The sequence below is a fragment of the Lycorma delicatula genome, chromosome 13 (assembly GCF_047948215.1).
Source record: "Lycorma delicatula isolate Av1 chromosome 13, ASM4794821v1, whole genome shotgun sequence".
In the NCBI taxonomy this organism is placed as follows: domain Eukaryota; kingdom Metazoa; phylum Arthropoda; class Insecta; order Hemiptera; family Fulgoridae; genus Lycorma; species Lycorma delicatula.
In genome coordinates, this window is record NC_134467.1 from 12,151,822 (window position 1) to 12,417,500 (window position 265,679).

The window sequence follows — 265,679 nt, forward strand, 5'->3', positions numbered from 1 at the left end:
GCCTCCATCATTGCTATATGAAAATGCAGAGATCCACATTTTCTTGGAAAAAAAGCAGCTGTAGTTTTCCATTGCTTTCAGCTGCGCAGTACTCAGAGTACTGAGTGATGTTGATATGGCCGTTTAAGTCATCCTTACTCCCACCCCTAACAACTACTGAAAGAGCTGCTGCCCTCTTTCAGGAATCATTCCTTAGTCTGGCTCTCAGCAGATACCTCTCCGATATGGTTGCACCTTCGGTCCAGCTAATCTATATCACTGAGCACTCAAGCCCCCTCACCAACGGCAAGGTCTCATGATTCATAGAGGAGGAATAAATATATATTAATTTATTTATTTAGTGTATGGCTCCAACATGCAACACCAATTACAGTAAAAAATTACAAACAAACATTCAACAAATTAATATAAGCTACTGATTCTGGAATTGTCATCAGGAAATCTTCAGGATTCCCTTCATAAGTTGTCCTAGAGCAAACTTCTGTAATGTGTTTAACAGTGTAATTTTCATCACACTCACAAAGTGGTGTCGGTGTTTTACCCCATTTATACAGGAAATAGGCGCATCTACCATGCTGAGTTTGTACTCTGTTTAGCGTTGACCAAGTCTTATGTGGCAAGTCAAAACCCGGCGCTTTTTAGTATTACATGGGATTTCGTTAGTCTGCTCTGTGGTCCCGTTTTCTCCTGGTCAGCCATCAGGACCTCCTGTGACTCCTCAAATGATCTACATTTTGTTGTTAGCACCCAGTCATCGGCTTTTTAAGCCGATGGGGAAGCGTGACACTTCTATTTTACTAGCATTTGGTTGGAGGCGCAATCTCCGGAAGTACTTTTCCAGTTTCTCCAGGTCAGCCATCAGGACCTTCTCCGACTCGTCAAACAATCTATATTTTGTTGTTAGCACCCAGTCATCGGCGTAGCCATGCATTTTAGATCTTGTCTCTGGCATGTCTGCAACACAGAAGCTGAAATGAGAGGCACAAGTACCGATCCTTGTGGCAGGTCGTTCTTGAGTTTCCTGGGTGAGCTTATATCGGATCCCATGATAACTTGGAACATTCTGTAGTTCAACATGTTATTAAGGAGGCGAGCTGTTACTGTTAGTTTGCATGAGATTACAGGGAGGACCTTACAAATCATGCTATCTTCCCCCCACACAAACATTAAAATATATATTTAAATGTATAATTATATACACGGTTTTTTAAGACGGATATTTCAAACAGTGAATATTGTTGTTCATATTCATAAACAAAACAAAATTTTTGATAAAATAGACTATCATAAAATAAAATTGTTTGTATCATATATATGCTTTCACAAGCCGCCGGTAACCTTCCTGCCTATTAAATCGTCATCCGAAGAATTAATGGAACAAACATACTCAAAATATATTCTATGAACTTGTTTTATATGACGAATATTTCAATCATTTTTAACAGTATAAAATAAATATTATTCAAATTATTAAGTGTTATTCAATTAAACTTTTATTCATGTCTTTAATGTCGATAGTTTGACTCAAATATGTTTGAACGTGTAAAAACAATAAGCTTTTTTTTTTACTTTTTTTGTACACAAATATTACTCCTCGTAGCAACGTTTTATGTCTCTATTTAATTAAAGACGCGCGTATTCAAATTGTAGAAAAATATTTATTAATTAAAACATAAATAACAAAGACAAAAGTGAAAATTGAATAGAATACTGAAAACAGATTTTATTGACTGGCTCCAAAAGTTACATCGATAATCTACATACATCGATAAATCGAATTGATGCGATACAACAAAAACTAAAAATGACGTAGTAATTAACCTAGTAACCTAGACGTAGTAACCTATTTAATATTGAATATATTAGAAAAAAAGAAGGTAAGAAAAGTTTAGTTATTTTTTTGTGAAATAATGGGTCCGAGTGATAACCGACCTGTATGATAACTGTGGTGTATGATTACGAACACCCCAATAGCACAGTAGTATAACTGATATGCATTCCTACCATGTGCTGTCACTGTTTACACCCTCGGTTATATATATATATATATATATATATATATATATATATATGAAATCTATTCTGTGATCTGTGTGGTGTTTGGTAGTCATTAAAATTATTTTTACAGAGTGAAAGATGTATGTATTATTTACGTGTCGTAAGTATATTAATATAACTAAATATAATATAGTAAACTTTATAATAACAGATTTAATAATTAATCATATTTGGATACCCAGAAGGTAAGAAATCGCTATGTTACTTTTTGTGAAATTACGGAAGCTCACCCGGAACGGAGTCAGAGCATTAGCAAACGGGAAATTAGTCGTGAACACCAAGAGAGAGATATTTAGAATTATTCTGTAGGCGAAATAATTTGAAGTATTCTCAAACAAGTATAATTAAAGCATTAAACATATTTATGGAAATAGGCAGATTTCGATGTGCTTGTGTTTTTTCAGTTGAAATCATATCCTACATATAAATTATATTTTTGATTAAATTTGATGTACTTGTGATTGTTCAATTATGTAAAAGGTAGTTGTAGAAGGTTCTCATAAACTTTCTATAAGAAGAGATAATCTCATATTTTTATGTTAAATTTTTAACTTTTCCACAATGGCTTCTTTGTACCACAGAAAATTAATGCAGTCTGGCTTTACCAGAAACACTGTAATAAATTTAGATGTTAAGTTAATCGAATGCTGCTCCTGAATATTTCATGCAAAAAATCTGTAATGTGTTTATTAATGGTTGGTTTGGTTGATAATGGCATATGAGAGTCTGCAGTTTTACAAGTTTTCATGTCTAATGTGACAAAGTTATAACTAGGGTCAGGTTAGGACACTCACTTTTGACTCGCGTTCTTCTAATAGTTCATGTTTTATATCCTTATTTTATGTTACTGGCTTCTTAACTCATTAATTATGTTTTTCTTCTGACAATTTTTTGATTGTCTAAAAATTAAATTTTTGTTTTTAATACAACTGAATTGACTTCCACTAGTACTTTAAAAACATGCAATAATCCTTGTTTAATTTAGCATCATAGTCTATATACATAGCATATAGTCTATATACATAGCATATAGTCTATATTTAGGTTTTCTTTTGCAAAAAATTGTATCAATATAGGTAATAAAAAACCATCACCTCTACTGTTATTGCCTACTCATAAAGATTTTTTGGAGATTTAGAAATTCAGTTATACCATAAAACTCTGGTTTTCATGTTGTCTTAGTTATAAATATAAATTATATGTATAGCAAATCATTTCCATACATAACTGATGCATTTTAGTGCTTTAAAACCCAGTTTTACACATAACATATCTTAAATTATCTTTAACAATATATGTAGTTCCAAGCTCTTGACTTCATCAGATGTTACATTTCAGTAATATTTCATTTAACATGCTTATTTTAAGTCACACTTTTGTAGTAGGATATTAATATATTTTTATATTTTTTTTGCAGAGTATGGATGCACCAACTAATGATTCAGTTTTGGAAGAAAATCCATTATCCTTGCCCATTAAAAAAGAAGACATGCATGAAACTGGGCAACAAGAATATTTGTTTGTACATCTTGCCAAGACTGATGATGATAAATTGACAATTTTTAAACAAGTAACCTATTTTCTTCTTTATTTTGGCTTAAGTGAAAAACATAAAAGCTAGTTATTGTAAGACTTTTCAATTTTTCTGTTCGTAAAGATATTTTTATTTACTGTTTTTAGCCCACATATTATTGAGCATTCATGTCTAACAAGAGATATTTTCATTTATAGTGTAAAAAACATTTATTAGTGGAGTATAGGGGGTTAAATAGCTTTGTTTAACAAATTGCATCTAACATTCTATGGTAGATAAATTTTGTACAACAATACGTAACAAATAAAATACAGTGAGCAGATGACTCATGCCTTAAACAAAGGTGACTAATTCATTTTATACCCACATTTAACATTGTTTATATAAATGTTTAAAAGAGTACAAAGCTATCCTTGCCTTTATGAAGCATGTTCAGTTACAAGAAACTTTGTTATAGGTTTCAATAATCCTTATTCTATGTCACTGCAATTTTTGTTTCCAAACAAGGTTGATGTGCTTCTTTATATTTGCACCAGCAACCTGTATCTTTTATCAAACAATTTAGATTGTGCAAACATTTTTCTATTGATCTATTAATTTAATGCCAATGCCTCCAATATTTCCCTTTTCTTGCACTATCATGTGTGATTATATACTGCAAATTCCAGTTGAATATTATTGTAGATGTACTCACACGGATGAGTTATTTCTATGAAAATCAATTTATTTTATAATTGTAAGAAAAATAGATATATTATTAATAGATGTTAATTATATAAAGATAATAAATTATTATTATTATTACTTTATATTTTGCTGCAGAGTATGGATGCACAAACTGATAGTTCATTTTTTGATGAAGATCCATTATCTTCCAGTATTAAACAAGAAATCAAGCATGAAACAGAGCGAACAGTACATTTGATTGCTCCTGTTGCTATGATAGATGATAAACTGACAACATCTAGACAAGTAAGATATTTTCATTTACTGTTTGATGGTTTACCTAATATTTAGCATTCTAAATAATATCTAATAATTAGTTATTTTGATTAAAAGCTTAAAAAAAGTGATACCAAAGTGTATGTGAAATGATAAAACAGTATTTGTAGGATTGAGAAGTCGCACGTCACTCCAAAAGCTACGAAAACTCGTGGCTTTTGATAAAGAATAACCATTCCGAGTGAGATTTTATATGAGGTTTCTTGTTTCTATCTTTATAGTGTCAAAATATGCTGTTTCTCATCACATAACAAACCTACTGAAATGCAGCTGATATATTCTTGCAAGTAAATTTATAATCTTTTCACAGAAACCAGTTTTATAAAGAACATTATTGTCCTCAGAGAAACTACTTCATTGTGTCTCTTATGATACTGTAAATGTGGCACAGCCAGAAAAAATTGTTTGTTTACCTCCCAACAGACAGGATGTTGCATTATTGCTGTGAAAAATCCATAAAATCAATAAACGTAAGAAATATTGTACTTATTAATACCATTCCTATTGGTCTTTGGTAACAGCCATGAGCCTACTATTCCAAAATCTGTACTTCTTGTATAGTTTTTAGCGTGGTATTTATGAGTTTTCTGAGGGTTCCTTGGAATTTTTTAATGTGGTTTTATGCCATTTCTCTAGGGTTTTTCAGTACTCATTGATTGGAATCTTTTTTTCATGTGTATTAAATTATAATCTGTAATTATAATAAAATGATTATTCAATAGAAATATGACTATTGCATGATATAAATCTGAAAATTAGTAGAATATATTGAAATGCTACTATTTTTTAGCAAAGTATCAGCTTTCTCAAAACAAAGTTAATTTCTTAGAGTTTCTTTTCACAGAGAATTGAATTCATATTTAAATGGTAGTATAAATTAAATTTGTGCTTAAATAGTTGGCAGCTCACAAACATCCACTAGAAACTGTTGAAACCATTCCCAGTATTGAATTCTCTTTGCACAGTCTCTGGCCAATAACCTTTGAATCGCTTTATATGGGACAAGACTGAGCTTATTACAAATTGCCTTGTTGCAGCTGTTTTTCTGTTAAGCTAACTTTTGCACGGATTTGTTAAGACTACATCACATAGTAGTCGATACGTCTTCATCGAGTACTTATGGTCTACCACTTCACTCATATTTCTTTACTGATCCAATCTCCCCAAAGTCTTCGATTAGTGTTCTTACGCCATATCGATTAGGAACCAGTGTACCTGGAAATCTAATAAAATACTAATCTTTCATTGTCTGTATATACCCATTATGCTTATGAAGATGTATTAAATGAGAAATATTCACTGTTCAGTGTGCACATGGAAAGACAGCCTCAATCATTTAAATACAATGAACAAACAGTGACAAGAAAGAGTCGTATCTTCTTTAGTTGACACATATTCTTGTCACAACATCCTGATCGGGTCATGGAAGCTAACTGCATTCAATACAGAATTACAAACCTTTGTAGAAAACATTATTCATATTAACACAGAATAAAATCCCTCAACCTATAATCATTTTTATGTAGGTGTGTAGATACTTTTCGAATACACTGGATTATGAACTTCCTGTTAGAGCTCGCGCTTTAGAATGGTATATTTTCAAGTTAGATGGTAGCAATGAATTTAATTTAAAGAATGTGATAACTTCTGAATATTTTGTCTACAAAGATGCTAATCATGTTACTCAAAATTTTGTCACTAAAATAGCTGTGAAAAAATGCGTGAGTTCTTTGTGTGAGTTGTAAGGGTGAAAAAAATTCTCTCCTTCTTTAAAACGCAATCAACGTAGTGATTGATTTGCCCTCTTAACCAATTTTAGAGATCTTAGCAAAGAAATTTATATAATTTATTTATAAAGAGATCCTTTCATCATTACTCGAAATTTGATCAATATTGATTGTTGAAGAAAAATAAGTAACTTCATAATCTACTAATTTTTTCTAAATGATGTGGTATTGAATTTGGATCTCAGGTGTTAAATTACATGCTAAGATGCATTTTATGATGCGTTTTATCACATTTTATCACACATTTACAGATGTGTTTTATCACATTGTCTGGCCAAAATTGTGCAAGAGTTTTTCCCAAACCTTGACACAATGAACTGTAGCTTTGATACTACAACAAATCCACAATTAACTCGAAGTGATGTTCACTTTTTTTTTGTCTTTAGTCACTTGACTGGTCTGATGTAGCTCTCCAAGTTTCCCTTTGTAGTGCTAGTAGTTTCATTTCAGTATACCCCCTACATCCTACATCCCTAACAATTTGTTTTACATATTCCAAATGTTGTCTGCCTACACAATTTTTTCCTTCTACCTGTACGTCCAATATTAAAGCGACTATTCCAGGTTGTCTTAATATGAGGCCTATAAGTCTGTCTCTTCTTTTAGCTATATTTTTCCAAATTCTTCTTTCTTCATCTATTTGCCGCAACACCTCTTCATTTGTCACTTTATCCACCCATTTGATTTTTAACATTCTCCTATAGCACCCCATTTCAAAAGCTTCTAATCTTTTTTCTCACTTCCATATAAAGCAACACTCCAAATGTATACTATAAAAAATCTTTTCCTGTAATTTATATCAATTTTTAATGTAAACAAATTATATTTCTGACTGAAGGCACGTTTCGCCTGTGCTATTCGGCATTTTATGTCGCTCCTGCTTTGTCAATCTTTGTAATTCTACTTTCCAAATAACAAAATTCTTCTACCTCCATAATCTTTTCTCCTCCTATTTTCACATTCAGTGGTCCATCTTCGTTATTTCTACTACATTTCATTTCTTTCGTTTTGTTGTTTATTTTCTTGTGGTAGTTCTTGCATAGGACTTCATCCGTGCCGTTCATTGTTTCTTCTAAATCCTTTTTATTCTGAGCTAGAATTACTATATCATCAACAAATCATAGCATCTTTATATTTTCACCTTGTACTGCTACTCCGGATCTAAATTGTTCTTTAACATCATTAATTGCTAGTTTTATGTAAAGATTAAAAAGTAACGGGGATAGGGAACATCCTTGTCTGACTCCCTTTCTTATTAAAGCTTATTTCTTATGTTCTTCCATTATCATTGTTGCTGTTTGGTTCCTGTAAATGTTAGCAGTCATTCTTCTATCTGTATTTGAACCCTAATTTTTTAAATTGCGGAACATTTTATTCCAGTCTACATTATCGAATGGCTTTTTTAGGTCTATAAATTCCAAGTATGTTGGTTTATTTTTCTTTAATCTTCTTCTACTAGTAATCTGAAGCCTAAAATTACGTCACTTGTCCCTATACTTTTCCTGAAACCAACTGGTCTTCTAACACTTCTTCCACTCTCCTCTCAATTCTTCTGTACAGAATTCTTGTTAAGATTTTTGGTGCATAACCAGTTAAGCTAATTGTTCTGTATTCTTCACATTTATCTGCTCCTGGTTTCTTTGGTATCATGACTATAACACTTTTTTTGAAGTCTGACGGAACTTCCCCTTTTGCATAAATATTACACACCAGTTTGTATAATCTATCAATCGCTTCCTCACCTGCACTGCGCAGTAATTCTACAGGTAAATAGCCTATTCCAGTAGCCTTTGTGCTATTCAAATCTTTTAATGCTTTCTTAAATTCAGATCTCAGTATTGTTTCTCCCCTTTCATCCTCTACTTCTTTCATCCTAAAATTGGTTCCCTTGTCTCTATACTTTTCCTGAAACCAAATTGGTCTTCTCCTAACACTTCTTCCACTCTCCTCTCAATTCTTCTGTATAGAATTCTAATTAAGATTTTTGATGCATGACTAGTTAAACTAATTGTTCTGTATTCTTCACATTTATCTGCCCCTGCTTTCTTTGGTATCATGACTATAACACTTTTTTTGAAGTCTGACGGAAATTCCCCTTTTTCATAAATATTACACACCAGTTTGTATAATCCATAACACCATTTTCCGCTGTATAACTCTTCGATATATTCCACTCGCCTATCAACTTTACCTTTGGTATTATAAATCTGTGTACCATCTTTGTTTAACACATTATTGGATTTTAATTTTTGTACTTAACTTTTCTGTACTTAAAATTTTCCTTAACTTTCCTGTATGCTCCATCTATTTTACCATGTTCGTTTCTCTTTCCACTTCTGAACACGTTTGTTTAATCCACTCTTCTTTCGCTAGTTTGCACTTACTGTTTGTTGTATTTCTTAATTGTCGATAGTTCCTTTTACTTTCTTCATCACTAGCATTCTTATATTTTCTACGTTCATCCATCAGTTGCAATATATCGTCTAAAACCCAAGGATTTTTACCAGTTCTCTTTTTCCACCTAAGTTCAGCTTCTGCTGATTTAAGAATTTCCTATTCAAGGTTACCCATTATTCTACATTTCCTGCCTTATATTTTTTACTGACACCTCTTGCGATGTCCTTTTCAAAAATTCTTTACCTCCTCTTCCTCAACCTTCTCTAAATTCCACCGAATCATCTGACACCTTTTCTTCAGGCTTTTAAACCCCAATCTACATTTCATTATCACTAAATTATGGTCGTTATCAATGTCTGCTCCAGGGTAAGTTTTGCAGTTAGCGAGTTGATTTTTAAATCTTTGCTTAACCATGATAGATTCTATCTGATACCTTGCAGTATCGTCTGGCTTTTTCCATATGTATTTTCTTCTACTATGATTTTTAAACTGAATGTTGGCAATTACTAAATTATACTTTGTGCAAAACTCTATAAGTCAGTCCCCTCTTTCATTCCTTTTGCCCAGCCCGTATTCACCAACTATATTTCCTTCCTTGCCTTTTCCTTTCTTCATATACACTACATCATCATCATGGGCGCTTGTAGGCATATAGACATTAACAATCGTTGTCGGTTTAAGTTTTGATTTTATCCTTATTACAATGATTCTATCGCTTTGCATTTTGAAATACTCTACTCTCTTCCCTATCTTCTTGTTCATTACGAAACCTACTCCTGCCTGCCGATTATTTGAAGCTGAGTTAATTATTCTAAAATCACCAGACCAGACGTCGTTTTTCCTCTTCCCATCGAACCTCGCTAATTCCTACTACATCTACATTTATCCTATCCATTTCCCTCTTTAGTTTTCTAACTTACCAACCTTTTTGACTTCTAACATTTCACGCCCCATTTTCATGATCAATTAATATAATTTTGGATCTTCAGTATATGACTCTTTCATTATTAACTTGATTCACCCATCCAGTACTAAACCTATTTTCTCTTATTTTTCATTTCATTCAGTTCTTCCAGCGGATGAAAATCTAATAAAAATGATAAACCGATCTTATTACTCTTGTTTGATTTTTTAAGAACAAATGTAATGACTTTATCTGGGGATGAGTTTGGAAAATATTTACACTTATTGCCAGGTTTCTATTTTCAGTTAATATTAACAAAACTAAACTACAGTAATTTTTTTTTTTATTTGCCATTATAAAATTGTCTGTTGTCAGACCAGTTTTAGTTTGTATGCTATGTAGCATGTAGTTTGGGGATTGTTAAATTTTGTTCCTTATATTTTAACTGTTTGTACTAATGAAATTTCTATTTTTGCTACTTTGAAACAAATATATTGTGCTTCCTTAAATATGAACATAAGATATTTAATATTAAAGTATAAAGTTGTCAATTTGTAGATTTGTCAATTCCGATAGATTTTTAACTTAACAGTTAAATTTTTTTTTTTTATCTTATTGAAGAAATTATCGATGATGTGGAGGAAAGAATTACTGAAAGTAGTTTACAGACATCAAATTGTGTGGTTTGCAATAAATTAAAATATAATTGCATTTGTGATAATGTCATCGATGAAGAATATGATGATTTTAACAGTTTTTCTTTTAAAAAAAGTGCTTGCAAATTACAGAAAAACGTGTTAAAGAAAGGAATGTTATATCTTTTCATCTTCCTATTCACACATGTGTTCTTTGTCAGGAGTCTTTCACTCGGAGATCTATATTATAGTCACACTTATCTATTCATGTTGTAAAAAAAAACTTAAAATATAATTTTTCTAAAAAAACGTTTATTCGACGCAGTAAGTTAAAAACACATATCTCTACTAATACAAATGAGAAAGTTTTGTAAAAAAACTTTTAATGAAAGCTCTAATTAAAAAACACATCTCTCTGTTCATAATGGTGAGAAGAAATTTACTTGTAATTTTTGTAAGAAAACATTTTGTCACAGGGATAGTTTAAAAAGACATCTCTATTCATACGGGTTAGAAAATTTCATTTGTAATTTTTATCTAGAAAGTTTTACTGAAAAGTCAAATTAGGTTACAAAGTGGTATAAATTGTCTCTGTTATAGGATCTTTGCAGTTTGTGGCTAGTTTTTTCTTTTTACATTATTGTATATACTACTCTAAACTAATTAGTTTATAAACAAGATCATTTGGAACCATTTATGTTATATATGTACATTCTGTTAATAAAGCTTTGAAATAACTTGCATATTACATAATTCGTATTTTCTTTATTTCCGGTTGTCTAAAAAGTACTGAGCCTTTGGAATCCAAAATGTAGAATACATTTATTGTTTTTGAAAAATTACATTTTGAGACTACCTGGACCATATTTTTTGATAACCTTCTTCCATTTTTCTGTCAACACCATAAATCCTACACTATAGAACTTCTAAGTTTTCCATTCTTAAAATTGAGTTACAAGGTTTTCAAAGGCCTTTTTTGAAACTAATTTAACACCATTCAGGGAATTATTGCAGAGACTGAAACAAGTGCTATGCTAACGGTGCTAGGTCCAGGCCATATGATGGACGCATCAAAATCTCCCAGTCAAGTTCTTGCAATTGTTGATAGGTTGTTAAAGATGTCGCTTTCTGGCGGTTATCAGTATGGTGTATGACATCCTTTCTATTTACTAATTCTGGCCGTTTTTTTTTTTATTGATAAGTGCAGTCACACTAAATGCCAACAGTACAGGTTTGAGTCTATCATACTGCTTGGTAGCACCAGACTGTGAGACACGATGGCCTTCCAGTTACACCTAACACAACATAATCTTCCTGGCCATCAGTGTGGGCTTTGTCACAGACTATGGAGTTTCTCCTTGCTTCAGTCACAATCTTTTTCACCATTGTGTTCTTAGGTTATCCACTTTTCATCACTGATGATCATCTGGCTTCAGAAATGGCTCAGTTTTATTACGTTTCAGTAGAGATTCACAAATAGAAATTTAATTGAGTAAAGTTTTCTCAGTCAGATCATGTGGTACTCAAATGTCAAGCTTCTTTTTGTAACCAGCTTTCTCTGATTGGACTAACAGTGTTTGGTGATGGGTGTTAGGCCACTGACAATGTCATGAAGGCTCGCATGGCTAGACTTTTACCAGAATATCACTCACTTTTTCTGTGATTTTGTTGTTGGTCTTCGACTGCAAGGAGCATCTTGGACATAACAATTTCCAAAACAAAAGTGACTGAACAATCTTTTGGCTGTTGTGTTTGATGACATATCTTGCCCATAAACAGCACAAGTTTCTTCACGGTTCTGCGCAGCATTTGCATCTTTATCGAAATAAAATTGTAAGATCTCATCAGTTTTGCTGAACATCCACTGATTTTCATAGCACAATACCTTACGTCCAAGTATAAGAATTGCAACATTTTTTGCACATCTAGTAGCTTCAACTGCCAGCTGTCAAATAACATTCGGCCTGACTCACTGCAACTCATATACCCTGAGATTTAGGACATTAAACTATATAGTGTGCAAAACATTCATTACTTTTTAGACTTCCTATTATTAATACATAACAAATGAATACTACAAGTTTAAGACATTGTTACTAAGATGTTCATTAAGTTAAGAGTATATTAGAAGTAATTGTGAAAGAATATTAAAAACTGTATCCAAATATATGTATAATTATAAAATAGCATGAGAGTCATTTATAAAAAACTTCTAAAAATACCTGATGAAGATTAATTTGAAATTAAGGAAATTTGTATACATGTCTTTCTTACAATGTAAGTGAGCACTAAGAAAGAATTCTGTTAAATTTTGAGTTTAAAGGTTCAAATTGAGTTAAATGTAATTTATTATTTTTAGAATTTTTCTTACCTCTACTTGATTTTTGGTGTGTGTGAGTGTGTGTGTGTGTGTGTAATCTTCATGTGAATATCAAAAGTGCAGGCAGTATATGGCATGGCAGCCCAACAAATACAGCTACTGCCACTCTTATTGTATGTACGATGTGATTGGCTTTACCAGCCTCTGGTTACTTGACTAAAAAACATAATGTTTTAAAAAATAATTGTCTATTTCACAGAATGCGATAAAAAAAAAAAAAAATATTAAAAAACCTGTGTATTTTTATTAAAAATTTTAAAACGCCTTGACTTTAGAATAAGTTGTACGATACATACATATATTGTGTTTTTTGACCCTAAAACGTACAAATTTACAGAAAAAAACCCAATACCCTATCTTTGACATGATCATTTTACTTCACCTTTCAATATAGCTGTTCTAGCCATATTTGTCGGAAAAGTAATATTTATTTATAAAATAATGTTAAGCTAAAAACATAAAAAAAGGCCATTGTTGAAAACTTGTAAATAGATTTCTTCACATAATTTAATTCAACTTTGATAGCTAAGATACTTTCTAATAGTATTTTATCTTAATCAAATCCCCATAAAGAGATGGGGGAAAAACTTGAATTTTATTATATCAATATATTCTGAAATACTGGCAGAGCAGGTACTACATATCTTATCAAAGCAATTTTATGTTTACATATGCACAAATTGATATCTGTTTCTATCTTTAATTTTTACTATTAAAATTCATAAAAACTATTGTTTAAATTTTTGCGCTAAATGAATGTTTACAAAGTTCATATTATATTAAATATATATATATGTATTTATATAAATAATATCAATCTAAAAATCAATGTGATATTTGACATTCCATTTCATTGACCAGTGCCTCATAATTATTAGATCAGTATGATGATATTCTGTTCGTAAACACTCAACAGGATGCTCATCAGCGAGTTGAGATCTATATTTTATGTCTTCTGACACATTTTGATACTTTGATATTATTTGATACATTTTAATATTATAATATTTATTGTCAAAAATGATTCGCAAAGATATATGGTAACTGAAAAATGATTCTGTCCTGCAAGCTACTCTTTTAAGAATGGAAACCTCTCAGTAGTGCAATACAAAAGTTCTTACCTGATACGTAGTATTTTAGCTTAATGTCATTACGAAGATCCAAAGTTGCTTGCCTCAGTTCTTACTTGAACAAGCTCTGCAAGGTGTGCACACATTCCTATTGTACTAGGTGAGTAAAAGGGTCCATTAAAAAAACCATTGGCTTGATGACTATTGACTATTGATGGCTATGAACTTTTTTTTAGAATTTGAAAAATTGTATGCCTATTTAAATTAAATGTCGCCTACCATTTTTTTATATATTTAAGTATATATATATATATATATATATATTTTTTTTTTTTTTTTAATCGATGTTGTGGAGAAATACCATTTATGTACCCCCACGTGGTGGAGGAGTGTTGGACTCACATGGGTTCGGCTAGATGTTATAGAGCCTATGAATGCCTGCACCCTACCGCCGACTAAAACTCCGGTTTCACTGTTCCTTTCCACCCAGAGCCGGTTTTGCAATTAAGTATATCACAACACCGGGGGTGACAAGATAAGGGGGCTTAGCAGTCCTGTAGCTTCATCGCTGTCCCCACCTGCACAAGCGTGGACAGATGGCGACTCCATTGAAGGCTGTCCCTCACCGCCTCACCTTCTGGCTCTTGACGCTGCTTCTGACAGCTACATTATTCTGACTGTTTCTTCTTGGGCTGTTTTAGTTCACTGCTTGCTCTAATTAACTATAGTTTAATCAATAATCTAGATAATATAATGACTTCTACCAACTGTACTCACTTTAGCTAATATTCACACACTACATCGCTATTTACCTTCCTTTTGGACATTGGTTTCACTTGCAACTTGCTCAGAGGCTACTGGAGTCCCCTCGCTTCATCTACCACCCATGCATGTAAACACAAACGAGCGGCAACTGCATGAGGGGCTGTCTTTCACTCCCTTGCGACACCTGACCCTGCTGCCAGGGTTCTGTTGTATATTCAACTCGCTTGTCATCTAACTCTTCTTGCCTCATCATTTTCTTTCTGTTGTAACACTATACAGACAAAATTAGCCACAGCTGCAAATCGGTCGCTTCACATCACATTGTCAGGATTAATTTGCCCTGTTACTGGTGTGCACTCACATCTTTCCTTCTCCCATCTACTACAGGAAAAGATGATGTATTCTGATGTTTCTGTTTCATTGCAGTACCGACACTCTGTACTATCTGTTCTGTGTCTTGCAAACAAGTACGCTCTGAAGGAGCTGTGGCCGGTTAGGAACTGTGTAAGCCAGTAGTAATTTATCTCGCCAAATTCTCTCCCGATTCACGGTCCAATCTCACATATTAATCGTCTTGTGTATTTACTTTTACACCAAACAGTCCACCCTATCTGCCACTTCTCTAATACCTCACGATATGTCTCTTCTTTACTCATATCATCATCTATCTTCACCTGTGAATCAGCCAACTGCTGCAGCAGAAACACTCTGGCGACCACAAGTAAAAGCCTCTGTGAACACCGAGGAGTAGGCACATGTAATTCTCTGAGCTATCCTCCTTTGTACTCCCTCCAGCTGTGGTCTGTTATGATCATACCTCAGAGATCTGTACCATACCGGTACACCATACAGCAAATTTCCTGCAGATATATTTGAATCAGTTTTCTCGGGTATGCAGGGACATTGACTTTTTTTCAACACCTTGAATATAGCCTTCCAACTGAGAGAATATAATATATTGTGGCCATCTACCAATATGACCACTGGGATTTGACACGTACACAGAGTACCTTTCATTGCATTATCGACAGTTTTCATCACCTCTTTTACAGCATCAATCGCTGATCTCCTCGACCGGAAACCAAATTGCCATTGACTAAGGCCACCTCTCTCTTCAATGTAATTCCTCAGCCTGGCCTCTAACATTCGCTCTAATAACTTGCAAAGATTTTTAACTAAACAGATCGGTCTATATGGTATTGCGCTCTCCGGCGCCCCAGGTTTCTGTATTAAGACCAGTTGTGATGTCTTCCAAGAAGTAGGGATAAAATCACCCTTTGTCATTTTATTCATTACGTCTAGAATAGTAACTGGAGCTTCCTCTACCAGGATCCGGACGACTTCAACCGAAATGCCAGCCGGACCTGTACTCTTATGCACCTTCATTTTTTTACCTGCAGTCTTAAGCTCCTGCATGGTAAACAGCGGTATAATGTCAGCTAGTATTTCTTCTCTGAAAGGCTCTGTTTGTTTCAGAAAGAGCTTCCTGACGTATTCACATACCTTATCCTTCACGATCACCAGTAAACTGTCAACCTAATCTTTCTGATACCAACTGGTAGCCTTTCCCTCACAGATCTATGTCAATGTCCTCGTGTAGTTCCTTCCAACATTTGGTCTTGGCTTTTTTAATAGCTGATGCATACACGGTTCTGGCTTTAGCATACTCCTTTTTTGCACTGTTTGGTTATAATAAAGAGTAGAAAAAGACGAAACAATTGTAAAACTGAAACGAGTAAAAGATTGATGAGCCTTATCTAGCCTTTACTTTTAAATTGATGTATAAGAAATCAAAAGAAAAATTAAGATCATGAAAGCTGTTTTTTTAAATATTTTTATTGTGTATTTTCCATCCAAAAACTCTACAGCAGGGAGGAAGCTTCGGCCTTGCACTGGGAAATACAAAATAATTTCTTTAATACACGTTTTAACACTTTTTTAGAGATTTACTCATACACTGCTTCTTAAAAACTACATTGTTTTATTTTGTGATGTAGAATTATCACAAAAGATGTACAACACTTTTCCCTTCAAAGTTAAGACGACAGGTGGTTTAGCAAATCAGAAGAAATTTCTGGCTGCCTGGTGAGGGGGTAAAAATATTTTTTTTTGGTTCAACCGACGGCTCTTGAATAATATATTTTCCATTTGGAGTTAAGTGGTCTCATTTGTTCCACTCTTTGGTAACAATGTTTATCCCCAGCTGGGCTGTCCCGTTCGCAAAGAAAACACATGTACCTAGTATAGCCTAACTGCATGCCTAACAAAATAGCTGTAACTTTCAAATCACCACATATGTTTCAATTATGTTTTTTTATAATTTATTTTTTCAAGAACATCTTTCATCACATTGTATGTCTTTCAAATTAATACCATAAGCGATTGGTATCGAAGGATATTTATTACCGTTGTGTAGTAGAACCGCTCTTAAACTGTACTTGGATGAATCTATGAAAAGGCGCCAGTCCTCAGGTTTATGAACTTGTCCTCAGTGTGACATAAGCTCATCAATGTTTATCCAGTAAACTGAATTAATTTCATCAATAAACTATTAAAACAATTCTTTTTGTCAGTTTCGAAAACCCGAAATATTAGTATTTTTTTGAAGTAGATTCCAACCTTGCAGTCTTGATCCTAACAATTCAGCTTGATTTTTTGATAAGTTTAAATCCCTAACAGAGTCGTTTAATTTACCTTGTGATATAAGATGCGGTATCTGAAGGTAATTCAAAATCAAAATCATTGTTGTCTTCTTCAGTACTGCCTGATTCTTCATCGCTGCTTTCAAAATATACATTCACAGGTGGCTCAGGAAATTGAATAATTTCACAGTGAGGCGCAGGCCTAATTGCAGATTGCAATGAACGATATTTTACAGTATGTTTAGATTTTAGAAACGTTATGTAAAAAGTAGTGTTTTTTTACTTGATTTTTTTTTGTTTAAATGATTTTTTAAAATAATGAATTTTATAAATTTAAAATTTCTCAAATAAAAGAATCAGTCAAAGATGATGTATTTAACTCGATGTTAAATAATGTAGATGTTGATATAATTGATGAAATTAGTATAATTAATGGAATTGTTGGTGCTATACAAATTGTTGATTTTATAATTATTCATTTTATTAAAAATCCTGTAGTTGGAGGTATACCTCTTATTGATAATGATGAAATTATTAGGGATGTTTTTGTTAAATTTGTTTGAGTATTGATTTGGTTTAAAAAATTGATATTAATTTTTTTTGAACGTGTTTATTATAGTTAAGTTGATTATGGTGTATATAATTAATAGAAGAATAAATTGTTGTTTTGAAATTATTAATGAAAAGATTATTACTGGTGAATTTGAGATTGATGAGTATGCTATTAATTTTTTTAGTGATGTTTGTTTTATTCCTGAGATTGGTGCCATAATTATTGATATAATTATTGATATTATTATTAGTTTAATTCTGGTTATTTGGGTTGCAATAATTGTGGGAATGATTTTTTGTATAGTTATCATTATTATACATATTTCTCATCTTATTATTTGCATAATTCTTGGTACTCATAGGTGAAATGGGATTATACTTATTTTTATTAAAATTCTCATTATTATTAAAATTCTTTCATTAATGGGGCAGTTAATGATAGCATTAATAATTATTGAGGTTATTATAATTGATGAGGATATTCTTTGAATAATTAAATATTTTATAGATTGTTCATTTATTTTATTTCTTTTTTTTAAAAGGGGTAGAAAAGAAATTAAATCGATTTCTATAGATATTCATGAGAATATTATTCTGTTGGAGGATATTGTTATGATAATTCTTACGGTTATTGTTGTGATAAATATTGTTTTTGATAAATTTATTTTAATTAAAAAGAGAATTTATTCATCGATGGGGTATGAACCCATAAGCTTAGTTTAGCTTATCTTTTTGTAAAAGGATGTGTGATGCATTAAGAATTTTGATTTCCTCAGTTTCAGTTTAATTCTGGATTTTACAATTTAGCATGAGTGAGGTTTCACTTAATTTACTTCATCAAAGTAATCCTTTAATCAGGCATCTTGCTTGAGTATAAAAATCAATTGTTTTTTATCCTTTTTTTTTTTTATATATCATTTTTTTGTACGGTACATTATTTGCTTATTTGTTGTTTTTTTTTAATTTTTTTGCATTTTTTTTGCAAATTTTTGCAATTTTTGATTTTTGAGTTTAATTTTTCAACAAAAATTTTTTCGTTATAATAAGATATTTATATTATATCATTCAATTGATTAATTATTATGTTACAAAAAAGAAAAAAGATAGTTATATTATAATATATATATTATATATAGTAATATATTTATTTAAATATATCTATTTCTCCCTTTAATATTTAATCTTATTAAGTATAATATTTTAATTCATAAGTGTTATATAAATTAAAAAATTTATTATATAATAGATAACCTCATATATTTAAATAAAGATTTTAATATAATATAGATTTTTATTTTAATGTAAAATAGTTTTTGTAAAGATAATCATCTAAAATAAATTATTTAATTAAATGCATCAATAGGATATTTAATAAAAATCATTTTTAATTTTAATTAAATACTTATTTCATAAGAATTTAATTAAAATCAACTTTTAATTAAATTAAATAGGATTTTATTAAAAATAATTTTATTCATTTAAATAAATTTTAAAGTTTAAAAAACCTAAGGAATATAATTATATTATAATAAGTGTATTTAAAAATATATAATTATTAAAAAAAAAAAAAAAAAAAACCTCATGGTTTAATTCTTATCTTAAGGTTTAGTTTGGTAAAATAACTACATATGTTTTATTTAAGTATTTGTTTTGGTTCTTTAAAAACAAATTTATTATTATTTATGATGTTAAGATTATTGTTGTTTAAGTTTACTTTTATATATTTTGAACCGTTGTTTTTTTTTTTTATAGAAAATTATAGGGGTAGCTTTATCTTATATTTGTGTGGCTTTTAGATATCAACTTTTAAGTTTACTTTTATTTACTTTAACTACAGTTTTTTTTATTTAAATTAGATAATGTTAGGGGTAGCTTTATTTAATATTTCTTTTTCTTAAATTATTAGCTTTTGATTTTATTGACTGGTTTAAGCTATAATTTATTTAACTTCAGTTAGGGGTAGCTTGAAGTTGTATTTGCACAAGGGAGGAGATCCTTTTTTGAATGTAATTTGTTTAATTTGTTGTTTAAAATTTTGTAGTTAAGGTCCCCTTTAAATATAGTTTTAAAAAAAATTTGATTTTTGTTTTAAAATTTGGCTTTAAATTTATAACGCATGTAAATTTTTGTTAGGTTAAATATCCTTAACGGTTAATTTTTATTTTCAGTGTTAATGTTTTTTAATTTAGCAGTAATAGTACTTACTGTAGACCGCTTTTGAAACTACGTAATTGCGAATATAAAAAGAAAAAAAAATGTTATGCGACTGTCATTTTAGCCAGGGTTGTCGTATCGTGACTTTTTATATTAAAATTGTATTTTTGTTGAATACCCTTTAAAATAAACGCGTTTCAACTTCTATTTAAAATTCTGATCTCATATCGGAAATAGATGAACGTACAAAATTATGAACTTGCAGTTCGCCTACGCGTCTGCACGGGCGTTTCTCCCCACCGACCCGGCCGACCGCGGAACCCTTCCGACAGTTGCAGGCGGCTGTTTATGTAATTAATCCGTGCTGAAAAATCTATTCTATCGCGAACCTCTACCAGGAACGACCACCGAGAAGAAGAAGACTGTAAAAAATCTCACTATATACATTCTTCTTTGAAGGATGAAATTTTAGCTAACGTTAAAAGATATGCCGATTTTATTATCGCTCTAGAATTATAAAACGTACGATCTGACAACAAATATATAATTTCATTTTAAAATGCCGAGCGCGGTTTAAGAGGAGATTCTATGAAAAAAGATTCCGTACGTACTTTATCCAAATTTATTAATGAAATTTCCGCAAATGTGAATTCGCTTGAAGCGATGCAACGTCTAGCAAACAAGAATGAATTTATCGTCGTCCAATTTCTAACATCAACATTGGATTACAATGATGTTAGATCATTGTAATATGATTACACGATATTAAATTTAATTTACATATCGATTCGTTTCACATTTAATTTAGTCTGTTAATATTTCACATCGGAACAATTAATAAGACAAAGAAGGTCAGTAAAGGCCTCTATATCGAGAATTCTCATTTTACTGACAGATTTGATCGTTCACAAGATGATAGAATTGACTTACAGATTAAGTTAAGGAATCTTTTTAATTTGCAAGGCAGATACGCCGTCGTTCGATCAAAACTTTAAATGGAATTTTATGATGATGATTTATCTTTGGATCGTAAATAAGTCGAGCAAGATTTATGTATTATAGAACGCCAATTGCAAAATTTAATAAACGATACTAATAATGATAAAAAATCATCTAATAAAGAAATCAATTCAAACACAGTATTACGCGTATTATTATTATTATTCGACATTTTTGGTAATCCGGCCCGGGGACCAAAAATGTCGAATAATTTATACCACCTTGGTTTAATACCTCGGTTGGGTTTAAATTATTCGCTGGTTCACTGAAATATATAAATCTTTGTTTTGATTATATCCGAAGTTATATTTATTCTAATATTCAAACTTCATATACGTAACGTTGTTATAAATTAATTATACATGACTGTTACATACGTGTTGAGTCTCTGAGGGCTGATACTAGATACTGCTACTATTTTTCTCATTACCGCAATTCTTCGACTCGAGAGATTTATTATAATTTAGTAAAATACTGCCGTTTAAAAATTATTTAAAATTCAATTAAAAGTACTTTATCGAATATTTTTTAAATAATAGTAATATTTACAACATTATAAAAAGAAATGTAAATATAAATACGTGTAAGTGTTGAAATAATTTTCAATGGCCTCTTGAGAATTACGAAGTAGTTCTTTTGTTTAGTATTTTATCGTGGTTTCCCTTAATCCATCCAAGCAAATGCTTTGATAGCGCCTGGTTTTTTCCGTGGAATGCATATTTACCCGTTCCTAATGCGATCTACGTTATTTATTATTGTTTAATGAACAGAATATTAATTTTACGTGTAGAAGAAACGTAAAGATATGTTACTATAAAAATATATAATCAAATGACTGAATTCAGTGGTTTTTTTTTTACAAAACTGTTGTTATTTGTAAAAAAAATGAGGTGATCTCTTTTCGCAATCATAATGCTATTGTCATGTATTTTAACACACTTGTATATAAAAAATTAACTAAAAATTTATTGCGACTTTATCAAAATGCTATACTTGAGTTGTTATTTTACTTGGTTTTTTTTTAAATTAATATAATTACCTGAAACATGCAAAATAGTACGACACCGAAATGGAAGCTTGCCAGTTAATTATATAACAACAAGGTAACATTCATTGAATTATATGTCTGTGTTTTTTCCTTTAATCTTCCTTCTACTATTAATCTGAGGCCTAAAATTGCTTCCTTTGTCCCTATACTTTTCCTGAAACCAAATCGGTCTTCCACTCTCCTCTCAGTTCTTCTGAACAGAATTCTAGTTAAGACTTTTGATGCACGACTAGTTAAACTAATTGTTCTGTATTCTTCGCATTTATCTGCCCTTGCTTTCTTTGGTATCATTACTATAACACTTTTTTTTAAGTCTGACGGAACTTCCGTCAAAATAATGAAATAATTGCCGATATTAACACAATTTTTCCCCTTAATGGTGTTTTTCATTTTTTCATTTATCAATAATCTGTTACCCGTAAGTGCTAATATTGCAGTAAACATTTCAGCCGCTGTATTACATTTACTCATGTTTGAATATTAAAAAACTTACGTTGCCTGAAAACGATAAAAAAAAAACAAAACGATTTACATATTAAATTTATCAGTAAGTTTTAATAATATTGTAAATCTATAAGAAAATCGGATAATGTTAATGACGTGTCATAGAAAATTCGTTATTCGTTAATTCGTTTAGACAGATTGGAAAGAGACATCTCATAGTAACCTTGAATTTTACCTTGAACGTGACTTTTACCTTATTGTAAGGTTAACATGATTATTTACACGGAATGACCTACTTTTGATCTGCCGATGAAAGGAGTAGAAAATTTTACATTGAAATATATAATCACACATATCACGTTGGACCTTTTTTGAAGGTCATACGGCTAACCATCAGAGCTAGTGTTTTAGTGTAGTCATTTTTATGGTCTTTCTCTTTGGAGCATAAACGTGTAACTCGTCAGGTCCACCGTTCCTGGGATTTTTGTTTAATTGAAACCTAACCGCCAATTCTACCGGTATTCAAGATCTAGTATTCAAATCCGTAAAAAGGTTATTCTTGCCTTTACTAGGATTTGAACCTTAGAACTCTCGACTTCGAAATCAACCGATTCACCTTATTTAATTTTTCCTTTACTTTCCCGACTAGCGCTACAGTAGAGCTACAGCTATAGAAGGGGAATTATGATAATCGGCCTAATTTGGGTACATACGGTTTTCACCAAATTTTGAGGTTTAGACAGCCAAGGAACCCAAAAAACCGAATGGTAATTTTCCGAAAATTCGTATGTACGTGTGCGTGTTCGGTGTTAGGTGCCACGTCCTAAATCACCTTATATCTCTAGAATTACCGAACCGATTATGACAACCTAATCAGATTACTACTATATATGAGGCATTGATGACATTAAAATTTCAATTTAAAAGGTCAAAGAGGTGAGGCTGTAGAGCAAGATCACCCTCAATATTAGTACCCCCTCTCACCAAAAGAAGCGCTAGTGTAGCACTGACATACAGCTGTTGTAGTCGTCTCTCTTTCTTTTTCTATTTAGTCTCTGGAACCACCGTAAGGTATAACTTCAGAGGACGATATGTATGAATGTAAATGAGGTGCAGCCTTGTGCAGTGTCAGGTCGACCGTTTTGAGGTGTGCGGTTAATTGAAACCCAACCGCCAAAGAATACCGGTATCCACGATCTAGAATTCAAATCCGTATAAAAGTAATTGCCTTTACTAGGATTTGAACTTTGGCCCGCTTGACTTCAAAATTAGGTGATTTGCATGCATAATTCACCACTATACCGACCCGGTGGGTATTTTTGTAGACGACTGTTATGTTGTGACGTCGCAGTTGAGCGGCAGAATTAAAAAATTAATAATATTTAAAGTGTAGTAAAGTATTTAAAGTGGCCGCTAGTACCGCCACATCCGCGCGAATAGAATACGGTATGCGCGCGCGCTTTAGTTAGAATCATTGAATTAAATTAACGGAAAAATATTATATTTAAATAAAACGATAAATATTTTAAATTAAGTTGTACGTAAGCCTTGCATCAGAAAAAAGCCGAGTGACGGAAAAGTACTACAACTGTGTTGTCAGCTTTTTTTATTTATTTTTAATAGAGCGATTTTCTCCGTAGATGTTTGCTAATAATAAAATGGTTTTTGGTCTGGTTTAATAATATTATAATAACGTGTACTTATTCCATGTTTCGTTCTATTTTATTCAGTCAATGTTTTTATACTTTCCTTTATGTTCAGTCGTTTACATAAATTTACTTAGAATTAAATAATCTGCACATATATTTTTTTCCGAAAGTTTATTTCTTTTCCAGCAGTTTAACGTAAGACGTATAACACTGTGTGTTGCGATTTAAATTTTGTATTTTACATTACTTTTCTAACAGTTACGGTTGTGGAACATGTTTTATTCAATTTTTGAGGTAAACAAATAGTCTGAACCGGACTCCAATTTTCGCTTCGTGTAATTCACGGGAGTTAGTTGCAGACCATAGTAATGTATTTTGTGAATTAATATGAAACCACGCTTCATCTGTAAAAAATGTCGTGTCGAGGATACCGACGGAATTTTAGTCGGTAATTTAGTCCTTCGGTATGATCCGTAGGCTTCAGTTCTTGAACACACATTGCTTTGTAGGGGAGTTGCAGTTCTTTTGTTAGATTTATGATCGGTAGCAAGTACGATATCTTGCTGCTGCGCTTACTTACGCGTTGACATCGATGGACTTTCGGCCATAACGTTCGAAATATCAAGCAGTTTCTGTTCGTTTAGTCTAGGTGATATTCCACTTCGATCGGCGTCTTCAATACATCCTGTCGCCCGAAATGTTTCGATAAGATTTCGAACCGTATTGCGGTGAGGAAGAGGAGTAATTGTAAACTTTTCAAAAAAGTTCTGCTTCACTACATCAGTGTACTTGTTACCTTCGCGAAAGACGTCTTCAACGAGAAAAATGCGTTCCTCTACCGAAAAAAAACCATTACGTTTCTCGGAACTAACGATTCCGATAAACGAACGAAATGAAGCGCATCGTTCAGCGACAACTCAACAGCTGACGTTTTGGTTTATTACTGAACCCACCGAGTCGATCTAGTCTTAAACTCATCGCATATCAGCCGATTTCGAACTCGAGAGTTCTAAGGTTCAAATCCTAGTAAAGGCAGTTACCTTTATAAGGATTTGATTACTAGAACGTGGATACCGGTATTCTTTGGCGGTCGGGTTTCAATTAACCACACATCTCAGAAACGGTCGATCTGACTACAAAACTACACTTCATTTACATTCATACATATCATCCTCTGAAGTAATACCTTACGGTGGTTCCGGAGGCTAAACAGAAAAAGAGAGGTTTATTACTGAACAACGCCCAGTGAATTCACCGGGCAACAAACCTAACGCCGAAAGATTAGAACGCATCTGGTAATTCTGAAGCGTATTGTACAACTGCTTTCCGAACGCAATGTATATCCCCGCCTACGAATAAAATCTAAAGGAAAGGGATAATCGTTTAAATGTTATTTCGATTAAGAATTTTGTTTTTTAATACGTTTACATTTACTAACCTTTGTAATAAATTATTTTTGTTACAAGGTTACAGACAACGCGGAGGTATTATTTTATCTTTTGTTATTTATCATTAGTCCCTTTTTTATTCTGGTTCAATATTTCTTTTAATTTGGTCTACGTGTCTTTTACAGGGTCCGGCATATAAACCTGACGATTTTTGAGGGATAATAATTAAACTGTGTTTCGTGCTATTAAAACATTTAATTTATCAAATTAAAAATCAATTTTTGCAATTTACAGTGAATTACTTGCGTAGATTTTTTCGTTTGAATATTATATCGTCCAAATGTTTTTCATTACTCCTCACACATTCGCTTAACCTCGTTCTAAAATTTGACGTTGCTCGCTCGATCATCGCTTGTGGAACCGCTTCAATTTGTCGTCGAATGGCCTCCTTGAGTTCTGCGATCGACTGCGGTCGACTACTGAAGACTTTACGTTTGAGATACCCCCGCAAAAAAAAATCACAAACAGCCAGATCAGGTGAACGCGCCGGCCAAGGAATGACGCCAAATCGGGAAATCAAACGTCCAGGAAAGGTTTCTCGCAGAACATCCGTTGCGATTCTCGCCGTACGGACGGTGACACCGTCCTGTTGAAACCAAATTTCACGTCCTTGAAAGTCATTCGGTTTCGGTCGCAAAAATTTATTCGACACGTTTACGTATCGATGAGATGTTACTGTTACTAGGCGATTTAACTCCTCAAAAATATACGGGCCGATTATGCCGAACTTTGAAACCGCACACCGCACTGTAACATATCGACTGTGAAGTGGTTTTTCAAGAATTTGCCGTGGATTATGCGAAGCCCGATAACGCTAATTTTGTTTATTTACAAATCCTAATGGATGAAAATGCTCCTTGACACTTAGAAGAATAGCGGCATCCTGGTGGACATTTTCGAGGATGACCTCGCAAGCCGCTTTGCGATTATATATAACGATTATTGTTTTTCTAATCTATTTGTCATCGTCTGATATTTCGACGCTCATCTTTAGCATTTCCTAGGATAAGACTAATTTCCGAGATGAAATTGCATTTTTTTTTTATTCGTGCGTTCTCTATTATTTTAATATAAGGTTATTTCTCTATATTTTCGAAATTTTTAGCTATTCTTTTCTAAACGTTATCGATAGTTTTATTAGTAAAACTTTAATAAAATTCATTTGTTTTCGATAAGGCTCTTCCGAATCGAACTGCGTTCGGTTTTCTCTTTAAACCGTCGGAATATTAAAGATTCGTCGATCAAATGTTAGTAATATTTTCGAAAATTAATAAATAGGTTTGGCAATGTTTTTACCTTTATTACCTTTACCTTAATTCGTAGATTAGTTACGAAACCGAGCAGGGAATTCCAGAAGTTTCGTATATAGAAAAATTAATTTTGTATACTCCTGTAATTAACAGGATCGATCCTTAAAAATCGTTCGGTAAGCTTTATTTTATAAGATAGGAAAAGATACGTTTTAATATTTGATTAAATACAAAAGTATATTAATATAATAGAAAAAATAAAAATATTAACGATAATGTAAATACATCACCCCTTTTTATACCGCTGGCTATAATATTTTACAGCTCTACTATTTTTTTTGCTGTTTGTCAACATAGACGACTCCTGCTGATTTGGAAATAATGTCAGAAGCTACATCTACAGCCCGTTCATAAAGTCACGCTTTAATCCTCCATCTACGAAAATATTACACGCGTGTACTTTTTGCAAGCCTAGCGTTTATTTATTATTCGACGCGTTAAATAATTATTCGATCTTATTCCGAGCGACAGAATGTTTTTACCGAACCGGTCTGTTATTTTTCGTTTAGAGTCTAACGTTTTTAAACGGGGAACGTATCCGGCGGTAAATTTAATGTTCGTTTGTCGTTATTAAATCGCAAGAAATTCATTACGCGTTTAATCGCTTTTACGTTCATCGATAAAAGGAAAGTCGCTCTGGAAAGGGACTCTTTTACAAATTCGACTTTCCATCACGAGGCTACAAAAACATTCAGAGTAATGTAAGAATTAGGAGACCCTAACGACTTATAACAGTGACCTGACTCCTTCAAATATTTCATTCCAGGTGGTGCGCATGTTCTGGATAAAATTTTTTTTATTCCCGTTTCATTTTGGATACATCATCAACCGAAACAGTACGGTATGGAATTCTGAGAATCTTCACGTGTATCGTCGATGGCCCATCACATTATTAAAAAATCGGTGCGCATTTCGTGAAAAAGTGAAACCGGACGAATCTTCTTTTTCTTTCCTGACATCGTAGTTTTAGAGTTGTGCTGAAAAAAATTAAAGTACGGTAATTAATCAAAAAACGGGGTAAGGTTTTTTTTGCATTTCTCTAAGTTTCACGACCGAAGGACTCCAAAAAACAAACTAATTTGGGGGTAATGTTCGTACGTACGTATCTAAGGTTGTTGTCGGGGTGTTTGAAGCTTAATAACTTTTGACTGGATGAACCGAGTTTGATGATATTTTGTACAGACTCGTGTATACGAGGCGATTCTTCGGTAAAAATTTGAGGTCGATATCTCCAACGGGTGGAGAAGATATTTTATCGGACTCAAAATTTTGCAAATGTAGCTCTCCACTTTATATTAAGCTCAGTAGTTGCGCGCGTTAAAAAAAGAATTTGCCCAAAAATTCTTCCCTTCCTCAGAAATCGAAAAATCGATCTTTTCATTTATCGCATTTTCATAATCGATTATTTTTTTAATGTTTTCCTGGGCATAAAGAAGTGCAAGCGACTAAAAATAATACTTTGGAGTTAATATTGGAGCGGGGAAGCCGATCAAACTTTAAAAATATCAACTTCTTTTAATTTTTAAAATCTGTTTTTATTTTCACGTATAATTTATCTGTTATATGATAATAAATTGATAACCGATAGCAGAAAACGTATTATAATTTTTTCGTCGGATTTTTCACAGAAACATTAATCGCAACACGTTATTAAGATACTATTGTAGATTTCATAACTTTGAGCGAAAATAGTCGATTACAAGACGGTTATACTGCCGTCGATACTCGTCTAATCTCACGTAGACAATGATCTTCATGAATCTTTCACCGCCAGACTATTATTTACGGGGTCGCCTTAAAAACGTACTTTTTCAAAAGAAAACTCGCACGCTTCGAACGATATATTGAAAGATAAAATATCGAAGAGAAAAACGGTGAAGCGATTCTAAGGAAATTTATACCAAAAAAAAGAAACGTGTCGATCAAACCGAATATTTTGAACGTTTACTGCGACATATAAACGAAATAAACTTAAAATTACGGTCTGTTTAGTTTTCTATTGCGTACAATTGAATTACTGTTGCGGTTTTTTTTTTTCATCGGGTTGCACGACTTTATGAACACTCTGTATAAATTATAAAAATAACAGATTTAATTCGTTACCGCCGCGAAATTTCTTAAATTTAGAACGATTCAACCAAACGGTTTTATTTCAGTCGGTTTGTTATTGCGTATTGTTATAATTAGTAGCGCTTATTTAAACCGATCAGGTTTATTTATCCAACCGCATGCGTACAAAGCATTCCTTAAATTCTCCCGCTGTAAAAAAAACCACAAAATGTTGACATATAGGCATGTTGACGGTAGCGTCTCGGCCTTTAATCCGGAGGTTCCGGGTTCGAATCCCGGTCGGTCATTTAACACTTTTAACACATTTAGCACTTTATACAAAATTTATTTATCATTAACAGTTAAAAAATTACAAATTATAATCCACTCTAAAGCTTAAAAAGCGTATACGCGCAGATGCGTTGAGTTTTACTATGTGCTGGAACTGTCAATAGTACAATGGAGAGGAGATACTGTACTGCACTCTGCAAATCGACTCGGTACATTAAATTTTAAAAAGTAATACGATCTTATGCTAGAACTTTAATTTAATTTTGAATACGCTTAGAACCGTTTTATTATTAATATTATTTCCAAAAAATATTTATTAATTTTTTTTTTTTGCTTTGAAGCATCATGAATGTGTTTTGCCGTCGATTAGACCGTTTAATTTTTTAAAACGTCGCGACTCTTACGGTTTTATATTTTGTAATATACATTTATTTTCCTTCGTTTAAGACGGTGATTCTCAACCTCCACGATCCCCAAAAAGTAAAAAAAAAAATATATATATAACGAATACTTCGCGACCCCCTAATCCCTACTTAATAAAATGTAGTTAAAACTATTTATCTGCGTCGATAGCGACGCGTATGAACAACCGTATGAAGTATACAAACGCCAGTAAATTTCAGGTTCCGACTTGCGTACGCGTTCCTGGTAATTTGGTCTGCTTCCGTAATATTCACAGCGAGAGCGTCATGTTGGAATACGCGTACGATACATCTGCACACGTCATGCTCTCCCCGGTATAAAAGAGGCGTAAGGAATCGCAGAACGCGAGTGTAGTTTCGAATGCGAAGCGTGCGTCCGGTGCATTTATTTAAATTTTTAAAAGCTTAGTTTCAATGAAGTTAATAATAACCGACGGTACCGTTTTTGTTTACCGGGCGGTAAACGGTCAGACGGAGTAAACTGTTCTTTTTTTTCGATTAAATTCTTACGCAAAACGGATAAATTTGTGGAAAAACGAAGTGAGCCGCCTAAATCCCGTGAATCGATCGGTAAAAAGACAAGACGGTACAACGAGAGTTATTTAGAGGCTTTAAAGGCTTCCAGACGACACCGATAAATACGATTTTATTTACTGACGAAGCTACTTTTACGACAAACGGCGTCTTTAATTTAAACGTAATAATTCATAGAGCGAAGACTGCTTACTCGGTACTGTGGAAACCGGTTTCCAACGTAGATTTCACATTAATGTTTAGCGCGGCATTATTTATGACAAAATTTTGTCGTTCGTTTCTTGAAAAATAATTTGCCGGCTCTTTTGGAGAAACATTTTCAAACTCGATCGTAAATGATTTTCCAGCACGACGGTGCAACACCGCTTTTTTCTTTAGTCGTTAGAAATCGATCGAACGCTAATTTCTTAAACCGGATCGGACGCGGTCGACCGATCGATTGACCACCACGATCTGCCGACTTAACGCCGCTACATTAATTCGTTTCGGGTCGTATGAAAACGATATTATACCGACAAAATGTTAAGAGTTTCTCATTGTAATCCGAAATTATATTGAATTTATACTAAACGATCCTGAAACGATACGGAAAAACATCGGAGATAAGTTTGTCGATAATTATTTAAATAATCGTTTGAGAGAAATCGAGAGTCTGGCTTTGGGCGGTGATTTTAAAACGTATTATAAAACACTTGAACACTAGTACGGTTATAAATGTGGAAAAAAATAATTTAATATATACGTTTATAGCCGCTTACAATCGCAAATGAGAGCTTCAATAGCGGCCGGACGGGACAGAAACGAAGCGACTGACGGACGGTCTCTGCACGGCTTGGCGGGACAGGTGGCGGGATTTGGGCGAAGGAAGGAAGGCCTTCCGGTCATCCGTATTCCGATAGTAGAGCGCCTGGGTGATCATGCACGGTCTGTATATACGGTACGGCTTAGATCCGGCCCCTGCTTGATAAGAGGGGAGGTTTGTTAGCGGGTGAGAGCCCCGCACTGCCGTTAGCCGGCCTGACGGCGGCTGGCAGAGCTTTTTCCTCCCCCTACGGAAATATTACGAATAAATAAGACAAAACAATAAAAATCAGCGATTAAAATAAAAAATAATTATAGATCAAATTACAAAACCGAGAAGATTACACAAAAATGGAAAACCGAGCGTGCGTAATAATAAAACAAAAACCGTGTAACCGTAAGAAAAGATTCGAATTCAGTTTACATCTGCTAAAATAAAGGGTCCACCGATAGATCGACACCCGAACGATAATAATAATTAAAAGTTTTTTAAAAACCCGGAATTAACTGTTTTCCGTCGAACGCGTACATTAATATTTGTTTAATAATTTTTATTAATGCCTTCTGAATTGTAAATCGTTTTATAAATATTTCTTTTTTATTCGGTATCTTCATGTCGTGTTTATACTTTAAATAATAAATACGGGCGTTAATAACACCTATTATTTATTTTGTAATTTAAATTTTGATTTTTATAATTCACGTTATAATGACGCGATCTGTATGTACCGATTAAAATAAAAGATTTGATTACTTATTTTTACGCGTACGAGTCGACGATTATAGAGATTTAAATAGCAGTTAAAAAAAAAAATATAACCTCACCGGTAAAAATTATATTGTTTAATAAATTAGGATCTGCAGAAATATTGTTCATCGTAATTTTGTACGACTCAAATCTACGATGACAGTCATGTTCATTAAGTTCTTGCACCGGGCGAATTTTAAAGCGTTTAAGATTTTCACTTTTTGATGTTCGAATGCTGAATTTTGGCTAATGTTATGTTCTCGTGCTTCTATTCGAGTGGACGAATGAGGATTCTCAATAAATTCTTACATAATTTCTAACGATTTGTTGCAGATTTAGGCCTCCCTGGTTTTCCCCTATTATTCTCCCTGTTTCTTCGAATCTTTTGATGATTTTTAACACCGGACCTTTTGAAATAGGGTTACGACTATTAACCGTCGGATTGAACGATTCGTAAACTTCATTATACGGCCTGACTATCACCAAAACCCGTCATCGTTAAAAGTACGACCTCTCTTATTCGCTAAGTGACATGTCGATACCAAAAGAAAAAACCGGTTCGGTAAAAAACAATTATAAAAAAGATGTAAATAACAAAATCGACTTACAAATGCGATAAATTAAGACAAAATCAATTAGTTTCTTATGAGAATTTATTACGATCGGTCGACTAACAAACCGACCGATTAATGACACTCGACGTGGAATATTACACGATACTGAAGTAAGCTTAATTTTTGGTAAGAGACCATCCACGATCGGCTGATCGGCACGATTAGGTGAGATTTTTTTTTTTATGTACTCGTTAAATCGGAAAGAAGACAATTAAAAAAAAAAAATAACTTTAATTTTTTTAAATTAAAATTTAACTTTTAAAATAAATTTTTATTTAAATCGGTTAATTTTATTTTATTATTTGAACTCGTTAAATTTAGTAATTTTTAAAACCCAAACTTTACCCCGCCGGCATTTTGGGTACAGTTATCGAACCGACTTTTTATTTTATACCGTTTTTCTTTTCTTAAAGAGACCTTTAAAATGATTATCGCACAAAAAGTTTTACCGTTTAAAATAAGTGACCCTTCGGTCAAGGGGTTGAAATTTTGTTTCGCATCAAAAAAGTATAGTTGACGCATACCTTATTCTGAAAGTTACATTATTCTATTCGGAACGGTTTTAAAATTATCGATGGGTTTCCAGAATTTTGACCGGCTCTGTATAAATACTTACGGAATAAAAACGGTTAATTTATAATTTTTTAAAACGATTGAAGATACATTTTTTTACTATATTGTAAAGAAATTTACATAACTAAATTAATGTAGATAAGCGAAGAACAGCGTTTACTATAGCTGCGACGTTTAAACGAATAAGTGCATGTTAAAATTAGTATATATATAAAGATCCGTACGTTATATTATATTTTTCAGCATTATATATTTAAAACTCGTGGTTAAAAGTCTAAAAACAGATTCGTTTATAAAATATTTTGTATGAAATATCAGTCGTTTCGTTTCAATACTTCAAATTAATTTTAAAAAAGGAGAAACAAAATTATAAATGCGTATATAAAAGCAGGTGCAAGAAAAAAAATATTTTTTCGGCTCGTACTTATTTATATATCTCGTATAATGTATTGTAAAATTCACGGATTCTATTAATTGTGATTATAAAAAATTAATCGTTTCTTTTATGCGGAAATGTAATACTAAAATTTCCCCTACACTCGTACGATACATGTTATTAGAGGCTAATTTAATACATCGATACTGCAAACGTAATATTTTTACCGTCGTCTATTAAATTATGAAATATTTTTGTAGGACATACGTACAAAGAAGTCAAAGAAAAGGTCGCGTAAACATCGGTTCAGAACACTTAGTTTTAATTTCGTAGCTCTGGTGTAAGGTGAAAGTTACGGGGTATAACGATAAGTGAAAAAATGTTGTGCGGGTTTTATTTTGCGTTTCTTGATGTTTCATGAACCGGGAACCCCAAAACGCAAAACAAAAAAAAGCGGAGGGTAATATTTGTGCGTATTTTATGTACCCTGCGTATTTTATTAACTTTTGAAAGGATGAACCGATTTTGATGAAATTTTGTGCGGTCGTGTATACGGGTCGATCTGTTGATAAAATGTTGTCCGAAAAATAAAAAACTGCGAGTTTTTCAAAAATACCGGAACGGGTTCTTATCGTCCGGAATGTAATCCCGAATAAAACGATATGTCACTTCCTTTAAATAATGGAGCATCACAAATCCACGGATGGATGGAACAAAAGGCGTTCTAATATGGGCTCACAATTATGACGTTGACACCGGTTTCAGTGAAATTAGCGGTAAGTAAAAACCAGTGTTTATCTGCTTGTAATTTATTTATTCGATTCAAATTACCCGTACGGAATATTTGATGTATTTACCGTTTTTACCAAACGATTTAAGAAAATTTAAATTATATAATCTGCCTGTAATCGACTTTAAATTTTTTGATCGCGATCAGATATTATATTTATTTAATCGTTATGACGTTCTCAACGACAGGAAATTTTCTAATTTTTCAAGTTTTCTCTAATTAAAATCAAAATTCGATAGATTTAACTGGTATTATTCGATAGAAAACTAGTCGAAACTAATCCGGTACGCTGGTCGGTTCATTTCCTGAGAATTTTACTGAAATTTTTAACCGTCGGTAAATCTTTACGTATATTATGAAATCGATTTACATCCCTTCCCGTGTATTTTCAGTGTATACTGACAGAAAACAAAGAAAAATTAACCTTCTACAAGTTTTGATGTAATATCTTCCGTAAATCGTTTTAATGTTTCCTTATTCTCTGAACTCGCGACCGGGATGTTTTACACGTATCTGCTCTTCTTCTTCGCATTTTTTGAATAGAATTTATATAAAAATCATCATTCCCTGATCTTTTCCAAATCTATCTGCTTCTTTTTTCGTAAAAAAAATTCTATAAAAATCAAGAAAAATAAAAAGTAGCTCCGGCGAAAATAATTCTACATGGAAACGACGACTGAAATATTCTAATATGTTATTATTTCCCGAAGAATATAGTAAAATTACGTATATTAAAGGGGGAAAGTACGATCGTGTCAAAAATTGGGTAACGGGTTGTTTACAAATATTTACGTTTTACGGTCCGACTAGTTCATCTAGACCAAACAAAAATATACGAGGTGCGACAATAAAGTAATGAGACTGACTGATTTTCTTTGCAAGATGTGGCAACCCTGCAGCTTGCGTAGGCACACCGTCTTTGACCTCGGTCTATAAGCTACTTCTAGTCCAAGCGGCACATTGATGCGACTGCTCGGTCGTGAGTTGTGCTGTAATAAGTGAACACGTGTTTGTGTCTCTCGTTACAGAAATGAAACCGCAAAATATTGCGAAACATTTTTTTGAAATTCTGAATGTAAAGACTTAAAACGGAGTAACAGTTAAATTTACTTTTTTCTTTTTTTAATTTCTCTAGAATTTTTAGATTTTTGAAATTCGAACTTAAAAGAAGTTAAGAAAGGGGAGTTATGAGGGCACAGAGATTTTCTGCGCGCCGATTACAGACAGAATATTAAGATGGTTATACGTTTGAAGAAAGGATGAAGTTACAACGGTTAAAAAGATGCGGTGAAAATGGCGTATCGGCGCAAGATCCCTGAGAACATTTCTTTTTATGAGCCGAAAAGGTCAGGTGAAGGACTCGAGGAAAGAGAGTGCCGAAGAACAGATGAAGATAAAGACAGCTTGTTGACGAGGCAAAAACCTACTAGGGTTTGAATGGCCGTAGAAGTAAGAAAACAATAAGGTCTATTTTTTAAACCTGGAAAATGAATTTTAAGAAAAAGTTTTCTAAAAATATTCGTATATAGGTCGAGCGTAAAATATTTAGTTTTTTAAGTAACGCTTTTTTCGTATTTAATACCTCGAAAACGTTTATGCATTTTAAGTCTGGAGACTGTAATTTTCAAAACATTGTAGAAATTTCTCGACGGCTCTGTTTAGAATGTATAAAAAGAAAGATTTTCCAAAAATATTTAAACCGAAAGAGGTATTTTCAATTTTACGAGCGGGGGTTGTCCGTTTTAGAAAAACGTTTTATATTATTTTTATGTGTATTGCATATAACAGATTTGCTTTAATAAAGTTTTCTATAAAATGCCTCCGAAGAAAATCGAAATTGGATTTTTCGCGATATCACTCTACTCTCTGAACGATTCGAAAACAAAATTAATACAACATGTATAGAAATATTTAAGCCAAATTTGAAAAAAATCTGTTCCGTCAATCCTGAGATATAACGCCAAAAGCCGTGCGACACAAATACGTACGCGCTTACAAATATATTCTTGATGAACCGATCGAACGCTTAAACGTAAACATTAAAAAAGAAAAACACGATACCTGATTTTTGATACGGATGACCGTATTTTCCCCTTTAATATAATTATTCTAGATATATTCGACGGAAAAGTAAACGATAAAGTTTTTATATCAAATTTTGTTAAAATTTTCAAAAATGTATATAAACCTATCAAATTTTACCGTAACTTTCGTTTTAAAGATTTTATTTAATTCTTCGAACAGAAATTAGAGCGAAATTTTTAAATACTCGATAAGCATAAAAATTAATCGGGTCGAATTTAATACAACGGGGTTTTAACAGATCCTCACGTCTCATGATAACCGCCGCTAAAAAAAATTATACGATTTTAGCATCAAAAAATTCCACAAAGATGTACAAAGATATGTACGCGTCTCCAAATTAGAATATTCTCTGAAATTTGTTTCTTAATTTTTTTTTAAATTTGTTATATTTGTTTGCGATAGGGATAAAATAAATAACGCGTTAAAATTTCCAGTAAGCTGTAATTACATTACGATCGTATAAGAATTTATTAAACAAATTTATTTTGTTTGGTAACCGGTTTCAAGCGATTTCCAATTCAAGAATTAATTTGTTTGGAATAAATCTTTTATCTTTTAATTTCATTTTTATTTGATCGACTGCATTTTCTCGATTTGTCGAATAATAACATCCGATAAATTAGTTAAATCGCTTTCAGTACACTCACCGTTTATATACGGTACAATTAAATTAAGCGCCTCTGCTACATTTACTAGATCGTGTGTTGACTTTATTTTATTTATAAAACTTTCCGATATTTTTTTATTAAAATTTACTTTTATCGCAGTTTTTATTAAATCTTCTCTAAACGCTGCCTGTGGAATCGTACCTTGAACTGAATCGACCAAAAAATTTAGCGTGTCGTTAAAATTCCACAAACAAAACGGATCGCTAAACAAATCGATTAATCTTTCGTTAATAATTAATGAAAAAATTTCAAATAGCTCTTTTTTTTGTTTCATCTACGTCTGAGGTTATCCGGTACAATAATGTTCAAAAATAATATGCGAAGTATTCTCCGGTAGTTCTCTCTAAAAAAATTAATGAATTTATTTTTTGATCGGTAGTAATAATAATATATTGTATAGAATCATAAAGTAATAAAATTAAAAGAAACTGCTTCAGAATTTGCCTGGGTAGTTCAATGGAAATGACATAAAACCTTGATAAGTAAAGTATAGTAATCGGTTGAAATTTTACACGTCGGGGTTTTTACATATCTTTACGTCCCATGACCTCTCCCATTAAAAACAACCAATTTACAATTTTAGCATAAACAAATTCCAGAAAGTATATGTGTGTGTGTATATATATATATATATATATATATATATATATATATATAGGGTGGAATATTCCCTTTTTTTTGAAGGTGCATTGTGAAGGTGAGAGATCGTAAAAAAATGGGGGATGGGCTCAACGAATGCGAACGCAAATCTTCTCTAAATGTTGCTTTTGGTACTTCTATTTTACCTTGAATGTAATTAATCAAAAATAATATCGTAAGTTTCCCACAAGGAAAAACCCTCAGTAGAAAACACACGAGGTACAGTAAGAGTAGGAAGTAGCGTGCGTTTATAGTCGAAGCTTACTTTTCGAAAAACCGTGCCTACGTTGCGGTGCAACGTGCTTTCTATACTCGGTTTGAAATTCAGCCCGGAGGTCCGATTCCCGATCGAATGTGCTTCAAGACATCCGGGAGGGTGGTGAAAAAATTCCCAGGATGACGATGGACCGTTACAGCCCAGAAAATGTGGAGGCGCTTTGATAGTCGATTTTGATATTTCCAAAGCGGTCCTATTATAAGCATGCGGTCTATCTAGGAATATCCAACCGTTCGACGCGTCGAATTCTTTTTACTAACATCTTCATTCCATCTCTGAAAGATGTTTGCCGTGCAAGTACCGTCACGAAGTGATTTCCAGGACCGAATAATTGCTCGAAACTTTATCGGAAACGTTACCCCCTGAGACCTCCTCTATGAATCATGAGACCTTGCCGTTGGTGAGGGGGCTTGAGTGCTCAGGGATACAGAGTAGCTGGACCGAAGGTGCAACCATATCGGAGAGGTATCTGTTGAGAGCCAGACTAAGGAATGATTCCTGAAAGAGGGCAGCAGCTCTTTCAGTAGTTGTTAGGGGCGTAAGTCACAATTACTTAAACGGCCATATCAACATCACTCAGTCCTCTGAGTACTGCGCAGCTGAAAGCAATGGAAAACTACAGCTGTTTTTTTTTTCCAAGAAAATGTGGCTCTGCATTTTCAAAAGTAATAATGGAGGCGCCTTCCTTGGTAAAATATTCCGGAGGTAAAATAGTCCCCCGTTTGGATCTCCGGGTGGGGACTACAAAGGAAGGGGTCACCAGAAAAGTAAAAAATAACATTCTACGAGTCGGAGCGTGGAATGTTAGAAGCTTAAAAAAGGTTGGTAGGCTAGAGAATTTAAAAAGGGAAATGGATAGGGTAAACGTGGATATAGTAGGAATTAGTGAGGTTCGGTGGGAAGAGGAAGGCGACTTTTGGTCGGGTGACTTTAGAGTAATTAACTCAGCGTCAAATAATGGGCAGGCAGGAGTAGGTTTCGTGATGAACAAGAAAATAGGGAGGAGAGTGGAGTATTTCAAGACGCATAGCGATAGAGTCATTGTAATAAGGATAAATTCAAAACCTAAACCGACAACGATTGTTAACGTCTATATGCCTACAAGCGCCCATGATGATGATGAGGTAGAATGTGTATACAAAGAGATTGATGAAGCAATTAAACATGTAAAAGGAGATGAAAATTTAATAATAGTTGGAGATTGGAATGCAAGCATTGGAAAAGGCAAGGAAGGAAATATAGTGGGTGAATACGGGCTGGGCAAAAGGAATGAAAGAGGGGACCGACTTATAGAGTTTTGCGCGAAGTATAATTTAGTAATTGCCAACACCCAATTTAAAAATCATAATAGAAGAATATACACTTGGAAAAAGCCAGGCGATACTGCAAGGTATCAGATAGATTATATCATGGTTAAGCAAAGATTTAGAAATCAACTCGTGGACTGCAAAACTTACCCTGGAGCAGACATTCATAGCGACCATAATTTGGTGATAATGAAATGTAGATTGGGGTTTAAAAACCTGAAGAAAAGGTGTCAGATGAATCGGTGGAATTTAGAGAAGCTTGAGGAAGAGGAGGTAAAGAAGATTTTTGAGGAGGACATCGCAAGAGGTCTGAGTAAAAAAGATAAGATAGAAAATGTAGAAGAAGAATGGGAGAATATTAAAAAGGAAATTCTTAAATCAGCAGAAGCAAACTTAGGCGGAATAAAGAGAACTGGTAGAAAACCTTGGGTTTCAGACGATATATTGCAGCTGATGGATGAACGTAGAAAATATAAGAATGCTAGTGATGAAGAAAGTAAAAGGAACTATCGGCAATTAAGAAATGCTATAAACAGGAAGTGTAAACTGGCGAAAGAAGAGTGGATTAAAGAAAAGTGTTCAGAAGTGGAAAGAGAAATGAACATTGGTAAAATAGACGGAGCATACAGGAAAGTTAAGGAAAATTTTGGGGTACATAAATTAAAATGTAATAATGTGTTAAACAAAGATGGTACACCTATATATAATACGAAAGGTAAAGTCGATAGATGGGTGGAATATATTGAAGAGTTATACGGAGGAAATGAATTAGAAAATGGTTTTATAGAGGAAGAAGAGGAAGTTGAGGAGGATGAAATGGGAGAAACAATACTGAGATCTGAATTTAAGAGAGCATTAAAAGATTTAAATGGCAGAAAGGCTCCTGGAATAGACGGAATACCTGTAGAATTACTGCGCAGTGCAGGGGAGGAGGCGATTGATAGATTATACAAACTGGTATGTAATATTTATGAAAAAGGGGAATTTCCGTCAGACTTCAAAAAAAGTGTTATAGTAATGATACCAAAGAAATCAGGGGCAGATAAATGTGAAGAATACAGAACAATTAGTTTAACTAGTCATGCATCAAAAATCTTAACTAGAATTCTATACAGAAGAATTGAGAGGAGAGTGGAGGAAGTGTTAGGAGAAGACCAATTTGGTTTCAGGAAAAGTATAGGGACAAGGGAAGCAATCTTATGCCTCAGATTAATAGTAGAAGGAAGATTAAAGAAAAACAAACCAACATACTTGGCGTTTATAGACCTAGAAAAGGCATTCGATAACGTAGACTGGAATAAAATGTTCAGCATTTTAAAAAAATTAGGGTTCAAATACAGAGATAGAAGAACAATTGCTAACATGTACAGGAACCAAACAGCAACAGTAGCAATTGAAGAACATAAGAAAGAAGCCATAATAAGAAAGGGAGTCCGACAAAGATGTTCTCTATCTCCGTTACTTTTTAATCTTTACATGGAACTAGCAGTTAATGATGTTAAAGAACAATTTAGATTCGGAGTAACAGTACAAGGTGAAAAGATAAAGATGCTACGATTTGCTGATGATATAGTAATTCTAGCCGAGAATAAAAAGGATTTAGAAGAAACAATGAACGGCATAGATGAAGTCCTGCGCAAGAACTATCGCATGAAAATAAACAAGAACAAAACAAAAATAATGAAATGTAGGAGAAATAACAAAGATGGACCGCTGAATGTGAAAATAGGAGGAGAAAAGATTATGGAGGTAGAAGAATTTTGTTATTTGGGAAGTAGAATTACTAAAGATGGACGAAGCAGGAGCGATATAAAATGCCGAATAGCACAAGCTAAACGAGCCTTCAGTAAGAAATATAAGTTGTTTACATCAAAAATTAATTTAAATGTCAGGAAAAGATTTTTGAAAGTGTATGTTTGGAGTGTCGCTTTATATGGAAGTGAAACTTGGACAATCGGAGTATCTGAGAAGAAAAGGTTAGAAGCTTTTGAAATGCGGTGCTATAGGAGAATGTTAAAAATCAGATGGGTGGATAAAGTGACAAATGAGGAGGTATTGCGGCAAATAGATGAAGAAAGAAGCGTTTGGAAAAATATAGTTAAAAGAAGAGACAGACTTATAGGCCACATACTAACTAAGGCATCCTGGAATAGTCGCTTTAATTTTGGAAGGACAGGTAGAAGGGAAAAATTGTGTAGGCAGGCCACGTTTGGAATATGTAAAACAAATTGTTAGGGATGTAGGATGTAGAGGGTATACTGAAATGAAACGACTAGCACTAGATAGGGAATCTTGGAGAGCTGCATCAAACCAGTCAAATGACTGAAGACAAAAAAAAAAAAAAAAACCCCTGAGAAAATTGTTTTCGTTAGCGATGCGCCTCGTCGATAAAATTTGCCTAATTTTCACCTATCCGGACGTATCATCAAGCAGAATATGCGCTATCGGGTTAGTAGAAACCCTAGAGAGATCCACGAGAGGCCTCTTTACAGTGATAAAATGACAATATGGTGTCCGTTATCGAGGGTTGAAGTCGTTGTTCCTTATTTTTTTAAGAAAGGTAATCGAGCAGTTACTATCGATTCACAGCGATTTGCGGACACGATTCAAAACGTTTTCGAACCGGTGCGTGAAGAAATGCATCGAGGAAATATCTGCTTCCAACAGGATATCGCCACGGCCCGTACAACCGAAGTTTCGCTGACGGTTCGAGGGCGATGTTTCTCGGACGGATCGTGTCGATTCGAAGTAACACCCCGTGGACAGCGCAATTGCCCGATCTAACGCCCTGTGATTTTTTTTATGAGAATAAACACAAGTGATTTAAACACAGAGATTTTCAACGTCTCTTCACAAACCTGCTTCGGCTGAAGAATGTTGTTCGGCAGGCTAAATTCTGTTGGACGTGTTGGAACGTGGGAAGGTGAATTTTAGAAATCGGTTGCATCATTGCGTTAAGGAGACGGCATGAAATTTAACAAATTTTTTTATATAAAATTATTATATAAGTTATTTTTATATAAAAATAACAAAACCGCGGAGAGGGGAAGAACGAAGGAGAAAACGCCGTTTTCTATAGGACTAAACCGTTTTAGATGTATGACCTCGGTTTAGAACCCTTATGTTACCTACTGCGATAAACGGAGGATATTTATAAAGTTAAATTTTTTTACGATTCTACCGAAACGGGTTTCTCGTAAAAAAAATATGTTTAGTAATATCATCGTAAAACTAAGAAGCGGGGGTTTTTAACCGGTTTTTGAAGGTTATTCGATAAATAACAATCTTTAAAAAAAGGAAAAAATATTAAATATAGTAAAGTGTTTAAATATATATTATTTATTTGAACATTATATAGAAATTATTAAGTAGTAATTGCAAAGGTTTCACAATAGATTTAAAACAAATAAATAAAATTATTTTTACCTTAAAAATTTTTCACTGAAATTTATATATAAAAAAAAGTCATTCTAAAAATGATTCTTTTATTATAAATAATAGAAATTACAATATAGAAAAACATTATTTATGAAAAATTATTTTCATATTAATAGAACTAATAAACCTAACTTAATTTATACAAAAATCTACGATTGTAAATAAAAATCTTCTGCGGTGTAATTTTTTCCCTAAGTAGATTTTGAGTAACTGCAATTTCTATAGAAAAAATAATTTTATATATATATATATATATATATATATATGATATGAAAGAATTGGGAAGTGGGAATTCGGAATTTCCCTGACTGACCTACAGAATAAAACTGGAAAAATTACAAAGCTAAAAGACAAAAACATTAGATTTAAACAAAAGACAGAATACAACGAAGAGGGTGTTTACAGATGAAGAAAAGAAAGCAAGATCAGAACGGATGAAGAAATGCTGGGCAGCTCGGAAGAATAAAATAACACGCTTTTCTCAGAAAAGATCCAACTAAAGTTGACTTAAGTGGTCCCATGTTGGCCGTAAAAGCGTAATAATAACAATAATAAATATATATATATATATATTTATACAAAGTGACATTAGAGTGTAGTAACGGCTTCATATTTTAAAATTTAGGATATTGGGTTGTTGAAACAACTGCGGATTTACAGTTACAAAATTAATATTTTTGGGTGTGAATGTTTTTTTACTTCTTGGTTTCGCGCGCCATATCGACCGAAAAGATTTATTTACATAGGAAGGTCGGCATACGGTTTTGATGTAGCGTTTTGTAAGAAAATCGAAGGTAAAAACCGCGTCTCGTTAAACGCCTTGGTTTTCAAATTATAAGCGATAAATTTTGCAAAAACGGAAAAATCGCGCTAGTAATGAAATCGAGTAAAACACTCTGTAGAAATTTAGTAGCGAGTTACAAACCGATTTTATTTAAGGTGTTTAACTTAAAAAACATTTTAAACGGGAGAGGGGAAATGCGGCGAGGGCCTCACCCCCGACAAGTGTAGATTTTACTGCATATCGTATTCCGTGCTTTTATAAGATTGTACATTTTAGGATAAGTAAGTCGTATTTTTTGACGCTTGGGGACGGTCGAATGTGTTTACAGGTTCCCGTCGTCACGATGGAAGCTCGATGTCATTTACGGAGATTTGAACGGATGTATTTCTAGGTCAAATTGACGTTTCGTACGATTCGCTTTTTGGTCTATTAGCGGTTCATTTCTGTGATGCATGTGGCTACAATTCCCCCACACTAACGCGCTCGTCGAACTATATCCTAGAGTGGGTGGGTCGTTGAAGGACTTGCCGTAATTAGGTCTGCGATGCGACCGGTATCGCTTAGTAGTTCCTTTCTGGTTACGGGTATAGTATAAGCGATCGGTCACTACAAAGGTCACATATAGAAAGAGTACACATATGTACAATTTGAAATTTATCGATTAGTCGGTCTACTGCGGACGTGTTGGTGCACTATGTTTCGGTGTGGTGTGTCAACGGTCTGCGAGTGAACGGTGTGGTTTAGCTGCGGTGTAAATTTTATAATTTGCACGTTTACGTTTAAAATCTGCAATAGTTTTATAAAAATATATCGCGAGAACTTTTCGTGTCTGTACATTTTTGCGATAGATTCTTATTCCGCTTAAGTACCTTTCGATTATTTGTTTGGAACTCAAAATTATCGGTTCGTTAAATCGCATCGCTTTACGTTCGATAGAATCGTACTCGATAAGGGGACTGGACGCGGGTTTAACTTTCACCCGGGGCCTAAAGGTGTTTTAATTTTTTTTTATCTAGACTAGCTTACACAGAAGTCAACTCTGAAAGAAGCGTATCCTCAGTTCAATTTGACCACTGCCGTAGTCTGTTAAGGAGATACATTTTGAATATTTCTTGTAGAACGGTACGATTTCAAAATTTATTGTGTGAAATAATTTAGGACCGAAAACATTTTACTATGTTTAAAATTAGATAATTTGATAATGAAAACAAATATCGGTACGCCCACCGTTCTGAAAAAGTTTGATTTAGAATGTCAGATCCAAGGCGGACAAAATTTCAGAAAAAAAACAAATAGTAGTAAATTTCACACGTAACGTAGTAATTTCGTAATTACGTAGATTCACAGTTGTTTATACCTCCTAGTATTCGTGGTAATTCACGACCGCAGCTAGTGAATAGGGGGCAGGCGGCTTTGTCAACCGCCGAGGGCTGGATGGACATGCAAAATTTAAAGATTTCTGTGCCCAAGACGAAGTTTATGCTTCTGATGCGTACGGACAAATTAACAAGCAGTCGTAACCCCCGCATTAAGTATAAAGGCTGTGTAATCAGCCGAGTAAGGGTTCATAAGTACCTAGGTGTTTTGTTTGATGACAAGTTGCTTTTTAGTAACCGATTTAGAAAGTTGTGGCGGACGCCGTCTCTGTGATGCACAAACTTAGAAGGATCGCTCGGAAGGATTACGGGCTGTCGGGCCGTCAAATGTACTCGGTGTACCGAAGTGTCTTTGAGAGCATGATCGCATACGCGGCGCCAATTTGGGCGTATAGGTTGGATAGAAATAGAGCACCGCTTCAAAATTTAAGGAGTGCCCGGCGCAGAGCTTTGATAGTATGCACCGGTGTTTTTAAAACAACCTCCTACAAGGCTACCACCGTATCGGGAAAAACTCTCCCGATCGATTTAGCGGTGAAAGTTCGGGCAGCAATGTGGAAGTTGCGAAGAGGTCGGGAGGCCGAGGCATTTGGGATGCGGTTTCGATCCGGGCTAGAACCGGAGCGGAACGGCGTTCATAATGCACCGGATCTAAATTTCGTTCGGTTGCTCATTTCCCGACTGCGGAAGAGGCTATGGAGCCTCGCGATGGAGTCACGGCAGCTTGAACGGCACACCACGAATAAGGGAAGATCCTTGTATAAATTTATACAGGATCTGGGGGGATGGTACGCCTCGAATTCATTTTTAAGGGCGGCGGGTGCCCAAGTGCTCACCAACCGTATGGATTTGAGGCGATATCTGTTTCGGTTTCGCCTAGCGGCTGATGAGTTGTGTGTCTGCGGGGAGATCCAGTCGAACGAGCATATGATGTTCGACTGCCCTGCTCTTGCGGGGGTCAGAGACCGGGCCACTCTGGAACTTAGAGGTCAGGGGGAAAACTGGCCGCTCATAAAAACGGCGAGTCAGTGTGGCGAGTGCCGCATTGTCGGACCGTGTGGGAGTTCCTCGATGAGGTTCCGAAGTTCAACCGTCATCGCTAGAGTTTTTAATTAATCTGGGTTATACTGATTCCTATAGCGCCGCTGTGGGAAGTTTTTCCTGAGATAATGGCCGGCCACCGGCCAGATACAAGCTCCAAGCGCTTTAAATGGTGGACAGGTACTAGCCGGCATGGCGTGACAGCCTAAATTGCTGTCTTTTATTTTATTAACTTTAACAACTTTTAGTAATTAGTAACAAGGGGTGCGCCTCCCGATCTAGATTTATTTTGACAAGTGAGCGGTTGGGACACATAAGCGGGTGGTGAATAGCACCCTGCTTAATCCGCTCACGCTGATAGGTAGCTCACTAGGAGCTTTTAGGTAACGAGGTCGCTAAACTGTTTTAGAGGCACAGCAGCCGTATCTTGGCACTGACATTTGGTCTATGCTCTAGGGCGATGGCGGGAGAAATGCCGGTTAACCAATACCTTCTAGTATACCTAAGTTTTGAGTAACCAACAGAGTATTACAGATTAAGGTAATATTTCTGGTAGAGAAAATATTGTAATTTGATAATTGTAAGTATTATTATTTAATATCGTGTTACATCCGTTGAAATTAATGTTATCGGTAAGTTACCCGTTATTTTATATTTTTAATACATCGATTTCTCGCCGATTACATTTACGCTAATTTGTAATTATATTATGTTACGATAATGAGACGTGACATGTATCTTTATTAAACGACTTTGCCCGGCGACAAATATACTTTTAAAGCTATAAAATGATCTTTCAATCTAACTGAACAACCGTTAGTTGTTGGTAAGACAAAAATAAATTTCAGTTCTAATCGAAATGTGTCGGTACTTCATTTAATATTATATGCGCTGTTTAATTAGCGATTAGTATTTTAAACGAATTAAATAGCTAAATTTATTTTTAGTTTTCTATTATAATATTCACAACATATATTTTTTTATATATTTCAATACCGCAGAAAAAACTACATTTGTTTAGAAATATATTTATTTTTTTTCCAGTTATACAACTAAAGAAGGAATGTGTAAACTTTATTATTTTTTTCTAGTACAGGTAGCATTTCATTTTAATAATTAAATACAATTTTAACACGATTTGAAATGCGCTGCTATTAAACGAGAAAATAAATGAAACTCAAAATTAAAGAGAAAAAGATGAGGGGTAATAAGAGGGTACAGATTAACAATGTCTGTAATGAAACAAACAAGAAGTGTAATGAAAGAAGGCGGGGTTGAAACGCTACACTACTTGTAGAAGAGGTGTGAATAAAGGACATGAGACGACGGTACCGACGCGGCAGCTCTTTCTTAAATAATACACCGACTGACGGTTCCAGGTTCGGTCAGGATCTAAGGGAAGGAAGTTCTAAACTGCTGTTGCTTTTCAGACATTTCTCTACTCTTCACTTTACTTCAACGTTCTATTCGACCGTATTTCATATTTTAAGTCGGCTGTACCGACCGTCTGACCGACTGATAATGTCTTTTCCTTTTGTAAGTTAAGATTTATTTCTTCTCGCTCGATCTTTACCCCGACTATCGCTTTCAAATAGTTTTATTTGTTGCGTCGCTTAAATTGTAACTTCTTTTATGCGATACTGTTTGTCCGCTGATGTTATGGTGTCCGATATTAACACCGTTGATTATATTGTGTCCCCGTGTCACCTACTTTGAAAACCGGCCTGTGTTGAACGTAAACACTGTTATTTGTAAACGGTGCTACCGTTTTTTTTTAATTTCCGAACTAAATTATTAAAATCTTATGTTTGTAAGATTTAGACGACCGCTTTAAACGATTATTATTCGAATGAATATTATCGATCGAATATCTTCCGAGATTAATTTTTAAAACGATAATAATAATTACTGTTATTTTGAAAATTACGTTATGAAGATACAAAATTGATTATTTAATTATGTTATTTTGAAAATAAAATTTTTGGATTTTCTTTGGTTATTATTTTTTTATCGCTTTCTTTTTGAAAAAAAAAGTTAATTCTTTTATAGTATTAAGGTACATAAATTAAAATCTAATAATGTGTTAAACAAAGATGGTACACAAATATATAATATACGAAAGGTAAAGTCGATAGATGGGTGGAATATATTGAAGAGTTATACGGAGGAAATGAATTAGAAAACGGTGTTATAGAGGAAGAAGAGGAAGTTGAGGAGGATGAAATGGGAGAAACAATACTGAGATCTAAATTTAAGAGAGCATTAAAAGATTTAAATGGCAGAAAGGCTCCTGGAATAAACGGAATACCTGTAGAATTACTGCGCAGTGCAGGTGAGGAAGCGATTGATAGATTATACAAACTGGTGTGTAATATTTATGAAAAAGGGGAATTCCCGTCAGACTTCAAAAAAAGTGTTATAGTCATGATACCAAAGAAAGCAGGGGCAGATAAATGTGAAGAATACAGAACAATTAGTTTAAATAGTCACGCATCAAAAATCTTAACTAGAATTCTATACAGAAGAATTGAGAGGAGAGTGGAAGAAGTGTTAGGAGAAGACCGATTTGGTTTCAGGAAAGGTATAGAACAAGGGAAGCAATTTTAGGCCTCAGATTAATAGTAGAAGGAAGATTAAAGAAAAACAAACCGACATACTTGGCGTTTATAGACCTAGAAAAGGCATTCGATAACGTAGACTGGAATAAAATGTTCAGCATTTAAAAAAAATTAGGGTTCAAATACAGAGATAGAACAATTGCTAACATGTACAGGAACCAAACAGCAACAGTAACAATTGAAGAACATAAGAAAGAAGCCGTAATAAGAAAGGGAGTCCGACAAGGATGTTCCCTATCTCCGTTACTTTTTAATCTTTACATGGAACTAGCAGTTAATGATGTTAAAGAACAATTTAGATTCGGAGTAACAGTACAAGGTGAAAAGATAAAGATGCTACGATTTGCTGATGATTTAGTAATTCTAGCCGAGAATAAAAAGGATTTAGACGAAACAATTAACGGCATAGTTGAAGTCCTACGCAAGAACTATCGCGTGAAAATAAACAAGAACAAAACCAAAGTAATGAAATGTAGTAGAAATAACAAAGATGGACCGCTGAATGTGAAAATAGTAGTAGAAAAGATTTTGGAGGTAGAAGAATTTTGTTATTTGGGAAGTAGAATTACTAAAGATGGACGAAGCAGGAGCGATATAAAATGCCGAATAGCACAAGCTAAACCAGCCTTCAGTAAGAAATATAATTTTTTTACATCAAAAATTAACTTAAATGCCAGGAAAAGATTTTTAAAAGTGTATGTTTGGAGCGTCGCTTTATATGGAAGTGAAACTTGGACGATCGGAGTATCTGAGAAGAAAAGATTAGAAGCTTTTGAAATGCGGTGCTATAGGAGAATGTTAAAAATCAGATGGTTGGAAAAGTGACAAACGAAGAGCTATTGCGGCAAATAGATGAAGAAAGAAGCATTTGGAAAAATATAGTTAAAAGAAGAGACAGACTTATAGGCCACATACTAAGGCATCCTGGAATAGTCGCTTTGATATTGGAAGGACAGGTAGAAGGAAAAAATTGTGTAGGCAGGCCACGTTTGGAATATGTAAAACAAATTGTTAGGGATGTAGGATGTAGAGGGTATACTGAAATGAAACGACTAGCACTAGATAGGGAATCTTGGAGAGCCGCATCAAACCAGTCAAATGACTGAAGACAAAAAAAAATAGTATTAACAACGGTTAATGCTATGCTATTAAGGGCATTTATAAGTGTGTCAGTCTGTTTGTTGTGTGTCCATCCCCCTTAGCTTACCACATAAAACAACACCACTAGTCCGAGCGAAGTCGTTCCGTACAACAATAAGTAATAATGCGCTCAGGCACCGGAATGTACCGATCGCTAGCGGAAAATTCCGATCGGTTAGTACATGTCCCGTGTCGGTCAGGTGTATACTTGTTATATTATTATATATTTATTACTTCTACTTATTATTTATACTTGTAATACGTATTTATTTTTTTAATCGTTATATACGCGAAATATATGTTACTAATATATTTTTTAAATCGTGTTGCGTTTAAGAAATTCGATCGTAAAGATGGTTTATGCGATGTAACGAGAGTTATTGTTAGAGGAATGGCGAATAATGTTATAAAGTGCAAAATTTTGACCGGAGGTGAGAAACGGTGTGTTTTCCAAGAATAACTTTGATCGATGAGAGTACAAAAGGGTTTTCATTGAAGAGACTTCAGTTTCCTCTGCGATTAGATTTTGTATAAAAAAACCATTGAATCGGTCGACATTTATTTGAGAAGTTTTCTGGCACGGGCAGTTGTTTGTCGCGTTATCAAGAGTAAAAGCACGGAGCGGAATGAAAGTGAAATTGTCTTCAGAGCGTAGAAATAAACGAGTGAAAAATGTTGTTTTTAGAGAAATTTTGGACGGTCTAGACGATAAGTGGAACAGTGATTTTGGTTTATTGAAGAGAAGACTTTTTTTTAAATATAATAAAAGAATCGCCTAAGGTTTTTTGTTTGTATGTTTATTAATAAATTTATTTTATATGTTTTAATATTTATATAATTTATAAATAAATTTAAATTATACTATACAATATCATTTCGTATAAAAAATTCAAACTTCCGACGCCTATGCCTCTCTCTTTTTCTGTTTAGCCTCCAGAACCGTCGTAAGGTGTTACTTCAGAGGATGATGTGTAATGTTGTACGGTCTCAGTTCGACCGTTCCTGAGATTTGCGGTTAATCGAAACCCGACCGCCGTAGAACACCGGTACCCACGATCTAGTATTCAAATCCGAATACAAGTAATCGGGTCTTCACTAAGGACCAGATTGAACGGGGAAGATTTCCTTATATTTTTTCGCTCTTCCTTGATCGGTTTTCATCATTAAAAAAAAATATTTTTTACAAAAGAGGTAATCGATTTTGGATACCACCTAATAGTCCCATTCCGAGACGCCGCCCGCCAGGGCAACCAGATCGGAACGCCTAGCTGCGGAGGGCGTGCCCTAGGCACGCCGGGAGAAGGTAGTAATAAATTAAAATAATTTATTACTAGAGAACCCGATTTAATAGAGAAGGAGGTGAAATCTGGCAGAAAATAGTCGTACATTTTCGTTCAATATCTGTCTCCAGATATTTGTCAACCGATTTTCAAAACTAAGGTGTCATTTTTTCTAATAAAACGCTTAACATTTTGGTAAAAAGACATAATATGATAAAAATTGACTCGGTCGCCGTTAACGTTAATACAGTGAAATACTAAAATAAAATAATCCGCCATTGAATAATACAATGAAGTATTTTATTTTAACTAATAAATGTGTAAACGAAACATTACTGTTGACTTTTGAATCCGATTTTCGTACGTAAATTTATCATTAATTGAGAGATTTCAACTTTTTTTTGGATGTTAGGATTATTTTAATGTTTTTTTTTTCAAATTGTACTGTATATCTTTCATAATAAAAATAATTCGTTTACGTTTCTGATAAGTTTTAAGTCTTAAGTCTATCGATATAAAATAGATATATACGTACAAAATATGAATTCACATAACATATTCGGTTTAAGGCAAAATAACTTTCGTGACGTAAAGATGTCACGCCGAAACTAGTCAAAATAGATTCTGGGATGGTCAAAATGGATATTTCCTTTGAAATCTGAAAATGAAAAAAAGGTGCGCGTTTGAAAATTCATGACTCATTTACCTTTACTGTTTATAGTTTATAAAAATAACCCGACCTAAAGCTATAAATTCACGAGGCGTTTTATTGAATATGTTAGGATAACATTTCTATTATATATAATGTTTAATAAAAATATCTATAGGAAATAGTCTATAGTAAATTTGGGTATTGTTATTGCATTTGAGGGATGTAAAAAAAAATTATAAAAAATGGAAAGCGAATTATTTGCCGCTGCTAATAACACAGAGAGGTTTGAGTGTACCACAAAAATTTTGTTTTGTTTTTAAAGCGATCAAAAAAATATCAATAACGGGTAAGTCTCTCTTCCATCTTCCATTAGTACAGATTAATATATCGGCTAATTATTATGTTTATAGCGTGTAATGCGTATGATTAACTACCGTTATTTATTCTCTCTCTCTCTGTGTGTGTGTGTGTGTGCGTGCGCCTCTCTCTCTGTCTCTCTCTCTTTCCCTCTCTCTCTCTCTCTCTCTCTTTGTATGTGTGTGGGTCCGATAGAATCCGAAATAGAATCCGAAAAAGTATTTCTAGTCCAGTATTTTAGAAACACTCTGTATACACATACGTAATCGTCTCTATTAAAAATATATATAAAAATTAAAATTATTTGAAAGTAGATTTTTTGTTTAATCGTATTAAAGAATTCTTTAAATTTTAAATAACCGCGTTTAAATGTTTTCTTATCGATGTAAGACAGGTGAGCACTTTTAATTTTTAAATACCTGCTATTTCTACAACGTCATAATCCATTTAAAAATTAAATATCTAGGAAAATCGAATTTTTCGATTAATCGAATTAAAGAGTCTTTAAATTTTAAACAACCGCGTTTAAATGTTTTCTTATCGATGTAAGACAGGTGAGGACATTTAATCTTTAAATACCTGGCTATTTCTACAACATAAAAAGACATTTAAAAATTAAATCTCTCTCAAAGTTGATTTAATATTTAAATACCGTGTAACTATGTTTTTCTCTTTATTTAAATATCTTCTTTTCTTTTTTAATTTTATTTATTATTTTATTTCATTTAAAAATTAAATATCTCTGGAAGTTGATTTAATATTTAAATACCGCCTAACTATGTTTTCTCTTTATTTAAATACTCTCTTTTATTTTTTTTATTTATTTATTTTTTTTTTTTAGTTGAGTTCATTTAAAAAGATATTTTAATTTTTACAATTGTTTTTATATAAATATGTAAAAATATAAAGCACATGTATATATATATATATAGAGCCTTTATAGAGCCCAGATTTTTATAAATCAGCCCTTAAGGCCGTTTTTCAAAACTTAACTGCCCGGTCCCCCGTCGCGCGACAAAAACGTGCTTGCCGTCAAAAAATTCAGCAGAAAATCTAGTATTTTTTGGGTTTTTTCGACGTTTTAACTGTAACGACAACGATTTTGAAAAAATCGCTTCGATGCGGCAAGGGCGTTTTTCTAGGCTAAGGGAGCTTTTTTGCCGATTTTTCGCCGCCAATAACTCGGCAACCGTTAGGCCTATCGACACGGGAAAAAAATCTGCCGTCCCGATTCGACTCGGCTTCCGATCGGTAACAAAATTATCCCCCCCCCATCGGGCCCCTGCCCGAATACTGTCGGAAACGCGTATCTAGACAACCGCTCGTCCGATCGCGATCAAACAAAAACCGAAAATTTTCTTTTTTCAAGCTCAAAAACATTTGTCCGAAACATTATTGCGTAAACCTTCCGGTTCGTCCGAAAAAAAGGTTATAAATTTTCAAAAAAAATTAAAAAACCCATTTACTCGCGATCGGACAAACCGATTCGGACCATTTTTATTATACACCATTTTTTTTATACCGTTAACACCCTATGATTATCTTTGTCATTCTCTTGTTCTTCTCTTCATTATTCTATTTTCTATCATATTTCTTAAATTGTTCCCATCTATATATATCTTGGTCTATAATTTTGTATCCTATTTGATAGCTTTAATATATAATAATCACAAACACGTGTTACTATCATATTGACGTACGAATTAATTTCATTCTTGACGACCGACTATTATAAACATAATAATTTTAAAAATGAATATTGATTATTTGAATTTAAATTAAAATCCCTGAAGATGGAGTAACAGCTCCGAAGGTACTAGGATTTACACTTTTTAAATGGTCGGTAAGTAGAAATTAATTTATACAAAAATAATATTCATCAAAAAATACTGTAGTCAACGTGATATATGTGTTGATTTCCAGGACCGTTCGACCGCGGGGAAGTCCTGGATTTTATAAATTTGATTTGTTTATAAAGTTAAAGCCAAATTTCGTCTTGTTAATCTATAAAAATGGTGAAATTAGAAGGTCAGATCAGAATATCAGAATATCAAAGTAACGTTATTATTTACTGTTAATAGATCGGTGGAGTGGCCGAAAACAAAATAAAACAAACTTAAGAAAAATAATAATGAAACCTATTTCAAAATAACCACACTAGAGATGAAAAATTGCGCTTTCTTAAATTTTTCAGTTTTAACGTATAAGAAAAGTTTTAATTATTTTATTTTAACGTTTTTATAATTTTATTTTTATTTAAAATAAAAATATATCTACAAAAATTTGTTAGAAAAAATCAAAAGATGCCAAGAAACTGCTACCTTCTGAGTTTGACATATGGTTCTGGCGTGTAGAAATCTATATTATTTTTCTATTGTACTAATTTTCTTGAATTTTGTTTGAAAATATATCCGGCAGAAAATGACATCAAAATGTACGTTAGTATGTTATTATATTATAACGTTCCAGTATTAAGTAATGTTAACGATAAATCTTATGTATAAAGCCAAAATTTTGTCTGTTTTAAGAAAAGAATGTCATCGATTATTATACGAGGGTTATTTTTTTTTCAAGGTAGATCGGTCACGAAATTAAAACCACAGTGAAAATTAAAAAAAATTTATTTGTAACAAGTACTTACATAGTTACGCTATTTCTCTACATAGTTGCAACTCCGATTTAGACATTTGTCGTAGCGCGGTTCCAACTTTCCAATACCCTCGTCATAGAACGGAGTCGCCTTTGTTTTCAGCCGTGTTTCTACGCCGGTCTGCAGCTCTATGTCTGTGCCAAAATGTTGTCCTCCTAGCCGGCGATTCATGTGAGCAAAGTGGTAAAAATCGGATGGAGCCAAGTCCGGGCTGTATGGTGGTGATTAAACACTTCCCGACGAAAACGCTGCAGGAGCTTCTTTGTGCGGCCGATCATTGTCATGGAGAAAGACAACATTCCTCTCGGCTTATTCTAAATTGACCTTCGTAGACGTTGAAGAGTCACGCAGTATGAGGCTGCAGTGATGGTCGTGCCACGTTCCATAAATTGCACCAAGAGAATTCCATCCCGGTCCCAGAACACAGTAGCCATACACTTTCTTTTGCAGAAGGTTCGCTTGAACTTCTTCGGTTTACTGGGAGAATGAGAATGCATCCGCTGTTTGGATTGTTCTTTTGTTTCTTCGCTTTCGAAATGGACCCGTGTCTCATCCCCTGTGACAATTTTGTTCAAAAAATCGTCTTCATTGTAGTAGCGCTGGAGAAACTTTAGGAAGGCGTCCGTTCTCATTGATTTGTGACGGTCGGACAGCATCTTGGGAACCCATCTTGCACACAGTTTGCGGTACTGAAGTCTCTTACTCATAACGGTGTAGAGAACTGACCTTGAAATTTCAGGAAACGAATCGCTCGATACAAAAATTGTGAACCGACGATTTTCTCGAATCGCTTCGTCAATTCGCTCAACGAGATCATCGCTTGTCACTCGCTTCCTTCCCTGACCGCCTGCATCATGAACATCTGTACGTCCTGCTTTAAAATTCCTGCACCATTGTCGCACTTTGCTGTCACTCGTTGAAGTTTCACCGTACACATTACTTATTCGTCGATGAATTTCAGCCGCATTACACTCCTCAGCCTGAAGAAATCGAATTACCACTTCACACTTGGCGGGAGATGCTATTGTTGTAAACATCTTTACGTGCTAGCTGCGTGTTCAGAACTAAACGAAGTGACGCGGCGTGATTGAAGGCCGTACTAGAAACGCTGCGTAACACATATGCGCAAAGGTTCATCCGATTTTTGCGCGGGTTTTTATTTCGCGACGGATCGGACCTTGAAAAAAAAATAACCCTCGTATTTATGTCACCATGGTAACTGAAGCAGGTTATGGAGTTTTCATCATCAAAAGTCTGTGTACTTTAGTTACCGCAGTTACTACTAGATGTCTTTTGTAATTTAGTTTCTTTTTCGAGTTTCTATAAAGCCGGAATACTGTAATTATTATTTATCAGTAGTATTTTCACAACTCTGACGGTAACAAACAATGCAGGGCTCCAGGAAATGGAGTCCTCTGGTTAGACAGGAATGGTGAGCAAAATGAGCTCTGTGGTCCTGGGTTCAGCCTCGTGACCCCTGGAGACCTTGAGACTCACCTGTGTGAAACCAGATTGTTTAATTAATTTAAAACTTCTATCATTTCACTCTAATTGAACCGAGAAGAGGAAATTTTTCCACGAAATGAAAAACAATATATAATATATACACCCGATTTTGATTTTTGTTGTTTTCTGTCGGCAATATTCTTATGAACTAACTATCAATGGTTTACAAATTTATACTTACGATTGTGAAATAACGATCTAACAACCCATTTCCGTATCCTAGAAACTTGTTTTGACTTTTTGAAGGAGCCTCCTTCAAAAACAGATGACATATTTCAGATAAGAATATTCATAAACATAATATAGTAGTTACAAGTTTTGTTAAGGTGTTCTTGATTTTGAGTTAAGCGACTGATGAAAGTGTGACTGGAAAAATAAATGTAAGTTTTTGTAACAAATAAAATATAAATTTTATACCATATTTGTTTCATTTGCCTCTCATTTTATTTATGAATTATGAACAACTGTGCACAATATTTCAGCCATCCCTCTTCTGTTTTGGGCATTAGCGTAAAACATTGGAGGGATGGCTTAACTGATTACACTGATTACTGATGGCTAACTGATTACAGTTTATAGTTTTCTCAGGTTAGGTTAGGTTAGTTTGTTTTACATTGTGTTGGCATGATTTAACAACTTATTTAATGTTATTTAGAAGGGATGTTTCTGAAATGTTGTAGAGTCTCTCCTACACAAGGAATAATACAACAATTTTGACGTGATTTTTTTTCGGTTTGATATTAGTAAATTAACTTTTTTTTTTAATTTTTTGCTGAAGCACAACAGTTTCTTAGTTATGCATTAAATTCTGAAGCATTAAAAGGTCGGAGTAATATTGGTTACCATGTACTTTATAAAGAAGGTGTAAGTTTTTCGTCTATCGTAATTTAATTAGTATTTATTTATTAACTCTAACTATAAATTGATGCCATATTACGTATTCAAATTTTTGTATTTGTAATATTATACTACTAACTTATACTACTAAGGAAGGGGTCACCAGAAAATTAAAAAATAACATTCTACGAGTCGGAGCGTGGAATGTTAGAAGTTTAAAAAAGGTTGGTAGGCTAGAAAATTTAAAAAGGGAAACGGATAGGATAAATGTGGATGTAGTAGGAATTAGTGAGGTTCGGTGGGAAGAGGAAGGCGACTTTTGGTCAGGTGATTTTAGAATAATTAACTCAGCTTCAAATAATGGGCAGGCAGGAGTAGCTTTCATAATGAACAAGAAGATAGGGAAGAGAGTAGAGTATTTCAAAATGCATAGCGATAGAATCATTGTAATAAGGATAAAATCAAAACCTAAACCGACTACGATTGTAAGTCTATATGCCTACAAGCGCCCATGATGATGATGAGGTAGAGTGTGTATACGAAGAGATTGATGAAGCAATTAAACACGTAAAAGGAGATGAAAATTTAATAATAGTTGGAGATTGGAATGCAAGCATTGGAAGAGGCAAGGAAGGAAATATAGTGGGTGAATACGGGCTGGGCAAAAGGAATGAAAGAGAGGACCGACTTATAAGAGTTTTGCACGAAGTATAATTTAGTAATTGCCAACACCCAATTTAAAAATCATAATAGAAGAATATACACTTGGAAAAAGCCAGCCGATACTGCAAGGTATCATATAGATTATATGATGGTTAAGCAAAGATTTAGAAATCAACTCGTTGACTGCAAAACTTACCCTAGAGCAGACATTGATAGCGACCATAATTTGGTGATAATGAAATGTAGATTGGGGTTTAAAAACCTGAAGAAAAGGTGTTAGATGAATCGGTGGAATTTAGAGAAGCTTAAGGAAGAGGAGGTAACGAAGATTTTTGAGGAGGACATCGCAAGAGGACTGAGTAAAAAAGATAAGGTAGAAAATGTAGAAGAAGAATGGGAGAATGTTAAAAAGGAAATTCTTAAATCAGCAGAAGCAAACTTAGGCGGAATAAAGAGAACTGGTAGAAAACCTTGGGTTTCAGACGATATATTGCAGCTGATGGATGAACGTAGAAAATATAAGAATGCTAGTGATGAAGAAAGTAAAATGAACATTGGTAAAATAGACGGAGCATACAGGAAAGTTAAGGAAAAGTTTGGGGTACATAAATTAAAATCTAGTAATGTATTAAATAAAGATGGTACACCAATATATAATACGAAAGGTAAAGTCGATAGATGGGTGGCATATATTGAAGAGTTATACGGAGGAAATGAATTAGAAAATGGTGTTATAGAGGAACAAGAGGGAGTTGAGGAGGATGAAATGGGAGAAACAATACTGAGATCTGAATTTAAGAGAGCATTAAAAGATTTAAATGGCAGAAAGGCTCCTGGAATAGACAAAATACCTGTAGAATTACTGCGCAGTGCAGGTGAGGAAGCGATTGATAGATTATACAAACTGGTGTGTAATATTTATGAAAAAGGGGAATTTCCATCAGACTTCAAAAAAAGTGTTATAGTCATGATACCAAAGAAAGCAGGGGCAGATAAATGTGAAGAATACAGAACAATTAGTTTAAATAGTCACGCATCAAAAATCTTAACTAGAATTCTGTACAGAAGAATTGAGAGGGGAGTGGAAGAAGTGTTAGGAGAAGACCAATTTGGTTTCAGGAAAAGTATAGGGACAAGGGAAGCAATTTTAGGCCTCAGATTAATAGTAGAAGGAAGATTAAAGAAAAACAAACCGACATACTTGGCGTTTATAGACCTAGAAAAGGCATTCGATAACGTAGACTGGAATAAAATGTTCAGCATTTTAAAAAAATTAGGGTTCAAATACAGAGATAGAAGAACAATTGCTAACATGTACAGGAACCTAACAACAACAGTAACAATTGAAGAACATAAGAAAGAAGCCGTAATAAGAAAGGGAGTCCGACAAGGATGTTCCCTATCTCCGTTACTTTTTAATCTTTACATGGCACTAGCGGTTAATGATGTTAAAGAACAATTTAGATTCGGAGTAACAGTACAAGGTGAAAAGATAAAGATGCTACGATTTGCTGATGATATAGTAATTCTAGCCGAGAGTAAAAAGGATTTAGAAAAAACAATGAACGGCATGGATGAAGTCCTACGCAAGAACTATCGCATGAAAATAAACAAGAACAAATCAAAAGTAATGAAATGTAGTAGAAATAACAAAGATGGACCACTGAATGTGAAAATAGGAGGAGAAAAGATTATGGAGGTAGAAGAATTTTGTTATTTGGGGAGTAGAATTACTAAAGATGGACAAAGCAGGAGCGATATAAAATGCCGAATATCACAAGCGAAACGAGCCTTCAGTAAGAAATATAATTTGTTTACATCAAAAATTAATTTAAATCTCAGGAAAAAATTTTTGAAAGTATATGTTTGGAGTGTCACTTTATATGGAAGTGAAACTTGGACGATCGGAGTATCTGAGAAGAAAAGGTTAGAAGCTTTTGAAATGTGGTGCTATAGGAGAATGTTAAAAATCGTATGGGTGGATAAAGTGACAAATGAAGAGGTATTGCGGCAAATAGATGAAGAAAGAAGCATTTGGAAAAATATAGTTAAATGAAGAGACAGACTTATAGGCCACATACTAAGGCATCCTGGAATAGTCGCTTTAATATTGGAAGGACAGGTAGAAGGAAAAAATTGTGTAGGCAGGCCACGTTTGGAATATTTAAAACAAATTGTTAGTGATGTAGGATGTAGAGGGTATACTGAAATGAAACGACTAGCACTAGATAGGGAATCTTGGAGAGCTGCATCAAACCAGTCAAATGACTGACGACAAAAAAAAAAAATATTATACTTGTTATTTATTCAGAAAAATTGTGTAAATTTGTTTGAAACATTAAAAACATGAATGTGGATTGGAATAATTAACTCATTTATGCCAGATCTAAAACCCACATGACAGGGAGGTATCCATTTCAATTGTTTTGAATGATGAAGTAGAGCAGATTCATGTTCATTGCTCTTTACTTTTGCTAAGTATATGTAGTTCATTCTACTCCATTCATTTTTAGTTTCTGTAGTTAAATTTTTTGTGAATTTTTTTATTTTTAAAGATTTTATTGCATTTTTATAAATTGTAAATAATTTTTTTCACATAATTTTAACATTGCATTAAAAAAGTATGTTTACTTTTCAATTTTCTGCACTAATTTCTTTTGAAGTGCATTACAATTATTTTAAGATACATAATAGATTTGTGTTATTCTTTTCTCAGTCTTCAAATTGTACCATTTCTACTTTTGTAATTATTTTTTGATTGATTTATTTGAAATGTGCATTTACAATCATCACTCTTTTTACTAAACTTCTGTCAATATTTTTTCCACAAATTAGTAATTATTCCATATTTCCATTTTTAATTTTTCTGTATTATTTCATCTTTGGTTATATTTGTATTACTCATATCCAGGATTTCCATCTTATACAAATTAAAATCGTAGTTTTATTAAACAATTTTCTAATAGTACATTCTGTTAAGAAATCATTACATTTCTAATGCTATTTTAATTTTATTATTTGTTTAAGAATAAAAATATTTTCTGACTAGATTACTTCAGAAATTTGTTATTATTGCTTCAAGTATCAGTAAAATAAAATACCATAGTTTTGCAACTGAAAATATACTAAGTTCTCAATGGCCACATGTAGAATGTGTTGGTTGTACAAACCTACTGGGATTCTGCAAGGAAAGATTATACAAATTTGTATGATCTCTCTTTTTTGTTTACATTTGTGAATAAGGTTATTTAGTTTAATGGATTAAATTCATATCATGAATGTGTGAAATAATACAGAAAGAGTCATTGCAAAATTGGGTTATATTTAGTGAACTTGTTGTTTGCCTGCCAATAGGAAACAGTATATTTTTAACATCAGTTCCAAACATGAGTAATGATCTTGATTTTTCAGATTTCATTCTTGGTGTAAAACCTTCCCAGTATTTTTTAGACATGATCATGAGAAGTACTTTGTAATCTTGAGATCACAAAAAATTAGAATTATCTTGAAAATGGTTGATTAATTTATAAAACCTATGATTTTGGATGATTCAGAACATTTTTTTTTTTGGGGGGGGTACTCTATGGAAAACCTTTTTCTCCATAACACAAATATTCTAAAACAACATACGCACGCATGTGTTTTGTCAAGATTATGATATAGTATATTGCTTCTTAAAATAAATTGCAGTAACAAAATATTTAAGCAAATTCTTAATTATTTATTCTCCTGTATTTTTTTCAGAGTTTTTATCCAATTCATTTTTTTAAGAAATGTTTCATTGCAACAGGTAAATACACCATACATGTTCTTAACTGATATTGACTTTTTGCCTATGTTTGATCTTTATTCATATCTGAAAAAAATCAATCCAGTTACTGGATCTTGAAACTACAAAGAAGGTAAGTTTTCATTTATAAAATTTACTTATTTTTTTAAAAATTATTATTTAATAATTGACCATTCAATTAGTATATAAAATTGTTTGAAATGATGATGGAGAGATGGATTCTGGTAGGAGTGGAAGGAAGACTCAGAAGAAACAATATTGGTTTCTGATAGAGTGACTGGGTGACCTTATATTAATAATGATAGAATTAGAAAGGGGCTATGAATACGGGAAGGATTTGCTGATGGCTTTCTGGATACTGAAAAGGCATATGACATGATAGCTTGGACAAAAGAAAAGCATGGAAGGCATTAAAAAGAAAGGGATTAGAGAGTGAGATTTTAGAAAAGGTAAAAGAGAATTAAGAGAATTGTTGGTTTTGTAAAGATAGAAAAAAGGTAGCTTGGCTAGAACCCTCACCTATGCTATTTATTGTTATGATGGACAATTTACGAGGTCTGTTCGGAAAATAACTGAACATTTTTAATTTGGTGCTGACAGAGAAATTTAGTGACGTACAGTTGGCAGCATTGTGTTCCGCCTAACTTCCTCTGTAACCATTTGTTCTTGGATTGTTATCTCATATAGTTTTTATGTTATTGTTATTTAGTTTCCAAGTGTTTGTAGCGATTTTGTGTAATTTTCAGAAGTGACAGTACAACATAAAGTTTTGCATGAAACTGGGGAAAACTTTCACAGAAACATTTCAACTTTTGAAACAGGTTTATGGAGGTAATGCTCTGCGTCGTACGCAATGTTAGGTATGGTTTTCACAATTTAAAGTGGTCATCAGTCAATTGAAGATGACTCTTGACCAGGAAGGCCTTTGACTTCAACTGATGACACCTACGTTCAGAAAATCAATGATCTGGTGTGTGCAAATCGCCGATTGACTGTCAGAAAACTTGCACAAGAGATTAGCATCTTAACTGGATCATGCCATGACATTCCGACTGAAAAATTTAACATGCATAGAGTTGCAGCAAAGTTTGTTCCTTGTTTGAAGACCACACAACAGAAAGAACATCGAGTGGACATTTGTCGGCAACTTCTTGAACAAGCCAATGACGATGAAACATTCATGCAAAGGATCATAACGGGAGACGAAAGTTGGGTTTATGGCCATGACATAGAGACGAAAGTTCAATCATCACAATGGATTGGCAAAGGATCTTTACCCCCAAGAAAGCACGCCAAAGGACCTTAAAGGCTGTTTCAAATGAAGCTATTTAGGACTGCTTCGTGAACTGGAAACACTGCTGGGTAAAGTGTGTGAGTAGGGGAGGAGTACTTTGAAGGAAATTGACATGACATGCACTGAAGAAGTTGATAGAAAAGATTGGAGTGAGAATAATGAGAGCATTTTTTTTTTTTTTGAAGATAAACTGCTGATATGGATAATATAGAACAAAAAGTTCTGAATATATGGACAGAAATTGGAATATGTTATGAGAATTATGTAGATGGTATGAGATGGTAATCAAAACCAGAAAATATAGACCTATTTCTGTTATAGTGATTGAAGTTTCAGGAAGAAAACTGGTTGAAGGAAATGGAAGCGTTTATACAAAAGAAGGAAAAAGACTGAAGAAGAGAGATTGTGGAATAGTGATGTTAGCTGTACAGGAAAAGATAGAAGCTTTTTTATAAGTAAACCTGACTAGTGGCTGGAAACTGTACTTATGATTTTTAGAGTGAATTTTCTCACATTAATCATTAACTTCATAGGAGTTACCTTTTATCTCTAGATTGTGTAATATTGCAATAATTTTTTATGGTAAAATTTTTCCTCAGTTATATTATTATTTTGATTTTTCTGATTATTCTTTTGTTTTAGAATATTTAAAATTTTCATTTTATTACACTTTTTTTTTTCATTATTTTCACTTTTATTAAATGTTTTAATCATTCTTTTAGTATAGTATCTAATGAGTTATTTCTTTGTTCATTGAATGATTTATCCTCATCTGCAATAAGAAACCTCCAAAATTAAATTTTTATTATTTTTATATAAAATTATTTTAGTAATTTCATCTATAATGGAGCTACTACCTTTTTTCATATTTTTAGTGGTAAATCTCTCTTTTGACAAGTTTCAACTTCATATATTTCATTGTTTGCAATCTTGAGTCTCTTTTCTTCTTACTATTTGTAAGCATCCAAAATCCTTCTTCTTCCTCTCCTTCCTTCCAATTTTTCTTCTACGAGTTTTCACAGAACATTTTTTGTAGAATGTGAAGCACCATGTTTTCCCCTTATTACCTTAACCGCTTCACCTTAACCTAATTCTGATCTTCCCCTATTCCTCTCATTAATCTTTCATTACTTTGTTGATTTGTCCATTATTTTTCACATAAAATTTCATAAGTATCATTCTACTTCTCTTCAGCTTTCTGATTGCTTATGATTCAAAATCATTATATTGCACACAGTGTTTGATAACCTTTTTGTCAGTTATTGGGCTGTTATCATTTTTACTTTCTAAACCTCATTTTCTTATAAATATACTATTTGTTACTCTTTTCCATGCATCTTGCAAAGTCATCTTCAACTAGTAGCTTTTATAGTGGAATTCTATGATTTCAAATCTTGATTTTTTTTCTTTTCTATAATAATTGCAACATTTTTAATGTTTATTATTATATAAATTTTGCTTGCTATCATAATTTATGATCTAAATTAAACCTTAGAATCTTAGTTGTATCTATGTTTTTAATTAAATATACATATATGATGTGTGTGTGTGTGTGTGTGTGTGTGTGTGTGTGTGTGTGTGTGTGTGTGTACATGCGTGTGCGTGATATTCATTTATTTAAAACTTAATATTTTACCTGATTAGTGTTAATGTTACAGGTTCTAGTTGTACCAGCATTTGAAACTCAGAGATACAGGACTTCATTTCCTCATAGTAAAGCAGAACTTTTACGTATGCTTGATATGGGTACATTGTTTACATTTCGTTATCATGTATGGACTAAAGGTCATGCTCCAACTAATTATGCTAAATGGCGATCTGCCACTACACCATACAGGGTAAGTTTTTGATTTTTAACATTTTGAACTTAGATACAAATGTGATACATACAAGGCATACACATACATACACACTCTCTCTCTCTCTCTCTCTCTCTCTCTCTCTCCACATGTGTGTGTGTGTGTATGAGAGAGAGAGGGGTGGATGAAAGTCATTAAATACTTTTTTGCCAACTGTTGATAAATTAGTTTCCTAAGAACATCAAGTAAAACTATTTTCCCTTAATTAAGTGTTGATTTAAAAAAGTCAAAATTTACAGAACTGAAAACATCACTTTTTACTTTTTAGGGTAGTTAATTTGAACCTTACTCTATAAAAGTAACTCTACAGTTACTTTTATACAGATTTGAATACTAGACTCTGGATATGAGACTCTAGACTCTAGATAGTGTTCTTTGGTGGTTGGGTTTCAATTAACCACACACATCACACAAAAAGGACAAAACTTGCCCCTTTTTGGGTTTTTATTTATTTTTAAAGTTTCTTGATAAAAATTGATAAAAGTTTCTTGAAATATTTCATGGAAGATTTTGGGTTTAAATTTTGGTCAGGTTTTGAATTTTTTTACACGTTACAATACAATTTTAGTACAATATTTTAGATACAATTTTAGTATCTTCATCATTGATAACTTTAAGTGGGTTTCACACCTACAGCTACTTAAAATAATAAGTACATGCATTTTATTTAAAATTATTTAGTTACGTCTGATATCTGGAAAGTAAGTATACAGTTTTGTTATTAAAAAATACTAAAAACTTCAAAGAGGATAGTTTTATTATTACATGGAAAACATACCTTTTCCAGTTTTCTGCATAATCTTCACCATTATTAAGGCACATTTCATATCTTGTAATCAGTTTTTTCATTGCGTTTTCAAAGAATGGTGGTGCCAGTGAAAACAACCTCTATTGTAGAGCATTTTTCTTATCAGCATTGTCGTCATAACACTGACCAGCAAGGGATCACTTGAGATAGAGAAACAAGTGACAATCACTCAGCGTCGAGTCAGGATAAGCTGGGTGGTTCCAATTGATTCCAACCAGACTTGAGTTCATTCAGACTTGAGTTTCCTTGGCAACATGTGGATGAGCATTGTCATGAAGCAATATTGAGCATGTCTCTCCTTCTGTTTTGCATTCAAGATGCAGTATTTTTAGTATCAATACAAAATGAAGTATTTATAGTTTCTTCTCTTGGCAAAAAAACCAACCAACAAAACCCCTATCTTATCCCAGAAGTTGATTCCTACATGATTTTTTGTCTTGAAGTGGTTGTTTTGAATTTCTGTTTTTATGGAGATTTTTGTCATCATTTCATAAAACGCTGTTTGAATTTTGCAGTTGTGTGAGAGACCCAAATCTTGTTACTTGTCACCATTTGGCTCAAAAAAATAATCTCCATTATTTTCATATCAAGTAAAAAAGACTGATATGCCATCCATTATCCTTATATGCCATAAATTTGCCTGTGAATTTCTGCTGCAGAATTGTTTTTTGCCGTCAAAAATCATATTATACCTCATACTTAATACTTGGCAGGATCTGAATTGTAGCACTCATTATATATATATATATATAAAACTAATAACAAAAATAATAAATTGTTGCTAATATCTGGCTATTGTTTAAAGTAACTGAGGTATGCAAGCACCGTCTGTTTACATCACATATATAAGTGGTAAATTTAAGACAGATCATACTTTAAAAACACTTCTCGTTACTACAGAAGAATTATGTCTCTTCATCGTGGATTCATGGCAGTCATGTAGTTCAAAGCACAGAGAAATGTAACATTAGTGAAAGTGGAACATCTCAAATTGAAAACTCAAATTGAAAAAAATTCAACTTGAGCAACAGGCTTCCCAGTAATTTTTTGACTGTGCAGTATACAAAAGCCCGTGGATGATCCGAACTAATAAAAATTCGTGTCTGTTCAGATAACGAAAAGTTCGGATTATCGAGAGTTCAATTGAAAGATGTAGGATAGGGTATCGAGGAGAGTTTTGGAACTCGAAATAAGTGTTGAAACTCTTTCTTTTAGTATTTAAACACGCTTTTATTATTGTATTAATATTTACTTTCTAAAAATGGATTATATTACTGTTTGTTTAAAATGTCGGTGATTTCTGCCTGTTTCATTGAAGTTAGTGATTTTTCTACTGCATCTTTTCGTATATGAGCCAATACTAGTATAATTTTTTTTTTTCGAGGGTGAAAAACGTCTTCACGTTATCATCGCCCAGATTTTTTTTAATGAAAAAAATAAAATAAAATAAAAATAATTAAAACTAGTAGGTAAAAGTAAAACTTAAAACAATCAAACTAATAATAAAAAAAAAAACAAAAAAGAAAAGCAGAAACAATTTAACAAAGTCCGAGATGGGTGTAAAGGCCCATTCTCGGGTAACAAAAGCACTAAAATAATAAATTTACAACGCAACGCCGCATAACATATGCAGTCCACGAGTATGTGGCGCACAGTCATGCGGCAGTTGCATCATGCAGATAGGGGTGCTTATCCTCTTGTCATCAGGTACTCGTGTGTCCTATCCGCAACCGACAGAGGACTACTTCTTCACGCCGAGATTTTGAATATGAGGAGTCACATGGCAACACAGAATCTTTAATCTTCCGGAGTTTATTATCTATAGTAGCCATCCAGTCACCTTGCCACCTTGATCTTAAAGATTGTTTTACATAATTAGTAAAATCAGAAGTAGCAACTCGGGTGGTTAAAGGAGGTTGATTGCATGCATCTTTGGCAGCGGAATCTGCATGTTCATTACCTGGAATCCCTACATGGCTAGGGACAAAGCAAAAACTTACTTCTGTGTTAACGATTATTCAACTCGGAGATTGAGTTGTAAATTTCAATGACGATAGGATGTTTTGAATAAAAGTTTTTTAAGGCTTGGAGAGCACTACACGAGTCACTGCAAATAAGAATTTTTCTATATTTAGGGTTAATGATGTTTAGAGCCTTATTTATAGCGTATAGTTCAGCGGTAAACACACTCGTAATACCGCGTAGACCAAACATTTAAGTTCTTTCATTGACAACAAATGCACAACCAACGGTATCATTTTGTTTCGATCCATCAGTGTATACAACCGCATCTGGTTTCATCTTGGAGAGAATACACTGAAAGATTTGCTGGAAGATAATAGGTAGTGTTGATTGTTTATTGTATGTCGTAAGGTCAAAAGTAAAATTTATAAGGTTTATTCTCCACGGAGGATATGAGCAAGGATACGTAGGAAAGAATGACGGTGTGTCAACATTTATATGCTGCAGCAGATGCCGGGTACGGTCACCTACAGGTGCAGTACGACGTGGATGGTCCTCATCCTTTCCTAGATTAGGATTTCTAAAAACTGAGTCAGGAACCGGGTGATTTGGCTGTCCTCTGAGACGAGCAAAATAAGATAATAAAAGCTGGTCTCGTCTTTCCCAAAGTGATGGTTCATCACAGTCTACAAGTAACCTTGCGACAGGACTTGATCTAAACGCGCCTGTGGCAAGCCGAAGGAAAGCACGATGTACACTATCCAGCATTTTAAGTACGGTTTGACGAGCTGACGAGTAGGTGACACAACCATAATCTAAATGGGAGCGAACAAAGGAATAGTAAAAACGTATCATACATGACCTATCGGCTCCCCAGTTGGTGTTAGTAAGGACTCGCATCATATCTAGAAGTTTGAAACATTTTGTTTTAATTCTTTTATATGTTTGACCCAAGTAAGACGGCTATCAAAATATAAACCTAAAAACTTGACGTAAGTAGAGATAGTAATGATCTCTCCATTCAGGAAAACTTGTGGCATAGAAGGGTTTCGTAACCGAGAAAAGACTACACATTTTGTTTTTTCGGATGAAAAAGTGAAACCAGTAATCCTGGATCAAGCTTCAAGGTGAGATATAATGTTCTGCAGTAGTCTCTCTGCTGTGGGTGTTGAACGGTTTGCAATGTAAATAGCAAAATCATCAGCAAATAGAGAACATGAGATAGGAGCCTGCACACATTTGGGTAATACTGTTTATGGCTGCAGAAAATAAGGTGGCACTTAATACACTACCTTGAGGCACTCCATTCTCCAAGATGACACTACCTGAGAGCGAATCGTCAACACGAACACGAGCTGTTCGGTGATTTAAGAATCCCCGGATAAAAGCAAGCATATTGCCCTTGATTCCCCATTCTTTGAGAGTGTTAAGAATACCACGTTGCCAGGCTGTGTCATATGCCTTTTTTATATCGAAGAAGATAGCAACGAGATGATGGCGATTGAGGAAAGCGTTTTGTATGGCTGTTTGTAGTGACACTAGATGGTCAATGAAAGATCGTCCTTGTCGGAAACCACACTATTCTGGAGATAGAAAGCCATGTTTCTCCAAGTACCATGTAAGCCTGCAGTTTACCATTCTCTCCATTATTTTACACAAAACGCTTGTTAATGAAATAGGGCGGTAGCTTGAGGGATTGGTTTGGTCTTTATCAGGTTTTAGTACTGGTATAATAAATGCTTCTGACCAGCCGGGTGGGAAGACTTGTTTGGAGAATAAACTGTTGAAAATATTCAAAAGTTGTTGTAGTGCCGAATTAGGAAGGTGTGAAAGCATGGAAAGGCGAATGTTGTCCGGTCCAGGGGAAGTGTCCTGTGAGTTTTTAAGTGCATGTAACAATTCCTTAAATACGAATGGGGTGTTTAATTCACCAACCAAATCACCAATGTTTAACGATAATACTTCTATCTGTATCTTGTACCTCTGAAAATCGTTATTATACGATGAGGTGAGAGACACCGAGCGGAAAGATTTTGCTAGACTATTTGCCACTGCTGAAGGTGATGAAAGGAGTTCTCCTTCAACAATAAGATCGAGAATAGATTGTTTCGGTGATCCGAAAATTGCACGAATTTTTTTCCACACAGTAGAAGTGGGAGTAGTGCGTGAGATAGTGCTCACGAATTTCGTCCATGAATTCCTCTTAGAATTCAAGAATACCCGACGGCACACTGCTCTAGCCCTGCGGTATAAATTTAGATGTTCAGCTGTAGGCCTACGATTAAATTTGCGTAGTGCCTGCCGTCGATTCCTAATAGCATATTTGCAATCATCGTTCCACCATGGAACGAAAGGACGTCTAGGATTACCCGATGTTTGTGGAATACATCTGTTGGCATTCTCAAGTATCATGGACGTAAAAGAGGAATATTGGTCAAGGATGTTTGCATCATCGTCATACTGCGATTGGAATGCTTTATGGTATCCATTCTAATCCGCCTTTTCAACAATCCATCTCCGTGGCCTTCTTTTAATCTCGCAATCTACATCAAAACCAATAATAATTGGTCTGTGATCACTACCGTGAAAGTCATCACAAACAGACCAATTAAAATGAGGGAGCACATTCGGTGAGCATATGGAAAGATCAAGGTTAGATACAGTACCAGTTGATAAGGACATGAATGTGTGTGATCCATTATTCAGTAGACAAAGGTCAAAGTCTTGTCTCACTCTGTTTATCATATTTCCTCGAGTGGAGCAGAAGATTGAGCCCCAGGAAATATGATGGGCATTGAAATCTCCTACTATTAACAGTGGAGATGGTATTTGCGTGAGGAGATTTGAGACATCTAGAGCACTGAACTCAGTGTTCAGTGAGAGATACAGATTGCAGATATGCAATTTGAAGGGGATAGAGAGCTTTACTGCAATAGCAGGAATGAGAGTGGTTAGTTGAATTCTTGTAGCCGACACCCCATTCTTCATGAAGATAGCCACTCCACCACTCTCCCTACTGTCTACTAGGCAATCGTATCTCTCACAGAACTATCCTCTGAGTGTAATTGGGTCATGTTGTAGAAGGTGAGTTTCTTGAAAACACATGATTAGTGGATCATGTGCATGCGCCAGTACTCTAATATCTTCAATGCGGGACCGAATACCTCTAACATTCCACAGAATAATGTTCATAAGCGTAGAAAAAATAAATAAAAAAAAATTAAATAATTAAATTTTGGAAATTATATAAAAATTAGCTGTACGTGATCTGGTTTTTATTTTTTGTATTTTTTATTTGAAAGAACTCTGATGCCCTAGGGACGGGTGGTTCTTCAACCATATTCTCAAGTATATGAGGTGATGGTGGAGGAGATTTATTTGAATGGGATGCTGCAGTTGACATCCCAGAGGGGGTGGTTATGTGGGTTCCCTTTACGGGGAGCTTATTAGGTGGCTTACTGCCAGCTGTAATAGTCGCTACTCGTGCCGGTACGACTTTGGGAACAGGGACATTTGTATGTATCACACTGTTGGATTCACTAACTGCGATGGAGGACTTTTTATTCATTTTTGTCAGCTCTGAGATAGTGGCTGTAAGTGAAGCTACTTGTTCAGAAAGCATCTGAACAAGTTTTTTAAGCTCATTGCAGGATCCACACTGCTGATTATTAACATTTGTAGGAATTTGTTTAGATGTAACGGTGGCAAAAGATACATCTGGTTTAACCAGGTTCCGTGAATTGTTTATCTTTTTATATTCTCTGCGTGCAGCCGGGAAAGATAGTTTTTGCTCCGTACAGATTTTGAGAATTGCCTTTTCTTCTTTAAAAGTTGGGCAATCTCGGGAGCGGGCTGTATGTGGACCACTCCAGTTTGCACATTTTTCACTTTCTTCGCAGTTAGTGTCATTGTGACCTTTAGCACGTCGAGCACAGATCTCAGTTTTCATGCAAGATGTTGTAGTGTGACCAAAACCTTGGCATCTGAAACATCGCCGTGGGTTGGGTATGAATGGTCGTACCCGAACCGAGAGGTAACCTACTTTAATCTTCTCTGGTGGAACAGGAAGATTGAATGTTAGTATAAGAGACAGTGTCGGTTCTTCTGTTCCGTTCTGTCGTTTCATTATACGTTTCACTTCAACAACATCTTGGTGGCAAAGCTCATCAACTATTTCAGAGATATCTATATCTAAGAGGTCTCGACAAAAAATTACACCCCGGCTCGTATTTAATGTTTTGTGGCTTTCTGCACTTATATTTATACCACCCATATTACGGAGATGTAAGATAGATCGACTCTGTTCATCATTGAATGTTTCAATCACAATCGATCCGTCACGTAATTTCCTGATATTCTTCGGGGAGCCACTTGCACCTGTTTTGGTTTTGTTTATTAAGAAAGGTGAAACCTTTTGAAGGGAGTCACCTTCCTGACTATTTCTGACAACAACAAATGTAATAATAATAATAATAATAATCTAATTTTTAGAATTCAATTCTAATAATTTGCGGTTCTCTTTGGTAGGACTTTTATCCTCATCAGACAAAGCTGACCGAGGTCTCTTCACAAGACTAGATTTGGTGGTTTTTTCAGATGGACCACCAACCATCATTGTGTTTGTTATTGGAACTGAAATTTTGGTCCCACGAGTACCGGCGAAAAATGGACCACTCCAGCAGAGCGCATGCGTACTGGAGCTAGAGCTAAATACAACTAGGTTCGCCCTGGTGCCCAGTGGACATCGTTCGAGACTCACTACGTAGAGTCATTCACCCATCGGCACGATTTGTTCCCACCTTGGGTTACGGTTGCGTTTCATAAGATGTCGCAACACCACCGAGTGTAGATGTAAGAAATATAAGTATAGGTTGTTGTTGTGTAATTGTGTAAGTGTGTATGTTGTAATTTATGTAGTGTTCTTGGTGTAGTATATGTGTATTATGTAAAGTGTTCTGCAGCTCATTGTATAGTGGGAAGAAAAGCTGCAGAGGTCAAGAGAAAATTGCATCTTTATTCTGGACTACATTGGAGCATTCTCCATACAGTCTGGACTTATCGTCCAGCGATTATCATTTGTTTGGACCACTAAAAGTAGCACTTGGAGGACAGAAATTTGAAGAAGATGCTGCTGTTGAAGTGTTTGTGAGCAATTAGTTGACATCATGCTCACCTTCATTTTACGATAGTGGGCTTAAATGTTACCTTTGTGCTGGGAAAAATGTGTTTTCGAAAGAGGAAATTATGTAGAAAAATAATATTGTGCGTATATTTTTATTATCCAATTATAAAACAAAAATTCTGGTTTATATTTGATTCACCGTCGTATTAAAAAATAATGAATATATTTATTTTCTATATTGTTAATAGTCATACAATAGTTTGCGGTAAAGTGAGTGCAAGTTAATTTTTTTTTTCAGATATAAGTAGCGTTTTCTGTTTTTCTTTTGTGAACAGTCAGTCATTATGTATGAATTAAATAATAAGTGAATTAAACAGAAGTACATGAATAATTTTTCAAGTTTAATTATTCACCCCAATATTATTAGTCTTAGATCAAGGCCCAAAAATTAATACCTCTAAGGTTAAATTAAAAATGTAACTTTAAAATTTTACAATGGACAATTAAGTTAAAGTAAATGTGTTGCATAGAATAAATACTAAAAAATACAAGTCAAATATTGCATTTCACATATTATAAGGACCAAAACCATATTATTGTTTGTTAATGTTCAGTCGGGTCATTTAAGTTGTAATCTGTGAACAAATATGGTAACTGATAATTTGATGTGTCTTTAAATTAATTTTTTTGTTAAATCACCTTTTATTTTTATTATTTTGCAATTGGTTATAAGTAAGAATGATGAGCTCTTAAGTGAAAAAATTACCTTGCTGGAAACTGAAGACTATTTGATAAACAAGGAGTCGGTTCCTTATTCTCTTCAAACTCATTATAAGTAAAATTAATTACATAATGAAAATACATCAGATAAAAAATAAATTATCCAAATAAATGTAATCTCATAACATTTTTAATAAAGTGTTTTCTAAAAATCTGTTTTTATTTATTAACTTAAATCAATTTTTGTAGAATTTTCTGGTATTATTATAAAACATTTACAAAAATATTGTTTGTTTTTTAAATAATACTAACATTTTAATTTTTATTTTAGAAAAAAAATTATACAAGAAAAATACATATTAATGGCTTTAACCAAATTAATCACATAAGAGAAGATATTAATCTTATTGACTGAAAGAGTATTGATAAATTAATAAAAAAATAATCATACTTGCAACTAACAGCAGACATTCTCTCTCGACTTCTTCAGCAGAACCAGAAAATTAAATTGTTGAACTAGATAAATTCAACGCCTTACTAGCCTGTGATATTACTACCTGCTGACAAGATATCTGTAATAAATAAAAAGATATTTTTGTTAACGTTACCATAAGATTTAAATTTATTTTCAATAATATTAACTAATATGGTAAAAATCATTTTTAGTGTTACCATTTCTATCAATTTAGTGTTCGTAACTCTTACAACAGGTAAGACCTGTCCAGGCCTGAAAAGAACAATATTAATATTTCACACCTCTAATTGACATAATTTTTTGTACATATTAACCTAATGACAAAAAGTTATAAAGCATTTTTTGATGTTTCTTAATGCTTTGTTTCAGATTTAAGTAGCAGTTTCCGGTTTTTCTCTTGTGAATCATTACATGTGTGAATTTTTCATAATTAAATTACATTTTTCAAGTCTTTTCCCTAATATTAAGTTTTAACCAAATTTAATTTTTTGTTTCTAGAAAGAAAAATGAGTACTGAAAAGGCAGAGGTAAATTACACATCTTTGTAAGTTGTTTAACTTCTTCAAGTTGATTAACAATGGTAATTAATTAGCAGCAGCAGCAGGTGCTTTAACATCTGGCTCAGTGAAATTATACAATGAATACATAGTAATAAAGATAGTTTTGCTTTTTATCTTTCATGTTTATTGATATTTAAATATCACTGGTAGAGATGTGCTCAACCTACAGTATGATTACAATAGGTACATAAGTACGTGGCAAAGAAATTATGTAATTATGCGACAATGTTATTATTAGATTTCCAAATTTATAAACATGCAATTAATGATTGCAATTACTGTAGATACTAAAAAAACAAAGCTTTCTTTTAAATGCCGTATAATGTAAACAGGTCCAAGGGTAAGACACGTAATTCAGTATTGTGTAGAATAATAGATAATAAAATTAGGTTGTTCTTGAAAAATCATTTTATTGAATGTACAAATCATAACATCTGACAATTTCTACTGACTTAATTTGTTATGCATTTTTAGTACAGCAATTACAGAAAGAAATAGATAAATGTATTAACTTGATTTATATATTGGAATAATAAGAATAATCATACTAAATTAAAACAAATAGAATATTTTACTTTATAACAAAATCACTTAATCCCCCACTAACTTCATGAGAGGGGATCAAATCCCATCTACAGACACTTTCACTCTCTCTCTCTCTCTCTCTATTCTCAAGGTCTTAATTGCACTTAATATTCTGTGTATTAAGTGTAAAATTTCTCAATTTGTTAAATGCTAATGAGTCAGTATATACAGTAAAACATCTATCACTTCTACTAATAACTTAACTTTAAGATTAATCTGTTTCCTTTGAGAAAACCTCTAAGCATATTTTAATTTAAGTTTACAAGCATCTACTAATTAGCATAGCTTTACAATTAATAACAAATTTTCAAGAGGAAAAAATACATTTCAACATTATGGTAACAGCCAAGAATTAATTAGAAACAGCAAACCTCCTGTTGAAGTTCAGCTATGCTTCTTTCCACTGCCTCCTGTTGCTGACAAATATCTTCATCTGAAGATTCTTCACATTCTTCTCTGAATCCATGATGTACAACATGATGTTTTGGTGACAAAGGCTTGTGGCTCTGGAACGACAATAAAATATTTGCACATTCATTCTGGTTTAAAAAAATAAATTATCAATTACAAGGTGAAATATAGATATAAGAAGAATTAAATACCACACAATCCTTAATTTCTATTAGATCATCACTAAAGGAACAAAGATACAGATGAGTGAGTAGTGATTGGCGCTTCTCGTTTTCATTGTATTATGAAACTCAAGAAGCATTTTGTGATATTAAAAACAAACACATTATTTTTATGAGTACTTCAGCAATATTGAGACTGATAAAGTGAGTTCTAGAAGAATTTTTATAGTGATATAATTGTAAATCAGATTTTTATAATTAGTATACCTGATTCAAAATCTGTTGTTTTCCCATTACCTAGTAAGCACTTTATATGTTCACAACTAATACACACACACTCACTATATGGTCCCTTATATATATGGTTCCACTATATGGAACGTGGTGAAAGTAAAGAACTATATGGTCTGACAAAGGAGATAATTTAAAATATTTTTAGTTTATGAAAAAAGTGTGCAAAAGAGTAGCAAATGAAATTTTCCCCTGGGAGTCTTTAGAAAAAAGGAGCAAAGAATTTTAAAGGAAGCATTGCTTAAGGCAATTAAGAACATTACTTCCTGTAACCACACAAAAAGCAACCACAAGAAATAGAAACATAGGCATGAACGATTTTGTTAAGAGTATCATACCAAGTTTCTCCTTACCAAAGATAAAAATTACAACTTTTCTTCCTGTATTAAATTTCATAACCAGAGAATACTCTATATAGAATATTAAATTTAGCAGGAAAAATCTAGCGTTTACCAAAAAATTGAAAAGCCTAATACCTACAAAGATAACTTCTCATCTTTGGGAATTAAAATGTAAAAATGATAATTTTATCCATGTTTACATAGATAAAATTTGCATTTTAATAATAAATTCTGAGCTCTAAATATAACATATAATAATTGAATTTTTTGTTCCTAGCAATAATAAGAATGGTTTTGTTAAAATGATGTGTCTCATCTTCAAAATGGTTCAAAAGCCTGGAAATTACCATGACGTAGAGGAGCTTCTTAGATGAAAATAAAAGTTGATAATGATGATAGATTTGGTAGTCAAGAATCAAGTATGTTGAGGAAACCAAAAATTATTAATATAACCATCAATCAATCCATTTATGTAAGGCATATTATCTTTGAATCAATCTATTGAAAGATATAGTAGAAGCTCAATGATAAAGTTGGTGATGATTGTACAACTGATAAACTGAGGGTATGGAAATCAAATTAAATAGCATTTAACTTGCAACATTAAAATGTTTCTATATGAGATTATAAAAACTCCATTCCATAAACTTACACAATTAGCACTTACAATAATTAACACTGATTCTATTGTTTTTGCTATAATTTTTTTTTCAAGGGATGAGGTATTTAGAATCAATTTTAATGAATATGCAACAACCTATATTCTGATTTTTTAATTAGTCCTTTACATGTAAACACTATTGGCGACAAATAATTCCTGTTATTTCCTTTGTATATTCATCTCCAAAATAAAATCATAAATTAAAGCGGTCAAATTTTTCACACTGTAATATTAAGAAAAAAAATAAAATCTTCCTGTTAAGGCTAACATGTACTTCATTGTTTACATTTTTTTTATTATTATTTTACTGAACCAGCAATCCAAAATTATTAACAGTATTGTGAATTAGCATTTTAGTTATTTAGTAATGGATGATGTATGTTTTTTGAGAACTACAATCTCTCCAAATTCATTCATAGAAAGCAGTAGTTGTTTTATAGAATTTGTTTTTACTTACAGCGTTGTGAGCTGTAAGTAAAAACAATGAGAACAAATAAATTTCAATATTACCTTCCATGATAAAATAATATTAAGCATGTTGTGAAATAATAATTACTTGTTATTATGCACCTTCAATAAAAAATCTTTAAGGATATTAAAAAAAATTATCTTGTTCCTCTTTTAAAATAAAATGTTTATGAAATAAGTTATACTAATATTTTAAAATTAGTACGATTATTAAATGAAGAGTTAAATAAAGTTCGTAGGTACAAATATGTATTAAGATATACAAGTTCAGAAACAATAAAAAAAAGTAGTGTAACCAAACAGGTATAAGTTTAATTTTATTGCTAGTAAAATATTTTTGTCATTAGCAAAAGAGTATATAAAAAAATGAAAAAAGACTATGTCATTCATTTAACAGAAAATCAAGAGGTTTTTATAAACCATTGGCGAATCCATACACAAAATTCCTAACAAAGAAAAATTTTTAATTAATATACTTTATGAAAGAACAAAAAATTGCATAAAAGATACATAACTTAATACCTATCAGAATACAAAAAATTTCCCATACAAATATACTGCTGTAGTTGTCAATTATCATTATCCTAATGGTTTAAAAAATTTAATTTTTCCACTGGCTGCTTTACTTTTCCCCTCATTATTAAATACTTTTACAGAGATCTCTGCTTTATCATAACATTTATATGGAGACTTAAATTAAAAATATAGGTTTTTTTTTTGTCTTCAGTCATTTGACTGGTTTAATGCAGCTCTCCAAGATTCCCTATCTAGTGCTAGTCGTTTCATTTCAGTATACCCTCTACATCCTACATCCCTAACAATTTGTTTTACATATTCCAAACGTGGCCTGCCTACACAATTTTTTCCTTCTACCTGTCCTTCCAATATTAAAGCGACTATTCCAGGATGCCTTAGTATGTGGCCTATAAGTCTGTCTCTTCTTTTAACTATATTTTTCCAAATGTTTCTTTCTTCATCTATTTGCCGCAATACCTCTTCATTTGTCACTTTATCCACCCATCTGATTTTTAACATTCTCCTATAGCACCACATTTTAAAAGCTTCTAATCTTTTCTTCTCAGATACTCCGATCGTCCAAGTTTCACTTCCATATAAAGCGACACTCCAAACATACACTTTCAAAAATCTTTTCCTGACATTTAAATTAATTTTTGATGTAAACAAATTATATTTCTTACTGAAGAATCACCAAAGATGCAAAAAAAATTATGATTTTGACCAGAGGAGGGCTAACTAGATTAGAAGTTAATTTTTTTAAATGGGACACATTTGCACCTCGAATTTGGATTCTAGAGACAATGATACATAAGTCTTGTCAGAAACATTTTTCCATAAAGTGGAATCTAACCTCTAAATAACCTTCGAACTTTACCTTTCTTTTCTTTTCTTTTTCCTGTTCAGCCTCCGGTAACTACCGTTTAGATAATACTTCAGAGGATGAATGAGAATGATATTCAAACTTTACCTAGTCCTGAATTCCTTTCAAAAACTCTTTTAAGCACCAAAAACTTTATATTTACAAAACTTTTTAATGTTTTCTATGCAAACACTATAAATAAATAGGATGTATCATTAAGCTCACCCCGGAATTTTGTAACCTATTCTGCATGTGAAAATAATGGAAAAATTCATACAAACATATGTCCTAAAACGGATTGTTTGCAAGTTACGGCTTGTGCAAAATTTCACTCGATTTCAGCTACCCAGGTGAAATGAGATCGTATTGAAATTTTTAGGACGTTAATTAAGGGACATAATTAGTGATTTCTTATGGTTTTTAACGTGAAAAAACTGTACTTATTTACAACAGAGAAATACACTGATGTGGTATACATTTTGGCTGTCTGTAATGGTAATGCTACAGCTGCAGCAGTAGAATATGAAATAAGTTTTCCGAATGAAGCCGATCGTCCAAGTTTCACTTCCATATAAAGCGACACTCCAAACATACACTTTCAAAAATCTTTTCCTGACATTATATTAATTTTTGATGTAAACAAATTATATTTCTTACTGAAGAAATATTCGTTTAGCTTGTGCTAATGATATGCATCATTAACTGCTAGTTCCATGTAAAGATTAAAAAGTAACGGAGATAGGGAACATGCTTGTCAGACTCCCTTTCTTATTACGGCTTCTTTCTTATGTTCTTTAATTGTTACTGTTGCTGTTTGGTTCCTGTACATGTTAGCAACTGTTCTTTTATCTCTGTATTTGAACCCTAATTTTTTTTAAATGCTGAACATTTTATTCCAGTCTACGCTATCGAATGCCTTTTCTAGGTCTATAAACGCCAAGTATGTTGGTTTTTTTTTCTTTAATCTTCCTTCTACTATTAATCTGAGGCCTAAAATTGCTTCCCTTGTCCATATACTTTTCCTGAAACCAAATTGAAATCTTCTCCTAACACTTCTTCCACTCTCCTCTCAATTCTTCTGTATAGAATTCTAGTTAAGATTTCTAATGCATGACTAGTTAAACTAATTGTTCTGTATTCTTCACATTTATCTGCCTCTGCTTTCTTTGGTATCATGACTATAACATTTTTTCTGAAGTCTGATGGAAATTCCCCTTTTTCATAAATATTACACACCAGTTTGTATAATCTATCATCGCTTCCTCACCTGCACTGCGCAGTAATTCTACAGGTATTCCGTCTATTCCAGGAGCCTTTCTGCCATTTAAATCTTTTAATGCTCTCTTAAATTCAGATCTCAGTATTGTTTCTCCCATTTCATCCTCGTCAACTTCCTCTTCTTCCTCTATAACACTATTTTCTAATTCATTTCCTCTGTATAACTCTTCAATATATTCCACCCATCTATCAACTTTACCTTTTGTATTACATATTGGTGTACCATCTTTGTTTAACACATTATTAGATGTTAATTTATATACCCCAAAATTTTCCTTAACTTTCCTGTATGCTCCGTCTATTTTACCAATGTTCATTTCTCTTTCCATTTCTGAACACTCTTCTTTAATCCACTCTTCTTTCGCCAGTTTGCACTTCCTGTTTATAGCATTATTGCCGATAGTTCCTTTTACTTTCTTCATCACTAGCATTCTTATATTTTCTACGTTCATCCATCAGCTGCAATATATCATCTACCAGTTCTCTTTATTCCGCCTAAGTTTGCTTCTGCTGATTTAAGAATTTCTTTTTTAACATTCTCCCATTCTTCTTCTACATTTTCTACGTTATCTTTTTTACTCATACCTCTTGCGATGTCCTCCTCAAAAATCTTCTTTACCTCCTCTTCCTCAAGCTTCTTTAAATTCCATCGATTCATCTGACACCTTGTCTTCAGGTTTTTAAACCCCAATCTACCTTTCATTATTACCAAATTATGGTCGCTATCAATGTCTGCTCCAGGGTAAGTTTTGCAGTCAACAAGTTGATTTCTAAATCTTTGCTTAACCATGATATAATCTATCTGATACCTTGCAGTATCGCCTGGCTTTTTCCAAGTGTATATTCTTCTAAAATGATTTTTAAATTGGGTGTTGGCAATTACTAAATTATACTTCGTGCAAAACTCTATAAGTCAGTCCCCTCTTTCATTCCTTTTGCCCAGCCCGTATTCACCCACTATATTACCTTCCTTGCCTTTTCCAATGCTTGCATTCCAATCTCCAACTATTATTAAATTTTCATCTCCTTTTATGTGTTTAATTGCTTCATCAATCTCTTCATATACACACTCTACCTCATCATCATCATCATCATGGGCGCTTGTAGGCATATAGACGTTAACAATCGTTGTCGGTTTAGGTTTTGATTTTATCCTTATTACATTGAGGGTTGTAAGGTTCAGTTAACCCTGCATTCTTCCGCAGTTTATTTTATTAACTCTCAAGAAAAATCTATGATTAAAAAATGTTGTGGCACATTCTCATAAAGTCTTTGCCATGATCCTGCCTCTGTTCTGCCTACTTGATGCCAGTTAATTATAACATAAAATCAATGAATTCTAGATGAAAAGTTCGAATTTTAAGTGACAAAGCCTAGTGACAATATCATAACAAATTTTTTTTTTTTTGTAACTTATTTAATGGAAAATTATAAGCAGAAGAAGCCATTTGGCATTCTCAGAGGTTAGACGTGGGAAAGGAGCACCTGATAATGTCGGAGTATATCTGGGTATAAGCAATTTTTCATGCAGTGCAACTTTACAAACTTCAATTGCCCTAAAGGTTGTCATCAGGAAGGGTACCGGCCGTTAAATCCTGCCAAATTGCTTCTTCATAACCCAAAAGACAGGATGAAAAGAAAAAAAATAGAAATAAGAGTGCATATTTTTCATTGTTTTATTGTTCCAGACTCTTTTCAGTTTATTAAAACATCATATTTAATCAAAACTAATGCCAGTTTTTCTTATTAAAATATTTTATTTCACGTTTAAATATCACGTTTAACGATTAAAATTATTTCAGTTCCTAACAGGGAAAAGTGAATAACAAATACACTTCAACATTATAACACACCATGCTGTACATCATGATAAAAATTGAGTATTTTGGTCTCAAACATCTATTGTGGAGAGGGAAGCAAGTTGGAAATTTTCATTATTAAAATACAGCGTTTAGAACTATATTTCAGTCATTTCACAATGCAACGAACAACATGTGAAACGACCGTAATTTGTTTGCAGTTATTTTTTTCTTTATCTGTAAAAAGTCTTTTTTTTAATTAACTGTTTATTATTAGGTTAAATTAAAGTTGTTTTTTGTTTTTGAACTCTAGTGAAATTAATATTGAATCAATCCAGTTATTTGTCAAGAAATTAATTATTTTATTTTGTCTGTATTTACAGCTTAGATCTTGTTATTTCTTTAATTTAATAATCTAACTATTATCAACGTATCTTTAGTGTAGGGGACCAATACCTTGCTTTGTCTGCCAATACTTATTAAAAAATCATGATGTTGGTACCACCATGTAAACTCAGTCAGATACGATAATACAGCAACCTGGAGGGCTATATTAAATCTGCAATTTGGAACACCCCAAAACCTCAAGGTAGGTATGTTAGTAGACAACAGTATGTTGTGCAGGTAGTTGGAAATCAATGTCATGTTACAATTTACTAGATGGTTAAAACTGTATGGTTAAACTAGATGGTTTATCATGTTTTACACATGATAAAGTACAGTTTACCAGGCAACTGTGTGGATAATCATGTTAATCTTACGCATAGATATTGAGATGGATCATCAAACTAGTAAAGGTAACCCGTGAAGATGGAAAACAAGTCTGAACTGTTATAAATAAACAGAGGTAAGACTGAAGCAGTCCAACCTCTGTTTGTAAAATGATGAACACAGTATCAAAGTACGAGAAGATACACAAAATCATTTTGCAACAGAGAACGATTATAGATGATTGCAAATATTGATCAAACTTTAGTGAAATATTGGACAATACCTGTGTTCAGACATGAAATCAAGTAATGATTTCTTCTTTATTTAAAATTATTATTTTATCACTTATTATATCTTACACCTATCACTTAATTTTGTTACATTGTAATACTGGTCTAATTAATTAAGTTTTACTGTGATTTCTCTTAATATATCCAGGTAAATGTTGGAACAATTTTTTTTGTATCTGTGGAATATCATATCTCTTTCTTTTTTCTGTTTAGCCTCCCAAACCACCGTAAGGTATTACTTCAGAGGATATTTATGAGTGTAAATGAAGTGTAGTCTTGTAAGTCTCAAGTTAAACATTCCTGAGATGTGTGGTTAATTGAAATCCATGTAAAGTAATTCCCTTTACTAGGATTTGAATCTTAGAACTCTCAACTTTGAAATCAGCTGATTTGCAATGACGAGTTCATAGAGTATCATATATATCCATCCTGTATGTGATCTATATAATATGTTATGTAATGATTACAATAAAAGAATTATTTTAGTTGACAACTACATTAAAGAACTTGTGTAATAAAATATTTAGTCGATGTTAATGGATACATACCCATACTTATAGATAAAATGTTATATAAAAAAACACATTTAACATGAAATATTTAATGTTATATATAGATTGGTTGTAAAGTAACTATTTTAAATTCCTAATAGTTTTATATTTAATAATATATTATAATGAAACAGTTTTGTTCTGTTTCTTAGAACTTACTTGGGTAGAAATAGAACAGTACCTGTTTATCGGAGAATATGCTCAACAATGCTTTATATCACTTCAGCTAATGCAGTCAGCCTTCCACTATGAAGTGTATTTAATATGAGTTCACCAATGGTAGCTGGACCACTCATCAAATATTGCTGTATTTGATCCTAAGAATATTACAAACTGCCATGTAAAGCCAATATGATCTGTAGAACAATCATATTGGCTTGATGCCAACCCTCTACATCCAGGTTGTGAGGTTTTATAAAAGGTGTGGGCTTTACTTGAACCTGAAGTCATACCCTGCAAAATTTTCTTAAGGAAGTGGATGTAGAAGTTTTATTACATTTTTAATTCTTAGTCGAGTGTTGATATAAATTTGATGCATTCTGATCAATATTCCACTGCAGAGTTCATGCTGAAATGCTTTGTAAACATTCTCAAAACTTACAGTCATGAGAAATGCTGGTGCTGATGTTATGTATTAATAAAATAGGTGATCTCTTATATTGTAAACATCTCTTATATTATAGCAAATTAAAATATGGAGGTAATTTACAACCTTTCTGTATACCGATAAAACTTCATAAAGATTTTTTGTGTGTAACTTTCAAAACTACACACAAACAAAAAGATTTACATTATAAGACAAATCAATAAAACACTGTTGATCAAACAACCCATAAACCCATGAGTATAAAATTAAATTACAGTACCTGTAGTTAATATTACATGGACAGACTGAGTGTATATTTTCAAAATACAAGGGACATGCACAAAAAACATTACTTCATATAAATGAAGTAATATATATTACTTAAATATATATATATAGATATATTTAAAACAGGTGTCCTAGACCTCCCCCGTCCTCCTTTTCTAAAATTGAAGGAAGTGATTTTTCTGGAAGATGCAAAAAAAAAATTATGATTTTGACCAGAGGAGGGCTAACTAGATTAGAAGTTAATTTTTTTAAATGGGACACATTTGCACCTCGAATTTGGATTCTAGAGACAATGATACATAAGTCTTGTCAGAAACATTTTTCCTTAAAGTGGAATCTAACCTCTAAATAACCTTTTCTTTTTCCTGTTTAGCCTCTGGTAACTACCGTTTAGATAATACTTCAGAGGATGAATGAGAATGATATTCAAACTTTACCTAGTCCTGAATTCCTTTCAAAAACTCTTTTAAGCACCAAAAACTTTTTAATGTTTACAAAACATATTTAATGTTTTTACATTAAATTTACAAAACTTTTTAATGTTTTCTATGCAAACACTATAAATAAATAGGATGTATCATTAAGCTCACCCGGGAATTTTGTAACCTATTCTGCATGTGAAAATAATGGAAAAATTCATACAAACATATGTCCTAAAACGGATTGTTTGCAAGTTACGGCTTGTGCAAAATTTCACTCGATTTCAGCTACCCAGGTGAAATGAGATCGTATTGAAATTTTTAGGACATTAATTAAGGGACGTAATTAGTGATTTCTTATGGTTTTTAACGTGAAAAAACTGTACTTATTTACAACAGAGAAATACACTGATGTGGTATACATTTTGGCTGTCTGTAATGGTAATGCTACAGCTGCAGCAGTAGAATATGAAATAAGTTTTCCGAATGAAGCCGATCGTCCAAGTTTCACTTCCATATAAAGCGACACTCCAAACATACACTTTCAAAAATCTTTTCCTGACATTTAAATTAATTTTTGATGTAAACAAATTATATTTCTTACTGAAGAAATATTCGTTTAGCTTGTGCTAATGATATGCATCATTAACTGCTAGTTCCATGTAAAGATTAAAAAGTAACGGAGATAGGGAACATGCTTGTCAGACTCCCTTTCTTATTACGGCTTCTTTCTTATGTTCTTTAATTGTTACTGTTGCTGTTTGGTTCCTGTACATGTTAGCAACTGTTCTTTTATCTCTGTATTTGAACCCTAATTTTTTTTAAATGCTGAACATTTTATTCCAGTCTACGTTATCAAATGCCTTTTCTAGGTCTATAAACGCCAAGTATGTCGGTTTGTTTTTCTTTAATCTTCCTTCTACTATTAATCTGAGGCCTAAAATTGCTTTCCTTGTCCCTATACTTTTCCTGAAACCAAATCGGTCTTCTCCTAACACTTCTTCCACTCTCCTCTCAATTCTTCTGTATAGAATTCTAGTTAAGATTTTTAATGCATGACTAGTTAAACTAATTGTTCTGTATTCTTCACATTTATCTGCCTCTGCTTTCTTTGGTATCATGACTATAACACTTTTTTTGAAGTCTGATGGAAATTCCCCTTTTTCATAAATATTACACACCAGTTTGTATAATCTATCATCGCTTCCTCACCTGCACTGCGCAGTAATTCTACAGGTATTCCGTCTATTCCAGGAGCCTTTCTGCCATTTAAATCTTTTAATGCTCTCTTAAATTCAGATCTCAGTATTGTTTCTCCCATTTCATCCTCGTCAACTTCCTCTTCTTCCTCTATAACACTATTTTCTAATTCATTTCCTTTGTATAACTCTTCAATATATTCCACCCATCTATCAACTTTACCTTTTGTATTACATATTGGTGTACCATCTTTGTTTAACACATTATTAGATGTTAATTTATATACCCCAAAATTTTCCTTAACTTTCCTGTATGCTCCGTCTATTTTACCAATGTTCATTTCTCTTTCCATTTCTGAACACTCTTCTTTAATCCACTCTTCTTTCGCCAGTTTGCACTTCCTGTTTATAGCATTATTGCCGATAGTTCCTTTTACTTTCTTCATCACTAGCATTCTTATATTTTCTACGTTCATCCATCAGCTGCAATATATCATCTACCAGTTCTCTTTATTCCGCCTAAGTTTGCTTCTGCTGATTTAAGAATTTCTTTTTTAACATTCTCCCATTCTTCTTCTACATTTTCTACGTTATCTTTTTTACTCATACCTCTTGCGATGTCCTCCTCAAAAATCTTCTTTACCTCCTCTTCCTCAAGCTTCTTTAAATTCCATCGATTCATCTGACACCTTGTCTTCAGGTTTTTAAACCCCAATCTACCTTTCATTATTACCAAATTATGGTCGCTATCAATGTCTGCTCCAGGGTAAGTTTTGCAGTCAACAAGTTGATTTCTAAATCTTTGCTTAACCATGATATAATCTATCTGATACCTTGCAGTATCGCCTGGCTTTTTCCAAGTGTATATTCTTCTAAAATGATTTTTAAATTGGGTGTTGGCAATTACTAAATTATACTTCGTGCAAAACTCTATAAGTCAGTCCCCTCTTTCATTCCTTTTGCCCAGCCCGTATTCACCCACTATATTACCTTCCTTGCCTTTTCCAATGCTTGCATTCCAATCTCCAACTATTATTAAATTTTCATCTCCTTTTATGTGTTTAATTGCTTCATCAATCTCTTCATATACACACTCTACCTCATCATCATCATCATGGGCGCTTGTAGGCATATAGACGTTAACAATCGTTGTCGGTTTAGGTTTTGATTTTATCCTTATTACATTGAGGGTTGTAAGGTTCAGTTAACCCTGCATTCTTCCGCAGTTTATTTTATTAACTCTCAAGAAAAATCTATGATTAAAAAATGTTGTGGCACATTCTCATAAAGTCTTTGCCATGATCCTGCCTCTGTTCTGCCTACTTGATGCCAGTTAATTATAACATAAAATCAATGAATTCTAGATGAAAAGTTCGAATTTTAAGTGACAAAGCCTAGTGACAATATCATAACAAATTTTTTTTTTTTTGTAACTTATTTAATGGAAAATTATAAGCAGAAGAAGCCATTTGGCATTCTCAGAGGTTAGACGTGGGAAAGGAGCACCTGATAATGTCGGAGTATATCTGGGTATAAGCAATTTTTCATGCAGTGCAACTTTACAAACTTCAATTGCCCTAAAGGTTGTCATCAGGAAGGGTACCGGCCGTTAAATCCTGCCAAATTGCTTCTTCATAACCCAAAAGACAGGATGAAAAGAAAAAAAATAGAAATAAGAGTGCATATTTTTCATTGTTTTATTGTTCCAGACTCTTTTCAGTTTATTAAAACATCATATTTAATCAAAACTAATGCCAGTTTTTCTTATTAAAATATTTTATTTCACGTTTAAATATCACGTTTAACGATTAAAATTATTTCAGTTCCTAACAGGGAAAAGTGAATAACAAATACACTTCAACATTATAACACACCATGCTGTACATCATGATAAAAATTGAGTATTTTGGTCTCAAACATCTATTGTGGAGAGGGAAGCAAGTTGGAAATTTTCATTATTAAAATACAGCGTTTAGAACTATATTTCAGTCATTTCACAATGCAACGAACAACATGTGAAACGACCGTAATTTGTTTGCAGTTATTTTTTTCTTTATCTGTAAAAAGTCTTTTTTTTAATTAACTGTTTATTATTAGGTTAAATTAAAGTTGTTTTTTGTTTTTGAACTCTAGTGAAATTAATATTGAATCAATCCAGTTATTTGTCAAGAAATTAATTATTTTATTTTGTCTGTATTTACAGCTTAGATCTTGTTATTTCTTTAATTTAATAATCTAACTATTATCAACGTATCTTTAGTGTAGGGGACCAATACCTTGCTTTGTCTGCCAATACTTATTAAAAAATCATGATGTTGGTACCACCATGTAAACTCAGTCAGATACGATAATACAGCAACCTGGAGGGCTATATTAAATCTGCAATTTGGAACACCCCAAAACCTCAAGGTAGGTATGTTAGTAGACAACAGTATGTTGTGCAGGTAGTTGGAAATCAATGTCATGTTACAATTTACTAGATGGTTAAAACTGTATGGTTAAACTAGATGGTTTATCATGTTTTACACATGATAAAGTACAGTTTACCAGGCAACTGTGTGGATAATCATGTTAATCTTACGCATAGATATTGAGATGGATCATCAAACTAGTAAAGGTAACCCGTGAAGATGGAAAACAAGTCTGAACTGTTATAAATAAACAGAGGTAAGACTGAAGCAGTCCAACCTCTGTTTGTAAAATGATGAACACAGTATCAAAGTACGAGAAGATACACAAAATCATTTTGCAACAGAGAACGATTATAGATGATTGCAAATATTGATCAAACTTTAGTGAAATATTGGACAATACCTGTGTTCAGACATGAAATCAAGTAATGATTTCTTCTTTATTTAAAATTATTATTTTATCACTTATAATATCTTACAATTATATCTTATTATATCTTACGCCTCCTCTATGAATCATGAGACCTTGCCGTTGGTGAGGGGGCTTGAGTGCTCAGGGATACAGAGTAGCTGGACCGAAGGTGCAACCATATCGGAGAGGTATCTGTTGAGAGCCAGACTAAGGAATGATTCCTGAAAGAGGGCAGCAGCTCTTTCAGTAGTTGTTAGGGGCGTGAGTCACAATGACTTAAACGGCCGTATCAACATCACTCAGTCCTCTGAGTACTGCGCAGCTGAAAGCAATGGAAAACTACAGCTGCTTTTTTTCCAAGAAAATGTGGCTCTCTGCATTTTCACATAGCAACAATGGAGGCGCCTTCCTTGGTAAAATATTCCGGAGGTAAAATAGTCCCCCGTTCGGATCTCCGGGTGGGGACTACTAAGGAAGGGGTCACCAGAAAATTAAAAAATAACATTCTACGAGTCGGAGCGTGGAATGTTAGAAGCTTAAAAAAGGTTGGTAGGCTAGAAAATTTAAAAAGGGAAATGGATAGGGTGAATGTGGATATAGTAGGAATTAGTGAGGTTCGGTGGGAAGAGGAAGGCGACTTTTGGTCAGGTGATTTTAGAGTAATTAACTCAGCGTCAAATAATGGGCAGGCAGGAGTAGGTTTCGTGATGAACAAGAAGATAGGGAGGAGAGTGGAGTATTTCAAAACGCATAGCGATAGAATCATTGTAATAAGGATAAAATCAAAACCTAAACCGACAACGATTGTTAACGTTTATATGCCTACAAGCGCCCATGATGATGATGAGGTAGAGTGTGTATACGAAGAGATTGATGAAGCAATTAAACACGTAAAGGGAGATGAAAATTTAATAATAGTTGGAGATTGGAATGCAAGCATTGGAAAAGGCAAGGAAGGAAATATAGTGGGTGAATACGGGCTGGGCAAAAGGAATGAAAGAGGGGACCGACTTATAGAGTTTTGCACGAAGTATAATTTAGTAATTGCCAACACCCAATTTAAAAATCATAATAGAAGAATATACACTTGGAAAAAGCCAGGCGATACTGGAAGGTATCAGATAGATTATATCATGGTTAAGCAAAGATTTAGAAATCAACTCGTTGACTGCAAAACTTACCCTGGAGCAGACATTGATAGCGACCATAATTTGGTGATAATGAAATGTAGATTGGGGTTTAAAAACCTGAAGAAAAGTTGTCGGATGAATCGGTGGAATTTAGAGAAGCTTGAGGAAGAGGAGGTAAAGAAGATTTTTGAGGAGGACATCGCAAGAGGTCTGAGTAAAAAAGATATGGTAGAAAATGTAGAAGAAGAATGGGAGAATGTTAAAAAGGAAATTCTTAAATCAGCAGAAGCAAACTTAGGCGGAATAAAGAGAACTGGTAGAAAACCTTGGGTTTCAGACGATATATTGCAGCTGATGGATGAACGTAGAAAATATAAGAATGCTAATGATGAAGAAAGTAAAAGGAACTATCGGCAATTAAGAAATGCTATAAATAGGAAATGCAAACTGGCGAAAGAAGAGTGGATTAAAGAAAAGTGTTCAGAAGTGGAAAGAGAAATGAACATTGGTAAAATTGACGGAGCATACAGGAAAGTTAAGGAAAATTTTGGGGTACATAAATTAAAATCTAATAATGTGTTAAACAAAGATGGTACACCAATATATAATACGAAAGGTAAAGTCGATAGATGGGTGGAATATATTGAAGAGTTATACGGAGGAAATGAATTAGAAAATGGTGTTATAGAGGAAGAAGAGGAAGTTGAGGAGGATGAAATGGGAGAAACAATACTGAGATCTGAATTTAAGAGAGCATTAAAAGATTTAAATGGCAGAAAGGCTCCTGGAATAGACGGAATACCTGTAGAATTACTGCGCAGTGCAGGTGAGGAAGCGATTGATAGATTATACAAACTGGTGTGTAATATTTATGAAAAAGGGGAATTTCCGTCAGACTTCAAAAAAAGTGTTATAGTTATGATACCAAAGAAAGCAGGGGCAGATAAATGTGAAGAATACAGAACAATTAGTTTAACTAGTCATGCATCAAAAATCTTAACTAAAATTTTATACAGAAGAATTGAGAGGAGAGTGGAAGAACTGTTAGGAGAAGACCAATTTGGTTTCAGGAAAAGTATATGGACAAGGGAAGCAATTTTAGGCCTCAGATTAATAGTAGAAGGAAGATTAAAGAAAAACAAACCAACATACTTGGCGTTTATAGACCTAGAAAAGGCTTTCGATAACGTAGATTGGAATAAAATGTTCAGCATTTTAAAAAAATTAGGGTTCAAATACAGAGATAGAAGAACAATTGCTAACATGTACAGGAACCAAACAGCAACAATAACAATTGAAGAACATAAGAAAGAAGCCCTAATAAGAAAGGGAGTCCGACAAGGATGTTCCCTATCTCCGTTACTTTTTAATCTTTACATGGAACTAGCAGTTAATGATGTTAAAGAACAATTTAGATTCGGAGTAACAGTACAAAGTGAAAAGATAAAGATGCTACGATTTGCTGATGATATAGTAATTCTAGCCGAGAGTAAAAAGGATTTAGAAGAAACAATGAACGGCATAGATGAAGTCCTACGCAAGAACTATCGCATGAAAATAAACAAGAACAAAACAAAAGTAATGAAATGTAGTAGAAATAACAAAGATGGACCGCTGAATGTGAAAATAGGAGGAGAAAAGATTATGGAGGTAGAAGAATTTTGTTATTTGGGAAGTAAAATTACTAAAGATGGACGAAGCAGGAGCGATATAAAATGCCGAATAGCACAAGCTAAACGAGCCTTCAGTAAGAAATATAATTTGTTTACATCAAAAATTAATTTAAATCTCAGGAAAAGATTTTTGAAAGTGTATGTTTGGAGTGTCGCTTTATATGGAAGTGAAACTTGGACAATCGGAGTATCTGAGAAGAAAAGACTAGAAGCTTTTGAAATGTGGTGCTATAGGAGAATGTTAAAAATCAGATGGGTGGATAAAGTGACAAATGAAGAGGTATTGCGGCAAATAGATGAAGAAAGAAGCATTTGGAAGAATATAGTTAAAAGAAGAGACAGACTTATAGGCCACATACTAAGGCATCCTGGAATAGTCGCTTTAATATTGGAAGGACAGGTAGAAGGGAAAAATTGTGTAGGCAGGCCACGTTTGGAGTATGTAAAACAAATTGTTGGGGATGTAGGATGTAGAGGGTATACTGAAATGAAACGACTAGCACTAGATAGGGAATCTTGGAGAGCTGCATCAAACCAGTCAAATGACTGAAGACAAAAAAAAAAAATATATCTTACACCTATCACTTAATTTTGTTACATTGTAATACTGGTCTAATTAATTAAGTTTTACTGTGATTTCTCTTAATATATCCAGGTAAATGTTGGAACAATTTTTTTTGTATCTGTGGAATATCATATCTCTTTCTTTTTTCTGTTTAGCCTCCCAAACCACCGTAAGGTATTACTTCAGAGGATATTTATGAGTGTAAATGAAGTGTAGTCTTGTAAGTCTCAAGTTAAACATTCCTGAGATGTGTGGTTAATTGAAATCCATGTAAAGTAATTCCCTTTACTAGGATTTGAATCTTAGAACTCTCAACTTTGAAATCAGCTGATTTGCAATGACGAGTTCATAGAGTATCATATATATCCATCCTGTATGTGATCTATATAATATGTTATGTAATGATTACAATAAAAGAATTATTTTAGTTGACAACTACATTAAAGAACTTGTGTAATAAAATATTTAGTCGATGTTAATGGATACATACCCATACTTATAGATAAAATGTTATATAAAAAAACACATTTAACATGAAATATTTAATGTTATATATAGATTGGTTGTAAAGTAACTATTTTAAATTCCTAATAGTTTTATATTTAATAATATATTATAATGAAACAGTTTTGTTCTGTTTCTTAGAACTTACTTGGGTAGAAATAGAACAGTACCTGTTTATCGGAGAATATGCTCAACAATGCTTTATATCACTTCAGCTAATGCAGTCAGCCTTCCACTATGAAGTGTATTTAATATGAGTTCACCAATGGTAGCTGGACCACTCATCAAATATTGCTGTATTTGATCCTAAGAATATTACAAACTGCCATGTAAAGCCAATATGATCTGTAGAACAATCATATTGGCTTGATGCCAACCCTCTACATCCAGGTTGTGAGGTTTTATAAAAGGTGTGGGCTTTACTTGAACCTGAAGTCATACCCTGCAAAATTTTCTTAAGGAAGTGGATGTAGAAGTTTTATTACATTTTTAATTCTTAGTCGAGTGTTGATATAAATTTGATGCATTCTGATCAATATTCCACTGCAGAGTTCATGCTGAAATGCTTTGTAAACATTCTCAAAACTTACAGTCATGAGAAATGCTGGTGCTGATGTTATGTATTAATAAAATAGGTGATCTCTTATATTGTAAACATCTCTTATATTATAGCAAATTAAAATATGGAGGTAATTTACAACCTTTCTGTATACCGATAAAACTTCATAAAGATTTTTTGTGTGTAACTTTCAAAACTACACACAAACAAAAAGATTTACATTATAAGACAAATCAATAAAACACTGTTGATCAAACAACCCATAAACCCATGAGTATAAAATTAAATTACAGTACCTGTAGTTAATATTACATGGACAGACTGAGTGTATATTTTCAAAATACAAGGGACATGCACAAAAAACATTACTTCATATAAATGAAGTAATATATATTACTTAAATATATATATATAGATATATTTAAAACAGGTGTCCTAGACCTCCCCCGTCCTCCTTTTCTAAAATTGAAGGAAGTGATTTTTCTGGAAGATGCAAAAAAAAAATTATGATTTTGACCAGAGGAGGGCTAACTAGATTAGAAGTTAATTTTTTTAAATGGGACACATTTGCACCTCGAATTTGGATTCTAGAGACAATGATACATAAGTCTTGTCAGAAACATTTTTCCTTAAAGTGGAATCTAACCTCTAAATAACCTTTTCTTTTTCCTGTTTAGCCTCTGGTAACTACCGTTTAGATAATACTTCAGAGGATGAATGAGAATGATATTCAAACTTTACCTAGTCCTGAATTCCTTTCAAAAACTCTTTTAAGCACCAAAAACTTTTTAATGTTTACAAAACATATTTAATGTTTTTACATTAAATTTACAAAACTTTTTAATGTTTTCTATGCAAACACTATAAATAAATAGGATGTATCATTAAGCTCACCCGGGAATTTTAATGAATAGTAGTGAACATATAAAGTTAAAATTTTATGTTTAATAATTATAATCGATATGATAAACTACCTGTTTTTTCTTTAATTATCAGAACATATTTATTAAGTGAAATAGAATATGGAATTTAGAATCGGAATTCAAAAAATATATCTTGTATGAAAATTTTAAAAGTTTACATGCTTCAATTTTGGTCCCTCCTCTTATGAAATCTTTTACTAAAATTTATCTTCAGTCCATTTTTATCACAAAAGATTGTCACTGTAAGTTGAGTTAGGGATATCCATAAAAAATTTCAGTGAAGGTTCTATAATATTTCATAATTGTACTATTGTTCACAATTATATTATTGTTGAATTATATTATATTGAATGGACATGTATCAAAATATTAAGCCGAGTCTAATCACATGAGTATACAAGTTATGTGAGAAAAATAATGAGATTGGTAACACTGCGAGCAATCTGGCAACACTGTGTCTACCGGTCTGTGCTAGACTGGTTTGTTCATCCCTTTCACAAGCTCAGTACGAGTTTCAACTCCGTTCAGCCAACACATTATCTTTGACAGCACCATCAGTAAAGTTGTGTTTTTGTTGTGTTACAAAACGGAGCATCGGAATTTAGAGCAACATTGTGCAATCAAGTTTTTTGTTAAACTTGGGGAATCCACGAGTTTGACCTTTGAAAAGTTGAAACAGACCTATGGGAACATTGCTTATCAAGAGCATAACTTTTCCGCTGGCACAAATCATTTTTGGAAGGCTTAGAACACGTTGAAGGATCAATCTTGCTCAGGGAGACCTTCAGCTTCAAAATCTGACGAAAACATTGAGCGTGTGAGATCAGACCGTCGTTTAACAATAAAAATGATAAGTGAACGGTTAAATTTAAACACTTTCCCCGTACATCAAATTTTGACAGACGATTTGGACATGCGAAAGGTTTGTGCAAAATTGGTGCTGAAAAATCTCACAACAGAACAGAAGGACAATCGAAGAAACGTGTGTGTTGATCTTCTTGAGAGGATTGACAATGACCAAGAATTCTTCAATCGTGTAATCACAGGTGATGATTACTGGATATTTGAGTACGATCCTGAAACAAAGCGAAGAGTGGCACACTCTGTCATCTCCTCGACCAAAAAAAATGCCTAATGAGCAAATCAAACATTAAAACCGTGCTGATTTGCTTTTTTCACAGTAGGGGTGTCGTGCATAAAGAATTTCTCCTCCTGGACAAACTGTCAACCTAATGTTTTACAAAGTTGTCCTTGTAAGGCTCGGGAAAAGAGTGATTCATGTGAGACCAGACATTGCATACAAGTGGATGCTTCATCATGACACGCCCCATGTCACACGGCCATTTCCATCAGGGAAGTTTTGACCTCAAAACGCATTCCCACGGTTCCTCAATCCCCTTATTCACCTGATTTGAGTTCTTGTGACTTTTTCCTTTTCCCGAAATTGAAACATGTCTTAAAAGGATGTCATTTTGGAACTCTGAAGAACATTCAAAAGACTGTTACCGACCAGTTATAAGCCACTACTACCAGGAGTGGGAACAACGACTCCACCAGCATAAAGCTGCCCAAGGAACTACTTTGAAGGGGATAATATTATTGTTTGAAAAAAATAAAAACTTTGTGGTAAGTAAAAAGTCAGTCTGATTACTTTTATCATACACCTCGTATATTATAAGTTAATTATAATTGTTTTCTAATTTTTTTATTGCAGTTATATATGTTAATCTTCCATAAATTAGTACGTTTCATTCTTATTTTATTTATGTCATAATACCGGCCCAGGGATTGGGGATTGAACTCAGTACCTTTTTTATTTTATCTATACAGTCTACAAATTATCAACATTTGTTTTACGCACTAAACATTATTCTACAATTACATCAACAAATAACAGAAACAAAAAAGAAATAGCCACTTAAAAATTTATAAAACATTAATTCTAACAAAACTTTTAAGTTAGGCGGGTGCTGGGTCCACCAGCCAGAGCACTTAAAGCTTGGCGAGGTGTGGCTGGAAGGTAGTGTCCGTGCCCAACAGCTCTCTTGATGGGCTGACCGGGCCTGCTGCTGTGGTGGGGATGTTGGCATCTGCCAGGAGGTTCCACATTGCACCGGCCAGGGAACTTTTTCCTTAACAGATTTGTAAATGTATTGCATTCAGTTGTGCATAAAAAATTAATTTTTTTTAATTTTATTAAATCATTTATTATTACTTTGAAAACTAATTTATAAAACGTATGCTGTATGCTAATATAATTGTATCAATAAATTTAATTATACAGTTTAATGTATAAATAATTTTATTCTTTTTAATAATTAATAAATTTTGTGTGTTAATAGTTTGTTGAAGATTATGAACCCACAAAAGCTGATTCGTACAGAAAGAAAGTTGTATTGGATGGAGAAGAAGTTCAAATCGATATGTTAGATACAGCAGGGCAAGAAGATTATGCTGCGATCAGGTTAGCATTGAATTACTGCAATGAACGTAAAAACTTTATTTCAAGTTGTATGTAATTTAAAAAATATTTTTTTTTTAATGCCATTTGGTTCACTTGTAAGTACAACGTAATTTACGAGATTATACAGACAGTAACTAGATTGTAGTTATTATTTGTAATAATAAATAAATAAATGAATGGATGGATGAATGGACAATACAGTGTCCATAAAGTCTATCCATGATTACAAACATTTATTACAAAAAAACTATTAACAGTTAACAGCTGTATGGTTTGTGAAAGAAAGAAAAATTATCAAGTTTTTTTTTACCACGTCAGTAAACTTCAACATGTGCACCTTTTGTTGCTTGTCCAACAGATAATCAATTTCACACCATGTGTTGGTCAGCATTTCTTCGGTAACACTAGCAACAGCTTCAGTTATTCTTCATCTCAGTGTGTCCAGATCTGGTGCAGGTGTTGCATAGACCTCAGACCTTAACATAACCTCAGAGGAAAAAGTCTAAGGGAGTTATGTCTGCTGATCATGGTGGCCAGAGAGTGGGACCGTTGTGCCCAACCCATCTGTCAGGAAATGATTCATTCAGAAATCTCAAACTGGTAAACCTCAATGTGGTGGTGCACCATACTGCTGGAAAACCACCCTTGGTTGAGTCAGTTAGTTGAGGTATAGCTTATAGGTGTTGCAGCATATCCAGGTAAATGTTAGCTGTTATTGATTGCTTAATGAAAGAGAAGGGCCCAGTGATTCTATTGTACGTTAAACTGCACCACACATTCACTTTAGGGGAATATCTCATTTTTTCCCCGGTAAAGTATGGATTTTCTGAACCCCATATTTTCACATTATGCTGTTACTTCTCAGAGATATGGAAAGTGGCCTCGTCTGGAAAACACACGTTGCAGGTGCTCATTGTTGTTATCAATCCGTTGCAAAATCTTGGTCACAAAGGCGGCACAAAATCTACAGCCGTAATCTGGTTATAGATGTTACAGTATCTGAACTTTATATGCGTACAACCTTAGTTTCTTTGTAAAATTTTGTGCACTGTTGACCGGGGAATCCCTAGTTCATGAGATGCATGATGAGTATTTGGAAGGGCTATGTAAAAATGCTTGTTGCACAACCTCTACCTTCTCTTCATTAACAGATGGCTGCCTTGTTCACAGAAGGTCGACTGCACTTCCATTCTCCTTAAACTTTGCATACCATGTAACAATACTCTTGCTATCAGGTGCTGGTCGTCTGTACTCCCTTCTAAAATTTCACTGCGCAGTAATCTGTGATACCACAACACACATTGCGCTTTCTCGTGGATTGACGCAATTTTACAAAAAAATTGATCACATTGCCCTTTACTCTGCTTCTACCTGCAACAAACCAGTATTTATAATTTTTTCTTTCTTTTGTCACAACCGCACAGATGTAACTCTAATAGTTTTTGTGTAATCATTGTTTTTATAAGTTCATTTGATATTCAAACCAAAGAAAAAATTTATATACAGTAAAATTCCTGTAACTTGAATACCTATAACTCAAAAGTTTCTACAACTCAAAATTTATTCTAATTCCCAGCCGTATTGTACTATGTTATTCAGAAATATAATTCCTTCTTCAGCAGAAATCCTATAAGTCGAAGTAAAAAATTTGATTAGTTTATTACTAAAAATAAAATAAAAAAATACTATGCGATAAAAAAAAAGGATCAATTAACATACAGTCAAAAGGGAAGCGAAATCTTATACATCAGGCATCAGTATTCATTGAAACTCGTTTATTGTAAGAAGTGTTGGTCAGGTGTCTTTATAGCTGTCTCAACTCGTATGCATAGTTTTCATACGTTTGTTTAGGTTTTTTGCTACTGTAAACAAGGGTGTTCTTATTTTTTCCTTACCTTGCAAGATTTTTTTAATTTACATATAAAATTGTTATCAATCATTATATTGTGGCTTGGAAAAGCTTATGATTATTATTTGTTCTATTTGTTGTCCTTCCAAAATCTATAAAAAATACCCGTGGAATGTAAATCACAACTGTCCCATTAAGATGGGGTTCAGATGGACTTTCATGAACTCTGTTAGCTAGTTCAGAAGGAAACAGTGTAGGACATTCAAGATGTCCGGGCCTACAACGAAGGCAAAGACTGAGTTAATAAATTACTGATTTAAATGTCTACGGGCATTTACATAGGTGGCATCCCAATGAGGCCAGGCTTATTTCTATGAGATGTAAAAAGTCAGAGGACAATAGACGACACCTGTTAAAGCCCATCAGGGCTAGGAACGGGGAAAGTTGGCGACCGGAATGTCACTACAGGGTTGGGATGCCCCATTAAAATGGAGAAAATGTCCTTGTTTAAAGTTTTAAATAATTATATTGGCTTTCGTTTTCATCTGGAAACTGAAACTGTAAAATGCATCCTGAATGAATAAGTAACAAAAATCTATTTTTCTTTGAGAGGAAGCAGCCTACTGATAAATATATCTCAAAAATTACTATCTGATGAATTTCCACATAAACAGAATACCAGCAATTTAATTTGTGTAAAAAAAAAAAATACAAATACAAAATACAAATTGAATTAACATAGCCCTTTTCAAGTTAACTTTTTCTTTAAAAGCATTTTTCTTTAACCTTTCTTTTAATTTTGCCATACCACAAAATTAAAAGAAAAATACATAGATATATAGTACACAGTAAACAGGTACACAGATATGGTTGCTGCAAAAATATATAAGTCGACTATTTGTATGAGGTCATTCAAATACAAACCGAAATTTGTTTACATAGCTGTTTTTATATTAGATAAAATTACAAATAAATTACTGTACTTTTCTATATAATTTCTTCAACAGAAATACATTTCTCCACTGGGTAGGTAGCTTCCTGATTCATCTATCAAAAAAAAAAAAAGATAAGCTGCCCCAACAACTAGTTGTGCACATAACGCTTGATTGCAGTATTGTCTTTGAATATTTCCTCTCCTAAAGCCCATTTCAGGAAACCAAACATATGGAAATCATACAGTGACAAGTTGGAACTCTACGGTGAGTGTTTAAGATTTCAATGAAATTTAGCAAGTTTATTGCAAATCTGAGTTGCTGTCTGCGGCTGTATATTGTCATGGAGAAGGAGGCCTTGTGAATTAGTTGCCAATATCATTTGTTGTGATAAGCAGCTCTGATGTCATCCAATCACTGGAAGAAGTATGCCGCATTTACTGCCATTCTTTCATCTAGGAATTCAATTAGCAACAACATTTTGAGTCCCAAAAGACAGTTTCCAGAACTTCTCCAGCTGACAAGTGTTTTTGACTTTGATCAGTGCATCCTGCCCACTTTTTTGACAAATGGTCTGAATGTTGCCATCATTGACGCTGGTATGCAGATGATGTTTGGGATTTTCATTCTCCACTGCATCACAGCCACTTAAAATTTTTTAACCCAATCAAACACTTCTCTGAACTGTGCCTGGAGTCTATTCAGAAATTTTCAGAGGAATTGACATCTTCATTTGTAAGAAATCTGTTAAACCATTTGTGACCTTGTGGCTTCTGAGTTACTTTGACGAAGGAGAGGCATTTTTGGACTATATTGTGACCTGCAATGAAATGTGGGTTCACTACATCCCGGAAAACAAAAAACAGTACGGATTTGGGAAAAAAGTCAAAAACGCTTGTTAGCCGGAAAAGTTCTGGAAACTGTCTTTTGGGACTCAACAGATTTGTTGAATCTGTAAGAATTCTTTTATAATTTGTTATGCAATGGATGATGGTATCTCCTGCTCAGACATTCTGCTACGATGTGGAAACATGATCTACAGGTGTGGCTGGGCAGTTGCTCCCCTCCACACATATCCAGTTAATTACTTGCAGCATCCCACTATATTCACTGCTGTTCCTCAGTCCATGTGGCAAAATTCCGGTTTATATTTGAATGACCCTCATAAATTTGTGGTTAATAAAATTTTGTATTTAATCACTGATATATGAGAACAGTTTGCAGTTGGAAGAGTATGATTTTGTGTATTTTTTTAATTATATGAACTATATGTTATGACTTGATTAAAAACTGTGATTTAATCTACGATCTAGAATACTACTATTTTAAAAATTACACAGTAAAATGTATAATTTAACACATTTTACTGTGTTAAAATTACACAGTATTAGAGTTTACTGCTCATCTAATAATGCGATTATCTGGATATTTTAGGATTAAATCTTTGAGTTCAATAAACACTTCGGTAAAAGATTCATTTTGATCTGCCAAATTATTCTGAGAGTTTACTGAATGTCTGAGTAAATACATTTATTCAAATCTACGTGCACATATTTTGATTTAAGTACAGATAAAATAATAATATTAGAAAACTTCATTTTTAAGTCAATTAAAAAATTATTTATTTTTTAGTCTATATGGCAAGTAAATCCTTTTAACTTGCATCCCATACAGTCATATGTCATACCTAAGATATTTTATTAAACATGCTCAGTTTTAGTGAAAACATTATTTGTTTTGAGGGAGGTGAAGTGATGCAGATTTATTTATTTTTATTAAAAAAGAATGTTGTATTTCATTGTTTATTGTTATTTCTTTTTTTAATTAAAATTTTCCTGCAGTTTGTAACTGCGTGATGTTTTTGTGTTTTAGGGATAATTATTTTCGCAGCGGTGAAGGTTTCCTGTGTGTGTTTTCAATTACAGAAGATGAAAGTTTTCAAGCGACACAAGATTTCAGGTAAGAATTTTATTTGATTTTGATTTATCATTTTCATGGGAAAATTAATATATACTGAGTATTCTACTAATTCAATTCAGGTGAATCCAGACCATTCAGTCTCCAAGTTTTGAAACCTGAGTAAGGTTCTCCATCAAAAATTAAGAGGGACATCTTTCAGGAAACATGGGTGGGCCTCTAGATAAGGTTGAAGTTTAGAAAAATACATCTGTATGAATTGGTAGATTACTTTGTCGCTCATCCACTAGATAAAGTATGGTAAGCGATACCAAAAATGTATTTCTACTTCTATAAAGGTGGAACAGTGTGTGTAACTACATGCTTTTTTGCATTAAGCATCGTACTTCTATAATGCTATGATGTTAAATTGTAGCCAATGTGTTTTAACCGATGGTAGAGAACGATGTGGATGCTTGTATACAGATTCAAATTCCTTTCTCCATACTGAAAACGTAATATGCTTAATTTATAACAGTATACCACTGTACCTTTTAAATGCACACCGCATTTGAAAAGTACAGAATTCTTATAGCAATTATCCGTCTAGAATTTTTTTTTTTGTATTAGTAATTGAAATTTAATGTAATTATATGATTTAAAATCAGTTTGTATGATGGATTGTATATGTTGATAAATGTGTTAAAATATTTATTTTGAATGAATTAATTTTCAGTTGAATTTTTATTTCATTTCAGGGAACAAATATTGCGTGTAAAAAATGATGAAAGTATACCATTTTTGTTAGTCGGTAATAAAGGTGATTTAGATGAAAAACGAAAAGTTACATTGGCCGATGCACAAAGTCGTGCTCAACAGTGGGGTGTACCTTATGTCGAAACATCAGCTAAAACAAGAGAGAATGTTGATAAGGTTAGTTTTTTTTTATGTGTAATTTTAGATAGATAAGAAGCTGTAATGAATCCATCAAATTATAATAAACAGAAATACAGTAAACCATTTTTATTTGAATTTAACTTTGCAAGGTTACATCTGGATTATCAGAAATCTGGATAACTAGAAAATGAAAAAAAAAACTTTTTTTTCAGGGTGGTCATATCATTCTAATGTTTAATAAAAGTATGAAAATATAAAAAAGTAAATGTATTTCAATAAAATTAAAAAAATACTTGGAAACAGATACAATGTAATAAAAAACAGATACAGTATTTCATTACAAAAATCTAACAAGTAGAAATCTTTAAATAAAAAAATAAGAATTTATAAAAATTGTCTTAAGAGAAATTAAAATTTACTTCCCTACTGTTTTTATAAAAAGTCATTAAAAAAACTTATTTAAAAAAAAAAATGAGGAAAACTTATTAATAAAAGAAAGAATTATTCAAATGTTGCTGATCGTCTTATTATACGTCAGCATTAAAATAATGAATATAGAAAACAATTTTAAAATAAATAATAAAATACAAGGTCTGTTAAAAAATGAAAGAGAATTTCTGAATTATGCACACTTATCTTGTCAGTTAAGTTGATCTTTTTTCTGTGTGTTATAGTAATGTCAGCGGATATACTTGTTAATTTTCAGCCAGCTGCAATGTGTTGTCTGAAGAGTGAAATAACAAGATATACTTACTGTGTTGGGTGATTTTTTTTGTATAGCAAATTTTGAATCAGAAATTTTGTGTTCAAAACGGAATTAAGTGCAACAAAGATAAAATTTTAAAGGCCTTTGGCAATGAATTTATCACTTGTAAAAATGCTTTCAGAAAGTCTGAGAAGATATCAAAGTTAATATGAAGTCTGGGGCATCCTAGCACATCAATCATTGATGAAAATGTTGAAAAAGTTAGAGTTTGTGCTTGCTAATCACAGAATTGCCATTGGAGGAGAGGTTGCTGAAGAAATAAGAATTTGATATGGGTCATGTGAAGCAATTTTTACTAATGTTTTGAAGATGAAGTGGGTGGCAGCCAAATTTGTTTCAAAACTGCTAAATTTTCAGTAAAAACAGCATTGCATAATCATCGCTGAACAAATGTTTACTACATCACTGATGACCCAGACATCCTCAAACACATCATAACTGGTGAAAAAAGGCTCTATTACATGACACCAGGAGATCGCATAACACCAATTTTACATGTGAGTAATAGTCGTTCATGAATCGTGAGGATTTTTAGCATTCCATGTTCGACAGGTTTGGCTGTTAATGTAGCCATCCAAATTAAAACTGTTTCTTGTCGCTGAAATAAACACGATCCAAAATTTCAATATCGTCATCAACAAGAGAACGAAACTGGCAACAATACTGTAAACATTTTCTGTGGTCTACTTCTTTCAGTTCTTGAACGACACCGATGCAATAAGCATGTGATTGTAGTTTTTTACCGGCCCTGAAAGCTGTAGTTAGTGAAAACCCATCCTGTGAAGAGATAACTTTCTGAATTATTTTCTGGGTGAGCAAGTCAAATATGTTTTTTCACATCCTCCAGAACTGTTAACAGTGACGGTTGACCTGTGCTTTTCCAATCGTGTTAATTCCTAGTCTCACGAAATTTATTAATCATATGCACTATTGTTGACTTATTAGGAACTGAAGAATTGGGAAATTTTGTCCGAAACTTGTCTTTTCTTCATAAGATTTACACGCACAATAAACACACATTCGTCCTTGGAAAATGCCATAGTTGACAAAATAGAGACAAATTTATACCGGTGTAGCACTAGCGCATAAGAAAAACATTTCAACCGTTACAAACTGCTAACCTTGTGTGTAATGTTGCCAACTGACATGTAGGGAGAAATAAAATTTACCTATGCGTGACTTCTACCTTCTTAATCTTAGGGTTGTGTACTTTTTGAAAAACCCATTACTTTTGCACCTCCTTGTATGGGTTTAATCTGACTATATCAAAATGATTCTTACTATGTGCTTGTACCCCTTTTCCTTTTATTTGTAAGATAATGTTTTGTTTTTTTTATTTTTTTTTTCAGGTATTTTTTGATCTAATGAGAGAAATAAGATCAAGAAAAATGGAAGATAATAGAATGAGTAACAATAGAGGAAAAGATAAAAGCAAAAGAAAGAAATTAAAGTGTGCTATTTTGTAAATAGAAAAAAAACAAATTTTTTTTTGAAACTGAAGAATAAAAATAAGGATTAAGTATGGACTTATTTGCTAATGTTTATAATTTATATATTATTATTACACACATAAAAAAAAATATATTATAATTTTCAGTGAAACAAAATAATTATTAACAAATTATTATTATTATTCTTATTATATATCTGCTGGGTATTTATTTATTTTTAAAAATTTTAATTTTACAGTGCGCGCTTGTATTATTGTCTCATTTTAGAATTAAATTATTACATTAGTTAAGTATATAATTATATAAATTTTTTTATTTAATTTATTTTTGTTTTGGTTCTTTTTTTACGTGATTGTGCTTGATGGTATGTATGATATTTAATTAAGAAATTGTCTGTCGAAGGAAAAAAAGTTTTATATTATAAATAATGTATATACAGTATAAATTGAGTTGTGTACGAACAACTTATTCTAATAAAATTAATCGTATTATAAAACTGCTGTTTGTAATAAAAAAAAAAAGAAGATTTTTATTATGCGCTTTATAAGGAAAACTCTAAAAACCAAACTGAATTTTACTGTTCTTTAAGTCGCTTCAGTAAAAAAATTGTTTTTCTTTTTAATTTGCTAGTATGTATATATGTAGGTTGCCCTTATGTACTGTAAACCCTTTTTACCTATAATTTAAATCTCCCCACACACTCTCTCTCTCTCATTGATCAATTCTAAATACTCTAAGGAGTATTTAGAGTTGATCAATTAAGGAAGATTTTTTTTTTACCTTAACGGAATCAAGGTTTTTTTATCCAGATTTCATAAATCGTGAAATTTTATTAAAAACTTAGGTTTTATAATAGATTATTTTGTCGCTAAACAACTTGAAATTGTAGTTTTAAATAAAGTAATAAAAAACAAAAGCAAATGTTCTTATTGAATTCTGTATTTTTTTAATGTAATGCAAAATTTTTTTGACTTTGGCACAAAACAATTAGTGTAAATTTCAGTTTATAATATGCTTTACTATATAAATAAAATTTACTTCCTTTTGAAGGTTGTTTTGGAGAATTTTAGTAAGTTGGTTTTTAAGTTAAATTATTAATAATATTAATTAAGTTAAATTATTTGTAATGATATTGCTGATAAGTTTTAGGCTTACACCATAAAGGGCTTTGGCAGCTCTCTGAAGTAAATTTATATGAGTATAACAAACTTAGAGTATTAGATAAGAGATTATATATACTTGAGTCCGTTTTAAGGAGATATTGTGCCAATTACTCCCTTTATATCTGTCAATCTGTTTTATTCTTCTTTAAATTAAAAAAAAATTTGCTTGTCACTGCCATTTTGTTTTATTTTACAAATCTACTGATAACGAGTCACAAGAAGAGCTGTGAACATACTGGAGTAGCAGCCAAACATAAAAAATATAACAAAATATATGCACTACTATTAACATTGGCTTGACATACCTCAATCTAGTGTATGAAAATGGTTCACGTGAATGTTTCATTATTTTACTACCTTCTGTCATCATTATTATTTTCCACACCACCACCTGGTCTTAAAATAAATTCATCAGTTGCATTCTTCATTACTCCATCTTTTCCTGGTAATCACTTTTTATTTTTTCTACATGACTGAAATAAAACCGACCCGATTTTCTTTAGACATAGTTGTTATTCCTCCCTAAAGAAATTACTGTAATTTTATCATAATTAATTGTTAGCTGATTGAATGTAATATTTTAATTTAGCCTGATATAATCTATTGTTTTGAGGTCACACGTATATGTAGAAAGGAGCACTAGTCTACGACCAATTGTGGTCGTAAACATTTATAGATGCAAAATGTTCTTACTTTCTGTTTTTATTTTTTCAATTAAATTATATAATGGGTATTTTTTCCATTAACCACCTTTTAAAATTAATACTGTATGTTTGAATTTCCAACAGTGGTGGCCCATTCTTTAAATATTAATTTCCTTTTGTTTATGAATCCTTATCCTTAGATATTAGGTGTGATCGATTTAATCACTTTGCCGACAGATTTTGAAATTGAAGATAAAATATTGTACAGTTTTCTGATTTTAAATTTTTTGTAAGTACCTAAATCTCATATTTACAACATCATATGTCTTCAGTCGTTTGACTGGTTTGATGTAGCTCTCCAAGCTTCCCTATCTAGTGCTAGTAGTTTCATTTTGGTATACCATGCATCCTACATCGCTAACAAATTGTTTTCTGTATTCCAAACATTGCCTGCCTGCAAAATTTTTCCCATCTACCTGTCCCTCCAACATAAAAGTGACTATTTCAGGATGCCGTTAGATGTGGCCTGTAAGTGTCTCTTTTTTTAGCTAGATTTTCCAAATCCTTCATCAATTTGCCACAAATTCTCTTCATTTGTCACTTTATCATCCAACTGTTCAGCATTCTCCTAGTGCCGCATTTCAAAAACTTCTAATTTTTTTCTTCTTAGGTACTGCGATTGTTGATTTTTCACTTCCATATAAAGCTACGTGCCAAACATATGCTTTCAAAAATGTTTTCCTGATGTTTAAATTAATTTTTGATGTAAACAAATTATATTTCTTATTGAAAGCTCGTTTTGCCTGTGCTATTCGGCATTTTATGTCGCTCCTGCTTTGGCCATCTTTAGTAATTATACGTCCCAAATAAAAACTTCTGTCTCCATAATCTTTTCTCGTCCTGTTTTTATATTCAGTGGTCTACCTACTTTATTTCTACTACATTTCATTACTTTTGTTTTGTTCTTTTTTATTTTCACGCGGTAGTTCTTGCATATGACTTTACCTATGGCATTCATGTTTTTTCTGTCTTAAATAAAAATTACTTATTATTTCTTTCATTTCATATCTATCAAAGCCATATTTATTATTATGCTTTTACGGCCAACATGGGACCACTTAAGTCAATTTTAGTTGGATCTTTTCTGAGAAAAGCGTGTTATTTTACTCTTTCGAGCTGCCCAGTATTTCTTCATCCGTTCAGATCTTGCTTTCTTTTCTTCATCCGTAAACACCCTCTTCGTTGTATTTTGTCGTTTGCCTGTCTCAAAGCATATTATAGCATTTTTATGCTTTTATTGTATTATAGCATATTATAGCATTTTTATGCTTTGAGAATTTTCTGTTTTTCCCTGATGTCAATAGAATTTTATGTTTATTGTACAGAGGATTCTTTTACTATAAATTTGATTGTTGATATTGAAATGTTACAGTAATTTAACATTTCATTTGATATTCTTGTTAGAAAGAAAACAAAAGCTTTTTTTTACCTTTGTTATAATACATATTATGTGTAAAACAAGATTTTTTTACCTATTACAAATAGTGTTTTCATTCACTCGACATTGCACTTCGCTTAAAATCAAAAATGATAACACGTAAAAAATATAACAAATTTTATTCACCATAAAACAAATTTATATGAAAATACAGTACTGTGTACAATAGAAAAATCAGTGACTGGACCAGTGTTAGAAATTTATGGTTTGCACATGTGCTGTAGGACTCTTCATCTTCTTCACTATTTTAGAGTTCTTCTGACTATATATCAGTAATTGGTTATGATTTTATTTTTTTAGTTGTGTTTGGTGTTTTCATTTGTTTTTTAATGTGAGAATATTTTATAGAATTTTCAGTATTAATGTAGTAGGCGATCAACCACTGTAGTTAGTTATTTACTTCTTAGATGATGCCACTGAAATGCTATGTAAAGAAATAAGAAAATATAATTTAACTTAACTTAATCTATGCTCACTAGATTAAGTTTAGTTAATTATATTTATAATTTCATTTATTTATTTCTTTTTTCAATGTAGCATTTCCATGCCACTGAAAAAAAATTTTTTAAATTTTCAAATAACTGATAAAAATTTTTACATTTTTTTCTTAATAAGTGATGTACTGTATATCATTATTATTGCTTATTTTTGGGGGTTTTTCCCCATTCTGTGCGTGTATGTGTTTGTACATTTGTGTATGAATGTAATTGAAAGTGTGTAATTATTATAATCATTATTAATAAATAAAAAATTTAAAAAATGAACAAGAAATATTGGATTTATATATGGACTTTTAGTAATTATTATTACAATATGTATAATCATAACAACATGTTCAATCGCCGTGCCTGGTTTCATTTTATTAGTTTACAATCATAAATTATAATTATAATATTTATTATAAGTAAGTGTAATAGGTATTATTATTTTAATAGTTTTAATATTATTATTGTTATTATTATTGCGTAGTAAACATTATTATCATGCGTGTTAATTTACAAGATGCTACTCAAAATTTCCTGTTTTTTTTTTCAATAAAACAAAATACATTAACGGCTTAATATTTTTAACTCCTCATTAATGATTATCCTTTTAAAAATTAATATTTTTTGTCAGTACGTATTATGGAATATGATGAATTCCTTTTTCTTTCCTTAATGTTGGCGGCTTCTTCGTATATTTTATATTAATTTTTTTATTCGATATCCTTTTTTATTAATTTTTTTTTGAGAGGAAGTTTTACATTTTTACAAAAAATTAATAGGAAAACTACTATTTTGTATTTGTCTGAAAGTCGGATGAGTTTCAAAGTATAAATTTAAAAAAAATCTACAATTGCCGAAATATAATATTACTGTATGGGATTAACTGATACTTAATCTTTAAAATTTATCACTTTCAGTAAATATTATTAAATTATGCTTGTAATATGGAATAATAATCACTGTAATGTGTGGTGCACTGTGTTGGCATTGCCAACTAACAGTGCACCACATTCTTGCGGATTGTTATCTGTTATGCGGCATTACATCGCAAGTTTAACCTAGGGGCTAACATACAAACAATTTTAGGGGATAATGAAACAAAGTTATCTATGTTTTATGATTTCGTAGGGCCATCCGTTTTCATTAAAAAATTTTAATTACTGTGTTTAAGCTATTTATTTGCCGTAAAGCAAATGTTAATTTTATTATCTTAATTTTTCATTTTAAGATATATTTTAATTGTTTTTAAAGATTTTTTTTAAATTAATTTTTTAAAACAAAGTCATTGTATTCAGACAAAGATAATGCGTAAAAACGGTTTTCACCTCCCCCCCCTGCAAAAAAAGAAAAGAAAGTAATATGGAATGTTTGTAGACTATTTCTGTTACATGGCAGAAATTTAAATTTGGGGTTTAACATCAGAAGTATTTTAGGGAACGATATGACTATTTCATTGAATGTCTTATGATTTCTTAAGGCCAAAGATTTGATTACTCGTACGGTCTTTTTCGTCTCTTTATACCATTTGATGTATGCCAGATGGTATCTTTGTTCTGAGGTGTTAAGATTTTCATGGTTGCTAGTCACCCATTGTGAATTACATACCAAAAGAACAAAAACATAATCTTTTATTAATATGAAATTGAAAATTACAGACACTTAAAATATTCAAGAATAAAAAATAGTAAATTAATATTGCTACCTGAAAAATGTAGAATGTATATAAACGAATCTAAAAGAAAGTGAAAGAAGATAAAATTATAAATCCATGTTAGTGTTTACTTCTACATCGTATTTCATGAAACTTTAAATAGGAACAAGTTGTTTCCCACAAGCAAGGAGCTGACAGTGAGAACTCGCATATTACAGAGCTACTTTCTTTGATTTTTCATTCTTTAGCACCTCAATTAAGAAATTATTTCCTTATACATAAAATTTCCAAAATCAATCGGTTTAAACTAATGACGAAAGACTTGATAAAATGGTTATACAAATTAAATTGTAGCTGATAAACAATTAAATTTGAAATTTATGGGATGGTAAATTAAGAGAATGGGCTATCCTGTTTGAAAATTCAACCGGGATTGGTGCAGTAGTTCATGGAACAAGCTACATAGAAAGAAGACTCAAAAAATATTATCTTTTTCAATTCTCACTACAAAAATTTAGTAAATAAAAATTCACCATCATATTTGAATAAAATTTATGAATTTTGATCCAAAAATTTTGTTATTTTTTAGCTTCAAAATTTTATGCATATAAATTGTGCACCATCAGTAGTTTTAGTTGAGAAAATGAAGAGCTGAGATTTGTTGTAACATTTAATAGCAATTAGTATATATTAGTTTTTTTAACTCAATCCTGTTTTATGGCAGCACTGTCATATTTTTCTATAATTTATTACTGCATATATTAGCATATTATGCTTTTTATTCATCCTTCATTCAGTGTGTTTTTTTTTGCAACTTATCGACAAAAGTGTAAGTGATTCTGTGAAATTCTGTTAACTGAGGTTTTCCTGTATTTAAATAATAAATTTGTTAATCTTAAAAAAAAATCGATAATTTTTTTAATTTGTTTTAGAATAATTTGTTATTTGTAGAAAGTTCTGAAAAAATTACTTGAAAAAACATAAAACTTTAAAGGTGAGTTACATTCTTTTAAAAACATTTTTTAAAAGAAGTTCATATTATTTACTGTTTGTATTCTTACTGTAACAATCTATTAAAAACAAAAAAAAAAACAGATTTTTGTAAAAGAATTGCTTTATGACAAAGGGCACTAGGAAAGTTTTGTAATAAAACTTTATTTTTTATGAAAATAATTTCCACTACACATTATACACTTCTCCATCCTTCAAAACCAGTCTTCAAAGAAACCGTGTCGTTTTGTCAGAGATCTGGGCACATTCGTTGTCCCATGTCCTTAGGATATTATCATTGTTTGTAAAATGTCTCCCTTTCAGTCTGCCACATGGAGCGAGGTCAGGACTGCAGGAAGGGTAATCTAACAGTTTTATTCCAGTACTAGTCAAATACTTGGAGCATTATCATGGTGAAAAAAAACGTTATATCTATCCTTGAGTTTGGATGCAGATTATTAAGAGCTTGACAACGCGAAGGCGTTCCTCATTATATCACTTCCCTGTAACTGTTACAAGTTTCCAACACAACTGCTCTAAATCTCCTGTCATATTAAAAAAAAGCCACATTCCCTTCATTGATCTGGATTTTTGAACAGCCATGAGGTTCTACTCATCTTCGAACACTCGCACTTCATTCTGAGCCTCGATCGGAAGCATAATAGAAAAGCCAAGTTTTGTCACTTATCACAAAACTGTTCACATACGGCGATATCATTTTTAAACTTTATCAGCATTTTACAGCACCATGAAACACATTGTGCCATCTGATCATCGTCAAGTTATGTGGCATCCAAAGGCTACAAAGCTTTCTAATTTGCTGATCTCGCAGAATAGCATGACCTGATGGTGCTTTAATGGCAGGACTCACATCTATACGTCTTAAGCATTTTTTGTACTGTAGTAATGTTTCTTTCACTCGTAGACAAAGATGGTCAACTTCTTTGCATCCTCAAGGTTAAAATTTTCTCTTTCAAACTCTTGGTACACCTAAATTTTGTTTTAAAATGAAAATAATCTTCTCCAAGCTCAGGAGTCATTTGCTCAAAAAACTCATCTACACTTACATGCAAAATTGCCTGGTATTCAGTTTTTGACCACGACGACATCACTACCTCTTTTCAGTAACAGCTAAAAAGCAAATGACACTTGAGCAGCTGCAGTGCAGATTGAGAACTATCTAAATGCACAGTAACTTGTAACTGCCTGTTATGATCTGTTCCATTGTATTGTAAAGCTTTCCTGGTGTACCTAGAATGTATACATTTACATTATCCATGTAGAGTATACTTCAGGGAGATTTGTTATTATTACCTGTAAAACTTTTATTTTTCTGGCTATATAATTTTACTGTATATTCCATAAAGTAAAATTGGGTCCCATTGTTAATTGGGTCAAATTTTTCATGTCGTAGTTTTTTTGAAATCTTGTTTCATCAACCAAACTACCAAACAAAGGCATTATTTTAGCATTAAAAATTATGGAAGTGTGTGTGTGTATATATATATATATATATATAAAGACTGTATGTCATCGACCTGCTTTTAGCTTGATATCTCCAAACTGGATTGATTGTTTTAGATGAAATTTAGTATGATAATATATATATATAAGGGGGCATTGATGTCATTTAATTTTGGTCATAATCAGTCAAAAGAACAGAAATCAAAATTTTTTTGGGTCCATTATCCCAAAATTTTACTGAAAAGCGTAAGTAATTTTTTTCCATATAATTTTATGCCTCTTAAATAGTTGAGATACTTTCTTATGGTGTTTGGTCATATTCAAATTCCCTTAAATGAATGGGGGTTATATTTTTCTGGACTTGGTCATATTCTTTTACTGTTTAATGATTCTATTAGATTAGTATATCGTTTAGGTGATTTCATTCGAGGATAGAGGATAATAAGTTTATTTTTTTTTTTAAAGACTGGATGATGTCATTTAAGCTTGGTTACAATCGGTCAAGGGGGTGAGGATATATGATCAGCAATGGGTGTTATATCTCTTGGCTAGCATTTGACTAATTTTAAACACTAGTATTCATGTTAATTTTATAATTATTTCTATTGATTGAGTAAATGGTAACCATTTTTATGTCAATTGGCTTATAATTTACAGTAATTTTAAGTTTGTAGAACAATTTTTCTTATATGTTGATTCAATTTTAGCGATCTGGATATCCCAGGTATTAAATTTCAATTAAGCTTGTAACCATATTTTTATTTGAATTTAAACCTAAATTTTCTTTATAAAATAGTGATCATCAGTAACGTTAAGGTAATAACTTAATTCTATTGGAATTTGATTCATTTTGATAAGGGGATATAGAAAAATTTTTCAAACTACTAAGATTTTATACGGTTAGATATAAGTAAAGAAATTTATACATTATAAGATAAAAATAAATGTAATTAAAGGCTTTGTTAATTATTTAAATTTAAAGTTGGTTTGCATTGTTGTATTACAAGGTATTGATAATATTCTTTCTGTTATTTGAACTATTAGAAAAGAAAATAAGAAGGAAAATTTACTGGAATGTGGATTATTTTATTTACTCTAATAATCCTTATTCCTACATTACTGAGAATCATAACTTATGTTGAGTTATAATATCTTTATGCTTGTTTCTTTGTCATGATAACAAAAAAATATATACAGTGTTCTTTCAGCCTTGTATTTCTTGTGATCACTTTGTTTTTCACAGGGCAAAAAACATTTTTGCAGATTTTAAAATAAAACCTTTATTATATTTTGACCTTTTTTTTAAATTTGCATCAAATAAAAGAGTTGTTTTTAATTTGGCGTTGATTTATATAAATTTAAATTGTTAAAGTAGTATTTTGTTTAACTTCATTTAATTTAAAATAAATAAATATATATGAAGAATGCAGGGAAAAATCCTTATAGGTAATTTTTCAGGAGACCGTTTTTAAGTAGATTTTTTGATGAAAGATAAAACTTAACAGATACTATTCATCTCTGATGTAATAATAATAAAGTCTCAGTTGTTTTTTATGTCTCTTAGTGCGGAAATATATTACACTGTTCCAGTGGATTTTTTGAAAAAAAAAAATTATGGCCTAACCCCAATTTTTACTGGGGAACATGATAAGTTCAGGACCTAAGTTCTTTCTGTGCATTATACTGGATAACACTAGGAAAAATAATACAAATGGATTTTTATTAAAAAAAGTTATGAGCTTTATTACCAAATTCAATTAAATATTATCAAAAAAATAAAATATTTTTATACGTGAAGCAGATTATTGAAAAATTCTTGAATTTTAGGCCCGTAGAACATCGTCAAGACTTTGTTGATTTGAACATCTTCATTATACTTTGGTTTTGAAATTGGTATGTCACCTAATGGAGAAACAAAAGATGGCTATTAATATTTATCAATCATAAGGAAATGTGTTCTAAATGTGTATAGTGGTCCGTGTAACACAAAGCTGCCAGGTTGCAGTTGCTCATCCTCATATGTTTTTGAGGTAGATTTTTCAAATTAGCAGCTTCTACTGTAAATTTTTTCTTTTGATTTTTAAATTTCTTTAGCCGAAAGTTTCATCTCTTGCCTGCCAGTTTTTGCTAATAGTTGCTAAAAAAAAAAATGGAAACAATAATTTACTCGTCTTGCACTTTTAGTGTTGTAATCAAAATATTGAATGATTTTCATACAACAATTCCATCTTTTCTATAAATTCATCAATTTCCATATTTATATTAAAATGATTACGTTTTCTTTTAAATTTCAATTCTTTAAAAGCAAGGTTAAAGAATCGTATACTATTTGGATCTTTTAATTTTTCATATACAATTTTAAAACTAGGATACATCTTTTCAAGTTTATTCAATCTATCTTCTAGAATTCTATATTGAACATGAACAATGTAATATTTTATTTTTGTCTAAAATTACAAGACAATTGTCACTTTCATCTTGCGGATAAAGTGACGATAAATAAATTCATAATTTTTAGTTATACTTATTTTTGAATAAAAAATAAATATTATGAATAATTAATAATTATTTAAATGTTAAAATTATAAACAAAAAGCGGTCAATTAATTCACGTTCAACTCGTAATTTCTTTATTAGAAGTTGAATTTGAAATACGCCCGTAGGTCGACTGTGAGGAGAACTCGAGCAAGCGATCGGCTTATTTCGGGCGAGTTCGTTGCTCCTCGCCGTCCTGCCACGAGACACAAGTTTAACAGGACGGGTGGAGCAGTTAGATAGTCATCTGTTAGGAAAACATCTCGCAAAACTCCGTATACTTACATACGCTGTACATCAGTGGTTCCCAAACTTTTCCGAGTCGCCGCGCCCTTTTAAATTAAAATTTTACCATGGCGCCGTACTCTAAATAAAAGTATGACTACTCGTAAATAAGAGATAAAAATAAATAAAACTCGTGTACTTTATTTTTTTTACTTTATTAACGTTAAATTAATCATTATAAACGTCTTGGTTCAATTAATTATGAAGCTTTTACAATATTTCGCGGCGCCGTAGTGAAAAGGACAGGGCATCGCGGCGCACAGTCTGGTAATCACCGCAGTACATTGTCACAGTTAGATAGTTAACAGCGCGGTAAACCGGCCGTCTGCATACGTGCACAGCAATATGTCGACCGCTACGTCATAGGGAATGTTTATTTAGACGTGCTACAACTATACGTTTTCCCGCAAGTCCACCGAATCGAACAGGAAAGTAACGTTGCTGTAATGTTTTTTACAAGACGGTTCGCCCCCCCCCCCCCCGCCACCACTTTAGCCTAGGCGTTCGACCGCTTTCGATGAAAAATTTCTAATCGTTGGATCGGTAGGGCCTCCGAAAAGCCCAGATTTGACGACCCTAGACTTTTTTCTACGGGCATACGTTAAAAACGTTATCTATAATGAAAAAAATTAGCGATGTACTACATTTAAGACATTTTATTTTTGAATAAAGGATTAACATGAAGAAGAAGAAAGGGCATAGTAAATCGTTAATATTTAATAATACTTTAATAAATATATGCAATTTTTTTAAATAATTTAATAAGTTGAAAAAAGTACGACACAAAAGTTGTGTAATATAATCATAACAACTTCCTAATTATATAATTAGAAAAAAGATTTACCAAAAAAGTAATGTTTAGAAGGAAATTACAATTTCCTTCTGAAGTGTTTTTTTTTTTAATTGGTGAATTGATAAAATTTAAAATTAAGAAATTTTAATGCGATTTCAAGAAACAAAATAACATATGTTTGTGTAAACAGTAAATCACAATTCCTGTTTTAATCAATCTCTCGCAACTTGTGTAATTACAATATATCTTTTATTTTCATTATTCTCTTTTATCTTAAAATAAAATTATTATGGAATATTTTTTTGTTTTAAGTAAAAAACAGAAGTTAAGAATTAAGAAGGAAATTTTACTCATAATAATGTTAAAGAAGGGGTACAGATATTTAGTAGAATAAAAAGCTTGTGTTAGAATACCTCATATCTCTTTTATAAAAGGAATAAAGGACCCTCAAATTGAAAAGGAAACACCAAATTCAAATTTAAAACTGTTTGAAGAAGAATGCTAATAGTGTAAATATTTTTAGCTTATAGACATAAACAATATAAATACGCTACGCACTGTAAATTTTTAGCGAACGAAAAATCGATAAGTGAAATTTTCTATTAATTTGGTATTTAACACATCAATATTTTTCTCAAATTTACAGCCAAAATGCCACTTCCAAATTTTGGCGCCCCGACCAAATGTCCGGGTTGCCCGCCCAGGAATATGAAAACGATTTAGTTGTTTTTTCAGTTCTGATCAGAAGATGGCGGATAGCAAGGGCTCTTTGGTTGCCAAATCTGTCCAAAAACACGCTGGTAGGGCGAAAGAGTAGTTAATTAGTAAAAATTAATAAGAATTTTTTCTCTGTACATAGAAATTTAAATTAAGCACCATCGGACTATAGTGTTTTTAAGCGGACATTTTATTAAGTTATCTGATAATACTAAAAAAATATTATCTGTATTGACATTTTATTATTTATACGGTTAAATCAAATACGGCTTTTAAGCACATTGTGCTTAAAATCCGTGCACTATATTCTTGAATGTGATAAAGTTTAGAATTAGATTATTATCCTGCTTCCTGCTATTCTATTTGATTCATTTTTTTGGTTCTTTTATCGTACAGAAAGATTTAACCATGGCCTTGAAAAGGCCTAGAAAAACATTTTCTGGAGCAGCACCCCTTACTAATTTTAATTACGAGCCGCTACTTTTTGATATCTTATCGCCTATCCAATTCATAGTTGAGAATCTGAGCGTGGTGGGTAGAGTTGAGATGACAATTTTGCGATTCAAGGGTGTAATCAATAATTTTTATTCGAACACTTTCGATACGTATCCCCATATGAGTAAAAAGCACTGATCTCTATATAACTGAATAGGGGATCCTTATGGCGTAAACTACAAAGTTTTCAATGTTGAAGCATACTTCAGCGCCGCAGAATGAGCGGCTGTGAACTAAATAAAACCATTGTACGCTTGCGCGACTATAATCGTAATGGTAAGGATTTTACTAAAGTCAGATAACCAAAAGAATGGTCATTTTCGCAACACAAGCAGAAATTTACGGACAGTTATAGAAATTTTATATAGAGATCAGTGTTCAAAATACATAAGCACTTCTATGCATCGGTTTAAAACGTGGTTTTATCTCTACTCTTACTTACCTTTGCGCATGCACCGTTTCATTATATTTAGTTCTACCACTCATTTTATGGCGCTAGTTTATGCTTCAACTTTTACAAACTTCAATATATGTTTTCCAGTTATATAATGATTAGTAGTAAAAAGGTAAGTAATGGAATTGAATTTACTCGTCAAGTGGTAAACTCGTCATCGTAATTCATTTGTTTAACAGCAGAGGTTCGCTGAAGGCTCAGAAGTTCTAATCCTAGTAAAAGTAGTTTTACTTTTATAAGAATTTGAAAAATAGAGGATACAAATATTTCTATATATGAGGCATTAATCGTGTTCATTTTTTCAAAATTCGTTAAAGTGGTAGTGGGATATTGTGAAAAAAACAATTTCGATTTTTTTTTTCGGAGGCATTTTAAAGAGAACATTATGAAAGAAAATTTATTACCTACAATTCATATACAAATAATTTTTAAAAAATCTTCCCAAAAAATCAACTCCTCCCTCTTAAAATTGAAATAGGTTTTTTTGCTCTATCTGCCTTTGGAGATAGAATCTTAATATTAAATTTGTCAATTTCAAATACCCCTATCGCATCTAGTAGAAACTACAGCTTTGAAATTTTTCCCACATTTAAATACAACTTTATCACATCAGCTGATACTTTTTCATATTACTAAATTTAAATTTTCTAAAACTATTTATCAGTTTTTTGGAATTGTTAGCATCATTATACTAAGACTGAAAAAGATTACATGTCAAAAAAAGTACAACTAGCTGTACTAATACATTACATAGTTCCTCAGAAAATTTCATTTTCCAAGTTGAATGGTTCTCATGAAAAGGGTACAGAAAGTTAAAAAAATCTAATTTATGGAAAACGTGAATTAAAAGCGGCTGCTTATCTTGTTTTAGTGTATCCCTTCACCATATGACTGGTCATTTGGATTATCCTCTTCAGGAACAACAAATTATCTGCCAAATCTTTAACACAGGCTTAACAACTTTGGCTATAGCAAGTGGTACTGGTTTTTTTACAAGCACAATTTGCACCCTACCCTACATATACTTTTTTTCTTTAATCTCCAGGACCACCGTTAGGTATTGCTTCAGAGGATGAGATGAATGATTTGTAGCGTGTGTGAAAATGCCATGCCTGACCGGAATTCGAATCCAGGACTTCCAGATGAAAGGCTGAGGCGCTACCACTCGCACCACGGAGGCTACCCTATATTTTTGCTTTATTACACTACACCAAGTTTTTCAATAACTAGAGCACATTTTAAATAAATAAAAATTAGTAAAGTCTCAGTATTATGTTCTAAGTAGCAGCTGTGCAGATAAAAAAATATGAGTTTTTTTATATTTTGAATATATTTTTGGACATAATATGAGTTAATTCAATTCATATAAATTAAACTGAGAATCCAAAAACAATTCATATAATTGAAAATTGATTTTTACAACCAAAATTGTCATGCCTGTTCCCCTTAAGCATAAAATATCTCTCTCTCATATTACATACACAGACAGATATATTTGAGTAGTATACAGAAACACATTTGGTTGTTATCTATCTCGAACTGCATAGTCCCCTGTTCCGTGTCCAGTTGTTTGACATGCAAATAGTTGTTAATGGAAACTACAAGATATTCACTAATTCCATGCACCCTTGTGCCTCAACCGCCACGGACCAAGGGCTATTAAAAACACACCTGACCCCATTTCACTTTGTTTTGTGTTAACTCTTAACCTCAACATATTTATCACAACTACATCCTAAATTATGTTTTATTTATCCAGTTTTTTACCTTCTACATGTTACAAAGTTTAATCATAAAATTAACTAAACGTAGATTATTTAATATGTGACCCTAGCTAACATAGTTTTTCAAAACTGTCACAAATTTGATCATCTCTTATTCATCTTAACACCTTTTCAGTTTGGATTTATCTAGTATTAGACTTACCTTATTATAAACGTTTTCCTGTAATTACACATTTCAAAGGTATCTATTTTTTTCCTCTTTTTATCTATTTACCTTTCACTATCATGAACTGCTACACTACATACAAATAATTTAAAGAATCTCCTTTTAATACTTAGGTCTATATTTGATTTCAGTAGAGTTCTTTTGGTCTACTGAGGTCTGAGTGACTACCCATTTCTTTGAAACCGGTGAAGCTCATATTTCACAGTAGAAGTACCTACATGTGGGCGATATCTATGTACAGAAAATAGTAGCAGCCTAGAAACTGGTTATAAACAAAGAAGTAAGGTATTATGCCAATGGCTGAAACCAAATTTAATAAATCAGTTTCTCCTACAGATTACCAAAGTTAAATAATATAAAGTTCTATCTCATTGGATGCTCTTGTAATTTTATTATTTATCGCAACAATTGACTTTTTTAATTGCTAGAGCAGTTTATATAACTAACAAAAAAAAACTTTCAGCTTTTTGGATGGTCCTTTATCCCGCTTATCTAAAAGTTGATTCAGAATCTGTCACTTTTCTTAAGTCTTTGTTCAGAATTATTTATTTTTTATATCAAATTAACAGGATATTCCATGAAAACAAAAAAAAAAAATTAATAATAATACAATCTATAATAATAGAATTGCTGTAAGATAGTAGTACAAATATAAAATGTCTTCTTATAGTAATTAATCCTAGGATTTGTTTGCAGTAGTCTTCCTCCTCCAGACAGTTCTATCTTGTGCTAATTAAGGTTTTTCCACTTACATATTATACCCAATATCTTGTATGGTTTGTTCCATATACGCTAGCGAAAAAAAAAATATTTGCCAGCACTGAAGCATTTTTCAAATACAAGACATTACTAATAACAAATTTAATTTATTTATTCTCAACTGCAACATGAAAACGTATACACAAAAGACAAGTAATACAATATAATGCATTATATAAAATATAAAGCACTTAGGTAATTAATTTAGGTCGCACTGATATTTAATCACATTAATATGTAAATAAATTAATATTCCGATAAAGATATTACTGTAATTGCATATGAAAATATATTACCTGCAAAGCAAAAGCTTACAATTTTAATTAGAAAAACAGTAAAATAAAATAATAACTTCCTACACACACCCAGTTTTCTTCAGTTATCTTTTTTCTCTCACATACACACTTAAACACACAACACAATATTGTTACCAACCAGGTATGAATATAAGTATATTAAGATCCCATTTAGATTTAAAATTGGTAACTTTCATGACTAAATTACCACTGAATACAACACTTCCACCTCATCGATTGCTAAGCAGAAATTCTATTCCTTTAAGTTAAATTTAAATTGATTCAGGTTACAGGTGCTTCTTACATTACCAGGCAGTAAACTAAAGAACTTAGGTGTTAGAAAAAGAAAATTATTTTATACAGTATACAGTAAGGCCTAGGAACAGTAATATTTTCTGTAAAAATCTGCTAGTTATATAATAGCTTTCACCCTTAGCTATCACCACTCGGACATTACCACTTCTTTTGTAAAAGATTAGAAGCATCTTATAAAGAAAGAAATCTAATGGAAAACAAAGATATTTTCTAAAAAAAAAAAAAGAAGTAAATAATGTTCTATCACACCACACATTACCTGTACAATAACTTCTTTCAAAATTATAATCAGATAAAAATAAGTGATGTAGACTAAGCCCCAGCAATGCAATCCATAATTTAATTTCGAATGAACTAGAAGCAAGTAAATTTGATTAAAAATATTTACTGGAAAAAACCTTTTTAATGCTTGAATTAAACTAATCATGATAATTCTGCATCATTCTATCATTCACGCACCAGTGCCGCTGATAACTTCATTAGATATTCTAACAAAGATTCATTACAAATATTAGTAGCATCACCTTCAACACAAACAACATTACTATCTACACATTCTTTAATAGTAGAAATACCAGCAATCATTGTTTAATTCGTTCATCAGAGTGAATGATAATTTTTTTATTGCTGCTTTCATCAATATCATCCAGTCTTCCTTCATTTAGTTTTTAACACAAATCTTGATCTGCATTAAATGGTAATTTCATTAAACATTTTTCCCAAGAACAATTTTCAGCATTGGTATCTGCACCAGAATCAATCAACAATTAAATAACGTCGATATCATCACCGCTAAAAAAATTACTTACTGCTAGCAGTAAGTAATATTGAATTTCCTACATGGTCATATGTTATATTAAGATCTGCACCCATTTCTAGTATTTATTTTATGAAATTTAAATTTCTTTTACTCTTCATAAATTTTAATATAGTGAAACATATCTTACATTTGTAGTCCCAATATTGTTAAACTTAAAATAGTATCTATATAAAATTGTCTCGCATGACTCCATCATATTTATAGCATGGAAAATATGTACAATTGGAAGAAAATTTCCTATATGAAGTAGAATTACTTTCAAACTGGCCTTGGAAGAATCTATAAACAATCGCCATTGTTTTGGTTTATGTTCACATTTCAGATTTCATAATTCCATCAACGTCTGTGGCAAAGGTCATATTAAACTTTGAAGAAACGAATGTAGTAAATGTTTTTCACAATTGCGATAAACAGATGTTTTGACGTTTCCCTGCAATAGATGCCTTTCCAGTAGTTTGGAAGGTAGGAGCTCTGCTTTTTTTTCAGTTCATGGTCATGTTGAAATTTTTTTTACATCAAGGCACAGCTCATCACAAGTGTGCTCCTCTAGAACAAACTGTCAATGAAGAGTACTATTACTATTACATAACTGTTCTTCGTAGGCTAAGAATTGCTGTTCGATGCAAGAAACTACAGCTTTGGGAAAATTCATCACGACAATATTCCAGCCCTTGCATCACAACTTACCCAGAGATTCTTGCCAAAACACAAGATAAAACTACTTCAGCAGACTCCTTAATCACCAGACATGGCTCCCTGTGATTTTTGGCTATGCACCTTCCTATGTTTAAAATTCTGCTTAGAGGAAAGAAGTCTTGAAGAACAGAGAAGAGATCAAAAGAAATGCAGCAAAATGACTTATCGGTTCACTTAAAATGACTTTGGAAAAAGCTTCCAACAATAAAAACATTGCTGGGATAAAACTGTTACATCAAAAGGAGTCTAATTTGAAGGGAAAAAAGTCACTGAACTATGTTAACTATTTTTGTTTTTATGAGCCAAGATTGGATATTTTTTGTTTACACCTTGTATTTTACTTCATCTGAATATAAATCTGAAGCAAGTCTAATTTTACGTTTGTTAGTATCTTTGGATATCATTCCTTTAGTCTAGTATCTTACCAGTCAGTGGTTATCAGATGATTATTTTACAACCTAAAGAATTACAAATTTACACAACACTAAATTAATGGCCACTAATTATGGCTAATGAAAAGTTTTTTATAAATAAAATAAGCAAGCTATGAATAATAAAATTGTTTTTATTTGTTGTTGATTAGGGCTTAATGAATACAAGTGCCCATGTGTTACTTATAGCATGTACAAGGGATAAAATAATTTCTCACACATAAGATATCACATGAGAACAGAACCGATTGAACTGATGATGATCTAAACTGATAAATAATTTTTTTATAAAATCAAAATTATTTTCATAATCCTGTTAAGAATTCAAATCATTAATAATTTTAACCGTATAAAAACAATCTTTAGAAGTTTGAAAACATTTGAACTTAGGTATAAAAAGCTGCATAAATAATAAAACGTATTAGAAAAAGGTTTATTTGTTTATTTAAGTTGGTTCATTAAATTTACACAAACAAGGTTGTAAAATAAATAAAATAAATTTCAAATTTAGTCAACTGAAATTAACTTCCATGTATTTAGACTTTAAAAATTATGTTAAGAATATATTTAAAATTAACCGAAGTAAAATATTCCAACTGAGTAACTGGTTGGTGAAACTGGAATTTAATTAATGGCCATACCTGTAAAAGAAAAAAATATATATATATATATAACTGATTAATAATTATTTAAAAAACATATTTCAGTAAAAATGCTATTGAAAAACTAGCTTTTCTTCTTTTATACAGTCAATTCAGATGCTATACATGTAAAAGGATGATGCAAGGTTATAAAGCATGGTAATAACAACAAAGAATTGAATGATCCAAAAGTGAATGATGATTTTTAACAAAACAACCACAAATTGTAAAACTTTTTAACAGTATTTTGCTGTAGTTGAAGAAAGTGGAAAAAATTGAAAGATATATATGAGGGCCTTGCAGGCATAAGTCTTATTATGTTGCCGCATACTTTGCTTCATGTTGGCAAGTGCAGCAGTAGCCAGTTCAATGTCAATGTCAAAAACACATGGCTACCCCCGCATCCACCAATCTGGCCTTCCCCACCAAGCACTGGCAGCTATGTAAACAGCAATGCAGGAAGGTGAAAGCATTTACTCTTGAATTCCCACCAGGGGGAGAAGAAAAAGATGGAAAATGTTTCCTGACCAGCCCAATGTGGGGCTAGGAGATCTGCTGATGGGATGCCAACATCCCCACCTCAGCAACAGGCCTGGTCGGCCCACCAAGTCACTAGGAGCAGACGGCACATTTCTGCCCCCACCCTGCCAGGCTTCAAGCACTCTTGCTGGCAGCCTGACTAACAGGTTTACCAGCAGGAGTCGGCCCATCATGGGATCACCCAGCAGACGAACACATTCCCACTGGCCTAGCACAACAAAGCCTACTACAGCCAGGATACATAGTGGTGACAACAACAGATGCTGACCCAACACTGTGAGCACTGGGAGCCACACAGTATTGGAGAACAAACTGTCACTGAGGAGAAGCTCAGTCTGATTCCAATAAATGAGCTGCAACTCCCCACCAGCTGAACCAACCAACATCACCAGAGACCGGCAACTGAACTCAGCAGCCGTTTTCAGGGTTACCACATCAAATGCACAAATTGCACTTTTCAGGAACACCATTACAAAATCCCAAACACCCCTTTTCTGAGCTACAAGGTTGTTATAAGGACCGTGTGCCATCAGAGGAATCTGGCAACAATTACAAAGAATCAATTCATAGAAGGTATTTATAAAAAAGTGATACTACAACCCTATAATTCGTCATACATTAGAGATGAGCAATGAAGAGAAGAAAAAATAGGCAGACAGCTTGCAAAATTAAATTTATTAATAAGGTATGTTGATGAGCAGGATCAATATTAAAAATGACCATGGATATGATGAGCAGTAATTAGAAAGAATAGGATCGTCAAATGAAATCATGATATATATTTTCTTTTTCAAAGAGTATACAGCGAAAAGGTTTTTACAACCTGAGCATCAAAATCAAAAGAATGCTATATTCAGAATTTATTGAAACAAGTATTTAAATTTTTGGTAAAGAAGAATGTTAAATTATTTAAAAAAGGGAAGACATTATAATGGTAAAAAAAAAAAAAAATGGGAATGGATAAGCTCCTTTTATTCAAAAAATTGTTAAAGTAAATGAGGTTATGTTAGAAAATAAAGACACCTTAACAATAAATAAATCTATTTCAGTTAAATCTACTGTCCAGATTGTTATAATAATATGAAAAAATCATGCACTAACTGCATTAACCACAATTCAAACAACAAATAACATGTTAAGGCAACTATCACACACTGACAATTTTCATGGCAATAAAGTATAATCAATTCATCATAGCTTATTATGTACAATATGTGGTTGCGTACTCATTACACTGCTTTTTTACCAGTATTTGTTACATACATTCTATCTACAGGCAATGACTAACTGTGGAGGCTATTCAGAAAGTAACTTCTGATTCGTTAATAAAAAAACACAAACTGATAAATGAAAAACGATTTCTCATGTACATCTTACAACTACTTTTCTACATAACTGCCATCTGAATTAAGGCACTTTCATATCTGTAAACAAGTTGTAAAATATCCTCATCATAAAACTTTGCTGTCTGTGAATTAAGCAGGTAGTAACACTGTTTTTCAAATCATCATTTTCAAAATACTGTGTTGCTGATTTCTTTATTTTTGGGAAAAGGTGATAATCACTGGGAGCCAAATCGGGGCTGTACAGAGGATGGTTAAACAAATCCCACTTGAAATTGTCAATTTGGCGTTGAGTGTGCACTGCAGTATGCGGACAAGCAATGTTGTGAAGAAAAACAATGCCTGAACTCAGCATGCTGTACAGTCCTTCTCAATTTCTGTAACAACTCACGATAAGTTTCAGCATTGTCATAACTCTTTACATAAAATCAACCAATATCACACCTTCACGATTCCAAAAAACTGATGCCATCAATTTTTAAGAAAAAAGTGTTTGACGTGTCTTTACGGGTTTTAGAGAACTGGTGCCCCCACTGTATTGATTAAGCTTTTGTTTCCATGTTAACAAATTTAACCAATGTCACATCACCTGTTACAATGAGGTCAAGGATTTCATCCTTCTCGTTACAGCAACGGTGAAGGAAGATTAGTGGGTGACCTCATTCTCTTTTTTGTGCGTTAGTCAGAAAGAAGCTTAAGCACCTAGCAAAGCACAAAATTTGTAAAGCCTAACATATCAGTTACAATTTTACAGCACTTTTGCAATATGCAAGGAAAAAATTCAGATAACTCTGTTATTGATGATTTTCTCAAATTTTCACATTGACAATAATAATTGCAGGTGCTTACAAGAAGTGCAGAGTTAATCACTTCTTTCATTGTCTTGAATGTTTCTTCAACCTTTTTAAAAACATATAGCACCACTGTCTTACTTCACTGTCACTCATGATATTCTTCCATATACTGCAGAAAATTCACTATGAATTTCAACATCTGACAAGTTTTTTGCATGAAGGAAATGGATGAGGTCCACACACACTTCACAATCAATGAGATTTTCTAAACAGCAGCCATTTTGAATGATAGTTTTACAAGAACAAACAAGAGAGCGATATTTCCAGTAACACTACTATAAAACCTCACTGAATTGGGTTATTCAACTGTACAAAGATAGAATCACTATCCCCATTCCTTCACTCAATACCAAGGACCAGAAGTTAATTTCTGAATAGCCCTCCCAGTTCAGCGAGATGAGATGAGGAATTATTTTTTTCTCTGTGAAATCTAATTTCTCATTGCACTTGGTGATATCAAGCAAAATCTCTTTCCAAGATTTTAGCATTGTGTTCAGTTTGACTTTGCCAGTCATACAATTACATGAAATTGTGTAATGACAGTAACAATGAACGTGTTTATTGCACACTATGTACTGGAGAATTTTCTGTTGCACATAAAGGAAAGGGTGATATTGAAGACCATGTGAAAACAGCTAACCATAGGAGTGCTATTAATGGTACTGCTTCAGTAAACATGAGATTTTTTTTTAAGCCAAAAATGGGAATAACAATAAGAGTGATCTAGTGTGCTGTTAAAGAAGCTATAATTTCATACCACACTGCTAGACACAAACTCGGTTTCAAAACATCAGACTGCACATCTAAACCGGTTAAAAAGTTATATGACTCAAAATGTTCATCTGCTAGAACCAAAACCGAGGCAATTATTGTTTCACCATTTATTTGATATGTTGAGTTCTTTGGAAATTCATTAATTATGTAACAGTAATGATGGATAGCTCAAACAGAAGTGAAATAAAATTTGTTCCAATTTTGTACGATATTTCAGTCTGGAGGAGGGAATCAAGTTAAACTTTTAAATTTTGATGAAGTGTCAGGTGAAACTGCTCAAATTTAGACTCTGTATCTTTTGCAGTGTGTGAAAAAATACAAACTTGGAGAAAGGTTGATTTGTTATACTGCTGATAACACTAATAGTAATTTTGGTGGTGTGAGGAGAAGGAATGTGAAGAAAATGTGTTCAGAAAAGTTCAAAGTGATTTAGATAGACCTATTTTAGGAATTGGTTATTCAGCCTACATTGTACAAAATTCAATACAAACACTCCTGGACGTAGAAGTTATTGTAATAAAAATTTATAAATATTTTCACATATATGCACTATAACTTATATTTTCACATATAACTTAAAGAATTCTGTGAATTTTTGGAAACAGATTACAAAAAGTACTATCTCATAGCAGTACGAGGTTCCTTAGTTTGATACCTGCAATAGAAAGAATTCTTTCCATTTTTGATGGCCTAAAATCATACTTATCTTGTCACAAATGCCCAAAATTATTATTTGATTTTTTTGGAAATCTAGAAAGTGAACTGCTTTTGAAATTTTTATATGGTACTCTACAATCGTTTAATAATATATTTCTGAAATTAAAAGCTAATTCTATCACAGCAACAGAAGCATTTCACACATATTCTGAATTAATTTGTCAACTTCAGGAAAGAAAAACCCACAGATTTATACCATCTTCTGCCAAAGAATTGCTATGCACTCTAAAAGAAAATGATGTTCAGGAACAAAAACAAAAATTCTTCTCAACCTTAGACAATTTTTATAATTCTGATATCGAATGCTTAGAGTTGTGGAAAGCCAGTTTTGACAAAGTTAATAAGTTTCAGTGGATAAAGTTACGAACTGAAATTGCCTGGTCTGATTTAGAAGAGTGCACAGGTTGTTAATGGAATTATAAAAGATTTTGTAACTATTGATGATCTATTTGATGAACTTACATGTTGAACCAGGTAATTCAAAACCAAAGGGTAGGTTGTGGTTCAAGTTCTGAAAAAGTACCAGATACTACTGAAAAGAAGTGGAAAGCAATTTTTAAGGTGTTTCAAAAGACTGATATTTCATGTTACAACATTTCTAAAATGGTGAGTTTGTGATGTCTTTGCCTGGGACATCTGCTCCAGTTGAGAGAATTTTTTCAATTACGGGGAATGTTTGGTCTGCAGAAATTGGTAGACTTTCAGTATCTACTGTTAAACATCTGCTAAATGTTAAAATTAATTTAGAATTTTCTTGTTATGAATTTTATGATGTAATTAAAATAAACAAACCATTTTTGAAAAAAGTCATGTCTAATGAAAAATACAACTGAATAAAAATAGTTTAATGTTTCAGTAAACTGTTAAAACTTTTAAGTAATTTCAAAAATATGTCCTGGGTTGGACCCAAAAAAATATGATAAGCCTATTTATACTTAATAATCTCATATACTGTCGTATGACAGTTAACATACTCTCATATACTATCATATGACAGTATATAAGATTATAAAGATTTCTCTTATTGCTATAGAAAGACACAGATTTTGTCCAGTATTACTGTACCAGTGTGAAAAATTCTGCAGTATTTTAAAGCATAATCCTTTCAAAGTTCATAGATTGATAGCAATCGTACATATCACCTCCCTATGCTTCAAACTTCATCCTTTGGTAGTACCCCTTCTAATATATATTAATAATATGATTAATATATATATTTTGAGAAAACCACTGATCCACTACACTTGCTATCCATTAAATTTTGTGATTAGATTCTTTATGGTCAGACATTCTGTTTTCATTCTTGGTTTTTCAACCAAGATGAAAACATTGTAACACCTTCAACTGTCTGATTTCACGGGGAAAAATAAAATATCATAGCATGTGAATTGTTCTTCAAGAAATGTTCTATTTTCAGAAAAAATTAAAAATCATAATAGGTCTAATATATTTGGGTCCCCTTGCTCCTCCATGGGACTCTTGCAAGAGTCCCTAATCCCTTTAATTAAAAAACTCTAGTGCCCTTAAATACCAAGAATTAAAATATTTGATGTTTGAATCATTCTCTTTGAAAATAATTTCTCTCAAAAAATATTTTAAAAAAAGCCGGGAAAAGTTTGCATATCCCAGGTTAACACTTTACAGGATATTTAAATATTTAGAGTACTACTGTGAAAAGGGTCAAAATGCTCATTAAAAAATTTTGATTTACTTGATCAACTGATGTTTTTACATTAAAAATTATGCAGTGTTAAATGCATAAATTTTTAGTAAAACATTTCCATCCCAGTAGATTCCCTTAACCACATCATCAAAATTAATTTGATTTTATCATCAAAATTATTTTTATTTTAGAGTATAATTGCCAAAAAAAATTTTGGGTCCCATTTGACCCCCATCAGTCAACAGCTACTTCATAAAATATTTTGAATAATAGCCTGCAATTTGAAATCATCTCTGCTAAAAAGAATAGTCACAGATTCATAAATAATAACAATATTTACCTCCATCAAATCAGAAACAAAATGTTTTCATGTAATACAGTACAATACTTGGGCTTACAAGAAATAATGGTTGCATTGCCATTTTTAGTAAATTACTGGACCATTTAAAAACATTTCCCATCCATTTATTTAAAATATAATTAAAAAATGTTCTTTTACAGAAACAGTATTACTCTTGTTTGATGGATTTTTAAATAATAATTAATGAAAAATGAAAAAACCTGAATTTTCTGCATCTCTTTTCAACATATACATAAATGTAGGCTCATATAATTTTCATCACCTTTTGAATTGTGTTTATACGTAAATATTATTTCTAGTGTTTATAATTTTAAAAATACTGGCAAAGTATAACATGACTTTCCTGGCTATTAATAATAAAAATTAAAATAGTTAGAGCCAAAAAAAAAACATTATATATCTTTTAGAGTTGGGAATAAAATTTAAGGAAAGGTTTTCTAAAATTATTCATATATAGGTTAAGCTTAACAAAATTTACTTAAATAAAGTTTTCTCTAAATCTAACACCTTTTAATAACTCCTATAATAAGAAAAAACATTTTTTCAAAAAGACTTTTCTGCATTTTAGATCCAGGGTCTAATTTATACAAAAATTATAGACATTTCTTGATGATCCTGTGTATGGTATATAAGTTTTAAAGATTTTTGAAAACTGAAGGAAGTTGGAGCAAAAGAACAAAAACTTTCAATTTTAATTTACACAAAATCTCAATTTTAAGAGGTGGGGGTTGATTTTTAAAAAAGATCTTTTGGATTACTCATATATGCATTGTAGGTAATAAATTTACTTTAATACATTTTTCTCTAAAATGCCTTTGAAAAAAATCAAAATTGTTTTTATTGCAACCCCCATAATGAAATTAAAAAAAAAAATTATCAGTATATATAGAAGAAATATTTGACCTGATTTGAAGATCCATTTGATCAGTCCTGAGAAGTAAGGTCAAAAGCGCATAAGTAGATTTTGTTTTTGGTTTAGATCAACTAGTTGGATCCTAAAATGTAAAAATTCACAAAAAATCCTAAAAATGTAAAAATTTGCTTCATTTTCGACATGATCGCCATACCTTCTCTTTTAATAAAGTAATATAAACTTTATGATTTCTTTATTTTTATTTTTAACTTAATTAAATTAGTTTTAATTAAAAAGACTTGATCGCATTTTTTATTTTATGATTAATTGTTAATTTTTGAATACTCCTCTGTTTAAGGCTTTATCATGGATTCCCTCGATCCATTCAGGCAAGTGCTGGCGCTATTTATATTTCTTTTCTCTGTAGAATAGCTTATCTACCCATTGACACTCCAATCTGTAACTAAAATTCAAATGAATTGCTTCCTGAAATCTGTGATAGTATTTTGGTCCTGTTGTTGCAGGTACATTTCGCAGATATAAAGTGAATAAGAATATTGTTGGGTATGATATTCTCCTACAGAGAATTGCAGTTAATTCAGTTTTTCATAACTAATGACAGATAACTATCTTTCATTTATATGGCTTATGTTAGGATATTGAATTAGTAAATTATTACAGTACTCTTTCGGAATCAAAATGAAAGTAATTTTACCATTACTTGGACTTGAATGCTGCCCATAATATTGTGTAACAGCTGATCAGCAACAACACTGACGAAAAATGAAAAAACCTGAATTTTCTGCATCTCTGTTCAACATATAAATAAATGTAGGCGCATATAATTTTCATCACCTTTTGAATTGTGTTTATACGTAAATATTATTTCATGTGTTTATAATTTTAAAAATACTGGCAAAGTATAACATGACTTTCCTGGCTGTTAATAATAAAAATTAAAACAGTTATAGCCAAAAAAAAAAAAAAAAAACATTATATATCTTGTATCCGCATTAGTAAATCCTGTATCAGCAAGACAAAACTGTTTTGTTTGATAACAATTGGAAGTCTTGGGGTTTTTGATAAACTCCAGTACAGTTGTCATTTATAAATTTTTTTTCAGAATGTAATAAAAAAAACTATAATCATGATACAACTCTGTGCTCTTCAATAGGAATATCATTAAAGTTAATTTCTGTTTTATATTTATTCTTGCATGGAAGGTGTGTGTACATAACTCTCTGTCTGCCAGTCTTTCTGAGTGTGATTTTATTGCAAAGGAACAAGCAGTAAGAATGGCTAAACCGTTTTTAACTGCTTGCTTGTACTATGTTAGTCTCTAAATTAAATCGGCTAGACTTATTAATTTTTTTGAGTTCTAAAGCAGATTTTTTTTAATGTGCTGCATGTATATAACTTAATCTATTATTAAATGGCCTCAGAATAGTAACCTTTCCCTGCCTAATTTAATTGAGAATGTAGAATCAGGTTAGATAATGTAAAAGGCCTGATGTGAACTTGTAAAAAGATATTACTGTTAAGCGATAGATAAAACTTCTTATTTGAGAAGTAATAATGGTTATCTTTTCTTTATTATAATGTATAAAATTTTAATTTAAGTTGGATTTACATAAAGAAAACTTGTATGTACATGTCTGTGTATGTTTTTTTTTATATTTCAGGTCTATTACGTACATGTATTTTCAGGATGTGTAATTAATAAGTGTAGTGGTGAGTGTACACACATATGATTAAGTTGCATATTATTTTTTAGTTACACTTAAAGTTACTGCTTAAGTACTAACTTAAGCAGTTATTTGCATAGTTTTTAGATATGGTACATATTAATTGAATAGCTAGTTAAATAAATCAACATCACTATAAAATTTAAATAAGATATTTTTTGAGTTATCAGTTTACATTTAATTATCATTTTTAAACAGGCCATCTATTCGTTAACTAAGCCATACTTATTTTTTATTTCATAAATGTAAAATTTGTAATTATTTCAGCTGTTTATGCTCATGAGATGTTTCTAAAACTTTCAAGTTATTTTGGAAATTTACATTTGATGATTTATTTTTAATGAAATATTTTATAACATTTTCAATTTTTTCTGTTTATTTTTAAATTTATTCATTTATAAAAAAAATCTTCCCTTCACATGGTCTTATGGATCTAATCGCAATAAATAGTACTTGTTCCAAGTTAAAATATTTCCTTCATCATTTAAAGTAGAGATTACCTTGTTCAAGTTGAGACCTCTGTTAATATTAAACAGTAAAAATATATTTTTTATTTTAAGACTAGTAAAAGGTTTTGAGAGTATAATGTTTACACGTGCCTGCTTCTTAAGTTCTTTTATTCTAATAATATGTATTGTAGTATTACTAAAATAATTTGTAATTTGTAATTTTTAAAAATAGAAAAGTTAAGACAAAAGATTACATGATCGTATATTATAATAATATTACTATTACGATAATTAAAGTATTACTAGTAAAGTATGTAATGTTCAGATATATTTGAACAATAAGAAGTTTAACTAATTGCTAAGTAAAATAATTAAATACTTTATTTACTTATGTAGTTAAAGTTCTGAATGACTACCAACATGAAATGTTTATAATAATTAATTAGCAGCGATGCTAACAACTTGTCTATTTCATGGATTAAGTTATAACTAATTAGTGATGTTGCAGGATGCACATCCAAATTCAGTTTGTATCCAGTTTAAAGTATCATTACTTTTCTATATTCATGTTACCAGTGTTCTTGAACTGGTCACAATTTAATTAATTGATTTACATAACAAATGTCAACCTGAAAATTGGTGGCTACCAAGGTGATCACTGTTTTATTGTAACTAAAAAATACGTTGCTGAATAATCTTAAATTTAAAAATATATAATTGTAGTTACATGAGCTAAGTAATTTATATTTCTTTAATATTAATATAGTATAAGGATTCATTTATTTAGTTCATATTATGTGAAATAATTACTATTGATTATAGTCATATGGCATATAGTTAGAGTAGATCTATCTATTGCACAGATACTGGAAATGATTCACACCATCGCTTTTGGTGATGGAAATAATATATTGCTTTCAATCTTAATGTAAATTAGTAATAAATTAAAGATTTGCAGGCTGGAAATTGTTTTATTTATAAAGCAATGTTAAAAAAAGGGTTAAATCTTTATTATTGTAATATTCTAGAATTACATTTATCATATAGTAGTAAGTAATGTGAAGATAACGAGCTTTCTCATTCATATCAACCATTCCTACCCTATCCGGCTTCAAATTGAGAAAAAGCTTTTTCAGATCTTCACAGTTTCAGAAACCTCCATGCCTGCGTCTGAATAGAGGCAGTATTGACCTCAGGATGTTCCCTAGAAACAAATTAGGAATTTCCTGTTCTTCAGAAAATAAATGATTTAATGTATGTAATTCTGCAGTATTTGCAATTCAATACTCCCAAGTAAGATGTTGTCAGGGAATACGAGTTATTTTACACTTGGTGACCTTCATGTAACAAACCACTGCATTATCCTCAACTGAATACACTGTGGATACTGAAAGATTCATATTTCCTTATGTATTAATAAAGCAAGAGTACTTTAACACTTAGTGCTGGGGGTATCAAAATGTGCCTGTTTGTAGAAAGCCATTTTTGCTTATATTTGTAACTTCGTAAATTTAGAACTAAAAATAATATAAAATTTGTACTTAAAACAACATATAAAACCTCAACTCTTCTAGTTTCAAATGATATATAATATATACTTCTACCATTTATGAATAAAAAGATATAGCAGATTTTTGAAAGCCTGTTTTTAAATAAAAATTTTTTTTCATTCGGTTCACACTTAAACTATCACCAACACTAATATTTATTAAAATTACAGTAGGCCTACACCAAAATAGTTTTACTTTTTAAAAAATTTAATTTTTAGGTAATTTTTTTTTAATGAAAAGTTTTAAAACAAGGATCTTTACATAAAGCGATTTTGCATTCACAACATTGAAATGATTTATCCTTTCTTGTCACTTTCCCATTTTCATTCAATCTTCATCACTTTGTAAATAAAAAAAAACATCGACTGCATCATTATACGAATTGTTAGATGCCATTATAACTGTATAAAACGCGAACGTAAACAAACACGTAATTTCAACGATTGTAACTGCACGATACCAAATCGATTTTATAATAATCGATATTACCAAAAGCGCACTCCTTGCCTTATTTAGGTACTAAAATGTATACGAAAGTAGTGGACTTGAATAAATCCAATCTTTTTTTTTTTTTTTAAATCTTTTGACGTGGCTTGCTAGCAATAACAAGATGGCTGCATGTTGTGTGGAAACTTGCCTTTCTAAAATTATTTTAAATTCAGTCAGATTGAATGCTAATTGACTTACTTATAAATAAAGTATTATTTTAATAAAGCTGTAGTTTTACTATAACATTTAACGTATATTAAAGTGTTACGGGCCGTATACTCGTCCGTTTGACTGTGATGAGATTCGGCGTCCAGGTTCATCGCTCGGCTCTACCCTGCGTATTTGTTTTTACATTAGACTGTTGTTATTGTGGGTGAGTACGTTACGTTAATTGTACATAATTGTTTTAATTAGTTATTAAATAAGTGATTTTATTGCATCATATAAAAGAATTGTAAGGAACAAATATGGCTGATGCAATACATTCGTAGTTTTGGTCTGCTTGGACAGTGATATTTTTATAGATATATATTTTTTTTAATTTTATTATTTTTCCTGGATTGTAATATGACTTGAGTTTTAAATTATTATTTTTTCGATTATTTAATTGTAATTAATGTAGTGAGATGGACCAAACGTAAATTTATTTTCTAGCCTAACACTATAAATTTAGTGCGAAGTGTGTATTGAGTAAAAGTTTTATTTATTTTATTCGGTTAATTATAAACTTCGTGTACATTAAGTGTTTGGTGTTTCTGCCGGTGTATTGAGAATTTTTCGTTTCGCTTTCGCGTTCTTTTCGTCTCAGTATTATTAGTTGTCAAGTTCGTGTATTCATTATTTATTTTGTTAAGCCCTGTTAGAAATTTATAAATCATTACTTAAAGCATAATACATTTATAAACCAATAACTTGTAAAGAATTTATAATTTTTTTACATTTTTATCTTTTGCAACTTTAATGCCATTTACATGATTTTATGGTGAAATGATTTTACCTTACCAGAGTAAAAAAAAATATTATATTTTAATTAAATTCATTCATATTTTGTTGTAAGAATAATTCATGTAATATAGTGGTGTATGCCTACTTGCTGACATTGTGCTACAGTACCTGTACGTAATGTTTTGTAGCAGTATGAATTTATTTCTGTTATTTTTAATCCTTGAAAATTCCATTGAAAATTATTTTAATAGTACATGCTAGTTTCTTCTACAAATTTTACATATTCCTGAATTTGTGTTGACCATTGTGCCCTTCAACTTTAACATGTTAATTTTTACATATATGATAATGAAGAGGTAGGTTGTTTAGAAGTATACAGACAATTATTTATATCTACGTAGAATATAAAATTTAATTTTTTCATGCTGTGTATATGTGTGCTTACTCGATCATTGTCAAAAATATAGTATAGATATAAATTTTAAGATATCTTAAAATCTTTTTTTCTCTCTTTTTTAAATATAAGTTTATGTATATTTTATTGTATTTAAATTATATATTTATTTATGTTTTCTATTTTACTTTATGCTGTAAACTCAAAATTAGTTATTAGTCAGATAGGAGTACACCTCGGACATTTTTGTTGCCACTATTTTTTTTTTAATAAAAAGGATTCTATTAGTTGAACATGAGTTACGGTTCACTTACAGACTTAAAAATTATTTGCTTGACTTTTTTGTGGTGTGGTTGGTATAAATTTAATTGTTACTATTTATCTTCTTGATTTAAGTTAACGTTACATTAGATTTTCTATTTTGTATGTATATATCAGGTGAACTTCTAATGTCATTACAATTAGAATCACTTTTACAGTTTGTCTGATGCCACGCCTTTTATGAATGTAATAACTTATAAAATTGTAAGCATTTTCCATAATAATTAACCGTTTGTCCAAACTAGAAAGTGCTGACTTTTGGAGTTCTCTACGAGTTGAAGAAAGATAGTTTCATAAAACGATTGTAATTATTGCTTTTTCTTAATGTATATGATTGTTTTGACTACTGATGGTATTAAATTGCATAACTAAAATTATTTAAATTCAAGAAATTTTTGTTGTAAAATATGGTAATTCTGAGCAATTGATCAACTTCAGTTTTTTTCATGTTAACATAGAAGATGTTTAGGATCTAAATGTCTGAAAGCATGTTTGGATAGCGGGTGACCCGTAAGTTCACACCATGTTAGTACTCTAGTCGATTAGTAATCAGTTTTTGGAGTTATTGAGATTTGTTCAGTTTACTGATTTGTTCTGTGTTGGGAGATTAGGGTTAAGGTTAGGAATAAACCGTAAACTAACCTTAATGGTCATTAGAGTCGAATCGAACTGTGATTCTGGTGTTGAAGATGACCGATTGTGTTTTTTGTAAGGTGACATCCATCATTCAAATGACTTATAGCATAGAAAATGTATTATAGTCTCTTTATAGTGACCATATTTCCATTTAAAAATAAATTCAGCCAAGCGTTATATGAATCCATTTAAGTATTGTCATACCTTGGTAATTTATCTCCAACCTCTCTTCAAAAAAGTGTAACCTTAACTCAACCTCATGACAGAATGGATTAGCATCTGAGCATGTATCGATGATTCACAGAACCGGTTGCTGATCGGTTAGACTACTGTGATAACACGCTGCTGACTTTAAAATTGCACAAGTCACCTGCTGACCAAACCTGCTTTCCAACATTTAGATTTTTTTCTCCTGATACTAAGCATATTTCCTATGATATATTAAAGTATGAAAAGAATTAAATTGATCTAGTAATTGCGCAAAATTACTTAAAATAAACTTTCCATTCTAAATTCTAATGCACGTTGAATCATTAAAACTATAAATTTTCATTTTATAATAGTAGATGATTTTTAAAACAAAAGTATGTTTATAAAGTTTCTGCATTCAAAATAGAATAAATCAGAATATGTGTGTGTTTCTTGAAAATAAAAATAAATATCGCGTTATAAGATAGATTAAAAATTTGTAAATAATAAATTACAGACTTTGCGTATAAAAATTCATAATTTCTCACTAGAAAATTTCTGTTTATCGAATCAGCATTTCATGATTATTTTATCTGCATTTAAGATAAAACAGATCTTCTGATTGTAAATGCTTTAGGATCTGTTTAGTGTGAGCAAAAAAGACCATTTATATCTTGGGAAAAATTTCTATTTCATTGAATATACTACTGTAATTTTACTAATATTATAACAAAGTAGCCGAATATATCCAAATCATATGCTGTGTCTGAATATTTTGAAGTTATTCGGTTTGTTAAATTTATGTTTTCTATTTGTTGTAATTTAAACAGAATTAAATAAATTTTAATTATATGTTCATTTGGTTTTGTTGTTCAGTCAGAAACGATCTTCCCTGTTGTTCACAACCCTTCTCCCCCCAAAAAAGGCAATACATATATGCATTAGTTTATGATTACAGCTAAGACATATTTTCAGTTCTGTTAATTGACCACCACTGTTTTATAACTTACAACAAATATTAGTCTGCCATTAATTAGTATGCAACTGCACATTTACTCGCCACACACCTTTCTACACCTCCATCTCTCATGGTCGTCACTTACATCCGACACCGTATATTTGTAGTGATTTTTCTTTAGGTCAAATGTTAACATTTTGCATAAAAACAATACAACTATTTTTCGTTTTTATTAGCTCACGATTACTCCACGACTTATTATTTAAAACGATTAACTCCACTCTCTGATCGAACTAGTACAGTATTATTCATTTACAACAATGCACTTTGAAATAGAAAGGACCAGCCAGAACACGCTTAACTATTAAATTCTGCCGGTGTATGTGTATTATAAAAAATAGTAGGGAACAGCTAACAGAACCTGTCCCTTATTTTTTACGGTTTGTAATATATATTATTTAAAAAACAGTACATGTTACACCTTTTTGGGTCGAATGAATCGAGTCTTTTGACGGGATATTACACTTAATAACAAGTAAATATTAACTCCGTTAAATGACGTGATCCGCATTTCTCCGTAGTTACGACGTTCCGTCAAATGACGGGAACAGCACTCTAAGTGTTAAACTACAATGATTTGTGATTTTTAGACATGATGGTGAGGAATAATTGCATTATTTAATAAATAGGGGGTCTTAATTATAAAATGGCCGCCACATATTTGTTTCTAGAAGTAACAGTTATTACCGATAATTAATATCAATCAACTAATTAAAATACTATTACTAATAATAATAATAGTATCAGTGTTAATTAAGTATTTAAACATTTCACATATATAAACATACAAATATTTAACTTGATCGGTAAGTAAAGTATTTAATTATTATGTTTAATTAAATTCCCTGTTATAAAAACATATTCAAACGTTACATTAAATTTTACAAAATAGCCAATTTGGTAACTACCCCTAATAATTACCTCTTAAGTAAGGGATGAATAAAATACCGAATTTACCGTCAACAGTTATTAATAAAAAGAAGGATTAACACAGTTTAATTTCATTTCATTAGATTATAATATAAAATTATTTATCTACGAAAACAAATATCTTTTTAGAAGCACCTTAAATAAATAATTATATAATACAATTTAATGGAAAGTTGTGTTTACATATCGGTCTTACGTAAAAGTTATAAAAATTCCTCAAATAAATTTTTTTTAAATATTAAGCATAGAGAATTTAGATTGTCAAAATGTCTCTGCTACAAAACGGTCTAATTTTTACTTCCTTGTACGAAGTAAAGGAAGTATTGTAATCGCGAAAAGTGTCTGTTTTCAGATTTCCATTTTGACATATCCATTTTCATCATCCCCGATTTCATTTTGACTAGTTTCGGCGTGACTTCTGTACGTCTCGTATAACTCAAAAACGATTAGCCGTAGGATGTTGAAATTTTTGGGTTTAGAACAGTTGTAACATCTAATTGCGGACCTCTCGTTTTGATTGCAATCAAGCGGACCAAAAATGTACAAAACAGCCCGAAATCCAATTTTTATTTGGATTTTTGAGGTTTCTTAATTGCAGTAATAAGTCCTCATCGAGAGCTTGTCAACGATATATCATAAGCGGTATTTATTTTCATCGGTTTCATAGTTATAGCTCAATAAAATTTTAATTAATGAAATATTTGGATCTTACAAAGGGAAGGCACATCGGTTCAAATCTGATTTCATATACATATTTTTTTATTTATTTAAATATATTGATTTATTAATAATTATTAATCTCAGATTGTAATAATAGTTTTAAAATAAATAATGATTCAATAATAACAAAAAACTATATATATATATGAAAAAAATCGGAAGTTATTAATGAAGTAAGATTTTATGTAATTTTCATTTAAAAAAAAATATGTATATGTAATATAATAGGCGTACAAAGAAGTCATGTGGTGTCCACATTAGATATTTCCTGTATGACACAAGTACATCAGGGAGGCTTCATGGAGAAAATCTGAAGTTTTTAATAGAAAGAGTACCATAACTTAGAGAAATACAAAAAACTATTTTAAAGTTAAAAAAAAATTTAATTAAATCTTTGAACGGGTGGGGGGTGGATTTTTTCTTTACCTTCTGTTCACTAAGGATCACGTTTCCAAAATTTTGATCTCTTTTGCTTTCCAAAATGTCACATTTCTTCGGTCCATCTATTCAGGTTTATACCTTCTTTTTCTTTTTCACTAGAAACGTAGATTTTCAAATCAATTTTCTAAATTTATCTCTGTCTTTATACAGATCATTATAATGTTTATTATTTTTAAATCTGTTTATTTTTCTTTAAACCGGGCTCTGTTTATGTAGAGAAATAGGGTTTAGTCAAGCACCGATTCCGGTGGCGTCTCGTACTTGAAATTACTGGGGGTGCTGCTCCAGAAAAACCTTTTCTGGACCTTTTCAAGGCCGTGGTCAAATTTTTATGGAAATTAAAAGAACCGACAAAAATGAATCGAATAGAATAGCTGGAAGCAGGATATTAATCTAATTCTACACTTTATCGGTTTTTTAAGCACAGCACATTCTGCTTTAAAAATCGTATTCGGTTTAACCGAATTATTAATAAAATGTCAATACGGATAATATTTTTTAGTATTATTAGATAATAACTTAATAAAATGTCGGTTTAAAAACACTGCAGTCTAACGGTACTTAATTTAAATTTCTATTACATAGAAACAAATACGTAATTATTTTTTACTAATTACCTTCTCTTTTGCCCTTCCAGCGTATTTTTGGACGGTTGTGGCGATCAAAGAGTTCTTGCTTTACACAATCTTCTGATCGCTACTGAAAAACAACTAAACCGCTTTCGTATTCCTTCTACCGACTAAACTAGAAAAGGGAACGAACGTGGAACGTTGCACACACACGCGGAGTAAAAACAAAACTACCTTCTACCGACACGCAAGGGTCAGAACTGCGGGAGCGACAGTGCTTTCTCTCCCTCAAAGCATCGTTCAGCGTTCTTTACGCGCATGCGTAGAATAGCCAAACAGTACGCCGCTGTAACTGTGAAGCTCACAGTTTCATATAAAGATTTTTGTATGTTTTCATACACGCGCAGTTTGTTTACTTGAATTCTATAAGCTAACCGAATAAGATATACATGAAAAATTGATGATTTTTGACATCGAAGTAACTTAACTAGGAAGATTTCCTTCAATTTTAACGCTATTCAATGTAATTGTGTCAAGAATGCTTAACTTTTGAAAAGATTTAAATAAAACCTCTTTCTGCAATTCTAAATTATTTTATCAGAGCACAGGTATTTAACTTTTCGCTGAAAAATAATAAAATAACAAACTGTAGTAAATCGTAAAGATACCGTAATAGATTTAGACAGATCTTAGAACTAATAATATGATTCGACACCCCCCTCAATTTATTTTGTATATAATCGCATAATTGAGGGTATAAATTAAAATAAAGGACTGTATAAATTTTATAATTGAATTTATTCATACGTATAAGAAATTTTACACCGCAATAGATTCATTAAATAAAAAGTCGAACTTTAAATTCACTTCTTTGATTTTTCTCCTGTTCTTTCTATTTTTATTAAAACATTCCTTTCTTGATTGTAATTAGCTTAAATTGTATGACACCCTACCATGTAATGCATAGAAAATTGAAATACAGCATCTATTTTAATGACAATTGAACACCTACCGCAAAAAAGTTGACAACACAGTTGTAGGATTTTCCTGTCACGCGGATTTTCTCTGATGCACGGCTTACGCACACAACTTAATTTGAAATATTTATCATTTTATTTAAATATAATATTTTTTGTTTATTTAATTCGATGATTCTAACTAGAGTGCGCGCGCATACAGTGTATTATTCGCGCGTGTTAGGCGGTACTAGCGGTTACTTTAGATAATTTTTATACTTTAAACATAATTCATTGTTGAAAAATATACTATCACTGTTGAAAAATATACTAACGTATATTTTTCAACAGTAAAGGATTTAAATTTTTTGCCGTTATTTAAAATATTTCCTTGATATTTTACTACAAAGTATGTGATTATTTTTTCCTAATGTGTCAGAAAATAAAATCTATTTATGGATTATATATATATTTTTTTTAATAATTTTTATCTTCAAATTATATTTTATAAACATTACGTTTAATTTAAATATATTAGAATTAAGATTCATTATTAATTATTTTATCCGATCCTTTTATTTTTAATTTTAAAATCGATTGACGAATTAGTTAAATGTATTTTATTTGAAAAATATATTCACGTCGGTATAAATTGAATGTAAAATATTCCAATGGAATATAAAAATTCATATTTCAATGATATGCACAGGTTAGTTCATTTTTTACCAGCGACTGAAATATCAAACATACAGCTCTCTACAATTTTAATATATTTATAATTAGAACATACGTACAGAGTGTTGCAGGACGTATTCGCCGAACTCCAGAAACTGATTCAGGACACCAAAAGATGCAAAAACGTTCAAACCGACTTAAGTCCTGCTTTGCTTTGTTTTCCTTCTGGACGCAATTTTGTGGTTTTCAACAAAAAAAATCACTTCTCAGGAACGGGTTAACCTACAATAATTAAATTTGGAAAATTTAATTTTTTATTCTACATAATAAAAAATTTTGAAAACATCAACTTCAAAGATTTCAAAATGGAGCCATCTTAATTTTTAATTCTTCCATATCTTTGTAATTAATTGTTTGATAAAATTTTTACTTATTACAAAATTTATTAAGCATTTTATGCTGAACAAAATGGCACTTCACTTGTCATGGAAAAGATACCACCGTATTACAATTTGTCGGTAAGAGAATTTATTGGCCAGCGGGTCGGAAGACGTCGTATAGCTGATCATGTGACGATACATAAAAGTACATTCGCGTGCGCCGTTTTATATTTTTTTTAATTTTAATTTAAAGCAGAAATTTAAAAAAATCGAATATTGTAATTAACAATAAAAATGTAATGTCGCCGCGACCGTTTCACAGAAAGCGTACTTCCTTGCTACATAATACACCAAAGGTTTTGGGTTCGATTCCAGAAGATATCTGAAGAATTTTCCACAACTAGACTGTAACTTCTTCAATAGCTAATCATCAAAGAAAAATAACTGAACTACAAATTATTATAGATTATAAAAACGATTAACGAGTGATACATAAGGATGTAATGTGTGCGCGCTCACACACACACAGTGAGAGAGAGATTTATTTTTTATTAATACGATCAAAAAGTAATGTGTGAAGTTTATTCTATATCCACCACCGACAATTGTTTAGCCAGGTTTCATACATTAAAAAAAAATTAACAGGTCTTGAATTCAATTCTTGTCTTACAACGATCTTTTCAATAATTACAATCGAAATAATGGCCACAAAGGATTTAAAAAAATAAATGCATCGGTGATGAAAACGTTTGCAATGTTAATTTTATATTTTTGGTTCGTTATAATTTTATAAAATACTGTAGTAATATATGGGATGCATTTAAGTTGTAACTGTGTAACCTTGAACGGTTGTATGTAGTCGAAGTGACGAAGGGGGGACCTCCCTTCCTCATACAACGTACTAGGTTGCTAGGAAACCGATCGGTTTCCTAGCAACCAGAGTTGCCAGACTTACAAATACACCAACCAGAGTTGCCAGACTTACAAATATACATTACCAGATAGACAGCGGTCAAAGACTTTGTTATTATTTCTTCCGCGCTACTAAAACAAATATTCAATTAACGCGTCAAAATGCATCTATTAACAAACTTGAATCGACAGCATATCAACGTTCAATTATTTTTTTTTTTTTTTTTTAGCATGTTAAAAATACAAAGACTGACTGGGATTCGACACCTTTATTTTAAAACGGATTATTTTTATAAACACAAGGGTCAACATTGTATTAATCTTTCATATTATACGTATTTTAAAGTTTATGTAATTTAACATTACATATTGTGTAGGGGGCTGATGATGATCGTAAAATAATAATAATAATGAAAATTATTTTATATTGAAACGGTTTTTTATACTTTTTTGCATTTGAGAAACACAAAACATTTGCTTAGATTTAATACATAATTTACTACGCAAATAAGAATCATAATGTTAGTATATCATTTTTTTCATAATTCACATATACTTCACACTCACACATTTACACTCCAATAAAAGTTATGAATTATTATAAAGCTAATCGTCGATTTTTCTTTCTCGCCATAATATCTAAAATTTCATCAGGATTAACAGTAATATCTCTACGTGTAATCTATTATATCTCTAAAAGAAGCACAAAGACCGACATCATATTCATATCAATAATATTGCAATTCCTTTTGTATGCGTTTGTAATACAAACATCTCTTGTTTTGTGTTTGTTTTTTCTGTATCTGAATATGACTGGAAATGTCATTACTAGAAAAGAGAAAGCGAACGAATCGTTGGTAAAGTTGAATTTCATTTTATTTATTATATATAAACTATTTTATCATCGTGTTTTCTATTTGCTTAAGATTTGAAATTTTTTTTCAAAATTCAATTTGATTATAAACACGAATTTTCCTCAGTAACGATGGATTTATAATTAAAAACTTGCGCTTTACAAGTTCAAGAACGTTCACGATCGTAATTCTTCAACTTGCAGAAATCTGATGATTGCAATTTACATGTCCTCGGAACAGGTTTTGCACACGTGCTCGAGATAGAAGGGGTGTTACATCTTGTACAATAGTTAGTTGTCATTCGTTTCTTTTGGTAACGGCACATTTCACAGAAGGTTCTCTATTTTTCTTGTCTTCCGGTCGGTGTCTGTGCTTCATTGTTTCCTAGGATCCCTCCAATAATTGTTTTCGATGACCGAGGTAAAGTAACAACTTGCAGAAGAGTTTCCGGCCAGGGTATAACTAGATCTTTCATGAAATTTGTCCTTGTCATTTATTTTTGCGGTATTAAAATTTACAATGCGTGAAAAATCCCAGATTTTTTTTTGGGATTTGAACCCAAAACCTTCCCGATGAGTTAAAAAGAGCAATACTTATGCATCGTTTATTTTATAATTGAACATTTTTAATCATTTTAATTTTTCGATATCAAATAATTTTTTTATAAAGTAGGAAAATATACGGCTCTATAGTTTTAATTATTTTGATTTTGTACGTGAAACGATTTAAATAATTTGATTAAGCTATCTCTCTACAAGAGTGTTTGATTGTTTTAGCACTTTCCGACAAGACACGGCGCAGTACAGACATCGACAAGAATATTTTCACGTTACAAGTTTTAACTTAGTTGTTGTCTACCAGTTTCAGTGATTTTTTTTGTTTTACTACCCGACATTATTTTTTATTATAGTTTATTTCTATTATCGTCATTAAACTTATGCCACAAGCAGGGCTTACTATAAGTTCGATTAATGTTACTACATCGTATTTAAAATTAGCCATATTTTAGAGAAAAATTGGAGACGCAACCGGTACAAAACAACGAACTGAGACGACACCGTACCGACGCCTACATGTCGGTCATTGTGAAAGGTATTCCTGAGTTTAAGTTAATTCTTACGACCGCCGACAAAGTGTCGGTAAGTGTGAAAACAGCCATTGCCTGTAAAAAGATTCTTTAATTTTATACTACAAATTCATTACAAAATTTGTTGATAAGCAATGGCTCCCAAATTTTGCCGAATTGCGGCGCCCTTTTTCAGTTAAAACTTTTCCACGGCGCCATACCCTAAGTAAAATAATGACTACTCGTGAGTAAGAGATAAAAATAAATTAAACTCGTGTATCTTCATTACTTAACATTTTCTTTTTTCTTTATTAACGTTAAATTAATAATTATAAATGTCTTGGTTCAATTAATTATGAAGCTTTTACAATATTTCGAAGGGCGCCGCGGCGTCAGGTTTGGGAATCACTGGTCGATAAGGTTTCTAACAAAAAGGTTTCGGTTACCGTCAATACGAAATTGGAAAATTATCCTCGATTAATTTTTCCTCATCGAGAAACAATTATTTCCATTTAAAAAGTTTTACTAGCGGTTTTAGCATTAGTTGCCGTTACATTCAACGCGTATAAAAGAAATTTCTTCTACTAAAATAACAGTTTGTTCAAAATATTGTCATATGCTTTATTGTTTCAACCGTGTTTACATTTACGTCTGCTATTTTGTCCCAATTTGGTTGAAAACAGCTCGGTCAGTTATGTATTATTTTTAAAATACTTTTTTAAAAAAACATTTCTATAAATAGGCCAAAAATGTCAAATCTTGGCTTCGTAATAGTTATATCTATATGTAGCGATATCATTTCTGTTTCTAATTTTATCTTTTTTTATTTAGTCTGAAACAAATAAATTAGACGTTGAAATGGATTTTATTAGAATTCCTTTTTTTTCAGTAAAAGAAGACTGATCGGTGAATCATAAACGTAAGACCGCATGATATAAGGTCGGTTATAGTTTATTTTAAATGCGTTAAAGTAGCTTGTTCCCCTCCTTTCTTATATTTTAAATGGAAGAGTACTCGGATGAAATATCAAAACATTAATATAGTATTGAGGTATATTATTTGAACAGCAGGTATTTTCTTAGCGGTTTCCACATCGTTGAGGTAACGAAATAATAATTTAAAAAAAAATCATGAGTATGCTCAGAGCAGAGAATGAAATAGCATTCGATCGCGTTGCAAATAAGTTTTTAATTTATATATCGCATCGACTATGTTTATATAATAATATTAACAAACAAACGAAACAAAATACACACCTGGGCTGTTTCTAAATTGGCCTCTAACTGTTGAAAATGTTTTGCAGATTATTTCGACTAAGCGGTACGGTCAGCAATGTCTCTAATCCTGTTGCACGACTGTCTGCCATCATCCGTTCTGTAGGGTGCCGGCAAAGCATCGTGTAAAGGCTGAAACTTGTCGTGCGCTCCCGTCAACCGTTACGAATATTGTACGATTAGTATTTTCTCCGGCAGAAGGAAGAACAGAGATCTGTCAGTGACTTTTTTTGGTCGATTTCATAAGAAAGCTAACTATTGTAATGATACCGTGGTTCGACTTTCGGAAAATTTCGACATATCTTCGCGTTTCACATCCTCCAGACTCCAAAACAACCCGGTTAAAAATGTTGCGCGCGCGCACACGCACACACACTTCACTTTCTTGTTGACACGATAATTTCCGTAATTTTGCGCCAATCGCTTTCAAATTTATACGTAAAATATAACCACCCAAACTCTCGGTCGAGTTTGTTAACGGGCAAAATCGGACCGTGGGACTGGAATCGGGGGCGCTTTTTTGAAAAAATACTATACCTTTCTTATTAAGTAAAATATCGAATTCGTTTAAAGTTTCTACTATTCTTCGGGTAAGGACCTAGAACACCTAAGTAAAGTCTTTTGATATCACCGACCGTTGGCCCAGGGGGTGGAAAAAATGGGGTTTCGAAGACAAAAAAAATCGTACCTCCCTTAATAGGCACAGTGTCGAATAGGTTTAAAGCGGTAATTAGTTGTATAAACGTACCTAAAACTTTTGTCCTAAACAATTTTTGATATGACCTACCCTTACGGCAAGGGATGATCAAAATATTGCTGGAACTGTAACAAGATGGAGCTTGCCGTACGCTAAACATGTGAAACTTTTTTCACATGTACCTACTTAGCACCGGTGAAATCTACTACCGCCTTCCGGAGTCTCGAAAGGAATTTTTTGTCATGAAATGTAGACGTTAGCGTGCACTGAATTGTCACGATAAGTTTGGTATTTACTGAACAATAAATACAAATAAATAACATTTATGTAAAAAATTTAAATATAAGGAAATAAACTCGTAAAATAAGAGCGTTACATTACGAAATTGACAAAAAAAATTCAAAAAATTACAATTAAATAATGAATAAACGTTATAATTAATTATTTTTTGGCATTTAGGGGTAACGTGATAGATGCTTTCAGCTGTCAAAGAATTTATTTAACTTTTTTTTTTTTTTGAAAAAAATGGAAAAATAAAATGCAATCCATATTTTTATTTTTTTCATTATCCTTTATTAAAACTGACTTATTAATCTATAATCTATATAAATCTATTAATTTAGAATTTTCTTTAAATATATCTAACAGACAATAGATATACAATAATATATAATAAACAATATTTAAGCATTCCATGTAATAAGCAAAAGATAGAAAAAAATGTTACGAAACTCTTACCGGTCCGATTTCATTTATATGTAATACATATCACATTTACAAAAATAATACAATTCTTATGATTATTCGTTGTTTAATAAATGAAATCGGGCCGGTAAGTTTCGTAACAATTTTTTTGCTTATTATATAGAACGCTTAAATATTGTTCATTATCTATTATTGTACATCTATTGTCTATTACAATTATTTAAAGAAAATTCTAAATTAATTTTATGTCTTCAGTCATTTGACTGGTTTGATGCAGCTTTCCAGGATTACCTATCTAACGCCAGTCGTTTCATTTCGGTATACCCCCTACATTCTACATCCCTAACAATTTGTTTTACATATTCCAAACGTGGCCTGCCTACACAATTTTTTCCTTCTACCTGTCCTTCCAATATTAAAGCGATTATTCCAGGTTGCCTTAATATGTGGCCTATAAGTCTGTCTCTTCTTTTAACTATATTTTTCCAAATGCTTCTTTCTTCATCTATTTGCGGCAACACCTCTTCATTTGTCAATTTATCCACCCGTTTGATTTTTAACATTCTCTCTCCTAATAAGATTAAAAAGTAACGGAGATAGGGAACATCCTTGTCGGACTCCCTTTCTTATTACGGCTTCTTTCTTATGCTCTTCGATTATTACTGTGCACATGTTAGCAATTGTTCTTCTATCTCTGTATTTGAACCCTAACTTTTTTAAAATGCTGAACATTTTATTCCAGTCTACGTTATCGAATGCCTTTTCTAGGTCTATAAACGCCAAGTATGTCGGTTTGTTTTTCTTTAATCTTCCTTCTACTATTAATCTGAGGCCTAAAATTTCTTCCCTTGTCCCTATACTTTTCCTGAAACCAAATCGGTCTTCTCCTAACACTTCTTCCACTCTCCTCTCAATTCTTCTGTATAGAATTCTAGTTAAGATTTTTGATGCGTGACTATTTAAACTAATTGTTCTGTATTCTTCACATTTATCTGCCCCTGCTTTCTTTGGTATCATTACTATAACACTTTTTTTTAAGTCTGATGGAAATTCCCCATTTTCATAAATATTACACACCAGTTTGTATAATCTATCAATCGCTTCCTCACCTGCACTGCGCAGTAATTCTACAGGTATTCCGTCTATTCCAGGAGCCTTTCTGCCATTTAAATCTTTTAATGCTCTCTTAAATTCAGATCTCAGTATTGTTTCTCCCATTTCATCCTCGTCAACTTCCTCTTCTTCCTCTATAACACCATTTTCTAATTCATTTCCTCCGTATAACTCTTCAATATATTCCACCCATCTATCGACTTTACCTTTCGTATTATATATTAACATATTAAAACATTTCTATTTTATTCCAGATTTTTATTTTCTCTTAAAAGTATACGCAATTTCAAATTTTTAATTTCGGTTTATATTTTTGATTATTCATTTCGATGATAATTCATGAAAAACAGTCGCGTGTCTTTCAAATATTACTCGCTACGCTCTTAAAAGTTACAGATAACTTCGATCAAGCTTTTTTTGAATGTTTAGGATGAGAAACAACTCGAAGAGGTAACCGCATTCGTATGATTTGACATGTGATTTTTTTTTCAGGGAAATCTTCATGTTTTCTTCAAATCCGATCATCCTGAATTACCCCTCACAGGCGATTGAAAACTTATTTATTCAATTTCAAAAATCGGATAAAAGCTTTAGGAAAAAAAAATTTGTAATTCTGAAGTAAATACCATCGTGAATGCATAAGAGTGAAAGCATGATGTTTTGAACATATTCATTACGGTATGTTAAACATATAATAATAAAAATAAATTTTTTGTTAACTTTTTCTTTTTAAATACTATTAGTAACTGGGGAAACTCGAGTTTTAGCCCGATCGATGAACTGGAACTTTTACAAAAAAAATTTTATCGGTAAATTTTCATCTTCAATTTGTGAGAAAACTCTTTGTCGTTGAATTAAGAGAGAATTCTTAATAATTTTTTGTTAATTTTGTAAAGGTATTCCCTTAAGATTACGATGAACTGTAATCTTGTACTCCATGTTGCGCTTTAAAAGTAGGTCTGATATTACAGAGTGACAAATGCGCAAAGTCGTAAAGTTTCATCGATAAGATAAATCGACGAGTAAGGTTATCTATCTAATTTGAAATATTAAAAAAAATTGTACCGTTTAAAAATTGATTATCGGTATCTCTCTCTTTTTCCTGTTTAACCTCCGGTAACTACCGTTTAGATCATTCTTCAGAGGATGATATTATGAGTGTAAATGAAGTGTAGTCTTGCACATTCTCAGTTCGACCGTTCCTGAGATGTGTGGTTAATTGAAACCCGACCGCCAAAGAACACCGGTATCCACGATCTAGTATTCAAATCCGTGTAAAAATAACTGGCTTTACTAGGACTTGAACGCTGTAACTCTCGACTTTCCAAATCAGCTGATTTGGGAAGACGCGTTAACCGCTAGACCGACCCGATGGGTTGATTATCGGTATCTAATATTTCGTATCGCGTTTTTTTACTCGTTTATACTGAGAATCTTTACTTCCTTATTCGAAGTAATAAGGAACCGCGAGAAATGTCTGTTTTCAGATTTCAACGGAACAATCCATTCTGATCCCTGAATCCATTTTTACTAGTTTCGGTGCGATGTCTGTACGTACATACGTCCGTATATATCTCGTATAACTTAAAAGTCAATAGCCGTAGAATGTTGAAATTTTGGATTTAGGGCTGTTATAATATCTTTGGCACCTCTGCTTTTGATTGCAATCGACTAAATTAAAAAAGCCCAAAATCTAAAAAAAAAATTGGATTTTGGACTTTTTCTTAACTGCAGTAACAACCCCTCGTCGAGAGCTTTTCAACAATATATCATAACCGGTACTATTTTCGGTTGGTTCCAGTTACAGCCAAATACAATTTTAATTAATATAATATTTGGATCTTACAAGAAGGCACATCGGTTCGAATCCGTAATTACGTATATTTTATTTTCATTTTTTAAATTTAAATATATTGATTTATTATTCCTCCTCTATGAATCATGAGACCTTGCCGTCGGTGAGGGAGCTTGAGTGCTGAGGGATACAGAGTAGCTGGACCGAAGGTGCAACCATATCGGAGAGGTATCTGTTGAGAGCCAGACTAACGAATGATTCCTGAAAGAGGGCAGCAGCTCTTTCAGTAGTTGTTAGGGGCGGGAGTCAGAACGACTTAAACGGCCATATCAACATCACTCAGTCCTCTGAGTACTGCGCAGCTGAAAGCAATGGAAAACTACAGCTGCTTTTTTTTTTCAAAAAAATGTGGCTCTGCATTTTCACATAGCAATGATGGAGGCGCCTTCCTCGGTAAAATATTCCGGAGGTAAACTAGTCCTCGACCGGGTGGGGACTACAAAGGAATGGGTCACCAGAAAATTAAAAAATAACATTCTACGAGTCGGAGCGTGGAATGTTAGAAGTTTAAAAAAGGTTGGTAGGCTAGAAAATTTAAAAAGGGAAATGGATAGGATAAATGTAGATGTAGGCAGGCCACGTTTGGAATATGTAAAACAAATTGTTAGGGATGTTGGATGTAGAGGGTATACTGAAATGAAACGACTAGCACTAGATATGGAATCTTGGAGAGCTGCATCAAACCAGTCAAATGACTGAAGAAAAAAAAAGGAAAAAAAAGATTTATTATTATTTCAATAATATGTTTGTATTCATATAATATGTTTACAATCAGAGGTTAAAAAATATTATTAATAAATCAATATATTTAAATTAAAGAAATAAAAAATAAAAATACGTGTGTGAAGTCGGATTCGAACCAATGTGTGCACGGTTACGGACTCGACACGTTGTCATTTGCACCACTTATCTACTTGAGCGACGCGAAACAAATGTGTTTTATTAATAGTTTCGTTTATTTTTCTAAAATATTTAATTTTTTTGTTTTGTAGTTTTGTTTCGTTTAATACCTAATAAAATCCGTCACATTTTTAAATATATATATATATTTTTTTAATAAACTTCGAAATTCTTTTGTTTCTGTGCAGATTATTCATAGTTTTACTCGGAATCAAATTCTCTACAAATTTTGTTTAAAAACTTAATGCGTTTTTATCACCGATTTAACAACGTTATTTTACACCAAACGTAAAATAGTGTTTTTTTCAACTCCGATCTTTTGTTTATTACCCCAGATTTCTCAAATACAAAAAAAAAAAATACAGTTATAAGACCTTTTTTCTTTTTCCTGTTTAGCCTCCGGTAACTACCGTTTAGATAATACTTCACAGGATGAATGAGGATGATATGAATGAGTGTAAATGAAGTGTAGTCTTGTACATTCTCAGTTCGACCGTTCCTGAGATGTGTGGTTAATTGAAACCCAACCACCAAAGAACACCGGTATCCACGATCTAGCATTCATATCCTTGTAAAAATAACCGAATTTACTAGGACTTGAACGCTGGAACTCTAAGCTTTCCAAATCAGCTGATTTGGGAAGACGTGTTCACCACTAGACCGACCCGGTGGGTACAGTTATAAGACCTACCTTTTTTCAGGTCAGATTTCATATAAAACCGCAAAAGTTCCCCTCTAATTTGGATCCCAGTATTATAGTATAGCTTAATTTGATGGAAGGCACATAAATAAGGGTGAAACCTTTCGCCGGCCGACGTTTGTTAACGAAGCCGTTTCCGAACCTATATTTGTACAAATTTTCTTCTTTATTTTCATCGGTATTTCACGTCCTAAATGTTTGTTATATACTTCGTGAATCGCTCTGTATTAAACAGGTAACTGATATGCGGAACGCTAGAACTATATCGAATGCTTTTCTTTTAATACAATATTCTGGAAATATATTTTTCTTAATTTGAGACCAGCAAGCCGAGTCTTTTGTCTATTTTGTGCCTGTAGCGTCGGAACAAATCCTGAAAGTTTGTGATATTTTTCGTGAATATCTCTTCTGTACATTCCTGTCTTGTAACTTCTCTAACGTTTATTTTCTTGTGCTATTTTTTTTAATTTAATTTCCTGATATCTCAAAACGTAAAGAAAATTCAATTTCAACCCTCACTCCCACCATCTAACCGAAAGTAAAAACCGTATTTTTCTTCGAAAATTCTGTAAAAAATAGATTTTTGAAATTCAGATTAATTGTTTAAATACAAACGCACGAAAAAATGTCGACATATCTACATGAAATATAAAAGATTACTAAAAAATGATTCACAATTTCAGTATTAAAGATTATTTTGACCATATATTTCGGTATACGTTGAACGGGAAGCAGCTAAATAGTGTTTTTTGTTGTTTTTAATTAGGATCATTTAAAATTTCACGAACAGAATAATATTGTTCCTGTAAAATAAATTTTTTTATCGCATTTTAAATAAATCGGTTAAAAGTTTTTTCAAATGAGATTGGCAATTTTTTAAAACGATAACATAATTGGCAATTTTTTAAAACGATAACATAATAAGGCCGCCCTTTCTCATAAATATAGTATCGAGTTATAAACGAAAACAGCTCCGTTGTCTGTTTTGGTAAAAGTGGATATTGTTATTTTTTTAATTATAAGTGACCGTTCTTTTGAACAAAAATTGCACATAGAATGCAGAAAAATTAAAAATATAGATTAAGAGATGTAAAATCTAAACTGAGTTTCCGATCTCTAGAATAGCGTTTTTTCTTATATTAAAATTATATTAGTCCTTTATTTTTTCTAAATGTATTTAACACTTGAATTAATAATTAAGAGTATTCTGTACCTATCCGTTGAGAAAAAGAAAACATTTTTTTATGTTACGATGTAGATATTAAAATATTTCTAAACTTTTTTAACTTATTAGCGTGAAATAAAAAGTTTTTATAATGAAATTATCGTCTTACTAGATTTTCTTTCTGAAGTTGTATTAACCGTATCTTGAAATTATTCATTTACTGCCAAAGTTAACAAAGTTTGCGAATAATTTTTCTTAGATATAATAAAAATATCAACATTTGAAAAGGCATAGTAATATGACTTTAATGAATTAATTTTTGAAAACCACAATGTCGAACAATATTAAGTCCGTAATCTAAGGAGACCTTGTAAACGTTTTCAATGCGGTCAGTAACAAACCTCTTAATCCATTTTAGCACGTAGTGAATGTGCTTAGTACTACCGGGTGATTCAAAAAGGACCGTAACTCTAAAAGCTTATAAAAGTCTATTTAGATAACTTACAGATTTAAGTTTCTATTCTTCTAGTGACTGTGATATATGTAAAATATCTCCTACAGTAATATTACTAATTAAGAGTAATATTTTCTATAAAAGTAATGATGTTTATTAATTAGACGATCCATTTGGCGATCGTAATGAACATTTTGAATCGGTATATCGATATTTAAAATATATATTCGTCTTTTGTAAGGACAGGAAACTATTTCATTTCTCATTCTATATTCCCTAGTAAGCCTGAAAAAAGGATTTTTTTATTGAAATTTTTTTGTATTTGTTCGGTCAAGAGTTTTGTATATACATAAAATTATTGATGAACAAGTATAGAACTGTAAGATATATATATATATATATATATATATATATATATATATAGTGTCTAAAACTCTGCCGCTTGTGCTAAAAAAAATCAGTTAAAACTCTGACAGTAGTTAAAACAAAGACGCAAACGCTATTGTATGTAACCAATTCAAGGACAAGTATTATAAAAAAACTACGTAACAGAAAGGCTTGTACATGACCACTGTTCGTGTCGGCAAGACAGAGGATGTAAAAAACAGGCCATCGTTAAAGATAAATCATTTATTTTAAGATTAATATTTGCTTTGTTTTTGTTTGAAAAAGCGTTTGTTTAAATGAAAGTTTATATATTTAAAATAAAGTAACAAAATAATCTGAATTATGTTGCTAAATTTTTTTAACTAAAATTTTTAATTTATCGACTTTAAATATGTTTTATTTATAAATATTTATATGAACAGTAAAGGAAAACCACAACTGATAATTTTTTATTACGATTAAATTTATGAAATGTTTTTGTGTTTTGGTCAAAATGGATTTTACAGCAGTTAAAATGAATATAACGATTTTAAAAACCGTTTTTGTTTATAAATCGAGTAAATTTAATGTTTAAATGCAATTTTTATTTATATTTTCTCTTAAATTCACAGTTCAATAAGAACGAATCCAGTGTATTTTCAAAACTAAGTGACTTATTATGTAATAGAAAATAATTTAAAGAAAAAAGTTAATTAACTTTATTTTAAATAAAGTTAGATTTAGTAATAAAAATGCATCTTGCATGCCTATTTTAATAAAAAATATTCAATTATAGATTAGGAAAAAATATAACATCGTATACTAATTAATTAACAAACACCGATTTTAACTAATTTCGTAGCGATGAAAAATTTGAATTACAATTTTTTTTTTGTCTTCAGTCATTTGACTGGTTTGATGCAGCTCTCCAAGATTCCCTATCTAGTGCTAGTCGTTTCATTTCAGTATATCATCCCCTACATCCCTAACAATTTGTTTTACATATTCCAAACGTTGCCTGCCTGCACAATTTTTCCCTTCTACCTGTCTTTCCAATATTAAAGCGACTATTCCAAGATACCTTAATATGTAGCCTATAAGTCTGCTTCTTATTTTAACTATATTTTTCCTAATGCTTCTTTCTTCATCTATTTGCCGCAACACCTATTCATTTGTCGCTTTATCCACCCGTCTGATTTTTAACATTCTCCTATTATCCAGGAATCTGTGAATGACTTACTAATATATATATATATATATATATATATATATATTACTTACTAAAAGTAAGTAATGACACAATTAATTTTCTTAATTGTACAAAATATTAATGCGAGTTTTTGAACCTGTTTTACATTAATTATTTACAGTTGCACTGTTTGTAAATGACGACAGAATATTCCAAGGTAATAATAACAGCGATAGACAAAAAAGATTGTTTTAATGTTTCTCTAAGTGCGATACCACTTCTTGAATTGCTTTTTTGTGTATATTACAGATCTGTAAATACAATTTTTCTTTTAAATAGATAATGCTTCGATAGAATTAAGGGAAAATATTGTTAAAATGTATAATTTTGCACGGCATACCTGCGTTAGAATAATTTTGCTGATGCTTTTCTTGTATAAATAGCATCAGGCACATCCTGAATTAATGTCTAACAGTAATCGGCTAGCATGTTAGTATTCCATTTCCCTTTATAACGACTTTCCATCACGTAATTGTCTTGGTGAAAACGTTCACTGTGTTCATCACTTACATCTCCGAGGTTATCCAGCAAAAAATCCAGATGTGAATGGAGGAAATGTATCTTCAAAGATGTATTACATCCCATAGCTCTTAATAATTAAGACCTATGGAACGGTCAATAATAATTCTCTTTATCTTAAAGTAAAAGAAAGTAAATTCCTTTCTCTTAAAGTAAAACTATTATGGAATATTCTTTTGTTTTAAGTAAAAAACAGAAATTAAGAAGGAAATTTACTGTTATAATGAAGCGATGATGTGAAGTAAGAAGTTGATTAACAATATTGTGGTAATTGTTGAATTTTTGTTTGCCGAGAAAATTTTTGTAAATGTCCTTAAATGAAGCCCAAGCTGCACTTTCTACATTATTTAACATCGAGTTAAATACATCATCTTTGACCGACTCTTCTTATTTGAGGACCAACAAATATTCCATGATGAAAGTAACAAGGTGTCGCACACCCGGCGTTGCGCAGTGGCTCGTCCCAAAATCCTTTTCCCGCCATGATGTTTAAATTCGTTTATGCGGTTGGCGCACAAACAGAAGCAAGACATCAATGTGATTAAAGGCAGAATTAAACAAACTTTTGAAACATAAAAGAATAAAATTTATTGACGTATATGAAATATGGCGTCGAAATGTGGATTTTTACTCTAATATTTATAAATAGGAAGTGCCGTACTCACGTGTGCGTGTACACGCACTTCCAAATAAATATGGAGTGCAGGCTTTTTTGTAAATTTTTAAATTTTATATAAAATTTAATCGACTGTATGTGGAGTCGAGAATTATGATCGGAATGATAAATTTCGTTTATTTCTTAACGATATAATAATTTCTAATAATTTTTCTTAATAAACAATTTACCTTGAATTAATTTTTAATGTACTATTAGATACAGAGCGGTTCAGAAAATAATTAACTTTAATTATTTTAATTCAAAATGAAAATATAATGGAAACGTTTTAATGAAATAGAAAAAAAAAGTTTTCATTAACATAAAAACCAAAACCGACCCTTTTGCAATTGTTCTCTTTATTGCACGCGGTTTAAAATGGTTTACCTAGAAAATCCCTTGCATTTCATTTGACTCGTTAGAAAAATATGTTTATAGAATATAAAATTATTTTTCACTAAACAACTTTTTATTTTATTTTTATTTCGGTATTATAAAGTAATATTCATTTTGGTATCCGTAAAAAAATAAGTAATATCTCATTTTCCCGTGTAAATTAGATTATTAAAAGCAATTTCTTTCAAAAATTGTTTTGCGATAATATTTTTAATTAAACTAAAAAAATCATCAATTCTGAAGATCGACCAAAATAAAAATATCAGATCTATAGTTATACAATTTTGAAATAAGTTATCTCCCATTTAGTTGATTTTCCATTTTAACAACATTAAATAGTTTCACATAAAAAATGGAAAATAATATTAGTAAAAAAAATATTTTATGAGCATAAAAAAAAAATTATCGGTGATTCGATACCGAACCCCACGAATAGCAAAAGGAGTCGTTACCGTAGAGCCACACACGCTACACAAAGACTTAGTGTCAGTTGCACTTCATAAGATGTGTCTCCCCTGTTTGTTTGTTTAGGTTTTCATTCATTATTTTGAATTTTATCTTAATTAACAATCGATTTCAATACTCTTAAGAATCAATAGACTTGTATAAAACATTTATTTTTATTAAGGATTATTAAAAAAAAAATTTTAATATTTTTAATAAATATTACGACTTTATCAGTGCCAAATAATACTAATTATATTGAAAGTGAATAATCATTCATAAATATTCGATTGTTAACTCGTTTAATCATTATCATGTATTTAAAGTTTGTAAAATTTTTGTACGACTAAAAACTTTTGTCCCAAAATCCCTTACTTAAATGTTCAAATAACCCGGTAGAAAATGAGATTTTGTGACGAGCGTGTACGCATGCGCGCCGAATACTGAGCGCAATGCTACACCTTGTTACTTTCATCATGGTGTGAACGTTTGTCTGAGACCTTTGTGTGGGAGGGGTTTATATCAGGGCTTCTTAAACTGTGGGTCGCGACCCCCAGGGGGGTCGCGAGACTACTGAAAGGGGGTCGCAAAGATCTGATACTTTTCAATCATTATAAATAAAATTTTAAAATTAGTATACACACTACGTACAAATATAAATACAAATAAAAATCATACAAAATACTATTGTAGTTTTATTATAACTATTTTTTGAAAAAAGTGGCAATGCAAAACTGTTATGTAGGGCCTATAAATGAAAATATGGAAGTAGCATTTAAAATAATAAATACAACGCGCTCCTCGATTTTCAACTGAACGTTCGACATTGATGTCTGGCCGCCGGCGTCAGTGTTTGCAAGATAACTTAGTGATTATAAGTACCCAGACGCCGCGTCGCCTTACAGCTTACACATACAATACGGAAGCATAATCAAGCTAGGCTAGGCGAATCGGCATATTATTTTTATAAAAGAATAATAAAAAAAATTAAATGAAAGCTTCTTTTTCGGCGTCTTTGTGATACGGTGCCTTTGTGCGCTGCACACTTTGAACACGCCATGCGTCGGGGTTGATCTGATCGTAATTTGTTGTCATTGCACTGGTAAAGATTCGAGTGTAGTTATTTTTCTGTTTGTACTTCAGTTTGGACTCAGCTTTGTCTTCGTAGTGACATGTGTGTATTTACTGTGTAATTTTCAGTTGGTGTTTTTAATTATTACGTTAATGTTCAACTACATTTTGTTTAATTATTTATTATTATTTAACCATAATGGATAAATGGCTAATTAAAATTCCAACTAATAAGTCTGCCACGCCGTCACAACCAAGTTGCAGTGCTTCAAATCCGACTTCTAGCAAAACAAAAAAAAGAAAATATGACGAATCATATTTGCAGTATGGCTTCACATGCTCTTCTCACAACAATGAAGAACAACCAGTGTGCTTAATTTGCAAAGAAGTTTTGGCTGCAGAAAGCATGAAACCGTCAAAACTGCAACGACATTTGAATACTAAACATGCAACGTTATCAAAAAAGCCAATAGAATATTTTGAGCGTCTTTTGCAAACATCAAATAAAGAAAAGAACACTTTGGAGAAGTATGTTACTTTGAATGATAAATCTATTGGCATCGTATGAAGTTTCGTATTTGAAAGCAAAAACGAAAAAGCCTTTTACTATTGGAGAGCAACTTTTACTACCTGCAGCTATAAGAATGTCTGAAATTGTTCATGGAAAACAGTATGCTGCTGAAATTAGTAAAATTCCATTATCAAATGACACTGTGTCCAAAAGAATTTCAGACATTAGCAATGATCAATTTCAACAGCTTCTTATGAGGCTTAAAGACAGCTCAAAGTTTGCAATACAACTGGACGAGTCGACAGACTTTTCAAAAATGGCACAGTTGTTACTTTTTGTAAGATATATTTATGAGGGAAGCATTCATGAAGATATACTGTTTTGTCGTCCTCTGGAAGGTCATACTCGTGGAAAAGATATATATAAAAAAGTAAATGAGTTTTTTGAAAAAGAAGGATTAAATTGGAAAAATTGTGTTGGTGTGTGCACGGACGGTGCTGCAGCAATGACCGGACAAGATCTTGGTTTTACAGCATTTGTTAAAGCTGGAAATGATCATATTACATTTACACATTGTATGATTCACCGAGAGGCACTTGTTGTTAAAAAAATTGCACCAGAATTAAACACTGTGTTTTTTGATGCAGTCAAAATCATTAACTTTATTAAAAGTCGAGCACTTAATAGTCGATTGTTTAAAAATTTGTGCATCGATATGGATTCGGATTATACAAGTTTATTGTGACATGCTGAAGTTAGGTGGCTATCAAAAGGTCGAAGTTTGAAACGATTATTAACTTTAAAAGATGAAGTTCTTATATTTCTAACAGAGCAAAATTCTAATTTGGCCGATTATTTTCAAGATAATTTATGGCTTCTCAAGCTATGCTATTTGGCAGATATTTTTGATAAAATCAATGATATGAATTTATCAATGCAGGGAGTCTGCGTTAATATGTTTATGTTAAAAAATAAACTTGAGGCCTTTGTTAAAAAAATTCTTATATGGAAGAACAGAGTGGAAAGTGGATCGCTCGAAATGTTTCCATTTACTGACGAGTATATAATTAGTAACAATATTTCAAAAAAAGATACTCCTATAACAAAAATTATAGTTAATCATTTGAAGGATATGGAAGTTTACATGCATAGGTATTTTCCCAATGATATCGATACACAACAATGGATTTGCAATCCATTTTCAATTGAAATGGAAGAAATTAATTTTTTAAACTTAAAAGCACAAGAAGAATTTGCCCAATTAACAAGTGATACTACCTTGCGACTTAGATTTTCTCAAGTGCCTGTGCATGAATTTTGGATAGAAATCAAATCAGAATATCCCCTACTATCGGAAATGGCAATGAACAAATTACTGCCATTTTGTACAACATATTTATGTGAATCAGCCTTTTCCACATTAACTTACATAAAATCAAAATACCGTTCAACTTTAATAAACATTGAAAATTTATTACGATCTGCACTAACTCAAATTGAGCCTAGATTTAATTATTTGTGTAAAAATAAACAATCACATCCGTCACATTAATATTGTTTGATGTTAATAATATGTTTTTATTAAAAAAATTGTTACAAAAGTTTATTTTTTCTATTGAATAAATATATATATAGTTTTATGTCATTCTATTTATTGTGTTTTATTACGACCGATATCCCGTCAACGTTTCCAATTATATATATGTGAAATGAATGGGTACGTATTCTTTAATCCTTATTTTATTTACATTGTAAAATAGTGCGATATTACATCTACATCTACGGTTAATATATATTTCATTATATGGAGGAGGGGGTCGTTTAAAATTTCCTAAGCTTGAAGGGGGTCGCTATATAAAAAAGTTTAAGAAGCCCTGGTTTATATTATAATATAAGTATTATTTATTTGGTGGTGTTCACTTTTGTTTATCTGACCAAGTAAGTAATTTTATACCATTCTAACATAAATTAATAGAATTTAAGTAGATTTTTTTTATGATGAATTTGTCATTACTAATGCTGTACGGTTAATTGATATACAATGTAATCATTTCTTAAAACATTACTGTGTTAATTAGTCTAAGTTAGCGAGCGTACGTTAATTCGTTAAATTATGTTTATAATATAATAGTTATATCGGGCGATATTGACAATAATCCAAAGGTTTGCTGTTTATAGTTATAGATATAAATTAACTTAACCTAAGCTCGCTAACCTCGACCAATTAACATAAATGTTTTGATTATTTAAATAATAAATAATTGCAATAATTACTGAATTTATAATTTAAATACTCAAAACATTTAACAGTAATGACGTATACGATAAAAAAACATTAGGTTGGATAACATTGCATAAGTTCCACGATTATCTTTCTATTTATTGAAAATAATAATACTTATTTTCTTATTCATATTCTACGATACTAATAAATAAGAACAGTGGATAGTTGACAGTTTTGCAGTAGACTCTTGAAGTTTTCAATTAGGTTATAATTACAATAGGACCTCCATTGCTAGTTATCCGTTAATCATCTCGTTCAATAATTCGTCATCCCTCTGGAAAAATTTGTGATTTTTATTTTAGAGGTACAATACTGATACACAAAAGAAAATTACATTTTTAATTACTAATAAAAAGTACATCATCTGTTAGGCCTACAGCATAAAAGTTCACTTAATTGACTGATGTTTTTATATGAGCCTATTGTACATTATGTATAAATTACAGTAATCATGTGAGAAAAGAACTGATAAAATTACTTTACATATCTTTCATTCATATAAACATTTTCATTTGGGCACTATTATTTGATAAGTTTTTTTCATATTTCTTACACAGTATAGTACTTTATTTTCTTTAAAACACATGAACTAATATATTCACCAACAGTTCCAATAGTCCAAACTGAAAAACCAATAAAAATTCTAAAAAACATGAAGCAAAGGAACCTGACCGTCTCCTTTCTACCACTAACCATCCTCTACCGTCTTCCTGTTCAGGAGTCGACTTAACTATATCCATTTCAACAGACACACTTGCCTGTTGCTTGTCAGCTGCCTTAACACCATTTACCTCAGTCGATATCCCTTTAACATCTATACCAGTGACCACCGTCTCTGTATCCTTACTGCCAGGGGCAACATCCATTGGTTGGACTTATTCTTTTTTTGTCATCAGACGCCTTCCTAGACATCACTGAAGAAAGCTTTCTGTCGTAGCAGCTAGAAATGAATTCTGTGGCTTCATAAACTTTAAATGTTTAAAAATTTTTACAAAAAATTATTTTTAACAAACCGAGTTCAGAAACTGATTACACAAAAAAATCTGAAATTTGAGTACCCACTTTCACTATTTGGGGTGGCAGGGGGGTCGGAAAATGTATAAACCTAAATCTGGGATATGATTTGGGGGATGTCAGGGGGTCCGGAGATAAATGAAAATAAAAAGAAGGAATTTCCCCTTATAGCTCACCTTAGACTTAGAAAATATTCCAATTGGCAATACCTGTTTAGAATATTGCCACAGCTGTACACTACAAAACTGACAGTAACAATCCTGTCGAATCTAACTGGCCACTCTTAACGTAAAAACACTATAACAGTTGAAGTACACTTCACTGAAAACGTGATTACTCATTTACTCATTAATTTACAAAAGTAAATTACACCCACTCGCATGAATCTTAAGAAACACTCATTTTACGTAATCTAACATTGACATTATCAAAATCACAAATAACACCACTAAAACACCTTTCACTTCTGGGAGTACAATTTAATGAACTCCTATATCAAAGGCTACTCAACAACACCTTTTCTTTTCCCTGTTTAACCTACAGGAATCATCATCGGGTATTATTTCTGAGGATGATATGTATGAGTGTAAATGAAGTGTAGTCTTGTACAGTCTCAGGTAGACCATATCTGAGATGCATGGTTAATTGAAACCCAACCACCAAAGAACACCTGTATCTTCGATCTAGTATTCAAATCTGTTTAAAAGTAAACTGCCTTTACTAGACTTGAACGCTGGAACTCTCGACTTCCAAATCAGCTGATTTGGGAAGACACGTTCACCACTAGACTAATTCGGTGGTTCGCTCAACAACACCTAGGATTTGTCTAATTAACACACACAAAGATCATCTGCTTGACATCATTAAGGACATCAGGATACGAGAACAAATCGTACTCGCTGGTACAGATACGACATGAAGCAGTTATGACATGACAGTAACTGAGTAAGGAAATAAGTCTACCTCACAGCTGTTTCTCATTGGTTCCAAATGACATTATTAGACGGTTTATGTTTTTAAATCGTATTAACATATTTTAGAATGTGGTTGAAATAAATAACAACTATATAAACTTTTTTTTTTAATGCAAGTAGATACCTATAATCTGTTTGTTCAGGACAATGAATAAATGTTTACAACTGTCTTGAAGGAGAAACCTCAACGGCAAAAGTTAATTCTTATTTACATCATACTTCTCATATACCTATAATCTGTTTGTTCAGGACAATGAATAAATGTTTACAACTGTCTTGAAGGAGAAACCTCAACAGCAAAAGTTAATTCTTATTTACATCATACTTCTCATAAAAGGATTTACTTCTTAAAGATCTTGAATTTTAAAAAAGGTCAATTTGATATAAATGTCAAAGATTAACTGTCAGAACATTTGGATGACTTGAGTTTTGGTTAAAAAATTGAGATTTCTTCTGTAACTATAGGTATCTTGAATCGTGTACATTGTTATTCGTATTGAACAAAGTTGTAAGGAAATAAAGTCTACCTCACAGCTGTTTCTCATCGGTGCCAATGACATTATTAGGTGGTTTATTGCAATGTGATGATGTGTAAAACTTGGTATTGTATACATAATATAATTATATTAGATCCTGTTAATATTTCTGCCGTAAGTCCAGATCAAATTTTCGATGGCTTTGTAAATAATAATCTTATTCAGAGATAATTTTGAGTTTCAATTTAGAATCCAGTACATTTGACAAAATTTAGTAGTATTCAGTTGTTCCTTTTTTTCCAAATGTGAGCCTTTTGTCAAGGTAAATACCAAAGCATTTTGGTATTCACTAAAATGCTTTGGTGAACACTTTAGTTGCTGCTTTGAAAATGCATAACTAAAATGTGTACTTTTAATTTTCATTAGACTTTATTTGTCACAACTTCTGCCACGCTTCAATGTTGTTAAACTCTTCTTGAAGGTGCTGTGAACTTGTGAATTACTTTTACACACTACAAGCAAATCGCTTATAAATGTGCTATTTTAGTGTTGTGAGAACAAGCGGATTGGAAGTGCGTGTAGAATACACTTCCTTGAGCATTGCCTACAGTTACGGAAAATATTAGAGATAATTCAGTCTCGAATGTAATCTTGAAATATCTATTACTTAAAAAAAAAACTGATAATGTAGATGTTGGATTAATTTTATAAAGGCCAGCATGTTACACTTCTTAAGAGTTGGCAGATATCAAGAAGAACAAGCAGAGCAGAATTTTTTGTCTGAAGCTGTGAATATTAGGGAAAATTTGATGAATCTGTTGGTTGGATGGTACTATGATCTGTTTGAAAGCCGATCATATCATACTGATATGATGTTATAAGAGAATTAGCATTAGTTATGCAAAAGCAAAAATTCTACTCGTTTATTAAAGACAGAATAAAATAATCTTATGCTGTCTGATTGTATATGTGATTTTTCACTCGTCATATTTCTTATATGTGCATGCCAACAATCTGGAAGTTTTTTAAACAACTTTCAAATTAAAAGTCCTTTTGGATGGTATTTGGGATAAATTTAATACATATTCTTAGAATTAACCTTCACTTCGACAAAGCAATACTTGTTGACACTTACTATCTCTTTTAAGAGATCTAATCCGTGCTTAATTCCTCTGGGCAACCAAGTTACAAGGTCGTGGGATTTTTGTACAGAAATTAAAAAAAAAAAACATTTAAATGACAATTTTTTGAATATACATTTTGTACAATGTTATTATACCGTCCAAATTTAAAACCCTCTGTACTATCATACTGTTGAAATCGAACATTAATTTGGTGTAAAACATGTTTATATTTATACTACAATAGTTCTCATGTGTATCTGTATATGTAATAAGACACAGATCAATGACAACAATTTTTGTTGAAGAGAAAAATCATAACAATTATTTAGAAGGATGATGCGTATTCAAAAGTCAATAGACTTGGCATGTGTTGTTATAGTCATCATGGTTATTATCAATAAACAAGAAAAATGGGTCGCTCTACAGTAGTTTTTAAATGTTACAATCTTTTTTTTTTTGTAATAATGATCAATTTTTAGTTTTATGTTTATGACAATAAAACAATTACTGTCGTTTTCATTCAATCATTTATTCTTGATCTGTATACCGACTGGTAGAGATTGATTTGTTTTTGCAGTCAATAGGAAGTATAAAGTTTGTAGGAAATGTTTATTATGTCTACATATTTCCTCTATAAAGTTTAATATAAAATCTTGGCACTCCGTCAAAGTCAGATTGAGCTTTTAAGATAGAAAATTGGGCTGTCTGATCATTAACTGGTGTTTATAAGTGAAATTAAATATCCTTGTGTTTATATTTATGGATGTGCAATCTTTACTAAAAACAATTGTCACTTATTCTTAAAAAAATAACAATACCCACCTAAACTGAACCATATAACAGTACTGTTTTCGCATAACTTGACATGGTACTTCAGATTACAAGAAAGGGGCCTTTGTGTGCTTCTGAATTCCTGAATCATTTGAAAAATCTTCCAACAATTTATTTAAAATACAATTCAACATTTGTTTTATGGAAACAACTTTCCGTTGTTGATGAATTTTTAAATAATACTAATTAAAACAAAATCTCAATTTAGCTGGATTCCGATTAACATGTATTTAATTTTCAATAGTGCCCTCTAAATTGTGAATTATCATTTTGTGACTTTTTATTTTTAAATATTTACCTTAACATTATTTCATGTGTTTTTATAAAAAATTTGTATAGACTTTAAACATCTTTTTTTATCGTATAATCTGTTTTATTATTACTAATTTATTTTATGATGACATAATATAATTATATAATGGTATTATTAAGTTACATTCAGAATAAAAAAAGACTATTTGTCGAATAATAATTAGTTTTTCAAATTTTTATAAGGTTTTTTTTTTATCTTATTTAAAGGAGTCTGAGATCTCATTAAATGATGAAGTTTCACCACAGATTAATCTTAATATGAAAATCATTGAACGTGAAATAAATGATTTACACACTGTGAAGACAGAAGAAGAGATGGAATTTTATCCGGGTCATGTAAGTATTTATAATTATTGGATATTATAACAAACATGGGTTAATCTCTTGTTAATTTCATTTCTGTGTGTGTATGCGTGCACGGGTGTGTTCTGTTATAAAAAAATTGTTTTTAATTCTCTTTCTATTTAATTAATATCGACTTATTAAGTTGTGTGTGAATGATAAACGGTTAATGTTTGAGGGCAAAAGTGTTGTTTTTAAACTTCAATGATATCTGAAATGCGTGTATTTTTAACTTTTTCATAGAGTTATCATTTTAATAAGCTCTGGGTAAACGGTTGTTATTTGTAATGGCTTTTCATATTTGAATATTTATCAAGTTAGTAATAAAAACCTAACCTGATGCAGATTCAACACAGTTGTGACATATAATTTTATTATTGAAATAAAAATAAAATAAAATTTAATTCTGTATTTACATTAGGAAAAGTTAACATATTTACCATATTAAATGATATTTTAAGTTATGAGCTAACTTATGATAAGTTATGAGTAATGATATAAGTTATAAGCTGCTCTGTGGAGCTGATGCAGCAATGCTAAAGAAATCATACTAGAGTCACCTGGTGCAAAATGTTGTCAATAATTTCAGTTTTTTGTTGTGAACATTTGCCTTCAGTTATTGATAGTGCAATTTCAAAAATATGATAGTAGCGCAGAGGGTTTTATATTTGTACAGTATTATAATGTTATTAAAAGTTTATATTCAAAAATAATCATTTAAAACTTTTTCTAATTTTTGTAACCCTGTAACTTGGTTGCCCAAAGGGATTAATCACATGTTAGGTCTCTTATAAGAGACTAGATGTCTAACCAGAACCTGGACCATTCGAGGCTCAGGTCAGCCCATGCGAATCCCAGAGCCAACTCGGGGGCCACGTCAAGGTCTACCTCATGGCTGCAGACATCGCTTCAATTGCCATTCCCAATTTTCCAGGGGGACTGGTGTCCTGGACATCTGTAGATTTTCCTTTGGTTGTCGTTTCCATCTACCCAGGTGACTCCATATCCTAGACTCCCGCACTGTATGTTATTCTCATGGTTATGAGAATAATACTGATTAATAATAGTTACAGTATTCAGGCTTCACAGAAATCTGAAAAAGGAACTAAATTACAATAGGTAGAATATTGGGAACTATAGTAACTAAAGTACACACACCTTTGACGATGAAAAATTCTTAACTTATTTCTTTTTAAGGGCAGAAATATAATAATGAAGTAAAAGGATTAGTTTATAACTTAGTTTATAATTCATAACTTCACCCACCTTGGGGGCGAAGTTAAGTTATATCTTAACTTACAAGGGAGTTAGGGCCTCGGGTGATGGTTTAAAAGCTTCTCTGGGATAACATGAATGTATCCTGCAAATTTGAAAGTAATTGCTATTTTGTTTTTTTATCATTTTAGACGTTAACCAAATTTTCAATATTGTTGTTAGTGTAGCAATATTTTATATAAATATTTTCATCAACACTTTTATTATTTATAGGTATCAACATGCTTTTATTATTAGATTTAAAATTTTGCTTTTTGTAACTATTATCAATTAATGACATGTTATATCCATTTTTTATTGTAATAACTTTAATCTAGTTTTTTTTTTATTATTATGTGTGTAATGTATGCTCTATTTAACATGTTTGTAAATTTATTATTAATTTTATGCGCCCAAGGATGATTTGAATTTTTGTTAATAGTTATTTTATTAGTTGTTGGTTTTTTATATACATGTGTTATAATTTTATTACGTTTACTAATTTCTGTCAACATCTAAAAAAAATTTTTTTCTGTATTTGTCAGTTTCGAATGTAAATTTTAAATTATTATAAGAATTAAGTTTTTTAAAATTATTAACTGTTCATTATTTATAATAGGTTCATAGATTACCAAAATATAAATATCATCCACGTATCAAACCCGTGTTCGAATTTTATAAATATGGGTAATACCATATACTATTCTACTCTCAAATTCCTGTAAATAAATTTTGTTCATAACGGCCAATGATGGAAATCCCATGGGTAAAGTATTATCTGGCGTGTAAAAATTTGTTGTTAAACTCAATTATTTGTAAAAGTGCTTTATAAAGTACCTTTATAAGTTTATTATTTATAATATATATATTCTCCATTTGAATTTTGAAAATCGGATGATTGTGTGCAAAGATATTATAACAGCACCACATTGCATCTCCTAAAACAGCGCCCTAGGGGCGTCCTGTTTGTTACCAGTGATGGTAATGATTGGTCTAGCCTCCCATGAGGTGCTCATATATCTCATCACTCTAGCCTCACACGCAGTCCCCGCTGGAAGTCCCATGGCTAAACAGAAATTTTATTACTGTAACAAAAATTTGTTGTTACAGAAATTTTTTTAATATTACTTGTATTATTTTTGTAATATTATTCAATTGACTGATATGAATCATTCATTTCAAACCCAGGTCACACAGTGACATCTCTGTCACTGTTCATTAATTCAATTCCCTCAGTTCATTAATTCAATTCATTAAAGTTTGTGCTTGAACCCATAAATCTCCACTACTACATACACATACTCATTTTTTTTTTTTTGAGATTGTTCATATACCATCTAATTCATAAATTACCTACAATGTGAACTTTGATCGTCATAACGTTCTTGTTTAGCTAGTTTTAATTATTATTGCTTTACATCCATTCTCAAAAATAAATATTTTCTGGATCTATGGAAAATAGCTGAAACCAATCAAACTAGGTAAACCATCTAATGATATAACATCGTATCGACTGATAAGCTTGCGAGGTGTGTGGCTGTAATGGACCCGCTAGACTCAAACAACGTAATAATTTTTTGAAGTACTTTCTATAATTTTGCAATTTTCTTTGTTGTTAAGAGCTAATTTTCCATTTTTATCATCAAGCAAAGGCTGAGTAATTGGTATTTGATTTTTTTTTCAATTTCTGTAAGTGTGGTAAATGTTTAACATCATTTATTTATTTAATTCAGATAAATGGGCATGAAACCATAAAAAGATCATAAGTACATAAAGTAGAAGATCTGTCATCATTTTTGTTAGTAGATTTAAAAGAAATATTTGGAATCATTAGATAAAGATTCCTCAACTTTAACAGTATAATTAAAAATTAAATCTTTGTGACTAAAAATTTTACATATACATTGTTGTTAAATAGTCTTAATAATAAGTAGATCTATATTATTTTTGAAGCTTATGGAAATTTTTCTTATTAATAACTGTGATAATAAGTTCACTATAGAACCGCTTTGATAATTACATTTTTGTATAAGTATATTTGGTACATGACAAAAAAATTTCTGTATTGGTGATTAATATCAAATCCCAGTCAGGCATGGCATATGCTGCAAAATTCAGCTTCCATGTTCCATGCACAAACTTAAATATTACCAGGCAGTACAAAAAATAAATAAATATTATTTACTATCAAACTCTCATTTAGTAAATGTTGAACGTTACAAAATTTATATTTTTATATCTGGTAAGAATTTATGTAAATCTTATATTTATATTTATAAGATTAGAATTCAAAATTGTAGGTAACGTTTTCTCTAAGATAAATGATGTTTATTATGATAAAAAATTTCACCATAACCAGTATTAACATCAGTGTCAGTAAGATTAGAAAAACAAAATCATGAGAATTACCGCAAGAGTTTTAACAAATTATTTGATTGTTAATTTGTAGAAAAATATGAAAGGTGAATAGCAGCATTTTTTGATAAAATTTAGCAAAACCTGGCATATTAAAGTCGCCTAATAATATTAGTAATAATTTAACTGTGATTGCACTATTTATGTTCGTTAAGCGAATTAAGAGATACAATTATTTTTATTTTATAAATTATACAAAAAAATCACATTTACTTTGTAGCATTCATGTTTGCTTTTTATTACAGCAAGCAGATTTACTGCAACTGGAAGTGGAACTGCTTGATATTAGTAATGGTGATATCATAAAAGATCTTTTAGCGATTGAAGAGACTGACTTGGTTAAATCAGAAAATTTAAAAGTTGAAAATGAAATGGTAAGAGTGTTAGATTTTGCGTTCAGTGGAACACCAATTATCCAGATGGACCTTTGCAAGGCCAAATCTGGATAATTGAAAAGGACAATTTAAAAAAGTTTTATCATATAACACTTCACATATCATTCAGTTTAATGTGTAAGATACTATGTAAATAAAAAATACATAACAAAAAATTAAATGTATTTTAGTAAAATTAAAAAGAAATTTGGAACATATGTACCATGTAAGAAAAAAGAGATTAGAATACGGTTAAAGAAAATAGTGTGTAGACATTTGCTTTTATAATTAGTTTTACAAAGGCCAAAACACACATTTATATTTTTGCTAAATGACTTGGAAAAATTAAATTAAAATTTCTGTAAAAGTAACATCAATAAAAAACATTTGTATTGCAGCGAAGATTTATTTGAATAGTGTTTAAATTTTTTAAATAATGTATTGGTTTTTTTAAGTTGTCTAGTCTGGATTTAAGCAGTGCAATTAGTTGGACATCTGGAAAATTGGTGTCCCACTGATATCTTTTAGTCATCAACTCCTATGGTCATTAGCCCCAAATTTTCATTATTATTATTATTATTTTCATCAACATTTTTTTGTTATATAAGTGCTTTATTACAAACACTGCACATTGGTCTTTCTTCGCCGGTTAACAAATATAAATTTCTTATTCGTGTTTGACCAATTGTAAGTCTGGTCACCACCTCTTGTTCTCAGCGAGTTTTAATTCACGTGCCTCTTCCATTTATATGAAAAAGTTTTAACTGCATTTAGTTTTGTATTTAATCTTCTCCATTTATTACTCTACCTGTTTCTTATAGTATTAGACAATTTTTAACATCGGCCACTCGTACAGGAAATATATCAAAGTTATCACAGACTATTGCTGTACTGGCAGCTTCATCTGCGCTTTCATTTCTTGCAATGCCAACATTTCCTGAAGTTCATACAAATACACATCGCTGTCCTCATCGATTTAAAATATATAAAATGGACAGGATGTTTGCAATAAGAACATCCTTAATGTTCTTGTCCCTGTTTAGCCTCCAGTAATTAACATTCAGATAATACTTCAGAGGATGTATGTACGAGTGTAAATGAAGATTAGTCTTGTACAGTCTCAATTCGACCATTCCTAAGGTGTGTGGTTAATTGAAATCCAACCACCAAAGAACACTGGTATCCACGATCTAATATACAAGTCCGTGTAAAAATAACGACTTTACTAGGACTTGAACGCTGGAACCCCTCTACTATCAAACCAGCTGATATAGGAAGATGTGTTCACCACTAGACCAACTCAGGTGGGATAATGTTCTTGTTCCGAATTGCAGTAAGTGCACTTAACGAAACGAAACATATAAGCACCATCTCTTCGCGGAAATGTTCAGAGTAGTGAACAGATTGCTGTATGGCAATAACTTCTGCCGTTTAAACACTAAAAATTTTTGGCAGTTTCCATTAATGGACTTTTCCATTTACATATATGGGGCATCCAACACCATGTTTGGTTTTAGAACAGACAGTTTAAATTACTATACATTATTTGTAACTACTGATGGTTGATAGAAATTCCTGTCAGTTGATTACTGCTTGCTTGTCTTTTTTTTGCCCAAGGTATAAACCTCCCTAAAAAAATTAAGAATCTTTAAAATAAAAAAAATACTGTGTTGCCACCGGTATATTCTCTGATATATTCAATATATTTTAATAGATTTGTATATATGATTTTATTATTCTTTTTTTTTTCTTTGACTGATGAATCAATTCGTCAAACGTTGGACGAATTGATAGGAAATAGATAATCGAATAGTTGTAAGAAATAGATAATTGTGTTTATCACTTTTTCAATTGTGTTTTTAAGTATTGTTTGTGAAATATGTTTATAATACATAAATTGTGATTTTTATGTGGTATAAATAAATAACATTTTGTCCTTAATGTAAACAATTTCAGAATTATGTACTATAACATCCACTTAAATATTTAAGCAGATTGATTATTGATTAATTTCGAAATGTACATTAGAAATTATTTATTTTTTAATTTAATAAACAAAGTTACACAGAAAACAGGTTGTTTCTTTATTTTAATCGTATACCATTTCTTTCCATAAAAGCAAATCAATTGTATTACAGTGCGGACTGGATGCAAGTTTATTATTTATCTTGTAATAGTTATGATGATAAACACTAAATCAAATCTTCCCAACCTGCATACTGAAAGTGGTACTAATGTGTGTCAACAGGTTTGGGGGTTTGAATCTGAGGTTGGTTTTGAATTTTTTATTTATAAGTGCCTGCAATTATTTGTCAACCTGTCTGTTTAATATTTTGAAATTTTTTTATATCGACATCATTTAAATATGATGTGCAACCTTACTCTTTCTATTTAAAATTGTATTGTTCCAACCATGGGAGTTTGAGCAGTGGTGGATTTCTAAATATGCTAGCTAGGCTGTAGCCTATTGTGGCAAATTTTCAAAGGCAGTAATGGGCTGCCTGAAACCGAGTCAGGCCCCGGACACTTGTTGGGATATAAGGTGGTTACCGTAGATTTAAGCTCATCAAGCACTACTACTATCTCCCTCCATTCGGTCTCTACAACTGGAAATAATCGTTTCATCTTCTCAATCGCCATTTCACCCAGGAAGAGGAGCTCTTATTCATGATAACGATTTAATAACCCACCTTATGCATAATGAAGAGAAAAATTATATTTGTAACTTTTGTCAGAAATCATTTAATCATAAAAACACTTTTAAAGACACATATTAATATTCATACAAAAGAGAAAAATTATGTTTGCAACTTTTGTTAGAAGACTTTTAATCAAAGTTCTAATTTAAAATTACATTTAAATATTCATACAAAAGAGAAAAATTGTGTTTGTAACTTCTGCTGAAATGTTTTCAGTCAACCTTTTACTTCAAAGGCGCATATATTCATACAAAAGAAAAAAATTATATTTGTAACTTTTGTCAAAAGTCATTTAATCATAACAGCAGTTTAAAGACGCATATTAATATTCATACAAAAGAAAGAAATTATGTTTGAAAATTCTGCCAAAAGGCTTTTAATCATCTTTCGAATTTAAAGAAGCATATTAATTTACACACCAAAGAAAAAATTTGTTTGTAACATTTGTCAAAAATCTTTAATGAGAGTTATACTTTAAAAAATTACTTCTTTTTGTTGTTATGATGTTGTTTCTAAGGCAGAGATTATGTGCGTTCTCAATATTGTACAAAATAAGTTATACTTAAGTTTACGTGAAGATATTGGTGAACTTTTACTTTTCCTGATAGTTGTATAGTGTCAAAATTCCAGCTTGGAGCTAGTAAATGCTGTCATCAATCATGTTCCTGTACTGTACTTTGATGGCATTCTGCAAATACACTGGACTAATAATGACAAAATATTTTTCAAGTAAATATTAGTAACGTTTGTTTTCTGTACAAAATAAGTTGTGATCATACATATATTTTTTGTTAAATTGAAATCTGTTTATTTTAGAATTTTTATGCAAACCAAGTTATTAAATATTGTTTTCTTTTTACTTGGTAAAATAATGTAGGCTAGTTTTTGTGAAAAAGTTTAGCAATCTTATGTAGAAGCCAATTATTTATAAAAATGTCTTTAGTTAGTTTTTATTTCTTATCTATGTTACTTTTAGTTACCGTGATCATTTTTATGCAAGAAACTTGTTAAATTTTTTTTTGTACTTCAGTGTAATTTATTGAAACAATTTATCACAAAAAATGGTGTAATTTTAAATGTATATTGTAAAAAAAATCAATAAAAAATAAACTTTAAGAATGAATGTAATAATAAATAATGAAAGGTACGAGTTGGGCAGCTATAGGGATGGTAGAGGCTGCAAAAAAATAAAATGTTTATTTTTTTCAGAGTAAACTGTGATAGCATACCATTATGAGAGTCAGGAAATTTTTATCAAGGTCAGTATAATAAGTCAGGGAAAACAAACCTTAAAATTCAGTGGGAATCCTGTTTATAAACATTTTTACAATCCTTCTTCTTAGAGATCCTTTTTAATTGCTTTTTATCTAATTTACTTTGGGTTTTTTCAGCAGAAATCTGTACAATATACAATTTACAATATTAGGTACTTTTCTTTTAACATAAGGGGGGCCCACTTGCTTTTTATTTGTGGATTTTTGCTTCTTTCTGTTACACAGTAAATACCTTGGTTTAATTGAGTTTAGGTTGGATGAGGAAATGTAACTGACGATTCAGAATACCGAACTTTGTATCGTATTACCATTGCGTTAACCTTGTCTAATTACATAAACCCGCGATCGATGTGATTTTTAGTTTTTGATAATTGATTATGTATTTTTTAGCGCTGAATAGAAAATAACCTTCATTTTTGTTTCATCATGTCAGGATTGCAAATTTCAATATTATCAAAAAGATTAAAAATTACAAAAATGTGATACAATAAAGTAGACATTTTTTTTTTAATAATAAATTAATGTAATATATATAATATTGTATTTTATATGCTTGTTTGGCTTATATTATGCATTCTTAGAGCTAAACAGTTGAGTGGTCTGAAGAGGGGGGCAGGTGGGGTCATTGACCCCTAAATTTCTAATGAAAATTGCCATAAAATAAGCCTAATTTCTATTATAGTGGTTAATTTTTATGAGGTATGTAGTGCCTTAGGAAACCACTCCCCCTCTTCACCTACCTTTCATGATGAAGTATGTAACTTTTATTCCAAGTGTCGAAGTTTCTTTGGACGGCTTATACTCTGCTTTGCGCTTTTCCTTCTATGTTCTCTATAGGGTTCATCTTGGTGTAACAGCCAGGCAATAGTCTGCCATCATTATAGTAATCCATTTTCCTTGATATGTCCTTTCCATTTCTTTCATGTCCTGATGAAATTTCTCACCCGTCTCGTCACAAACGGCACCCAGATTTTCAGGAAAATAGTTCACATGTGAATTTAGGAAGTGAACCTTCAAGCACACAGAACAGCCTAAATTTTTGTACTTCTGCAGCATACTCGAGCGGTTGATTTGAAGTTAAGATTCTTCTTATTGGCCAGAAACTTGGTTAGTACTTCTTTAAATTCACCCCCAAACTTCTTTTACTGCAACTTCATTTGTTTATCAAAATTACCTTGTTTGAGAAGTTTTCTAATGTCAGGACCAGCAAAGACATGCTGTTTATTTAGCATTTTATAAGACGGGAAATTTGTCACAGATCTATTTACAACATTTACCTTCTTTTGGTAAGGCTTTGACCAAGCCTAACTTGGTCAAAGCCACTTGATACGCAGAGTTGGAAGAACTTTATTCTGAACCGGTCTACGTACATCGGTGCAGAAGACTAATTCCTCCTTCTGAAAAATGTGTAAGAAAATCCTTTTCTCTATACCTGAACCAGGAAAGTAAGGTGCCAGCTGCTAGTAGGTTCTTCACTTTAATCTTCAAACCAAGCAATTCTGAATTTTCTTTGATCAGATGTAATTCTCGAACCAAATCATTTAGTTCAGACTGTGAATAAAACTCTGGTGCATAGCTATCTCCAGGTTCATACACCTTGACATTATCTTCATTTAAATCGCTTGTGGAACCATCTGTTTCAGTTAAATTTTCTGATGGAATTGGCACTGGTATGTCTGGACCATGTGGAACCAGACATAAAGCGTATGGCATATTTGGATAAACGATTCTTTTTTATTCTTTAAATTGAAACCGTGAACACCAGTTCAAACAAAAGTAACAATCGTCGGTGTAATTTTGTGACTCCATTAAAACTCCAAGTCTGTACGCTTCTTGTTCCCTTTGACCATCATCTAAGTCCTTCAACACATGTGCAGCAAACTTATTGGGATGCCCAAGTTTTGCCTTGATCTCCTATTTTCACCTGAAATATGACAGGTACACTTGTCAATCGAAACTTGTTATTTTTTTTTTGCCTTTTTACCATTAACTCATCACAAATGTAACGAAAAGAATCTGCAGCCTCTTGAAGCCATTTAGAAAACGGAAAGTTTGCTTATGGTCTGGAAACATATTTTCCACTGACAAAAACAGCAGTGGCGGATAGCTGCCAATAAAGTATTACATCTTGTTAAGTGTTATCGCAGCCTGTTGACCAAGCTCTTCTTCCACTGTCTTGTCATCTTCAACCCCCCCCCCCCCCCAACCATTCTCTTCAGACCACTAATCTGTTTAGCTATATGAATGCATAGTAAAGGCCAAAAAAATGAATATGTTTTTTTTTATTTTTTAATAAAAAAAATAATGTTTTATGTCTATTTTATAGTATCACTTTTACAAATTTTGAAATTTGCAATTTGTGAAAAATTCTGACATGATAGAAAAAATGAAGATTATTTTTGGATTCAGTGTTAAAAAAATACTTAGGAATTAATTGTCTGTCAGTAGTTAAAAAACATTCCTCTACATCCCAAATTTTGCAGGTCTGTGTTATATATACAAATTTGATACAATTTATTTATAAAAAAAGGAATAATTAAACTAAACACAATAATAAAATTTGAAAAACCAGAAACTAGTGAAAATCAAATGGCCTCTGTTAATACAGAAATACTTAATACTTTTTCAGGACAATGTTAAGTTTTTAACAGCTTTTCTTTTACGATTGATGTTTCTGTTTTGTTTTTTTTATTACATTGTTGTCTGACAGGGCCGTGCATGTTTGTAAGTAAGATTTCTTCTTGTGATTTTATTTTTAAGGTTTTTATAATCTGTACAATCTAATGTATTACTTTAATGCAATCTAACCAAAATAATAAATGAGAAAAGCAGTTTGATTTTTTTAAAACGGGTTGGTTGTAGATTTCTGTCATATTATGTATATGGATAAGTAGATATGAGTTATAAGCTGAAATACTTGGTTGCTATTTACTTTATAATTAAAAATAATACAATATAAAAATTGTTGTTTTAGGTCTCTCTGATTATATGTTTACGGATAGGTACATTAATGTTATTTTGTGATAGAATAATAGTGGAATTAAAATTGCTGGAAAATTATTAATGTTCAGTAATGACACCAATTTATATAATATCAATGAAATATTAGCAGTTTATAATTTGTACAGTCAAATACTTCAATAGAATAAATAAAAAGTTGGGGATAGATTATTTTCTTTTTAAAAATGGATGTTTATACATAACTTCCCTTCAGCCAAAATTGTTGTCAAAGATCTCTCTCATATTATATACATAAACAGATAAGAGTTCAGTAATACACAGAAATACATTTCGTTGCTATTTATTTTATAAAGTACTAGCTGGCCGTCTAGCCAGAAGCTGGACACTCTGGACTCAGGTCAGCCCAGGCGAATCCAGAGCCAACTCTGGGTCAATTCTTTTAGTTGGTTCTCAAGTGATGCAATAACAAACAAACAAACTTTATATATATATATATATATATATATATATATATATATATATATACACATTTCCGAATAATCATGTCAATTTGTTAGATTGACAGTGTACACCTGATGCATGTAAAAAGTTAGCCTTCAACATACTAACAAAGTCCATGTTTGAATTTTGAAAATCTGATGACTTTCCAGAGATATTAGAGAAGCACACCATTTCACTTACCAAAACAGCACGCCGTTTGTTACCAGTTAATGGTGATGATTCATCATCATCATAACTTATTCCAACCTGTTCTGCAATTTCAGATACTCTCAACCTGATCGTCTTCAAGAATGCCTCAAATCGTACGAGTGTTTTTGTCTGTAATGCTGGTCCGAGGACGGTGATCGTGTTCTTGATTTTCCACTTGTTTTCGTTCTTCTTTGAACTCTTTATGCCAGGCAAACACAAGAGTCCTTGACAATTTTTGATCCCTGAACTGTGCAGTCAATATATGAAAAATTTCCAACGCTTAAACTTCATGAGCAAGAAATTTTATAATTATACATTGCACGGTGGAAGGGTGCACCTATTGCTGCTACATTGTGAGCGTTACTGACGAATTGGTTGGAAGTGTGGAATGGCTGGCTCTCCCCACTCATAATGACTCCACCCAAGCATACTAGAAGCACAGGCCCAGTCCTACCAACCGTAGATCCTCTGGAACAAAAATCCCGTTTATATTTGATTTACCCTCGTATTTTATTTAACGTAAATTTAATTCTATTATGTTTGTAATATTATTCCTTTGATCGATTCGAATAATTCAGTTCAGTTCCAGATCATAAAGTGATAGAGACTGGTAGTTCACGATTCATTAATTCAGTTCATTGAAGTTTGTGCTTCAACCGGCAAATCTCCACTTTTACATATATATTAGAGATTTTTCAGAAAATATATTAGAGAGTGCAATAAAAGAAAACAAATAACACAAAGAAATAATAAAACGAACATCAACTCAACTCAGGAACAATGAAAACAAATGCACGGTATCAGCTGTTACGAAGGATAGAATAGAGAATCAATATGCTACTAGTGCTTCAGTGTTAAATTAGAATAAATATGGAACTAGACTCACACATTGCAGTAACTCATCAAGAATAAAGCAGATCAGTTCATAATAACAAATTACTTGCAATTACTAGCAAAAAAGTGGATGATGAGTTATTTCTTCAAGGGCAATTTTTATTAAGGTAGTTAATGACAAGTTATCTCTTCAAAAACTGGTAAGGGGTTAATGATTATTAATCATGAAAATAATGTTTTTATTGATTTGGGTGACTTAATACCGAAAGCAAATTTGACACGATATCTGAAGAGAGCGTAGAAAAATTTGGGTCTGATTAGGTTCCCCCCGCTTAACACGACATTAGTCAGATGTAGAGAACCTTTCTTGTATTTGACATTAAAAAAAAAATAATTTATTTTGTCCCAGATATGTTTAGTTCTTGCAAGATATAATTGCGAATAAGATATTAGACAAATTAAACATCACTGGTAAACAAAAATTGGGCTATGTAAAAATAGTATGATAGAAGTTACATGTAATCAATATTTACTTATTGTTTGCATATTACAAAGATAAAACAATTTGCTTTGCTTTATATTTAAAAAAATTAACATAATTTCTTATAAATTGTTTTAATTCAGTCACTGTCTTTGTTGACACATTCAACGCAGACAAAGACTGCCCTAGATACTGGCTCCTTATAAATAGGGGCTCTGCACTTGTTAGTGTACCTGTTCTTTCTTTTAGGGCAGTACTTGCACTTTGGAGGCTTTTGATCGTTAGGTTCAGCAGGCTAATTTTAAACATTGTAGGCAAGGTCTACAATGTAATTTTTTGTTTTGCGGGAATAGTCAGTGTTTTGATTTGTACTCTTTTCAGCGGTTGATTTTTCACTAACTCTTTTCCAAGGTCCATCAAAATCATTTTTTCTTCTTATATTCACATGTATGTTTTGAAAATAATCAGAGCATTGATAGCACTGACATTTAGCATACCATTAAAAATAGTAAACGGCCATTTCAACCGACAACCGACTGATTCATGATACACAATATTCAGTTTTTAGACGATCGGTGATCCACCTTTAGTAACATTACAATAAGTTATAATTTCGGGTTTCAGAGCATGTCCACTACTTTCATACCATGGAGAATAGGAAGTACAAGAACAAGTTTCTTTTCTTTCTTATCCAGAATGCAAGAAACTATGGAACAATAATTTGGGGGATTTGATAAAGCAAATATAGATGAACATCTGGGATTTTTTGAAACGTTGAGAAGCTCTCCTGGAATTTCCCGTTTATCTTTGCAGAGAATCCAAATTATCGTAAATCCGTGATTGGCATAGAGATCGTTTACTAAAGGTGTAGAGGTGAAAAAATTATCCATAGTCGCATTTCTTCCTGTACCATCTATTTCACTGACACAGAGTTTGACTACATTTGATACGGATAAAGGGGGGCTGTCTTTAAGTTGTTGACCTGTATATCTCTGTATGTATTTGTCTAGATGGTTCTTCAGTCTACGGTAGCATAGATTTTATTCTGTATCGACACAGTTTACTCTTCATATACACTAAATTTACAGCGTCCTCTGAAGACCTGCATAATCACGTCAACCGTGACACTTTTTCCTACACTGTATCTTTCACTACATGTTTTTACAAATCCATCAAAAATATTACGAATAGGGGCTAAATTATCAATCTTTTTTCATTCAACGTGTATAGAGTAATCATTAAATCTCAGTGCTTGCGGTAGCAAACGAAATCTTCACTGGAACATAGTGGCAGTAAATATTTCAGTTGCTGTTACATCTACAGCTCAAAGATCATTTAATTCAATGCGATTCTTTTTTTAACTCCAATGATATACATTAACCCTAAAGATACAGCTAATTCTGTTTCATTAGTTAAATAACAGTCCTGTACACCTCTTGAATATTTTATATTCATTTTAGTCCAATTTCTGGTTTGTAAAATTTATGATTTCATGCATCATTGAATCCAGACAAAAGTGTTTCCAGCACTCCATAGTTATTTTGTTGTCTTTTGCTACTACTCTTGCTAGTTTAGTAATGTTTTAAGAATTAGCATCAACTAACTGCCACGACTACAGCTCTTATAATTTTGGAGAAATTCCTAGGACGGTTTCATCCTTTTCCCAGTAGAGCAGAAATGGCGTATAAAAAGGTGAGGTTTTTTCTCACAACCTGACTAATGGCTGGTTAACCAAATGACATTTTTGATTATTAAAATTATGCAATATAATCACAAAAAAAAATTGTAAATTCATTGACCTCTTTGCTGAACAGCTACCTCATGTGACATTTTTAAAAACAGCCACAGCTTAAGAAATGAAGTCTGAAAAATTGTTTATAACCTCTTTTTTTTTTAAATTTGCATTTCATTTACATTAATACAATTAGATTTTTGATCATGAAATTAAAGTTAAAAAAAATGATTTTTGAAGTATGGATTTCATTAAGCCCTGTTGATTTTTGGGCTTAAAATTGTATTTATCAAAGTAATTATTTATTTTGATAAGTTACCCAATTTGATAAAGTATTTATTATTCAACAAAGGTAAAAAATGAAAGTTTTCTAAAAAAAAATATAATCAAGTCATCTATAAGTTGGTCTGAGATATATTCAAGTAAACAAAAATCAAATCCACTAAAAGAGAAATTAAATTTATTAAACTAACAAAGAGAAGTCAAAGTATTAATTAAGGAGCTCTGTAATATTATTAAAGGTTTTCAATGATGTGAAAATGAGACATTAAATAAAGACTTGGAAAAAATCACAAGTTATTACAGCATTAAAACTAGTGCTACACTGGTTGCAATAAAAGAATGAGTTCTTTGTAATTTAATGATAGTAAAAAAAATTTATATTTTCTATTTAAAAAAAAGACAAGCCGCAGCCTGCTCCGATCCAGTCTCCTTAGGTTACAAACCTTTGATCACTAACCTGGCCTTGGGCCAGACAGTCCAACTACTTGTACACCTAAGCAGACCCCCCGTCACCAACGTGACGTCGATGTAACTTTCCCCCAGTTCAGAAGAGAAAGGTGGCGGTTCTGCCTTGTTAAGCTTGTAGAGGTTCCTGGCATCAATGAACTGTGCGACACTGGGGCCAGCGAGTGGTGAACCCCAGGCGGAAGACTGCGTTAGCAACCAGCATTCTTGATGCCCGGGAGATCGTTCAGAATCTTCGCCAAGCCATCGGCGTACTCCTTGTGACTCGCACAACGGTGAACTATTCGTCAGAAAACTGAGACGAACTCTTCGTCGCGGCGAAATATACCATATTTCGCTCGTTAATATTAGTACAAAGATTAGTTTCTCCGCGCCAAGCTTATTTTTTTGTTTAATTACAATAATTGAGTAATTATTCAAAAATACAAAGTATCTTAAAAAGAAATGAACACAAATAGTACGAAATGTGCACGAGTTGAAAAAGTAATAGGAAAAATAAAATATATACATAAATACGTACAGCCAATGGTAGATGTATCTTTTGCCAGCATATGCGTATACTGTTTTTAAAAATGTAATCTAATCGGTCTACTTATTATAAAACTACGCCAATAATATTTTTGTTTTGCTTTATTTTATTAAACGTGTTGAAGGTTCATCTAATAGATAAATGCGATTGTTTGTGAATCTGTCTGTTTGCAACAGCATTATACGAGAACCAACCGACCGATCACTTTAGTTCAGTCTGGAATATAACATTGAAATATCAATTACTTAAAAAAGAACTGAAAAGGTACATGCTGACTAATTTTAAAAGAGTCGGTGTGACACACTTAATCTAAAGGCTTGGCAGATATCAAGGAAACCGGGAGAGCAAACGTTTTTTTGTCTAAAGCTATCTGAATATTAGCAAAGTCTCTATAAATCTGTTCGATGATACTATGATCTGTTTGAAAGCCAAAACGGTAGTCGGATAGTTTGTTTTGTTGTAAAAAGGTTCTTCTATATCTGAAAAAGACAGGATCGGTATTCAAGATCGACATTAGGCCAATTCATTAAACATAGTTATTTTTTATAAATCATCAATAAAATAAATATCTTTCTCCAATCTTATCTGTTTTAACGTAATTTAGGATAAAAAGTAAATAAAATTGATTAAATTTTCCTAGCTTCTTTAAATTCAAATTTCCATTATCAGAAGAATACGAGGTCGACTTTAGATGAATTCATTAAACATAATTGTTTATATATCATCAATAAAACTAAATATTTCTCTTTCAATCTTACTTTTTTTAACGTAATTAAATTTAACTTCATTTTTTCACATAGGGGGTAAACGTATCCTGCAAATTTGAAAGTAATCGGTCGGTTGGTTCTTGCATGATGTGATAATAAACAAACATACAAACTTTTATATATATATAAATTTCCGAATAACCGTGATCTGTTAGATCGAGAGTGTACCGGATGCATGCAAAAGCTAGCCTTCAACTTTCTAAAAAATACTCTGAATTTTGAAAATCGGATGACTGTAGAGCACCCATTGTACCTTCCAAAAAAGCGGCACAGTGGCATCCCGTTTTACCAGTTGATGGTGATGATTGGTCTAGCTTCCTGTGAGGAGCTTGCGCACCTCACCACTCTAGCCTCACACACAGCCCCAACGGGAATCCCATTATTGTTAAAAAAATTTATTTAATGTGGAGTTAATTCTATTATTTTTTTATATTATTCATTTGATTGATTCGAATCATTCAGTTCAAACCCAGTCCACACTGTGATACCCACCGGGTTGGTCTAGTGGTTAACGCGTCTTCCCAAATCAGCTGATTTGGAAGTCGAGAGTTACAGCGTTCAAGTCCTAGTAAAGCCAGTTATTTTTACACGGATTTGAATATTAGATCGTGGATACCGGTGTTCTTTGGTGGTTGGGTTTCAATTTTCCACACATCTCAGGAATGGTCGAACTGAGAACGTACAAGACTACACTTCATTTACACTCATACATATCATCCTCTGAAAAATGATAGTTACCGGAGGCTAAACAGGAAAAAAGATTCCACACAGTGATAGACACTCGCAGTTCACAGTTAATTAATTCAGTTCATTAAAGTGCGTGCTTCGCTCATCAAATCTCCACTACTATACATATAATTTTTTTTCGAGATGAAATACATCTAAAAACCTTCTCGGTTATGCCAAGAAACATGGATAAAAAAATTTGGTCGTAACTGATTGAGTAGTTACTTTGAGTAGTATCCCGAACAAAAAAAAAACCTCTTCATCTTTTTTATAATAGTATAGATAGAGTACAGTATCTTGCATCTCTTACAGTATTTTAAATGCAATTAAAAAAACTTTTGAAGAACTAATATTACTTTATCGATGCATTTTTAAATAATACAAATAAAAAAAACTTAAAGTTCTGCATCCTTCACAGTGTGTATATAAATGTCCTCAATTACTTTTTGTTAATGCCTTCTGATTTGAAGCTCATGACTTTTTCTTTTTCGCCTCCGGAACCACCATTAATTATTACATCAGAGAATGAATGAGGATGATATATATGAATGTTAAGTGATATGTAGTCTTGTACAGTCTCAGGTCGACCGTTCCTGAGGTGTGTGGTTAACTCAAAACCCGACCACCAAAGAACACCAGTATCCACAATCTAGTATTCAAATCTGTATAACAGTAACTCCCTTTACTAGGATTTGAACCTTAGAACTCTTGACTTCAAAATTAGCTGATTTGCGATGACGAGTTTGAAAAAGAAGTTGCTACTAGTAACTTTTTTTCAATGTCATTACTAGTGACTTCTTTTGATTTGTGATGACGAGTTCACCGCTAGACCAACCGTTGGTCTAGCGGTGAACTCGTCATGACTTGAAAGCTCATGACTGCTACACCATACGTCCAACAATGGACATGTTTCAAAGCAGCAGCTTACTGAGCAGTTCGTAAACTCCAACAATTCATTTGCTGCATTGTATTAAAATTTCTTACCATTCATAACAACGGTTTAAAGAAACCGTCTGCAAAATTTTTCATTCTTTGTCTTGCACAACAAATAAGAGACAAAAGAGATCACATTGGCGGCTGCTGCAACTGCACCAGTTGTATAATTTTCATTGCGAGGACTACTGTATTTGATAGAGACTTTGCATTGCCATCAACGTTTAACACGCGGTGAGACAAAGCATGAAATGGCAAACATTGAAGTTAATGTTTGAAACAAATTTGAGATCAATGTTACATTTGTACATTTCTTATTATAACCCGAATGTATTCTGAAAATTTAAGTAAATTTTTATTTTATTAAACTTATTTAACTGTTACGTGAATGAAAAATTATTTATTAAGTCTGTTGTGCAATATCATATTTGTGTGTGTGTGTGTATGTGTGTATATAGATATATATATATATTTATTTATTTTTTTTCATCATTATAAACAGATATCGTTTGTATTGAAATATACAATTACATGTGTTGGCGTCACTGTTTAGTAGATTGGGATCATTTGTTTATATGCATTGTTAAAGTGAAATTTGTATTGTAATATCAGTATTATTTATTTGTGTTCATTTTTGTTGACCAAGTAAGTAATTTTATACCATTCTAACATAAATTAATAGAATTTAAGTTTGAATTTTTTGTGTTTATGAACTGATAGTGCAGCTTTAACTTGTGATGAAAATTTATTTAAGTTCGACGTAAAATCGTTTATTTAAGCAGCACATTAAAAAATTATTATATCGTGGGCATATTATTACTAGTCGTTTTTTAATTAGTAATTTAGGCAATTAAGCAGTTTGTTCCACCTTAACTTTTGTATCGTATACGTTATTACTCACGTGGTGTAAGGCAAGGTTAGCCTGCGTAGGTTAACCCACCGGGTTGGTCTATTGAACGCATCTTCCCAAATCAGCTGATTTGGAAGTGGAGAGTTCCAGCGTTCAAGTCCTAGTAAAGCCAGCTATTTTTACACGGACTTGAATACTAGATCGTGGATACCGGTGTTCTTTGGTGGTTGGTTTTCAATTAACCACAATTCTCAGGTATGGTCGGACTGAGAATGTACAAGACTACACTCTTACACATCATCCTCTGAAGTATTACCTAAACGGTAGTTACCGGAGGCTAAACAGGAAAAAAAAAAGGAAAGCTTGCGTAGGTTAAGTTTCGTTGAATTATATTTATAAAATAAATAAATAACAATGGTAATATAATGGTTATATTGGATGATATTAACTATAACCCAAAAGTTTGCTGTTTATAATTATAGATATAAATTAACCAAATTTAACCTCTGAATCTTAAGTCACTCTGAGGTCAGAGCGTAAAAAGTAACAACTTTTTACTTGTCTAGAAAATAAACTCCGTAACTGCAGTCTGCATATCTAACCTTTAATGATTTTACATCAAATTTTCTTCTTTTTTTTGTCTAGAATCCAAGCAAAACATTCAGTTCAAAAAATTCTGAGGTAGTTGATATTCACTTTCCTTTTCAGAAACAACTCAACAGAGGCATTTCCTTTCATTTTTGTCAGTGCTGTTCTATTTATTGTATATGTAGCAGAAAGGACTGCTTCATTACTTCACCCCTAAGCAATTTGGGTAAGTTGAGTGCAGAATGCAACCAGGATCTTGCCACCTCACAAATGATTCTGTTTTCTTTCTCAGCTACTCTAGATTGTTGTGGAGTATTAGATACCGTCATAAAATGTTAACACTTGCATTAATTTTTCCAAGCCTGATTCAACTATAGTAAAGTGTTGTTTTATTAGATGGACATTCATTTGATTTATGCCATATAATTTGCTTTTACAACAAATAAGTCCCACTTAACAATTTTTAGAGAGATGACCTAATTTTCTACAACAAAAACATTTCTTGCCATTGTGATTAGCCTTAGCATGACTCCCTTTTGCTAAAGTTTGATCTAGAAGCATGCTTCCTGGGTTGACTGACAATCAACCTTGAGTTAAAGATGTTTCGTATCATAATCCCAACTCATATTTAAAAGTAGTTTTGCAATTCAGACCGTGTCTTCTGTTGGCAAGTCATGCCATGTGATGTAAATGGGGTAAAACACATGAGGCAATGTTTATTAAAGCCTTGCGCACGCCATTCTCATATATTGTTTTGCCTAGGAGTATCATTTCATTTGAAGTTCACTGTACTTTGCAAGAGGAGTGTCAGATTTATTTTAATTTCAACCATACTTTGTGGGCAGTAGGATGTAAGTCTACCCAATAAAAAATTTCTATCTAGAGAAAGAATAATTATTTCTTGACTATTCTTCTTTTTTCTATTTGCTATGATCCATTCACCAGTTTCTTCTGATAATCAACACTTCCAGTCTCAGGCTTTTCAAAGGTTCTATTAACAACTTGAACAAAAATATGTTGCTCTAAACATGTCTGCACAATAATATGCCCATTAGTTTTTCAATTTTGTTTTCTTCTGATGTCTGTAAATATTCCATAATTTCCAACTAGATGTAGAAAAAAAACACCCCATCGCTTGATAACCGTAAACTTATATTTACAACAATATAAAGGAAAAACCTCCACGTCAATTTTCCATCTAATGTGTTTACCGAAAATTGCCTGCTCACCTACTATATTTGGTAAAACTCGCTAAAAAAAATCTGAGATCGGTTACAAAAAACTATTTCTTTAATTTTTGATTGTGAGATCCATGTAATCCTTACATAAATAAATTTTAATATTATATACAAAGTATTCTTATATATAAAAAAAAAAAAAGTTATATTTATAACCCTTAAGGAAACTACCTATGTACATCTCTTAACTACTACTGCTATTATTACTTACATCATACTATGTTATAAAAAACTATTTACAGAAAACAATAACATTTCATTATATCTATCATTTAATTATGAATTTTGTTATAAATAATTCAATACAGATTTGTTTACACAAAATCATGATCACAACAATGTTTCAATCAAAAGTTTTATGAGATAACAAAATTAGTTAACAGCTGAAGCAATTAAGATAAAATAAAGCTTCATACACATAACATTTTGTCATTACCCTTTTGATAGTTTTTGTTGAGGTTTCTCTGTCTTCTGTCTGCATCTTTATTTTTTAGTAGCCACTGCAGCTCTGTCTTGCTGTTTTGATGACTTCTTACCTTCAGTGTTGATAAGCCTATATACTGTTGCAGTCTCTTTTGTAGCTCCATCTTGACTGACTTAAATTTGCATATCATTGTTAAAAATTTGTAAAAAAAAATGTAAAGTCAATTCTTCCCTAAATATTTTGGTTCTCATTGGAAGTTTATTACTTTCTTTAGTACACAGATAAAAGTAATCGATGCTGAACCACTCCCTTGTCTTAGTTCTGTTTTAATTTCTAATTCTTCTGACAATTTTACATCTGATTTTGTGTTTAGAATAGTCTGTCTGTTTAGTAATGTTAATTATGTTGAGATCCTTACCAAATACTAGAACATTAAATAAGGAAGTTCTATAGATCGAGTTGTATGCCTTGCCATTTTTTCTCCTTATTATTGTTTTAAGGGTTGTGTTTTGTTGTGCATATGATCATACTTTTCTGAATCCTTCATGTTCTCCCAGTTATTAAGTCTATGAATTCTATTTTGAAGTACTTTTCAAAGTATTTTATTTGTCAAAGGTAAGAGGAAAATCCCTTTGTGGTTGTTTACTTCTGTTTCATCTTTTTGTTTGTGTAGTAGATCTATTAATACATTTTTCTAATTTTCATGGGATTTTTCAGTTTTCCATATCTCTTCTAGCAAGTTCTTCAGTATTTTCTTGGGTTTTTCATGATTCTTTCCATAATTCCATATTTTTCAAGCTATCACCTGCTATCTTGTTATTTAATTTCTGGCAAATTTTGTCTATTTTCATTTAATAATTTTTTTTTAAATTTTGCAGTTTATGTTGTTAGATTTTGGAATTGAAATCTTATCTTCTTGGTAGTGTAATAATTTTTCAAAGTACTTGCTGGAATTTTACAGTTGTCTTTGTTGTTATGGCCTATGCTATCAAATCATACAGCTAAGTCTTTAATAGAAGATACCTTTTGTATTGCAGTATTATTTTGTATTATTCAGTTGCACAATATATCGGCATTTGCAAACCTTCAAAATTGAGTATGAAATCAATTTTCTTTTTGTAATTTAAAAGAAATACTAAAAGAAAAAAAAACTAAAAAAAGAAAGATGTGAGTAGCTTATGAATAAACTGTCATTTATAAATACTATGAAAATTAGAGAACCGAAGTGCATGCCTTGTCTTACTCCACATCTAGCATAAATAGACTTAGAAATAAAATTATCAGTTTTAACATAGGGAATTCTGTTTGTACAAAAGGAATATTTTATGGGAAAAACACATCGTTGTAATCATTGAAACAATTTGAACAAGATGACTATATTTTGAAAATAAAGTATTTAATATTAAGCTTTTTATTGAGGTCAGAAAGTTATAAAAATATTCTTCCAAAAGTACAGCCGCAACTAGTAGTTTGCATGTATCCTGTTTGTTATAATAACCAGGGACACACAGTCATGGTTTAATAATGCCTTTCGTACAGTTTTATCAGACTACTTTATACTTCGTTGACATTAATATTATTATTATTATCATTATCACATTATTATTGTTATCATTATCATCATCATCATTATTATTCGCAATATTTCTGCCAAAGACTCATCTGTGTAAAAAGAATAACAAATTTAAAGACATTAAAATCATATCAGTAAACATTGTACAATTTAATATAATGGTGAAATTTAAAAAAAAAATATGTAAACGCAGTTGCAAGCAACCACTTTTTCTTAAAGCCACTGTTTGATTTCAGCTTTCCTTCAGTTGTTGTGGTAACTTTATTATTTACAACTTATTTACACACTCCACAAAGTACAGAATGAAAGAATATTCATACCTTACTTTTTTCACATTAAAGCGCTTTCGGGCATAAGCCTTTTTTTTTCTTTCTTTTCTTTTTCCTGTTTAGCCTCTGGTAACTACCGTTTAGATAATTCTTCAGAGGATGAATGAGGATGATATGTATGAGTGTAAATGAAGTGTAGTCTTGTACATTCTCAGTTCGACTGTTCCTGAGATGTGTGGTTAATTGAAACCCAACCACCAAAGAACACCGGTATCCACGATCTAGTATTCAAATCCGTGTAAAAATAACTGGCTTTACTAGGACTTTAACGCTGTAACTCTCGACTTCAAAATCAGATGATTTGGGAAGACGCGTTAACCACTAGACCAACCAGGTGGGTTTCGGGCATAAGCCTGTCTTCAGTAATGTTTACTGAATTTACACATAGGTAACATTTGTTAAAATTTGTTCAGTCAATAAAAATTTCGTTTTAAAAATTTTAATGTTATTAAAATTTACTTTAATTTGCGATCTTATGTTAACATATTACTGTACTGATTATCTAATTTATATGAAATTGCTTATAAATTATAAATTACCAACTTAAATAATATTTATAAGAATATCCCTAGTGAATTCTGTCTGCAGATTCATTAAGCTGAATTTACATTTGCGTCTGGTTTAAAAGTATCTAATTGTACAGTGTTAAAGTGTACAGTGTATATTAAGAGAACAAACAACTCTCCCTGTTTTGTTATAGGTTATTCAACTTCAATGTATGCACCTTTTGTAGCTTGGCAGATGTCTAGAACAATAATCTAACTCTTGGCAGATGTTTAGGAGCATCTGCGGCATTATTAGACATATGAGTAGTATAGAAACCTCGGGTTCAACTGTCATTTTGCTTTCTATGAAAGTAGTGATTATTTGGAATTGAACCCGATGTCATGTTTTTTTAGATGAACATGTGTTTGTAGTTAAATTTATGAGCTGAAAGAGTGGATTTACTGCAAAATATATAGCCAAACATGGATTTGAGATGTCCCCCAAAATTACAGTAAATAACCAACAATCAAATGAAGTTTGAACCTGAAGGTCTCTTTTCACGGGTTTATTAGATACATTAAAGAACGGCTACTCACAATGATGAATGTGTGTTCACGTTAAATTTACATGTTAAAACAGTTAATTTATTGAAAAATTCATAGTAAAACAATTGTTTTATTCATTGAATAGTTTGATGCTGTCATGGGGATTCCCCCGTCTCTATTAATAATGATTTCTCAACTATAAAGGGAACCACTGTTTTATTATTATATTCTCATCGAATCCAATCTTTCATTTAACTGCAATCACCATGATTAAGTGCAAATTGTATTATGATATTTGGTCATCATTACTTTCAGCGATTGTGTAATATATCATTGATTATTATTTAATGTCTATAATGTCAGTTTAAACTTCAAAATCATTGTTAGTTCCTTATCTCGAAAATATTTTTTGTATTTGATGATGAAATAAAATAAAAATATGTTTTTATTATCTAGCAGTCAACAGGTTAACAGTTCTAATCACTTTTAAATTTATTACTATGTTTTGAAAAAATCGGTCATCATTACTATAAGCGAAAGCGGGATGATATGTGATAAAAGTTGTGGATTGTAAATTTTTTTATTGTTGAGATAGCTAATGACATTATCTTATGTATATTATACATAAAAAATTGATATTTATTATATTAAATAATGATTTATAAAAAAGGGCGTATCTTGAAAAGGGTGCGTCCTACACAATCTTTGATGCGATTTTGAAAACCTTAACGGTTTAAAAGAGTACTTTCCAGAACAATAGGTCCTAGTTTCATGCATCTAGGTCCAACCGTTCCCGAGATACTTGCGCGAGTAGAATTCGCTAATGTCAGTTCACCTCAAACCTATTTCATTATCAGTTTTTAAAATAATCTTCTTTATAGTATATGTTCCTTCAGATTTGCAAGGCTAAAATAATTTCATATAAAACCGGAAAAAAACAGTAAATGCTGAACAAACTCTATAATGCTATATTGAACCCGACGTTGAATGTGAACGTGTTCAGTGTAGCAAACGTGAATAGCATAATATTTATACTCATCATTAGCTTTTTGTTTATTTAAAATTACAAGGCAATTATCACTTTCATCATGTGGGAAATGTGTGATGACAAATATGGTGTGGGCATGGATTTTTACATTACCATTTCGTTAATTTGCAACTTGCGTTTTAAATTCTCATCTCCAAGTCTATTATTTTCTATATATTACAACTTTGAATGCAGCTAAATATTATCGTTTTGATATGAAAGTCTTTGATGAAATAATCTTTCATATCATAACATTTATCATAAAACTCTTTTGATAGCCATGAAGCAATATCGAGTAATAATAATATTTTATAAACATACGTGTACCAGTAGTAATTGTAATAGTTTTATTTTATTATCACCCGTAATCTCATAAAAAGCCGATCCAGGATTCATTTAATTCTTTAGATTGTTTTTTTTTTTGTAACAAATTATCAGACTGTTTCCCTTCATCATGATATAACTTTGTCGCATTAAAAAAAGGGCCGATGAGATTTAATGTAATAATAGTTCTTTAGATTGACTCACCTTAACATTCTTCTTTTACTGTTGCTGTGATTTGCAACTTATTAAACGTTTTTTTCATATAACATCTAACTTTTATATGTACCAGAAATTAGTAAATCTAATTGATTTTTATTACATTTTAGACTAACTTCATATATAGTGTTTGACTCATCGGAATTCTGAGTAGCCAAAGTTTCTGAATAATAATCGATTGCGGAATCCTGATTGCGGCTTTTCTATTATAAAACTCAATTAATTCTTTTGAATGAAATCAGCTTTAATGGACATTCCCCTTCTAAAAATAATAATATATTAAATCATCTAATTCTTGTTTTAAACTATCAATGTCGATTGCTGTATCAAAATGATTGCCTTTCCTTTTAAATTTAAGATCATGGCATGCATAATTGAAAAATTTAATACTGTTTGGCTCCTTTACTTTTCGATATAGGATTTCATAATCGGGATCTTTTTTTTAATTTAAAAGAATCATAGAATAATATACGAATCGTCTGGTTGTATCTATAATTACAATACAATTATCTTCATTATCGTGTGTAAATGGTACTGCCATAGTTTTATGTCTCTGCTTTATTGTTTAATCTATCATTTTCAAACATATGATTTGAATATTCATGCACAGTTGTTTTCTTTTTCGATTTGATGTAATCAATCCTCGATATTTTCAAGTTCTTTTAATTTTGCTTGTAACCGAGTGTTACACTCAGATATATGCATCTTGATATAACTTAAAATTTTTGATGAAAAAATCTATTAAATTTTATTACATTTAATATAAAACTTGGGGATATCCAGGTAGGTATTAATTTTTGATAATAAGTAGATCCATATTGTTTTTGAAACCTATGGAAGTTTTTCTTATTAAAAATTGTGATAATGAGTTCACTAGAGAACCGCTTTGAAAATTACATATTTTTATGAATATTTTTGGTATGTACCAAAAATATTATAGTCATGTGACTAAAAATATTGAATAGTCATGACTATCAATATTTTGATAGTCATGTGACTATCAACAATATTATTTATTAATACATAGTTGCAATTCCTAAGCAAAGATTTCTATATCATGATCAATATCAAATCTCAGTCAGGTGAGATATTTTTCATATCCTGTAAAATTCCGTTTCTATGTTTCACACATGAGCTTCATGCTTATGTGGCGATATAAAAAATAATTATTATTTACGATCAAACTCTCATTAAGTAATTGGTGTATATTACAAAATGAGTTTTTTTATAATTTGGTAAGTATTTATGAGAAATAAGATAGAATTCAAAATCTTAGATAACGTTATCTGTGATGATGTTTGTGATAAATGAAAAATTTCACCATAAGCAATATTTACACTAATGTCAGTAAGATGAGTAGCAGCATTTTTTGATAACGTTTAGCGAAACTTGGCATATTAAAGTCACCGAATAATAATAGTAAGCAAATTAGATATACAATTTATTTTTATTTAATAAATTTTACAAAAAATCATAAACATATTTACTTTATAACATTCATGTTTTGCTTTTTATTACAGCAAGTAAATTTACTACAACTGGAAGAGAAAGTGCTTGATATTAGTAATGGTGATATTGGAAAAGATCCGTTAGCAATTGAAGAGACTGACTTAGTTAAATCATAAAATTGAAAAGATGAAAATAAAGTGGTAAGGGTATTAGATTTTACATAGAGTGGAACACCAATTATTCAAATTTTGGTCTTTGCAAGACCAAATTTGGATAATTGTAAAGGACAATTTAAAAAAGTTTCATCATATATACTGCAGATATCATTTTAATGTTTAATAGGTAAGACACTAAGTAAAAAAAATAAAAAAGTAAATGTATTTCCGTAAAATTAAGAAGAAATTTGGAACATATGTACAATGTAAGAAAAAAGAGATATAGTAATACGGTACAATGTGTAGAAATTTGCTTTTATAATTATTTTTACAGAGGCTGGTATCTATGTTTTTGCTAAATGAATACAAAAACGTCAATTGAAAAACTCAGTAAAATAATTATCAATAAAAATAATTTACATTGAAGCAAAGATTTATTTTTTCAAATAATGTATTGTTTTTTTTTTTAAATTGCCTAGTTTGGATTTAAGTAGTCCAGTTAGTTGAACATCTGGAAAATTGGCATCCTACTGTATTTTTCATTGTTATTACTTTATTTGTAAATTGTAAATTTTGGATTACATGCAGTTCATTTCTTAACTCATATATATACACATATATAAAAAATGTTTTTGGGTCCATGCCCATCTTTAATGATATTTTTTATTTAATAAATTCTTCTTTGTTTACATTTACACATTAATTTTAAGCTTTTTACATTTCATTTTTTTAAAATTGTTTGTTAATAAAATTAAAATATTTTAAAACTTTCAGAACAAATATTTTGTTCAGTCAAGAGAATGAAAACGTATTCCAATCTTATGATTAAAATTGATGTATGTATATATACACATTAATCAATTATATAATATATAAATATATTTATTTATTTATTTATTATCACATTTGGGTGTAACATTTAAGATCAGACTTTCTAAATTTTCTTCAAAGTAACTTTTACAAAAGTCAGATTGAGCCTCCACAGATTGTTCCACATATAGCTGTTGGCTATATGTGGAACAAACATGAGAAAATTGTCTGGTGAACTGAATCTAAACAAACTTCATAGCTTCATTTATCATCAAATCACACCTCACTAGATCACATCTAGAGTTGTAACTCAGGACCTAGTCTCACTACAGGTGAATGAGTTGTCTATATATATATATATATATATATATATATATATATACCATCATTTGTATGTTTACATAACTAATTTATCTCCTTGTTTTTTTTTCTTCAAAACATCCAATATTTAAATCCAGTAATTAAAATTGTAATTAGCTGCTATAATTTTGTTGAGCTCATGAACTAAGTATTGCATTTTCAAAGTTTCTCTTTACTGTATCTACTAGATTTATTACTATAGTTAAATTAATGTTTTTACTAACAACAAGGTCTTAAAAACCTTTGCTGCTGAAACTAAAATAAATTTGTAAAATAACATTAATACTTTTTTATTTTAAATGAATCAACAAAACTATATTTCTTTTAAAAATGTATAATGCTTGTATTGTATTGAATTTTGTATTATATATTTTAATGTATTTTGTTATTAAATAAATTAATAAATAAAGGTGACAGAAAAGTTAAATATTATTTGTTTATTGCTGACAAAATATACCTACATTTGTTATTCTCAATTGTGATATAACTTATATACATCACACTCTTTTTGAACTAGCATGAATAAGCTTGGTTCACTGCAAAATGACAGACCAATTAGGTTGCTAATGGCAGCTTTAGAATATTATGGGCAGATGTAATTTTATGTATATGCATATTATTATAAATGTAATTATGTAAAATGTATAAATAATAATTTACTAATCGAATGTTAAGTGTATAAGTGCCCCTGATTTTAATATATATATATATATATATTTTAATTCTCTGATTGTTTTTTGTTTTTTAACATTATAGCTTCAGTAAGAAATATAATTTGTGTACATCAAAAATGAATTTAAATGTCAGGAAAAGATTTTTGAAAGTGTATGTTTGGAGTGTCGCTTTATATGGAAGTGAAACTTGGACAATCGGAGTATCTGAGAAGAAAAGATTAGAAGCTTTTGAAATGTGGTGCTATAGGAGAATGTTAAAAATCAGATGGGTGGATAAAGTGACAAATGAAGAGGTATTGCGGCAAATAGATGAAGAAAGTAGCATTTGGAAAAATATAGTTAAAAGAAGAGACAGACTTATAGGCCACATACTAAGGCATCCTGGAATAGTCGCTTTAATATTGGAAGGACAGGTAGAAGGGAATAATTGTGTAGGCAGGCCACGTTTGGAGTATGTAAAACAAATTGTTGGGGATGTAGGATGTAGAGGGTATACTGAAATGAAACGACTAGCACTAGATAGGGAATCTTGGAGAGCTGCATCAAACCAGTCAAATGACTGAAGACAAAAAAAAAGGTCGTAAAAAAAGGAAGTTAAAAATAAGCCAGACATAAGCTGTGTAACCCACTGAGTGGTGAACGCGTCTTTCCAAATCAGTTGAGTTGGAAGTCGAGAGTTCCTGTGTTCAAGTCCTTGTAAAGTCAGTTATTTTTACATGGATTTGAATACTAGATCGTGGATACCGGTGTTCTTTGGTGGTTGGGTTTCAATTAACCATACATCTCAGTAATGGCCGAACTGAGACTGTACAAGACTACACTTCATTTACACTCATATGAGTGTAAATATCCTCATTCATTCTCTGACGTATTATCTGAAAGGTAATTACTGGAGGCTAAACAGGAAAAAGAAAGAAGACATAAGCTATACTCGCTAACCTCGTGTTAAATACACAAATTATATATGATATTCTCTAACACTCTGGAGGCGATTAATCAAATTCACCGCATTCAGTATGCACTGATGGTAGAAGTTGAATAAAGATATTTAAAAAAAATTGAGCATTTTTGAACATTATCGTTCATCAATGCACTTAGCATATTCTTTATATCCTGATTGGCCCTTCCAAATTATAAAATGTGGAAAATTTGATTAATTTTTTTTATAAATGAGGTGAATTTGATTAATCGCCTCCAATATTAGAGATTAACATATATAATTTTTATATTTAACGTTAATTAGACGAGTTTAGCGAGCGTAGGTATGTTTTGCTTAAATTTAAACTTTTTTTTTTAGAAAGGTTTCTCATAAAAAATTATTTACCTTAGAGGTTGGTATTAGATGATTGTTTTTTTAATTATTATCGTTTCGACCCTCACCATAGGTTAACTGTGTTTGTCGACATATACCGGCGAAAGTCTGAATAAACAAATGTTTCACTGACTTATTTGGTATGTGTCGACATTCAACGGAGAATATCGATATGTGCCATATATTGATTTTTCACAGTAACATTATATACTAAGCTTTTATTATGATGATTAGTCAAGAAATTAAATTGGTATTGCGTAATAGATATATCCGCCGTACTGTGTGTGAAACTTCTATTTCTATTTGATTTGCTCATTCGACATCTTTTCGGTCAAGGAGATGACGGAATGTGCCACTCTTCGCTTTGTTTCAGGATCGTACTCAAATATCCAGGATTCATCACCTGTGGTCACACGATTGAAGAATTCTTGGTCATTGTCAATCCTCTCAAGAAGATTAACGCACACGTTTCTTCGATTGTTCTTCTGTCCCGTTGTGAGGTTTTTTTGGCACCGATTTCGCATGTCCAAATCGTCTGTCAAAATTTGATGTACGGTGAAAGAGTCTAAATTTATCTGTTCACTCATCATCCTTATAGTTAAACGACGGTCTGATCTCACAAGAACCTACACACGCTCAACGTTTTCGTCAGATTTTGAAGTTTAAGGTCTCCCTGAGCGAGGTTGATCTTCAACGTGTTCTCGGCCTTCCAAAAATGATTTGTGCCAGCTGAAAACTTGTGCTCTTGATAAGCAATGTTCCCCATAGGCCTGTTTCAACTTTTCAAAGGTCACACTCGCGAATTGCAATAATAATTGATAAAAATATAGGTATAAAGGCAAATATATAATATTGAAAACATATATAGAATTGTAAGATAACGTAAAAAGCTCTTTCTTGAGATATTAACAGATCAGTATTATGTAAGCAAAGGAATCATTTATGCTGCTAAATTGCATGAAGTAAATAAATAAATGTTTGCTTTCAGGCTTTTATGCATGTTAAAAAAGCCGGCAACCAAGCACTCAGTTCATTTGTTTTGAACTTCAACTTGACTGATCAAACCAATTCTGAGGTATCGCTGTGAAATATATACACAAACATCTAGGAAAAATTATAAAACATTTTTTGTTATTGCAGCTTAAAATTGAGGGGCCGAACTGCAAAACTCATATTCTTCATCCTTTTCTGAAAATTATATTTTAATGGATTCTTGTATTCTATGTTGAAATCTACATTTCTTTAACGTCAATATAAAGCAAAACAAACACTATCCTATTTAATAATGAATATAAAATCTGGGTTACCGTCAAAAAACTCACATTCTCCTTAATGTCTGGCTGAAAATCTGATGTTCTCTTCGCCAACCAATGAGAGGCTTCGACTTTGATCACATGACATCAGCTGTTTTCAGCAAGTCTGTTGTTCAGGTAGTAGTGTTGCGAGTTAAAATATTTGTTTTTCATTTTATTTATGAAATTTTAATCTTCAAAAAGATTGTTATCCTTTCCTTTGACTGTAAAAAAGATCAACCTCTTCCCAACCTACCCGACCAGTCTAGTTATTACAGTAGACAGCTATATTTCAACAAAGTTTGTTTCGTTAAAGGACACTCAACTCGAAATCTAAGCTTACAAAATAAAATGCAACAGCCTGTGTTTGGACAGAAAATGAATACAGTAAAAGATCTGATGACATCTCATCCTTCTTTTTGATTGTTTGAATGCCACTAACCTTGAACCCTAGGGCACTGTTCGCCTTATAAGTGATGGGTGTGGAGAACAAAATAACAATTCTATTTTGACAACTATGATAGGTAATCGGTTATAAATTGCACCACCCCATATTGCAAAGCTGCAGATTGTATTTCCTATGACCGGGCATAGTTTCCTATCTCTGGGCTGAGTATTCAGAAATATCGAAAAAGGAGAATAAATATGATAAATATAAATATATAAATACGATGCTTTTTACGATAGAAATAAGATGAAAATAATTACAATGCAAACTTTTTTTAAAACATATAATATACCATGAGGTTGACTGAAGACTTGAGGTTGTGTTTTGTTCTGCCCTGCGATAATACAATTTGTGATAAGGTTTTATGTTTGTTCAAAAGGATTGTTTTACGTATTAAGATTATTTGGATGATGGACTATAACATGTTGCTGTGATTTTTGCGATTGGACCTGTTACACATAGGATACAATCTTTTTTTATATATTTTATTGTATATAGTATGTTACTATAGTATAGTTTTAATAAGAAAGAGATGTTTATTTGTTTACTGCATCGGCAGTAAACAACTTGTTTTGTTTGAACATTTAAATTAAATTGTTTCTTATCAGTGATTAATAATTTATTTTGACTTTAATAATAAATACTGCTCGAGGCATTCCAGAGGTCACCTGTGCGGAGTAGAAGGCCGCTCACCTTGTGGACTTCCTTCGAGAAGTCTGTTCCAGACTACTCCCCAAAAGATAGTTGGAAGAGGCCATGAAGAGAAAAGAATGTTATCGCTTTAGGAGACTGGCGTCGCGGGCGTATTACTACTCTATGAAAGATCTCTACACTGTCCGGTACAGAGAATATAGAAAACAGCGAACTCTACTTATTCGAGTCTCGAAAAGGGCGGCGGCTGAGGTGGACGCTGACTGTTGCGGGAGACCATAATCTATCTGATACCTTGCAGTATTGCCTGGCTTTTTCCAAGTGTATATTCTTCTAAAATGATTTTTAAATTGGGTGTTGGCAATTACTAAATTATACTTCATGCAAAACTCTATAAGTCAGTCCCCTCTTTCATTCCTTTTGCCCAGCCCGTATTCACCCACTATATTTCCTTCCTTGCCTTTTCCAATGCTTGCATTCCAATCTCCAACTATTATTAAATTTTCATCTCCTTTTATCTGTTTAATTGCTTCATCAATCTCTTCATATACACACTCTACCTCATCATCATCATGGGCGCTTGTAGGCATATAGACGTTAACAATCGTTGTCGGTTTAGGTTTTGATTTTATCCTTATTACATTGAGGGTTGTAAGGTTCAGTTAACCCTGCATTCTTCCGCAGTTTATTTTATTAACTCTCAAGAAAAATCTATGATTAAAAAATGTTGTCGCACATTCTCATAAAGTCTTTGCCATGATCCTGCCTCTGTTCTGCCTACTTGATGCCAATTAATAATAACATAAAATCAATGAATTCTAGATGAAAATTTCGAATTTTAAGTGACAAAATCATAACAAATTTTTTTTTTTTTTTTTGTAACTTATTTAATGGAAAATTATAAGCAGAAGAAGCCATTTGGCATTCTCAGAGGTTAGACGTGGGAAAGGAGCACCTGATAATGTGGGAGTATATCTGGGTATAAGCAATTTTTCATGCAGTGCAACTTTACAAACTTCAATTGCCCTAAAGGTTGTCATCAGGAAGGGTACCGGCCATAAAATCCTGCCAAATTGCTTCTGCATAACCCAAAAGACAGGATGAAAAGAAAAAAAATGGAAATAAGAGTGCATATTTTTCATTGTTTTATTGTTCCAGACTCTTTTCAGAATATTAAAACATCATGATGTACATCATGATAAAAATTGAGTATTTTGGTCTCAAACATCTATTGTGGAGAGGGAAGCAAGTTGGAAATTTTCATTATTAAAATACAGCGTTTAGAACTATATTTCAGTCATTTCACAATGCAACGAACAACATGTGAAACGATCGTAATTTGTTTGCAGTTATTTTTTTCTTTATCTGTAAAAAGTCTTTTTTTTTAATTAACTGTTTATTATTAGGTTAAATTAAAGTTTTTTTTTTTTTTTTTTTGTTTTTGAACTCTAGTGAAATTAATATTGAATCAATCCAGTTATTTGTCAAGAAATGAATTATTTTATTTTGTCTGTATTTACAGCTTAGATCATGTTATTTCTTTAATTTAATAATCTAACTATTATCAACGTATCTTTAGTGTAGGGGACTAATACCTTGCTTTGTCTGCCAATACTTATTAAAAAATCATGATGTTGGTACCACCATGTAAACTCAGTCAGATACGATAATACAGCAACCTGGAGGGCTATGTTAAATCTGCAATTTGGAACACCCCAAAACCTCAAGGTAGGTATGTTAGTAGACAACAGTATGTTGTGCAGGGAGTTGGAAATCAATGTCATGTTACAATTTACTAGATGGTTAAAACTGTATGGTTAAACTAGATGGTTTATCATGTTTTACACATGATAAAGTACAGTTTACCAGACAACTGTGTGGATAATCATGTTAATCTTACGCATAGATGTTCAGATGGATCTTCAAACTAGTAAAGTAACCCGTGAAGAAGGAAAACAAGTCTGAACTGTTATAAATAAACAGAGGTAAGACTGAAGCAGTCCAACCTCTGTTTGTAAAATGATGAACACAGTATCAAAGTACGAGAAGATACACAAAATCATTTTGCAACAGAGAACGATTATAGATGATTACAAATATTGATCAAACTTTAGTGAAATATTGGACAATACCTGTGTTCAGACATGAAATCAAGTAATGATTTCTTCTTTATTTAAAATTATTATTTTATCACTTATTATATCTTACACCTATCACTTAATTTTGTTACATTGTAATACTGGTCTAATTAATTAAGTTTTACTGTGATTTCTCTTAATATATCCAGGTAAATGTTGGAACAATTTTTTTTTATCTGTGGAATATCATATCTCTTTCTTTTTTCTGTTTAGCCTCCCAAACCACCGTAAGGTATTACTTCAGAGGATATTTATGAGTGTAAATGAAGTGTAGTCTTGTAAGTCTCAAGTTAAACATTCCTGAGATGTGTGGTTAATTGAAATCCATGTAAAGTAATTCCCTTTACTAGGGATTTGAATCTTAGAACTCTCAACTTTGAAATCAGCTGATTTGCAATGACGAGTTCATAGAGTATCATATATATCCATCCTGTATGTGATCTATATAATATGTTATGTAATGATTACAATAAAAGAATTATTTTAGTTGACAACTACATTAAAAAACTTGTGTAATAAAATACTTAAATAATAAAATACATTTAAATCTTTTAATGCTCTCTTAAATTCAGATCTCAGTATTGTTTCTCCCATTTCATCCTCGTCAACTTCCTCTTCTTCCTCTATAACACTATTTTCTAATTCATTTCCTCCGTATAACTCTTCAATATATTCCACCCATCTATCAACTTTACCTTTCGTATTACATATTGGTGTACCATCTTTGTTTAACACATTATTAGATGTTAATTTATATACCCCAAAATTTTCCTTAACTTTCCTGTATGCTCCGTCTATTTTACCAATGTTCATTTCTCTTTCCACTTCTGAACACTTTTCTTTAATCCACTCTTCTTTCGCCAGTTCGCACTTCCTGTTTACAGCATTTCTTAATTGCCGATAGTTCCTTTTACTTTCTTCATCACTAGCATTCTTATATTTTCTACGTTCATCCATCAGCTGCAATATATCGTCTGAAACCCAAGTTTTTCTACCAGTTCTCTTTATTCCGTCTAAGTTTGCTTCTGCTGATTTAAGAATTTCTTTTTTAACATTCTCCCATTCTTCTTCTACATTTTCTACCTTATCTTTTTTACTCATACCTCTTGCGATGTCCTCCTCAAAGATCTTCTTTACCTCCTCTTCCTCAAGCTTCTTTAAATTCCACCGATTCATCTGACACCTTGTCTTCAGGTTTTTAAACCCCAATCTACATTTCATTATCACCAAATTATGGTCGCTATCAATGTCTGCTCCAGGGTAAGTTTCGCAGTCAACGAGTTGATTTCTAAATCTTTGCTTAACCATGATATAATCTATCTGATACCTTGCAGTATCGCCTGGCCTTTTCCAAGTGTATATTCTTCTATTGTGATTTTTAAATTGGGTATTGGCAATTACTCAATTATACTTCGTGCAAAGCTCTATAAGTCGGTCCCCTCTTTCATTCCTTTTGCCCAGCCCGTATTCACCCACTATATTTCCTTCCTTGCCTTTTCCAATCTCCAACTTCTATTAAATTTTCATCTCCTTTTACGTGTTTAATTGCTTCATCAATCTCTTTGTATACACACTCTACCTCATCATCATCATGGGCACTTGTAGGCATATAGACGTTAACAATCGTTGTCGGGTTAGGTTTTGATTTTATCCTTATTACAATGATATTATTGCTATGCGTTTTGAAATCCTCTACTCTCTTCCCTATCTTCTCGTTCATTATGAAACCTACTCTTGCCTGCCCATTATTTAAAGCTGAGTTAATTATTCTAATATCACCTGACCAAAAGTCGCCTTCCTCTTCCCACCGAACCTCACTAATTCCTACTACATCCACATTTATCCTATCCATTTCCCTTTTTAAATTTTCTAGCCTACCAACCTTTTTTAAACTTCTAACATTTCACACTCCGACTCGTAGAATGTTATTTTTTAATTTTCTGGTGACCCCTTCCTTAGTAGTCCCCACCCGGAGATCCGAACGGGGGACTAGTTTACCTCCGGAATATTTTACCAAGGAAGGCGCCTCCATCATTGCTATATGAAAATGCAGAGAGCCACATTTTCTTGGGAAAAAAAAGCGGCTGTGGTTTCCATTGCTTTCAGCTGCGCAGTACTCAGACTGAGTACTCGGACTGAGTGATGTTGATATGGCCGTTTAAGTCATTCTGACTCACACCCCTAACAACTACTGAAAGAGCTGCTGCCCTCTTTCAGGAATCATTTCTTAGTCTGGCTCTCAACAGATACCTCTCCGATATGGTTGCACCTTCGTCCAGCTACTCTGTATCCCTGAGCACTCAAGCCCCCTCACCAACGGCAAGGTCTCATGATTCATAGAGGATTTATTTTCAGTTGGTATTTAAAATTGACACATTTTTTTCTTTCGACATGTTTTGTTTAAGTTTCTTTAACATTAGTAGGGAAGGATTGGCTAGTTTTTTTAAAATTATTTATATACATATATATTTTTATGATGACAGATATAAATTAAATTATAAAGGTAAGGGATTGATTAAATAATTCTAGATTCTTGCCAGTTGTTGAATCTTGTTTCAAAAAGTAGGTATGTTTATTAACAATTGGTTGACAATTTATTACTGGAATACAGTTAAATTAATGTGTTACAAAGAAACTACTTTTATATTTATGTATAAAAAAAAAAGAACTTATATCCTATAGTTACAATATGAGGGTGAAATATTCTGTTTTGCAAATATGCTAAGTCTAACTAGGATTCAAACCCACAAACTTCCAGATGAATAGTTGAGAGAGATCTTACTATTGTTTTAAAAAAGTTGATGGTATTTTAGATGTATTTTATAAAAAAATAATTTATTTTGATTTTTTTAATTTGAGAGAATAACATGTTGGTAATGAAATGTGTCTATTAATGTGATTAATGTAGATTAACTATCATTTGTCGGTTGTTAAGAAGTAAATAATCTTAATTTTAAAAGTTGTAATTTTTCTTTTATATTATGTTAATAAGGTAGTAAAAAATGTATGTCAGAAAACTTTAAATATCACTATTTAATGTTTATTCGTTACATGATGCGTAGAATAAATTATATACATATACATATATATATATTATATATAAATAAATATTATTATCTATAAATAAATAATATATTTTAATCATAAAGATATTTAATTGTATTGATAATATACACAAATTTTGTTTTAAATAAATTATAAAAGAAGTATATGCAGATGAAATAAGAAGAGCAGAAATTATTGCATTTTAGTAGCAGATGCTTTTTTAAAGTTTATCAGAAAAAATTAAAGTAATAAACTATTTTTTAATTGTTATTGTTAATGTTATTGTTAAATAACATAATAACATTGTTATTGTTTAATTGTTATTGTTAATTAGTGGTGATATTATATAATATAAAATGAATTGTATATTTTAATGCACGCTTATGTACTGTACTGTTCACAAATTATTTGTGCCCTAAAATTTAGATAGTGTGCAATTCATAATTAATGAAGTTAATTGTTCCTTCAGTGATTATATTATTTAAAATTAATTATGTTTCATTGAATTAATTATTAATTACCATAATTAATTATTTTAATTGAACAAATTATTTATTATATTTTATTATATAAGTAATGGAGCTAGTCATTAATTTAATGTTTTGTATATATAATTTTAGTGTCAATAAATGATAATGATTTAACTGACTTTTTTTATTGTTGTACAATCCTGATTATCTGATCTACATCTTAGTCTGTATAAAGCATTGAATATATGTTACAGAATTATATTCTTCATTTTTTAAAATTAATATCTTATTTATAAATATAATTTCTTTTCAGTAACATAAATAATAAACATGTATTTTTGTGTATTTTGAGAATAATGGTTTTTTCACTTAGTTCAGTAATCATGAAATGGGTTTATCACAAATGGCGTATTTAATTTTTCAACGAATTTATCACTTGCAATGGAATATGGCTTTCTTCACTTGTTTTATGCATTAGTTCATCCTTCGCTAAAGGAGAACAGTTTATTTTTATTGAATTACCATTAATTTATAATAATAAATAATTACTCACATATTTTAATCTTTGAAAATCCGATAGATTAAACTTATCATAATAATTTCCAATTATAGATTATCCTGCATCTTTGGTTGGTATAGAATTCTATAACTACATTAAAATATATTCTTTTAATAATTTGTTATTCCAGATTGTTTTCTGTTTTGAAATTTTGAATTACATTAAAAAATGTACCTGTAAACTTTGCTGTCCAGTACTGGAATGATTTAATCTTTGAAATACCTTTAATTCTTAAAAGAATACATTCTTATAATTATACAAGTAAGTATATTAATATAATATAAGCGTGTCCCAAAAAAAATCATCTGATTTGAATTATTTATATTTTGAAAACTATTCAATATAAAAACATAACATTAATTTTGTATTAAAGTTTTTCTACATAGAAAGTCATGGGTGCTCAACATACTCGGAATACATCCACACTAGTTGAATTCATCCCACACTTTTTTCTCGTTGGAATTGGGAAATTTGCCTAACCCAAATGCCCAGCAGCCCATACATACTGGGTGTGTGGGGTTCACCGTCTACTGCAGTGGTACCCACTAAAAACCACTCCCTCATGTGATGTGGTGTTGGAATTGCCATTAAAACATTACCTCAATATCATGTGCATCCACACACCTTACATTCATACAAAATACATCTCATTCACATGCTACTGTACACTGTATGCAACTCTTCTAATATATACAAACTTCACTTATTTACATTTTTTTTTTCACCCTACTCCCCTGGGCCAGACATACAATTAAGTAAAGCTGAGCCCAGGGTATATATATTTATTCTTTTTTATTTTGTCCTTTTACTCTAAGGCAGCCAACCTGCCAACTGGCAGTAAATCTGGCACGGCAGTTCGGCCCCCCCTGTTCAGATCTTTGATCTTTATTTTGCCTGCCTCTAATCTCCAGGAGGGAGTAACAAGGCCCAACTATGTCACTCCTGGGACTTTTTTTGTCCTTCAGTTTGAAGATGGCTGCCGTCACCTCATCTTGTGTGAAGCGCTTTCTGTCACACTTGATGTATTCAGTAGCACCGTTATCTTTGCAAGAAAACAATCTAATCAGTGGGAGTCTCTCTATCTCCTCCATGAGGATGGGGAGCCGCCTACTAAATCGCTTCATAGCGATTTGATAGGCTCGCCCTCATGGATCTGAATTGAGCTCTCTGCAGAATTTTCTCCATTTATTTTTTTAGACTGCTTGATTTCATAATTTAGTAAGTGTCATGAAGCTACATATCTTTTTGCGCAGCCTCTTCATATGCATCTCCTCCTGCAACCCTTAACCGCTATTTTTGGCATCATAAACTCTGAAGATCACTTTGCATATGCACTATTTGCACGGTCCACAAATATACTGAGCAAGAGCATCAAATTTCTACCATCTCTGCTCTGTCTGGCAACATTTTCAACGACAGTTGCAACTTGCCTTCATGTCAGTCTTAAAGGTTTCTGAATGGCTATCACACAAAACAATGGGTCTTCGATTTCTAACAGTGTGGCCAAGTGATTACTTGCCGTTTTGTCCTGCAGGACTGTCCAGTTACACTTGGAGCGCTCCCATCATCTGTCCATTATGGTTAAATCCAGAATTGAGATATGTCCCCTCGCCACACAGGTAGGTGTGTGGTCATTTAAGCAGTAAAGACAATTCACTGTCATGGGGTCTGAAAGAACCTTGCCGTGCAGTTTTTGTAAGGACTACTGGCGACAACAGCCTTACAATTCAAGTAACCCATCAGGATGATCTTCCTGGGCGTTTTGGCAATGACATCGTTGAGTCTACCCACAAATGCCTCAAACTCATAAAAATTCACAGTTGGGACTGACATAGGCGGCGCCTATGTCAGTCCAACAGATATGATTTATGTGAAATCAGATATTTTTGCAAAACGTGGATTTCCTAGATGGTGGTAGGGTACATGATACCTAAAAAAAATAAATTTTTTTTAGGATATCATGTACCCTGAGAGCGTGAGAGACATAGAGAGAGAGACAATGAGTGAGAAAGAGAGAGTGATAGTGAGAGAGAAAGAGAGAGAGCGGCAGAGAGAGATAGAGACAAAGAGGGATAGAAACAGAGTGAGAGAGAGAGAGAGAAAAAGAGGGCGAGAGAAAGAGACAACAACAGTCACAGAGAGAGAGAACGAGACAAAGAGAGATAGAGGGGTGGAGAGAAAGACAGAGAGCGAAAGAGACAAGAGGAGAGAGTGATACAGTGAGAGAGGCAGAAAGAGAGAGAGAGAGAGAGATAGTGACATACAGAAAGAGAGAGAGAGAGAGACAGATAGAAAGTAACAGACAGAGCCAGAGAGAGAGAGAGAGTGAGTAAGAGTGTAAGACAGACAGAAAGAGACAGACAGAGAGAATGTGAGAGGCACATATAGAGAGAGAGAGAGAGAGAGAGAGAGCGACAGAGACAGAGTAAGAGTGTGAGACAGACAGAGAGAAAGTGAGAGGCACATAGAGAGAGAGAGAGAGAGAGAGTGTGAGAGACAGTGGCAGAGAGGCAAAAAAACAGAGAGAGAGAGAGTGAGAGATAAAAACACAGAGAGAGAGAGAGATATACAGTGACAGACAGAGAGAGAGAAAGAGATAGACAGTGACAGACAGACAGATAGAGAGTGAGACAGAGATAGAGAGAGACGGACAGAGAGAGAGAGAGGCAGAGACAGAGAGAGCGTGAGAGACAGATAGAAAGTGACAGATAGAGAGAGAGTGACAAAGAGGGATAGAGACAGAGAGAGAAATAGAGCGAGGCGAAAAGACAGAGAGAGAGAAAGAGAGAGAGATTGACAGAGAGAAAAACACAGAGAGAGAAAGAGAAAGAGAGCGAGTAAGAGAGAGAGACAGAGGGAGAAAGACAGAGACAGAGAGACAGATAAAAACAGAGAGAGAGGCAGATAGAGAAAGGCAGAGAGTGAGAAAGACAGAGAGAGAGAATGAGAGAGAGACAGAGCGAGCGTGAGAGGCAGACAGAGAGAGCGTGAGAGGCAGACAGAGAGAGAGAGAGTGAGAAGACAGATAGAAAGTGAAAGAGAGAGAGAGAGAGTGACAGAGAGCAGGAAAGAGAAAGACAGATACAGCGTCACAGACAGAGATAAAGTGAGAGAGAGAGAGAGTTAGAGAGACAGAGACAGTTAAGACAGAGATATAGGCAGAGAGAGAGAGAGAGAGAGATAGAAAGAGAGAGAGAGACAGTGACAGAGAGGTAGAGAGACAGAGACAGAGATATAGGCAGAGAGAGAGAGAGAGTCAGAGTAAGAGAGTGAGTCAGAGAGAGGAAGAGAGAGATAGAGAGTGACACAGTGACAGAGACAGATAAAGACAGAGATATAGGCAGAAAGAGAGATAGAGTGAGAGTCAGAGTAAGAGAGTAAGTGATGAGAGTATGAGTGAGGGAGAGAGGCACAGAGAGAGAGAGAGAGTGTGAGAGAGACTCACAAAGAGAGAGCGAATGGGAGAGAGTCCGACCGAGACAGAGACAGCGACACAGAGAGAGAGATTGACAGAGTTTCGGATTGACATAGAGAGAGGGGGAGACAGTGAAAGAGCGAGAGAGAGATAGGGTGAGTGGGGGAGAGAGAGACACAGTGAGAGAGACAGAGAGAGAGAAACAGAGAGAGGCGAAAATACAGCGATAAAGAGAGAGAGACAAAGAGAGTGCGAGTTACAAAGAGAGAAAGAGACAGATAGAGAGTGAGAAAGAGAGAGAGGCAGATAGAGAGAGAGATAGAAAGTGACAGACAGAGAGAAAGAGACAGAGAGAGAGAGAGAGAAAGCGACAGAGAGAGCGTGAGACAGAAATAGCGACACCGACACAGAGAAAGACAGCGACAGAGAAAGAGAAAAACACAGAGAAAGAGAGAGAGTGATACAGTGAGAGAGACAGAGTGAGAGAGAGAGACAGTGAGAAAGAGAGAGACAGATAGAGCGTGAGAGACAAAGAGACAAAGAGTGAGAAAGAGAGAGTGATAGTGAGAGAGAAAGAGAGAGAGCGGCAGAGAGAGATAGAGACAAAGAGGGATAGAAACAGAGTGAGAGAGAGAGAGACAGCGACAGTGACACCAACACAGAGACAGGGAGAGAGAGAGAGTGAGAGAACGAGAGAGAGAAAAACACAGATAAAGACAAAGAGTGAGAGAGAGAGAGAGAGAGAGAGAGAGACAAACACAAAGAGATAGAGAGAAAGAGAGAGTGAGACAGAGATAGAGAGAGAAAGAGAGAGTGAGGCAGAGACAGAGAGAGCGTGAGAGACAGATAGAAAGTGACAGTGAGAGAGAGTGACAAAGTGGGATAGAGACAGAGTGCGAGAGAGAGACAGAGACAGAGAGAGAGAGAGAGAGAGTTTGACAGAGAGAGAATGAGAGAGAGAAAAACTCAGAGAGAGACAGACAGAAAGACAGAGACAGAGAGCGAGTAAGAGAGAGAGAGTGACAGAGAGAGAGAGACAGCGACAGAGACACAGATAAAAACAGAGGGAAAGGCAGCGAGTGAGAAAGACAGACAGAGAGAAAGAGTGATAGAGAGACAATGAGAGAGAGCGTGAGAGGCAGACAGAGAGAGAGTGAGAGAAGATAGACAGATAGAAAATGAAAGAGAGAGAGAGTGATAGAGACAGAGAGAGAGAGAGAGAGAGAGAGAGAGAGATAGAGCGAGAGAGAGAAACACACACACAAAGAGAAGAGAGAGAGAGAGAGAGAACGAGAGAGTGAGAGAGAGAGCGACAGAGAGAGAGAGAGAGAAAACGAGAAAGAGTGGGAGAGAGAGATAGGGAGAGAGAGAGAGAAAGAGACAACAACAGTGACAGAGAGAGACAGTGATAGTGAGACAGAGAAAGAGCGACAGAGGGAGAGAGAGACAGACAGATTAAGAGTGTGAGAGAGAAAGACACACACAGAGAGAGAGTGAAAGAGAGAGAGAAAGAGACAAACAGAGAGTGAGACACACAAAAAAAGAGCGAGTGAGATAGAAAGTGGGATACAGAGATAGAGAGAGAGACAGAGTGAGACAGGTACAGAGACAGAATGAGAGAAAGTGACAGACAGAGAGAAAGTGAGAGAGAGACACACACACAAAGAGAGAGAGTGAGACAGAGATAGAGAGAGACAGACAGAGAGAGAGAAATAGAGAGAGGCGAAAAGACAGAGAGAGAACGAGAGAAAGAAAAACACAGAGAGGGAGAAAGAGAGAGACAGACAGAAAGACAGAGACAGAGAGCGAGTAAGAGAGAGAGAGAGAGAGAGAGACAGCGACAAAGACAGATAAAATCAGAGAGAGAAAGACAGGGAGAGAGACAGAGAGAGAGAGAGAGAGAGAGACCGAGAGAGCGTGAGAGACAGTGAGAGCGAAGATAGACAGATAGAAAGTGCAAGAGGGAGAGAGAGAAAGAGTGTGAGACAGACAGAGAGGGAGTGAAAGGCACATAGAGAGAGAGAGAGAGTGATTGAGAGAAAGAGAGAGAGACAAAAAGAGAGAGTGATACAGTGAGAGAGACAGAGAGTGAGAGAGAGAAAAACTGAGAGAGAGAGAGAACGAGAGAGAAAAACTGAGAGAGAGAGAGAGAGAGAGAGAGAGTGAGAGAGAGAGCATGAGAGACAGAGAGAGAGTGAGAGAGAGACAACGGGTGAGAAAGAGAGAGAGAAAAGAGAGAGTGAGAGAGAGAGTGAGAGAGAGAGAGGCACAGAGAGAGAGAGAGAGTGAGAGAGAGACTCACAAAGAGAGAGCGAATGGGAGAGAGTCCGACCGAGGCAGAGACAGCGACCTGTGTCGCTGTCTCTGCCTCTCTCTCTCTGTAGAGAGATAGATAGATAGATAGTCTCTCTCTGCTATCTCTCTCTCTGTAGAGAGAGATAGACAGAGTTACGGATTGACATAGAGAGAGGGAGAGAGAGATAGGTAGAGTGGGGGAGAGAGACAGAGACAGAGAGAGAGAAACAGAGAGAGGCGAATATACAGCGATAAAGAGAGAGAGACAAAGAGAGTGCGAGTTACAAAGAGAGAAAGACAGATAGAGAGTGAGAAAGAGAGAGAGGCAGATAGAGAGAAAGATTCAGAGGCAGAGAGAGAGAGTGCGACAAAGATAGAGAGAGAGACAGAGAGAGAGAAGAGAGACAAAGAGAGAGAGAGAGAGACAGATAGAAAGTCACAGACAGAGGGAAAGAGACAGATAGAGAGAGAGAGAAAGCGACAGAGAGAGCGTGAGACAGAGACAGCGACACCGACACAGAGGGAGACAGCGACAGAGAGAGAGAAAAACATAGAGAAAGAGAGAGGCAAAGAGGGAGAGTGATACAGTGAGATAGAGAACGAGAGAGAGAAACAGAGATAGAAAGAGAGACAGTGAGAAAGAGAGAGACAGAGAGAGCATCAGAGACAGAGAGAGAGAGAGACAATGAGTGAGAAAGAGAGAGTGATAGTGAGAGAGCGGCAGAGATCATGTAGAGAGAAAAGAACGTTACACTGAGACTGTGTACAGATGTTAAGCAGAGATCACTTTCATAATGATACAAGAAAAAATATTTAAATACCTCTTAAATGTAATTTACGTCATTTCATCAGAAAACACATTTTTATTTTAAGTATAATACAGATTTACTCCTTAGATGTTGCTATCATAAATTTGTTGATCTATTCTTCAATCTCTACCAACAAAACATTGACACACTTGCTCTTGTATATTTGAACACAAATACCTTTTTAGCAGTTATTAAAGTATTCTGATTATTTTTTTTTTATTTTAAGGTCTCGCTTAAAATTTAGCCGATGAAATTTACATACCTTTCTTTTTCTTTTTTATTATAATTTCTCATGCATTCATCGGTTAATACATTTTTAGTTAATTTATTATGTTCATAAAATTTTTTTACCGTAGCTAAAAACAGTAATAAATTTATAATTTGCAATGTTGTCGAAACAGTAGTATATACTGAAATGAATATAAGTCTTGCTGAAATTGAAAACAAACACCCACATGAGATTTTCATTATTAATCGATCAAATAAAAAAATTAATCTCTTATTCTGATCGGTGTACAGTAATAGATTATTTTGATTAACGTCAAGAACGATTAGGTTTATTACTCTGCTGATAAAAAAAAATTTCCAAGCATTAGACCCGATGAATCGAGATAAAACCTTGATCTAAATAGAATGAGACAATCCAGCCAGAATTAATTGTAAGATAAAAAAATAGAAGTCATTAGACTCCATATTAATTATTTAATGTATAAACTCGAGAAATGATAAGAAAAAATGTGAAAATATTAAATATAAGAAACGATTATAAAATAATTTACAATTCAGGTGTTAATGAATACTACTTGAGTAGAAGACTTTGTGTTTCCTGTTTAGCCTCTGGGAGTTACCATTCAGGTATTACTTCAGAGGATGATATGTATGAGTGTAAATGAAGTGTAGTCCTGTACAGTCTCAGTTTGACCGCTCCTGAGTTGTGTGGTTAATTGAAACCCAACCGCCAAAGAATACCAGTATCCACAATCCAGTATTCAAATCTATATAAAAATAACCGCTTTTACTAGGACTTGAATGCTGGAACTCTCAACTTCCAAATAAGCCGATTTGGGAAGACATGTTCACCACTAGACCGACCCGGTGAGTTACTTGAGTAGAAGATTAGAAAAAATAATTCTAACCTTGAACAAATGCAAGAAATGAACATTTAAAAATTGTTTTAAATGCTTACAAAAAATTTAAATTCTTTAAGACTGTTTAAAAATTCATTAACTGTGTAATATTGTTTCTGTAAAATAAAAACCTTTCGTTATGTTTTATAAATAAATTGGTGGGAAGATAGTTTAAATAGTTCAGCAATTCATTAAAAATGGCAACAGAGACGTAAGACTCTTTTTTATAAGCTGAGGTATTGTGAAAATTTACCTGTAAAATGTTCTTTTGTCTGGTTTGGAAATTGTTATTTTTTTTTAATAAGCGATTTTTTTTCTGTTAGTGACTGATTTCATAATTATAAACACAAGTATTAGTTAAAATTTTTAATTTTCTAAATACACAATCCATATTTATAGCCATTTTTTATTTTGAATACTTAAGTTTTTGAGGGAGCCCTAAGAAATGACATTACACTTCAGAGAGGAATATACATAAATATTTATATATGTTTAATAATGATGATAAACTCAGTATTCTACTAAGGTACTTCAAGTATAACAATACAGTTTCATTTTTTTAACTAACAAAATCAATTTGTTCATTCCAAGCAAATTATTCATCTTATTAGATGAATAATTTGGCTATAATTTTTGGCTATTTTATTAAATAGCCAAAAATCCTGTTATTAGGTGATGGAAAAATTATGCAATCAGCAATGTTAATCAAAAATACTGTCATGATGTTCTTAACAGCTGAACTCTTGTTCTTCCAATCCACGCTCTATTTTTTTTTATTCCACTTAATAATGGTGAATCCACATCTCATCATAGGTTAGAATACTGTCAAAAAGCATCACCTCCTGGGTGAAACCATTATTTCAGTTCTGGGCATATGCAAAGTGTTGTCTCCTTATGGTGGTCTATCGACTCTTTTGGAAACCATCTTCTGTTTGTTTTACGGTATGTGCTTTTAGGCAGTCCTTATATTCACAATTATATACCAGTATATAACTGTGAATATATACATAAATTTTTAAATGTTAACTTACCCTTAATTTATATTTATGAATGTGTAGTCTTGTTAAAAAGAATAGTAACTTATCGTTTACCTTATTGTTTCTATCAAAAAACGACCGCAAAACCTTTTTCCTCTTTACGTATTTAACTCAATACTTGGGCTCACAAGAAAGGGCCTTATTATGCTTTTTATTCCATATCTAATAAATTATCTATCTATTAAAAAAATCTTCTGACTAATTTATTTAAAATACAAGTAAAAAATCTTATCATACAGAAACAATATTACTCTGTTGATGAATTTTTAAATAATACTAATTTAAAAATTGAAAAAACCCTGAATCTTCTGTAACTGTTAAACTTGTACATAAACATGTGCTACACAATAATCTTCATTAATGCCTTTTGATTTTTGAATTATTTGGCTGTTATCTTTTGTATTTAATATCTTCATACATTTTACAAAACATAATTTCATGATTTTATATTGTACGTAAATAAATAATATGGACTTTAATCGCTTCTAATTTTTATTTTCTAATCGTGCATTTTGTGATGCTACTCTGATTGCATGTAATTATACAATAAATTATTTATAATAATTATAATTAAAATAATCATTAGCAGAGGATGTGGGGTGATGAGACGTATAAGGATGTGGATTTATTAAGAATTCTCGTTTTCTTAATAAATTACCTGTTGCAAGCGACATATTTGAAAAATTAATATATGTATATCGTATCAAACATGTTAATCACAGAATATAATTAAAGTTAGAAGAGTAAGCCAGTCAAAAAGTAAAATAAATCTTTATTATCCTCAAATAACACAGTTACAATTAAACAAGATAGAAAACTCAGCCGATTATTTCAAGTACATAACCTAATCTTTATTTGTAACGTAAACCTAATCTTTATTTATAATTATAACATTCAAAACATAAATTATTTTAAATCTACATTTGATTCGATAAAAAATAAAAAGACATTTCAATCCTATTTTCTCCTGTATGCATCACATTCAGTTTAATATTCTATTAAACTGTAATATTTTGTCTCTATATTTTAGTATAAATATATATTATTCTGATTTGATTATAAGATAAAAAATTACGCTAAGCAAACCGTGTTTTTCATGGTACTGAATTAAGAATAATTTATATACACAGTATTCATGAAGTATAGTAACACTGAAATAAATTTCAACTCTTAAAATGAGATTCAGCAAATGGTTTTACCTAAAAAAAATAAATTTTTTGGTTAAAAAACCTACCGCATCCCAAGGTCCCCTCCTCTTCAGGGCCAATTCAAAAATGTTTAAAGGAAAAAGGAAAGGTTAGAGTTGAGATACGTTATTCTAATAGGTGACTCTAACTAAAATGGTGGTCATTTAATTTTTTTTCAGTTATGTACAAAAGTAACTCTTAAACAGCAGTTATTATTATTTTTTTAATACTGGTAGCATGTCATTTTAATAATTAAATACGAATGTTTTAACACGATTTGAAATGTGCTGTTGTATGAGAAAATAAATGAAATTCAAAATTAAAGAGAAAGAGTCATGGGAAATTAGAGTTGTTTTAGAGGATACATATTAACAATATCTGTAATCAAACAAACAAGAAGAGTAATGAAGTTTATTAAATACGATAAAAGAATTTCAAGGTTTTTTGTTTGCATGTTCATTAATAAATTTAAATTATACTATATAATATCATTTCGTAACATATCCTTTATGATTTTTTTTCTCTGAGCCCCCTTCAAAAAAAAAATTCAAATTCCGACGCCTATCCCTCACTTTTTCTGTTTAGTCTCTGGAACCACCTTAAGTAATAAACTCTGAAGTAACAACTTCAGAGGATGAATGAGGATGATATGTATGAATGTAAATGATGTATATTCTTGTACAGTCTCAGGTCGACCGTTCCTGAGATGTGTGGTTAATTGAAACTGAACTGCCATAGAATACCAGCACCATCTAGTATTCAAATCAAAATAAAAGTAACTGCCTTCACTAAGGACCAATCTAAACCAGATTTAATCGGGAAGATTTCCTGATATATTTTTGCTTTCAATTTTCATCATTCAAAAAATATTTTTCACACAAGATGTACAGTTTTGAACACCTAATAGTCTCATTCCAAGACGTCGCCTGCCAAGGGAACCCACCCTAGTTTCGGAGGGCATGCCATAGGCACACCGGGAGAAGCTACTAATATAAATTAAAATAATTAAATTAATAAATAGCACACATAATAAATAAAGAACCCGACTTAATAGAGAAGGAGATGAAATCTGGCAGAAAATAGTGATACATTTTCTGTCATAAGTTGGTTATTTGTCAATCGATTTTCAAAACTAAGGTGTCATTTTGTTCTAAAAAAAATGCTTAGCATTTTCTTAAGAACACATAATTTGATAAAAATTTACACGGTCACCGTTAACATTAATATAGTGAAATACTAAAATAATATAAATAAATAATTAATAAAATGAAATATTTTATTTATTAGACAATGTTGTTAAAAATGTGTGTGTATCATCCTCATTCATCCTCTGAAGTTATTGTTCACTTCTCAATCCGATTTTCATATATAAATTTATTAATAAATGCAAAATGCCGGAGAGAAGGAAAATCGAAGGGAAATGTAACATTTTTCCTTAAGAAACTTTCTGTTCACTTTTACACCTAGAATCTGTAATGTATAAGCCTACCGTTTTAGATACACACCTGTTTACAATTGGCAATTCTTCAGAATGTCTTAACATCACTCCCAAGTGCAAAATAAAATTCATTTCACAACAGAAATTCTATGAATACCTTTAAACAGTATCAGAAATAAGTTAAATTAATTAATATTTTTAATAATTTTTTTATTTTAATTTCTGCTGACACAGGGGGAACCCGATGGGTTAAGTCCTACAGGATAATTTACAGAGAGGTAGTCAGTCAACTCCCATGGATCTTGGGTCAATTGATGTGCTGCTTAATGGCAGTTTCGGTTGCTCCAGGGGTGCTTAAATAAAATTAAGGGAGAAAAAAGGGAATGTTGGTATTGTGAAGCCGTTGTTTTTCACATATATTTATGTTTTATTTACTTTTTAAATTTTAATATCGGGGTCCTTTGCATCCTGTAAGTATGTTCAGTGTTTGTGTCTAAATTTTCTGTCTTGTTTAGTTTGGTGTTTTTAAATAAAATGTAAGGGCCCTTTCCACCCTTACATATGACAAACCTGATTGTGATTTAATCCCTATTTTACAGAGTGTGATGAGGGCTAATGACTGTAGCAGTTGATGCTCATATAACCAAAAAAATAATAATAATATCCTCGAGAAAAGATTTTATTAATATTATTTTTAAATTTAATAATAAACATAAAATGGGTATAATTCGTATTAAAATAATCAGAAGTACAAAATTTTTTATATTTTAATTTATTATTCAGGAAAAATCACAATATTTAATTAAACAAAAGCTATGAAAATTTTAACATCTTTTTTTTAAATAGATTTTTTTTGTACAGATATTATATGTTAATCACTTTAAAACTGATATTATTGTGAATTAAAATTGCATAAAATTATAGAATACTACTTATACCTGTGATTTCAATACAATTTGTATAAGTATTTTATTATAAATAAAAATAAATAAGCTACATTAATTATTATTTATAATTTATACCTCCAAGACGGATGTCAACAACTATAGAAGTATTTCATTGTTGCCAGTGACTTATAAAATACTGTGAAAATGTTATTGAATAGATTAGAACCCCAAATAGATCACATATAGAAGGGTGTGAAGAAGGATTTAAAAAAGGACGATCATATTCAGAATAAATACAAAGTCTGATCGATTCTAAAATATTACGTATCCAGAAACAAACCTTTCTTATATCTTTTACAAAATTTCAGAAAGCGTATGATTTTGTGGACAGAGACTTTTTTCAAATTTTGAGAGAATATGAGTTGACCAGAAAAATTTGAACCTCATTAAACTCATTCTTACAAACACATTCTCTAAATTTAAAATTACAGCAAATATAGGCAAATCTTTCCTAGTCAAAAAAGGGCTGAGACGAGGTGATGAACTATCACCGAACCTATTTAAACTGGTTTTGAACAAAATAAAGAAAATCTTTTGTGAGATGGATGATTTGAGTGCAAAGATCAGATACAAAAACCGAAACATCAAAATAGGATGCCTATTTTTTGTTGAAAACCTATATAAATAATTATAATATTATAGTAATATTTTACATTCACAATAATATTTTATACAATGATATTTATTTAATACAAACATTTTTATTATTTATGTATAAATGGCAATTTTTTAATATATTTTTTTAATTTTTGTTAACGTTTTTAACATATTGAAATGCCATACAAAAATATAAGCTAAAACAATCATTTTGTTATATTTTGGTTAAAACTATACCTTTCAATCCCCATGCACAACAAACAGCTTTTGTCATAATGCATTTCATTTTGTAACACAAATCAATAAATATTAATACATATCAATTAGTTCTGTTTTATCAATCTATCCAACCACCCCAAGGGGCCTGCACCATATCAATGATCAACTGCAACGATATCAATCTGTAGTTAAAATAAACATAACAATTACTTAACAATTACATAACAATTACAATTATATATATATATATATATTTTGTATATTACAATAGAAAATTATAAGAAACTTTTATCATATTCGCTGTTATATGTCATTACGGCCTGCTTATTATAATAACTTTTAAAAAAATTATCCAAGTATAACTGTTCAATATTACCAAAAGATGTCAAAGTAATTGTAAGCGGTTAAAACCATGTCAATATAAAAACACCATTACATGTATGTATACATACATACATACATATATATATATATATATATATATATTTATCTGAAATGGAATATTAATAGTTTCAACAAAAAAAATCTGTATGACACCATAATTATTAAAATTAGTAATAACATACAAAATAATATACAAATGTATCAGAATAAATTGTGAAGATATACATCACATTTAAAGTTTATGATCATAAAAATGTTATATGTAAAAGAAATTAACAAAAAATGTCCAGTAATTTACCATCAATTTATTTAAAAGATTTATTAAATATACCAAAGCGATACAAGAATATTAAGTATGTTGGCAATGAATCTTTGCAGATGATCTACTAAAAATATCAATTGTCAATTTACAGAAAAACTTTGTAATTAAAATAAACATTTTTATATAAATAGGGAATACAAGTAAAGTAATCAGCAACAGATTGTCATTATTAAACCAGAACCAAATATCTAGAAAAAAAAGGAAAAACATTAAGAATAATTTTTAAATTATTAAGCAAATAAAAACAAACACGGGAAAGAATTACAATAAAGGAATCAACACTTTTAAATCAACAAATTATTTTATAAACAAAAAATAAAGAAACAATTATTTGATATTATAAAAAGAAATAAGTAAAGTAATTACAGTAAAAAAAGCAGTAAAGTAATCATAATAACTTTTAAACCAAATAACATTACTTGACATAAAATACAAAACATTAAAAAAAAATTGCATAATTAAAACAGAAGTTATTAATAGTATTTATAAATTAAAGATAATAATTATTAGGTACAGTATAAAATAATGGCCAATCATAAATAAAATTCAAAAAAGGTAGACCGAACAAACAATTGTACCAGTGTAAAGTAAATAGAAAATGAGCTCATTGTAAAAAACATAGGAAAACTTAATGTTATTATAATAATTATTTTATCTCCTCTTAGCAGGTAGTGTTGCTTGAGTATGATGCATGCAGCCTTCTACGTTTTCTGGCCAATCACAGACATTTTCAGAGTGAACAAAAGATTTTATGGGAATAGCGTATGATGTTTTCTTTCACCTTCACACATATAGTACAAAGTGCAATCTGCTTTATCTCGGTGGTATGATATTTAATCGTCTTCCTCTTCACATGACACTGCATTTCCTGTGGAAAAAATATATTCATTATACTCTTAGTTTTCCGAACAAAAATATTCAAATTTTTAGAGATTTTGCTGGTTTTGCAGCTTAAAAAAGGAAATTATATCATATTTTTCCTGGTGTACACTATCTTTTCCATTATTTTTTATGATTATGATGCACATACAGCAACAACTGAGATAAAGATAACACCTGTCAGACTAACTTTCTCTGATAATAATGATGTTCACTATACACAATGAACAGTGAACAGAGTCCCCACAGTGAACAGAGTGAAAATGTAATTTGTAGTACTGAACATCACCAGTATTTTTTTTAAACAAATGCAAAAGTATATTCATTTAAGTGAAGAAGGCACAGGAAAATCTCTAATAAGCCCATCGTGAAATACTAGGTATTTTTGAGTACGGCTATGTCATTTTGCGAGTGACTTGTGACGCACATTAAGTTGCCTATTACAATAACAATACTCACACGTAAATTACATAGTTACTACTGGATCATAAAATATGCTTTTGGATTTAGCAGAAATATAATTATTTTATCTAAACGTTTTTTAAAATTTAAACTACAGTCCAACTCTTGAAAAGTAATAACAAAAATGATTTTTCAATTACGAAAAAACTATAAAATTGTACATGTAAACTAAATTTTATGCCCGATTACTATAGTAATTACATTGCTTTCAACATAAGAGTTCTGTAACTCCTGGGTGATCTCAAACATTTCTGAAAATAAAATGATGTTAAGTAAGGATCACCTACTATGTTAACTGTTCTTAACACTGATAAAGCCACTGAAAACTATTAATCATCAAAGTTAAATTACAAGGTTATGTGCCTTTATGATAGACATTTGAAAGACAGAAATGAAACTACTCTGGTTTTGATGTGGTTGTTCCCGAGCGTGTAATTCTATTCTCATAGTATCCAGTAGATACTGACCGCATCAGTTGACAATACTTAAAAAATATATAAAAAATAAAATAGTTTTCAGTAATTAAAAGTAAATAAACAAACCGCAGTTTTAGATCTACCTGTAGGAAAACATTTGAAGAATATTTAAAAAGTTACAGGATTAAAAGAACATTTCAAACAATAGATTAAACTCATTTTTCGTATACAATACCAGGCTTCCATGGATCCAAAAAATTTTGATTGTTGAAAAAAACAAAAAAAAATTTATACAAGTAGATATTATTGTAAATTGTAGTTACGTACCAAATATTATAGTGTATCAATCACGATTGATAGGCTTTTTTATATTTATAAGTTTCATATCTAAATTCTAATGCTAGTTTCTAATTTAATTTTTTAGGTCCTGTTATTCAGTGTTTCATGATGCACTACATATTTGTCAGGATATAACTCAACTGATCTAAAATTTTCTTTCTCTGTAAGTAAATAAATGAAGAGAAAGAAGCAGGCTGGTAGACAATATAATAATATTTGCTAAACAACTATAGAACAGGGAATAGAAATGTTGAAGGAAATTGATATACTTTGATAGGTTTGTGAACTGCATTGCTCCATCCATCTCTCAGCAATTATCTAAAAGGTATGTGGCCCCCTTGTGTGGCCTTGTAGTATTTGTTTACAAAGGTGTTGACAGGTCTTGAAAATTTCAATAATCGGTTTGGAAGGATGAATATTTTTGTGTTTTATATAGGTACGTAGAATGCAGTCATGAGCAGAATGTTTGTCATGTTATTTAGGTATGTCTACATTTGGGAGATTTATAGAGAAGATTGTGTCGCATCCAGTTACTTTTAAGATAATATCTACAATTGTAATTAAAAGAAACAAGTAAATAACCACACTTAAATACAATTCGTGTCTGAGTGTGGCTCAAAGAACTGTAATTCATTACTGCTAGTAAAGAATATAAAAAGCTAATATAGAAAGTAATTTTTATCTTAAATTTCAAATTTATTGTACCTTTTTATCACAAATAATAGAAAATTCACTTTCATTTGTTTTAAATAAATACTGATAAAGCTCTACAGCATTTTTATAGATTTCTCAAGTTTATACATTTTGTTGATGTCAATAATAATAATAATAATTAACAATCTCTTTTGATTAATGATAATTTGTGTTTAATAATTTTAATTATTATTTAATTATAATTTTATTTTTTAAAACTAATTGAATTATCTTTTGAACGATATATTTATTGTTCTTAACACAAAATTAAAACAATAATAGATAATTTAAAAAAGTATAACAAAAGAACTGAAAATTATATATTTGGTTGAGCAACATTCTAGTAAGTAAAATTCAGTAAAATAATAATCAGGAAAAAATGAAAGTATAGAGAAGATGAGACTTATAGTGGTGAAAGAAGTTATAATGAAATAAGGAAAGATGTAAGGAACAAGAAAAATATTCGGTAAATAAAATAATACAAATTTACAGAAATGGAAGAACCGTACAAATTTATGGCACTTCATTTTGATGAATTTGATATTTTATTTTGTTTACTTTTTTGTATGTAAAGTCTTAAAATATCCATCTTATCATAAATCACAAATACAATTTACTTAAAAATTACATTACGTTAGGGCACAATTACAATTAGGCACTTACATCGGTTCAATTTCAGTCGGACAATTCCTGAGAAAGTTCTGTATTCTTTATCCTTATGAAAAAAGTAAAAAAAACAGTAACATGTAGGGGGTTCAAATCCATTAAAAGTTATACTTTTAGCTAGCTACTTGAATCTGAGGTAGTAGCATCGCAAATCAATTAATATCAGGAATATTATCTATTCACTCAAGTAAAGGATTACCACCACTTAACCCTCCATTGGGGGATCTGGGTGAATGGTGTATAATGCAGTCAGATAATTCCACAGGGCATACAATTTTAGGAATGGATGACTGTTTTGCTTAATAAAGAAAGGTTAAATTTGTTTTCAGGTAGCTGTTTAATACGTAAAGAATAGAGATATGGATATGATATGATAAAAAAAAAGTAAAGGTTATTTGGATACTCAAAATTCACAAAAAAATCTATCAAATAATATTTCTATTCTACTCCACAGTTAAACTAATTTTAAAACTACAGCTTGGAACAATAAGATAATTCTTACATTAAGTAAGTAAATTAAACTAGCAAATTAAAAATTGGTTATCGTTATACAGAATGTATACAGTATAATTTATTATTTTATTTTTGGTAAAGAACTTACGATCTTTAGTTGTATAACCAACACCACCAACAGGATTAGAAGTTTCCTAAGGACCATCATATTTTACTGTGTAACCATCTAATTCTTGTCCCATTGCATTCATTAAAGGGAATTTTCCTGTTCCACGAGACCCTCTGAAGTCTTCCGTAACTACAGACCAAACCATGATACCTCCAAATCCTTCTTCTTTTAACCAAGCCATCTACAAATGAAAAAATTAAATATAATTAGTAATAGTTATTTATATCTTAAAAAAACTGCATCTTGTAAAAATCTGTAGTTCTTTTTACTGCAGCAGTAAACAGCTTAATCACTTTACATATTGGCTGCCAACTCTGTAGGATTTATGAAGCCTCCTGTGTGTTCTTAAATTCTGAGTCTGTTGCGTATGGAGTTTCACTATTGTTTAAAACTCTCCTCCATTCAATCGTCATCCGTTTAGCACGTTTATTTTATTTTAAATACACACAATATGAAATTTACTTCATTATCTAAAGCTGGATTAAGAGATTTTTATTTTTGTAATATAGTAATTTTTTCAGTTTGGATTTTTGAGATAACTCAGCCGATAAATTTTTTCTTTCATTTAACTATTTTTAGTGTAAGGTGATACACAATAGGCATAGATTTACAAATAACTTATATAGACCACTGCTATTGAAAAAAATAAAATAAAATGTGCTTTATTGACAAGGCAAAAGTAAGTTACTTTACTTATTTACTTACTTAGTAAGTAAGTAAGTTACTTGACTTAGTTATTTACTTCACAGAAAATAATAATAATAAAAATTGAATAATTCATTCAATGGAATAAATGATAGATTTGCATAAAATTCATGTAATAATTTATTTAATTTAATGGAATTTACAACTACATAAATTCAGATGTTTGGCTACCTTTGTTATATCCATTGAATTGCAGACCATGATTACTAATTTGCAGTATCATTATAACAATATTTATATTACACAAGTAAATGCAATTTTACCCATCATGCCTGATAAAGGCATTTGAGGTTCTTTATAGATTGTTGGTATATGTCTTTGTTATGCTATTATGAATCTTGAAGTACAAAACTCTCAGTTTCCATTTTCTGAGCAAAAATTCTTTATTTAACAACAAACTTGTTCATTAATATTTTGCTACTTGCAAAAATAAAAACGATACAATATTTGAGTCTTTGAGGACGAGTCTACAGTCACAAATTAAGCTTTTTATATGGAAAAATTATTATTAAAATATATTTAATCCACTGGCAAAGAGTTAAAAAAATAATTGAAGAATGAAAATATATATAAATATAAAATATTGCAATATGAGATATTAATAAAAATCATTCGAGAAAAACTATTATTCCATTTAATGTTAAGTTATTTTATTTTAAGAAAAATTAAGGTTCTTTATTTTTTTTTTTATTATAATTCAATTAGATTTTAACAATTGCTGTTTGTACAACAGCAATATTTGTGGATAAAAAACGTTTAATTTTATTCATATAAATTTATATGAAGATCTTTCAAATAATTCAGTAATTTATTAAAGACTAGTCGGAACCTGGACCCCCAAGGCCAAGGTAAAACTTCCACCCAAGTCAGGGTCTCCCAGGGCCGCAGCGCTCGCCATTCCTGTGTTACAGAGGGACGGCGCCTTGAACACCCAAAGAGTTAAATTCGGTCGCCATTCCCGTCTACCTAGAAGGCTACGCTCCCCTGGACATGCGCACTGTTCATTATCCTCATTAGTGTGAGAATAATACTGATAAATAACAAATATTCAGACCTATATACTGATAAATAACAAAAAAATATAGAAACCTGAAAAAGAAACTAGAAAAAGACAGAATAACAGTAGCTTTTAACCTTGCTTTTTCTGTTTAGCTTCGGAACCATAACACTTCACAGGATGATGGGTTTGAAGTGTAGTCTTGTACAGTCTCAGGTCGACCATTCCTGAGAATTGTGGTTAATTGAAACACAAGAACACCGGTATACACGGTCTAGTATTCAAATCCGTATAACAGTAACTGCCTTTACTAGAATTTGAACGTTAGAAAGATCGACTTCCAAATCAGCTGAAGAGTTAACCACTAGACCGACCCCCGGTGGGTTAGAATAACAATAGCTAAAGTAACTAAAGTACACACACTTTTGACAGAAAAATTCATAACTTATTTCTTTGCCATAATAATGAAGTAAAAGAATTAATCTTTTTTTTTCCGTAAAGAATATCTTTAATTTACAACTTCACGCTCCTTGGGGGTGAAAAAATAATACAATTATTAATGTTCAAGGGAGCAAGAGCCTCGGTCTGTGGCTTAAAACCTTCCCTGGTGTAATACGAATGTATCCTGAAAATGTGAAAGCAATCGATCAGTTGGTTCTTCAGAGATTTTTTTAAATGAAATACATCAAAAAACCTTCTCAGTTATGCCCAAGAAACATGGGTAAAAATCTGGTTGCGTTTGATCAAGTGGTTTTTTGTTTATCCCGAACAAACAAAACCCCTTTTCATCTTTATGTAATAGATATACGAGATCTAAAATAACGAGACAATTTTTTTTGACAACCACTTTAAAGCTACTAGTAAACATATGGTTATTATATGACCAGCTGATTTATATTGGGTATGATACTGCTCTAGTATATTCATAAAAATCTTGATAAGTTGCAAACTGTAATGCAAGTGATCTGGATAATTTAGGCTTATGTCAGTAAATTAGTTCATAACGCTTTAAAATAAAATATCAAATTTTTAATTTTTCATCTAGTTTCGGCTTATTAGTTACATGAATACACCATAATGGTGACTGTGCTTATATAAATGCAACTGAAGTGAAATATCAGGTGAATTTTATTACATACTTGGGTTGATGGTTTATTAAATTTAAGGAAGTTTTTTCCACTCTATCTTCTAAACCAAATCTACTTTGTCCTAGTTAATTTGAAATTCAATTATAGATTGCATTGCCAACATAAGAAAAATAACAGAGGTGTGAATTATGGCAGCTAAAAAACAATAAAAAATTAGGGAATTACCTACCGAAAGATAGTGGACAACTATAAACCTAGGTAATACCTAGGTTCTATAACTGCCTGCTGGGTAGTGTAGGAAGTACCTGTAACCTTATTTTAAATTTAACTTAAGAGTGGATTTTCTATTTTGCATTTGATAAGATGGAAGCACTGTCTGGCATTGTGGCATTGACTTCTTACTAAACTGTATACTTATAATGTTGTCAATCTATAATATCTATAATGTTGTTATATAATCTATAATATAGTGTGGATGACAATTTTGTATATTGTATAATTTTTATACATATATATATATATATATAGCCTAGGACACTCCCAGTAAAATAAGGAATCCAACTTAGTCATACTTCTAAATTGGTTCAACTGTTGTGCAGCTACATTGGAACAAACATACAAACACATATATATATATATATATATATATATATACACACATTCTAAATACATTACACTCGTTTTTGAGCAGCGTAAAAATTGAGATACACCAATGAACTGTTAAAACTTTGTTTTTCAAAAACTGTCTGCCTTAAAAAATCCTATCCTTGAACCCACCTTCAATTTATAATTAGTACAAAGTAACTGTGTACCACCTTAAGGGAGGTACAAATAATGTTAATTTTTCCATTATGTTAATATAACAATATATATTCTATAACATTAGAAACAAACCTGCAAATCCACTTCTAATAACACTTTACTCGTACATCCTTCCAGCTTTCCTTTCTAATTACACACTTCACTTAAGACCTGAAGAATACATGTGCTGTTGCTGCTTTTTGAGGTCACAAATCAAATTTTATGATCAAATAGTAAATGTAATCATAACAGCAAGTGTTTCCTTAAACCCAACTGATACAATATTGAATATTGGACTTAAATAAGAATTTGTGTGAAGATTACAGTAGGGATGATGTACAGCGTAATAGGCAGTATTATATTGTGTATCCAATTAACAGGATTTGTAATCGGTGATCAGTGACAGCTGATTGGCGATTATAATAATTATTATTTATTATGTTACAGTTACGTTAATGTGCTATAATGGGTTAACTAATACTATAATGCCAGATTAAAGTAATGGTTAAAACGTAGATAGACATTGGCAATATAAGTTGTAAAAATGTTTAACTTCTTAGTAAGCAGTATTATATTTTATTTGATAATGTAAATCTATTTCATGTGTTCTTGTTGCTTTTTACTACCCTGTCTAGCGCTATAGCAGTAGAAGTTAAAGTATGGTAACCCATCAAAATAACCTTTTAAATAAAAACTACAATGAGACAAGAGGATGGTCTTACAATATTACTCGATTGTGCTCTGGAAAAATTAATTGCAGAATATAATAGGAAAATAAAAATACTTAATAAAAATGGGGGGGGGGGGTTAACATCTTAATATTTAAATGTAAATGTTTTACCATTAGCTGATGATCTGATAACTTTGGTAAAAGACTTTAGATAGAGAAAATTAAAATCAAGAACTAGAAAAATGTGCAAACAAAATTAGGCTACAAATTTTATATAATGGATTCCAATAATAAAAGTAGAATCCAAAAAGTGAAAATTTCAGAATAAGAATCAATCAAGAGTTAACAATTTAAAGCAAAATAATTATGCTGAACATTTTTTGAAAAAAATAAAAGCCAGAACACAAAAAATCAAAGTGGCTTTCATCTTACAAAATTTCTTAGGGAAATCTAATAATTGTAACTTTACGGCCAAAACTCAAAATAATACTGCTAAATTAAGCAAATCTGAAGAATTTTACCAAAATTTTGAAAAGTCATACAATTAGAAAAAAGAACTAATTTTATGGTCACTTGACTGGAATGGATGAAAATAAATTAATGAAACAAATATTTAACTTTTTTTTAAAAAAGGAAAACCAAATAAGCTAGTTAAAAAAATGTAAAATCTCAAATTATTAAATATTTCCACAGAAGTAATTTCTGATGAAATCTTTCAGAAAACTAATCTTTCAAGAAAACTAGATAACAGCAATAAAGTAAGCAATAAATAGCAAGATAATAAAGCAAGTAGTAACGTAAGCAAGGTAATAGCAATAAAAGGACTAAAATAAAATAGCAATAAGATATGTTTCTAACTTTTGAAATGTACTCTAGCTTATCAGAAACAAAACTGAATCAATATGTAATGACACCCTTAGCTATTGAATCTGCACGTTTTTTTTTTTATTTATTAGTTCACATCTTATTTGCATTGACAATAGGATTCACACATTTATACACTGAACCACCCTAATTGAATGACTAATTACAAAATTTATCAGGAACATCAAAATAAAAGATTTTAAGACAGATTAGCTTTATAATTTCATCCAGATTAGGATGAAAATAACTTTATCAAAAATTCAACAATTTTCTCAAGAACTCTTATGACTTGAAATTATAACTACAGTGGCTTCTTCAAAACAAACAATATAGTACATTCAGAGTTGTAACTCATTCAGAGTTGTATCTTCCTGTGCAATATCTTATCTGTAAAAGCATCTTCAAGAAAAGAATTTCATTTAAAAACATTTCATTACAATGAATAAACATTGAAAAACATTTTTTTGAAATAATGATTGCCTTTACATAGTAATTTTTAATATAATTTAAAACATAATTTCAAAGACAATGTTAAACATTGCCAATATTAACATAACCATCTACTCACCATTTGTGTTCCGTAAAAAAGCAACTAACGTTTAGTAGGTTTGAACCTGATCTCTCTAAGAGAGAGATAACCTCTCTCTCAGAGAGAGAGAGAGAGAGAGAGAGAGAGAGCGCGACACAAAAAAAATCAAAATCTGCAAGAGCTTAAAAAAGTTTTATAAAGATTTTTGGCCCTTCTATGATGATCTTCCATTCAGTTATGCAGTTATGTTCCTGGAAAACACTTCTCCAGATATTCGATCAGACGAGGAAGTCCAACTGCATGGCCACTTTCTTTCTTTTTCCTGTTTAGCCTCCGGTAACTACTGTTTAGATAATACTTTAGAGGATGAATGAGGATGATATGTATGAGTGTAAATGAAATATAGTCTTGTACATTCTCAGTTCGACCATTCCTGAGATGTGTGGTTAATTGAAACCCAACCACCAAAGAACACCGGTATCCACGACTAGTATTCAAATCCGTGTAAAAATAGCTGGCTTTACTAGGACTTGAACGCTGGAACTCTTGGCTTCCAAATCAGCTGATTTGGGAAGACGCGTTCACCACTAGACCAACCCGGTGGGTTAAGGTTAGGATGCACTAAATTTAGCTATCATTTTCATTGATTATTTACAAAAACCATTAATGATACCGTACGAAATATGTAATAATTAATTTTTTCCCTATTTATGTTATGTGCTTAAGGTATTGACCTATAAGCAAAATTTGTTTCAAGATTCTTTAGAAATAACTTTTAGTACTCTCATTAAAAATCTGTTATGGTTACATTTTTCCTTATAACTTAACGTATCTTAAAATAGAAAGATGTCACTCTCAGATATCACTTCTCTGGATGTTTTTGCTTGGGGTTTTATTATAAATTATACCAAAGAAAATATTGAGATTTTAATGATTTAACACAAAAAATGTTAAAGGTGTTTGGTCTAATAATGCCGCAGATGCTCCCAAACACCTAGCAAGAGTTAGATTATTGTCTAGGCATCTGACCAGCTAAAAAAAGTGCATACACTGAAGTTGACTAGCCTACATTAGAACATGACGAGTTGCTAAGTTTAGTAAAAAAAAAAAGAAGAAAGTTATTAACATGTACTTTTGGATACTTTTAGTCTGGACATCCTGTAGATTATGAAGTGTGTGTGTGTGTGTGTATATATATATATATATATATATATATATATATATATATATAAAAACAAAGAAAATATTATTTATAATATATAATTATATATTAAAATTAATATAATATATAATTAATATAATATCTTATAAGATATAAATAATACAATGATAATAAATTTATAATTAAAATAAAAACACCTCATACTGCATGATATTTTTTTAATTCTTACAAATTAGCACTTCTGTGGTACACACCTTAGTTAAAAACCACACCATATGGCAGAGTATTTCTTCACTAAAAGAGGATGAATATATTCTGGGCCCATCAAAGAATTAATTCGGCAAATGGCCTCTTCAACACCACTGTCAGTTAAAATAACATTTGCTACATACACAGCAGATGTATATTCACATATTTCAGTCAACATTACGTCCAGTTAGTTAATTATATAATTTTCGTCATTAAACTGAATAATAATAAAAGTACCCTAAATTAGTTTTTGTGGAATTTCATTATTTCAAACCAAAATGTGAACTAAAAAATAAATGGGTGAAATAACAAAGGTTTAGTGAAAAATAAAGGGCATAATAACATGGTTTTGCACTAAAATAAAGAACAAAAAGGGATTAAAAACCATAATTAAAAAAATAAAATCAAAGAATTAAGACAGAAATATGCCAGGAAATGAAAAATCTTGTTGAACATTTTTTTATACCAATTTACTATCTATGGAATTTACAAAAACTATTACAAATATGAGTTTTAACTATTACAAATATGAGTTTTAACTATTACAAATATGAGTTTTATTTTCTTAATGTGTGAGTTGTAATAAAATGAACAACAAAGTAACGTCACCATGGTCCAATTGGATCAGCATGATGCGTAAACAATGTGTAATTATGTACTCAGGCCTACCATTCCTGAGAAATAAGGTGCCACCAAAGCATATCAGTATGCATGGTTTAGTTTTTAAATCCGTATAAAAGCAACTAAAACGTTTAGTAGGTTTGAACCTGATCTCTCTAAGAGAGAGATAACCTCTCTCTCTCTCAGAGAGAGAGAGAGAGAGAGAGAGAGAGAGAGAGCGACACAAAAAAAAAATCAAAATCTCCAGGAGCTTAAAGAAGTTAAGATAAAGATTTTTGGCCCTTCTATGATGGTCTTTCATTCAGTTATGCAGAAAAAGAGGAGCGCAATAGAACATGTTAAGGTAAAAAGAAATTTAAAGACAGGTGTCAACAAATTAATATTTTTAATAAAATAATATTATACTGTACATTTATGTAAAACTATAATGTATAGAACTGTTACTTTAAACTTTTAAGAGCGTTTTTATATTTTCACAATATACTAATGAAGCAACAGTTATTCATTAGTTTTATTTTTAGTTAGCAAACCTTATTATAATAATTCAATACAAAGTTTAATTTTTTGTTTATAAAAGTCTGATTAGTTATAGTACAAGTCAGTAGGATAAGAAACTAATTAAATATCTCTTGTAATGTTACTATATTTTTTTTGTCTTTAATTTTTAAGAATGTTTTTATATTTTCAGTGTACTAATGAAGCAATAGTTATTCATTAGTTTATTTTTAGTTTGTAAACCTAATGGTAATTAACCAATTAAATATCTCTTATAATGTATTTTTGTACTGTTATCTAAAAAAATGAAAGTGTTTTGTTGTAAGTAACGTCTTTACATTCTATCTCTACAATTATTTTGTTTCCTAGTAATTTCAATAATTCAGAAAAACATTTTATAATATAAACCTAATAATATCATGAACACTTGTATTAGGTTTCAGTTCCAGAAAAGAGCAGGCAAAATTAAGTTTCTAGGCAGACAGCTGTTTTTCAAAGCATATTTTTCAACTATAACTAAAACAACCAAGTTCAAAACGCCCTATGTAGCCGATCACCATTGTTTGACATAACCTACATGTTTTTTGAATTGTAAGAAATCTTCTAAGCAAGTAATAGATGAAAAAAAGAATTTATCTTAAATACAGGTAATTAGAAATCTTAGATTAAATTTATGATATAACTGTTATATTACATTCTGTTAATTCAATTTCAAAAGTTTTTCTGCTCTCCTGAAAAAATTAGAATGAATGACTATATAACTATTATATATATAGTTATATATTATATATAACTATACAATTAAATATGCATTTTAATTGCTCTCATTTAAAGTGTAACATTCAACTCAGAAATAGGATATGCCACGTTTAAAAACAATTGCAGTTGCTGTTTTTAAGAGAACTGCAATTATTATTTTTAACAGATGGTAAGTTTTAAGCTAGAAACGTTTTGATTCTCAATGTGGGTGGTGGGTGAAAAAGTTTAACAATCAATTGTTTAAAAGAATATTACATAAAAAAAACAAAAAAAAACATGGTGAATATTTGGACTGTACAACTATGCTGGCCAGGAGTTTGACTGTGTGGTTTGTCAAGCTCTTCATCATTTGGCCATTAACATTTTACTTTACTTTATAATCTTCAATCTCAAACATAAACAATAAAACAATAAATCTCAAACATTTTTAAGTGATCATAAAAACACAAGTATAAAACATAATTATGTATAAAATATAATTCTCAAGACTTATCTCTTCTAATAGAAGAGATACAATAATATGAATAATATCTGTATGACTAATAATTAAAATATAATAAAGCAGATCTTTAAATAATTACAGTTACGGCATTCGTGATTTGTACATTTTGACAATCTTAAAATCTTACACAGTATACAGAAAGTAAGGCAAATCAGTAAGAATTTCAAATTAAAGTTTTATAAATTCTTAAATTAACAGTTTCACTCCAGTAGCAGTTATTTTAAATAAATAATATTTAGTTTATATTAATTTTAACAATAGTTTCATAAAATAAATCAACAGCACTTATGTATTGAATAACGCTAATGTACTGTCTTTTTCTAATTAGTCTTTGGAATGTAACGTATTACTTCAGAGGATTATATGTATGAACGTAAATGAAATTTAGTCATGTACAATCTCAGGTCAACCATTCCTAAGATGTCTGGTTATATTTGAAACTCAACCGCAAAAGGAAAACAGTTATTAATGATCTAGTATTCAAATCTGTTTAAAAGAAAGTTCTAAGGTTCAAATTCTAGTAAAGGCAGTACAGATATGTACTTTTATACAGATTTGAATTTTACTAGATTAAGGATATTGGTATTGGGTTACAATTAACTGCCTATCTCAGGAATGGTCGACCTGAGACTGTACAAGACTAAACTCCATTTATATTCATATATATCATCATCTGAAGAAATATCTTGCAGCGATTCCAGAACCTAATCAGAAAAAGAGAGAATGGTAACGTACTAATTAATTTTTCAAAGTAATGCTTCTAAATAATTAAATTTTTTATAATGATTTAATAAATGTAATCTGATATTTTCATTGGCTTTTAATTATTGCTACTTAAAAATTATACCAAGAACATTCTAGTATCGAGTTAAATTTTAAAAGTGTTTATTTGGTTATTTGAAATACCAAATGAAGTTTTTCATTTGCCCAAGTAATTTCCTTTTCAGATAATGTGTATCTATGTCCAGAAACAGTTTACGGATTAACTTCTGTTAGTATTTCCTGTCGAGGTAATATTAGAATATCACTGTGTGCTGGAAAAACATAAAAAGGAGATGGACCTTGAAAGTGAGGAAAACTTACTTCCGCTTCTTCTGTTGATTCTTTTCTAGATAATACACAAACTAACCACAAAGCACCATTATAATGCACAAGACAAAACCTTTTATATCATAAATTTGAGGAAAACCAACTTCTCTTTCGTGCAAAACTTTAAGTTGTTCATATTCTTCATTTCTGGAAATAATTTTTGTTTTAAAATATCCTTTCCTGACTGGTAAAAAAGCACGCAACTTCTGAGTACCTTAGATTGCCATCGTTTTGCTAAATACTTTTCATTTGAAACAAATATGAAATTCATATTTTTAATATTTGACCGAGCCTAATAATAAAGCTGAGTGACTGTTGTTACTTGATCTTGCTATGGGCGTTGTAAACTTGCTTTTGATGTTAATCTTTTCTTTTAAGACTATCACCAAAACCAACAAATGCACTTTTTAATGTGATGTTGCAAACGAATGCCATTCTGCCCCTGGACCAAAGTCATCCTCATCATACATTAAATTCACAAAATTTTTACGATTTTTATATTGAGCTGCTGAGCCATCTGAGAAGTAAGTTTATTCACAATATTATACTATTCTTTTAAAAACTGAATTAGTTTTTACCTTTTTTAAGGTGACACTTTCATTTTCAACTTTAAAATTTTCTAATTTAACCAAGTTGGTCTCTTCAATTGCTAAAGGATCTTTTTCAATATCACCATTAATAACATCTAGCGGTTCCTCTTTCAGTGTTACTAAATCCTGTAATACAAAACAAAATATGAATGCTACAAATTAAATATGTTTATGATTATTTGTATAATTTATAAAATAAAAATAAATTGCAACTCTAATTGACTTACAACACACATTAACAGATCAGCGACTGTTATATTATTATTATTATTAGACGACTTTAATGTGCAAGGTTTTACATGAGAAAATCACAAAAACCTTTCTTTTGTTAAATATTAACATCCAAATTTAAATGTTAAAAATGCTAAAGACAGCAACAAAATTCTAGCAAGTACTTTGAAAAACTATTAAACTACGAGGAACCTAAGGTAAGATTTCAATTCCAAAATTCAGCAATATGAACTGACAAATCAAAAACACATAAGGAAATAAAAATAGACAAACTCATCAAGAAAATAAACAAGGTAACAGGTGATGGCTTGATTGCAGCAGAATTACAAAAGAATCATGCAAACAGCTAAGAAAAAACTTAAGAAAGAGATATGGAAAATTAAAAAAAATTCCATTAATACATCCACTACACAAATATGAAAATGATACAGAAGTAAATAACTACAAAAGGATTAACCTCTTACCTATGACATACAAAATCCTTTCAAAAGGACTTCAAATTAGAATCTAATTAATCGCAGACTACGGCTAAAAACATTTACCAAAAAGACAGAATTCATAACCATCCAAGATTCCCTAAAGTTGCAAAATAACAAAATATGGGAAAATCAATAAATTCAACAAATTTAAATATATGGGAGAAATAACCCAAATTAATGGTTTAGATAAAAAAAGCCAATCAAGCGCGAATGAGAATATTAAAATAAGCCTATCAACTAACAAAAGATATCTTCAACAAAAAGAATATTTCAGAAGATGCCTAAATCAGATATTAAAATAATCAAGTAGTAAAAAGTAGAGATGCACCTGTTTACATCAGATGCATAATCAGTTTAAAAACAGACAACTTAGTCCAGCAGAATAAAAGAAGGTAAAGACTTGAGAAAAGTCCTATGACCAATGTTTAAACAGTTTCCCTAATATGGTGTTTATTATGGCCACTATAGATTAGAATATTACCGGGTTACTAGGGTATATTTTGGGCTTCTCAGTCAAAATCTTTCATTAACTAAAAAGGGTATGAAACAAAAATGCATAAAGAGCATATGACAAAAGAGACCAATTTTTAAATAAAACTTATGATTTAGTTAGTGAATAGTAACAGTGAAACTGAAGGTAGTAGACAACTCAGAAACAAGGTGAATCAAAATCAATATAACTTAAGGAAAATTCCAAGTTCAATTTGTTTGATTCAAAAAATCTAAGAAAAACGTTTGATTTTTCATTTTTTATTCTAACAAAAGAACATCAAAAAATTGTTTTATTGGAAATATGAATATTTGAATGAAGCTCACCATCCAGATAAAAAATTATATTCATTAAGTACAGAAACTGAATATAACAGTTTTATGAGGAGAACCTTAGTTTAGATCGAAGAAAATGTAAATCTTCTGAGTTAGGTAATAAAATTAAAAAACTGCAGTTTATTTTTCATATTTTTTTCTGTCTCAACCGCTTTACAGATTGAATCGATTGTCAAAATAATTCTTGTTTTTTAATTGTAATCATTATTACTCAGCCTTAAAAAAAATTTATCTTATCCGGTGACAGGAATATAAATTTACCAAATAACAATAATAAAATAAATAAGTATAAAATCCTACAGAATAGTCAGGGATAAAAATCACAAGTTAATATTACTTTGAGGCCAACATAAGTTTAAGATCATTTGCAGACTATTTGTTTAAAAGAGATAAGATAACCTTGTTTTAAATTACAACCTGAGCATTTAGATCATACGATAGTTCTAAACAGTAAACAGAAAAATAAGTTACAATGTAAAGATAGATTTTAGTTGTTTTAATGATTTAATTAACGAAAAAGATTCTAGTTCTATAAATAAATAAAGGCCTATATCCATAAAATAAATAACATTAATGATGTTTTCATTATCAATAAACTGAATAAAGGAATTGAATATGCCAAAAATACTGCTAAAACTATTAAATTTCTGTAAAGCTAAGCCTTGGTCAGTTAAAAACATAACCCTACTTCTTTTTTTAACTAAGAAAGTGAATTAAATTAAAAGATAAATTATCCAGATGTCAATGTTTAAATAAGTATTACAAAAGATAAAACAAACTTAATACTTAAAATTTTTAGAACAGATTAAACAATAAACTGCGTATACAGAAAATATAAAATCAAAATGCTAAAGAATAAGGGTATGACAGATGAGCAGAGATAGTTATGAATCACCTAGTGAATTTTTTATTAGAGTTGGCAATAAAATAGATATAGACTGAATGCAATATTGACATTACTAATTAAGCGACAGAAATAATCCTTTATAGATAATTAGATAAAACAATAAACTGTGAGCACACAAGTAGGCGCAATATAAAAAGTATTATTTTTCCTTAAAAGATCATAGAGTTGGTTGTTGATGTGGGGAAAGCAATATAGCTTTGGTAAATATCTTTTATTTAAATAGCGATTTATCAATTTTAATACTATTCAATAAAACAACAACTCACTTTAAAATGTAATTAGCGCTTATCGTACCAGGATAATGTGTTCTTAGCCAAATATTATAAAATGTATAGTTAAGAATAAAACATTAGTAACTTGTTATAACATCAGTACTATTTAATGAAGATGATTTGAGAACTGAAATACTTCCTGTGTTGTAGAAGGCATTATTTGCTTTCTCATGGCTCCAATTTAACAGTCTTGTGTTAATTACCATCTGGTGGTTCATAAGGTTGTGGTTGTCACTACTATTATAAATATATTTCTCTGACTGAACGTCTTTCTATGTCATATTTTAATATTAATAAACTATTTTGTTATAAATTAACATATTTACGTTAAATTATAATTTTTTTTAGGCTAATGATCTTCATTTTCGCTCAATGAATTATGTAACAGTTGATTTATCATACAACAATATTTCAGTGATTGATCTTCAGCCGATGGAATTACTGGCACTTGCACAATATGAATCGAATTCATCAACTTCACACCATTACAAAACATTAGAAAATCATAGTGCTAGAATTAATCTGATTGGAAATCCATTATTATGTGACAGTAGAAATTATCACCTTAAAAAGTTTTTTGAGGGAACTCTAACACCAGAAGCTTATTATTTGATTGATATCATTTCAAATAATCAAATAAATGTAATATTTATGAAAAAGTTCTGTCAGACATCAAAAAAAGCTTTATACTCATGATACCAAAGAAAGCAGGGGCAGATAAATGTGAAGAATACAGAATACAGTTATAATTAATTTATAATTAAATAATTTGTTCTGGACCAAAGCAATTAGAAGGTTTGTACTGGAATATGGTGCCATCAAAACTTCTAACATGTGAATTAAGTCAAAATAATAAACGAATCTAGTACTAAATGTCCAAAAGAATGGAAATGTTTCTACCGCCCGCAAGAGGAAGGATTGATTATCGATTGCACTGAACTAAGGATAAAAACTTTCCCCTCGAAACTTTCTTCTTGGAATATTACAATTCTACACTAAATCATATAAAAATGTTAATCATACTGAGCTATATTTAGCAAAAAATTATTTATCATCACTGCCACTAGAATTAGATGAAGGTTTCAAGTATATCACGACTTTATCACTTCCCTCAAATAACATTTCACAAATAACTTTGACCGGCTTATCGCCTAATATAACAGTAAGTATCAGAATAAATTATTTTAAGTATAGCCATAATGATTGCACATTTAATAATAAATATTTTATTTAAAGATTTTCACACTTGTTGACTATAAAATACAGTAATTAGACAAATTGTACTAAAATTGGTGTTATAAAGGAAGAAGAGGAAGTTGAGGAGGATGAAATGGGAGAAACAATACTGAGATCTGAATTTAAGAGAGCATTAAAAGATTTAAATGGCAGAAAGGCTCCTGGAATAGACGGAATACCTGTAGAATTACTGCGCAGTGCAGGTGAGGAAGCGATTGATAGATTATACAAGCTGGTGTGTAATATTTATGAAAAAGTTCCGTCAGACCTCAAAAAAAGCGTTATAGTCATGATACCAAAGAAAGCAGGGGCAGATAAATGTGAAGAATACAGAATACAGTTTAACTAATTAGTTTACCTAGTCATGCATCAAAAATCTTAACTAGAATTCTATACAGAAGAATTGAGAGGAGAGTGGAAGAAGGGTTAGGAGAAGACCAATTTGGTTTAAGGAAAAGTATAGGGACAAGGGAAGCAATTTTAGGCCTCAGATTAATAGTAGAAGAAAGATTAAAGAAAAACAAACCAACATACTTGGCGTTTATAGACCTAGAAAAAGAATGCGATAACGTAGACTGGAATAAAATGTTCAGCATTTTAAAAAAATTATGGTTCAAATACAGGGATAGAAGAACAATTGCTAACATGTACAGGAACCAAACAGCAACAGTAACAATTGAAGAACATAAGAAAGAAGCCGTAATAAGAAAGGGAGTCCGACAAGGATGTTCCCTGTCCCCGTTACTTTTTAATCTTTACATGGAACTAGCAGTTCGTGATGTTAAAGAACAATTTAGATTCAGAGTAACAGTACAAGGTGAAAAGATAAAGATGCTACGATTTGCTGATGATATAGTAATTCTAGCCGAGAGTAAAAAGGATCTAGAAGAAACAATGTACGGCATAGATGAAGTCCTACGCAACAACTATTGCGTGAAAATAAACAAATACAAAACAAACGTAATGAAATGTATTAGAAATAACAAAGATGTACCAATGAATGTGAAAATAGGAGGAGAAAAGATTATGGAGGTAGAAGAATTTTGTTATTTGGGAAGGAGAATTACTAAAGATGGACGAAGCAGGAGCGATATAAAAGGCGAAATAGCACAAGCGAAACGAGCCTTCAGTCAGAAATATAATTTGTTAACATCAAAAATTAATTTAAATGTCAGGAAAAAATGTTTGAAAGTGTATGTTTGGAGTGTCGCTTTATATGGAAGTGAAGCTTGGACAATCGGAGTATCTGAGAAGAAAGGATTAGAAGCTTTTGAAATGCGGTGCTATAGGAGAATGTTAAAAATCAGATGGGTGGATAAAGTGACAAATGAAGAGGTATTGCAGCAAATAGATGAAGAAAGAAGCATTTGTAAAAATATAGTTAAAAGAAGAGACAGACTCATAGGCCACATACTAAGGCATCCTGGAATAATCGCTTTAATATTGGAAGGACAGGTAGAAGGAAAAAATTGTGTAAGCAGGCCACGTTTGGAATATGTAAAACAAATTGTTAGGGATGTAGGATGTAGGATGTAGGGGGTATACTGAAATGAAACGACTAGCACTAGATAGGGAATCTTGGAGAGCCGCATAAAACCAGTCTAAATGACTGAAGACAAAAAAAAAAATGGTATAAAACTACGTTTCTAAAAAAGTTAAGAAAAAAACTTGTCTAAGAAAAACGAATTACTTGTCTTCACTCTGAATAAAAGGCAATGTGAGAATCATAAAATTAAATTTTGAATAATTAAAAGCAATTAAGTTGAGAGAAATTAGAAATTTTGTATAAAATGAAAGCTGTTTAGAAAGAAAATAACATTTACACTTGTTGGTTATGCTTCCACCAATGAGATAATTCAATTACTTCCCGTTTAGCTCAACAATATAATATTTTAATACAATACAATATAATTTTAATATTTATTGAAAATATAAAAAAATTTGGCCAAACATGAATTGTAATTAAATTTTAACGCAAGAAAAATTCACACTATAAAAATTTATATAGGTAAAGTATATGGTGATAAGAATATTTATAAATAAAATGTGAGAATTAATAAAACATATTCAATAAAGCTACACTGAAATTTATCAGACTGAAAAGAGATTGTTTTGAATGATCTTTTCTTGTATTAAAGAACTGAAGCAAGAAATCAACACTGAAATTTTGTAAGGTTAGACAAATCATTACTGATGAAATATGAAGGTCATCTCATTCATTAGATTTCAAAATTTCACATATACATAATTTTTATTGAACATTATCGGTACAATAAGTTTTGTATGATGACTTTCCCTGATCAATGAATGAGGAAAACAAAGGGTGGATTAGCCTTGACATTTCTTGACTGATATAACCAAGAGGGAATAAATTTCTTAATCGTACTGTCGGTGGTAATCGACACAGATTTGTCATAAAACTTCTGAAAATAAACACTGGATATTGAATATGTATCATTCAGCTACTTCAAAACCAAACATTAAGGTAAATTTACACAAAAAAAAAATTATAATGGATATTTTCTGAGGCCAGAAATGTAAGAAGTCTTTCCTGAAACTATCACAATAATTACAGTTACTAAAAATACTTAATAAAAACAAAACTTTATTTGAAAACAGAATGTGATGAAATAGAGAAAGATGGTAACAGGGGATGTTTTTTCATAGTTTGATCTGATTTACATAAAACTTGATAAAAATATTGCATATGAGAACAGAATCGACTCATCAGTATAAAATGCAGGTGACGATAATGCCGAAGCATTTTTCACCCAGAAAAAAGTCAAATAAAAAAATAACCATTATAAAATGAAGTAGAGTCAGTTATAGTCTCTAAACATTAAGAAGCAATAGATTTGGGATCGTATCACCATATCAGTAATTAAAAATTACACAAATTCATAATGAACCCTTATATTTAATAAATATTTCCTTTAGTCTGGAGAAATATTTTATAACAGTATATTGAAATTTACTGAATTTCATGAAAATGTACTTAAAATAAAAATTGAATTCTTACATTAGTTAATGTAGGAAATCAAAGGTACTGGACTAAAACTTCAAATTAAGAAAAGACACCATCATTTTTACTGGACTGAATAAATTAACTGCAATTATTTACTCGGGTATAAGTTGGAATAAGATTATGTAAAAAAAAAAACTAGCTGGTCAGGGCTCACTTTTCTTACCCAATCGTCTAGCCAGGACCCCCAATGTGCTTCGATATCCTCATGCTTGCGAGAATAATACTGATAAATAAAACTTAAACCTCGTTCAGTTTACAAAAAAATATCATTATATGGTAGGTAAATTTCTTCAAAGCACAGTTTAGTCAGTACAGGACCCAAAACTCTGAGCGATTTGAAGAGTGTGGGTTTCAAAATAGTCAGCCTTCATCTTAAAAATAGTAGTTATATCCATCCATATTTAGTCTGGTTCTTAGTATTACCCTACAAACACCACTAGGAGGTTATCATATTTTGTTTCTTATTTTTCTTAAGTGTTTTTTGGCCAAGTAACTGGAGGCAGGTGCAGCCAGTTGGGTCGCACTACAGTAACCGTGGCTATTGGTTGAGCTACCAATAGTACACGAACAAATCCCTTAAAAAATCGAAAATAAAAAAAACACCAAAAATGATCTTTAGAAATTATCTGAAGAATAATTGCAAGCCCAAATCTACTATTATAATATATTGTCTAATCAGAAATGGGAAAAATTTGGAATCATTTTTCAAAATTTTTTAACTTTCTTCATCCCTTTGCAAAAAATCTAAAAATTGGTTTTTTAGATATTCACATGAAGATTATTACACACACACATAAGTTCACGTGCCAAAAATCAAGTTGATATCTTCATTTGTTACTGAGAAATTAAAAAAATAGTAAAAATTTCATTGTACTCCATTTTAACCCTTTAAACCCAGAATTTAAAAAAATCCTTTCTTAATGTGCACTTACACAGTATAAAAAAAACTTGAATACAATTTTTCATTAATTTATCTTCACTAGTTTTTGTTGGGCATTGATAAATCAGTTATCAGTCAAGTCAGTCAATCACGACAATCTGCTTTATAGGTACAGTTTTTCAAAATTTATAGCTGGCTTAGACATGAACCCCAAGCCTATGGCACATATGGAGAGTTCAAATAGAAACATACACTGCCTAGAAATATCTCTTTTCCAAAGAAATTTAACAAGGCAGCAAAATACACCGGTTTAAAGTATAAAGATGATTTCATAAAAGGTTGAGATCCTAATTTATCCCCACCGGTAAACATTTTTATCGAGTACACAATCAATTATACAAAATGGTTAGCCAAAATCAGCAGAAATCATAAGTCAGTGCACGCATAGGAAGTTTTATAAATGTAAAATGATTTTACATTAGTAAAACGTAGAATCTCCTAAAATGGTCACAAACTGACCACTAAAAACCGAACTTTAATGTCCTTTGTGGATGACTTCTAGTAAGTATATGTTTTTTTTTTATAAAGAATAATTTTAAAAATTATTTAAAAATCACAAAATATATCTTTTGAAAATAACTAAGATTTATAGCGATATATAATTCATTTGATTAACTTAATTTTTATTAAATGACTTCTTAATTTACAAGATTTTTTCTGTCTTAATATCTTTTAAATATGATTATTAATCTGTCTATTGTTTTTATATTTCAGATCGACAATCTGAATAATGTAACTTGCTTGGGAGGAAAATCTATATCAGAATTAACAGTAAATGAAATTTGTCCCACATCTACAGCAGGCGTAATAATTATTATTAGCATTCTTGGGCTCATAGTAGGTCTTCTTATAGCTCTCTACTATCGATATAATCAAGAAATAAAAGTTTGGCTTTATGCACATCAGATGTTTCTTTGGCTTGTTACTGAAGATGAACTAGATCGTGATAAGCTGTATGATGGTTTCATAAGTTATTCTCACCGAGATGAAGATTTTGCGATAAAACATTTGGTTCCAGGGCTGGAGAATGGCACCCCTAAATTTAAGTTACATTTACATTATAGAGATTGGATTATAGGTGATTATATACCAAGTCAAATAGCACGGTCAGTTGAATATTCACGTAGAACTATTGTTGTGTTGTCACCTAACTTTCTAGAAAGTGTTTGGGGGAAAATGGAATTCAAAACAGCACATTCCCAAGCGTTGAGTATGGGAAGAGCAAGAGTAATTGTCATACTTTACGGTGATGTTGGCCCGGCTGATAATTTAGATCCTGAACTTAAAGCATATGTATCAATGAGCACATACCTAAAATGGGGTGACCTTGGTTTTGGGATAAGCTTCGATTTACTTTACCTCATCCTACCGACTTATCAAAAGGAATATACCACCTCTTTTCCAAAGAAATTTAACAAGGCAGCAAAATATACCGGTACTAAGTATCGATAAAGATGATCTCATAAAAGATTCAGTTCCTAATTCATCCCCACCAGCAAACAGTTTCATTGACCAAACACCATCGTTTAAACAAAATGGTCAGAAATCATAAGCCAGTGCGCATAGTATTTAGTGTTTAGGTACCATAATTCTCAAATAAATTAAAAATAAGTAACGTACATCATTTAGAGAATGTTGCTCATATAGAGTTTAAAATCTAAGATAGGAATTAGATTAAACAACTTTTTAAGTTTTATTTAAGTATATTTATAGATGAACCTTAGGAATTTTAGATTTAATCATTTGTACAAATATAAACAAAAATAAAAGAAAGAAAAATTTTACTTAATGTTAGTTAGATCTAATTTATTACATATGTATAGTAATTTATTATTTAGTTCTGCAAGTCATAATTTTTAATATGATATATTTATGATAAGCCACGTTTTTAGTATAGGCATAAAGTATACTTTTTTAAATTTTATATTGTCAATCTGCTAATGGATAAATTAAACCTGACTATAAGTTAAAAATATGAGATATATTCTTGTAATTTACAACTAAAATTTATTTTAAGACTGATTTTAAAATAATAATTGTCTATGTAAGTAATAAAATACGATAAGCTCATTTTAGAACTTAAATGATACATAATTGTAAAATTTCTAATAAAATTGCTATCAATATTTCATTTTTTATTCTTTAATCAATTATTACAAGCCATAGAGAAAGGGTGACATAAAGCAGAAAAATTAACCTTGTAAAACTAATGCTGACTCCAAATATCTGGGATCATTTGCTTAGCAGAAATAAAATATTACAACCTTTATGTATCTGATTTATCAAACTATGAGTCCTGGGGCAGCACCCAGAAAAAATATTATTTTATCCCAGAAATCTCATTTCTTAATACTTAGATATTTCTTCTATTTAGGTAAAGAAAACAACACATCTTTGGCAAAAAATTAATTACAATACTTTAGTAGTTGAAAAACTAAGCTTTTTTTTCAAGTTTAATCCTGTCACAATTAACTAATTTCCATTGAACTGAATTCAAACATGTAATGTTTGAATATGTTTGTATAACAGGAAATTTAATTAAACATAATAATTAAATACTTTACTTACCAATCAAGTTAAACATTTGTATGTTTATATGTGAAATGTTTAAATACTTAATTAACACTGATACTATTATTATTATTAGTAATAGTATTTTAATTAGTTGATTGATATTAATTATCAGTAATAACTGTTACTTCTAGAAACAAATATGTGGCGGCCATTTAAAACTATCATTATTTTATATCTAAGAGCCCCTATTAATTAAATAATGCAATTATTCCTCAACATCATGTCTAAAAATCACACATCATTGTACTTTAAAGTACTCTTGCTTTATTAATACATAAGGAAATATGAATCTTTCAGTATCCACAGTGTATTCAGTTGAGGATAATGTAGCGGTTTGTTACATGAAGGTCACTAAGTGTAAAATAACTCATATTCTCTGACATCTTACTTGGGAGTATTGTACTGCAAATACTGCAGAATTACATACATTAAATCATTTATTTTCTGGAGAGCAGGAAATTCCTAATTTGTTTCTAGGAAACATCCTGAGGTCAATACTGCCTCTATTCAAATGCAGGCATGGAGGTTTCTGAAACCTGTGAAGATCTTAAAAAGCTTTTTCTCAATTTGAAGCCGGATAGGATAGGAATGGTTGATATGAATGAGAATATGAGAATGCTCGGTATCTTCACATTACTTACTACTTACTATATGATAAATTTAATTCTAGAATATTACAATAATAAACATTTAACCCTTTTTTTAACATTGCTTTACAAATAAAACAATTTCCAGCCTGCAAATCTTTAATTTATTACTAATTTACATTAAGATTGAAAGCAATATATTATTTCCATCACCAAAAGCGATGGTGTGAATCATTTCCAGTATCTGTGCAATAGATAGATCTACTCTAACTATATGCCATATGACTATAATCAATAGTAATTATTTCACATAATATGAACTAAATAAATGAATCCTTATACTATATTAATATTAAAGAAATATAAATTACTTAGCTCATGTAACTACAATTATATTTTTTTAAATTTAAGATTATTCAGCAACGTATTTTTTAGTTACAATAAAACAGTGATCACCTTGGTAGCCACCAATTTTCAGGTTGACATTTGTTATGTAAATCAATTAATTAAATCGTGACCAGTTCAAGAACACTGGTAACATGAATATAGAAAAGTAATGATACATTAAACTGGATACAAACTGAATTTCGATGTGTCCTGCTACATCACTAATTAGTTATAACTTAATCCATGAAATAGACAAGTTGTTAGAATCGCTGCTAATTAATCATTATAAACATTTCATGTCGGAAGTCATTCAGAACTTTAACTACATAAGTAAATAAAGAATTTAATTATTAAGTTTACTTAGCAATTAGTTAAACTTCTTATCGTTCAAACATATGTGAACATACATACTTTTTCGATATTTAATTGTAATAGTAATATTATTATAATATACATCTGCTACACAAAATGGCAGTCCACTTCAACATTCCTTTAAAATAACACTTTCTATGTACGATCATGTAATCTTTTGTCTTAACTTTTCTATTTTTAAAAATTACAAATCACTTTTAGTAATACTACAATACATATTATTAGAATAAAAGAACTTAAGAAGCAGGCACGTGTAAACGTTATACTCTCAAAACCTTTTACTAGTCTTCAAATAAAAAATATATTTTCACTGTTTAATGTTACCAGAGATCTCAACTTAAATAATGAAGGAAATATTTTAACTTGGAACAAGTACTATTTATTGCAATTAAATCCCTGTCCGATGAAACTACGCTACAGTAGATGATTCTTTAAATGAAAATAACAAGGTATTACTACTACTAATTTATGTAAGGTAGTAGAACACTAATGATGAAAGGTAAAGAGGAAAATGTTCCATATTTTTATATGATCAGTTTATTGATGAAAATGTCATTTTATGGTTATAAATTACAAAACCAATATGTTGCAATTTAAAAACACTGATGGTAATACTCAAAACTGGTAAGGAATGTAGGAAAAGACAATTGAGAGGGCGTCTTTTGCAATCTTTTGTGTGTTTTACAAACAGCTAAAATCAGTAACGTTAAAAAGTAGTCAAGAAGGATAACTTTTTTTTTAGTTTTCCAGTTTTTGAAGACTAATCTCAGTAACAACTGTAGTTTTGTGAGTTTTAAAAACAGAAAAAGCGATTAAGAAATAAAATATCTACAACTCTATTTTTTATTACTATATTGAACAAAGCTTGAACCATATTGCCAATTATATAACTAGTGCTATGTTTTACAAATTATTTCTTTTTTAGTTTCTACAAAAGAAGATCAAGGTGATTCTATATTGCCAAGCCTGATCGGGTACAAGAATTCTTTGCTCTTGCAACGATTGTTTTTAAAAAGAACAGGCTGTAAATGCACAAGAACATGCAACAACAATGTCAGCAACAACCTCAATAAATTTAAGGAAATAAAATAAAAAACTTTTTAGCAATATTAATGATTGTTTTTTTTTAAAGAAAATAGCTCTCTAATCTGAGTTACTGTTAATGAAATATTGATACATCACATAGCATCATAAAGTGTTATATAATTCATATTAATTTATTTTGAGTTATATACACATTAAATATTTAACCCTTCGGGCTAGTCTAGCGGTTAGCTTGTCGCAAATCAGTTATTTATCAGCTGACTTTTTAAAGTTGATGGTTCTGAGGTTCAAATTCTGGTAAAAGATAGTTGATTTTATGTGAAGTTGAATATTAGACAGCGGATACCGGTGCACTTTAGTGGTTAGGGTTCAATTAACCACATGTCTCAGGAATTGTCAGCCTGAGTCTGTAACAAGACTGCACCTAATTTACATGTCATACATATCATCCTCATCCCATCTCATTGGGCCATTAAGGGGGTTGCTTATTGATGTTCATCACTAGTTGAACAGATTGCAACATGCACATTAAGGGAAAAAATTAGATATTCAACAAAACAATTATTGATCTAGAAACTAAAGTAAAAAATGATAAATTTTATAATTTCTTTTGTATCATGATAAAAAAACAAATTAAGTAATCAAAATATTGCACGATTTTATTACTAAATAGTAAATCAGAAAAATTATGTAATTTAATTTTACATTGAATAAAATTTCATAAATCCATTAAAACGTTTTTTTTTGTTTTTTTTATTATATAAAGATTTTCTTTATTCATAGAAAGAAAAAAAATTAAAGAATGCCACTTATAACTAAAATTTCACTAATTAATTATATTAATGAAAAACTGAAACAACTTACTGTAGATAAAGGGCATAAATACTGTTATTAATTTAATTTGAATTATTATAATTTATTAAAACCGACTAAAAATTATTTATAAATAAGTAATAGAAATTACATGCTTCTTTCAGCAAAAACAAAACTTGCAGACAAAGAGGAATTATGAATAATGTCCAAATGAACTACTTCAATTTTAGAGAATGTGTTAACATACACTGATCACATCCCTAGCAATGTGCTGTTTTTTAGATGGTGCTAAGAAATCTAATCTATTAGAATAAGTTATTTCTCCAATAAATAAAATACTGGGATAAACAACAATGAGCAATACATATATATATATATATATATAATGTAAAAACCACTGAATTTAATCAGTAAGTTTTAATTTAATTTCCAAAATGAAAATTTCAGGTACTTACGTATTAACGCCACCGCAGATACAGCTTTATTTAAAAGCAAAGTAGTCAATCGGATTTCGGTGGAAAATGAACAGTCTCTTTACTAATTTTATAAATATAATTTAACCAAACTTAACCTTCGCTCGCTAACCTTGAATAATTAACACCGTAATTTTTTGAGTATTTATTTAATAAATTCAATAATTATTGCAATTATTTATTATTTAAATAATCAAAACACTCCAGTTAATTAGTCAAGGTTAGCAAGCGAAGCGAGCGTAGGTTAAGTTTGGTTAAATTATATAAATAACCATTTATTAAAATTAATAAAGAGACTGTTTTGAATCTATGTTAAACTCTATATCGGCCCATTTTCCACCGAAATCCGATTGACTAGTTTGTTTTTAAATAAAGCTGTAGCTGTGGTGGCGTTAATACGTAAGTACCAAATTTCATAAATGTTAAAAATAAGATGGACTAGTAAAATACAAGATGATGGGTTTACGGCAAATTTGGGGCAGAATCCTGTAAAAAGAAAAGCAAGGGTGGTAGGCCATATATTTAAAGCACCCAGTCATTGAATTTAATTCACAAAGGAAGTTCAGAAGGTACAGACAGCACAGAGATAGAGATTGAAATATATTAAACAGAAAATTGAGAATATACCACACGATAGGAATGCTTTGGCTAAGAGAGTCACAGATAGTAGAAAGTAATTAAGTGTATCGACCAATCAAATGATTGAAAATCTACAAAAAATCATAAGCCTGATGACTAACAAGTAATTTAACGAAATAAAAGTATTCAGAACTATCGCTATTAACATCCTCTCCTTAGGGAAACACGAGTTATTTTAATAACACACAATAGAATTACTTCAAAAACATACAACAAACAAATCAGGCATTTCAATTTCAGAGAATTCTAATTCCTTATAGGCTAGATTATTTAGAGAAAGATCGCTTACCTTCGGTAACTATAACATAAACTACAACAGATGATTTTACGCTGTTTCCAGCTGGAAAAACAGTCCTAAAGCAGTTAAATTATATTTTTTCTGCAACTTTTTAGGATTTATTTGTTTATAATCCATTTACTGTCAACAAACTTGAAACAAATCAAACATCCGAAGCTTCTGTCTATGAGGTAGTATTTTTCTAATGAAAACGATAGATATATCGAAATAGCTTAAACTAAACCTCGTTGAAATATCGATAAATAAATATATAAATGTAAAGGTGAAAAAAACCTCTTAACACTTAGTCGTCGCAAATAACGACCATGACACTATATTTTAATATTAACTTTTTGAAATAATTAATTACTATAATATCAATTATATTAAAAGAATAACATAGTCTCAATCGATATTTTACGGAGTATATTTTACAATCTCCTTGTATTTTCAATCTGCTATATCAACCAATTGCCTTGCCAATGCCAAGTATTTTACATCATCAATAATGAAATATAAAGAGATATATATTTCCTGTTTTCCAAATAATCGCATTGCTCTTACTGTTTAGTTATCATAATGTACTAATTTTAATTTTTATGAATCAGAAACTAAAGGAATGGATGAACTTTTTTTCTTTTCCCTGTTTAGCCTCCGGTAACTACCGCTTAGATAATTCTTCAGAGGATGATATGTATGAGTGTAAATGAAGTGTAGCCGTGTACATTCTCAGTTCGACCGTTCCTGAGATGTGTGGTTAATTGAAACCCAACCACCAAAGAACACCGGTATCCACGATCTAGTATTCAAATCCATGTAAAAATAACTGGCTTTACTAGGACTGAACGCTGTAACTCTCGACTTCCAAATCAGCTGATTTGGGAAGACGCGTTAACCACTAAACCAACCCGGTGGGTTAAGGAATGGATGAACTGACCTAAAATATTAGGTAATGTATTAGACGTACTGCGAAATAACTCTTATTTTTTATTGCTATATTGAACAAAGCTTGAACCATATTGCCAATTATATAACTAGTGCTATGTTTTACAAATTATTTCTTTTTTAGTTTCTACAAAAGAAGATCAAGGTGATTCTATATTGCCAAGCCTGATCGGGTACAAGAATTCTTTGCTCTTGCACAGATTGTTTTTAAAAAGAACAGGCTGTAAATGCACAAGAACATGCAACAACAATGTCAGCAACAACCTCAATAAATTTAAGGAAATAAAATAAAAAACTTTTTAGCAATATTAATGATTGTTTTTTTTTTAAAGAAAATAGCTCTCTAATCTGAGTTACTGTTAATGAAATATTGATACATCACATAGCATCATAAAGTGTTATATAATTCATATTAATTTATTTTGAGTTATATACACATTAAATATTTAACCCTTCGGGCTAGTCTAGCGGTTAGCTTGTCGCAAATCAGTTATTTAACAGCTGACTTTTTAAAGTTGATGGTTCTGAGGTTCAAATTCTGGTAAAAGATAGTTGATTTTATGTGAAGTTGAATATTAGACAGCAGGTACTGGTGCACTTTAGTGGTTAGGGTTCAATTAACCACATGTCTCAGGAATTGTCAGCCTGAGTCTGTAACAAGACTGCACCTAATTTACATGTCATACATATCATCCTCATCTCATCTCATTGGGCCATTAAGGGGGTTGCTTATTGATGTTCATCACTAGTTGAACAGATTGCAACATGCACATTAAGGGAAAAAATTAGATATTCAACAAAACAATTATTGATCTAGAAACTAAAGTAAAAAATGATAAATTTTATAATTTCTTTTGTATCATGATAAAAAAACAAATTAATTAATCAAAATATTGCACGATTTTATTACTAAATAGTAAATCAGAAAAATTATGTAATTTAATTTTACATTGAATAAAATTTCATAAATCCACTAAAACGGTTTTTTTTTTTAATTATATAAAGATTTGCTTTACTCATAGAAAGAAAAAAAATTAAAGAATGCCAGTTATAACTAAAATTTCACTAATTAATTATATTAATGAAAAACTGAAACAACTTACTGTAGATAAAGGGCATAAATACTGTTATTAATTTAATTTGAATTATTATAATTTATTAAAACCGACTAAAAATTATTTATAAATAAGTAATAGAAATTACATGCTTCTTTCAGCAAAAACAAAACTTGCAGACAAGGAGGAAAGAAAACAAAGGTCAGTGGCTTAGCTAAGAATAAAATAACCTGTAAAAAGAAAATCTTTTAGTAATGGACGAAGTTAAAGTCTTTTAACAAGAAAATTTCAAAGTTTTGTTCATTTCAGATGAAAAGAACAAAATTGAGATTGTAGACAAGCAAGAAAAAGTCTTACCAAAAGCTCTCAGTAAATAATTAAAATTTTAATTACATTCTGTGTCCAACTCAACACAAAATGATGGAAGAGGGTGCAGGTGTTTCCACATTCATTCACAACAAACAATTTAAATCTACTAAAAATATAAAATACAACTTATAAGCTACTCATATGTCTTTTTCATTTGAAAAGATTTTAAATATTTCTGTCCAGTCCCAGGGCATTACAGGCTGAGAACTTGCCACAGTTGTTTCTGATTTCAGATATTTTATAACTGCTGGAGAAAACTTTAATACCAGACACTTTCAAAGAGCTTTTAGAAGGCATACTTAGTACACATAACAAGGATAAAACACCAACTTAATAAAGTACATCTTTTGGCTCCCTTAGTTCACTAAATTTAATCATTGTCTCACCTACCGCATATTGACTGTAGGTAAAGAGCTCTCAAGAAACCATTTTCTAGTACATTTAAGTTTCCTTCTACACATGAAACAAGAGAACACTTCTGTCATTTTAAAATGAAAGTAAACTTGGAAGTTTTTAAGAAAGAAATGAAAATTATATAAATTACAAATTGAAAAATGTAAACATTTGGAGAGCATTACAGACATATTATTGAAAAAGGGATTCCAACAATACCATGTGATAACTGAGTATGAACCAATCTATGTTAGAATCCTCACTTCAGCGTGTAGATAATTCCTGTTATCAGAACTATTTTTGAACAAGATGATTTTGAATGAATCCAAGCAATCGATTGGAAAAACAGTAAAATATTGCACCACTAAATGATGACAAAAGTGTCTTCATCAATGAAAGAACCATTGTCATAATTTTTTGCAAGTCCATAAAATAAAGGTAAAAATTAATATTACAATGCTCAACATTCAAGGAATGCTAAGTGGTATTTTAAATGATACTACTCTTTCACTCAAATCCTACTCTTTAATATCTTTGCACTTGAGTTAGCTTGTTTAACATTAGGAACATAAATTTCACTGATGATGTCAAATTTGGAAAAAGGCCCCACAAGTTATTTTAAAATTCACTTGGGCATTCCACAAAAAAAGTGAAATCAAATCTATCCCTTTAATTTCTCTAAAATTTCTTTTCAAGATAGACCGCTGAAGAATTCTTTTCCTAAATCAGGTAGGAGAGGAAGAAACCCCTGGAAGAATCTAAATCCCAAGATCTTTGGTGTTATGTTTGACAAAAAACTTGTACAGAGTGGTCACACTCTGTATATATATATATATATATATATATATATATATATATATATATATATAGTGTGTGTGGGTAAAACTAATAGATTTTTAGAACAGATTAGAAATTAAAAAATGGCAAATTGGTTTTATCTAATGTTACTGACTACCTTATTAATAACAAACATTCTGTATCTGATCTTCAGACAAATTTGGAAATAGGTGGAAATCAAAAAATTGAATTTAATAATAATAGCAAAAATTTGGACATTTTGGACTTGGCTTTTATAAATATATAAATACAAAAAAATTTCCAACTTGATGAACTTTCAGACAGAATTATGAAGATGACACTCTTATAAAAGTGGCAACAGATGGCAGCACGTTTTTAAATACAAATAGATATGATCAGAATGTAGATAAATAATTTCAAATCAATATCATCAAATACAATGTATATATATATAAAATTTTAATCTTAAAATGTTGGTCTGTACAAATACAATAATTAAACTACTGGTCCTAATTCTTTAAAGAATATACTTTTTAAAGCAGTTTATGTTTATATAAATACTATGTTTTATATATAAATAGTATGTTTTATGTTATAATTATGTTATTATGTGTAAATTCTATGTTTTCATAAACTACTATTTAAAACATTTTGATTCGAACTCACAGTAATTCATACTCAATACTCACACTCCATTAGTCCTGAATTAGTAAAGTTTCAGTGCACTGGCTGTTTTTGTTTTTGAACTATTCATAACTGTAACTATTTGTGGAGTCCAATTTTATAACAAGAATGTTATTTGTTTAGATAATATTTACATTCCCCTCTAATTCATGTAGATCCCATGGTGAGTGTAGAAAAAGTAATACAGCCGCATAAAAGGAAATTTATATTTTTACATTCATCTACTACTTGCATTATCTTTCTTTTTTTAACTTTTATAACCAGATTAACAGATGAAACCTCATAAGTTATACCAATGTATAACATAAATCAAAGTTACCTTTCTTTTTCTGAGATAGTGAAATGCATCACATTTACAAGATATCTATGACCATAATTGTTTGATTCCCCATAAAATCAGTAATGCCATCAATCAGCACTGTACAGTTTTCATTTCAGGTATCATTAATGAGCTTGTAATGTATTGCATTAAATGAAATGCAAGAACCTAGAGCTCTAGGATAGACAGCTGACAATTCAAATCCCAATAGGTTCAGATTTAAACCCAAATTCTCTCTTACTAGCACATGGAGATTACGATCCATGGCCAACTGAAAACATAATTAATTCCTCACTCTCACAAGACTACATATAGATTACTGAATACGTTACCTCTGGACAACCAATTTTTCTTATGTCATAGAACTTTTAATGTTTAATATAGAACTGCCGTTGAAACTAAATAAGTTTGTGGATTTTTTAAATCCATAACAAAAGTATAATTTCTAAGAACATGAGTAGTATAACAGATAAACTAATATTACAATTAACAAGACAAATTAATCCTGTAGGTCATATTACATTTTTAAGTAATTGTATAATATTTCATTGTTTTCAAGTGTAATGCTTTCTTTGAAAAAATTAAAACTATACCGCTCAGAAATGCAACATCTTCTTCTGCAACATCTCAAAGTAACATTAACTAATTCAGTAACTACAGCTTTCATAGATAGACCAAAAATTATTGAAGAAGCTGAATTTTTCTTTTGTGATATATGCGTGTGCACTCTTTTTGTATAATATGTGTTAAAAATGCAATTTTATCATTATAGTAACATAGTTAAACAGTTTAAATACAATATAAAGGTGGTACATAAAGTATGACATTTGTGTGTACATAATGGCAGTTATCAAACCTCCAAATCAATTTAAGCATTAGATGATTATAATTTAACAACTAATTCTTTTGGAAAATGATCAATCCATAAAATAAATTTAAGTTCATAAATAGATAACATGATTTATTTATGCTTTTAAAATTAATGTATACATTTTGAATATTCTTATCTTGAATATTATGTATTTTTTCTCTGTGAAAATTCAACTAAAAAATTAAATTATATATATATTTTATTTAAGCCAATGAAGTAAAATTAAAAATTTACAGTAGATGAAAACATTACCAGTTTGTTTTATATGTAACACTAATTCATTTTTATATTTATTATAAATTACAATTTTTTTTTTGTCTTCAGTCATTTGACTGGTTTGACGCAGTTCTCCAAGATTCCCTATCTAGTGCTAGTTGTTTCATTTCTGTATACCTCCTACATCCTACATCCCTAACAGTTTGTTTTACATATTCCAAACGTTGCCTGCCTGCACAATTTTTTCCTTCTATCTGACCCTCTAATATTAAAGCGACTATTCCAGTTTGACTTAATATGTGGCCTATAAGTCTGTTTCTTCTTTTAACTATATTTTTCCAAATGCTTCCTTCTTCATCGATAAAGTGTTTATTTCTAATTCTGATGTAAGAAAACATACTTACAGTATTTCAGAACTATTTAATGTTTTAATTCTAGTCAGCAAAAAGGTGATTAATGTATTATTTAATATTTACTGCTAACAAGCCCTGTTTTCTATATTTTAATTCCCATGATTTTTATCTCTAATCTTATACCACTGAAGTAAATGCAATCAGTATTTAGACGACCTAACATTAAATATCCAATTATAATAAAACTCCCATTTATTGCACAATGAAAGACATAAATGTACTCGTCAAAATGTTTTGCGATAGTATTTCAGATAAATACTGATTGCAGTAATGGAATAAATTTTGCATTACTGCAATCAGTATTGTTGATTTCAGTACAGTAATCTTTACCTTACGTTGGTAAGGTATTTGACTATAATACCATATTTTTTTATCCCCCCTACATAGTAATGTCAAATCACACAATGTAAGTACAGTCCTTACACACAGGGCTTTGCAGCAGGTGCATGGAGCAAGTGGAGCAACAAATCTTTACTCGGAGCAACATGGAAATTTGTAGTATTTTGCTGCTCCGATGTATATATTTTTGTAATATTTGAGCTGGTGAGAATAGAAGTGACATAAGTCATAAAATTTAAAAATTGAGTTAAGTTGATGTGTGAAATCCTCTGACATAGTTCTGTTTTATTTAGAATGAAAATGGCTTTAGTCATTAGTACAGAAATTCACCACTAGGAACAGCACTAATATTCATTTCTTACATTTGATTTTTCAATAAAAATTTTAACAAACCATTAAATGTTAAACTAAATTTCTTCAATTGGCCAAAAAGTGACTTACGCCACTTTCATTCTCACCGACTCATTTTTCTTTGTTAAGTTTACAACACTGGTATTATTAAAAATGTGACAAACTTGTCAAGCAATACATAACCTAACTATTTTTGCGCCTGCTCGTGAGTGTGAGAATCGTTCATTTCTGTTAGCAATCAGTTTGTTGTAATTGTAATTGTAATTTTTAATTTGTTTGCCGAGGTAAGATTATTATTATTTGGTTATTTTGTATGCACAATTGTTTATATGCATTATTTCTAAAATAAAAACAGTTAAATGTTTGATTATTTAAGACATGGTGTCAAACCAAAATTTAAAACTATCACTGCTGATAGACAGTCGATTTACGAAAGAGCTTAAAGAGATTTTCGTATTTGAATATGATAACAGGAAGAAGACGTCAGTTATAAACAAGATGGAACGCATTATAAATGGCAAATCTATACAATGCAACTTCAAGGCAAGTGGAACTAGTGTGTTGAAAATGTTCAATCTTTGGCAGCATGTGAAGCGCAATCATCCTGAAATTTAGGAATGGTTACTTAAAAAGAAGGATCCACTGCAACAAAAAATGTAATCACAAAAATTTTACCATTGCATTTTCATGTCATAAGAAATGCAGAACTGATCGACCAAAAACTGATACGTATTTAGCATTGTTGAAGATTACAATCGCTATGGATAGTAATACTTTCCGCAAGGGACTTGTTGAGATGGTTTGTATGAGTATAACACCACTCACTACATTCACATTAAATAACAAAGGATTCCAAAAAATAACTGGTGAAATGGCTCAGAAGCTTAGTGTACCAACAGGACATGATGCTGTTCGTAACTTAGTAAAAAGCACAGCAGAGTCTACTCACATCAATTTAAGACAAACTTTAAAAGGACAATCACGCTGTTTAAAGCTAGATGCTTACAACCCATGGAAATAAAAATTTTCTTCCCATCAATGTAGAATTTTGGAATAAAAAAAGCAAGAAACTGAAATAAAAACAATGGATATTATTGATACTGAAGGAAGGCATAACTCATTATATGTGAAAAATCAGATTAAAGAAACTTTAAACAAATTTGAAATCAATGAACAGCAAGTACTAAGTATTTGAGTAAATAATGCAAAAAACATGACATGTGCTGTAAATAAACTTTGAGATCGTGGAAATATTTCCCAGGATAAAGAAGATGAAAAAACTGAAAACATTGAAGAAATGAAGGTAGACATTTTGCAACAATGGGTTAAAGATACAGGCAACGTGCTCCTCAGATAAATCCTTAGCTAATTCTCAACCTCATGAAGTACAAAACACAGAGGATCCCCCCATGCGATAGTTCAAACCCAAACAATTCTGCATAAAGTTTATCAAGTCATGTATTAGCTTGTAATCCTTTGCTACCTTTCGTTTCCTTGACTTGATGACACTGAAGCCATCACACCAAGTGTTTCCTCTCCCATTTTTGAATGGAGAGATGTCACAGCCAACCCGCATCAATTTTACAATCAATGTAATTTCCCACAACGGGTACAATCCCATAAGTAGAAAATTCCCGCAGCTTGTAATAGTTAGACCAAAACCTCCTCTTTAATTGGAAGATTGAAATCAGAACATCCCCCTTCTGATCAAAAACCTTCAAAATTCTAGTAGTCAATTTTAAAATGCACTCAGAAATAACAAAACTTAAAGGTTAATTTATATGATTAGCTACAAAAATGAAAACTAGAAAAAAAAATTAAACCTTTATAAATGAAGAAGCTATAAAACATTAAAGCGCTTAAAACAAAACACACTAACTGAAAAACATTTATGTTTAAATAGAAATACTTAATAATAGAAAATAAAATAAATAAAATAAAACAAAGGACTTGAATTAATATTAAAATTAATCTTCAAGCTTTAAACTTCTAGATCCACTTAATCAAAGCGTTGTATAGAGTTCAAACACCAATTAAAATATTTATTCATTAAAAAAGCAATATTTTAAAATGTTTGTATAATATCAGTACTAACAGTTATTTATCAAGTTGTTATCTTTCACTTAAAATAATTTTACATCAGAAATGTTAATTTTACAGCAATGTATGGTAGCACCTATTTTGCTGTTAACTTAAACTTAACGACTGTAATTAAGCAAGTAATATCTTGATTCCATCCATATTTTGGTAGCAAGATAAATATAATATTGTTTTGTTAATGAATATTTACAAAGAGGCATTCAAGTTCTGCTTATTTTTACAGAACTTGAATGTTTCCTTCATTCTCTACTCTTTGAAGCTTTCCAATTTTGTCATCAAACTAAATGCGTCTCAACAAGAAACATACTTTTCTAAGTAGATGGTCAGTTATAAATATTAGAATGAAGAACAATTTATTTTACAGAGGATCTGATCAACTAAATAATTACTAAATTTTCATATGACAGAAAGAAAAACACTCCTCACAAATTTGTTAATATATTCAAATGTAATATCTCTTGTAAAATACGTTAAAAATTTGTTACTAATTTTCAAAATTAAAAGAAAATTGGCTTCCAGAACTAATTATGCAGCTGTTTCTTAATTTTTTACCAGTGCCACTATTGTTAATAACACTCACTTAAAAATGGTTTCATAATAGCTTTAAAGGGGCTTTTAACATATGTGCATTTGTATATGTGTGAAATAATATGAATGATCTCAGTCACGGCTGTTCTTTTTCTGTATATTTTTTCAACTTAAGGATTTATAAATTTCATTCTAGGCAGCTCTGCACTGATCATTAGATAAATAAATAAATATTCAAGTTTTAAAAAACTATAGCGAGTATGATTCTTTCAAAGAAAAATGTTCACACATTAATAAACACGGTTACGTTTTATGCATTATCATCACACTATACTAGCGAATGACTATTTTAAAGAAGAACAATATTTCATTTTCTTCCAGTGTTTCATCTAACTCTTGTTCTAACTGAATTTTTATCAAACTCCTAAAAAGTTCTATTGGAAATGGTTTTATTGGAAAGTGAAGGTCGACAGACCTTCCAATAAAACCTCAAAAATACTTTTGTTGATCCAGGTTACTGCACATATTTTTCTTTCGATATAAAAATTTTTTAAAATTCAAAATACTCTTACAATGAAAAAATTATAAAAATAAAACCGGTAAATGAAAAAAAATCCTAGTGAATCATTTTTTAGAAAAATGGGCATTCATAATCATTAATTCAATTTGTACAGATTTCTGAAAGCCTCCATCCTACTACCCTGACTAAGTCCAAATTCTCAATTCCAACCTCCCAATATTATCACATTAATCATACTCCTAAATTCATAAAAGTCATCCAGTGATCGATTTATTTTTTGATCCCATGTTACTTTCTAATATTATTGCGATTTATATCTTTGTAAATAAAAATATATGAAATGCGTGTTAAAATATAATAACAGTCTAATGTCAAAAACATAACTGAGATGGATTGTTTGATAATCATTTTATTAAAATTGGGTAGCCATTCCTGAGTAAATTGTACAGTTGTAGGGGACCAAGTGTGAAACCAAATGTTCAGCTAGCAGAATATAACTAAAATCAAACCTCAAAATAAGAATGGATGAAATAATTTAAATTATTAACCCTGTTAAATTTTAACAGTAAACAAAAGAAAATTCATTTCAAACCAATGTTTTAAGTACCCTCTCTTCTCTTGATCTTGTTTATTGATCCAATATGCATTCAATAAATAAATTCATAATATAACTAGCTGTAATGGGAATCAAAATAGAGAGAATTCAAATAATTTAAATAATAATAATAAGAGGAATGCTGGCTTCTGATGTGAAAACTAGCAACATTCATTATTATTATTAAAGTACTCATTTACTGAGTTTTACAATCAGGCACTGTTTAATATTATTATCCTGTAATAATAGTGGCATTCTGTTGTAATTAATGAGTAAAATATTAACTGATACACAGCGAGCTTGTTTGCATTGGTTTTTTATTTTTTACACATATACATGTAAAGATTGCAAATAATGAGAAAACTCACAATTAGTAATTTAAAAGCAAAGAAACAATTTATTTAACTTTCAATTCATCAAAAGATAGTGACAGAAGCAATCCGTAGCTTCTTTGACATCATTTAGAATTATTCAAATTCTTGAAAAATAGTGTGATCTGAAAAATAAACTTTGAATATTACATAATTTAATTTACGAGTATATTTTGAAGAGGACTAAACAATATAGAGAACATAAATGGGCAATAGGGTTCAACATACTTACAAATTTTACTGGCGTAAAGAATTGTGACTATTTCTAAAAGGCAAAATTAAACATCTCAATATTATAAATTTACTTTTATTTAAAGGGGGCTAAAGGCTTTAGGAAGGAGGCATGCGCTTTCTGGATAACATTGTCTATTTCAATTTTTCCAGATGGTTAAACACACTTTGTCAAAAGCTCACTTATTCTATTATTCCTATCTTTGTGAATTATGAGGGGTTAAAGGGCTATGACCACTTGGAGGGGGGGGGGAAGGACACTTTTGGTACATCTGTTTTTCAATTTAAATATTTAGAACGGTTTTGAAATAAAGGGGTTCAGATCTAGCAATATTTCAACTTTGTTTTTTAATTTAGTGCGATAGGAATATTGAATTTCTTGAAAGCAAGGGGTCTGAACCTTTTGAACAATACTATATTATTTTACTTTTTCTGAAGACAGAACACATATTGAAAAAGAGCTCGAGCACTATAATAATTTAATCTTTGTAAATTAGAAGGGAAGGGTTCTTTTGAGATTAAGGGAAGCCTCATGAATATCATTATGAATGTTAATTTTTTCATATGGTTAAACATATTTTGACAAAAAAACTATACAAAATAATTTTAATTTTTTTGAAAGGAGATAAGGGACTAGAACTCTTTATGAGCAAAGGGATATTTCCATCTTGGATGTAATTATTTTAATTTTTTCTTTAGTAGAAACACCGGAAAAGAATGCTTAAAAAATTGTAATATTTTAATTTTTATTATTTTAGGGGAATCAGGGGCTAGAGACCCTTGAGAGCTGAGGTAATCTAATCTTCCCAGCCATAATTATTCTTTTAATCTTTTCTTCAAATAAAATGAATTTGAAGAATACTCTCAATACCAGTAATTCCTAAGCGGCTAGGGTATGTAGCTTCAGGGAACAAGATTGACTGAACATGGGGTATTGTAGATTTGAAATTTTTTTGATTGGCAATACTTTTTAACAAAATCCATTTAAATAAACTGCATTATTTGAACTTTTGTGAGTTGAATGTGGCAAAGAGCTAGAGCTCCTAGAGTAATAATATGACCTAATGTATTTAACATCTTAATGTTTTTACTTTTTCAGCTAGAGCACTATTTATTGCAGTTTTAAAAACATAACGAAGGGAAAGTTGGTCTGTATTTTGATATCTCCAATCTGGGTTAATATACATTGTGAAAATGTTCAAACAATTTCTATACATGGAACATTAATGGAATTAAATTTTGAACAAAATTAAAAACGGACAGGGATAGCTTTCACATTTTTAATTCTTGACTTCTTGTATGGTGGTCATGGAAAGTTGATCTTTAGTACATTGAAGGTTCCTTCAAAAATACTAGAATTATTTAAAATTCCAAAGTTTCAAGTTAATCGAATTTAGTGGTGTGAGTTACTCAATATTATTTCTAAACAGCTTTTGGCTCCTACCTTCAAAACCTATTGCCCAAAAAGTTGAAATTTGGCACAAATATTTTGCTGTTAATAAACCTATTTCTAGCTTGATCTACAACCCCGTTAGACAAGAGGGCATTATGTACCTATAATTTCTTTTAGTTAACTGTAATTTTTTTTTACCTTTATTAAGTAACATTGCACTGAACTGGGCCAACTTATTAAGTGAATATTACTCCAGAAAATAAACCTTTAAGCACCCCGCCCAAAAAAAGTATAATTCCATTCAGGGACCCATAAATAAAATATAACTTTTTTTAATTGTAATTTTCATAACTGAAAATCAAACTATATTTGTATTAAATGTAGACGATGTGCAAATTTAAAAGAAAACTCAAGTTGGATCCCCAACTTAACAATTTAAAAATTTCTTTAATTTTTTTATAATTTTTGATACTACATCTGTTTTTCAAATTGTAGGCTATTATTCAAAATATTTTATGAAGTAGATGTTGACTGATGGGGCTCAAATGGACCCAAATGTTTTTTGGCAATTATACTCTAAAATAAAAATAATTTATTTTACTGGGATGGAAATTTTTTACAAAAAATTTTGATTTTTTTTACATTTAACTGCATAATTTTTAAGGTAAAATCATCAGTTGATCAAGTAAATCAATTTTTTTTAATGAGCATTTTGACCTTTTTCACAGTAGTACTGTAAATATTTAAATATCCTGTGAAGTGTTAATCTGTGATATGTGAACTTTTCGTGGCTTTTTTTAAAATATTTTTTGAGACAGTTATTCTCAAAGAGAATGATTCAAACATCAAATATTTTAATTCTTGTTATTTAAGAGCACTAGGGAGTTTTAATTAAAAGGATTAGGGACTCCTGCAAGAGTCCAATGGAGGAGCAAGGGGACACAAATATATTAGACCTATTATGATTTTTGATTTTTCTGAAAATAGATCATTTCTTGAATGCTACGATATTTTATTTTTCCCCGTGAAATCAGACAGTTGAAGGTGTTACAATGTTTTCATCTTGGTTGAAAAACCAAGAATGAAAACATAATGTCTGATCATAAAGAATCTAATCACAAAATTTAATGGATAGCAAGTGTAGTGTATAAATGGTTTTCTCAAAATATATATTAATCATATTATTAATATATATTGGAAGGGGTACCCCACCAAAGGATGAAGTAGCATAGGGAGATGATATGTACGATTGCTATCAATCTATGAACTTTGAAAGGATTATGCTTTAAAATACTACAGAATTTCTCATACTGGTACAGTAGTACTGGACAAAATCTGTGTCTTTCTATAGCAACAAGAGAAGAATCTCATATACTGTAATATGATAGTATATGAGAGTATTTTAAGTGTCATATGACAATATATGAGATTATAAAGTATACATAGGCTTATCATATTTTTTTGGGTCCAACCCAGGACATAAATAAAAATTAAGTTAGATATTTTTAAATAACTAAAAATAAAAAATAGTAAGATAATGCTTTTGAGGGTATGTACCCTCAAGTATCTACTACACAAGTGAATAAAAGCGAAGCAAATTTCTTGTCATCTTCAATAAATTTGCATATTTTTACACCACCACCAGTAATATATAACAAAGAAATAATCTCAAGAAAAGCCTTTTCTTATCCTTTTTACATTTTTCAGCCCATTCAATAGGCGTCAATAGCATTTAGGCCCATTCAATAGCAATCTATACGTAGTATTCGATAGTAGTAATTATATTATGTTTATTAAAAGAAATACATAAACTACTAAAATTATTATCTCTACCACAATAGCTAACATATAATATATAAAACTGATATGTAGCATACAAAATGCTTATCTATCCCCTCCTGTAAATATAAATAAGTTCAGAAGGGTGAAGACTGCACCGTTCTGAAAGTAAAAATTGCAGAATCAAAAAGGGACTATCCATAATGGGGCTATACATTAAATCAATTACAGATCATGAAAAGCAAAAAAACAATGATGTTTATGATGAGATCATTGAAGGAAAACCACAAAGATCTTATCGCTTCATCTGGCATAATTTTAGAGCTTGAAAAATACAGAGGATAAAATACAGACAAATTCTCTTGTTACACAATTAGAATGGTGTTCAAAACTAGGATTTTTACTTTCTGTAAACAACACTGCTTTCTTATTGGAGACAGCATGACAAGAAATTTGCAGAGAATATCAGATGTTGAATAAACACCAGATTACTAGGAAAGCATATCAGTTTCTTTACAGAACAAAAGTTGTTTTAAAGAATTCAAAAGCAGAATATAAACTGTGTACACCGGCGTGCAACTGTGAGGAAAGGATGGCATATGTAATGAAAATTTACATGTAATGTTAATGTGGTCTTTGGGGATATTAGTGTATATTTTGTTGAACAAGCTGAAATGAAAACTAAGTATTTTGGATAAGATGAGAGAGCAACAAATATTCAAGAGATAAGAAGAGGAAAATATGTTGAAGAATGTGACACGTATTGAGGTCAATAACAAAAGGAGAAGGGACAAAACTGGCAAATAAAGGACTGTAAGGATATGGGCTCGACTGCAATTTACAAAAGCTGCCAGCTCTATGAGATTTATCCATTTAATTACATTATTATTAAGAATGTGTTGACTTATCAGAACTTCATCACAAACTATCAGAATCAATTCTCACTATCGGCATTGAAAGTTTTCATCACACCAAAATCATATAGCCTATGAATTATAAGTGTTAAAGACTTCAAAGAAAAAAGAATTCTCAATCTGATGTGCTTATAATTTGTTCCTACAATTTAAAAATTCCTTAACTGTTATCAGACATCAAGCTAAAATTTCATGCAAGGCTCTCAAAACGATATAAAGAGATATGTAAAAGTCATTTGACCTTTATTTTCTTTTCTTGTTTAGCCTCCGGTAACTACCGTTTAGATAATACTTGAGAGGATGAATGAGGATGATATGAATGAGTGTAAATGAAGTGTAGTCTTGTACATTCTCAGTTCGACTATTCCTGTGATGTGTGGTTAATTGAAATTCAAACAACAAAAAACACCGGTATCCATGATATAGTATTCAAACCTGTGTAAAAATAACTGGCCTTACTAGGACTTGAA

At 31.4% G+C, this 265,679-nt stretch overlaps 4 protein-coding genes, 3 long non-coding RNA genes and 1 pseudogene across 15 annotated transcripts in view; 5 read left to right on the forward strand and 3 right to left on the reverse strand.

The window, feature by feature from the left end:
- The first annotated feature begins 1,786 nt into the window (after window positions 1-1,786).
- On the forward strand, window positions 1,787-73,999 carry LOC142333678 (uncharacterized). 4 transcript variants are annotated; one of them, XR_012758652.1, is made up of 6 exons: window positions 1,787-1,877; window positions 3,476-3,628; window positions 4,415-4,564; window positions 61,039-61,196; window positions 64,037-64,216; window positions 73,823-73,999. XR_012758652.1 is itself a non-coding variant. In XM_075381095.1 (4 exons), the coding sequence occupies exons 2-4, from the start codon at window positions 3,479-3,481 to the stop codon at window positions 73,832-73,834; spliced, it is 312 nt and encodes a 103-aa protein (XP_075237210.1). In that variant the 5' UTR covers window positions 1,787-1,877; window positions 3,476-3,478; the 3' UTR covers window positions 73,835-73,999. The 4 variants fall into 4 exon arrangements, 2 of the variants coding, with proteins under 2 accessions (XP_075237210.1, XP_075237209.1); XR_012758653.1 differs by lacking the exon at window positions 1,787-1,877 and adding an exon at window positions 2,092-2,138; XM_075381095.1 differs by lacking the exons at window positions 61,039-61,196; window positions 64,037-64,216.
- On the reverse strand, window positions 73,377-140,535 carry LOC142333684 (uncharacterized). Its single transcript, XR_012758657.1, has 3 exons — window positions 140,365-140,535; window positions 74,841-74,975; window positions 73,377-73,421 (listed from the first exon to the last, which is right to left on the reverse strand). It is a non-coding gene; the product is annotated as an uncharacterized LOC142333684 (long non-coding RNA).
- Window positions 92,680-108,097, forward strand: LOC142333977 (ras-related protein Ral-a-like). Its single transcript, XM_075381635.1, has 5 exons — window positions 92,680-92,685; window positions 95,821-95,942; window positions 100,596-100,682; window positions 101,378-101,552; window positions 103,632-108,097. The coding sequence occupies exons 1-5, from the start codon at window positions 92,680-92,682 to the stop codon at window positions 103,746-103,748; spliced, it is 507 nt and encodes a 168-aa protein (XP_075237750.1). The 3' UTR covers window positions 103,749-108,097.
- LOC142333683 (uncharacterized) lies at window positions 122,596-134,492 on the reverse strand. Of its 3 annotated transcripts, none has more exons than XR_012758655.1 (3): window positions 134,352-134,492; window positions 129,971-130,383; window positions 122,596-122,815 (listed from the first exon to the last, which is right to left on the reverse strand). It is a non-coding gene; the product is annotated as an uncharacterized LOC142333683 (long non-coding RNA). The 3 variants fall into 3 exon arrangements; XR_012758654.1 differs by lacking the exon at window positions 134,352-134,492 and adding an exon at window positions 133,719-134,208; XR_012758656.1 differs by lacking the exon at window positions 134,352-134,492 and adding an exon at window positions 133,149-133,689.
- Window positions 134,270-195,792, forward strand: LOC142333682 (uncharacterized). 3 transcript variants are annotated; one of them, XM_075381098.1, is made up of 4 exons: window positions 134,270-134,526; window positions 166,456-166,584; window positions 170,505-170,633; window positions 194,127-195,791. In XM_075381098.1, exons 2-4 carry the CDS (start codon window positions 166,507-166,509, stop codon window positions 194,229-194,231), a joined length of 312 nt encoding a protein of 103 aa, XP_075237213.1. In that variant the 5' UTR covers window positions 134,270-134,526; window positions 166,456-166,506; the 3' UTR covers window positions 194,232-195,791. The 3 variants fall into 3 exon arrangements, with proteins under 3 accessions (XP_075237213.1, XP_075237215.1, XP_075237214.1); XM_075381100.1 differs by lacking the exon at window positions 134,270-134,526 and adding an exon at window positions 135,229-135,454 and having other exon boundaries at window positions 194,127-195,792; XM_075381099.1 differs by lacking the exon at window positions 134,270-134,526 and adding an exon at window positions 161,110-161,171 and having other exon boundaries at window positions 194,127-195,792.
- Window positions 195,793-220,238: 24,446 nt separating this feature from the next.
- Window positions 220,239-265,679, reverse strand: part of LOC142333679 (uncharacterized) — a 78,627-nt gene continuing 33,186 nt past the window's right edge. For both annotated transcript variants that reach the window (XM_075381096.1, XM_075381097.1), the window contains 3 exons: window positions 234,933-235,070; window positions 223,803-224,004; window positions 220,239-220,614 (listed from right to left, as the gene is read on the reverse strand). In XM_075381096.1, the coding sequence (XP_075237211.1) occupies window positions 223,849-224,004; window positions 234,933-235,070 (294 nt within the window). In that variant the 3' untranslated portion in view covers window positions 220,239-220,614; window positions 223,803-223,848. The remainder of the gene's footprint in view (window positions 220,615-223,802; window positions 224,005-234,932; window positions 235,071-265,679) is intronic.
- Window positions 237,350-244,411, forward strand: LOC142333978 (protein toll-like; annotated as a pseudogene).
- On the forward strand, window positions 250,591-252,269 carry LOC142333717 (uncharacterized). Its single transcript, XR_012758663.1, has 2 exons — window positions 250,591-250,974; window positions 252,187-252,269. It is a non-coding gene; the product is annotated as an uncharacterized LOC142333717 (long non-coding RNA).

What these genes read in the sequence shown, in the direction of transcription:
- LOC142333678 (XM_075381094.1), top strand. Translation starts at nt 3,479, where the DNA reads ATGGATGCACCAACTAATGATTCAGTTTTGGAAGAAAATCCATTATCC. An exon ending in AATTGACAATTTTTAAACAA is followed by an intron (nt 3,629 to 4,414) that starts GTAACCTATTTT and finishes ATTTTGCTGCAG; the next exon opens with AGTATGGATGCACAAACTGA. An exon ending in AACTGACAACATCTAGACAA is followed by an intron (nt 4,565 to 71,534) that starts GTAAGATATTTT and finishes TCTCTTTGGTAG; the next exon opens with GACTTTTATCCTCATCAGAC.
- LOC142333977 (XM_075381635.1), top strand. An exon ending in GAAGATTATGCTGCGATCAG is followed by an intron (nt 95,943 to 100,595) that starts GTTAGCATTGAA and finishes TTTGTGTTTTAG; the next exon opens with GGATAATTATTTTCGCAGCG. An exon ending in CAAGCGACACAAGATTTCAG is followed by an intron (nt 100,683 to 101,377) that starts GTAAGAATTTTA and finishes ATTTCATTTCAG; the next exon opens with GGAACAAATATTGCGTGTAA.
- LOC142333682 (XM_075381098.1), top strand. Translation starts at nt 166,507, where the DNA reads ATGAAAATCATTGAACGTGAAATAAATGATTTACACACTGTGAAGACA. An exon ending in TGGAATTTTATCCGGGTCAT is followed by an intron (nt 166,585 to 170,504) that starts GTAAGTATTTAT and finishes TTTTTATTACAG; the next exon opens with CAAGCAGATTTACTGCAACT. An exon ending in TAAAAGTTGAAAATGAAATG is followed by an intron (nt 170,634 to 194,126) that starts GTAAGAGTGTTA and finishes TTTTTATTACAG; the next exon opens with CAAGTAAATTTACTACAACT.